Source organism: Girardinichthys multiradiatus, chromosome 24 (assembly GCF_021462225.1).
Source record: "Girardinichthys multiradiatus isolate DD_20200921_A chromosome 24, DD_fGirMul_XY1, whole genome shotgun sequence".
NCBI classification, from domain to species: domain Eukaryota; kingdom Metazoa; phylum Chordata; class Actinopteri; order Cyprinodontiformes; family Goodeidae; genus Girardinichthys; species Girardinichthys multiradiatus.
Genome location: NC_061816.1, coordinates 17,855,558 through 18,086,605, shown reverse-complemented (window position 1 = coordinate 18,086,605; position 231,048 = coordinate 17,855,558). Strand labels below are relative to the sequence as shown.

The window sequence follows — 231,048 nt, the reverse complement described above, 5'->3', positions numbered from 1 at the left end:
CTCCAGAGGTATCACATCAAGACAATTACCTCTCAAATCAACCTACGAAGCCATCGTTAAGTGAGACTGCTGTTCTAGAACAAAATACACCCCAGGAAGCCAACAGTGACTGTGTGAAAGTAGAGTCTCCAACGGTTTCAGGGAGCTCTGTTTTAGTAGTGTCCAAGGAACCAGTGCCTAATGTTCACACTGGTGAAAGTAAGGAATTAAACAGTGTCTCTTATGCTGTGGCTCAAGTGGGCTTGGAAATGGACTCTGAAGTGCAAGTTGGAGTGGAGAAGAAAGAAGAAAACAAAGAGAATGTCAGTGCAGTTGGGGGTAGTAGCATGGAGGTGCTGGAGGCAAAGGAAGATAAAAGTGCAGAGAAGGTGGAGGAAGTCAGAGTAAATGGACACGACAGGCAGGCGGAAAGTACGGCTTTTAAAAAGGAAGCCCAGAAGGAGGTAGATGAGGGAAATAATGACATCTTGAACAACAGGGAGACAGTAAAAGTCACGCCAATAGACGAGGAGATAGAAGTAACACAGGGGCTGAATGGAAATTCCAATAATAACAATAATAATAGTCAGAGCTTATGTGACATGGGTCAAAGCCTTATTAAGGATGAGCAGACTCTCTTTGAAAAAGATGCATCAGATTCTGCTCAAAGTGATACCTGTAAAGACCCAGATTGGATGCCAATTGAAGTTCTTTATTTGGCACAGAGGGATGACGCTTCCGTGCCAGCAGATGCCAGACGTACCGAAGCCACAAACTGCTTTTCAGACACACATTTTCTCACAGACACAGCCGAGGGAGCGCTTGATTTCAAACACACAGCCACAGAACAAAAGATTGACACATCAAGCTTCCTTGTTGATATTTTCGCTGGCCTGAGCACAAGCAGCAGCACTGGTTTGCTATCTGATTTCAGATCCAACATTTTCAGTCAGTCTGCCGGGGGGAGGCCAGTGGTGTCGGCGCTAGATGACCTTTTGGATTTCGGGCTAGAGAAAAGAGATGAGAGGGGAAAAGATAGAGAGACAGAGAGCGCCGTTTGCTCTGCTGCAGACCAGAGCACAGACAGGTGTGACACATCTGTCTGGACAGGGGGGGAAGAAGGCCTGACAGTGGAGGAGATGATCAAGAGGAACAGATGCTATGATAGCGTGGACAGCAATGGCTCTTGAATTTGGCCGATACAGCTAACAATCAGGCAGTTCTTGACAATATTTAATTTCCCTTCTGTGTCCATGGAGAGACGAACTGCTCTGAAATGATTGTGTTTTGTACTGAGTTTGAAATCTGCTCCTTTTTCTTTATTTAGCTTTGTTTGATGCTGACTGAACGCACCTGGTGTGCACCTTGTATGTCATGCAGCTTCTTCATTAGCTTTCCTTGTGTCTGAATAAAACATTTCTCCGCTTTTCATTTTGTTTATTTCTTTCGCGTGCTTAAATCAAGATTCTTATATTTGACTATATAACATTGCCAGCCCTGAGTGTGGTGACAGGCAGGAATTGTATTAAAACACTTTTTTTTTTCTGGATTGTCATATTGATGCAGTCAACATAGACCCAACCCTGCCTCTGTCATACCCAATATTATTTTTACGTGGACAGGTTGAAAAGCTCTTCTTCTTTCGTTACAGCTAGTACCAACCCTCTTGTTACTGGTCTCTACATCTGACAGTTTGGTAAAACATTTCTCTCTTCTTTCTTTTTTCACAGTAACAAGTTTGTTGCATACAATCCTTTGCAAAAAGGTTCAAAGGAAAACTTTTTCAGTTTCTCACATATAAACCACAAATGTCCATGTATTCAATTGAGATTTTATGTGATAAACCAACACAAAGTAGCACATATTTGTGAACCTGAATTAAAAATTGTGGTATTCACAATTTTTTACTTTTGAATTTGAAAAGTTATCCGCCTTTACTCTGATACCCCAAAATAAAGTTCAGCGCAGCCAACTGTCCATCTATGTGTAATTAAATCTGTATGAATTCAATAACCTTACAACAGTTGCTTCTACAAAGTGTTGACTGAGGGGCGTTGAAAAATGCTTGCCATATCTGTCATATTTTTAATAGTTATAGCTGGTTGCACTGGGTTTTATTTTATGGGTACCAGAGTAAAAAGGACGAAGTACAACTGCACGTCACACTTCTCAGATTTTTTTGTAAAAATGTTGAATTCCCTGTGTCATTTTATTTCATTCCACAATTATAAACTACCATGTTAGTCTATCAAACAAATTCTCAATAAAATAATCAAAGTTTGGGTTGGTAATGTGACTAAATGTTTTGCAGTGCACCGTAGTTATCTGGAGAAAAACAACTTCACTACCTTAAATCTTTAAGTGTAATATATACTAATTGGAACATATTAATACACATAATAGTTAACAGTATTTTACCTCATGGATTAGTGTTACTGTAGCTTTAAATGTGGCTGGCCATGCATAACCCACCTTGAAAACTCACTCCACCTGAGGTCTCTGGAAAAAGGCATATTGATTTTCCTTGATAACAGCCTGCTATAGAACTTACAGATTTTCCCATTAGGTGGCTTTTGTCAGCCCTTACATATTTTTCCACTCTTCCCACTTACAGGTTTAACACGTGGAGTAATTGACTGCGAAGAGAATATATGCCTGTGTTAATTACAGCAGCCACAGAGTGCCATTAAAGTGATGACTTCACAATTTCCTTGTGAGTCATGCAGATTTATTTTCTGTTGCCCGTTGTACAACTAAGCATCCTGTTCTGATATGCTGCGTGGCATCTTTTTAATTAGGCCTTTTTTCCAGTAATGATTTCCTTGACACAATGTGGGGGTGATGGGGTGGGTTTACATGTTCTAGAAAATGGGTTGAAAGAAGAACATAGCTGGAGCACATAACATAAATAACAAAAATTGCAAATTTGAGTAGATTGACATTTGCAGCCAAAAGAGCTCTGACTTATCAACATACTGAGCCCCACTATCCATACCACTTTAATTATTTTCTGATTTTGTCAACCACAAATTTCATTGTATTTTATTTTTATGTGAAAGATCAACTCAGAGGTGCACATCATAGTGAAGTACAAGGAAAATGGCGCATACCTTTCAGAAATTGTTACAATTAAATTTAAAGAAAATGGTGTGCATTTACATCCCACCTCTTTATGCTGATACTCCTAAATAAAATCCAGTTCAACAAAATTGCCTGTAGAGGGAACACGCCGATCAGAGAAGTAGCCTAGATACCCTTGGTAACTCCAGAGGAGCTGCAGTTGTTCACAACTTAGGTTGGAGCATCTCTTTGTAGGACAAATGGTAGTTGTTTACTGGCCTTTATCTGGCCTTTATGCATAAAAATAAGTTGTTTTTGAGCTCACAACAAGCCATTTTGGGAAACAAAATGGTGGCAGGATTATGCTGTGGGAATGTTTTTCCTCAGCATCAGTGGTGGCTTTTGATATGATCAACATGGCCAGTGTCCAGGGCGTTATTAGATGGGGGGTTCATGAGCAAACGGAGAACCATTTTATCTCTCGGTTCCGCCCTCAAATTTGTATTGCATTTTTTGTATGTGCAAACAATAAATTATTGGCGCCCCCTGGTGTTAGGTAGGCGCACTCTGTTTCCTACTGACGGGAGAAGGAGCTGCTTAGGAGTACACAGGATTTCCCCCAGGCCTAGAGCTGACAGGGTTTCCTGGGTTTTGATTGGTTGTCAGGAGGCCTGACTGCTTGGTGTCAATCAAAACCATCTGGTGTCAATCAAGCTGAGCTCGTGGGGTGAAACGCAGTTTAACCTTTGACTTCCTTTGCTGTTAGCGCTAAATTTAGCCTCGTTCAACCGGGCATATTTGAAGAAATCACATCTTCAAAAACTAGAACCTTTTCCCTGGATGTTTTTATCAAGGAAGCCATGGTAAAGAGGACAAAACATAGCATGGCCTCCGGCTAACAATCGTGGTTGTTCGGGGCGGCTTCAGGTCCAACCAGGAGTTCTTCATCTGAATCCGCTTTGTGGGAGTCTAAACTGACCCAGAATGAGAGTATTCAAGGCAAGGTGACATTTGTTGGTCATGTTGTTTGTAATGAACATGGTGCTAATTTTAAAGGTCACATTGGTGCTGTTTTGTGTTTCCTGTGGAACAGAAATGGGTCTTTTGGTTTTGTGATGAAGGGTAATGACTATGTGATCCAGAAAGCTGTTGAGTTCGGTTTGCTGCCTGGTTTTTTATTTACATGATTTTGTTTTGTTGTCTGTCTGCATATCATTCCAGTAATTCCAGTTGTTGTATTTAGGTTTAATTTGAAGACAAAGTGAATTAAAGGTTAGGATTAATCATATGCTGAAGTGTAAGTCAATGCAAACCTCAACGAGATTGTTTATATTTCAGAAGACCTAATATGAACGTTAAATGATCAGTGTGTGCCATTGATATAGCCCTTCTTTTATAATGTGGCCTTTTTTAAAACATAACTGCTTGTGCTGTATTGTTTCCAACATTTTGATTAGATTCACTAAAGACTGAAAAAAGCCAGTATCTTTAACAGGTGGATTACAAAAAAAATAGAAAATAATTATTTAATATCTGTTAAAACGAGTGTATTTCAAAACGGCGTGTAATTGATCTTTTTTTTAGGTTTTTTTGATTGGCGTTTTATAACCAACAAAGCAGAAAACCAATTCCAGTGCTTTGTCTTTGTTGAGCCTTAAAAATTCTGATACATGTGTGAATTTAAAGCTTAAAGTTAGATCTGGGGGTGTAGAAAAAGAAAGAAGTGATCTTACCACCTACGGTCCGCTTCTCATTGCAGCTTGCCAGCAGCTTGAGGCTACTGTAGCTGCATCTACAATAACAAACCCAAATCTCTTACCACGCTCCAAATGTTTGTGTTGCATCGTAGATATGTTGGGTTTTATTTTATCTTTCAAAACCCAATAGAAAATATAATAAGGCAACTCTTTAAGGACCATTCACTAAGCTTTATGGTACACTGAGGTAAGCTATACGCACAGTAATGAGGAGCTGCCAGATACCGTCTACAAATCAGTAGAAGAATATCGGGGTATGTCCTGAAAGAAGCGACGCCAAGGTGAGGCTTGGCCAGCCGGTGGATTCTTTGCAGCAAATGACAGACAAACAGCATGCTGAGAAAATGTGGCCACAATATTCTGGCTCATTGCTTTCTCCAAGACCTCCCTTTATTTGATTTCGACCTGAGTTTCATTGCAAAATTATGGTGCATTCTCATGTAAAAGAAAAATGTGCAGAAGGTGTTATAGAATGGAGGTTGAAAGGAACTAAGCATAAAAAAATCAGCTGTTAATAATGAAGTGTTCTTTTGTGCAGCAAATATGACCTTAAATGTATTAAGATTTTATTTTCAAGATCTTAGTTTGAATATAAGTTTTCAGTCTTCATTTAAAAAGAAGAGGATGATTGAAAATGAAAAACAGCCACTTTGGTAAAGGATTATTGTTTTTTTGTTTTTTTTTAATATTATGACCTACACTCACCGGCCACTTTATTAGGTACACCTTAACACAAATTTCTAATCAGCCAATCACATGACAGCAACTCAATGCATTTAGGCATGTAGACATGGTCAAGACGATCTGCTGCAGTTCAAACTGAGCATCAGAATGGGGAAGAAAGGTGATTTAAGTGACTTTGAACGTGGCAGGGATGTTGGCGTCAACAAGATGAAAGCATGGATCCATCCTGCCTTGTATCAATGGTTCAGGCTGGTAGTGGTGGTGTAATGGTGTGGGGTATATTTTCTTGGCACATTTTGGGCCCATTAGTACCAATTGAGCATCGTGTCAACGCCACAGCCTACCTGAGTATTGTTGCTGACCATGTCCATCCCTTTATGACCACAGTGTACCCATCTTCTGATGGTTACTTCCAGCAGGATAACGTGCCATGTCATAAAGCACGAATCATCTCACACTGGTTTCTTGAACATGACAATGAGTTCACTGGACTCAAATGGCCTCCACAGTCACCAGATCTCAATCTAATAGAGCATCTTTGGGATGTGATGGAACGGGAGATTAGCCGACAAATCTGCAGCATCTGTGTGATGCTATCATGTCAACATGGACCAAACTTTCTGAGGAATGTTTCCAGTACCTTGTTGAATCTATGCCACAAATGATTAAGGCAGTTTTGAAGACAAAAGGGGATCCAACCCGGTACTAGCAAGGTGTACCTAATAAAGTGGCCGGTGAGTGTATGTCCTTTTATATAACAGTGTCTTTCATTTGTTCTCTGACCTCATAAAGTTCCAAGTCTGAAAAAACCTTTTTACACCTTCTAAAATCACATTTAAACCAGAGTTTTCTCACTAACCCCAACATTAAAATCCAATATGTCTACCAAGCATAATAAACTGCAATGACACTTGCAGTAATAAACTGTTTGTTTGTTTTTTTCAATTTTTGCCTGTTTGTATTGAGTGATATCAGTTGTACACATAGGATTATAAAACATTTACTGGAGAACAAGTTCTTTATGCAGCCTAATGCAAAGTGTGCTGATAGTTACATAGTTATCCGTTTGTTATTAGCTGCGTTACAACAGTTAGCAAGTCCTGCTGGTTTATCAACTTCTGGCTGGAGGAAGCTAAACGCAAAGTTCCATTTGCATCAGAACACAAAACCCGGATTTGGGAATGACCTCACGCCCCATCTTAAACATCATCCAGTTTTAAACCTATAGGCAGATTAGCTAGTTGTGGTGCTCAGTGATCAGGCTAAACAAGCTTAGATTGTTTTATCTGTTAGCAATTTATGCTCAAGACACAGTTCTATATATGCTGATGGTGGCACCTATTGTATGGCAGCCTCATTCTGTCAGTCTGCCCGGGGCAGCTGTAGCTACAATGTAGTCAACCACTTGTAGTCTAGAGTGCTTTGGGGTCCTTGAACTTGATAGAGCGCTTTACGAGTGCAGGCTATTTATGTGCCAATCGTGCTGGGTTTTGAGATTGTTTTTTTTAAATATAATTCTGAATTATACTGTACTTTCAAACGCTTTAATTAGATTCATTATTGATTGGCATGACATCTGCTTTATTCTGGTAAATGCTAATACTAGGCTGGGTACTTTTAAATTAAAATTAAATGCACCATCTGTTGTCTGCCATGATATTTCCAGATTGGAAATTTCTGAGATAAATGGAATGCAGCAAAAAGCTGGCATACTAACAAATGGGACATTAACAGGGTTCAGGAGGCTGTAGATTTAGTTTTCTTTATTAATTTCCTTGCAATGGATTTACAAAATAATAAACAAGGTTGTTGGTATTTGTTATTTTGTTACAACCACAGTCTTCAATGTTTGAAACTGCTGTTGTCTTGATCCTATGTGATAGATCAACTATATGTATAAATAACGTCAAAGCTCAGAAAAACCAAGTGTTAGTGGTTGTAGTTGTAGTTGAAGGGTGTGAATAGTTTTGGAAGTTACTCAGTTACAGTAACGGAGTCTTTCTGAACATGTTGGGCTGAAACCTCCCCTGCAGTTTAAACGGGACGTGGGTGTAGTTTGGATCAGATGCTGAGCGCTCGCGCTGTTGCTTCAAAGTCTTATCTCGCGGTGAACAAAAACCCGTCGCCGCTGCGCTCGCGCCCGCTCTTTGCCGGGGCCGAGTCCCTATTGGCTGCAGTTTCTCCTCCCCGCCAGTCCTCCGCTGATTGGACGGACGGTCCCCCTCTCGGTCCGCTGCACCGGCTGCACGAGAGCGGCGTGCGGCGCCCAAGACGCCGCGCGGCGAGAGTAGGAGCGGGGAGCACGGAGCTCAGAGAGATCAGGACAAGTTATTGACACGGAGGAAGCTGGGAGCGCAGCTGCGGGTAGGTGTCTGGAGAAGAGAGAACCGCTGGGTGTGTGTTGTGGTGAGGGTCTGTGTTTTCTGGCGATGAAAACGGTCACCTCGGGCTTTCAGCGGCTGGAGGGATGCTGCCTGTGGGAGTGAAACTGAGTTAAAGGCTTGCTGCTTTGTTGAAGAACATGCTATTTGACCTTCGCTGATTGCTGTGATCTGGAACTGCACTCTGTCCAGTGATTACAATCACATGGATAAATTGTTACTTGTTATATGTTTGCATTTTAATGACAACTACTATAAGCTGCTACCTATTGGAGCAGTATAGTTAAGCCTGGGATCACTGTTGTTTTTAAGTGCATGCCATCATTTAAACAAGAGGGAGGCTCACTAAAGCTGGGATTATTGGCATTTATGTGTGTCAGAGGAAGGTAAAACAAAACAGTGAGGGAATAAATCCATATAAGTAGATGAGAGCAAGCTGCCTTTTTATGCTGTTGTGCACTTTGAGGCTTAATATCAGTTTAAGCGATTTATCAGGCTGCAGATCCATACAACATTCTGCTGAGTGTCACCACAGTGTGCTCCTGGATAGTGCGAAAAAGGAAAGCTCTGGATACGACCTTTAGTGACATGCCAGTCAAAGGGTCATAGTAATGCACAATGTGAACAGAAAAAAATACCTTTCCAGAGATTTATTCTGACACTAGCTCTGAAACCCTAATGCCACGGATCACCCTCGTTTGTTTTATTTGGAATTACACCGCTCCTTGATGTGGTTACATCAATCCTTCTCAACACCATCTCCAGTCCTGGAGTAATACCAGAGCAGGAGAGCTTTTCTCTTTTAAGCAACTGTTGGCTTGCAACCTTAAAGAGGCAGCCTGGGTAGTGAACGTTGGGAGCCCTGCCACACTCTCTCTTTTTAGCCTCTGTAGTGGCTCAGGTAACAAAATCCTGCAAATAGGAGACTGTATGTGTTCCTTCAGTCTTTAGACTTATGAGCATGCATTGCATTTTAAATTTATTAAAATAGTTTGATCATTTTTAAGTTTCTGTTTAGCAACCAGAAAACTTCAAGGTGTTTTTATTTGGGATTTTATGTGATAGACCAACATAAAGTGTCTATGTTTGACTTATTAAAAACAGACACAGGGGTGGAAAACAGTCTGATCTAAATAGCACCTCAGAGGAAATGATCTGACATTAGACACACAAAATGTTCAACAAATATTTGAGATATGTAACATACATGCATGCATTCAGCCCCTTTCATGCTGAGGAGGAGGCTCTCCCTTCAGCAGGCACAGAAAGCTGCTCAGAGTTGATGGTTTATGGATGAAGCTAAATCCAGGGCAATCTTGGAAGAAAACCTGTTGGAGGCTGCAAAAAACACTGACAATGGGATAGAGATTCACCTTCCAGCAGGACAACATCCCTTAACATACAGTGAGAGCTATAAAGACATTTGTTTTCAACAAAAGCGTTTTCATGAATTAGAATGGGTTAGTCCAGGGATAAGTTACTTTATCTATCTAAATAGCTGTTTTGCCGTCTACAAAAAAAAAGCTGCAGAAGCTAAATGACTACATAAAAAGGTTTAATTTTTTTTATAGATGTCTTTTGAAGAAAACGACAATGTTATTTCCATTTGTAGGTTTTGTGAAAGAAGAATAACAAAGCTTATTCAGTGACTTTCTTCAAATTCATGTCTATCAAAAATGGTGGAAAAAAGCAAATAATGATAAAAAAGTGAATAAAATAATTGTTTCCAGAACCTAATAAGTGTAATTCTGTTGCTTCATGTGGATACTGCATTTAAAGCATCGCTTAGTTTTTTATGATTTTGGTCAAAGTGATTAAAGAACTAAAGAGACACACGTGGCCCTCTGGCCTAGTCAGAGTTCAGACCTAAATCTAAATGAGAATCTACATAAAATTGCTCCACTCTATCCAATCTGAGCTTGAGCTATTTTACAAATAAAGGACAAAATGTCAACCTTTTGTATGTGCAAAGATGGCCTCTCACAAACAACCCCAATAAAATACATATTCTTGAAACGTGACAAGATGTGAGGGAGTTGAAGGGCAGGAATATTCTGAGAAGAAACTGGACCTTTAGTGGAGGAAGTCTTGTTTTGTGATCTGAAGTGCAGATGAGCTGATTTTTCTTATCATTTTCTTTTTTATAATTTGAAACCCACACACCCAACAAATGTTCTGATCTGGGAACAGGTTCTTGAATCTTCTGTTTGCCAGCTCTCATCTCACAGCTGCTGGATCTTTAAAAATAATAACTGCTGCAGATCAATAAACCACTAATGCACCATCAGAAACAGATAAATGATTCTCAGCCAAAAGCAATGGTTTCCACCCGCCTTTTTAAAAGGAGTCATAGCACAAAATCACTATTAGACACTTCCTCCTGTGATCACAGTCCTTATATCTATAAAAGCTTTGTTTACAGCTGCTGTGTTGTAAGCTAAATCTTATTGACATCCTGTGAGAGGAAGCCAGCTCCTGGGTGCACGTCTAATACGCTTGGTTTTAACTCATTCAACCCTTCACACGAGGCTTTTTATTTGCGAAGGCATCCTGCCTGCCTGAGTTACCCAGCGACTAAAAGCTTCGATCTGTTTCAGATATTCCACGTTAAATCATTTCATGCAGTTCTCACATGTAGCAGAGGATAGGAAATTGAAGGTGTATTTTTGGCTGGAAAAAATCCCCCCAGAGGCACAACCAGATTCTTTTTAATTACATCGTATTTCAGTGCTGGAAATGATTGGAATTCGATTTATGCTCCAATGCGAGGCCCTCCAAGATGAGATAAACTGTATGTGACATTGATGAATGGTGTTTGTAAAGACTGCAAAAGAAAAGTGGATTACCGGCAGGCTTATTAACTCGTTTCATAGCTTCGATGTACTTATACTTTTGATGCTGCTTTTCTTGTCAGCTCTGTTTAATGGAAAAATCCGTCAGTTGCTAGATTGCTGTTGGTTGTTGTTAGTGTGATGGCATTTGGGTGCCCTCGGGGAACAGTACAGCACGGCTTGTCAAATGTCAGCTGTGTTTCTTTAGTCTTCTTTGGAAATTGCCACTTTATGAAGACTATCAGTTTGGATTTAGGCCCATTTTCCTTTCACCAGCATTGGTTTCACGCCATGCTCGGAATTAGAGTCAGTCACCATTAAGCAGCAACGTAGAGGTGCCAAAATATGAGGTGCCATAAATGCTGGTTCGAAGCTACAGCCTGAGACAATAGTAATAGATTCCTTCTGGGTAAAATGACAGCTTTTACTGCAGAAGCAAACATGGTGATATAGTGCCTCTGAAAAGGGATTCATTCCTCTTTAACTTTTCACGTTTTGGTAAAAACCACAAGCTTTACTTTATTTATTGGAGATTTCTATGAAAGTAATTCATAATTCTGAAGTGGAATGTTAGAATGTCCCTGTCCAAGTCCACACCCAAATTCAATTAAGAATCCATGGCAAGACTTGATGGTAACATGTTGTTGAACCAATCTCAGAGCTTGACATAGTTTGCAAAGAAGGATGGATAAAAGTTTTAATGTCTAAATGCAAAAAAAAAAAATGGTAGAGCCACACACCCAAAACCTGCTGATGTATTTGAAGAGAAATGTGATTCTAGAAAGAATGAAAGGCAGATGGTTGCCCTAGATTTTATTTAGAGAAATCAGATTAAAGGGGCTGAATATACATATAAGACTCTGACTAGCTTCCCTATCCCTGGATTCCCACAGCATGATGCAGCAGCATGTTCATATTTAAGAGCTGTATTTCAACTAAGATTAGATTACACACAGATGGACTCAATTTACTAATTTGGTGACTTCTGAAGGCAATTGGTTGCACAGAGTAAAGGGGGCTGAATACACTTTATATATATATATTTTAAAATTTAAAGCCACGTATCCTTTTCTTCCCACCTGGCAATTATGTGCTACTTAGTGCTAGTTTATCACATAAAATCCTTTTAAAAATGCACTGAAGTTTGTGAGTGGTGAAATGTAAAAACACTGAATACTTTTGCAAGCTACTTGCAATTGTCTGCGATGATGGCAAATAGGAAAAACTGTGGAAGGTTAGGTGAAAACGTACACTCAGGTATACTCGACTTATGAGTCAAAATTTAATGAGTCAGCACATTGTTTCATCTTGCTTCCTCTCTTTATTCTTTCACTGGTTCTACATTGCTTTCAAGGAATGTATATGTTACATATATTGTGTAATATCTTAGAAAAAGCAGTGGCTTGTTACTGTGTCTTGGTAGAACTGGCAGTATTATCACTCTTTAATAATTTAAAATGCCTCATTAAGACTGTTAATATCAGGCTTTGTGGCGTGTGCCCCCTCATGTGCAGTGACTGACTTTCACTGCAGCCTGCCCAGTTCTGAGACCCCCCCTGGGGCTGCTAGCTGCACATTATGCAGCCCCCCTCCTGCTGAATGTTGTTATAAGTATACATTTTGCAATTGATCCACATTTTCTTTTCCATCATTATTATGACCCCTTCATTTCCCCTGACTTTCAGGGTCTTGATTATCTATATAAGATCTATTTAATCTGTGGGCATAAAAAAAACAATTGTTACATTGTTGGCAAGGAGTTTGTGAATGCTTCTGAAATATAATAGCCTACCAAATATTTCATCGACGTTGTGCTTTGCAATTGCATTGCTGCAGGCCCTTACATTTATTCCAGTCAGATATATTGTGTAGCTCTGCTTTCAATTGTATGGAAGACTCCAGCATCAAGCTGGGGATTTGTAGTGAAAGTTAAAGAATTTAAGCTCTTCATTATTCTATCCATCTTGTGCACCACCAGCATCACTCGCAGTGAAACAGCCTCACAGCATGATCCTGCCTCTACCATGCTTGGTGTATCCATGACCTTGTCAAGTTAAGACATTTCATTAACCTGGAAATGGGGAATACTGATCAGATTTAGGGGGAATGTGCCATTTAATTTTGAAACTGTTGTAATTTACAACAACAATTTCATTCCGTATCAAACTTGTGTCCAAAACTCTAATGTTGCGAGCGGTTGTTTCACTTTAAAGCTTAGTGTTTGTTAGTGACCTCAACAAATTAAGGTTCTTTGAAAAGTTTACAAACGCTGTAAACATTTAATGATGTAGAGAGGAACTTGTTTACCTTTTTTTTAATTTAGATTCCCGAATCTGTTGCAACAACACCAAGGACAAGTAGGGGACATACAGGTCCTTCTCAAAATATTAGCATATTGTGATAAAGTTCATTATTTTCCATAATGTCATGATGAAAATTTAACATTTATATATTTTAGATTCATTGCACACTAACTGAAATATTTCAGGTGTTTTATTGTCTTAATACGGATGATTTTGGCATACAGCTCATGAAAACCCAAAATTCCTATCTCACAAAATTAGCATATTTCATCCGACCAATAAAAGAAAAGTGTTTTTAATACAAAAAACGTCAACCTTCAAATAATCATGTACAGTTATGCACTCAATACTTGGTCGGGAATCCTTTGGCAGAAATGACTGCTTCAATGCGGCGTGGCATGGAGGCAATCAGCCTGTGGCACTGCTGAGGTCTTATGGAGGCCCAGGATGCTTCGATAGCGGCCTTTAGCTCATCCAGAGTGTTGGGTCTTGAGTCTCTCAACGTTCTCTTCACAATATCCCACAGATTCTCTATGGGGTTCAGGTCAGGAGAGTTGGCAGGCCAATTGAGCACAGTGATACCATGGTCAGTAAACCATTTACCAGTGGTTTTGGCACTGTGAGCAGGTGCCAGGTCGTGCTGAAAAATGAAATCTTCATCTCCATAAAGCTTTTCAGCAGATGGAAGCATGAAGTGCTCCAAAATCTCCTGATAGCTAGCTGCATTGACCCTGTCCTTGATAAAACACAGTGGACCAACACCAGCAGCTGACACGGCATCCCAGACCATCACTGACTGTGGGTACTTGACACTGGACTTCTGGCATTTTGGCATTTCCTTCTCCCCAGTCTTCCTCCAGACTCTGGCACCTTGATTTCCGAATGACATGCAGAATTTGCTTTCATCTGAAAAAAGTACTTTGGACCACTGAGCAACAGTCCAGTGCTGCTTCTCTGTAGCCCCGGTCAGGCGCTTCTGCCGCTGTTTCTGGTTCAAAAGTGGCTTGACCTGGGGAATGCGGCACCTGTAGCCCATTTCCTGCACACGCCTGTGCACGGTGGCTCTGGATGTTTCTACTCCAGACTCAGTCCACTGCCTCCGCAGGTCCCCCAAGGTCTGGAATCGGCCCTTCTCCACAATCTTCCTCAGGGTCTGGTCACCTCTTCTTGTTGTGCAGCGTTTTCTGCCACATTTTTTCCTTCCCACAGACTTCCCACTGAGGTGCCTTGATACAGCACTCTGGGAACAGCCTATTCGTTCAGAAATTTCTTTCTGTCTTACCCTCTTGCTTGAGGGTGTCAATAGTGGCCTTCTGGACAGCAGTCAGGTCGGCAGTCTTACCCATGATTGGGGTTTTGAGTGATGAACCAGGCTGGGAGTTTTAAACACCTCAGGAATCTTTTGCAGGTGTTTAGAGTTAACTCGTTGATTCAGATGATTAGGTTCATAGCTCGTTTAGAGACCCTTTTAATGATATGCTAATTTTGTGAGATAGGAATTTTGGGTTTTTATGAGCTGTATGCCAAAATCATCCGTATTAAGACAATAAAAGACCTGAAATATTTCAGTTAGTGTGCAATGAATCTAAAATATATGAATGTTAAATTTTCATCATGACATTATGGAAAATAATGAACTTTATCACAATATGCTAATATTTTGAGAAGGACCTGTATTCCCTCAGTAAGCTGTGGTGTGTTTGGTTTGAAAGTTTACTTCCATAAAACATTACTGCGAACTGGAGAAGTGCTTAGAAAACGTTTTCAAAGGCGGCCTGATGGGGGCAACTTACAAATGTCTGGACTTTTTATAATACTGTTGCAATATTTATGCAGGGTAGGGAGTGAGTGATAGACATTTAAAATTGGAATGCTATGAAGGACAAAGAAGACGTCAAATCAATAAATGTTGCAGCTCATTGAAGCTTAGCCTCCAAGGGGTGGCTTTGGGGGGAGGGTGGTAGGCATCAGTTTCATAGGGGTGGCCATTGACTCCTCTGGCACCCACTTGGTGGCGAAATGTTAATCAGTTATATAACCTTGTAAGCATTAACAACTGGGGTAAGAAGTTAAGATGCATTTGGAAATTGTTTGGTGACCAGAATCTGATCATTTTCTGCTTGATTGACTCTGTTGGAAGCTCAGATATGATCTTGTTCCAGTCAGTAATTGTACCATACCCAAGCAATGTCATGTTGCTATGGCAACAAAACCCAATAAACTCAATATGGGCTACTGCGCTTTGAGTGTCTCATTGCTGAAAGGCACTATATAAATAAACTTACCTTACCTTACCTTACTGTCATTATCACAGAGAATTTTAAAAATGACGTTAGAGGAAGAGGAATTTGTATTTTTTAGACATACTGAAAGTTGGTAAGAGAAAACGCAAGACTTTCAATAAATAACAGGAAGGTTAAACGTAGTACAGGCAAGTTATTCTGTTGTATCCTCTTAATCTTTCAAACTCTTTCTGTGTTGAACATGTTAAATTGAAAAAGAACAAACTAATCCTTTATTTGTCCCTAAGTGGGGAAATTCAGGAAATGCCGTCAGCTTTTTGAACATCGTAGGTAAAGCTGGAGTTTACATTCTCTAGGAATGCACACACAGACGGCTGTGTTTGTAACGCTAGCCACGCTAATCCGCAATATAGATTTCTAAAGGAGAAATCAGAAGCTGCATTTCCATTACAAATGTGTTCAAAACTTTGTCGATATTCTGCTAATGTCAAAAAAGCATAATTTTGCAATTTGCTGTGTTTCTATTAAATAAGAAATGCAATAAAAATCACACGTGAATACGTTTGCTCACACGATAACATCATCCTGCCACTACTTCCTGTCGTCTTCTTTGTCTTTTCTGCCAGTAGTAACATCCGGTTGTTGATCACGTGATTCCTTTGCAGTTTTGCGAAATACAATTTCGATTTGGCAAAAAAACACCTCATCTTAGGGCACAAACGTTTTATCGAAAAACAGGATGTTTTTTTTATGTGTGTGGTGTGTTTTCATTAAGCTATTTTATTTTCATAATTACAATTTGTTCAATTTAATGGTCAATGGACATGCAGCTAATGTCAGCTAAAATCGATATATGCAGGTCAAAGCTTTATAAAAAATTGTCGATTGCATAACTTTCACAAAATTCAGATCGGTCCATCTCTAAATAAAAGAAATGGAAAAATAAGACCACCTAAGTAGTGTTGGTTAAATGCACACTCTTTACCCAGTCTTAACTAATTTAATCCAGTCTTTTCAGTACCTGCTGGAAAGATCTGCTATGCAAATAATTTCTCCAAGATTCGGTTTAGCCGTTTGCTTTTGTCTTCAAAGGATTCATCCGCAAAGGCAGTCCTGCATTTTAATTAAGTCATCTGCAATTCAAATCATTGTATTAGTTAAAAAATTTATTAGATTATTTTCCAAAGAACACCAGCAGAAGCTAGACCCAGTCTGATGATGTTTCTGTTGCTGATAACAAGAATCCATGTCGTCCGTTATGAGGTCTTCATTTTTTTGTGGCTCTGGCAAGTAGGTTCCTCTCTGATTCCTTATTTTTCTCAGGGTGTTCGCTGGCGTTCACATTGATGTGCCCTGACCTGTGCTGTTCATCCACACCTTCCCTGAGCTCTCCTCTCTGCCTCAGTCCTGCTTTCTGGGAGCATCTCTGTGCAGCAAGCTTCAGAAAGCAGCGCTGTGTTTTTCATGTGGGTCTGTGTCTGTGACCGTCATCCAAACTTTATTGGATCATCTGATAATCTTGTTGGCTGGAGCCTAGCCACATGCATCTCTCGCCTCTGCAAATGACGGTGCAGGCGCAGATGATAGATTCATATCTAGAAGCACCACGGTGTGATCACAGATTTTTCTCTACCCACCAATCCTTTCAACAGCACATGAATTAAACTGTACACAGCCTGGTGATTTGTTCTCACTTTTAGATGTACTTACCAAATCTGACTCAGCAGCATTCAAATGAGTCACTAAAAATTACACATGTCCTCCTCATTAGTACTTTTTGCTTATTTAACCAATATTTCTAATGTCTTATCTGGGTAATTAATTTTTATCCTGAATGCTGGTAAATTGTTGAGTGTTTTACTCCAAACAGCCGAAAGCAAAACTATCAAGGGGGAGTACACTGTTAGTGTTTAATAGAAAACTAGTTGCTGCTAATCGAATGCAACCGATTATGTCATAGTCAGCAGGTGTGACAACCTCTATAAAAGCAGCTCTGTTGGTTGGCAGCCTACCATTTAGCCCAATGCCAGGGCAGAAAGTCATCAGCATTAACTGGGAGAGGCAACAGTTGCTGCTTATAAAGATGGGAAGGTTTATAAGGCAAGTCCCTAACTGGCTGAAGCAGATATGCAATGATCTAATTGGTTGGTGGCCAGAATCACCTGTTCACCAGCTTGGCCCTCACCAGTGACCAGCTGATCAGAAACTCAAAAATCAGAAATCTTCTCAATGGTAGACACACCACATCTAATCTCTACCATGTCACGGTCAAAACAACACTCTTGTCTGGATTTTGATTTAGCTATTTTAGCTAAAATGTAGCTATTTTTGTATCCGGTGTTAAAAACTAAATCAGAGGAAGCAAAGAGATGTAGAAAGGTATTTAAAAGGAAGCTGTTTTCTATCACATGTCTGCAGTTCATGCAGGCAGCCTTTCTCCGTTCAGCCTTCCTGTTATCAGTGAGAGAGAGCAGATAACTCTTATTTGAGAAAGCAGATATCAGAAAGGCTAAATGGAGAACAGAAAAGTTTTCTCATTTTGAGCTTTTAGCCTGTGTGTCTTGGAACGTGCAGGGTTTGGACATTTGTGTAGCCTCTAGCTGGTACTGCACGACTGCTACTTTAGTAATAATAACCTTGCTAATCGCATTCTATCTTTGTGGGAAACCTCGAAGCTTTGCAAAACACAAAAATCATTAGGTGACTGGAGTTGGTCAATTTTCATGTTTTAAAATCTGATCTTTTTCGGATTAGTGAAGGCATCATACCTAAGCACTACTGGGCTGAGCTAATCCTCCCCCAAAAACACACGTTCTCTTCAGTGTGGAAGTTGTTACAAAGGGAAGGAGATTCAAAGTGTCAATGAAGCATAAAAAGGGATTAAAAGGAAACTGTATTTTCTGCAGTGGCACATTGACTGTTCAATCAGAGTGCTTATTCACACTTGTGCAGTTTTGAATGTTTCTGGAGATTTCCGATACGACAAATAGCAGTGGAAAATGATAAAATTCTAATGGGTGAATCTCTAATTTGAAGGCCATTCTTCAACAGAACTGTAAAAAATATCATTCACAAGCATAAATGGCTTAGGATAGCTGCCAGTTTTCCCAGACGTTTTCCAGTAACCTACACTGTCAGGGCGTGTAGTGTACAGAGGAATGAATGCGTTTCATAAATAGGTTGTCTGCTTGTCAAACCTGGACATTATGATAAAACAGGAACACAATAGGGACTACAGATCTTCTTAGGGGGTCGGGGTGTTTTTTTTTTTTGCTCAGAAACCATAGCGACAATGGAGATGATGCTTAATAATATTATAAATTATTCTGAGAAAAGTAGGACTTCATAAGGACTGCATGTAATATACTGCCCAGTTTCATTGAAATGGAAAATATCACACAACCAGGCATTTAATTTAAAGTCAGTAAAAAAGTAACAGTCTTATTAGCATGAAAACACATTTTTAAAAAGAAGCAGGTGTTAAATAAGTCTGAACTAAATGATTTCAAATATTTTTCTTTGAGCACTTCCCTCATGTTTTTGATAGCAGTTGTGTAGCTTGGAGGGGGAAAAAGCTTGGTTTCCAGCAGCTCCTATCATCTCATCCTCCACCAGCTGTAGTTGTTGCAGGCTGACTGCTTTTGCCTTCCCGTTTCCACATGAGAGCCTCTGCTGCAAAGTCTGCTGATCCTCTTCCACTACTCCACTCTGGGATGGGACAAGCAGAGGATCCCCTGGTAATGTTTTTTTTTTTTTTTTTAACTGGCTTCTGATGATGGGATTTTGCTGGGTTGCATGGCTTACATTCCTGTTCAGATCTTATACAGCACATTGCAAAAGTATTTCTAGGCGGACACAAACACTTACGGTGATCTAGGCGGCCAGCTTTCCTTTCTCAGCTGCCTGTTTGTTTTCTACATATCAGACAAAACATTCCTGGAGTGAAAAGAAAACTGAACCCCTGTTGCAGGGTAATAACACAACATTGTCTGCTCTGTTTGCCAAACTCTTGTGATGTCCACTGTACTTTCAAGAAAGCATGACTTGTTGGGCGTTGGGCTGCGGTGCCTCCTAATGTAGTGGTAGAGCAAACACTGTCATCTATCTTGTCCAAACCTCTGACCAGCTACCCTGCCACTGCTGAGGAAAGCATCCCCACAGCATGATGCTGACCCATGTTGCTTCATGGAGATGGTGTGCCGGGTTAGTTTTCCAACACACATAGGGTCTCAGTTATCACAAACTGCAGCAGATCTGAACATTAGAATGTATCCTGGGGCAATGTGCGTATGGTATTTGTGAAACCACGTTTCTACTGGCTAATACCAGATTACAAACAGTGGGGTGTTGATAAATCTGGCAGCTGGAAAAAGTCATGATTTATGTGCCACGCTCCCAATTGCCTTCAGAACCATCTCCTGATCAACGTGGAGAAAACCAAGGAACAGGTGGTGGCTCTCCGCACTAACATTGAGATAATGGCCTCTTATAAGTGAGTGTTCACCTGAGCAATAAACTGGGCTGGAGTCACAACACTGATGTTCTTCACACGAAGTGCCAGAAGCAGACTCTACATCTTGAGGAGACTGAGATCTTTTGAGTGCAGGGGGCAGTCCTGAAGACCTTTTTTTGACACTGTGGTGGCATAGGCCATCTTCTGGCAAAAATTATGGAATCACCAGTCTCAGAAGATGTACCTTCAGTTGTTTCATTTTGTCAAAAAAAGAAGGAGATCACAGACATGACCCAAAACTACAGTCTTACACTACTACAGTGGCAACTTTGTGGCTTTCAGAAACACTAAAGAAAATCAAGAAAAAAACATTGTAGTAGTCAGTAACAGTCACTGTTTTAGCTCAAGCAAAGGAAAAAAAATATGGAATCACCCTGGAAATGTTCTTTCCCAAAACTAACACCCGCATTAGGTTAGATCTGCTCTTTAGTCTGCAGTTAAAAAGGAGTGATCACACCTTGGAGAGCGGTTTCACCAAGTGGACTGACATGAATCATGGCACCAACATAAGAGATGTCAATTGAAATAAAGGAGAGGGCTATCAAACTTCTTAAAGAAGGTGAATCATCACGCAATGTTGCAAAAGATGATGGTTGTTAGTCAGCTGCACACAGACAGCTGTGTCCAAAATCTGGACCAAGTACAAACAACACGGGAAGGTCTATAGAAGGCAAGCGTACTGGTAGACCAAGGAAGACATAAAAACATCAAGACAGAAATTTAAAGCAAGATGTCTTGAAAATGGAAAATGCGCAGCAAAACAAATGAGGAACAAATGGGAGGAACCTGCAGTCACCGTTTGAGACCGAACTGTTAGAAACTGCCTAAAGGAAATGGGGTTCACGTACAGAAAAGCTAAATGTAAGTCATCATTAACACCTAAACAGAAAAAACAGGGTTACAGTGGGCTAAGGAAAAGCAATTGTGGATGACTGGATGTAAGTCATATTCAGTGATGAATCACAAATCTGCATTGGTGCCGTTCTAATGTTTTATAAAGACGACTGCCTGAAGAAAATGAGCACATGTCCACAGTCATTGATGATATTGGGCTGCATGTCAGGTAAAGGCACTGGGGAGATGGCTGTCATTACATCTACAATAAATGCATCAGTTTATGTTGACATTTTGAACACTTTTTTTTTTTTATCCCATCAATTGAAATGATGTTTGGGGATGATGAAATCATTTTTTAGATGATCATGCATCTTGCCATAGAGCAAAAACTGTGAAAACATTCCATGAAGAAAGACACATAAGGTCAATGTCATGGCCTGCAAATAGTCCACATCTCAATCAAATTGAAAATCTGTGGTGGATGTTGAAGAAAATGGTCCATTGACAAGGCTCCAACCTGCAAAGCTGATCTGGCAAAAGCAATCAGAGAAAGTTGGTGCCAGATTGATGAAGACTAATGTTTGTCACTCATTAAGTCCGTGCCTCAGAGACTGCAAGCTGTTATAAAAGCCAGAGGTGGTGCAACAAAGTACTAGTGGTGTGTTGAAGTGTTATTTTTTTTCTTTCTGCTTGAGCTAAAACAGTGACTGACTACCACAATGTTTTTTCTTTATTTCTTTTAGTGTTTCGTAAAGCCAGAGAGTTGCCCCATAGAATGACTGTAGTTGTGTGTCATGTCTGTGATCTGCTTTTTTTCAATTAAATTAAACAACTGAAAGTACATCCTCAGAGACTGGTGATTCCATAATTTTGCCTGGGGTTGTAGTACAAGCACAGTATTTACTGCTAGTGAATTCTACATGCAACAGTATGCATACAGTATGCAATTTGCTGTTTTATGCAAAACTTAAAGCAGACCAAAAAAAAAAAAACGTGTTAAAGGTCTCTATGCATTTTTATTGTGAAAATTCAAAATGAAAAAATAAATTCTTGAAAGACAAAAAAAACAAAAACTAAAATATTTAAACTGTATAGCTTCTGTACAATTATAATGTATGACATTTCAATCAAAATAAATACAAATATATTAACATATCATCTCAAAATAGTGAAAACAGCAGATTTCTGAACAAAGAATTTCTGGAGACCCAAATCTTTCTCTTAAATAAGCCACCTGACAGCCATCACTGTCCTCGTTTAGCATGACTCGCCAAGAGCAGCGCCAAGCTGATCAACTCTTTGAAGTCTATCTTCCTCTTTCTCTTTATTTTCTTTCTTTTTTTTGAAAACTTGATTTTATTATTTTTCTAGGTAGCATGGTCATCACTGTCATTCTTAGCTTCTCACTGTCGCTCTAAAAACCATAATCACCAAGTACACAAAGGCAGGAACAAGCCATTTCATGCAGATACAGGAGGATGTGGGGACATTTAACATTTACTGCCAAAAGCAAGTAAAAGACATCATTAACTTTGTGTATTTCTATGCTTGATTATGTGTATTAATATTTATTTTTGGGGCCCCTGTCAGTGAAGGGGCCCTTGGAATTGTCCTAACTTGTCCTCCCTACATGGCACCACTGTGTCCAAGGATGCCCCTTCAACACAGTGCCAGTGGTGGGAGACAGAAGAACTCTGATAAATGACATCACTGTTGGACATTGTCCCCCACCCTGAGGATGAAACTGTTGTAGAACTGGAGAGCTCCTTCAGGGGGACACTGCTGCATCCTAGGTGCACAAAGGAGCATTATTGCAGGTTCTTCCTTCCAGCAGCTGTTAGACTTTATAACCATCACTGCTCTCCGTACTCAAAAAGTGTTTACATCCCTGCTGTTGTTTGCACAGTATGTTTTCATTTCATATATATATAATCTGCTGTTTTTCATGCACTAAGACACATGCATGGGGGGTGGGCGGTGTACGTCGTGCTGTTCAAAACGTATCTGAGACATTACGCATCAAGGTAAAAGTTATATTATCTACATTCCTGTCATTCAAATGCAACATATATCTGCTCCAAGTTCCTTGGAACCTGAACAAAGCATGCGCACAAGGTACATTGGTTGACCCGGCCGGAGCAAGACGGATCGGGATGGAACAGAAAATTTGAGTTGTTCCGTAATCTGACGGAGAGCGGGTCCGTCGACGATGATGTTCGGAGTAGTCACGGAAACTAACATAACAACGGAGTTGCTCCGTCGGTCGGAACGGAACAGAGCAGGAACGGAGGATGTGGAATTCCTTCGCCTCCCTCTACGAACAACTGCAGCAGCTTCGCAGGGAGGAAGGAGCCGGCGGTGTTGGTTTTTCAAAATAAAGTAAATTTTAAATTTTCATAATATTTAAATTTCAAACTCTCTGATTATGGTTAGAATAAGTGCATAAATGGAAATTAACATAATGCAACATAATTAACATAATGCATATAAAACAACAACAACAGAAGTGTTACTAATTCACTGTTGAAGATACAGGTGCTTTACTGACCGTTTTAAAGTTGCTTTCAAACATCGGTGTTGTAGCGTTAGCTTGAAGTATTACCACAGCTAGCATGTGGCATCCTTCAGCATATTGTTTTCTTCCTGTCTTGCCACATAGGGAAAGTCTGTCTCTGAACAACGCTTTTGTGTTTGCCTTGTTGGCTAAAGAGGTTAGCATTTGTTTTATTTCTGGCTGTTCTTGCTGTGTTAGCAGAGTTTAAAACTTCCAGCAGCAGGTCAGGGAGGGAAGGTCTGAGGCTGAGTGTCTCTGTTATTGCAGCGCTGCTGCAGGAAGAAGTGTGACATTTGGGCAAATGTAAATGGGTCTGTTTAAATTGATTTTTGACTCAAATCTTTGAATAATTTTTCTAGTATCAAATATAGTGATATTTTGATTATTTTGACAATCCTAGCAAGGATACAGTTTTGCACAGCCTCTGGCATGAATATGCACTCAACTTCTCTGATTGTTGAGGTAAATTGATGAAGAGAAATCATGAATCAAATATAACCCACAGTAACTCATCCCTTGAAATCCTGCACTGCTAAGCATCCTTTTGCACAATTCTGACATGGCTTGAGCTGTAATTAGATTGAGCATATTTGCTGTCTCTTAAAACACAAATGTTTGAATTCACCCTCAGATAAGAAGACTTTTGTCCACAATTAAGGGCTATTGAAGGACATATTGAGCAGCAGAGCTCTGCTGTTATCCATTTCCATTTTGCAGACAGATGCCAGACTCTAAGTAAAAGCATTTTTGTTCCATTCCCCCACCTCCTCTCTCTAATCCTCTTTATAAAAGCCCCACTCGGACTCATGGTGATATTTGTATGCAGCAGGGGTTTTTTGGGGGGGAGGGATGAAAAGTAAAAGTCTTTCTGTTTTCAGTTTTTCAAGTTCATTAATTAAATTCAGGGAGCAGCTTTGCCCTCTGTTGCCACTGAGGAAAAATTTTAATTTTACTTTTGGAGCCCGTGCATCTTACATTTTCTGCTGCCTTTGGTGTAATCCGGTTATTAATATGAATATCTAGCAATGTGCAAGGTTGATATCTGTAAGCTCTCAGTGAGTGCATGTTTCTCAGAGGACCCCACTAACCCGTTTCAATTGTTGCATGTCTGACTCGTAGGACTGCTTATAGCATATGCACAAACAGAACATCATTAATCTTCTGCTTAATGGATACAGCAACAGTTGTGTAAGATATGTTTGGCCCACTTGATGCCCGTTAAAGCATCTTTATCCTCTGTGGCTGATATTTAAATTTGACATTTGCTTCTTAAAAAGCTTTCTTCTAAATTCATTTTGAGGGATGGCAGATGTAATGTAGAGCAATCTTAGTAACATCATATCCCTGTTGGTCTTGTTAACGGCCTCCACTGAAAGAAGAGAGAAATATTTACATGGTCCTCACTGACTGAGATAATGAACTTTATCTTAGGTGACCTTTTAGGGGGATGTTTCCAATCAGACTGCTAACCTTAAAACCTTCTGCATCTATTCACAGTGAAGCAGCTGTAGGTTTACATCATTATCAGTGCTGCCAGATTAAATGTCACATGTGTAATCATCATTTGAAGTTTCTATCACACTTTTTACCAATGAGTTGTTTTGTGCTGCCTGAAACACGTTGGTGCTAGACGTAGTGCTTGCTATGGGCAACATGGCTCTCTGCCCAGAGCGGCAGGCCCAGGGCGTTGGGGGTAAGGCGAGTAGCTTCCCATCTGTTTTAAAGGGCTAGTTAAGTGTGGTTGTTTTTTTGCTTATTGTTTGGTAATCTAGACTACGTTAATGCAGAGCACCAGTTACAGAAATGGCAACTGAAGGATGCATCCTTTCAGATCCAGAGGAAATTAACTTGGCCTTTACGGAATGTAATGCTACATAATACACAGCACAATCTACTTACTAATCGAAAGGAAAATATTTAGGAATTTTTAACAAAATTTGATACCTAAAATCTCAGAGGAAAACAAAAGTGACTTGGATTTGGAAATAACAAAGAAAGAAATTGAATGTGCAATAGATGATATGAAACTTATTAAACGGCAGGGCCAGACAGCCTTCCAAAAGATCTCCATCAGAAATATAACGTAAAATTATTAACCCCTCTACTTTCGGCTGTACTATTTGGCTGTGCAGCTGCGATCTATGTCTTGCCCTCGGTGGAAGACACGCGTTTTCTCTCCCTCCCTCCCTGCTGATCCCTGCTTTTGCTTTTTGTTTGTATTTTTCTCAGAGCCTCGCTTTGCATATCCTCCAAACTTGTATATTACGGATTTGGTCAGCTGGTCTCTCAACGTAATTGATTAAAAAAAAAAATTCAACGGGAAGACAGGGTAAAGGAGACCCTCTTGTCCAGACAGGACGTTCTTCTCTGGATACACAATGGATTCTTGGCAGCAGTGGAAAATTGTGTGCCTCACTATGATGTCGGTCGTGGACGTAGAAACTGTGTACATATTTGGACTTTTGATGACAGGATTTCTGCTTTTTGGAGTTGGTGGTTACCTTGCTTATTGAGTGATTCGCAAAACGTGGGCGGCTGTTCAAAGCATTCCAAAGCTGCCTACGATGTTAGATGGAGTCTGTAGAGCGATCAACAGTCAGACTGACATGTTAAGAGAGCAGAATCGCAAGCTGGACACAATTCTTGAACAGAATCGCAGCCTGGCAGCGGTTGGACTCAGAGGTTGAAGGATATAATCTTGGAGAAGTTGTACGCTCGAGATCTGCGAAAAGTACCAGAAATTTGGCTATTTGGATTCGTAATTGAGACATACCAGTAAAACTCTTAAGGTAGTTGGAAATTTACAACTGCCTGAACCACAACATTTATTGTTTTCTAAATCTGGCGCCCCAATGTGGCCTTGGCAACTTCTGCTAACTGGCTATCGACAAAATATCTCCTGGATGTTATATAAACACGACACTTTTCCCCAGCACTTCCCTACCAGCTGTGTGCTGATAGGACTATGCGGCCGATTGATAAAACTTCCACCTCTCTTCTCAAGGACGATGGCGCTTCTATCAGTGTTGACAGTCTAATTCTTGCAAACACACTCGGACTTATATATATTTGCACCCTCAAGATTCTACTGTACCCTTGCTGAATCTTTACTTATGTGTGTGTTGCTTACCCCTACTGAGGTTTTTTGTACTATTTCAGACTCTGAAATATTCTCTATTCTGCTCAGAATAGAGTCTGAAATATGATTTTTTTTCCCCCCTCCTATCTTACTTTACCTAAATGTATGATTTCATTACTTTCATAGATTTTCAGATTTCTCAGAAGGATTACCAGCAAAAGCCAAATATTATTAGTATTTGAAAATTTGGACTAAAGCTGTTTTTACACAAATGACCAGAGATTTTTAGATTTCTTAGAAGGACTGTATTACAACAATTTCATACCAGTGAAAGCCAAACATTATTAGTATTTAAAAAGTTTGGACCTACCAGTGACCCAGCTTCTCTACTTAGACTTCAGTGAGCGCCCGTGACTGTTACTATTTGAATGATGGGTCCACAACTGCCTCATACCAGCGACCTCAAGGATTAATATTATCATTTTTCTTCTAGAACAGGATGAATTCCTTACCACAGAGGACTTAATGAGCTAATTACCTCTATTAGAAAGATTGGATTAAAACCAGCTCTTACCAGTAAACCCCCAAGGATTATTAATGTCATTTGATTTGTTTTTCTGTTTGATTTTCTGTATCATTGTAAATGTTTTTCCTCATGTACAGCGCTTTGAGTGCCTGTGTTATAAGTGATACATCATTTTTTTAATGTTCCAGGCAAATCCTGTTTTGTATGTGTTCTATATTATAAAAACAAAAGAAAACCCAGTTATGTAAAAAAAAAAAAACGCTAGAGTATGTTGATCATTTCCAGTTAAAAACCTTAAAATGGCTTTAAATTGTAGCAATGGTATGAAGGATACTTATAGTGGCTTTTAAACTGTAACATCTTGAAGCCTCAGGTTTAAAGCTAGTGCATTCCTAATGATAAGCTGCATCATAAAGATTTACTGTTTTTGCAGAAGCTGCAGTGACTGTTTGGATGCTGTTTTTTGTTTGCTTGTTTTGTGTCTTGACCCGGCAGCTTAGGCAGACAGTATGGTGGGTCTGGTTGCCCTGCAGTGTTGGTGGCAGATTTACTCTTCAAAGGTAGAAAAAAGAGATATATCTCCTGCTGCAAAGAGGATGTTACCCAATTATTGGCACCACAGGTCATATATGGCTCAAGCAGTAATTAGGACAGGTCTGTGTGTGTTTGGATATGGGTGGGTGGCAGGGAGAGAGGGCGTTTAACCGGTACAGAAGGCTGGGCTTGCCCAGAGAATGATTCATGCAAGGACCACCATTGATTCCACCACTTCATTAAACATTTCAGATGAGTTTTAATGTGGGCAATATACAGAGCTTCAGGGATTCACTATATATTCACACAAAGGGTTTTATACCTGAGCTCTCAAGATTATTGGCTATGGCAAAAAGGTTATCACAAGTTATTTAAAGAACAGGGATCAGAAGAGTGTTGGAGTTTCTCACAGATCCTAGTTTTTCTATTCAGTAGAAGCTGGAGGTTGGATCAGGAGTGATCAGATCTTGTTCTAAAGCTGAATTAACAGATTAACTTCTTGTCCAAAATAAATCAGAAGATTTTATTATCGTAAATACCAAAGTTCCAACAGTATCTAAAAAAAGATGGAAATTGTAAAGTTGGCCTTGGATAACTATGAAAAACTTTTAACTGAGAATAAAAATACATGTTATTCCAGACTCTTCTGAATTCTTTTATACAGAACATAAAAATTGAAGTATTTAAACATAAAATGGTCACAAAACTGAGTAATTTTCAGAATGATTACACATAACAGACGTGGAAACTGAGAACAGCTGTAACGTCTCTGATTCATTTCTATATACCTTTACTGTCTTGTTATTCCTAAGACACAAAACATATTTTTTTCAGTTAATAAGGTGATTATGGTGATAGAATCAGGTCGTCTTATGTTGGACCCAGCGTTACCATCCAGTATTGATGTCATGGCACTCAGAGATAATGTAAAACAGCAATGCATTGATCTATAATGTATGTTTTAGCTTGAAGAAGCTGCCAGTCTCTCCATCAGGATTTATTTCCTTTATCAGTCATCATTTGCCCTTTAAATCAGTAGGCTTGCAGCCAAAGAAAAGAAGCTGTAACATGGACTAGTTTTGCAGGAACGGTATGTCTGTGTTCCAAATGACTGACATGTCCTAGAAAAGCGTGTAGCTTTGGAAGAGGTGCACGCTGTCAGCTGCGCTCCTCTATTGTACATGTTCACAGTAGCTGAAAAGTCGAAGCCCATTGAGGAGTCAATAGATTGATACTTTGTGCTCCAAGCATGGAGGTAAAGCTTTCATGCGAAACGCAACCGAGCTGAAGTTATGTTTTTTCAGTGCGTCTCAGAGTATGTTTCAGTTTTGCATTTTCTTGCTTGGAAACAAGTTCAACAGGTCAATTTAAATCAACAGGCTGTCTAAATCCGAGAAGAACCTGTCATTTAGGACATATTGTTGCTCTTCTTCCATTTTTTAACCTTTTCATTATCTACTTTATTATGGGTGAAGGAGATGTGAGTTTGTTCACTTCTGCGGTAGTGCTGTAAAGATGAGCGACTTTGTTGCCTTTTTGCTGATGATTTCAATCAGATTTAATACAATCCTTCAGTTTTCATCTGTTGGTTGAATAACTATTTAGTTTATGTGTTGAATATGCTTCAGTTATTCTTCACTTTACTGATATAGGGTTTTTAATAGAGATGCACCAAGTCCAAATCGTTTTAAGTAAATGCAGTGTAAGGGCTAACAAGACTGTCCTATATAGAGGTTTTACTGAGAAGATGACTGAAACGTAGCTGTTTTTAATATATGCCAGATATTCAAGAAGAACTATGATCCAAAGCACACCATGCTTGAGAACTTTGACCCTAGTGTAACTGGAGGTATGGGATTCTTTCTGTGAACACCTGATGTAACGGAGCACACACACCTTTCAAACAGTTCTGTTTTTTTTTGTCAGTCCACAGAAAAAGGGTGATCTACATTTCTTTAGATGTTGATCTGGGTTCCTTTAGGACCTCCTGCATGAGTGGTTTATAAACTCTTGAAGTCATGTTGGTTGGCCTGGGAAGGTTCACCACTGTTCCATGTTTTCTGCATCTCAAGTGCAGTCACTGTTTTATGCAACTCAACAGCTTATGTCTACTAAGCATCACAGAACTGTGTTAAATGACACCAGGCTGTCATTTACTGTTATTTACTCCACCATGCACAGGCCTCTGGGCAGCTATCATGATGTCTTTCTCTACAAAGGTCTATGGTTTAGAATAAAGTATAATGGATTTAAATAATCGATGTGATTAATGACTGGATGGCAGCCCTTGTGGTCATGACAAGAAAAAGAAAAGCACCAAGTAGCTGTGTTTGGATCATGTAGAGCACAGAAGCCAACGTGTTTGAAATAATGACAAATGAGCAACAACGTTGGGAGTTTATCCAAGCAGGTGCACACACTCAATTCTTCGTTTTTATTTGCTGCAGCAGGCATGCTTAATTTTCCATTCCACGGTGCACACTGTTTTTTCTCATGGTGGCACAGAGGGAAGGAAAGAAAAAACAAGTCCTTCCCCTTGAGCACCCGAGAAGACACGAGGACGGAGACAAAGTGCATTTAAGGTTTGTTTGGAATAGTCATTTCTTGGAGCCTGTTTAATCTCAGGCGTTCAGGAAGCTTTTTTGTTGCTTTTGTTCTCCAGGCAGACTTATTTTTCCAGAGAGGCTTTATAAATGTGTTTTGGATAGATCTGAATACTGTTTGTTGCACTTCATTAGCCTCAGAGTTTAGACTGCATACATGCTTCACAACATGAATGCTTTGAACTGCAAATGATAAATGGCTTCTCTGGAGCTATAGCTCCAGGAGTTCTTTTATCTGCTGAGATTACTTCAGGAATGTCAGTCTTACCTAGTTGCTTTTAAGGAAATAGAAACAGACCTGGGCTAATTTGTGCGTTGTTGAGAGGAACACCGCCTCATAGCTAATATGGGAACTAATATGGGAACTATGCATTCTTCACAATAAGCTTGATTTATCCAGATGGTTTTTAACCAGCTGGAGGCTTTCTGGGTTTTACTTGAAAGAGTAACAATTATTTTTCAGTGAATCAACATTATAGGCGTTAATTTGTTTCCCCTCAACCACTCATATAAACTTGCACTTTACAATGATTCTGTAATTTGTGGTCTTTCATATAAAATCCCAATTAGAGACATTAAGGTTTGAGGCTTTAACGTGGGAACAAGGAAAAAAGTTCAAGGAATATCAATACATTTGGAGGATACTGTCTGTAGTGAATTAGTTTATGCTACATTTGAGCGATGTAAAGTTCTGTGTTCTTTACTGGTATCGCAAACTGATGACACACTGAGGAACCTAAATCTGGTTTAAGTTGTGTTCTTGTTTTGCTGGTTCAAGCGGGGATCTGGACCGCAGAATCAAGCAAAGGTTGCAGACAGAAATGACAGTAGCAAGAATGTTCTGCATGAGTTCTGTGCGGTTTCTGTAACACGCGAGTCATCAGTCCTGTGTTCTCAGGAAGCGAAGTGCAGAGTGAGAGGAAACAATCCTTTCTGTTGCTGTTTGTGATTTATGCAGAAGCTCAAGACAATGTCAGTGCTCTGTGATTATGTTGGGCTGCTCCCCAGCTCAGCAAGGCAGTGAGGATATTGGGGTCATTTTTTATTCATTCATCATTGTCTTCATCCATATTGCCTGAAGGAAGCAGCACAATTGGCTTCCCAGTGCACACCTGGTGACCTTTCAAGCAATAATCCTTGTCCAGAGGAAAATGAGTCATTCAACTTGGCTGATCAACCTGACCACATCAAGCCCGTTCTATCATTTTACAGAGATTGAACAGAAATCTTACAATAAAGGATTCACCCACCAGAAAACCATAGTGTTCTTTGGCTAAAGACAGGTCCCCATGTTTAGAACAACACAAAACAGCCCATGTTAAATGAACCAGAGGATGATGGCAATGCTTTGTGGTTTGTAGAGCTGCCGCTTTAATTCCTCACAGGGTGAATGGTGTGTTTGATGAGCCACAGAAGTCCTGCAGGTTCAAACCGCTTCTCATGCACATGCAGCAGAGTTTCAGTGAATATAAAGCACTGCTCTTAATCCGTTATATGGAAGAATACACATTTGCCAAAATCTCAGTATTACAGTGCCTTGCAAAAGTATTCATCCTCTTTACATTTTTTCACATTAAAATCACAAACTTCACTGTATTTTATTGAGACTTTACGTGACAAACCAGCACAAAGACGTGCATAACTGTGAGGCAGAAGGTTTATGATCCAGTGTGACCTGCAGTTGTCTTCAGCCACCTTTTAATCTTTTTGTAGAATGCAGAATCACCCTCAACCCACCATCCCCACAGTGAAACATGGTGGTGGTAGCATCATGGTCTGGGAATGCTTTTCTACACCAAGGACAGGGAAGCTGGTCAGAGTTGATGGGTAAAGATGGATAAAACCAAATACAAGGTTATCTGGAAGAATAGCTGTTAGAGGCTGCCGAAGAACTGATACTGGAGCTGAATTTAATCAAGGAGAAACCCCATTTAAAGCAAGCAAAACAGATGTTTGTTTATTTGGCAAAAATTATATTTATTTAAAAATGCAATTATTTAGGTGTAATATATTTCAAGCACCCTAAGGTCTACTTTCAAATAATTTAATTAGGGAAAAAGAAACAAAGATAAAATAAGCATGAAAACTGATGCAACAGACATTTGTTTGACTTGGAATGAACGTCTAAACTTTTATCAAAGCCCCTGCCTTGGCTAGAGGGATTGTTAGCCTCATCCCCAACAGCTTTTCTGTTTGCCTGTGGAGGTCATTCGGACTGGAAAGTTCTAGGGTTCCGGTATCCAAAGTGTGGCCCATGGGGCATTTGAGGCCCTCTGAATGTTTTTGTTTGGCCCTCGATAACAACTCAAGAATCGAGGATATCTGCCCTGCAAGCACATGGTGTTGATGCAGATGAACACGATGTAAATATTTCTTTTGTTTATGGTGAGATTTTCACTGACTGTATTTCAGGTTGGATAGAGCCTGTCACACCTAAGGTTTTTTACATGTAAACTCTGTATCCAGTTAAAGACAAGTTTACATCAAATGTCAAAATTATGACCTCTAAACTAGTAGAATAAGATCATTTTAAAGGTCACTTTGACATCACCAACAAGGTCTTATAAACACTTATATCTTGTAGGATTTAGGACATCATCTGTGGAATAAGAGGTTAATTTGACCAGATGTAAAGCCATAGTAGAGACATTTAGAAAGACCTTGGTGAAAAGTCAGATTTAAGGTGTTCTTATGCACTACAGAATAAACATGTTTATTCCTACATGCAAACTAGTCTGTACAGCCTTGTGCATGGTGCGTGGAAGTTTTCACATGACTGATGTGTAGCAGCAGCATGCATGCAACATGTCCATTGTATCAGCATGTAGTGCGCTGCACAGCATGAAACACATGAAGGGTGTTTAAATCCGAATACAAACCCAAGTGAAGCTGTCTGGGTCTGTGAAGCAGTTTGTGAACTTGCACAGCAGTGTACTCTGGCCAGTACATAGCCGTCCAATAAATCAGTGCAGGAGTGTAGTAAAGAGAAACGGCTCAGTGCAGGGTGCCAGAATCTTTGATTTCAGCATAACTTTACTAAGGAGAAAAGACGGCTACTAGTTTAGCCAGGCTTCGCTTTTTGTGAGTAATGTTCTTTGAACTGCACTAAACATTGCTAGATTAATTTATTTTGGTCATAACAAGTAAATTTATTTTTATTTTTTCATGCTGTTTTGGGCCTTGAGGAGAGGACACATTTTCAGTTAGATGTTCTACCAACAGATGTCACATGTTTTTTGTAAATGTCTGATTAAAACAGTTTTGAATTACAGCTGTGAAACATTTTGAGAATGCTGTCTGAATAAAAACAACATGAAATATAGTGCCCAATATGGGATGTATATGTGATGGTGGTTTTATTGCAGATTTTCCATAGAAGATAAGACTACATAGTCAGCAGACTTTTCGGACTATGCCTTTTCTGTACTTGAAGAACAAGGACGAACCAAAGTCTGCTCATCCGTATAATTCACAAAGTCTTCCTCTTCTATACCGCTTGTTCCATAGTGGGTCACGGGGGAGCTGCTGCCTATCTCCAGCAGTCTACGGGCGAGAGGCAGGGTACACCTGGACAGGTCGCCGGTCCATCGCAGGGCAACACATAGACATATAGGACAAACAATCACGCACACACCTAAAGGCAATTTAGAGACCAATTTACCCAACAGTCATGGACTGTGGGAGAAGGACGGAGTACCCGGAGAGAGCCAGGGGTGTATATATATCTATATAGATATATATAGCACACATATGGTATATAATATAAACATTTGTGAAATCAGGCATAACTATGACCACTAGATGGCAGCCACATGCTTCCAAATAGTTCCTCGTATGTCTAGAATATGCATCAAATGGAATGAGTGGGATACAAGTTTCACCTTGGCTGCAGTAAGACTAGAAGTGGTTTTGACAAACTCCTGCTAAGTCTATCAGGGATTAAATAAGATATTTAGGAATAAGCTGCCCCCTATTTATGTAAACTACTGTTGGAGCAAATAGCGTAAATTTTTTCAAGACTAGCAATGTTAACTCGCTAACAGCTGGAAATAAATGCTTTGGCCTTTTGACCCTACAGTTTTCAGTTGTGCTTTAAAATTATCTACATCATTTTCTGATATGGAAAACCATCCTAAATCTGATTCATCTGTAATTAAATAGTTCTTAGCTACTTACTTTATTAGAATGAGGGTTCTTACCATGAGGAAGTCCTTTTCTTTTTCCTCCATTACTTTTTTACTTGATGGTTCGTAGCTGAAGGTCATTTTTAGATTTTGAAACAAGGATGACTGATTTGATTCAAAAAGCACTCACTTGTGTAGCATAGTGCCCTTTGCTTTGTGAGATCCTAGCACTGATTACCTGAATTATAGCTTAAAATGTTAAATCTGAGGTGCTTTATATTTTTAACAACAAAGTCGAACATTAACTGTCAAATACCTGTTTTGTTCAGTGGCAAACACTAGTTGTGACGGGAAAATCGTTCCATCGATGTGTTTCTTGGGAAAGAGCGGCAAGGATGAGACCAAAGTTGAGCTATCTGGCCTACATGCCAAACACTCTGTGTGCCAGGAAACTAACACTGCACATCACTCTAAGCTAACCTTCCCTATGGTGGTGGGACCTAATGATGGTAGTGTTATGCTGTGGGGATGGTTTTCTTCAGCAGAGATTGAGATTGTCAGATGGTAATCAAATTGCATTATACATGACTGGTAGAAATTTCAGTGTTTAAACACTAACACACAATGCACCCAAATATGGTATTAATGTCATTTTTAAGGGATTTATTTTGAAGGATTGGAAAAATGTCCCATTATTCAATTATTTGTTGTTGTGTAAACAGGGCCTAAGTGAGCATAGAACCGCACTGCATAGAATATGCCCTAAAGACAATCCCACAATCTCTCTGTTTTGGCAGATACATTCTACCCCTTCACAATCCAATGGCATCATATTGCTCATCGCCACCCTAAATATACAGCCAGGCTTTACGCACTTTTCAGATATCCTTTTCCTTCTATGTTACAATTGTGATTATTACAATTTTGTGTTGATCTATTAAATAAAATCCCAATACAATGTTAAATACATTGGAATTTGTGTTTGTAATCTGACAAAATGTGAAAAAGTTGCCTGAATAATTTAGCCAGACGTCGTATCTAAAGATAGTAGCAGTAACAATTCCAATTTTAAAGAACTGTTGAAAATGAGTATCTCTGCTGAAGAAATGCATCAGACTCCTTATGAATCGAAAATTTTGTAAGCATAAGATGTATTCCCATATTTACAGCTAAATAAATGAGGCACTGATAAAGTAAATCAGTTTCAAATAGCATTTATGTCCAAGAACTACAGTTCATCTCGTCAGGTAAAAGCATGAGCTGAGTCCTAATATTACTTATTTCAGTGTTTCTGTAATGACAGTGTGCAGTCTGTGGACAGGTCTCATGATGTGGAGTTATTGCTCCCTTCCATCACTGCATCTGCAGCAGTAGGCTCGCCATTTTTCCCCTGCATTCATCACCATTAAGAACGCAATCAGCTGAGTCAGAGACCGGCTTAGGCTAGAAGAAGCACACAGTGTAGATGGCAGCTCCAGATTCACCCGCTCATCCTCAATCACCTTGAGTCCACCGTCCCCGCCTCCTCCCTAACACTTTATCGAGCGCTGTGATCTATTGAGGGAGAAAGCTGGAGCAGTCTTCAAATAAAAGCAATAACTCCCCGCCTGTAGAGGACGAAATCAAGAGGCAGGCATGTCCCAGCAAGCCAGAAAGCCATCCTTCCCTGCATCAGCTGTGTATATGGACATACGTTTCTCATTCCTCCATGGGCCCCCCAATGCTCCCATCTTCTGCGGCTGCCTCCCTACTCAAGTTTATCGTCAGCTTCCCTGCAAAAATGACTTATTGCCTCTCCTGCCCTCATCTGTCGGCCTGGCTGAAAAGGCCTCCCAGGAAGAGATTAGCAATCCAATAACTCGTGGAGCATCCACCTCAGCAGCAGGTGCTCCCCAGAGTGAATGCTGATGAGAGCAGCCAGGAGTCCATAATACCAGGCCAGGCACTGTTTACCAACAACAAACAGTCTCCCACAAGTGTTGGTAAGCCCAGCTTGGTCATCTCAGTGCTGTGGAGCATGTGTTTTATAGCAACACAAATAAAACAAGATTTTTTTTTTTATTCTTTATTTTCCAAATGTGTTGAAATTTTAAATATGGCCGTAACTGCACTGCCTTGCAGAAGTAGTTATGCCCATTTTGTCGCATTAAAATGGTAAACGACCATTTATTATATTTAATTTTATGTGATAGACCACCATGAAGTTTAGATATACAGATCGACCCATTACAGCTGCAAGTCTTGAAGGGTATTTACCAGCTATTTACAACCAGAGACTGCCCTTTTTTCCCCTCTGTTCTTTTCAGCTAAGGTTAACTCAGACAGTGTGGAGGTGTGCTAACCACATTTTGCAATTCTTGTCACAGATTCTCAATTGGCGTTGGGTCTGGACTTTGATTAGGCCATTCTAACATGTGAATATGCTTTGATCTAAACCCTTTCAGTGTAGGTCTGACTCTATGTTTAGGGTTGTTTCCTGCTGGAAGGTGAACCTCCACCCCAGCCTCAAAGTGTTTTATAGGATTGATCTATATTTAGCTCCATCCTCCATCTTCCCCTAAACTCTGATCAGCTTTCCTGTAAGAAAAGCAATCCCACAGCATAATGCTGTCACCACTATGTATAGCTGTAGGGAAAGTGTGTTCTGGGTGATGTGTGGGGCTGACACATTTTTTTTTTTTATTTCAGTTAATCTGTAGACAAATTAATAAATCATTCTAATTGATTATTTGTTCTCCTATTTTATTCACCATTTGTTCTTCCAACCAAATAAAATGTGAACACGATTTTGCACTTAAAATTTGAATTATACGAATTAAATGTGACCTCGTGCATGACAAAAACATAAAAACAATTAAGCTGTTATTTTATATGTATTTCAAAATAAAACAGCCTATGTATTCAGATGCCAGAAATCTTTATATTGAATTGGAAATAAACATGTGCATGCATGCAAAAAAGCCCACTAAAGTACATTAACATTTGTGGTTAAAGTGTAAAAGAAAAATGTGTGGAATTTCAAGAGCTTTGGATGCTTTTCCATGGCGCTATACATGTTATTTATCTTCTGTGCATAAAGCTTTTGATAAAAGATCCCCAGGACCAGCCAGTGCCTCAGTCCATCCAGCTGTGCTCTTTCTTTACCTTTATCAGATATTGAGCCTTTAAGAAAAGGCTGGCCAAGCACAAACGCTGCACAAAACAAACCACAGGTGCTCATTTTCTTTCTGTGGCCTACACAAAGGGGATTAGGCATTGTATAGTGTCGCTGCAAGCCATCTCCCTTGTGCATAAACCCCTCCCGGCTTTCTGCTGCGGGCCGTGCAGTGAATTTACACGCTCTGCTTGCGTTATCTGTACTTTGTGTTTTCTTCAATTTCATGGGGGCTTGTGTTTGATGATAAAGAGTCAGTAGGAGTTGGTTCCTTAAGGCCAGCTTAATGTGAAAGGCTGCTGTACTGTTTGAATGCGTGTGGAGCAACTCTTCCAGTTATCCTCAGCAGTCAACATTGTAAGGACTCATCTGTAAGTGAAAAGTGTACAGTACACTGAACACGTATTCCTACCTCTTGAAATTTTTACATTTGGTCATGTTATAACCCCAGACGATGATAAAGTAGGGCATAAATGTATGTGACTTGTCAGGTCTGAATAACTAGGGAAACATATTTCCTTTTCTAAGTTTCTCCATCTCTCGTTGCTTTTTGCAGGTTCATAATTTTAAACTTAGCAGCTGTAGAAACATAGATTTGGAGGTAAGTTTAGCAAAAGTCTGCAAAAAGAATTTATGACAAGTAACATTTTTTGGAAACCTCCAATAGGCACATGGTAGCTTTGGAGGAGCTGCAGAGATCCAAAGCTCAGGTGGATTAATCTGTTGACAGGACAACTATTAGTCATACACTCCGAAAATCTAGCCTTAATGTGAAACTGGTAAGAAGAAAATCAGAAGAAATCCCATTTGTAGTTTACCACAATCTATGCATTGAACACATCAAACATGGAGGAAGGTGCTCTGATCAGATGAAACCCAAATTGAATATTCTGGCCTACATGGGAAGCATTATTTGTGAAGGAAAACCGCTGAATAGACCATCCCCTAAGGTGAATCATGGTGGTGCTGTGGGGATGATTTTCTTCAGCAGATACACAGAAGCTGGTCAGAGTTGATGGAAATACAGATGGAGTAAAAAACAGGGCAATTGTAGGGGAATAAAAGTTAGAGGCTGCAAATTACTACATAATGTTCATGTGTTAAAATGGCCCAGTCAAAGTTCAGACCTAAATCCAACTAAGAATCTGTAGCTAGACTTAAATTGATCTTCACAGATGCTTTTCAGCCAATCTGAGTTGGTTTGAGCTATGAGAACCTGTAAAGCTGGTAGAGACATACTTCATAGCTGGGAGTGCAGCACAAAGTGGTTCTACCAAGTTCGGACTCAGGTATGAGAATATGAGAGCATTCCACATTTCCAGGTTTAAAAAAAATTACCTGTTTATGCATTGGTTTAGAGCGATGCATATCCTTACATTAAGAGAATACAGAAATGCACCAAAATTTCAACATCCTTTTTGTAAAAATGCCTAATTTGTGTTCCTGTGTTGTGTTGGTCTATCACATAAAGCTCTAATAAAATACATACATGTTAGTTGTTGACATGACAGTATGAAAAGTTCAGAGTAAGAATACGTTTCCAAGGCACCGCATATAAAATACAGAAATGTCTCTTTAAAAGATTACACTGACAGAAGATGGAAGATTTCTCCTTATCCGTCTGACAGCTTTCAAGCCGGACTGAACTGATATCCAGCTTTTTCATGTGCTGCGAGAATCATGAAGGGATCTATTTTGATAATTATTTACAGATGAAACAACAGTGAGGGTAAAAAAAGAAGAAGACAATGATAAAAACAGTCTTCTCCATGCTATGGGATGTTTGCGTTCCTCTGTAAGGGAAATGGCATGGGGTGGCTGGTGAAAGGGAGGCACAGGTGCTGCAAAGGATTGCATTCAATTCAGCTAAGCACACAAACCCAGGAGGGACAGAGCAGGTGCAGGGATGCTAGTCAGGGCAAGCCGAGGTCCCCGACAATTGAAGACAATCCTCCCATTGCTGTTTCTGCTGTAATTGTGCCTGGTCTAATCTGTCCCCTGGTTTCCCATCTGTGAAAAAAGAGAGCTAGAAAAATAAAACAGAAAAAATGTGACATGAAGATCATCAGGGATGAAAGACAAATGGAAATGGGATTCCTGAATCAAGAGATTCATTCAGATGACCGAAAAACAATGAAACGTACTGTACAGAGATGGTAGTGTTACAGGTGTCTGGGGAGGAAAGATGGATGCTGATCTTCAGGCTTTGGCACCCAGAGGTGGCATGTGTGCCAACAAATGATGGGCCTTTGTCACAATACAGCAGGCTGTGGTGAAAAGGCGGGATATTAATTGTGACAGGCATGCCCCCCTCTTTTATCTGTCACCACTGAAAGTAGGCACATCTAACAAGGAGAATCCATTCCTGGCGGATTTCATTTTCCTCTCAGTTTAGCAGAAATAAATAAAACCCTGAGTAGACACAACCATTGTATGCTTTGTCTGTTTTTGACAGTCGGATATTTATATAGCGACGGTGCTTTGCCGCTTTTGCTTTATGTGTAATATGTAATTTAACAGCATTTTACATCTGACATCTTATCAGCGTCATGTTGCATTAAATTGATTATTGATGTTTTTAGGCAACAGAAAGGCTCTGGAAAATGTCAAGTCTCTTGTACTTTGCTGTAAACATATACGATCTAGTATGTCAAGAATATCCATACTTTTTGGATTTTTTAATTAAAACTTTTTCTATATTGGGTATTGATCAGTTCCTGTTATCAATGTGCACCAAGATTAGCTTCAAACCTGCAAAGTCTTTCCATCATGGGTACAGGAGTTTAATATAATAAAAAAATCAAACAGATACTGATGTGACCAGAACTTGCATGGTCACCCCTCCCCCACTTGTTGCTGTGCACTGCAGGGCATTTCTAAGCTTTTAGCGATGAGTTTAAAGTTTTGATCAGGCATAGAGGAGACATTTAGACACCAAGGTTTTAAAAAGTTCCAGTTTCAAAATCACTAACGTGTTCCACCATACCATCCCCACAGTTTAGTCTTTCTAATGAAAGATGGCAGAAAGTGCTGGTCTAAAACATTCAGGAAAACATGGATTGGTTGCTCTATTGCTAAGGACTAGACAGTGATGATGGGCAGTGCTGTGAGGCCAGAACTTTGGTTGTGGGTGACAAGTTTTGGATCAAGGGAGTTGCGAGGCAACATGTACTTATGTATGTTATTAGTGCTATCAGTATTAGTCCTGGGCTGGTTATCCTTCGCTAGACAAAACAAGATTTTAAAAACAGTTTAAAGTCCTTTTTTTAATGAAATTCCAGAAAAACTGCCATTGACTGGATGGAGTACGGCAGTGCTGCCCCTCCCCCACTGGTTGCTGCTCACTGCTCGCTGAAAGAAGGCTAGTACGTTGTTGGCATGTTTACGAAAGAGACCAGTTTGGATTTCGGGAAATAGTTATGATTGTGAAAAACATGGAGCGTCATGGCGTGGAAGCGAACACTCCTATCAAGTTGAGCTAGCTGCAAGGTGTTTTATAATAAAGAAGAGATGATGCTTCGGATTTTTCTTAAAAAGAAGAACGTTTTCACCAAGCACTCTAACTTGCCACTTTTCCAATCAAGATTTCTGACAGTAAAGCAAATCTTTTTGGGTTTCTGCAGCAATGCATCTCTGCTGTGTTCCTCTGGATTATAGATAATCAATATCTGCATGGTTGTCGGAACAGATTAGCAGCATAATCTCCACTGTACGCCTCACTGTTACACTTAGAAGCAATTAAAAGCTGAGGTTTAGCGCTCCCGCAGCTAATTTCTGTCCCTGTATTGGTTTCCACCAACCGGAATCGTTGAGTTCATTTCCAGACCCTTGCAGCTTCCTTTAAGGAATCTCATCTTTGATGCTATTTTTGAAGTGGCGTTTTTGGAGGGACTTGACATTTTGATCAAGCCAATGAAAAAGAGTCTGCCTTTGCAGCAAAGTTTTTAAAATAAAAAGACAGGGAAAGGTGAGTGTGTGTGTGTATGTGTGTGTGTGTGTGTAAGAAGGACGGGTGAATCATGCTCAAGAGAAGTGCATCCAAACATCATTTTAATTCTGCCTCCTCTCATCTCTCTGGTTGTTTTAGAGGCAGGTCACCATCTGTTGTAATCATGCCAGAGTAGTGCCTTTTTCCCTGCTTAGTGAGGTGTGAAATGCTGGCATGCAATCTGATTTTTCACCATCCCTGGCTGGATTTTCAGCCTTTTCCCAACAGCCCCTCTGGAACGTTATCTGAACACCTTGTGCAACCAGTGTGACATGGTAATTACGAGAAACAGACAGCAGTCAGGCCTGGATGCAACTCTTCAGATGTGCGCTGTGTGACATCACAATTTATATTAATTGGAGGGGTGGGAAACGGCCCATTCATGTGCAAAGCTCTGTGTGAGGAAGGTTCTCTCTGGACTGGCAAGCAGCAGCCAGAATCTGGGGCTCACAGACGGAGTCTTTGTAATGTTCAAATGAGGATGAAATCAGGTTGAAAACAAGGTTTGAATCAAAGCAGTGTGAGTTGTAAAAAGGTAGGTTTTATTCTTCTGCTGGAACGCACTGAGAGGGAAAGTCTGCCTTTGCAGGCTTTAGATAAGTCAGTCCCATGTGTCTTTGGGCTCTAATCTCGTCAACACCTGATCTCAGCAGTTTACAAGGTAAGCCTACACTTGTAATCTGAGTACAAGTCTGTCGAGCAGGGTTGCTACAGTGTGGAAAAGTCTGCCGTTGTGTTTAAGTGTTTTTCAGGTCTGTATAAGAATGGAAAAAGAAAAAGAGAGCCTCTCCAGGCCTTATTTCTCTAAAAGTAGTTTCCTTAACAGGAGTGACAGTGGCTCAGTGGGATAAATGGTTGGGTTGATTTCCAGCTTCCTCCACTGTTGCGTGTTGATGTGCCCCTGGGCAAGGGACTTAACCCCAAGTTGCCTGCAGATGCGTGTAATTGTGTATGGAGGTGTGTGAGAGTAGGTGAATATGTTTCTAGTGCAAAGCGCTTTGATCGGTCAATATGAGCAGAAAAGAGCTATATAAACTTAGTCCATTTACCATCATTGTACATCCACCTAGTTGCTTATTTGCTTAGTTGGTCCCTGGCCCCGGTGCCCACCACCGGGTTCTGGGATTGCCGCCGCGACAGGCACAGCAGACCTTACGGCCGCAGCTACGGTCTCCAACATCCCCCGGGATCTGGTCAAAGCTCTCCCGGAGGTGGGAGTTGAATACATCCCTGGCCGAGGGCTCCGCCAGGCGTTCCCAGCAGACCCTCACTATGCGCTTGGGCCTGCCAAGTCTGTCCGGCTTTCTCCTCCTCCAGCGGATCCAACTCACTACTAGGTGGTGATCAGTGGACAGCTCAGCCCCTCTCTTCACCCGAGTGTCCATAACATGCGGCCGAAGGTCTGATGATACGACAACAAAGTCGATCATCGACCTCCTGCCTAGGGTGTCCTGGTGCCAAGTGCGCTGATGGACACCCTTATGTTTGAACATGGTGTTCATTATGGACAATCCATGACTAGCACAGAAGTCCAATAACAAAACACCGCTCGGATTCAGATCGGGGAGGCCATTCCTCCCGATCACGCCTCTCCAAGTGTCACTGTCGTTTCCCACGTGGGCGTTGAAGTCCCCCGGCAGAATAATGGAGTCCCCGGGAGGGGCACTGTCCAGCACCCCCGACAGGGACACCAAGAAGACCGGGTACTCCGCACTACCGCTCGGCCCATAGGCCGAGACGACAGTCAGAGACCTATCCCCAACCCGAAGGCGCAGGGATACGACCCTCTCATCTACTGGGGTAAACCCCAACACAAGACGGCTGAGCTGGGGGGCAACAAGCAAACCCACACCAGCCCGCCGCCTCTCCCCGTGGGCCACTCCAGAGTAGAAGAGAGTCCAACCCCTCTCAAGGAGATGGGTTCCAGAGCCCACGCTGTGCGTGGATGCGAGCCCGACAATTTCTAGTCGATATCTCTCGACCTCCTGCACAAGCTCAGGCTCCTTCCCCCCCAGCGAGGTGACATTCCACGTCCCTAGAGCCAGCCTAAGCATCTGGGGATCAGGCCGCTGAGGTCTCCACCTTCGTCCGCCACCCAATCCTCTTTGCACCGGTCCCTCACGGTTCCCCCTGCAGGTGGTGGGCCCACTAGGGGATGGCCTCGCGTCTCTCGTTCGGGCTTGGCCCGGCCGGGTCCCGCGAGGAGCAACCCGGCCATCAGGCGCTCTCCAGCGAGTCCCGACCCCAGGCCTGGCTCCAGACGTCACGTGCCTCGATATTTTTGTCCTCATGAGGGATTCTTGAACCGCTCTTTGTCTGACCCATCACCTAGAGCCTGTTTGCCATGGGAGACCCTACCAAGGGCATTTAGGCCCCAGACAACATAGCCTCTAGGATAATTTGAGCACTCAAACCCCTCCACCACGTTAAGGTGGCGGTTCAAGGAGGAGTAAGGGATGCTGTCAAGCTGAAGAAGGAATCCTATTGGCTGTGGTAGGCTTGTGGGACTCCTGAGGCAGCTGACGGGTACCGTGAGGCCAAGCGTGCTGCGGCCCGGGCTGTGCCAGAGGCAAAAACTCGGGCCTGAGAGAAGTTCGGTGAGGCCATGGAGAAGGACTACCGCTTGGCCTCGAAGCGATTCTGCCAAACCGTCCGGTGCCTCAGGAGGGGGAAGCAGTGCTTCGCCAACACTGTTTATAGTGGGGGTGGGAGGCTGCTGACCTCGACTAAGAACATTATCGGGCGGTGGAAGGAGTACTTCGAGGATCTCCTCAATCCTGCCATCACGCATTCCGTGGTGGAAACAGAGGCTGGGGACTCGGGGTTGGACTCTTTTATCACCCAGGCTGAAGTCAGCGAGGTGGTTAAAAAGCTCTGCAGTGGCAAGGCTTCGGGGGTGGATGAGATCCGCCCTGAGTACCTCAAATCTCTGGATGTTGTTGGGCTGTTATGGTTGAGCGGAGAAGGAGTTTGGTCCGCATTGCCGGCACTAAGTCGGACCTGTTCTCGGTGCATGTTGGACTCCGGCAGGGTTTCCCTTTGTCACCGGTCCTGTTCATAACTTTTATGGACAGGATTTCTAGACGCAGCCAAAGGCCGGAGGGGGTCTGGTTTGGGGACCAGTGGATTTCGTCTCTTCTTTTTGCAGATGACGTGGTCCTGCTGGCCCCCTCTAGCCAAGACCTACAGCATGCGCTGTGGCGGTTCGCAGCCGAGTGTGAAGCGGCTGGGATGAAGATCAGCTCCTCCAAGTCCGAGGCCATGATACTCCACCAGAAAAGGGTGGCCTGTCCTCTTCAGGTTGGAGGGGAGTTCCTGCCTCAAGTGGTGGAGTTTAAGTATGTCGGGGTCTTGTTCACGAGTGGGGGAAAAATGGAGCGGGAGATTGACAGATGGATCGGTGTGGCTGCCGCAGTAATGGGGGCATTGTGCCGGTCCGTTGTGGTGAAGAGAGATGTGAGCCGAAAAAGCAAAGCTCTCAATTTACCGGTCAGTCTACGTTCCTACCCTCACCTATGGCCATGAACTTTGGGTCATGACCGAAAGAACGAGATCCTGGATACAAGCGGCTGAAATGAGCTTCCTCCGTAGGGTGGCCGGGCACTCCCTTAGAGATAGGGTGAGGAGCTCCGCCATCCGGGAGGGGCTCGGAGTAGAGCCGCTGCTCCTCCACATGGAGAGGAGCCAGTTGAGGAGGCTCGGGCATCTATACCGGATGCCTCCTGGACGCCTTCCCCGGGAGGTGTTCCACGCTGGAGAGACTATGTCTCTCGGCTGGCCTGGGAATGCCTTGGGCTCCACTCGGAGGAGCTGGAGGAGGTGTCTGGAGAGAGGGACGTCTGGGCGTCTGTGCTGAGTCTGCTGCCCCCGCGACCCGGTCCCGGATAAGCGGAAGATGATGAGTACGAGTCCCTGGCCCCATATAGCCACTTGTGTAGACTCCCTGAACATCTGTCCATTTTTCTGCTGACTCACCTGTCTTTTGTTACCCATTCATTTGGTTAGTGGTCTATATATTTGTTTATGTGGAAAGAAAATACTTATATTTTAAAACCTCATTTATCTAAAGTTGTATCCTTGTCTCTGTCCATCCATTTATGCACTCGTTTATCTGTTCAACTGTCCATTTCTCTATGTACCTTCATTTGTTAGTCCATCCCTTCATTTGTTACTTTGTACATCCATCCTTACAGATTGAGGGATTTGGAGGTTCTATATTAAAGGTCTTGACTCTGTAGAAATTTCAGCCATAAAATCAATATGAAGTTTTCTGTTTACACTTTAAAAAAATGATATGATGACAAGTGGAGGTGATTGATTGCGGTTGGGCACAACTAACAATTATTAGCAATAATGTGTTGAGCATCTTCTGAAGCCTCAAAGTATGATTCATTGGGCTTTTTTAGTCGGTTGTAGTTACCTACCTCTGGTCACCCAACCTGGAAACTGTAAAACTCTGCCATCAACATGTTTCTCCTACACCGGTTCCGTGTGATGTCCATCGACTGTGTTGGAAATAATTTCCTCTTTGGATTTGTTCATCTGCTCCCACAAGGTTGGAGAGTCGCCAGCAGCACTTGGAAGCAGAGCTCTGTGCACGCTCACCATCACATAGACTGCTCCGCTGTGGCACATTCCCATAAATCATAGAAACAGCATCTCAATTAATCAGTGTCGGACCTGAAATATTGATTCTGTAAATCAGTAGATTACGACACAATTCGTCCACTGGGGCTCAACTGGAGCAATGTTTCAGTAGTTTGTAGCTTCACAAATGAGCTACAGAAAAGAGGAAATGTTCAAAAATTCTGGAAATGGATAATCTGGTGGAGTTTTTCCTGCAAAAAGCAACACGAGTAGGTCTGGTTTTTACAAGCAAAATGAGATGGTTTAGTAAGCTAGAGAGAAGACTTTTACAGAGTCAACTGCATTTATTGGCACCTCTGCTAAAGATTTGTAAAAAGCCTTGAGATAAAATCGTTTTTTTTAGCATAAATCCACCTAATTTTATGATTACTAGTGAGTTAAGTATTGGTCAAAGAAATCTGTCAGATAAAAGTTCCAAAAAATTGTTGTTTATTAATACTTATTTACATTACACTTGCTAAATGGCTTTTGTAATTCAGATCGGGGAGGCCATTCCTCCCGATCACGCCTCTCCAAGTGTCACTGTCGTTTCCCACGTGGGCGTTGAAGTCCCCCGGCAGAATAATGGAGTCCCCGGGAGGGGCACTGTCCAGCACCCCCGACAGGGACACCAAGAAGACCGGGTACTCCGCACTACCGCTCGGCCTATGGGCCGAGACGACAGTCAGAGACCTATCCCCAACCCGAAGGCGCAGGGATACGACCCTCTCATCTACTGGGGTAAACCCCAACAAGACGGCTGAGCTGGGGGGCAACAAGCAAACCCACACCAGCCCGCCGCCTCTCCCCGTGGGCCACTCCAGAGTAGAAGAGAGTCCAACCCCTCTCAAGGAGATGGGTTCCAGAGCCCACGCTGTGCGTGGATGCGAGCCCGACAATTTCTAGTCGATATCTCTCGACCTCCTGCACAAGCTCAGGCTCCTTCCCCCCCAGCGAGGTGACATTCCACGTCCCTAGAGCCAGCCTAAGCATCTGGGGATCAGGCCGCTGAGGTCTCCACCTTCGTCCGCCACCCAATCCTCTTTGCACCGGTCCCTCACGGTTCCCCCTGCAGGTGGTGGGCCCACTAGGGGATGGCCTCGCGTCTCTCGTTCGGGCTTGGCCCGGCCGGGTCCCGCGAGGAGCAACCCGGCCATCAGGCGCTCTCCAGCGAGTCCCGACCCCAGGCCTGCTCCAGACGTCACGTGCCTCGATATTTTTGTCCTCATGAGGGATTCTTGAACCGCTCTTTGTCTGACCCATCACCTAGAGCCTGTTTGCCATGGGAGACCCTACCAAGGGCATTTAGGCCCCAGACAACATAGCCTCTAGGATAATTTGAGCACTCAAACCCCTCCACCACGTTAAGGTGGCGGTTCAAGGAGGAGTAAGGGATGCTGTCAAGCTGAAGAAGGAATCCTATTGGCTGTGGTAGGCTTGTGGGACTCCTGAGGCAGCTGACGGGTACCGTGAGGCCAAGCGTGCTGCGGCCCGGGCTGTGCCAGAGGCAAAAACTCGGGCCTGAGAGAAGTTCGGTGAGGCCATGGAGAAGGACTACCGCTTGGCCTCGAAGCGATTCTGCCAAACCGTCCGGTGCCTCAGGAGGGGGAAGCAGTGCTTCGCCAACACTGTTTATAGTGGGGGTGGGAGGCTGCTGACCTCGACTAAGAACATTATCGGGCGGTGGAAGGAGTACTTCGAGGATCTCCTCAATCCTGCCATCACGCATTCCGTGGTGGAAACAGAGGCTGGGGACTCGGGGTTGGACTCTTTTATCACCCAGGCTGAAGTCAGCGAGGTGGTTAAAAAGCTCTGCAGTGGCAAGGCTTCGGGGGTGGATGAGATCCGCCCTGAGTACCTCAAATCTCTGGATGTTGTTGGGCTGTTATGGTTGAGCGGAGAAGGAGTTTGGTCCGCATTGCCGGCACTAAGTCGGACCTGTTCTCGGTGCATGTTGGACTCCGGCAGGGTTTCCCTTTGTCACCGGTCCTGTTCATAACTTTTATGGACAGGATTTCTAGACGCAGCCAAAGGCCGGAGGGGGTCTGGTTTGGGGACCAGTGGATTTCGTCTCTTCTTTTTGCAGATGACGTGGTCCTGCTGGCCCCCTCTAGCCAAGACCTACAGCATGCGCTGTGGCGGTTCGCAGCCGAGTGTGAAGCGGCTGGGATGAAGATCAGCTCCTCCAAGTCCGAGGCCATGATACTCCACCAGAAAAGGGTGGCCTGTCCTCTTCAGGTTGGAGGGGAGTTCCTGCCTCAAGTGGTGGAGTTTAAGTATGTCGGGGTCTTGTTCACGAGTGGGGGAAAAATGGAGCGGGAGATTGACAGATGGATCGGTGTGGCTGCCGCAGTAATGGGGGCATTGTGCCGGTCCGTTGTGGTGAAGAGAGATGTGAGCCGAAAAAGCAAAGCTCTCAATTTACCGGTCAGTCTACGTTCCTACCCTCACCTATGGCCATGAACTTTGGGTCATGACCGAAAGAACGAGATCCTGGATACAAGCGGCTGAAATGAGCTTCCTCCGTAGGGTGGCCGGGCACTCCCTTAGAGATAGGGTGAGGAGCTCCGCCATCCGGGAGGGGCTCGGAGTAGAGCCGCTGCTCCTCCACATGGAGAGGAGCCAGTTGAGGAGGCTCGGGCATCTATACCGGATGCCTCCTGGACGCCTTCCCCGGGAGGTGTTCCACGCTGGAGAGACTATGTCTCTCGGCTGGCCTGGGAATGCCTTGGGCTCCACTCGGAGGAGCTGGAGGAGGTGTCTGGAGAGAGGGACGTCTGGGCGTCTGTGCTGAGTCTGCTGCCCCCGCGACCCGGTCCCGGATAAGCGGAAGATGATGAGTACGAGTCCCTGGCCCCATATAGCCACTTGTGTAGACTCCCTGAACATCTGTCCATTTTTCTGCTGACTCACCTGTCTTTTGTTACCCATTCATTTGGTTAGTGGTCTATATATTTGTTTATGTGGAAAGAAAATACTTATATTTTAAAACCTCATTTATCTAAAGTTGTATCCTTGTCTCTGTCCATCCATTTATGCACTCGTTTATCTGTTCAACTGTCCATTTCTCTATGTACCTTCATTTGTTAGTCCATCCCTTCATTTGTTACTTTGTACATCCATCCTTACAGATTGAGGGATTTGGAGGTTCTATATTAAAGGTCTTGACTCTGTAGAAATTTCAGCCATAAAATCAATATGAAGTTTTCTGTTTACACTTTAAAAAAATGATATGATGACAAGTGGAGGTGATTGATTGCGGTTGGGCACAACTAATAATTATTAGCAATAATGTGTTGAGCATCTTCTGAAGCCTCAAAGTATGATTCATTGGGCTTTTTTAGTCGGTTGTAGTTACCTACCTCTGGTCACCCAACCTGGAAACTGTAAAACTCTGCCATCAACATGTTTCTCCTACACCGGTTCCGTGTGATGTCCATCGACTGTGTTGGAAATAATTTCCTCTTTGGATTTGTTCATCTGCTCCCACAAGGTTGGAGAGTCGCCAGCAGCACTTGGAAGCAGAGCTCTGTGCACGCTCACCATCACATAGACTGCTCCGCTGTGGCACATTCCCATAAATCATAGAAACAGCATCTCAATTAATCAGTGTCGGACCTGAAATATTGATTCTGTAAATCAGTAGATTACGACACAATTCGTCCACTGGGGCTCAACTGGAGCAATGTTTCAGTAGTTTGTAGCTTCACAAATGAGCTACAGAAAAGAGGAAATGTTCAAAAATTCTGGAAATGGATAATCTGGTGGAGTTTTTCCTGCAAAAAGCAACACGAGTAGGTCTGGTTTTTACAAGCAAAATGAGATGGTTTAGTAAGCTAGAGAGAAGACTTTTACAGAGTCAACTGCATTTATTGGCACCTCTGCTAAAGATTTGTAAAAAGCCTTGAGATAAAATCGTTTTTTTTAGCATAAATCCACCTAATTTTATGATTACTAGTGAGTTAAGTATTGGTCAAAGAAATCTGTCAGATAAAAGTTCCAAAAAATTGTTGTTTATTAATACTTATTTACATTACACTTGCTAAATGGCTTTTGTAATGCTTTTAGCATTTGTTTTTCTTTTAGTATAGCATAGAAAAGTGTTTGTATAAATAAATAAATAAGTAGTAAATTAAAATCACTGCCTAAGCTTTTGGCCATGACTGTAACAAATTATGTACTTACTGAAATGACTTATTTGCATTTTATGTGGGGAGAGAGGGAGAGAGAGAGAGAGATGCGTATATGTTTATCCAAGGAAAGAACTTAAGGAGTCACACTGATGTATTTATCCTGATGTTATCATTGCTGTATTTCACTGTAAAGGTCTTGATGTGCAGAAACTCTCTTGTTGCCTCTTTAAATATTCTATGTTTGTGTTGAGTGACCACAAAGATTTAACTCAGGGGAATTGCTTGTTTGCTGAGTTCATTGGAGCCTGGATTCTGGTGTGTGTCACTGAGATTTTGCGACACTTTGTAGAAACGCTCCCTGTGCTGAGATGGAAACAGACATGGAAAAAACAGACCGTTTTTTACAACATTGCTCAAGCTCAGTCAGATCAGATGGAGTTCATCTGTGAACAGAAAGTTTTCAAGTCTTGCCACAGATCCTTAATTGGCTGTAGGTCTGAACTTTGACTGAGCCATTCTAACACATCAAATCCATTGCATTGGGTCTGAGCTAGAGGGTCATCCTGCTTGTAGGTGACCCTCCAGCTCAGATTCAAGACTTTTACAGCTTCTTCCAGGGTTGTTCTGTATTCAGCTCCATCCATCTTCCCATCATCTCTCACCATCTTTGCTGTCAATACTGAAGAAATGTATCCACAGAGCAAGAGGCTGCCACCACCGTGTTTCGCCATGGGGATGGTGTCCTCTAGATTATATTAAGTGTTAGTTTTCCTCAACACATAGGGACAGGACTAATAGTTGTCCAGGTGACAGATTGACCCACCTGAGCTGTAAATCTTTGCAGCTGCTCCAGAGCTATTCTTCCCTGATTAATTCTCTTGTTTGTCTGACCCATCTGCTATGTACCATGTTTTTCAGTAGGCTGTTTGTTCTTCATAGAGCAGCTGAGATTATATTACAGCTATGTCTTAAAGTAATTGTTGCCCTGAATTCAATTTAGGGTGTCAGAATAAAGAGGACTGAAAATAAATACACACCACATTTGTATTTGTCTTTAATTCAATTCAATATTTGGAGAATTATGTGTCCTTTTCCATCGTCTTCACTATTAATTTAACTGAATATTAGCATCTGGCATCACAGGAGGTTTTTCTGCTTTAATTAAAAAAGGAAAACAGAAATAATCCAAACGCATGCACACAAGTAAAACTTCGGGATTTCACAGTTTTCTGGGGGGGTGGGACCCGCTGTGCTGCACATGAAATAAACCACTCTTTGGTAATATAATGAAATTCAATAGGCTTGTCCTCACAAGTCTCATCTTAATTAGGAATGGAAAAAACTGTGAACACACAAATGGAAAATTATTAAAAGAACAGTCGGGTGTAAATGGAAAATTACAGCGAGCCCTCTTGGTCTCACTTCGCCTTGAAAAGTCGGTGGGAACTTTGTTAGCAAAGGTTAACCCGGTCATTTGAATTCAGCCTGCAGCGGCTCTAATTTATTCCCAAAGCGCTGTCGTCCGTTTATGGATCCGCTCCATATTTAGGAGCAAGGCGCTGCCGAGACTTCCACCACATGAATGTCATTTGGAGCAACGGCGGATATTTGTCTTTGACACATGGACACAAGCAGGCTCTGTTTCGGAGAAGCTGAAGGAAAAATGTACAGTTTGAATAAAACATGGTGCCCAAGTGGCGTGGGTGCATTAACACATCTCAGCCCTGTCAACACCACTTGATCTTTTATTTAAATAAAACATGGAAACATGTTGATCCTTTTTTAAGGGAAGTATATGGACATTCTGTGGCGCCTACGTCTTTCTCATAGATTAATGGCCTGAGGTGGAGGACCCATGTTGTGGCTGTGATGAGGCAATTTGTATAGTTCTGTGAGGAAACAATGGCAGTTCATTTTATTGCAATGCGACTCGAGGGACACATCAGCATGGCTCCTGCTCCATACAGTGTGGAGTGCAGCCTGATAATAAATCAAGAGACTCGTGTGCCAGGGAGGGTTGGCGTTACGGCTCACTCTGTAATGGCCCCATGTGTTGTTTGTGGCTCTGTTTGGATGCAGAGTTTGAAGCAGATACCTCGTGTTCAGCTATGAATAGGAAGCCAATGGGAGGTTAACCCTGTTGCTTGTCATACTTCCCTGGGGCACGCACAAAACTGACGATTGATCATTTTTTCACCACTGGGTTCCTAAAGATAACATTTCCCAGGAATGGAAAATGATGATTACTCCTAATGAGCCATTAAGTGTTTAGAGAGACTGGGTTAGAAAGTTGTAAACTACGGTAAAGAACAGATTGTTAAAAAGTGCAACAGTTTTCTTTCTCCAGGAAGTCCAAACAGCTAAAACAAGTTTCCCAATGAGGTTACTCTGCTTGTTTCAGTGAATACACAATTTCATACAGGGTTTTCAAAATTTTTTTACTAACAAAAATCTGAAAAGTGTAATTGTATTTGTGTTTAGCCCCTCTTAACTCCCAAATTACATTGACTTCATGTCAATTTTCATCTTTGCAAAATACCTTAACCTCAGTCAGGTGGATGGAGTCTGTGTTTTTGCTTTCTTTCTGATACTTTTCCATAAAAGTCCAAATTTGTGGCGGGCACATCTAATATTTCTCATTTCGACAAGTTCTTCAACATGAGCAGTGAATATCTGTTGCTCCTCCAGAGTTACCGTGGCTGCTTCTTTGAATAATGCTTGGTCTGGCTTGTCAGTTGTCAGGTGGACAGCCATGTCTTGCTAGGTCTTAGTTTTAAATACTTTCTCGAGATGCTGTTTCTTCACTAAAGTTCTCTAACAAACCTTAGTGGCCGTCAGAGAACAGCTGGATTAGGTGACTTCTGAAGGCATTTAGTTGTACTTGATTTTATTGGTGCATCAAAGTAAAGTAGTCCATGCACCACTTTTTTAGATGTCTTTTGGTAAAGCAAACCTAGGTTTGGTTGTCCTTCCACTTTAAAATTATGCACTACTATGTTTTGACATGTTATATTAGAAGTACTTTTGAAACCTACTGCATGGGAGAAGCATAATTTTTCTAAAATCCTCTTGAGAGTTCTCATTTTCCTGAGAAAGATGTATGCTGCATAGAGGCTTTCCTTCGTGTCAGTCCGTCTGTCGGTAAGACAGAATGATGTTACTGGATAAAAAGAAAATGGTTCTCATGTAAGCTCAGCAGGAGGAAAACGGCTAAGTTGGTGCGTTTAGAATTATTGATGTATTGATTTCCTCTGAATGCAGCAGAGAGGCGGTGGGTGTGTGTGGAAAAATGGGAAGCTACCCTGATGACCCGCAGCCATTGAAGAGTTTGCAACTGCAAGCAGCTGTCTGTGGAGATTACACTTTACTATGAATCCCAAATGAAATGGAGAGGCAGCTGCATGAATTGTATATAGATTAAAGCAATAGAATAGAGAAAATCGATTGTGCCTTTTTTCACATTTTGTTTTGAACAATTTTATTCTGCTGTGCTATCTGATCTTTTAGCAACGCCTGTACATCATACATAAATAAAAAAGATTGTATTATTTACTTCTGTTGCATTTTCAGACAGAAATACTAAATGCCAAAAATAGCGAGTTTCTATAGAGGCATATAATGTGACTGGGTCAGCTGTTAATGTTCCGTATGTTAACAAATGTGATAGTGAGCGACTACTATGGTTTGTGCCAAAGCCATCATTACTGTTAGTGCTGAAGGTAGTGGTGTAGCGAGCAGAGTAGACTTTTCCATGTGTGGGCTTTTTTAAGCCCTCCAGAAACCAGCAGCTGTTCTAATCTCCCTCATATCTAATTGTCACCTGAAGAATTGTCAGGAATAGCTTCCAATTTGGCTTACAGGGATCAATCGGATAGCTGTGTGTGGAATGCATTACTTGGTTTAAAGTCCAGTCCAAGATTTCCTTACTTCATTGTAATTCTTTTAAAAAAAAAGCATGTCTTATTAAAGGGCCAGGCTCTACATTTAACTGTCATCTTGTGGCAAAGTTGCAGATTTTAACTAACTGCCTCACCCTAATCTTGTATGGTATTTACAAGAAAGTATGAAACAAAGATGGTTTTATTAAAAACAGAAAAGTATTAATTTTCCTGACTGTGTCAATTATTGAAATGGTGTAGGACCCAAACACTGGCAGGAGTTAGGCATGATCATGTGACAAGTGCAGTTTAATGTAGTGAAAAGAGTCCAGAAACACATCCAACTGGAGAACCATGGCATTCATTCAGAAATTCGACATAACCGGAGGAACCTATATTTTCTACTTTGCTAAACATAAATGCATTTATGTTTAGCAAAGTTATTTATTTATTTTAAAGTCATTTATTTATTTAAAGCTTTAGTGCAAAAACTATAAACTACAACATTTGAAAATGAAAATAATTTACAACAGTTTGTTTTTTACATGTTGAATTGAATGTTCTGAAGAATTCTGCATGCATCTAATGTGAGAATGTTCATTTCAGTCAGACTTGACAGAAAACATGACACTTGGACTCAGCCCCCTAAAGACATGAGACTTGTGGTTGTGAAAGGCTTGAGAGTTTATTTTTTACTTTGGCCCCAAAGAGTTTAGATCTAACTTTTGTTCGGCAAAAGACTTGACACTTAATTTGGACTTTGCACTACAAAGACTTGAGAATTGACTTGGCAAAAAAAAATATTTAAGACATGACTTTGGCTTGCCCCTTAAACACTTGGACTTGGTGAAAAACTCTGAGCAAACCCCAAAGACTTCTGAACGTTTCCGTCCCGCACTAAAAACAAAGCAGAATCCAACCTTTTAATGGAGCGCTTTCTTTCAGAATCTGTCCTGTATTGGCAAAATGGGATACCAATGACTGTCCCACTAATAAATGTAATAAAAACATCTGAACAACATTTACACGTGGAATTGATGTCAAATGTTAAAAACTTGCTTTCTGGGGAACTGAAACTTAAAAACAGAAACATGAAGGTTTTAAAATTAAAACAACATTTTTGTCTTGTTTGGTCCAGTAATATTTGGCACCATAAGTGGCAAAGATTTAAAATAAAAATGATAAAATAACACATAAGTGAGATATTTTTGTTTGTTTAGTTCTAGAATAACAGTAGTCTACCAGCAGGCTTCAACAATGAAATCATTGAGTTCTGTAGACAGAACACAGAGAAGTTCATTGTTGTCTTTTTCTAACCACCGTCACAAACGAGGCCAATCATTGAGCAGAGAGGAGGCTGAAAGCCTGATGATGAAGCACACCGCACAGCAGTTTGCTTTCCACTCAGAGATGTTTTGCTCCCTCTCAAAGTCATTTCGTTATTATTTCCATTAAGACTGTTCCTCCTCAGCAGGACTCAGAGTGGGTTAAAAAAAAAAGGACATGATGCTTCTTCAGTGTAGGATTCAAACACAAAAAAGAGGACAAAACTAGAATTTTGAAATGTTACTTTTGACAATATTGAACCAGAACAGCCAAGAGAATAAAAACTTAAAAGGCAGCAGAGAGGAGTTGCATACTGGGAAAAAGATGCTGTTTTCCACTCCACTCTTCCTCCGCTGTGGCTCCATGCATACATGAATACAGAGGGCAGTGTGAAATCAGTGCAGCTAAGAAGTAGTTTGGCACAAGTTGTTGCTGCTAATCAGTTCCCTCAGCCACTGTCCAACACGGCATACAAACCACCTCACACACAGCCTCTCGTGTCTCCCTCAACAATGTTTTTGCCTGATATATCCTCTTGCAATTGCTTTTCACTATTCACTCATCATCTGCACAATTCCAGTGGAAATATGCTTATTACAGACACTAGATTTTGTTTTGCATATTGACAGCCCCGGCTTTGCGTTAGCGTTCCTTAATGTTTTATTCTAAAACCACATCCATCAGGAATGAGCTGTACTTTTAAATTCAATTCTTTGTTACTCTAACATGTCAGCATGAGATGCTCTATCAACAGAATCTAAATCAGTCGCTATATTAGGATGAAAAATCTGGGTTGACTCCAGAGAGAATGTTTTAGGAAGGGTAATAAAGGTAACAGAGAGCACTCTGGGGAATTTCCTGTGGATAACACAATATCTCCCTGCCTCATAAATTGTCAAGCCGCCCCAAACTGAAGCAGGTTTAGGAGCGTAGGTATGCTTTAAAAAGGCCAATAAATAAAATAACACAACACCATAAACGTCCAAATGGAGCGTCTCTCAATGTTGTTTATGTTTGTTTTAAAACAAACTGCAGTTTCATCCATTTATAAAGTGTTTGGAAACATTGAATCAATAAAAGGAAAAAAAAAAACAGCAGCAGTAGGCATCTGTTTAGACCAGGCATGAGCTTCTACCATATAACATAAACATTTAAAAGAAAACTGTGTATCATAATCTAATTAATTTTGTTTAACACAGAAAACAACTCATGCTAAAATAATACATGATTATTACAGTTAAAATATCACTTTTATACCCACTTTTTATCTATAGATTTTTATGCTGAAGCCTAAGAAGCTCTCTAATTTTCCAAGAAATGTTTTCTAAACTGTACTTAATTTAATCCTGATGGCAAAATAGGTTTATTGACATTATTAGGTTTATTATATTATTGACCTTATTAGGTCTATCAACAAATCAGGCAAGAACAGCAGGTCATAACTTGCCAACTGTAGTTTTAAAACGCTGTCACCATAATTAAAGTAATAGGTGGAGCTCCATCAAATTCAACATTTACTTGCCTTGTTTCAGCCAGCTGACCAGGAGTGCACAACAACATGTAGGGGAGGGATGGCGCAGTGTTATGCCATACAAATGGAGAAAACTCCAGTACCTCTGCCACTTTCTCGGTATGTTATTGAAATGACTTTAAACCATAGAAATGGCATAAAGAAATTTGTTTTAACAATTCTGAACTAAGGTTGGGCATTTATTGTTTCATTTATCATCGTGAAAAATTTCTTATGATAACAATTTGGATTTATCTTGACAACAATAAATTCCAATTAATCAGGATTAGTTAAAAACGCCAATAATCTCCACTGTTGGTTCCTGGAGAGCATCAATTAATATCTTTGAATTTGAAAATATGATTAAATGCAGATACTGTGTGCAGTGTAATGAATAAAAATCACACTTCTTTATGTAACTGCTGTCTTGATGAAGCCATTTTAAATGTATTTTTAAATTTTTGATCTGTTATCATCACTTGTATTTTTGTCAGATTGGTACCAAAAATATTTTAAGTCCATATTGCCCGCCCTATTTTTAACCTGGAACTTTATTTAGACCATTGGTGGGAAAACGTTTCTTGAGGTAGGCCAAAATCGTCAAGTTTGTAGTACTTGCAGTGAACATATTTGAAATTTTTTCTATCAAATATAATTTTGTGAATATTTTTTAATTTTACCTGCTCAGCATTAAACTAAGCCATACTCACTTTCTTTCTTTCAAAGATTTTTTGGCACTAGTTGCCTTTGACGGTTAACAGGCAGGAAATGTGCAGAGAGAGAAGAGGGGGAGACATGCAGCAAAGGTCTCAAGGTCGGGACTCAAACCCAGGATGGCCGCATTAAGGATTATAGCCTCTGTATATGGGGCATCTGCTCTACAACATGAAGTGGCCCAACTAAGACATATTTGTATGAAGAAAACAATTCAGTCTGATTCTTGTTAAAGAGCAATCTGTAAATCATTGTAGATCCAAAACATGGGTGTCTCGCACATTTACCCTTTTATAAAAGAAAGGTTTATTAGTTTCCTGTTGTTTTGTCTATTCTCTGCAAAAGGAACAAGAAATGGGTCACTCTTTGTTTGAGTAATTGATGTATTGATGTATTTAGTGCAGTTTAATGAAACTGTGAACCCAAGTCTGCTCATGAGTAAAGGTTCCTAGATGTTCTTGGGGCTGTCTACTATAAGATCACTCACTCTTTAGACACCTCCGCTTTAGACTATGAGCTTTTCAAGGCTTGGATTGCAAGTGCAGAACAACATCTAATTGTTAGATGTCTGCACCTTGTCAGCTGTTTCAGTCCTTAATTGGAAACCCAAAGAACTGACACACAGTCGACCTGAAAGTTGATCCATGAAGGGAGACTTCCCTTTTACCAGCGTTGTCTCTTACTTCAACTCACCGGTGCTTGAGTTGAGCTTGAAACACCATCATGTGTGATGACCCATGAATAAACCTGCTGCTCAAACCGTGTGGAGAAGTGGGCTCCAGATGTCTGTCTGAATACTGAAGAACAACTCATGTCTTGTTCCTGAGACATAAATTACCAGAACAGCTCTTTAGGTAATTATAAAGAGTGATCTAAAATCACACAGTGTGCTGAGATGCTCTTTGGTTCTAGGACTGTAGCAAATTAAAACAGTAGGACTGTTCATCCTGAGATCATTTGCTGGTTTCCAGGTTTTCCTTTTGAGACGTTTTACTGCCTCCTGTATCCATAATGGTGGTGGTTTCTTTTGTGATTATGGTTTCAATTTAAAAAAAACTTCGTATAATAGACGGAGAAAAGTAATTACTTTTAGTATATCCATAAATGACTCATAAATCATGCTAACATTGTAATCCTCACCTAATAAGAATTTGGATACGTTAGAATATTGTGATATGTGCAATGTGGGTCGCACCATTGAACAGTTCTTAGCTTTGTTGTCTTGCAGCAAAATAGGTACTTGGTTTGAATCCCAGCCGGAAGCCTTCCTGCATAGGGTTTGCATGTTCTCCTGCTGCATGCATGGGTTCTCAGAGTGTCCATACCCATGCATGTTGGATTAATTGGTCGCTATTAATTGCCCTGAGGTCTGAATGGATTGATGTATGTGTTGATGGTTTTATGTCTCTCACCCATTGACTGCTGGAGATTGGCACCAGCTGCCCCTCGACCCTGCAAGGATTGAGCCAGCATAGAAAATGGATGGGTGTATGAATGTTGTATTTTGTCGCTGCAGCTCCCTGGGGCTACTGCACTGTGGCTGCTGGGTGGTTCCCCTGGGACTCTACCCTACTCTTCTCTCGGGGGGATTGCGGTGGTCCCGGCGATGGTTCTCCTGGGGTTCCTGTGCTCCAGGGGTCCTTTGGATGTTTATTGCTTGGATCTCCTCTATATCTGCCCCAGGTCCAGGGGGGCAGGTCTGTGGCTCCTCACACTCACTATGGCATATTTTATGGAGAAACCTTTTATACACAAGCGCGCTCACACTCGGACGCACAGGTGTTTAGATTCATGTGTTAACAGATACACAAATGTTCTATATTGAGTCGCATTTACCGCTAAATACATCTTGCATTCCTAGGTACTGTGCACTTTTTGGTAAAAAAGCTGTTAATATCAATGTATCTGCAGGTATAGAAGCAACCAGGGTGTTATCTTCATCCTTTTTTTCTCTCCTCCATTCTATTCTCCTTCTCTCCCCTTTTCCTTTTTGCCCCACCTCACTCTCGTATTTTTTCCTTTTCATTTCTGTCTCCGTATCGTAACAAGTGAAATAATCCCAAAGCAGTTTCTAATAAAGTTTATTTTATAAATATCAAGTAGAGCTTTAAAGCATTAGCTGTAATGCTCCACTTGTGAAAGTAAATCTGTGGGGCTTTTTCTTGGCACTCAGACAATAATTCTGAGCATTACTCTGCCGAACAGGACACGGTTAAAAAAAACCAAAAAGAAGAAACAGGAGGAGAAGAGTTTCACTCTACATGTCAAATGATTTAACAAGTAAAAATGGTTACTACCATTCTTGTGATCCCATAAGACTGAGCTTTAGGCAGCTGCAACGGTGTGACATGAATTTTAGTCGTTTTAAATCGCTGAACGTTTTATAAACTATGTAACAAGTCGTGGTTGTTTCAGTCGAAAGTCTTAGATTGGACTAGATATTCGATTTCTATCCTTACCCAAGAGCCTGTTTCTGCTAGTATGATTGGTTATCTAAAAGGAAAGGAGACCTTGGCAGTGAAGAAATAAGCTATGTTGTCATCAGCCGTATGTGGAGGTAATGTGTGTGTTTTGGTGGAGGGGATGAGATGTTCTTTTCAAGAGATTCTTGGATCTAGAGACAAGTGCTTGTACATGATCGCTTGTGTAAAAAGTGGTAAAACAATTTCACATACCGCTTCTCGGTCAGCAGCCTCAGCTACTTGTTGACATCCAGGCACTGTAAAATAACTTGCCATCATTTCCACCACCCTGTCAGAAGATTGTGTTTCCTTCTGCTCTTCATTTTTCTTTAGATCTACGGGAACTAGAGAGGTTCTTAACGAACCACACATCTGTTATTCCTTTGATAATGCTTACTACTAATGTGTCATGCAAAGGATTGGCAGAACAAAGGAAACATAATTACCTGAATAATTCAGACTTTGAGGAATAAGATGATTGCTTCCTCTCCTCTTTAACTCTGTACGCAGCAAGCAAAGATCTGAGTCAACTTGTGGGGTCCAGCACTGCCTTTTTTACTGTTTCACATGGTACAACTGCAAACGTCAATGTATGTTATTGAGATTTATTGTGACGGACAAACACAAAGTATTTGTGAAGTAGTAGGAAAATGATACATGGTTTTTTAAAAATGTTTAATTACTATAAGTCTGGATAATGTTGGGTGTTTTTGTACCCATCCCCTTATTCTGCCCCTAAATAAAAGGTAATGCAACAATTGCATAAATAGGTCACCTTATTAGTAATTGGAGGAGGTGCAAAGGTGCTTGCCATGCTTCAGTGCTATAGTTTAGGCTTAATGACACTATTATGCTAAAAAATATGTTTGGTTTCTTTCTGTCATTACTGTTTTTCTCACATGCACATTTTGTAAGATACACATTGCCTTTTTAAATGAGATTTTTTATTCGGATGATCCTTATTTGACTAAATGTCACTTATAAATGTTAAATAATTTTTTTTCCATACAGCAATTAGTAAATAAAAAAAAGGATTACAGATTGGTGTTTAAATCATGTGGTTAGTACTGCATTCTGCTAACCTAGGGTGACTTTTATTTCAGATGGTTGCAATAGTTTACAATAGAACTAATGGGAATGCAATGGTCAGCTGTTAAGAGTCAGTTTGCTCATTGTTTTCTAAATTTACTGGCTGTTTTAATCAAAAGTCAGCATTAGCATTGATATTCACTCCATTTATAATAAATGTCAACATTATTATCACTCTGATATAATCACATATTTACTCAAATGACTTATTTAAGACTAAATCTCTTCAATGTTTTGGTTGCTGCAGCTGTAAGAAACTTTGAGAAGTTTTTAAGTGAAACTGCAGTGGCATTTCCTCATCTGCTTGATGGACACCAGCTAACCATATTTCAGTAATTCAGGGATGACCTCCTCAATTTTCTGTTTCCCCACTTTGTTTTTCACATAACTGTCATGTTTTAAGAACGTCTGCCTCCTTCGCAGCCAGGGAGCCAGCAGGTCCTGCACGGAACGGGCTTCTGTGTTTGGAAGATGCCTCCCCTGACTAATGTGGATTGAAATGCATTATAGATAATCTGATGATTAAACAGCAAGGCAGGATGGAAAAGCAGCCGGAGAGAGAGAGCGGATGACACGCTTTCATTCATTCACACCCCTCATTAGCAGCTCGGTGCTTCAAGTTTGTAGAAACATACTGTAGGAGTAACACAAGGCGGATAGCATGCTCATGTTCAGCACTATAAATGTGTATTATTTGGCCACTATCTGGTCGGCTCAGACAAGCCTCACCCTTGTCAGACATCATTCTTCCAAGCATATGTTGAGTGTTTTTTGCAGCAGCAGCTCGTCAAGCACCTGGAGGGAGAGATGCCTGGGTGGCATTTTGACACGCTTTTTCCAGCTGACAAGTTCAGGATAATCACTTCAAGACTCCCATGAAATTTCCTAATAAGCTGTTCACCAAATGTCAATCCGACTTTACCTGTACAAGGTGGGACTGTGAATTCAGATTTTTTTTTTCTTGCCCCCTACTTCTTCCTACATTTCCTCCCTCCTATTTCACTGCTGCTCACCTCACTCTCTGATTTGACAGCTGTTGTTCTTAATTTTCTCCCTGGCTATTTCCAGAGGATCCATCTGCTGCTGCTTAAGGTGAGGGACTGATGGGAAGAACGCTCACACACAGACATCAAATACTTAAAATTACACCTGGGAAAAGAATGCTTTTCTGCCTCCGATTTATTTTTTTTTCCTCTGCTCTCGGAGGACTGACAGCATCTAGTTTGCTCTCAGGGAGAATACTGGCACAAGTTGTGGAGGTAGGAATAAGTGAGTCTGAGTTGGACTGGTGCCCATATGGCAAGTTGTTGTATTTATTTAATATTAGAGCTGCACTGAGAAAACAACTGATCTTTGTGATTCTGATTTAAGGTTAAAATATTACATTTCTGATAATTATAGAAGGCTTTTAAACAAGGTCTGGTCTTGGTGATATTAAGTACTTGTGATGCAAGTAGCCACCATGTTTTATGTTCTTACTGGCATCAGCCATGGTGGACATAATGGGCTGAAAGCAGCCTAAACTGGATTTGATGGAAAGCGCTGAACTGTGTAGGTGCGCCTAAAAGTGGCCAATTATTGCCTCTCTGCAGTTACTGAAGCACCCATCTCTGCAGCTCCAGAGGTTGAAAAAGATGCCTGTAACACTCCGTGATGTTCTCCTGCTCCTCTTTCTTTTCCAGCATGTTATTGTTGTGCTGTAGGCAGTTTGGCTTATTGTGTGCTTTCAATAGCAGATTATTTCTGGTTGGAATATTGTTTGTTATGACATAGTACTGATGGAGCAATCCTCCTTCCACCCACTTAAGAAGTTCCTTTTTTGAAACACCCCCTGGTTTCCCCTGTAGGGTGAGGTTAACAATAGCTCTAATCCCATTGATCCAGACCACAGATCTCTGCTATTCTCCTGTTTTGGAAGCTGGGTATTGTAAGGAGACCGCAGCCTCTGTAAGCAGTTGACTCACCACTGCCTCAGAGACGGTAAAAGTTCAGGAGTGTACGTCAGCTGAAAAACAGGCAGTCTGATGTGAATTTGTACTTCTTCTCGTCTATAGCAGTGCTCAGGGTGTCCTAAAGTGGTTCCTGTGCAGGTTGGGAAAGTCTGGAGTTGCTTTAAGTATTTTTCTGCTCTGAAGAAGCATAGGAATAAAAAAATAAATTATGAAAAAAAACAAAATACTACAAAAGTGTTTTTTTAGACTTTTTCTTAAATCTGTTGTCTGAGTGGGACACAGCCATCTGTTGAGTTTTCCAGCCACCAGTCTCTCCATCTATCACCTATCCATCAGTCCCTCTTTTGATTCTTCCTTTTTTCTTCTTTGTTTTTAACTCCTTCTATCCTTCACTCCATCCTTGTTTTCTTACATCCTCCATTCCCTTCCTGTCTTCCTCCTTTTATCCTCTACCGTTTCTTATTCCTCTCCAACTTCCTTCTATTGTTGATTTCATTTTCCCTTCTTTCATCCTTTCTTTCTTCCAAGCTTTATTAATTCCTTCCATCCATCCATCCATCCATCCATCCATCCTTTCTTACATCATTTGTTCTTTCTCTCTCTTTATGCTTCCTTCCCTTCTCCAGCCATCATTTCTTTCAGTCTTTGGATTTTGTAAGCTCAATATTTAAACGGCTACTGAAATAGCTACATTAAATTTCTCCTGAACGTTTGTATTTATAGTGTAAAACAAGCGAAAAAGCACTGTGAACTGTGGAAATGTGAGTGTAAAGAAGTCTGGACATTGGCCCTAAAAACATATGCAGGAATCCTGGGTGTTTGATGGGGAACAGAAACGAAGGATTTTCAGATGAGCCTCAGGGAATGAGCCAGCCAGACACTCTCTTGCCTCTCTTTCAGCTCTCACTGTCTCACCTTGTTTTGTAGGCTGGAACACATCGTCCCTCTTGGGTTTAGTTACAACATCCTTCCTCTTATTTCTCCTTAGACTTCTCAGCTAACCTTTTTGTCTTTCTTTCTTCCCTCTTTGTTTTCCTTGTTGCCTTTTTACCTCCTTTCTCACCTACCGCCGGTCTCCAGAGTGTTATGGTGGGCTCAGTTGTGTGAAGCCAGAAGCATGAGACAGTGCTCTGCCAGGGCCAACACTCCTTTGTGCCAATTAATGACACTTCAAGGCATCCCAAGATGCACATCAGCCTGGCTGCCAGGCCCTGCGCCGGCTGACTCAGCGGTAAAAAGTCACACTTTGGCAGCGCTCCTGGTGCAGGGTGCATTGGAGGTGACATCAGCGACTCGGGATGATACTGTTCTGGCAGCCTCTGCCTACCACGCTCTGTCTCTATCATCGATTTTCTCAGCGGATGTTGTGACAGAGGGGGAGGATGGGAGACGGAGGGTTTGGGAATCCAGGAGATAAACTAGATATATTTGGCAGAGCTGTCAAAGTAGTCATGAAGAGGAAAGAAAGGCTTTGTTAGAAAAGCCTGCTCACACTGAGATGATTACTGAAGCCCCACATGTCCAAAACAGCTTGTATTTATACAGTTCTGCTTTTTAATACAGTTTGTGTAGCCATCTTTGTAGAAGACAGATGAATAGGAATGACTTTAATAATTGCCTGAATAAAGCTTTCTATCCTCACACCAACTAACAGCCTCATTCTGTGATCATAAAAGTATGAAGTGATGATGCCCACAGGCGGTACAGTCAAATTAAATGTTTTATTATCTCAGCAATCCTCCAGAGATTTTCCCGACCAAACATGTTAACCATTCAGTCCAATGAAACATTAAAACATCCGTTTTTTGTATGTTGCCACCAAACTTTAATGTATTTTGTGGGGGGGATTTTGTGTGATGGACCAACTCAAAGTAGAGCCTGATTGTGAAGTGAACGGAAAAGGGTACATGGTTTTGAATATTTAAAAAATAAAAATCTTAAGTGTGGTGTACATTTGTATGTCTCTAGGGCACGTCTCTACCAGCTTTTCACATCTAGAGACTTAAGTGTTGGTTATTTTTATAAGTAAACTGGTCTTAATAGTTCTCAATCTAATTGGATGGAGAGCATCTGTAAACGGCAATGTTCAAGACTTGACTAGGTCATTCTAATACATGAACATGCTTTGATCTAAATCATTTCACGGTTGCTCAGGCTCTGTGTTGAGAGTTAACGTTTGTTAAGGTACCCCTGGTAGTCCATGTATTACTTTGACTGTAAAGGTGCTGCATTAAGCCTGTATATAAACTGTCACTATTTATGTGAAATATGTGTGTGGGTGGACCTGAAAAAGATCAAGGTCAGATGAGATCCTGAGATGACCTCGGGAAAGATGATATGAAAACAAGAGAACCAACGATGAAGTATAAAGGCGCAATTCTGGATTTACGCTGCTTGTGCCTTCGCTGCACCACACCTTGCACTCTGTCGTCATTCGCTCCAGTCCTAATGTATATTGGAAGTGCTCTAATCTGCTCCGCCCCACTGCAAAGCCAAGAGGTGCTCTGGGAAGCATGCACAGCACAGGAAATGCGAGACTGTGCGATACAATCCCGTGATAAATGCCGGAGTCAGACCAAAACAATTCTGTGGAAGACGGATGTGAAATAGTTAGACTACTATTATATGTGGATATTCTGCATAACCATAAATGATTAATATAGACTGCATAGATGTAAAAATATACTTCTAAATTTATAAATATAGTGAGACTTTCAAGAAAATCTAGTCTGTCTTTAGTGAATTATTTTGAAAATGCACATATTCTCATTCAGTTTCCTGTTGGTGCTGTGTGACCTTTGTAAATTGACTCCAAACTCATACTCGTCGTCTTCCACTTTATCCGGGATGGGGTCACGGGGGCAGCAGACTCAGCAGATACGCCCAGACGTCCCTCTCCCCAGATACCTCCTCCAGCTCCTCCGTGGGGAGCCCAAGACGTTACCAGGCCAGCCAGGAGACATAGTCCTTCCAGCGTGTCCTGGGATGTACCCTGGGGCTCCTCCCGGTGGGACGTGCCTGGAACACCACCCGAGGAAGGCGTCCTGGAGGCATCTGGTATAGATGCCCAAGACACCTCAACTGGCTCCTCTCGATGTGTAGGAGCAGCGGCTCTTGTCAGAGCCAGACAGAGGATGGCCGAGCTCCTCACCCTATCTCTAAGTGAGTGCCCGGCCACCCTACAGAGGAAGCTCATTTCAGCCGCTTGTGTCAAGTATCTCGTTCTTTTGGTCATGACCCAAAGTTTATGTCCATAGGTGAGGGTAGGAACGTAGACTGACCGGTAAATCAAGAGCTTCGCTTTTCGGCTCAGCTCTCTCTTCATCACAGCAGACCGGCACAGCGCCCCCATTAATGCGGCAGCGGCACCGATCCGTCTGTCGATCTCCGGCTCCATTCTTCCCCCACTCTTGAACAAGACCCCGAGATACTTAAACTCCACCACTTGAGGCAGGAACTCCCCTCCAACCTGAAGAGGACAAGCTACTCTTTTCCAGTCAAAAACCAAGGCCTCGGACTTGGAGGAGCTGATCTTCATCCCAGCCCCTTCACACTCGGCTGTGAACCGCCAAACTGCCAAATCCCCAAACCAGACCCCCTCCGGCCCTTGGCTGTGCCTAGAAATCCTGTTCATAAAAGTTATGAACAGGACCGGTGACAAAGGGCAGCCCTGCCGGAGTCCAACATGCACCGGGAACAGGTCCGACTTGGTGCCAGCAATGTGGACCAAACTCCTGCTCCGCTTGTACAGAGACCGGATGGCCCCTAATAATGGGCCCCCGATTCCATACTCCTGGAGCAGCCCCACAGGGCACCACAAGGGACACATTCGAATTCCTTCTCCAGGTAGAGCAAAATACATGTGGAACTCCCATGAACCCTCGAGTACCCTGTAGAGGGTATAGAGCTGCTCTAGTGTTCCACAGCCGGGAAAACCACAATGCTCCTCCTGAAGCCGAGGTTCGACTATCGGCCGTACTCTCCTCTCCAATACCCTGGTGTAGGCCTTACCAGGGAGGCTGAGGTGTTTCATCCCCCTGTAGTTGGAACACACCCTCCAGTCACCCTTCTTATGAAGGGGGACCACCATCCCAGTCTGCCAGGCCAGAAGCACTGTCCCCAACTGCCACGAAATGTTGAAGAGGCGTGTCAACCATGACAGTCCCACAAGATCCAGAGACTTGAGGTACTCAGGGCAGATCTCATCCACCCCCCGAAGCCCTGCCACTGCGGAGCTTTTTAACCACCTCAGTGACTTCAGCCTGGGTGATGAAAGAGTCTAACCCCAAGTCCAAGTCCCCTGCTTCCACCAGGGAATGCGTGATGGCAGGATTGAGGAGATCCTTGAAGTACTCCCCCCCACTGTAAACAGTTTCGGCGAAGCACTGCTTCCGCCTCCTGAGGCTCCGGACGGTTTGCCAGAATCGCTTCGAGGGCCTACCGGTAGTCCTTCCCCAAGGTCTCTCGAACTTCTCCCAGGCCCGAGTTTTTGCCTCTGCCACAGCCCGGGCCGCAGCACGTTTGGCCTCACGATACCCATCAGCTGCCTCAGGAGTACCACAAGCCATCCACAGCCGATAGGACTCCTTCTTCAGCTTCACACCGTCCCTCACTGCCGGTGTCCACCACTGGGTTCCGGGATTGCCGCCGTGATAGGCACTGCAGACCTTACGCCCGCAACTACGGGCAGCAGCATCAACAATAGATACGTAGAACATGGTCCACTCGGACTCTATGTCTCAAACATCCCCCAGAATCTGGTTAAAGCTCTCTTGGTGGTGGGAGTTGAATACATCCCTGGCCGAGGGCTCTGCCAGACGTTCCCAGCAGATCCTCACTATCCGCTTGGGCCTGCCAAGTCTGTCCGGCTTTCTCCACTTCCAGCAGATCCAACTCACCACCACGTGAGCACCATGAACACCATGTTCAAGCATAAGGGTGTCCATCAGTGCACTTGGCACCAGGACACTCTAGTCAGGAGGTCGATGATCGACTTTGTTGTCGTGTTGTCAGACCTTCGGCTGCATGTTTTGGATAATCTGTTGAAGCGAGGGGCTGAGATGTCCACTGATCACCACCTGGTGTTGAGTTGACTCCAAACTCGTTCCAGTAAATATAGACGGAATTTTGGCAAATGGCTGTGCACACATGCTGCTCTGCACCGTTCTGTGCTGCCCTACGGAGGCAGTGTAAACACTCTTATTGACTATAAAGGGTGTGTTGCAGAGTTTGTTCCATAGTGGAGCGCAGACAGAGTAATAATAGAATTAAAGTGTTAGTGGTGAAATAAGAGAACAGGAGCAATGAGATGATGGCCTTAGGCATGTGTTGAAAAGGACCAGGAGTCTGGTGGTCAGTCCTAGATTGTCTCACTCCTTTCCTTTGTATGTATTTTTGATCTGGTTAAATCAATGACCCTGCTCTTACCTTCCTGTCTCAAGATGACTGATTTTTCCTCCTGTCTCCAGTTTTTCCACCGATATGTCTGAAGAATAGTTTTTGAAACAGTTTGAGTTTAAATTGTTCCTGAGAACTATAAGTACTCAGGTAAACAGGATCATGTTTGTCCCCTGACAACCTGCTGGCAAGTGAACCTCCATCCCAGTCTAAAGACTTTTGGTGCCTCTAACAGGATTGCCTTGTATTTAGATCCATCCACCTTCCTGATCAGCATCTCTGGTCCTCTTAAACAGCATCCCCAAAGCATGATACTGTCAACACTGTGTTTCACTGTGGAAATCGTGGATTCAATAAGATACTCAGTGTAAGTTTTGTATCACTGGGTTTTATAGAAAATGAGGCTAAAACCAAAGAAACACCACATTATTCAGATTGTAATCTGTAAAAATAACGGTATCCATTTCCTTCAAAATTATGTACTACTGTGTTGGTCTATTACATAAAATCCCAATATTGAGACAAAATGTTAGAGAGTTTGAGTGGGGAGAATACTTATGCCGTTTTGCCTTGTTTCCATCTCTCATATTACATGCTTTAGCGTCAATAGTTAATTTCATCAAAAGCTTGGTTCTCTAAATAACTCGACAAAAGATGCAGCTCATGAATCTAAACCACATTACTGTCAGAATAACAATTTAGTGCAGATGATTGAATGTGATGGAGATTTTCCAGAAAACATCCCCAGACAGGATGACTGTGTTGTCATGGCTACATGTTTATTTAGATCTGGTCATATACGATGGATTATAATGCCAGGTGTGAAGAGTCCTGTACTTGTCACCATCTGTGAGATGCATGTCAAAGCATCTAGGGAAGATGGAATTGCTTTGTTTCTGTGTCTAATGGTTGCAAAAAATAGTTTTTCCCACTTTTAAAATAACACAAGTAAGCTTAAATAAAGATATATTAAAATATAATTAAACCCAAATTAATTAAGTGGATAAAAAAACTATCCCATACTCTACTGTTAAAGATATTTTTCGGCACTAGTGGCCTTTATTTATTTTTATTTTTTCACAGTAGGCAGACCGGAAAGAGCGGTAGAGAGAGGGGGAGACATTCGGCAAATGTCGCCAGGTCCGGGACTCAAACCCGGGACGGCCGCTTCGAGGACTGTAGCCTCCATATATGGTCACGTGCTTAACCCCTACACCATCAGCGCCGCGCCCTCCCATACTCTACTGTTAGATAAGATTACCTTCCAAAGGAAAAAGAAGCTCTGATGGAAAAAAATGTCAGGCCCTTTAAATACGACATATGAAGAGTATTGATTTAAGCATTGTAATGAGAGAGGACAGTGATTTGACACCAGTCCCAGGTGTTCTGCTCAAGGTGTTGGTGTTGCCAGTTTTCAATAATCAGTATCAGAACGCCTGTTGAAACCCAGAAGCTGATAACTGTTGTTGGTGTGCTGCTGCAGCTTGTATTATGTCTGTATCATGTGGCCTGCTCTGTGCTGTGCTTGGATATACCTAGCTAGAGATGAGTACTGAATTCGGTCCTTTCATAGGTACCGACTGAATTCCATCGGTACTACCCAGTGTACCTATTCACGTAAAATCAATCGGTACCTAAACACATCACTGTGACACTGAGGGAGTGGAAGGGTCGGTGATTTTCCATGCCAGATATGAACACAGCATTGCATGCACAAGAGTGTAATGACGTCAGTAGCCGCTGGTACCGTCAACAAAGCAAGTATGGCTGATAAAAAGCACTCAGAAGTACAGCTACACTTTTCAAAATGCTATCCAGATTAAGTGCAAGGCCAGCAGCGGGAATACGTCTAATCTGAGGACACACCTGGTTAAGCACAAGACTTTTTTTGGCCGGTCTACGGCTACAACTCCCACATTTGGCACCGTTGGCACGCCTGCCACCGTTAGTGACTCGTCGTTTGCAGCCAGCAACATAGGAGAAGAAATGTTTGAAGCAACTGAGATGTTACAATACAAACAGCTTGATGTTTTTTTGATATATTCATTAAAGTTTATCTATTAAGAAATACATTTATTACCACATAAACACTCACAAAAGTACCAAAAACTGGTACAGTTCAGTACCATTACCGATTCCCAGATCCCGGGTATCGGTACCGAATCAGTTCAAATGTGAAAGGTACCAATACCTATTACCCAGCTGCCCTCGGAGAGCAGCTGAAATACCAGATTTTGAATTTTAAAGAAAATACTTTTATGGGCAATTTTATGTTTCCAGTATGCACAATGACCTGAAATCAGGTTGAAATAGAATGTGACAACTATCAAAGAGTGATATCAAAACAGAGAGTAAACATGCTAACGTTAGCCTACTCCTTGGGCAAACTACTCTACACACATTCATTACAGACAATAGCTGTTTAAACATCTTTATAAACAAGTAATGAAGGTAAGTGTTTTTTAGGGCATGTCTCATTTAGAACATTGTTGTTTTTTTTTATCTACCATAGCTAACCCCCAACTACTGTAGCCCAGGTAACACTGAATATTAACGTGTTATTTTACTTGACATACATGGCATTGATTTTTGCCCAAGTATCGATCAAGGACTCAGTTTTGGTAAGTCCACATTATTAGGTAAATTAGGTTATTATAGAGAACAATAACTCCTCAGCTAGACATCCTGAAGTATGCACATGAACTATTCAGGTCCATTGAATAGTTGTTGTTTTTTTCAGTTGTGTTTCAGTGTTTTTTTTTGTGAGAAGGTTCCTCTTGAAAATATGATTGTAGATTTAAACAAAGCTAACCAGTAAAAATTAAGGTAAAGTAAATAAAAAAACAAAATGGAAAGAGGCCACACTTTAATTTTCAAATTGGTGGGTATTGGATAGGGGCCAGTATGAGATTACCATAGTATTATAAGCTTCACATTAAAATTGATACATAGGTTTAAGTAAAAATATTAAACCCTCACCAAGTTTAGTTGTAGTCAGGGAACTGTCTCTTCTTTGAGTGGAAACTGTTTTTGGCTTGTTAGCTGCACATAACTTCAGGTTTTGCACAAATTAGAAACAACTGAAACTTGTAATGACTTTGCCTTGAGACGAACAATGTCTTGGGTTTAATGATGGACAAATGACTTTCATGTAGAGTTCAAGCTGAGGGTTCCTAAGGCAACCGCTGACTGCTCCCTTTGTTTGATGTGCGAGTCATGTTTGACCAGTTATTTTACCTGTGTTTAAAGAATACCATAAGAGATAAATGGTTTAAAAAAAATGGAAATACAAAAAAGGATAAAAAAGGTTTAACTTTTGAACACTTTCAACATCTCAGGATTTTTCCCAAGCCTTTTGTTTCCTTAGGTTTGAGTGCTTTCTGCAGGTTTATTGCACTTTCTTTTTAGACTACCTTTGTAGAGTGATTTTCTGATGTGTTCCGAACAGTGCAGCGTGAAACCTTTGATTAAATAACGTGTAAATAAACCTGTTTACAGCCGAATCCAGCTTTTTAAACAGTTATTTTGCTGAAGGATTTTTGCGCACACCTTAAACAAAATCACTGAATGATTTCTATGTCAACATCAGTTTAAAACAGATGAGCATCTCTATTCCTTTAGTGCACTGTATAAACAGAATCTGCATAGCATTTAAAGCAAACACCCAGCTTGCCTTCCAGTAGCACCGTTTAGATCAGAGTATCCACTCGCACTCATTGCTTTCAAGCTTGCAAAGCCTATACGATTTACAAAGTACTGCCAAATCTGACCTCGGATTAACAAATTAAACAAGCATTTATGACTAAATCTGCTGTTTCAGAATCGCCAGAAGTGGAAAGCTAGCTTCTGGGCTGTCTCCTACTAAGGAGGACAGTAAATAATTATCTCGTGACCAGTGCAGAACCTGCTAAACATCTGCTGAAGACAATCATTTTTGTAAGATGGGACAAGGTAAAACAATTAAACCTTTGTCTTTTGCTCGTCCAAGATCAGGTCGTGGAGGTAACAGATCCAGCAGGAAAAAGTAGCCATCCTTCTCCTCAGTGTCGCTTTCCAACTTGCAACTATCAGTGAGTCCTGGATCTCATTCTTCCCGTCATTATTCATATCTCCTGACCGTAGATGAGGATTAGAACATGGATGGACAGATAAAGGTGCTGTAAGAGGTGCACTGTGGGTTGGCTCTTTCTTCACCAAGACAGGATGGACCAGTGTCCGAATTATTGCAGGTGAAGCTCCAATCCGTCTAGCCTCACTGACCCCCGTCTTGGAAGAAGCTGTCCATTTCTGACCATGAAAAACTTCAAGAACAGACTGAAATTCTTCAGGAACTTTCAGGAAGGAAATAAAACTGCTACAAAGTGGTTCTTTTAGATTATTCTTCAAATTCTTTGAAACATTTAAAAATTAATTTGCTGTAAAAAAACAAAAAGAAGCCATTTCATCTGCCCACTTCAATGTAGTGGGTTTACTTACAATTCTGCCCAAAGACATTACCATGAATCAGTAGTGGGATCCTCCAAGAGAGTTCTTCCACCACACCATAAACAATTTGGTGATCATGTATTTTCTGTTAGATGGATTGCAGTGTTCAAGGTAAAGTGTATCAAAAGTAAAGATCAGAACATTCATAGTTTTGGACATGTTGCCAGGAAACTCCCCAGATCTTAACCCCACTGACAACCTGAGGTCAGTTCTCAGAAACCAGATGGAGAAACAGATGAAAACATGTTTTGATCAACTCCAAGAACTATTAAGGACTTGGTGGCTCACCATAAGATTCTAGAAGCTGTAGACGATGGATCAACACTAAATACTTACTTCATTGATTTTTGCCTTTTTTTTTTTTGCCATTTTAGCCTTTGATTCCTATAAAATGGTTTTAAAATACATAACACAAACTTCTGCTGTCATTGGTTTTACTATATACCTGTACTCCTCCTGCCTACCATCACAAACAGAAACATGTGGACTTTCCTAAGCTCTCATAGGACTTTAACTAGGACTATGCACTGTAGTCAGAGGAGCAAAAAACGTATCTTCTCACAACAAACAATTCTATTGGGTTTGATGTGAAACAAAGGACAAATATGTTGAAAAAGCACCTCATGTCTGTTGTGTATAGTGGATGATCCGTGATACTGTGAGCCTATTTAAAATTTTAGGAGATTTAAAATAAAATCAAAAAGAAAGTTGGGACTTTCAGCAGGATAATGATCCAAATCATGGTCATCAGCCACAAAATCAACCTTTCTCCATACAGTCCCTGGGGTGTAAACCTTGCAAACTGCAGTCCTAAGTTTTACAGTGTGAGACGAGGTGAATTTATTTTAAGGCTCTTGACACAATTTTACCAGAGGTACTAATAAATTTAGCCAGCACTGTATCTATGTATCAAATTGGAAAATACCCTTTAAAGACTAGCAACTGGGACCAGGGATTAGAGTTAATCAACCCCTAGTTTTATTAGAACATTCACACAGGCTTGCTCTATTCAGTGCACTTCCAAATGATTAATTGGTGAACCCTTCTTGGAAAAAATCCCTGTGTGGCAGTACGCACTGTGCCAGTTGCTGTGGTGCAGAGGAACATCTCATTCAGAACACTTTGTCCTAGCTTGCGAAACATTAACCTCCACCAGTCTGCCCTGCACTGAAGAGGGATCCTCACACACTTTGTCAACCCCCCAATGTCTCCTTCATCTGAGACTGGCACAAAGAAATTAACACAATGCATATTCATCACTATTATCAACAAGGAGGCTTGGAATTTAATTGAATATGTAACGGCACGAAAGTGGGGCTCAGCTCATTGCGTCGTTGAGGCATGGCTCGGTTACTGGATCTCTTCGTAGGAAGATAACAAATGCCAGGCTGGAGAGATGACACATTCAAATCCCACAGCGAAGTCTCCCAAGTCAAACAGTTCTTCTGAAGCAAAAGCTTCTTTGAGATCTGTGGAGTGATGATAAAAAGGTGGTTCTGGTTATAGTGCCTTTAATTCAGAATTCGCAAACTTTGACTTTTTCTACATTTTGCACATTTAGGGATTGAAGCTGTTCTTCTCTGCAGAGAAGAGATTGTCTGTGAACATCAGTTTTCTATTTGTGACACGGATTTTTTGTAGGATTTAGTTCTATGCTTTGAATAGGCCATTCTAAAACCTGAATATGCTTTGATCTAAATCAAACTTTTCAATTTCCTACCCGGGGAATAACCATAAAAGAGTCTTGTGATGCTCTTTTCCATTTGAGTTTACCCACATTTCTACTATGTTAATTAAAGGTCATGGGGGAAGAGAAATAACATTAACAGCCATTTTATTTACTTTTTAGTACTGTTGTAGCTCTCTTGTCTGGCCAGACAATAACAGCATAATATGCTTTACCATTATCACTGTAGTTTAATTTATGAGGAGAACCTAAAGACCTTTTCAGGATATATAAATTATATTTTTGAAAACTAAAGTTCCTTCCCTTTTAATTTCATAATAATGCTCTTAAAACCATAAAAATCACAAGTAAAGTTGAATGAGTGCTAATACTTTTGTAAGGCACTAAACATCGTGTATATAGGAACTCTAAATTATAGCCTCGGCTTGGATTGAATCCCCTCCTCTGGCTTAAATGTATTGGTTTGCTGCCAGTCAGTCAGTCATTTACTACCGCTTATTCCATAGTGGGTCACGGGGAAGCTGTTGCCTATCTCCAGCAGTCTACGGGCGAGAGGCGGAGTACACCCTGGACAGGTTGCCAGTCCATCACAGTGGTTTGCTGCACAAACAGAAAAAGAAATAAAGGCTGTGTTAACCAAGCTCTTGTGCACATTTAATGTGAGAGTGGAATCAATGCCGCTGGATTGAACGTAGCACCTCATTGTTCTTAGCAGTCATACGCTACATTGTTAGTGCTTCAGTGAAGTGATTGCAGCAGTTAGCAGTTAACAGGGAGGAATGAGCCCTCAATGCTGACTAATAAGTGCACTTCGAATGGCACAAAAAGCCCACTCCAATCAGCAACTAGACATAAGGGAGGGAGGAGGGCTCTGTGGTCCTTCTGGGACATTCGTGAAGCACAGGGCATGAGGATGAAAAGGCCCGGAAATGCAGCTGGGCTGGATGAGAGAGCAGAGCAGACAGGCTGAGCCTTCAGAGCTCAGACAGCTCCAAATAGCCAAGAGGCGAAGGAGGATGATGGGAGAAAGAGGGAGGAGCGGGAGTGTCTGACAGGGATCAAAGGTGGATTCAACAAGGACTTGTCTTGTCTTTGCTTTGACGGGTCTAAAATGTAAGAGAATAAAAAGTCAAAGACATGGAGGACAGAGATACTATAGATCTATAACGAGAGCTCAATCCTTTTACCTGTGGCTCCATCGCTGTGTATGCCTCAACAGGCTTCAGGCTCAGCTTGCTCCAGCTTCCACGTAACATGATTTGCTTCGCGCTCTCCTTGAAAGCTGCATGCATTTGCAATGTAATATGTCTAGGGCACAAGTAAGGTAAGGTAAGTTTATTTATATAGCGCTTTTCAGCAACGAGACACTCAAAGCGCTGTACATACAATTACAATACAATCACAAAGCAAATAAACACAGATACAGACACAGAAAAACAAATCAAATGATAAAATCAAACAACAGAGGTAATTTAAAAAAGTTAAATAAAATGAAATAAAGAGAATAGAATGATGGACAAGAAAATGAAAGGAAAATTGGACTGAAAATGCAAATAATCATGCCTAAATGGCACAGTCTACAGGCCACTCTAAACAAATAAGTTTTTTATCTTGATTTAAAGCAACTTAGGGTTTCGGTGCTTTTACAGTTTTCTGGCAGTTTATTCCAGATTAGTGGAGCAGTAGTAGTAGTTTACATGTGAGCAGCAAGCTGGTAATTAGATCAAATGTGAATACCTGAAAATAAATGGTTAAATGTGATGAAAAAAATGTATCTTTAAAACCTGACAAGTAAATTTGATAAGAGGAAGACTTAACATTGATAAAACAGAGTGAATATCTGGGTGAAATTATGGTTCTGTGAATTAAGACTCAGTAAAAAACAAGCTGAAAAGAAAGTTTGAGAGTTTGTCTCTGTGAGTCGATCTGGGATCTGCACACTAATGCCTCGAAGCATAAAACCCAAAAGCTGCCTGGGAAAAATCTTTTGTAGCTAAACTTAAGAGTAAGTGAAAGACTTGAAGTGTCTGAGATCTTGCATCACCCCTCATGTTCAGACAACATATAGCATAGTATTTCAGCTTCTCTAAGCATTAGATAGAGAAAGGTATTAGAGCCGGTTTCTGCAATAAACCGTTTAAACCTAATTGTTTTGCTGGGAGAACTGGGAGGCTGATGTTCATGTAATTGTTTTAAAATGTACCATCATACCTGCACTACATAAACACTAACCTGGTGATAGCGGCCCCTACTGCGTAGGTATAGGCTGTTTTCTTTTACCAAGGAGGTAATGAATTATTTTCAGTCATATCATTCTTACAGTTTAACGTTCTTTTAATGAGATATCACATGAACTGTCTGAGTGATTTGAATTAAATTAAAACAGTGCTACCTCTTCCCTACCTGTTGCTCCAGCCTGTCAGCTGGCCAAAAGAAGGCTACAACACTTTTCCCTCCTTACAAGGCACCCAAAGGTAAAAAAAAAAAAAAAGCTCTCTTGAAAAACTTGTGCACTCATAGTGTGGATCTAAAGGAGTTCCACCCATAACTCGCAAGTTTCAGACTCCGACTTGAGTTGCACTTATGTTGTCATAGCAAAGACTTCAGGCTTGACTTACGTCTGCACTCCAAGGCCTGGTGACTAACGGCTATTTTTAGCAAGACATCAATGGATATTTTTTATGGCTATTTCAGTTTGTCTGGTCTTTTATTCTGACTTGGCTCAGAAAACTAAATCGGCTTTTTGTTGTATGCCTTTAGGTCGCATCAAAATTCAGCTTGAACAAAGTCATCATAAAGCTAGACATGGTTAGCTTTTTGGTTCAGCCGTAATCACCTTTAACCACATATATACATGATGAGTAGACCATTAAGATACATTTTAATTATGTTGGACCACTTGTTTGCTGAGTATTGGATTATCTGCCCGTTGTTGGACGTCACTGTGCCCCTCCAATGGCATCGGCCATTTTGTACCCAGGACAGCCCGCTCCTACATATCCCATCGAGCATTGCGACTGATATGACTGGGCGTCCCCAGTCTGACGTCACAGGGTGCTATATAGGAGGCGCTCATGTTTGAAAACTCGCCTTCCGCTGGAAACCGATCTGGTGATTGAAGCGCACCACTTTAAGAGAAGAACTCTGTGAAGAGTTTCATTCATTCTCTCTCGTTGGACAACGAACCATTCATAACTGAAGTCTTTGGAATAAGAAGGCGAGAGATTTCACTTTGCCGATCGAAGACGTGAGTTAACATGTAACTGAGAACACGGAGCTTCGGAGAGACGGACCGCTACCGTGTTTCATTTTCAAGTCGACTTTGATGGTCAGATCATATTTTTCCTTTTTGTCAAGAAGACCAAAGGACAAAGACTGACCGTTCCCCTGAAGTTAATTGTGGACGCACAATTAACTCAACCCCACGTTTCCTCGCTCGAATTCCCTCACGCGGAAGAAGACGACACAAGTAAAACCCATTTCTTTTTTTTTATTTCTTTATTAGAAGGCCTGGGCAGGGTCAGAGGTTGTAGAAGCGATCAGAATCGCTGGTTAGGATCTCATGTGTTCTGAATAATATGTGCATGTAACCTTGCTTGTTGAAACTTTGATGTGTTATGTAATATCGGGATCCGCCGTGTTCCCCAGAGCTGTCTGTGTTTACTATCTGAACGCGGGTGCGTTGCAAGACTGGACCTCATGGTAAAATTCTCCATTTTACCTTTGTCTTCAATCTCCCTGTGCTAACTTGCCGCCAAAAGTTATCAATCCTTTGTGGTCAGGAGTAAGGGGGGGAAGTTTTATGATCAGAAGATCATAAAAGACACTCTAAGCTGCACTCCAAGCCCCCCCCAGTCATCACCACACCCCCCTTTCATATCCTCTCCCTTCATCTGTTGTGCCATAAACTGCTGGTTGACTCAATACATACCCACTACCGTTTGTTGATTTTGCTTATTTAGATGTGTTACCCCTGTGTTTGTAGAATTTTGCATGTTGAGTAGGTGAAAATTAATAAATATTCACATAGATAAAGAGAGAGCGTTTGGTGTTTCATTGTGTGCAAAAAGTGATGCGTCAGTCAAAATAAGGTTCAGGTTCCACACGTTTCGGCAGAAACGGTCGATTAAACAGTGACATCTCCGGCAATAGTTATTAACTATTACGGAGTATTCAACGGTTGTAATTGTCAGAGGCGTTGAGCCACAATTACAACACCAGAAATATCTCTGGTCTCGATTTGTAAATGAGGATTTATGGTTAAGAAATTGATTTTGTCAGATTATGATTTGTAATTATAATTATTGATCAAGATTATTCAATCAATAATCATACTCCCAACAATTAAAACAAAACATTATGTTCTTTTGACTAAAGGCAACATTTTCCATCTTTGAAAATGTGCTCAGTGCAGGGTTCTGTCATGTTTAAACAATCTCAAAGAGGTAAAAACAATGAATTCCAATGCAGGGGTGTAAATACATCTTGTGGCACAAGATCTCAAAATGTTAAAACTCTATATTTCCCACCAAAGTGAGGTCGGTCTCATAAAGTGCTACTTGCTGCATGATGTTCTCTGTTGATGTAAGTGTAATCTACTAAAATGAGCTCTTGTTATAAGGGTGATTGCGTTAAGCTTAAAACACTGGTGTATCTGTTTGAGACTCTTATTTTGAATCAAGAAAGGAAGTAGCTGTTGAGTTGGCTTGTGTTGACAGTTGACTTTTTAAAATGGAAGGAAATTTAAAATGACAGAAATTGCCATTTATTTGTTTGTATGGCAGCATTTAGGGTACCTGATACAAACATTTTGAACAGAGCCACTTGTTACAATTTTAAGAAATTGCTGCTCTCTATTGTTGATGGTTAATGCCTAGCTGCCAACGATGCTGAAGTTGGCATCTGATTCATAAATTCTTGTCAGCACTGAACTGAAGGACTATTTCACATTTTTTTAAGAAAATCTGGACTGCATTTGATTGTCCCTTGTTCACGTGTTTTCTTATATTTTAAGCTGGATCTAACAGGCCTAGCTGTTTACGTATATTGAAAACTGTGATAGGTTGGATCCATAACAAGGATCTTCCAGTTTAAACCAGTCAGTCAGTCAGTCATTTTCTATCGCTTATTCCATAGTGGGTCGCGGGGGAGCTGGTGCCTAACTCCAGCAGTCTATGGGCGAGAGGCAGGGTACACCCTGGATAGGTCACCAGTCCATCGCAGGGCAACACACAAACAACCATGCACACACTCATTCATACACCTAAGGGCAATTTAGAGTGACCAATTAACCTAACAGGCATGTCTTTGGACTGTGGGAGGAAGCCGGAGTACCCGGTGAGAACCCACGCATGCACGGGGAGAATATGCAAACTCCATGCAGAAAGACCCCAGGCCGGGAATTGAACCAAGGACCTTCTTGCTGCAAGGCAACAGTGCTACCAACTGCGCCACCGTGCAGCCCACAGTTTAAATCACGTACTGCAAAATTTAACACATTAACAGAATTTAGTCAAAGTCAATGTACTGCAGTGTATGAATAAATATAGTAGTATTCACACGAACCGCTATGTTATCTTGATTTCTAAAGCCACACTTTGATAAAGGTTTTCACTCAAGTGATCTTAAAGTTTAGGACATGAAGATCAATGAAGAGAGCACTGTCATGAAATTCAATAACAGAATCCAGTGCAGTTTTATCACCTAACCTTTTCAAGTTAACAAACTGCTTACTAGGTCTAAGCATCAAAGATTTAAGCATGGTAATATGTACAGACATTTATCGTTAAGCCTACCATGGGAAGCAGTTTTACAAATGTATCTATGAAACAGATGGAGAAGTAGACCTGGTTTGCGACCTGTGGTAAACAGTCTAACTATAAAGGGGAATGGTTCAGTTTTTAAACCCTAACCTCTTCAGGCTTTAAAGAAAGTCTAAATGATTAGATGGTTGGCCATATTTGCTATGATATTGAAAAACTAATTCAGATTTCAGATTTCTTGCCCTAACATACATAAGGGTAAAATGTGTGATAAGTTTAACATATCACTATATGAACATTTCAGCCTATAGATAGTTGGTCTCATTGCAAAAAGTAACTAAGGCCGGGGCTTTTAATTATTTATTTGAACCGTTTTTTGCAGAATGGAATTATTTTACATCAGCTTTAGTCATAAATTTGTTGATTTTTCTCTAATCCAGATAGGGTCAAAAATGTAAATACAGGCACAAATATATGTGCGCTTTCATTATTATGTGGTTAAATGTTCCATCTCGACCACTTGCTTTTTGTATCCAGCGCCTGGTATGATTCTGGCTGCCTGGTTGAGTACTTTCACCAAACCAGCATTCGGTGAAAAGTTTAAATTGGGTGGTTTCCTATCCGGGACCCGAGATTTCTAGTCCTCAAATTTTCAATTGAGATAAGGCTTGAGCATCTTTCACCCTTATTAAGCAACAATTTTAATTTTAATGTTGACTTCTCCAAACATATTTCTTGTCTTTTTGGACAGATAGTTCAGGTCTCATCTCATTGGGCCTAAAATGTTCCTCTAGAAAGCATCTGGCTTGCACCCCTGCTTTTATCAGTTGAGCTGGAAAGTGTTGAGTTTAAGGCAGGGGCTTTTTTCTTCACTTCCCTCTCCATCCATATTATCCCCTTTTCCATTGCAGGGACTTTCAGCCATTACTCAAGATTTTCAAAGCCCTCCGCACGTGTCAACATAATTTTACCCTAGTAATTTTAATGTCTCAGGTCAATACTTTCCCATGTAAAAGGTCCTGGGATGAGGGGAGGACTTTCAGATTACCCGGGATTGCTGAGGTTATGTGCTGAGCAATGATGATTGGTGAACTCTTTCTTGCAGTGACTTTCACTTACACACCATATTTAGGACCTGTGCTTTGTTGTTTTTGTCTCTATACAAGACACATAATTAAGCATGCTTTTTGTGATCGAGAATGGACAAAGGAAGCTGGGTTTCAGTTACAATGTTGTACAACACCACAAGTAAAAAAGCTGGTGGTGCGTTGTCCATCTTGTTTTGTTAACAAATGGCGGTGTCATTTCCCGATCTGGCCCAGAAGCACGATCTGTACTGTTAGCGCATTTGCGCATGTGCAAACAGAATTACTTCCTGATCGCCGATGAATATGCTTTAGTCGTTTAAACAGTACTGATAATAAATATTTCCATCCTTAATTATAACAGTGTGCTATTAAAAGGACCTACTGTTTTAGACAATCTATAATTCACTTAAAATCAATTGTCATTATTTTGTTCAAAACTATGTATTTTAGTAGAAAATTTGTATATTAGACTTATTGATTGAACTGTAACGTATTTACGCTGTCAGTGCGCCCTCTGGTGGACATCTGTTTTATTTTAAAATCCACATCTTTTTGAAAAAAAAAAAACATTGCCTTTTCCAGAACAAAATGCTGTGACGAAAGACTGCAAATGGATCCATTCTGTGATCAACACTGTTGCAGTGTACTGGACAGAGAGAATCAAATAATCAAACAAATTTAATTCGCTCTGTGTGACGTAATCATTATGCATGCTCAGAGCTCTGTTGAAATGAACCATTTTTGTCTCTATTTTTGTTATTCCCTTTAAATCATGTACGATTACATACGATAACAATGAAATGCAAAAAGAAACATCACACCCAAAAAAAGATAAAAGAAAAAAGAAATGAGATAAAAGAAAATATACCCTCCTGGACGTAATTCTGTTTGAGCATGTGCAGATGAGCTGACGGTATGGATCGTTCTTCTGGGATAGATCGGGTAGTGACAGGCGGGATATAAGCTTCTAGACCGGGCTTTGCTTGTTTGGCTTTTGGTTTCTTATTAGTGCCACCCATTGAACTGGAGGTGTAGTGCAGGTTTCTTCACAACTTCTCCATATATCATTAGACAAATTTAAATAAATTTCCCACTGTCTTTCTGAACAGTGGAAACAGAAAACATACAAATGACCCGGGATTCCTTTTACCTGGGTAAACAAAATTCCCCGGCATTTAAATCCCAGGACCTTTAGCGGAAAAGGCACTAAAGATGTAAAAACTGGCATTACTGTGTACAGTGACACTGATTTTCTAGGATCATCCAGTTCATGGCAGGTTTAAGCATTGGTGTTTTGCAGCTGTGAGTGTTGTGTGGCACAGGTGTATAAATCCAGTAAAATGTTGAAGAACTATTTAGAAGAAAATGCATTCAGACAGACATGGGATAAAGAAAACTGATATGAAGATGAATTTTTCAAGAAATATTGAATCGTGGCTCCTCAGCTTTATAATTACGATTGACCTGTGAAGAACCGACTTCTTCCAGTTATTGTCAGGAATTGAATGCAATGTCTATCATGCTTTGTGCACACTGCGGGTTAACCTGAATTAGATTTGAGTGGCAGTATAATTTTCTTGGTTGTATTTAGAACAATGTTAGTTCTCATTGTGTAGATTTTAATTTTTTACTCACATAAAGATGCATTATCTTTCTTTTTTTTCTTTACTTTCTCACATTTTTTGTTCAGATTTTTTCTTTACAGTCTTCACCATTCTAATAAAAAATTCAAACGTTTAAAAATAATTCATCACAATAGGCTTAACTTATTCCTGTCTGCCATCTCTTTTTTCCTTTTATTTCTAAAACCTAATTACCTTGCTGTGTATGTAAGAGGTTGCTCATGGTTGAGGGAGCGTCTTGCTGCCTTATTACCAGACATATTTCTCCTAATCTACTGTGATCAGCACAAGTTTGACTTGTTATGCATAATTTGTTTACTCATCCATGTGTCACTTTGTAAATGTCAGATTCCAATTATATCGTATTGGCAAAACCTTCAGAGAGATCTACCAAACCTTCAGAAATAAAATGGCTTTTAATATAAATTCATTTCTAAGGCATTATTTGTTTTTTTCAGTGAGGTGATGAATGTGCTTTAGATAAACAGGATAAGAAAAATTACATTATTAGGGAAGAAATACGTTAATGGGTCCTGAGAACACTATTGACCTAGTCTACATGGATCATTGTTGATAATGTTAATGCTTTTAGTATCTTAAAACCCAAAACAAGATGTTAAAATATATTCTTTAACAACCTAGCAGGCAGTACAGTAAATTTAGGTGCTGATGTGATTTTTATTTTTTTTATGATGAATTCTTTATTAAATGATCAGACACTAGAGTCCATTTCCAACACAAGTCACATCAGACAGAACCTGCATCAACACAACAAAGCAGTGGGAAAATCAGAACTAGACTAAACTCAGGACAGAGGCAAAAAAGCAACAATTTATGTGCAGCTCAGTCTAATGCCTCATTCAGTCCCACCTTTTTGAGAATGTATGGATACCACTACAAATGAAAGCTCTCCATTTTATTCAGTAACCTGTATGACAGTCGTTCATTTTGGTGAAAAAGGAATTTCCTGTCGTATGACCAATTTAAAAGAATTTATGAACCGTAGTGCAGAAGTCTTGAGCTGTTAAAGCTCAAGACCATATATTGGTCAATGTGCCCGCCTCAGTCTGGCATCTCCAACATTCGGCGAACTGTATGAGGCTTGCCCTGTATAACTTATGTGGTGACCAGTAAACTAGTAGTTTGAATTGAGTTAATTTTATTCTAAGTTCCCTTGACATTTTATTGATATTCTGAAGTGTCATATTTCATTCCTGATCAGTAAAAACTATGCCAGAGTCGGTTTCCCAGGCTGTTTGTAGAGGACTGTATTGGGATTTTCAGCATATGTGCTTGTAATAAATAATTAAATTTAAAAGCACAGTTCACTTTAATTATATTAACTATGCCCCAAAGGGAAAAATAAATAGGGGGCCCATTAAACAATGGCACATCTAGATTTATCCATGAAGGGTTAAACATTTACGTGGACTATTTTACTCAGTGAGTGGGGGAATGTGATACCCAGGTATCTCAGGCCGATGCCAACTAATGTCCCCTAGCCAAGGTTTTGGGGCAGAAAGCTGTCAGTAAGAGCGCTTCAGATTTATCAATTAACTTTATATCCAGATATATATTAGAAAACAAATCGATAATTCTTAAAAGGGCAAGGAGAGAGCGTCCTGGCTACGATACTGAGAAAAGAGCATCAGTTAATGGTTATTGTTGTGAATCTGAAGCAGGGGGCTCATTGGGCAGCCCTGTCTGGGCTGTGATATGATGCAGTCTGTTATTATTGAAGCCCTTGGATTGTTATAAAGAAGTTTGACCCAACTAATCTTGGTCCGAAGCCAAATGTTTCCAACGCCTAAATTAGGGTGCCATTCCACCCGCTCAAATGCTTTCTCTGTGTCCAGGGAGAGGGCTATGGCTGGAGAAAAGTCACCTGCTGGGGATTTACTTTGGGCTGCCCACATAATGTCAATTAGGCATTTAATGTTATCGGCGGAGCTAGAAGTCTGGATAAAGCCAACTTGGGCACAGTGTATGAGGCTAGTCATGACTTTATGACTTTTGGCTAAAATTTTGCACTCACATTTAAATAGGCTTACAGATCTATAGCTCTTACAAGTGAGTGGATCTTTGTTTTTCTTTTAAACAAGGGAGATAAGAGCCTCTGACAGTGTTGATGGTAGACAGTACATGGTCAGACAGGAGGAGAATATTACCAAATGAGCAACACATAGCTAAGGACATAATGTAGTTTGACATGAGAAAATAGTCAATCCTTGATAAAGCGTTCCTTGAGCGGAAGAGTAAAAAGTATTCTCCTTTAAAGATTAATTGAGTAATCTCCAGACATCTAGGTCCTTCACATTTTTAAGAAAACAGAAGCTGATCTAGAGTGGCGTTGTGATGAGGTGATTCGATCCAATATTTCATCCATAACCAGATTAAAGTCACCTGCCATCGAAATTGGGTAATTTCCCAAATAGCTAATTTTACATTCCAGTTGACCAAAAAAGGCAGGGTCATCAATGTTTGGCCCATAGATATTAATATTATATTATCATGTTTTGACCTTGAATCTCTGCCAGGAGTGTTAACACTTGCCCGTGCTCATCCTTATTCACCCATGTACATTTAAACTGTAGCAGCTTATGGATTGGTATTCCTGCCCCCCTAAAAATACCTGATTTACCCAGTCTCACCAGAGTCTTTCCGACTCTTGGGGCAACAAATGAGTCTTGCAGGAAGGCAATATCAGCTTTTTTAGATTTGATAAAAGTCATTATTTCTTTTTTTTTATTGGATGATTAAGGCCCTTTATATTTCAGGTCCTTAGGGTAAGAATCCTTTCATGATTAGTCGCCTTCATGGAGTTTGTATCTGACATACAGTTATGAGGCAATTGATTATTAATGCCATAAGATCATTGCTGAGGGAGCCACATCCAGAAGGCCAGCAAAAAGTAAAATAGGGGAGCGAGTAAGCACATAAAAATATTTACAAATGAAGATTTTGACAAACATGTTTGGGGTGACAGAGAACGCCAGTCACCCTCTGGTACACCAAAAGCACCCCAAATAGCACACAATTTTCTTGGTCCGTGATTCTAACCACTCGAAAAAGTCTCAACAAAGGGTCCATGGTCAGCAGTGGCAGTGTGGGAAATTAAGGAGTCAGAGCAGTCATTTTGGGACTTGGATTACATAACACACTTCTGTGCAGGGTGGTTATGAGTGTTTTCTTCAGTACAAATAAAGATGCAATTATAAGAAACTAACACATGGTTAAAAACATTTAACAGTTTTTGTCCCCTGCAATCCCTAATTCTGGAAATGTTTAAGATAGTAGTAGTTTAACTTAGTAATTGACTATGTAGCTATTCAATTTTAGCTCCTTGGTTTCTGTCATGCTTTGTAGTTTTTAGCTACCTTTTTAGTTCAGTGCTGATCTCAAAGCTTGCATTTTTGGACATAAAGCCATGGCTGTTCTACATTTAGCTGGAAACTCTGTGACTCTAAGGGACTGTGGTCTTGTGTTGATAAAATAAAGCTGTGTGTGATCAGTATTTACTAAGAGCTGTCATACTCTTGTGGGGAGCATGAAGATATTAAATAAAAATAGCCCTACAACAGCCCCTTGAAGAACTCGTGATCTTCTGTAGTTTGATAAATATTCATTTGAACATTGTCTAATCAAGAGGTTTTGAACAAACTTGGCACAGTACAAGAAAGTCTCACCCAGTTAATCAGTAAATTAATTAGTATATTTTGGTCAACGGTCTTAAATGCAGCATTAGGATCTAATAAGACCAAGACAGAGTTTTCAATGAATCATTAAAATGCAAGTCCTTAAAAACATTTTTAAAAGTACAGTCTTAGTAAAGAGTTTGCTTTGTAATAAAACTGAAGTAAATTGGTAGATGAAGCAGCTTTTTAATGATCTTTGTAAAAAATTTTATATTAAGCTATGGTTATTTACTGTTGAGGCATCCAGTTTAGACCTCTGTAACAGAGTAGTAGAAGAGACTCCTACTTGTACATGGTAGGGTAGACGGTGGTGGCCACTTACCTGTTAATAGGCTAAGAATGTAGCACAATGAAGATGACACACTTCCATGATAAAGATTGTCTGCAGACAGCCTACGCATTAAACACGGTCATTATGAACTAAGAGGTTACAGGAGCAAAATGAAGCGATGTGACCCATTTCTACCTGCTGTGTACAGCTGCACTGACTGAAAGTAGAAGAGAAGAAAAAGTTCTTATTGCATTGTGATTACAGTAATTTAATGCTGTTTTTATAATTTGCTATGCAAGAAAAAGAGGTGTTTGCAGTAAAGACTGTTATTTTAACTCTACACTGGCTGTAAGATGTAAATTGGATCACAAGGCTGATGTTTTAGGAATAGATTAAATGAATGTTGAGGAGTCTTAATTAGGATTGTCTTAATTCTACAGCAGGCAGGAATTACCTCCTTTTTTCACAAACAATGGTTTTTATCACATGTAAATTTAAAATATTTTATTATTTTTTCAATTTCTTTGTCAGTTTTATCCAAAAGTAATATTATTAGGATGTAAAAGTAATTCATTTTTTGTACAATGTGTTATAAATCCTATTAAATAGGCTTATTATCTTAAACGTCACCAATAAAATATCAACACATATCAACGATATTCACGCTCATTTTTATAGTACTTTGCAGAGGATTACACTTAAATGTGGCCATTACATATAAAGAAAGCAGCTACATGCAATTATAAAAAAATATATAGTAAAAGGTGAACATCTGGTGACAGAAATGTGAATAATTTGAGTATCATGAGCATAGTGAGAACATGAAATTAAATTAAAGTGGTCCAAGAGAGGAACCTTGAGAAACACCACGTGATATTTTTTGACTCAAGTTTATAACTGGAAAATGACAGAAAGTAGTTGAGGCCGGCGAAGTAAGATTTGAACTAATCCCCTTATCATTTTGTTAGTCTATGAATCAGTAGGCTCTGATCAGCTGTGTAAAATCCAACGCTGACATTAAAACTGATGTTTTTGATGAGAGATCAGTATGGGCAGAGTCTTGTCTCATCAGAAACTGAATTTGAATTGCTCAGACTGAATCTGAATATGCATAACTTGAAATTAAATGGATTGGTTTGAAAACGGATTTCACTAAATTGAAACTGAATTTATTGGTTTGAAACTGAGTTTTCTTTAAAAATGGATTTCGTTGGATTGAAATATCAGTTTGATTACTTTCACTTTGAGTTCTATAATTCAGTTCTTTGCGTCACACATCCAGGTCCTTGAAGCCACAGATTAATCAAACACAAATTTACTGATTCATGGATGTCATTCACTGTTGCTGTGTCCAAATTCAGGGGCTGCATCCTTGAAGGTCACATTTGTAGGCCGATTACATCATGGTGAGGCGGCAAAAGCTATCCATCTTGAGGTGTCCTTCAAATGCAGCTGAATTTTGGAACTGAAATTAAATTTCAGACCTGAAAGTGAAAGTAGTCAAGCTGAATTTTCAATACAAAGAAATAAATTTTAAAAGTTTCAAACGATTAAATTCAGTTTCAGTTTGGTGAAAAAAATGTTTAAATCAGTGCAATTAATTTCAAATTACACGAATACAGATTGAGTCTGAGCAATTCAAGTTCAGTTTCTGATGGCACATGTTTCTGCCCATAGATCAACAATACCAAAGAAACTACTGTAATTAGCCTTGCTTAACCTTTAAACACCCTGCTTCTACATAAAATCCAATTCTCAATTACTCATTCTAAGACTTAATTTTTTTAAAAGCTGGCTTTTTAAGGTCCCCAGATGAAATCCTCAACAGTGAATGATGAGAGGTTTAGAGAGACCATAATCTTCATATTTAAGGACTTAATTATGAGGATCTTAGAGTTTAATTGGAATCACAATTAGGGCTTTAATAACACAGTGCCTACTGAAAATGTCAACAGTTTACAGCTAAAAGTCATTTTACAAACACCAAAGCAGGTATATTAAGACATGTCTGTCGGACTCTTAGGTGTGTAATTGGAGTAATTAACAACTTGATCTAGAACATTTATGTTTTTCTTAATATTTAACATCTTTACATTAACAGATTTTTGGCAAATCTGGGGAAAATGCAATGATTAATAAAGAGAGTTGCACAGAAAATAAATAGCTCAGGTTACATTATCTGTGTGTTTGTTCTTTAAGCTCCTCTAACTTTGTTCTAAACTGCCAGAAAGAACCAAGATGGACGGGCAACAAGAAGAAAAAAGATGGTGGTGGGTTAAATGGGGAGAAGGTTAGAAGGGAGCAACAGGCCTCCACAGGCTGAAGGAAAAAAGTGTGTTTTCCTTCATCCATTTTACGTTTCTTTCCTTATGCAAGACAGAACAAAAGGACAAAAACAGAAGAATGAAGTAGAGCTGCATCTTTTAATTTAAAGAGGGGGGAAATGTCTGTTTTACCATTAATTTGTGTGAAACAGAGGACAGAATTCAAATAAAGTGAGGTTGACATTATTCATGAAAGCAGCATGTTATTCTATATTCACAAGAAGACTTGCACTAGGTTCTCGAAAAATTAAGCTGGTTAGAGATTTACTTCAACCGTCAGAGGCCAGAAAGAGTTTATTTATTTATTGTATTGTATCCATCCAACTTGAAAGTCTTTCCTGGATAAAACAGTCTACTAAAAAATACGGCAAGTGTTTGTTAAAATAGTATGGATGGATGGATGGGCTAAAACTAAGGATTAGTTTTAGTTGACTGATCTGTTGATATATTCCTGATGAGCACATCTTGAGAGAGTGAACTAATATCCACTAAAGAGGCTTTTTTGTGTTCTTCAATAAAAAATGGTTTCACAAATCTCAAATCTGTCTTTGTGTTTAGTTTGGAATAACTAAAACAGGTTTGACTAATCTACGTGTTTTAGACTTTAAATGAGATCCAATCAAAGGTGGTCAAGACTCCTTAAAATCAGTGAAATACTCCTTTATTCTAGTTCCAAATGGAGAGCTTCAAATTCTGTTTTTTTCCCACTTAATTACTAAACCCTCCATGTTACTACTTAAGATGTCAGCAAACAGTTGAACAAGATACGTTAAGACTTAAGTGCTTATCACATAGTCAAAGTCCTATTGAGTACATTGTCTAGATAAACTACACTATATTGCCTAAAGTGTTTGCCTGTCCACTTTTACATGAAATTTGATGACATTCTATTATTATTCTATAAATTCCAATTGTTGATGGACCCACTGTTGCCAGCAGTAGCAACTTTAATTATTCTGTAAACATCTTCCACAAGGTTCAGGAGTGTGTTCATAGCTAAATGAGAAAACCAGAATTGCTGCCTGCCAAAAATGATTTAGATGCTTGCCTTTACACACACATGAATTTTAATGACATCCCATTCTCGACACATAGACTTTAAAATATAGGTGTCCCACCCTTTGCAGTTAGAAAAGTTTCCCCTCTTCTCAGAAGGCTGTCTCCAAGGTTTAGGAGAGTGCTTATGGGATCATTTTACCATTCTTGCAGGTCAGCATACGTGAATGAGGCACTGATGTTGGACAAGAAAGTCTTTGCTCTAACTTATCCCAAATATATATAATTGTGAGGATAGAAATGTCCAGAATGTCTGTTTATGCTGCAGTATTAACAGTTTTCTTCCTTAGAGGCCAAGTTCAACTTATTAAAATGAACCCCATAACATCATCGACCAAACTTTACACTCGGCACAATATAGTCAGGCAAGACCCGTTGGCAATTCCTAAACTCTGACTCCGCGGAAAGCGCTGCTGCTGCTCTAGCGTGTAGTACTGGCAGGCTCTATCACACCATGGTGCTTTACATTACATGATGATGGAAGGTTAGGATGAAGCTGCTCTGTGTCTGAAACCCGCCCTGTTATTGTGCTAAACTAAAGGCCACATGAAGTTTTGAGATCTGTAGCTATTGACTCTGCAGAGGCAATTGTCGACTCGGTCTGACTGACTTGCGGTTGTTCTCAGTTCCCTTCACTATTTCCTGATACCTCTTACCTTTGACAGTGAAATGTACAGTAGGACATGTTATTTATGGAATAATAACCCAGGTGGAATCCTATCACAGCGCTATGCTAAAAATCAGTCTTTCAGTAAATGTTTGTAGAAGCGTCCTGCATGCCCTGGTTCTGGATTTTATACACCTGTAACCATAAAATTAGTCGAAAAACTGAATTCAGTATTTGGAGAGCCATCTCTATACTTTTGCCAATATAGTGTACATTACACTGTTTAGTTTAAAGTGAATCAAACCTTTCCTTTTGTAAGGAATTCCAGTCAATGGTTTCAATTCATAGTTTAGCACCAGCAAACTGATAAATAGGAAAACTCCACAGTTTGTTTTTTTCCACAAGCTAAACAGTTTAGGTCTGCATATTTAATGTGTGAAGTTTTCACATACTCTCCTGACTGGGTCTGCTTAAAAAATGAAGAAAATATGTCCTGCTCAATCCAATAATTCACATCTCGGCTGATCTGAAAGGCTTTCGAGAGACTTCACAAGGAAGAAAGATATCTTTTGTGCAAAGCTAGCATGGAATAAAGTACAGCTTTGCTTTGACAGAGACCTATGTGATCTGGATACGTGGCAGAACTTCAATTGAAACTGAATCCACTGAGCAGGCGAGTGAAATGTGACCTTGAATTTCATTTCCTTCGGCACAATGCACTGACGGGAGCAGTGTTAGGTGGGCAGCAGCTCAGGATAGCTGCAGAGAATGGAGCACCTGCAGAACAAAAAAAAATCTAACATAATTTCCATACCTGCTGTGGGTATACTCAGTTTGTCGACGGTGCTAACAGTGGCTGACAGGAAGTCCTTGGGACGCCTTTAGGCTGAACATTAATTATCCCATCCGCTCTGCTGGGTATCTCCGGATCCAGCGGTATCTGTGTTAACCTTTCAGATCACACAAAGGCAGTGCCCCCACCCCACCCTTACATTTAACTGTACAGATCACTGATCACGATTGTTGGAGTTCCAGTGGGATGTTACAGCAAATGTTAGCGCTGATGGATGTGGCTGTTGGCCCTTAGAGCTTTACTGAAGGGAAGCTGATTCATGAAGGCTTTGATAAAATTATTAAACATTTTCTCCGATGTGTTGAAGTCATCTCTGCTTCACCACATTCACAAACTTCATTTTCTTTTTGAAGGGCAGCAGTTCAAAACTCTGAATAATGTCCACTGTAATCAGCATGTCAAAGTAGAAAATTGACTATAATTTGATTGGCAGCTGATTTTGAAAGGTCAGAGAAGCCCTGCAGTGCTATTTCTGGGTGCAGCCAACACCTATTTATCTGAAGGAAAATGCATTATAATACTCTGCTTTGAAAAAGTATTCATAGCCCCTAAACCTTTTAACATTTTGTCATGTTACAACCACTAACTCAAATGTAATGTATTCAGTTGGGATTTTATGTGATAGATCAACACAATATGCCAATAACTGTGGAGTGAAAATAATATAGTTTTAAGTAGGAATGCACAATATATCGGCATTAACATCGGGCTCAGCCAATGTTAGTCAATTTTTAGCATATCAGTTTTGTTCCTGCAAAGAGTCTACTGGGGTGTAATTTTAAGTCTTTAGAGGTTTGTTAGAGAACGTTGGTAAACAAATAGAAGACCAAGGAACCCAGTAGACAGATCAGGGATAAAGTTCCAGAGAAGTTTAAAGCCGGATTAGGTTGTGTAACACTTCAAGCTTTTAACGTCTCTCAGATCACTGTTCAGTTCCTCATCTTAAAATGGAGAGAGTGTGATACAATATGTATGAGACAGTATCATGGTGTCTAACTGGTTTTCCTCTGCTTGAACAGGGAAACTGGTCAGTAGGTGGAAAGATGGGTGATAAATACAGCCATAAAGATAAATACAAGGCAGTTCTGGAAAAAAACCCTGTTAGACTACACAAGACTTAAAACTGGGGTGAAGGTTGACCTTTTAGTCTCCTGACAGAGCTGTTCTATCACCTAAAATATAAATAATATAAAAGTCTATGATTATAATACGACGTCATCTGAAAAATGTCAAGAGGAACATATATTTTTTCAGGATCCCTAAAAATTATGAACAACACAGTATATCATGTAGGTAGTTCTGAATAATAATGCAACCTACTTTAACTTTGGAAATAGAAGTTAAACATGAAGTAAAAAAGAGTTTCTGCAAAATTATACCCCCAGTTTTTCTTTTTTTAATTGCACACAGAAACAACAGTAATTAGAGTGAAACTTTGTAACTTGATACAATTATGTGAATCACACAATCATTGTGCTCCTCACCCAGCGTCTACAGGCAAACACCACCAAGGTTACCATCAGGTTGGGGTGGGGGCGAGCTCATTGCTCATTACAGACTTCCAAATGATTCCCACAACACAGACACAGAACCTGGTTCTACTCCCACAGGGGAGACGAATACGAAGTTTAATGATTGTTGGCAGCACAAACTAAAGGTGCATTTGCTTTCCCTTTATTATTTCTCATTGTTGAATAATTAAGACCTACTGTTATTTCTCAGCCACCCACTGTAACGATAGCAATAATTCATATTATGCTGATTAGCACTGTGACGGGGAGAGGCGTAATGCATTCCTAATGGCATATTTTCCATCATCGGAAAAATCATGTAAATGGAAAGCAGAGGCATGATTCCACTGCAAGGCAAATGCACGACAGAGAAGTCTGAATTAGCTTCTGGAGTGAGGCTGGACTGCTCTGTGTTTGTAATGCACTAATAAGTATTCCTCTGCCTCTGTTTAGTTAGGTGATTTCCCTCTCCCCATGAGCCATTTTGGAGCATGAGCAGTTTGATTATGGTGGTGTTTGATTACTTTGGATCTGAGCTGACAGCTGGGTGTATCTAAGCTGCGATCAAGTTGCTGACTGCTGAGGAACAACACTCGGAGTCCATGGGTTGAAAGTTTTTCCTAATTACTCAGCTCACGTTGCACTCTTCCTGGGTAGGGGTAACAGAGAGAGGACTCGATCCTCACTGGGGCTCATCTTCAGAGCTTTCTTTTTATTGGTTTTCATTTAGGCATAGCTCTACAATCATGTCAGTTCTTTCAACACTGATCCAAAATACATCAATGTCCTTAGAAAACTGATTCACAGACTAATTGACTGGGAGAAGATTCCTTATATGCATTTTTTCGTCCCGTTGATCTGACAGATTAGATTTTGCATTTTTAATTTAACCCATAAAATTGGTTACAAATTGGTACAATTTTCATAAATTTTTTGTATAGATTTTTTTCAGTATTTTGGATGAGAAATTGTCAGTTTAAAAGTATGGGAAGAAACTTGTGCCATTAGAAACTGAATTGAATTGCTCAGACTGAATCTGTTTTTGTGTAATTTGAAATTAAATGCATTGGTTTGAAAATGAATTGCGCTTAACTGAAACCTAAATATAATGGTTTAAAACTGAACTTGTTTGCTTTGACAATTGCTTTGCTTTGTATTGAAAATTCAGTTTGACTACTTTCACTTTCAGGTCTGAAATTCAATTTCAGTTCCAAAATTCAGTTTTTTGTGTCACACCTCCAGGTTCCTGAAGCCAGAGATTAATCAAACACAGATTTACTGATTCACGGATGTCATTCACTGTTGCTGTGTCCAAATTCAGGACTGCATCCTATGAAGGACGCATTTATAGGACGATAATGTCCTGGATGAGGCGATGAATGCTAACTAAATGTACATCCTTCAATCAAATGAGGTGTGAAAATTTTGACAGGTGGGCGGGACTTCCGGTGGCTGGGACATCCTAGGGCGGGACTTCCGGTGGTGGGCCTTCCTGTGACGTAACCGGATATCATCATTAACCGGATGTTGTCATTAGCCAGATGTTGTCATTACAAGGAAGCGAATCTTAGGTTAATGCAGGCACATCACACGAAATTCTGATAAAAAGAGAGAACCTGACAGAATTGTAAATTCATTTTGTTTTAACACAGGGGTTATTTAGATGTTATTTAGAAAAGAAGGATAAATTGGCTTCTGTTATAGAGATGAACCGAAAAAAAAAAACAACATGTAGTTTATCCACTTTAAAAGGTCACTCAGGTTAATGCAGGCACATCACACAAAATTCTGATAAAAAGAGAGAACCTGACAGAATTGTAAATTAATTTTGTTTTAACACGGGTTATTTAGATGGATGTTTTTACATCTAAAAAACAAGGAGACAAAAAGTAGATACAGAACCTTTCTTCCTCTGCTCAAATGTTTGAGCAATCTAATCTGCACCAGTAACTTGTACAGATGATCTAAAACAGAGAAATAAGTGAACTGAAAAAATAAAAAATAAAGGTTATAAAATCCTCAGTCACTGTTTATTGAATTAATGCATCCACAGCTGTTTCTTGTGTATTGTCTCAGACAAAAGTCTTCACACCAACTGTAGGCAAAATAATTAAGAGGAATGTGCTCTTTTCCTGGCCCAAAGTCTGGAGCATTGTCTCAGTCAATACACATCCACTGTTTAATGAATAGGTGACCAGACCTCAGACATCCGCAGCTGTTTCTTGCAGTGTTTGAATTGATCTTTATTATCTGAATGTGTTTTTTTTTTTCTGTTTCTCTATTAAATACGGGTACAAAATAAAAATAAAAAAGAAATATAAATATACACGCTCAGGTGTTTTTTTTTTTCATTATTTAACAAGTAGTTGTCAAAGTGAGCATAAGACTGGGATGTCTGAAAGAAGGATCATAAAAAATGTATATTACAACCCATCAAATCCGGGAAGTTTAGGGGGTTTAGAAAGGTTGAGGAGGGTTATACAAGATGAAACGGGGAAGAAGGTAGCGGTTGAAAAAGTTAAAGATTTTTTATCGGGAGAAGATACCTATACTCTACATAAACCTGCAAGAATAAAGTTCCCGAGAAACAGAGTTTTTGTCACCAGACCATTGAGACAGTTCCAAGCCGATCTCTGTGACATGCAAGCTCTGACTAAGGAAAATGACGGTTACAATTATTTATTAACAGTCATTGACATCTTTTCAAAGAGGGCGTATGTACGTGTTTTGAAGAGGAAAACTGCTGCAGAGGTGCTAAAGGCTTTTGAATCAGTTTTTAAAGAAAGTCAGGTCCCAAAAAAACTTCAGACTGATGCAGGGAAAGAATTTTTTAACAAGACATTTAAACTTCTAATGGAGAAACACGGTATTGAACATTTTGCCACAGCAAGTGAAGCAAAATCCTCTGTGGTTGAGAGGTTTAACCGTACGTTAAAAACAAGGATGTGGAGATATTTTACTGCTAACAACACCCGGCGGTACATTGACGTCCTGCAAAATTTAACTAGAAGCTACTACCATACATACCACACCAGCATTAAGATGAGCCCAATGGAAGTGACCTCAGAAAATGCCTTTCAAGTGTTTCAGAATCTGTACGATGTTACCTCCAACAGATATTGCAGGGCCTCAGTGACAATGTTTAAACAGGGGGATCTTGTCAAAATATCCAAGGTACGTGGAGTGTTTGACAAAAAATACAAACAGAGTTTTACAGATAAAGTGTTTACAGTGTATGAACAGATACCCCGATCTCCTCCTGTATACAAACACAAAGATTTGGATGGAGAACCTATTGAGGGTTCTTTTTATGCTGAGGAACTTCAAAAAGTAAAAATATTTAAGGACAAGATGTATCAAGTGGAGAAAATATTAAATCAACGCACCATCAAGGGCGTCAAACAGGTTTTTACATGCTGGAAAAATTGGCCTGAGAAATTCAACAGTTGGATCAAGTTTGATGAACTACAAAACATATAAAATAGGTGTGTGCTAAAACCTAACGATTCATACAGCATCATGGACAGCAAGGCAGAGGATGACGGTTTTTACATTACCCTTCCCTCTAACGCTAGCATGGAATTGTTTAAAAATAATACCAGTTCAAGTTTCCGTGTAAATTTAGCTCAACATATTGATTTAGAAGGCCAATGGATGGGTGCATTAGCAGAGATTTCATACCCTCATACATGGCATAATTTACCGGATCATGATGCCTACTTTGAATGGAGGAAGGTTGGCGATGTGGAGATCAATACGCAAAGGATCAGAAGTGGCTACTATAACAGCGTTATTCAACTCGAGACAGAGATGGAACTGTTTTTCAAAAAAATGAACTCGGGTATCCGCATTAAATTCAGCAAAGTTCAAAAGAGATTTGCATTTCAAGCAAGCAGTCCGTATGAAATATGCTTCTTCAACACTCTGGCTTATATGATGGGCGTGAAACCAGGGGAATGGATTCATGTATCTGAACCAAAACTGGCTCCTTTTCCGGCAGATATAAAGGCTGGTTTCTATCACCTATACTGTTACAGCGACGTGGTCAGCCCGCAAATAGTAGGCGACACTTTTGCGCCTTTACTGCGGACCGTCAAAGTACAAGGCGACTTCAGTGATATGGTTACTCTGACGTTTAACCCCGCCCACTACCTTCCAGTTTCCAGAAGACATATTGAAAATATCCATATAGAAATTAAATCGGACCAAAATGTTCCTGTAAATTTCGTCTATGGTAAGACCATCGTAAGACTACACTTCAAACCGGTGATATCACAACGTAGCCGGAGATAAATTTTATTTGTATAAACAGAGATATATATAACCTCTAAGACTGATTGATTATCATTCATATTACCCTGGTCCTTCTACACTGCATCAAGCAGGCAAGAGAGAACATGGCTCATCTAAGTCTGAGACGTGATCCAAATCGCTTTGTAAATTACTATGTAAGTCAATCAGGCGGTAATCTGCCAGGGTTTTATGGGGCCCCGGTCATGTACGGACGCGGAATTGGATCATTATTTTCAAAATTATTCCGCTTCGTATCCCCTCTGGTTAAAAAAGGATTTGCTATTGCAAAACCCCATCTTAAAAAGGCTGCATCAAATATCGCTTCGGATGTCATCGGTAGAGCCGTGAGTAAAATGAGTGGTTCTACACGCACCGAAGGTCAAGAAGGTTCAGGAATTATGGTTTTATCCAAAAGACCCAGAACAAGACCCCCTGGTGATCGTTTAAGGACGGTTAAAAAAACAACGACAAACGCGAAAAAGGAGATCAGTTGGAGCTGACAAACAAAGAGGAAGGAAGTCATCCGCATGTTTTGATATATTTAAATAATGGCTCTTTTACATAACAAATCATCAGAGTGCACGCTGGCAGAGTTGGACTTATTTTCTGCCCCGATGACGCAGCTATCGATTGAAGATAAAATTTACACCGAGATCCAGCCTTTATCAGCAATCACCGATGGAGGCCCGATCCAGTTTTTCATTCTGGGAGATGGAGAAAAGTATCTAGATCTCAACGATACACTGTTGCATCTCAGAGTGAAAATTACTAACGAGGATGGAACAAACCTGCCGGATGATGCACCTGTAGGGCTCATCAACTACCTGTTAAACACCATCTTCAGTCAGTGTGACGTCACTCTCGGAGATCGATTGATTTCACAATCCAGCGCTACACATCCATATAGAGCCATGATTGAGACATTGTTAAACTTTTCTGAGGATTCTTTAAAAACCCAGTTTAGCTCTGATCTTTTTTATAAAGACACTGCAGGTGCTCTGAACTCTATTGTTTTAACTAACGGCCCTAACCAAGGTCTTAACAGCAGAGCAGGCTTTACGGAAAATTCCAGGGAGGTACATCTCCTAGGCCCCCTGCATGCAGACTTATTTTTCTGCGAGAGACTTCTTTTAAACTCTGTTGACCTCAAAATTAAACTTACAAGAGCCAACGATGCCTTTTGTCTCATGGCCGCTAGAGACTCCACTTTCAAACTCAGGATATTAGGAGCATCTCTTTTCATCAAAAAAGTTACCGTCTCTCCAGCTGTACGACTGGGTCACACTACAGCTTTAATGAAAGCAAATGCTCTCGATCCACTTTCACGTGTGAATGTAAAAACATGTTCCATCCCTGAAAATTCAAGGGTATGCAACCAAGAGAATCTTTTCTTAGGTATCTTTCCCAAGTATGTGGTGATTGCATTACTGGATCATGACGCTTTTACAGGAACACGCGATCTCAATCCGTTTGACTTTAATCATTTTGATATGGAATATTTAGCTTTGTGTAAGGATGGCAGACAAATTCCTGCTAAAGCCTTCCAGCCCAATTTTAACCAAGGTAGTTCAGTGAGAGAGTATTACAACTTGTTTACGGCTATAGGACATCTAAAAGATCTTCCGCTGAGTATAACACGTCAGGAATTTAATAAAGGATACTCTCTATTCGCATTTAATCTTAACCCGGGTGACGACACAGATGCTCTATCTCCAGTTTCCAGTGGGAATTTAAGACTGGAAATGCGTTTCAGAAACCCGTTGCCTCATACCACCACGCTGATCATCTACGCTTGTTATGACTCTATTTTAGAGATTGATTCAAAGAGGCGTGTGCTGGTGGATTATTATTAATCTAATCAGACATGAATAATCATGAAATTGAGAACCTGCTGCATCATCTGCTGGGAGATTTGTTTTGTGGTGTGTGGCCGTGCGACCAGCTGCCGCTGCTCGCTGACAAATTCCCAGGGCCGGCCTACTTTATTGTGAACACAAATCCTTCACACATGCCTGGAGAACACTGGTTAGCTCTGACTTTGGATGAGAATGGTCAATCCAGCTTTTTTGACTCTTATGGATTCTCTCCGGATTTTGAGTTCTACCCGTCTAGCATCATAACATTTTTAGACGACAGATCCTCAAAAATATTTCTTCCTATATAAAACCTTACAGCCAATTTAAAAATGTGTTAAATTAATACCTAATTTGAAACTGTTTTCAACTAAATTATTTAAATTCTAGCTAAAATAATTAAGCTAATTTTGCTCACCTGGTTTGTCCTCTGGGTAAAAAAGAAACCAAAACAGCAGTGGTTTGTGGTTAAGAAAGCAACTTTATTGAATGGTAAACATTTGAAGTTTATTCTAACACTTTTATAAACCGTTTCCCTGACGACCACAGCTAACAGGTGTCAACGCCTTCATCAGGATTAAGAAGCTCAGTCAGCTTGCAAGTTTGGCACTTTGTGCCTCAAATAATTCAAACTGAATACAAGTTTATTCTAACAAGATGACATGTAAACCATTGCCCTGAGAACCATAGCTGAGATGTCATTTATTGACGATTACCGTCTCAGGGTGAAGAAGCTAAGCTTGCTAGCAAGTTTGCCTTTAGCATTAGCACTGTCGCTAAACTTGCCAAACCTGGATATAATAGTGGGTTCCATTTGTACTCGCATGTTGGAATTTCCTACCTCCGAGTAGGAAATTTCAACTGAAATGGCCCCAAAAGTCAGAATTACGAGTTGGAAAGTCGGGGCAACACGACCATACCAGACTTCCGCATTCAGGATTGCTATTCGCATCAATAATAGTAAAAAGTTCTTACTTTGACTGATTTTAGAAGTTCTTCAATGTTTATGTAACATTTAGTCTGTCAAACACATACTACTTTCATTGTTTATAACGTGATGTTTCAGCATTGTTTACATGCACGAAATACAGCATTGAACAGTGTTATTGACTGTTGTTACAGTTGTTAGCAATACATACAAAAACAAGCAGGAAACTGGAACGTTGCATTCTGAGATGACGTAAACTTCGACTTCTCAGTTCCAACTTCCAAGGTTAATGGAACGCAGTTGCCCCAACAGAGAAACCTACCTAACGACAAGTTTTACGGCGGTTATGGACTTTGACTAAGTTGATGTCTTCATTCATCACATGACCTTTATAATTAACATTGCCATCTAAAAATAAAACAACAGTTTGGTTGAGTTTGTTAACCCAGTCCAGGTTCAAATAAACTCATTGTGTTCAGCATATTGGGATTATGATTACTGATTAATTAATATTTATCAAGAATTATAATTTAAAATCATAATTTGAGAAAATTAATTTCTTAATCAAAAATCCTTATTTATGAATCGAAGCCAGAGATGTCCTCTGGTGTTGTAATTGTAGCCTAAAGCCCAAGATAATTACAACCGTTAAATACTCAGTAATAATTGATAACTATTACTAGATGTCACTGTTTAATCAACCATTTCTGCCAAAACGTGGGGAACTTTGACCTTACTTTGACTGACAAATCACTCTTGCACAAAATAAACACAAACGCCTTCTCTTTATCTACGTGAATATTTATTAAATCAACAGCCCTGGTACACTCGCTCTTCCGATTCAATAATCTTCACATAATCAAACATGCAAAGTTCTACACAAAAGGGGGTAAAATATCTAACTAAACAAAATAAAACAAAACAGCAGTGAGTGTGTATGGAATCAAACCAGCAATTATGGCAAACAAGTGATAATGTGACGCTGAGCGAGGCTCGGGGAGGCCACTCCCCAAAGTATAGCTCAGCGGGACACAGGCAGTCATAAACTTCCTCCAAGCAATGTTGTAAACCCTGAGGACAAAGGGTAATAAACTTTTGGCGGCAAGCTAGTAACACGAGGTTGAAGACAATGAAAATGGTTTATTTTCACCACAAGGTTATTATAGCAGTCCAGTTTCACAGCGCACCTGAGCTTGCTCTCAGGTGTTAAAACAACACAGCAAACACACACACAGCTGGGAAGCACAGCGGCTTTCAGATGTCCACAGCAAATCAAAGTTTCAATAAAAGGTTGCATGCACATACAGTTTAGAACATATGAGACTATAAGTGGCGATTCGAAATCGCACTAGATCCTACTCTACCCTGCCCACGCTATTCCTAATAAATAAATAAAAATAAAATAAAAGGGTGGATTTTACTTGTTGAAGTTTCCTTCTGGGGCAGCAAGTGAGAGGGGGGGGAGTTACTGTGCGTCCGCATTTAAACTCCAAGAAGAGCGGTCAATTTCCATCCTCTGGCCTCCTTGGCGAAAGGGGAAAATATGATCTGACCGTCAGCAGTCGACTGTAACAAAAACAAGGGTGGCAATCCGTCTGCTTGAAACTCCGTGGTTTTTTGGTTACGTGTTAAACCCACGTCTTTGATCGGTAATGTTGAAAACTTACAAGCCTTCTTACTCCTGTAAGCTTAATTGGCTTAGTTTTCTCGTTGGCTAACGAGGAGAATGAATGAAAATCTATGTGGGACTTCTTCTCCAGAATGCTGCTTTAGATGCCGGTAACAGTGTGTAGGTCCCAGGCTGAAAAGCAATGGTGGGCCGTCTCATCCTCTGTTATATAGTTGACTGTAACATCGGACCTGGGACGCCCCTGTCTTATTAGCCGCGGTGCCCGCTGGGAATTGTAGGAGCAGACTATCCTGCGGTACAAAATGGCTGATGACGTTGGAAAGGCATAGTGCCGTCCAGCAACATGCAAATGCTCCAATATTCAGCAAACAAGTTTTAAAAAAATAAAAACAACAGGGTTGCGTTATTGGTTTGACCAATTATACTGGGTTAGGCTTTTAACCTAAAAAAACAGGGTAGAGACATTTGTGCTAAGCCTACTAAATGGTGGACTAAAGGAATAACCCATAACCATCTATTTGTATCTTAATTCTGCATCTGAGAGTGTCAGATTTAAAAAAAAATAAAGAGAACAACTTAATACTGTCAAATACAGCTATATTTGACTACTGAGTTTAGCCAACAATTTAGCCTAATATATAGAACTGTAGAACTGAAGTATTTTCTTTCTTTATTGACTATAAGCTAGCACTAGCTTATGCTAACTAATTAGCAGGTAAAAGGCCATTGCTATACTAACTAAACAAACTTGTTCTCTAGTCTGAACAAAACGTTATTCAAACAACGTACTGATGTTATTATCATACAGCATCATTTTACCCTACCCTACCATTTCATATTTCATCCTGTGGAATTCACCAAGCATTTGGGTTAAGGGGATAACCTCGGCAGTTTGTTTTTTCATTATCATAGAGTCGAATTTTTACTTTCTCTGCTTCATTTTGGGGAACAAAGTCTTAAAGCACACATTTATTTAAAATTAATGAACAAGTACAGTTGTTTGACTAATGTATTCTATTATTTTGATCTCCCTCACTGGTAACACTTTCCTGTTTTTACCAATTCATTATTTGTTCCTTGTTACTAATGCCTCACCTATATCCACTCACCTCATTACTCCCAGGAGGGCTTAAGCTTCTCCATTGCTCCCACAATTTGCCAGTTATAGTCACTACTAATGGTTCTTTTGCCAAGTCTGTCATGGGACACTCTTTAGAGGATTTTTATGAAGAAATGTTGGGTTCCCTGCTTTGATGCTACTTTTCGTTATACTCCTGAATTGTAAAACAGCTGATGTCCCTTGTAAGCCTGCCTTTTACCTTCTCAAGACCTTGTAGAAGTACCGAATTTTGACTAAGCTTTAGAGTTATACACTGTTCAAAAAAAATAAAGGGAACACTTTATATATAATATATAATATAACTCCAAGTAAATCAAATGTCTGTGAAATCAAACTGTCCACTTAGGAAGCAACACTGATTGACAATCAATTTCACATGCTGTTGTGCAAATGGAATAGACAACAGGGGGAAATCTTTGGCGATTAGCAAGACACACTCAATAAAGGAGTGGTTCTGCAGGTGGGGACCACAGACCACTTCTCAGTACCTATGCTTTCTGGCTGATGTTTTGGTCACTTTTGAATGTTGGTGGTGCTTTAACACTCGTGGTAGAATGAGACGGACTCTACAACCCACACAAGTGGCTCAGGTAGTGCAGCTCATCCAGGATGGCACATCAATGCGAGCTGTGGCAAGAAGGTTTGCTGTGACTGTCAGCGTAGCGTCCAGAGCCTGGAGGCGCTACCAGGAGACAGGTCAGTACACCAGGAGACGTGGAGGAGGCCGTAGGAGGGCAACATCCCAGCAGCAGGACTGCTACCTCCGCTTTTGTGCAAGGAGGAACAGGAGGAGCACTGCCAGAGCCCTGCAAAATGACCTCCAGCAGGCCACAAATGTGCTTGTCTCTGCACAAACGGTTAGAAACAGACTCCATGAGGATGGTATGAGGGCCCAACGTCTACAAATGGGGGTTGTGCTCACAGCCCAACACCGTGCAGGACGCTTGGCATTTGCCAGAGAACACCAGGATTGGCAAATTCACCACTGGCACCCTGTGCTCTTCACAAATGAAAGCAGGTTCAAACTGAGCACATGTGACAGACGTGTGTCTGGAGACACCGTGGAGAGCGATCTGCTGCCTGCAATATCCTTCAGCATGACCGGTTTGGCAGTGGGTCAGTAATAATGTGGGGTGACATTTCTTTCGAGGGCTGCATGGTCCTCCATGTGCTCGCCAGAGGTAGCCTGACTGCCATTAGGTACCAAGATGAGATTCTCAGACCCCTTGTGAGACCATATGCTGGTGCAGTTCGCCCTGGGTTCCTCCTAATGCAGGACAATGCTAGACCTCATGTGGCTGGAGTGTGTCAGCAGTTCCTGCAAGATGAAGACATTGAAGCTTTGGACTGGACCGCCCGTTCCCCAGACCTGAATCCGATTGAGCACATCTGGGACATAATGTCTCGCTCCATCCACCAACGTCACTTTGCACCACAGACTGTCCAGGAGTTGGCGGATGCTTTAGTCCAGGTCTGGGAGGAGATCCCTCAGGAGACCATCCTTCATCTCATCAGCATGCCCAGGCGTTGTAGGGAGGTCATACAGACACATGGAGGTCACACACAATACTGAGCCTCATTTTGACTTGTTTTAAGGACATTACATCAAAGTTGGATCAGCCTGTAGTGTGTTTTTCCCCTTTAATTTTGTGTGTGACTCCAAATCCAGGCCTCCATTGGTTAATAAGTTTGATTTCTATTGATGATTTTTGTGTGATTTTGTTGTCAGCACATTCAACTTTGTACAGAACAAAGTATTCAATGAGAATATTTCATTCATTCAGATCTAGGATGTGTTATTTGAGTGTTCCCTTTAGTGTATATACCAATACTTACACTCCCACCAATATTTAGATATCATATTATAACTGGTATTTCTCAACTAAACATGTTGGTTTCTGGCCCAGATGTGGCTTTTAGGCCATAAGTGTTCAAGAGGGTTTAGGTCGGGACAATTTCAAAAATCTTAACCTTGGCTTGTTTTATCCACTCCAAATCAGTCTGTATGGGTGTTTGGGATCATGTCATGCTGTTCTAAGTGTCAAGCCTGTTGGAGCAAGAATGGTTTCCTGTGGTAGTTGTGTATTACACCAAGTTTGTAGGATTAGAGTGCTACCACCTGCTAATTCTTTAACTCAACAGTTAGACAATTGAAATCTGAACACAATAGGATGTGTCAACAGGACAACCATCCTAAACACACAATAAAACTGGTTTTGAATAGTTTAACCAAACTAACATTTTTGTATTCATAAGTACTATGTGCATAGCAGCTTTATGATTACCTCCACATTGAAGGTTTTCCAAATTTGCCACAATCAAATAATTTTGTTAAGGTTGCGCAGGTCACAGAGCACATTGTAGGAGTCTTCACCAATGAACACTTTTGCAAAGTACAATATATTGGACACCCTCTTAGTCTTTAAGAAATAGTGTTGCAGGTGTCATGTTTTTTCTGACAGTGATGATACATCCATAAAAATATGTTACAGCTGAATGCCAGACATGAACATGTTGAGTGAGAGAGAATATTGGACCGTTTCACATTTCCGTCTTTCTGATCTGCTGAAAGTAACATTGTTAGTGCCAGTCAGAACTGTATTTACTGGTGGCATCCTCACGGTAAGAGATGGCTTAAAGCACTCTTGAGATTCTCATGTTTTCAGGCCCGGCGTCTGCACCAAAAGCTCATTATTCAAATGAAAAACCCAGTTTGATGGAACAGAATTTCATTTGACCTTTTGCAGGCGTAAGTGGGTCTTGAGTGATAAGTTCTTATGAAAGATAGTTCCATCTTCCATCGTGTCTGTTTGTTGCCACAGCTTGGAGACAGGGGTGGTGGCGGCAGCATACTGATGAGCCATCGGCTGATTGCACTTAAAACTCGAGTCAAGATGCATTTCAGTTGACTCGAGCTGTTTTGCAGTTTACATGAAGGAGAGCTTGTGTTTGTGTGTGTCCAATTTGCCAGTGCAATGCTGATCTAATGTTTTATCTCGTGACAGAATGGGTTCAGCTAAAGTAAATTGAAATTCATTTATTCATCTTTAAGGGATTTACTTTTCACAGATGCACAATGACGTTTCAGTCTCAGAAAAACATGTTGAGAATGTTACGACTCAAATCTTGCAGTGCCATTCTTGTAGTCTCAGCAGATCTTCTGACCTTCCTTTTTCTTTTTTCTTCCAGAGATTGTGTGAATAGACGGAGGCCATGTTGCCTCAGATGAGAGCCAGCAGGGTCAGGTACGCCGTGCTACACTGACCTCAGTTTTCCATTTGTCTGTCAAATTGCTGCTTACTCAGGGGTTAAGCCTATTTCTGATTTAAGAGACTCTTCATAATGGGCTGATACAGTGATTGTCTACATCACTGAGCTTTTAACTGGAAGAAAGCCAAAAAAAACTGAGAGAAAAAGGAAAGATGAAGTTATTCTTGCCTCTGAGTAGTAGTGTTACATTCACAATCATGGAAAGAAGGAAATATACTATCTAAGAACATATTTTGAGCTTTCATTATGTGACAAATAAAGCAAACATTTTTAAATGATACCTTAAAGAAGCTGCCCATCAATCTGGTAAAAGGTTGTATTTGAAAACTTTCATTTTACTTAAAGGAGTGGAAACATTTAAAACAGCTGCCAGTCTTCTAAACAGCGAACAAACTAGAAAAACTTTGCTTAGCATGTTAAGATGTTGTTTGTGACGTATTGTACGATTACAAAAAGTAGAATAACAATAATCTGCTTGGAAAACAAGGCATTTTCTCTTCGAAATTAATATGGTGGAAAAGCTGCTTATGAACAAAGAACCAGACTTTCAGCATTACGTAATTTAGACCAATCAGACCAACAAAGAGATGTTTGGCCATAAAGCACACCGTGTCAGTGGTAGTCACAGAAGCATATTTGTGGATTTTGTTTCTCTCCCCCTCTGAGTAAATACTTTGTAGAGCCACCTTTAGCTGAACTCCTTTGCTCAGCCAGCTTGGTTGGTAATGCCTTAAATCAATTTCCAAGTTTTGCCACAGATTCTCAGGTGGATTTAGAACCTTGACTGAACCATTTTTACACATGGACATACATTGATCTAAACCATTCCATGGTACAGTGAGGAAAATAAGTATTTGAACAGCCTGCGACTTTCCAAGTTCTCCCACTTAGAAATCATGGAGGCGTCTGAAATGTTCATCTTAGGTGCATATCCACTGTGGCATAATCTAAAAAAATAAAATCCAGAAATCACAATGTATGATTTTTTAATAATTTATTTGTGTTACTGCTGCAAATAAGTATTTGAACACCTGTGAAAATCAATATTAATATTTGGTACAGTAGCCTTTGTTTGCTATTACAGAGGTCCAATGTTTCCTGTAGTTTTTCAACAGATATGCACAAACTGCAGCAGGGATTTTGGCTCTTTCCTCCACACAGATCTTCTCCAGATCAGCCAGGTTTCTGGGCTGTCGCTGAGAAACACAGAGTTTGAGCTCCCTCCAAAGATTTTCTATAGGGTTTAGGTCTGGAGACTGGCTAGGCCACTCCAGAACCATGATATGCTTCTTACAGAGCCACTCCTTGGTTATCCTGGCTGTGTGCTTCGGGTCATTATTATGTTGGAAGACCCAGCCACGACCCATCTTCAATGCTCTAACTGAGGGAAGGAAGTTGTTCCCCAAAATCTCTTACCCTCCTTAATACAGTGCAGTCGTCCTGTCCCATGTGCAGAAAAACACCCCCAAAGCATGATGCTTCCACCCCCATGCTTCACACTAGGGATGGTGGTTTTGGGATGGTACTCTTCATTCTTCGTCCTCCAAACATGGCGAGTGGAATTAAGACCAAAAGGTTCTATTTTGTGTTTTTTTGTGTGGGAAGATCCGGACTAGACATGAGGTTCTTATGGTATGATTACCTTTTTAGGGCATCATGTTATTTACATGAACAATTTCAATAAAAATGCCAGATTTTATTTTATGGTGGGGGTTTTTCCGCATACACTTGGCAAATGGTACAATAATGGACCGTGCAGCTCTGTGAAGAACAGAGCTGCTCTAACTGTTGTTTGGTAGAAACATCTTCTTTGTCAGGTGCTTTTTGGATCTACCGCGTGGTGCAGCTCTGCTCTTGTTTTATGTTAAAGGTCTGATTTTCTTCGGTAGGCCTTATTAAAATAAAGCCAAGTTGCCTAATAATGCTACTGTAGGTACTGTAGCTGCTGTGTTACTCAATACGTCTAGGGCAGTATTAAGGATTTTATAAATCCTTCATCTCATCTACTTGAACATATCAAGTAGTCTGTCTAGTGAAGCTACATATTTTTACCTACAGTAATGAGTAAATCTAATATACATCTGTGCTGGACAGATACATTGAGGACATATTTGCCTCATTTATCTTTGCATCCTTAAGTAACGATACTGTCCATATTGTTGCCTCAGGCATAAAATAGCTCTGTTCTCTGGCATGTTTTAAAAGGCTTTAAACTGTAGGAACATTGTGATGAACAATCATAGCAATCTTATTACTGTAATATTTAAAACCTACGGTATACCTTGATCACGGCCTTTAACCACAGACAAGGTTATTTGTCACTTAAAAGACACTTAACATTATATTTTGGAGTCAGAAAACCTTCCTATCTAAAAAGTATTAAACATACACAAATTGCAGTCAACCTTTCAGTGTTTTTTTTAAAAGCAGAAAAGTTGTTTAAAATGCACCTTTTGGACACAAAAAGAGCTTTCAAATCATGCCCATTAAAACATGTTGTAGTGTATGTCATGGCAGCATCTGGAAATGTCACTCATTAATCACAGAACAGAATATTTTCTTCACATTAAAAGACCTTTATTAACCGGGATATGCTTTTTGGTGACACGGAGAAAAGTTGTATGGTATGCTTTGGCCACAAACTTAATCTGTGCAGGAGATGTGGGTGAGTCCTCTGAAAGTTAAGAAGTTATTATGAAAAACAACCAACTAACTTGGAGAGCCATGACCCAAAGCTGAGGGAAAAGGTCACAACACAGTTTATTCTACAGACAGGAAGCATCAAGGACACTACAACTTATGTTTGTGAGCATAAAGTTTGTCAGGTAAGGAAATGTGTACTTTTACAACAGTTTTTTATTTTTTATATCATATGTCCATCAAAAACGTCTGTGGCAAGCCTGACATTCATTATGAAAAGTGACAACATTACTGCAGCTTTACACAAGTAAAACGTGGAATGATAATGTGGAGAAAAGTGAGACTTTCCCAAACCCTGCATGGCCTGCTAATGAAAGAATGCCTCTATTCTGGTGATTGGGAGTATTGGGAGAGTTGCACTAAGCCATGCCTGTACACATCTGAACAGTGCTGGTCAGATGGATGGATGCTGCCAGAATGTTTGTGTTTTGACAGGGTGCTGGTCTGTAATGTCACCAAACTACTAAACCTGGACATTACTCCTGACTTTCTTTGATTTTTCGCTTTAAGGATTCAATATTAAGCTGGAGATTTTACAATCACTGCTTTTGTCTTGGATGGACATCATATGCATTGATGCCACAGTTTGATGTTGCATTTATAATTTTATCACTCCTTGGCAACATTATCATGAGCTACAACCCAGGACAGAGATGAAAATAAAAAGTTGTAAAAATTATGCTATGTGCCTTTCAATATTGGCATCAAGTCTTAAAATGAGCAAACATTTGTGTCTGTTTTATGGGGCTTGGACTAGCATACAGCCAAGCCTTTCACCTAATGTGAAATAATATCACTAAAACATTTTTATTAGCTTTTAAGGAGGAATCCTGCACAACTCAAATTTGAAGTTTAAAACTTTACTTAAATTCTTGTCTTACTCCACATTATCCATATTTTCCCTGATAATGGGGTGTAAATCTGGCAGTTTAGTCCTGCTGTTGGCCACCGAGACAAAATCTTGTTAATGTCTGTGGAAAAAGAAGACATAAAGAGCAGCTGTCATTCTGCTTTCTATTTGCTGCTCAGTGCATGCAGTAGCCTGCAGAGACAGAAACGGTTATCTTCAATATGTCGACTGCTCCGTGTGAGCTAAAGTTCAAATCCCCTACATATGTGAGCTTCCCTAATGCCACGAGCAGGGACTCTGTTAAAAGGTCACCTTTCACAGTAAATGAAGGAAAAGGCTGGCCTAAGCTCCCCTCTCCCTCCCACCATAATGTTTTTAGCCATTAGTGAGCTTCTGTGACTGCCACTAACTCCCACACACCTAATCACCACTCAGCATGGCAAATTAATACATGAATCATATTACTAATCTGCATATAATTTGCATTTTAGCCATAAAGAGTATTTTAACATGATGTCATTTTTAATTGCAGCACCTCTGCAGCCCGACACATTGTTGCAGCTGTATTATTGTTTTCAAAGCATTGAAATTCCCCATTCTAAAGCCCGTTTAAGAAGAAAGCGTCACGTTAGAAATATATTCAATTTTCTGAATCTAATTGAAATGGGTGGGGGGACTCTGAAGTGAAGTTTTTAAAAACTTCACTTCAGAGTTGAGTCTAAACATACTACTGACTGTTGGCTTAAACCTCTGCAGCATATTGGCTATACTGCATAACATTGCTGTGAAATCTGAATGCATGGCTGATTCGTGCACCATCATATGTTAAAATCTTAAGTAAAAGCATATAATATGAATATGTTAATGGGACTTGGTGAGGAACAGGGAGCATCTTAGAATCTTTGAATTGCTTCCCTTGTTTCCTGGATCAGGACTAAAGAGATTTTTGTAATGCTTGTTAATTTAAACCAAGCAGTTCTTTGATGCACATCCAAATGCAAGTAAATGCTTCCTGTTTAGCTGCATAATTGAGAACTTTCTGCCAAAAGGGGATGAATTGAATCTCATACTGTGTTGGATCTTGCCTAAAGTTTAAAAAAGAATTGCTTGATAAACCAACACAGTGAAGCAGTTTGAAGGGGAGGGAAAATGATGCATGGTTTTTAATTTTATTACAAATACGCATGGTATGCACTTACTTTCTTGAAAGCTTTCAGTAATAGTACAGCTGCAACCTTTTCAGGTATGTCTCTAGCAGTTCAGTCAGACTGGATGGAGAGCGTCTGCGACAATCCAAGCTTTGCCTAACATTTTAAAATAGATTTAGGTGTAGAAAGAGACATTCTTTTGCAGCATCTCTCCGATGATTGTCTGTATTTCACTCCATCCATCCTCCCATCAACTGAAACCAGCTTTCCTTTCCCTGCTGAAGAAACTCCACACATGATGCTGCCACCACCATGTTTCCATATAGGAATGTGTGTTAAGGATGGTGTGATGTGTAGTGTTAGTTTTCCACCACAGAAAGGATTTTGCCAGTAAGCTATAAAGTTCCATTTTGACCGCACGTAATCAGAGCACCTTCATCCACATGTTTACTGTGTCCCCTGCACGGCTGGTGGCAAACTCCAAATGTGACATCTAACAGCTTCTTTTCAACAATGGGTTTTTCCTTACCCCACCTTCATAAAGTCCAGATTCCCCCTTCTGAGCTGTGGATCTCTGCAGCTCCACCAGAGTTACAATAAACCTCTTGGCTTCTTCTCTGATTAGTGCTCTCTCTGCTCAGCCTGTCAGTTTAAGTGGAAAGCCTTGTCTTGGTAGGTTTAAAGTTGTGCCATACTCTTTCCATTTTTATGTGATGAATTGAAAATCGCTCTTTGAGATTAACGCTTGGGATATTGTTTCAGAACCTAACTCTGCTTTACACTTCTCCACAACCTCTCTGACAGGTCTGCTGTGATCCTTGGTCCTCATGGTCCTGTTTGTTCTAATGTTCTCTAACAAACCTCTGAGGGCTTCACAGAACAGCTGAATTTTTACTGAGATTAAGTCATACAGGTAAACTAATGAGGTGACAACTGAATGTCTCGATTTGATATAGTGGTAAAAGAGGCTTAATACAAATGCACACCAGGCTTGTGGTTGTAATGTGAAAAAATGCAAAGGTGTTGGGCTATGAATATATTTTTGCAAGGCTCTGTAGGTGTTCAGAGTGTTCATCCACCAGCCTGTTGTTGAGCTAACTTAACAGTATGCTCCACAGATCCAACCTCGAGCCCGATTTGCATAACTCTCTCATCATTTTTTAAAAGCACCTCGGAGAGCATTTTATCATGTCTTGGGACCATTTTTTCAATCTTCTATGAATAAATTACGCCACCAACTCATACATCTTTAAGGGGTGTCTTTGTACAGAGCTGTCATGGCCCCATATTTGCAAACGTATGGCACAGTTTGTCGTGCACGAATTCTTCAGTCAACCACGCTCAGGTATCAGCCAGGGGTGATGAGTTGTTTCGGCAACTGGCAAAATATTGGCAAAGGTGATGCTGGATGCAGCTGTTTGGGAAAAAAAAAAAAGGCCTTCGAGATGCACTTCTTGGAACGTTGTAGCCCATTAGTTGATTTGGCTGATCAATCACGGCTGAATTATTGTAGGTCATTACAAATGTAGAACCCTGAATGCTGGCCTCAAGGGAAAATCCATTTTGGCGCAGTGGGAGGTGGAAAGCTGAGTGGAAAACAATTTAGTATTTGTGTAAGGGAGCATGAACTCTACATAATTAATTGTCAGTGCAAATAATAATTTATCAACTCAAACAGAAGTGTTAAATGTATTTTCCTTAAGGGTCATCCCTTATTTCAAGTGTAACTTGCGTGCTTACCCCAAATGAGCTCCGCTTGACCTGCTGCTTGATTTATTGCAAGGCAAACTATGACAGTGCACACACACTGATGGACTGCACACCCAGAAGCAATGATAAAACTGTTGGGCCTTTATAGCACAGTTTGGCTCCCTCACTGACTGGCATTGTTTAGCATTATTTCATTTCGAGAGATTCCTTAGTGATAATGGCACGGCAGCCACAATAAAAAGCCTCTTAGTGTCCTCAGATCAATGAAGTGACAATTTTAAGAGCTTCCCAAATATCACAGCTGGAAAGGACAATTTCAAAAGATTACACCTGCCACTTTAAATGAGAATGTGGTGAGGTTTCTGTTGGCAAGCAGCAAGAAGAACAATAACATCAAATAGCCTTCAAAACAGAAGCTACAGGGGTTTGTTGATACATTTGTGAGATGACTAAGAATGTGTGGAAGTTTACATAAGGGTAATGGTATAAGCTCTAAATATTTGGGCTGACACAAAAATCACAGCAGGAAACAAGGCATTGGAGAGAGAAGTTGGCATCAAATTATTAATAGTTAAGGAAGTAGAAACAGAAATCAGTTGGACTTAGGATGCCTCTTATTTGGATTAGCCATATCAGTTTCAGATTGAAAGCCGTAGTGAAGAAGCAGTCATTTGTTTGATTACTGGGTGCTGACCCTGTCATCAAGCTTGAACTGGTTCTGTGACTAGTAGCTACATCAAGGTCAGCAGACAAGACGATTCCCTATTCTGTGTTTATGAGTACGAGACAAGAAAACTTAACAAGCTGTGTTTTAAAGAATCTGTAATCAGGGTAGAATATTCAAGTCTAGGTTGGACTAGTCCATTAATTGCTTTTTTATGTTGTACCAATGCCAAAAAGCATGAAATTGTACTAATGTCCCAGTAATGGATAGAGTAGAACAGAATATTCTTTATTGTCCTTCATTGGGGACTCTCATGTTTACCAGGAACAAAGTGAAATGCAAATATAAACATGCGGATACACACAAAGGTAAAAAATATCTTTAAAAAAAAATAGATAGGTGCATGTGTATTTGTGCGTAAAAACAACAGACTATTTAAAAGAAGTGAAAATAAAATTGCAAAAATAGCAGGGATGTGAAGACTTTGAGTTTGTTGGGAGCAGTGACGGTTATAAAGCCTAAGAGCTGCTGGGAGTAAGGATCTGCAATAATGCCCCTATGTTCACCTTGGATGCAGCAGTGTGTCACTGAAGGAGCGCTCAAGCTCAGCAACATCTTTATCCATTGGGCAGGGAACAATGTCCAACAGGGTCGAAGGGGCATCCCAGGACACCACTGGGCCTCCTGATAAACTTATGCAACTGCTTCCTCTCAGCTGTGGATAAGCTGATGCTCCAACAGTGAAACACCATAGATGATGGTTGATGCCACCACAGAGTCAAAAAGTGGGCTTTAGGAGCTGCCCCTGCACTCCAAAAGATCTCGGTCTCCTTAGCAGGTAGGGTCTGCTCTGACCCTTCCTGTAAAGAACATCAGTGTTATGACTCCAGTTCAGTTTTTTGCTCAGGTGAACAACCAGGTACTTGATGGAGTCCTCTATGTCAATGTCAGTTCCCTGGATGTCACCAGTGTTGGTGTGTCAGGTCTGTGCCTGTGGAAATCCACCACCAGAACCTTCGTTTTCCCCGCGTTGATCAGGAGGTGGTTCCGCTGGTACCAGTACACAAAGTCCCGTGTCCACAGTTTGTACTCTGAGTTGTCCTCATATGATGAGGCCGACAATGGCAGAGTCATTAGAGAGTTTAGATGGCAGCCAGGAGAGTTGATGGAGAAGTCTGCAGTATAGAGGGTGAGCAAGAATGGTGCCAACACAGTTCCTTGCTTCCAGGCTTCTCCAGGGGGGTCAGGGCCAGTTCCAGGAGATAAATGATGGCATCATCCACCCTGATACCAGACTGGAAGGCGAACTGCAGCGAATCAACAAAGATCTCACCGGGGGGGAAGATGGTTGAGGAACAACCTCTCCATCAGAGGCAAGGTCAGTGCTACCACCCTGTAGCTGCGGAGGTCCTCCGGATGTGTGGTGTTCAGCACTGGTACCACACAGCAATTCTTTAGACAAAAGTACTGTGTCCCTTGAACATCGTTTCGTCAATCAAAATAAAAACATAGACTGGAAACCTTACAGAAGAAGATATAAAGCTGATCCAAAGCACAGTTATTCATGTAATGGTGCTGAATTTTCTGCCCATACCTTCAGCTCTATTAGTAATAGCAACACTAATAATTACATAAACAGCCTCAGAACAACCCTTTTTAACCATATTAACAATGTCACAGAGATGCTAAATCTGTACACAGACTGCTGAGAGTTAGGAGGAGGGTGTGGAGCGCAAAAAACTTCCAAACATAGCAGTAGTTTTGAAAAGGCTGCTTCTGTCAACTCCTTAGCTTATATAAATGCTAGTAAAATGATCTGAAAAAGCCCCTGCATCCAGTCACAAGTAACAATCTTTTGTGCTATGAACACTGATTGTTTAAGAGACGTATCCGTGGGTATATGAAATTTAGAGAAGTCGCACCAAACAGCTCAATATGTTTATTTTACTCAAAAGAACATATGATTGTAACCTTTTAAACAGTTTCTAACACCTTTTTCCAAGGAAATTAGCAGAGTTAGCACTGTTTGTGCTGCTGATTATAACAGCAGCCTCTGTGTAATTTTTAGACAGACTACCCGCCAGATGTGGGGTTTAAATATCACCAAGATCTCAGTAGACAGCAGGGTTCGGTGAGTTATGGTTGCACATATATACTGTTTTTTTTTTGCTCAAACACCAATCACATTAACATCTTTAAAGCATTGGAGGGCTTATTGATACACTCCTGCTAAGGATAAAGTGTGAAATATGATTTTTGTTTTCCTGTACTTACCTAATGTGGCCTCTTTTCTCATCTAGCAAGGGCAGCGCCTGTGAGTGGGCAGCAAAGCCTCGGTGACCCGTCCCCCCATTGTCTTGTGTCAAGATGTATGTTTGGATGGGTTGTACTGGAATTCTAATTTCCCCTCGGGGATCAATAAAGTATCTTTGAATTTAATTGAATTGAATTGACTCTGGGAGATTTACCTAAAGAGTATTGTAGTCTCATCTGTTGAAGTGCCAAGGTCTTGACCATTAGACTGTTGTAAAATAAATAAAAGATCTAGCACTTGTCTCTAGCTCTTGGCCTGGACCTGTGACTACCTCCAGAGGTGGATCTGACCAGCTGTGGGTCATCTTCATCCTCCATTTCATGTCTACACTTTCAGCAGTATGCAGAACATGTGCAGATAAGAAATGGAAAGTAAGATCTAAAGGGGCTATAAGCTGAAGATGCCATGCATGTGAATGTCTGGAAATAAAAAGATTACACGTAATGAAAGAGTGGATGCCAGCATCCCCAACCCTGTGGAGAGGTGGTGGGATGCAGAGATTTGGCCATGCTTTTGGGGTGTTTGAATGAATGGTCAGTTCAAAATGTCATAGTTTCCAAAGGAAAAGCTGCAGATAGGTAAAACATGATGAGATCCAATGATGTTCTTTCTAATGACTACTAAAAATGTAAAAAATAAATGCAGAGTAATACAATACATTTCAAAATACCAATACTAGCTCAGTAGATTTTGTATCTGGAAATTTGTATCAGTTTTAGATCAAACCAGAACTGCCACGAGAGCTTGGCATGCCCTTATATTCCCCCAGACCTCCAACCCCAATAGCTTCCTGTTTGTAATACTGATATCTGTAAGAAAAGCAGAAATGCTGTCAACATTAGCTTTGAATCTAGGATTTTAAAGAGCTGTGAAGAAAAAGTGTAGTGTTGGAGTCCTCCTCCTGTTTTGTGGTGAGCTGTAAACCCACTTGAGCAGACAGCTGTTTTCCTTGTCAGTCAGAGCATTTCTTGACAAATGAAGGTTTCATTTAAAGTGAAGCTTGGAAGCTGTTTTTGTTTTGAAATCAGTGAAGCATATTCTCTACTTAAAGTTGTTTTTCACTTCGCAGCTAATTTAAAGTTTTCGGCTGACACATCCTTGAGAGGAGTCCATAAACTCTCAGTCACCAGCTGAGCTGTCTGCAGCTTTAACCGCTTCTCCCATGTCGGAACATCACACTTCTGCTCTCGCTTGCAAACCATTTTGCAGACACAAGCACAGATGCTTGTTTTTAATCTCAGTCATTGGATGCCCATACATATGTATTAAATGCTTCCCCTTCTGCTCTTCATTCCCTGAAGTGGTGTCTAATTCTGAGCTGCACAATATATCGAATCTTTGTCCTCATCACAATATCAATGTTTGCAATGTGCAAAGGATAGCTTGGGTGTTCAGTTAGACGTCGTATTTAAAGTGCGATACATTCACACTCTGCACAATCGTAATCAATATTGTCATCTCAGACTTCAGCAGTTGTACGAAACACTAAATGATTCTTTTACGGTTTTCATTGTGTCTCTCTACATTTAAAATATATATAAAATCTAAGCAACTCTGACTACAGTTACAATTTGTAGGTGCAAGTGGAAAATTACAAACGCCTGTTTTCATCTTTCCCGTTTGAATTTTATTAAACCTGTGTTGATGGTGGTGAGATGACCTATTATTAGGTTGGGTTGAAAACCAATGTCTCCCTACCTTTCTCTTCCAAAAATCACCTACATTAATAACTTAAGGTTGTCACAACAACATGTTAAATGCTAAACTACATCATTCTCTCAGTTTTCACATGACTACATAAAATGTCCTTTACTGCTTTCATAAACAGAAAAGCAACAATTATTCCTACTGCTTCTAAAACTACATATATTAATTGTTGCAGTGATTATGTTTCATAGACTAAATTTAGTAGTTTTCAGCTGGTTTCTGTGGAGAATAACATTCTGCTAATATAAAAACCTGACGTGATGCATTGACGGGTGTTGTTTGTTAATTTAAGTACTTAATAATTGTGGCAAAAATAACACATTTAAAAATGTTTCAATGCACTGATGAGTTTTTATTGGGTGTAAGATCAATATCTTACTGAAGTACCCCACTACCTCTATTTTACCAGGTGAAAAGTCAGTTACTGGTATCAGGTGCAACTTGAACCAACCTTTAATCTTGACCGTTTAAGACCAGTTGGATTTTATTATTTAGTCAGAATTAACTCGTAGTCTAATTGAAATAACTTTCTTAAAACAACAAGCAGGATTTTTTTCTAGTTAAGAACAAAAATATGATTAATTATAATATGACAATGTTTTAACTTGCTTAATTGGGGCAGGTACGGAACAATTCACCCCTCCTTTAGAAAAAATATGTAATTTAAAAGTGTCACTTCTGCGTTTTGCAACAGTAAACTAGATAACACTAAGTATAGGTGTTAATATCATTTGGGAAAGTGTTTACCTTTTGATTCAGTCGTGCAATTATTTTAATTATTGCTTATTTATAGTGTGCTGCCGTGTGCTTAAACTTGCCAGTCAATTTGACGTTGATACAAATAAATGTTGCTACAGGACAAATAAAGGATCATTCTCTACTAAAAATCAGTTGTGTTTCAAAGCAAACCTGGACCTGGCACATAAAAACATTTTTAACATGGTCATAGCGTGGGAACCTAAGGAGCGTCACGAATCACTCTTATTAAGCTAACACACTTTAAAAGCTAAGGATAGGAACCTATCTGCAGCATGTCTGCTTAACAGCCGACAGTCTTTACTGTATATTTTTGCTTAGTATCAAATAAAAAATAAATGTCATCAATGTAAAGAGCCCATGTCTACAACTTTTACTGAGTAAATCTTTAACAAACTACTTTTTACCAACTCTGAAGGAGATTTTTCCACAGCTGCTTTTCCTCACTAAAGTGTGACCCTAATATTCTTTCAACCTTGACCTCATAATCCCTAAAAGCTGGCAAGTTTTCAGTCAGCTCTCTTCAAATACAAATTTAATGTAAAGCGCATTTGTTTCACTCATGTTTCGTGGATTTAAATGACCCGTGGAACCAGAAGGCTTCGTTCAGTTGGCTTTTGACTGTTAAAGTGAAAGAAAAAGACTGGTGGTGTTGTATGTGTATGACAGGGGAAACACACATTAGAGCTCAACAGCTGATGGTGAGGTAACAAGGTAAAAGCACATGAAAATAAAAATGTTGCTGAGAGAGACGTGTCGGCACAGCTGCCTCCAGTGAACAGCCCATGCATTTTTTGATTCTTCACTCCTTTTTGTATGGTAAATCTCCTTTGCCCACTTCTGCCTTGACTGTTTACCCCCTGCTTCTTTCCTATACTCTGTGCTCTTTCCATTCCCTCAAAGTGTTTTCATCTCTCACACACGGAGCGCCCCACCTCTTTGAACTGGGATGTTTGCTATTTCAAATGAGCAAAGCAGTCCTGGCTGTGAAGCTTCCTCCTCGGCAAATCCTCTAGTCTTTTGTGTGTTTAATGAGCGATTGCATACCCTTAACCATGCATGACTTTGATAAAGCTAAACTCTGTGTAGATGAATAGGCCCTCCCTCCACGCATTGACAGCACACTTCATAGGGATCTGCATTGCCTTTGCTTCATTGTGGGGGCTTGGACTTTGGGACAATAGTGTTTTGATGCTGCATAAAATTAGTATTGGGTTCAAAAGCCAAAATTTTCTATGCACATATATCACGTTCGTCTTGTGTCAACTAGCTTATTTTTCTGTCTTCTGCCCTCTGTATGTGAATAGAAATGGGAGGAGAGAAAGAAAAATGAACTCAGGGGAAAATTGTGATATAAAAAAAACAATAAATGATGGAATGTGTTCATCTCTCTGGCCACTTTGCTCATCAGTCATTTTCAATTTTACTGCTACACCTCATCTCTACACAGTAGCGTTCAAATTATAGTACATCTCTGTCGAAAACCAAGCTAAACTTTTTAAAGTTCTGTCCAACACAAGTGGACCGCACATATTTACTCTCCACTCCAGTATGTGGGAGTGCAAGCTCTATGGAGCCATCTCTGGTGATTCAAAGTGGGTTGGATAGCATAGTAAGTGCTGTGTGTCGGTGGCATGTTATGTAATAGTTATAGGGCTAACTTCAGCCTAAAGGGTCAATTCAGACACAGTGCTGTTGTAGATATATATAAACAAACACCTCTCGACTATTAGTTTAATGTTTGCACCTTTGAACGATTTGTATTTAATTCAGAAGAGAACTGTCCTTTGTGTTTTTGTTGCATGTAAAGTCCCAGAGAAGAAAATGAATAAAAGATTTGTTCTATATGAAGAATGAAGAGTCTAGATCTGCGATCCCAAAATGGTGGGCCATGGTGTGTATCCTGACCAAGTTTATACCTAATCTCCACCCAGATCGAGTATTTAAATATTTTCATCTTTTACTGTATTTACGATATTACATTGTAATGCGCATAGCTTATCTACTCATTACGGTGCCTCAGATAAAACAACACGATTTAAAGGATGAACATTAGAGGGAGTAAGCAGTGGTGGTGTTTTCTGCATCTCCAAGCTCACCACATTCTGTGCATTCTCACTTCTCCACCTAGACTGTCCACTCAGTAGTTCCTCCACCCAAAAAAGTTATCCGTCTTCCTCCATACTTCAACACATTTGGCCTAGTTTTCCCAGGGCACAAAAGGTGCAAATTAAAGTTTATATATAATAATAAAACCCAATACCTAACTGTATTAAATCCATCTTTAATTCCACATAGAGCTGCCTTTTAAAGGTGTGTTGTAAGATATATATTTATTGTTTAATCTAACAGCTTCATATGAATTGTGGACATTTTATTTATTTAGAAATGGCATTCCCTGTGTACATAACTTGCTACGATCAGACCAACAAGAAGATGTGGCTTCCCAGACATCAAAGGTGATATACAAACGGGAGTACAGAGAGAGAACAATATCATACAGGGAACAAAAAAGGCAAAAACAAAATTCTGGAGCTTCAATGTTTTACAACATGCTTTAGAAGAAAATACAGTCTAGTTTTACCAGAGTTTACAGCATGCCCACTTTTAACAAAATCTCAGGTGTTGCATCATTGAATTGATAGGAAGCCTCATCTGAAGACGTGGGCTTTCAAGCTGATTCAAAAAGACAAAATATGACAAAAACGTTTTGTTCAAGATAAATTGATGTTCTCAGTGACCACACACCGAGTTCCAACGTTATTTTCCTGTCCACAGTCAATGCACATCACAGCATTTAGCTCATTGTCACATTAAAAGCAGGTGCTACAAACATCTGACATCTGATCCCTTGATCCAGTCTTCATGGAGGCTAGCTGATGAAAGAACAATGAATTATAGTTATTATTTCCTGGAATAAATGTCCTGTGGGGGGAAACAGCTTTGTTACTGGTACAAGCAAGTGTGAGTGGTAATAATTAGAAATACAAAAATTCTGGCAGCAATCAAATAGATGGGATTCCTACTTTATATCTGACATTGTTACTCTGTATGTTCCTTCCAACATTTCAGACAGCATCAGATGTTTGACTCTAGCAGAAGACATGTAGACAGTAAAAAGTGAAAATAAATAAATTCACAAGCTAAAGCTACACTTGCCTCTGTGGTCTGGCTGTTGACTCCCTGCTATCTATTCTAGCTGGGGCAGTGTTGTGACTTCTACGGTGTGTACAATTCCATGTCATTTGTGTTTTCACATTGGGAGAGGTAATGGGTATTGTTTTCTAAAGGTGAAAGACATGTTATTTAAAACGTATTTCTCTTTTGCATTTTGGAATGTTTCAAGCTGTTAGTTTTTGTTGTTTAGTTTTCTTTTTGTCTGCTGGTTATGCAATTGTGAGTTGTGTTAACTTACACCAAGGGAGTCCTGGGTTTAAATCCTGGCTATGCATGTCCTCATACAGTCAACAAACATGCATGTTTGTGTGTGGTTGATTGTCCTGTTTGGCTCTTTGTTACAGTGTGATGGACTGGCAACTGGTATTTGTTTTGCTTCTGTATTTCCTTCCCAAGTTGGAATGCTCTTGACCTCTTTCTTTCTGCTCTCGGTGGAGGAGGACACTTTTCTCTGTCTCCCACACCCTCCCATTTCTGCCCTGCTTCAGCTCTGTGTCTTGTCTTTCTTTTTGGAGCCTCTTTTTGCATATCTTCCAAAATTCTGAGTTATGGATTTGGTCCGCTGGTCTTTCCATGCAATTGATCAAATTTTCTCGACGAGAAGATAGGGTGAAGGGGAAACCTCTTATCCAGACGGGACATTTTTCTCCGGATACACGATGGACTCCTGGCAGAAGTGCAGGATTGTGTCTGTCGATATTGTCAGTTGAGGATGTCGAAGATGGGTACACAATTGGATGTTTGATAACAGGATTTCTACTTTTTGGAGTTGGCGGTTACCTGGCATCTCGAGACATTTGAAAAACGTCGGCAGCTGTTCGGGCCATTGTAAGGCTGCCTGGCCTGAATCGAAGACTGGATGTGATCCTTACACAGGATCACATGCAGGTTGCGGTTCCTGGACTCATGGGTGAAATGGGATAAATCTTAAAGAACGTTGTTTGCTCGGATCTGGTGGAAAGGACCTTGAATTTGGCCGTTTGGATTTGCCATTGAGAAGCACCAGCGAGACTCTCAAGGCTGACGAAAAATTAAGAGTCAGCCTAACCCAAATAATTATTGTTTTTCTGAATCTGGCTCCCCTGCACGGCCTTGATGGCTGGCTATCTTCAACTTCTCCTGGAAGTTATGTAAGCATGACACTCGGCTCCCTCCCTTCCGTGAGGACATCTGTGGACCTGCTCAGAACTGTGTGGCCGGTTGATGAACCTTCCATCGTACCTTCAAGGACAATGGCCTCTGTGACAGTGCTTCATGGACTTACTTTGCACACACTAACATGCACACACACACATGCTCATATAAACATACACACCCCTGACATACAGCCTTCACCGGATCCCCTGCATGATGTTGTTTTGTATATATGTTGCTTCTTTGTGCTGAGGTTTTTTTTGCAATCTGAAGCTGTATCCTGCTAAGGATTGAGTGTGAAATATGATTTTTTTTCCTTCTTCTTACCTAATGTGGTCTCTTTTCTCATCTACCTAAATGTATGATTTCATTACTTTTCATAGATTTTCAGATTTCTCAGACGGATTACCAGCGAAAGCCAAATATTATTAGTATTTGAAATATTTGGACTAAAGCTGTTTTTACACCAATGATCAGAGAATTTTAGATTTCTTAAAAGGGTTGTATTACAACAATCTCATACCAGTGACAGCCAAACATTATTAGTATTTAAAAAGTTTGGACTAAAAATGTTTTATACCAGTGACCCAGCTTATTTGAATGATGGAACCACAACTGCCAGCGACCTCAACGATTAATATTATAATTTTTCTTCTAGCACAGGATGAATTCCTTACCACAGAGGACGTAATGAGCTAATTACCTCTATTAGAAAGATTGGATTAGAACCAGTTCTTACCAGTAAACTCCTAAGATTATTAATGTCATTTGATTTGTTTTTCTGTATTTGGTTTTCTGTTTCATTGTAATGTTTTTCCTCATGTACAGCGCTTTGAGTGCCTTGTTGCTGAAAAGCGCTATATAAATAAACCTGACTTGACCTTAGCCTCATTTACAAAGCCTCAACTGTTGGGTCTCGCTTGTTCTTAATAAGAGCAAGAACAGCTTGCGGCTGTTTATTTCTATAAACCAACTTGTGATATTTCCATACTGGCTGCTGAGGGACAGATGCCTGAAGTTGGTTCAAATTGGCTTCTTACACAGGGAAAAAATGTAGATATTCTAAAGGGCTGCAGCAGTGCAATATTGTTGAAGCATGAATATTGGATGTGTGACACTTTGATTTAGTTTCTGCATATCTTTGAGCTGTATAATACTAGAGAGGATTTGATTCTGGCTTATTATTTATATATGTTTAAATTTGCAAACTAGATTTAGATCAGTTTATGGCTTAGACTGTATAACACCCTACTTGACAGTTGCCTCATTCATCTGTAAATGAAACTCACTTGTCAGAGTTATTGTTGCTGGAAGCAGAGCTGCTCGACTTACCAAAGCCAAAGAGATGGAGGAAGATTCAGCAAACAATAGTTCTATTCTGTAGTTTTATATATGTCAAAAAGGTATTTATTTTCTGCATGTGAGCAGCCACACAACAGGAGTTCAAGGACTCACTCAGATACTTGGAGCACCCCCTCCCCTCACATACATGCTCACACAGAGAAAATGATGACTCCTCCTCCCACCTGTCTACCTCCTTCTTGTCCTCCAATATGACACTGAGCAATGAGGGCTGCTGTGACCTTGCAGCAATTTGCGAATTTGAACCTAAGTGCTGCGCTCTCAGCTACAGGAGGAAAGAAAACACGTCCACACACATGTCCAGTCACGTGTTAAAGAGGACATCTGCAGTGGAATGCTGTTTTTAGGTCCTCTGTCCTCTCCTCAGGGGGTTCATATCATCACAAGGTCCAGCAGTCAACATAACCCTTGTCAGCTCTTTTCCTCCCCCTCTCTGACCATCACACCTTCAGAATAATAAGTGTGTGAATCAGCCACTCCATCAGCAAACATCAGCACTGTAACTTCCACCCTCAATCCTAAGCAAGACCAATTAGCATCCTCTCTGCATCGGTTCCGCCCTGACAGTTGCTCTGGATTTTATTCACGACCTAAACCTTCCAATAAAGGTCGTTGCTAGATTGCTGGATTGGTTCAGACCCTGTTCCTCATTACTTACAGCTTGTCTAGGAAGGTACAGGAGTGCAAGATAATCAAGGTTTTACACGGGTTGATCACTGATTAAACTGAGCTACGCACCCTTGCCAGCCAATGAGGTTTGTCTTGTCTTTCAAGAGGCGGATGAAAATGCGCAGTGCAGTGGGAGCCCCCGTCATGGAGGCAGTTGAAATTGAAGTGGAAATGACAAACGGGACTCTGGAGCCCCAGCTGCCAGGAAGGACAGAGCTCTGGGGGAAAAAGAGCCGAGTCTCTAGAGGATAAAGGACCTGATGCAGAGATTTTTCCTCACCTTGAAGGGAGCAAAATCTGACAGACAGAAGTTAAAAATAATGCAACTAAACTTATATACATACTGTTTTAGCTGTATAGGCATCCGTTAATTCTAAACTTGACAGTGGTTTAAAAATATTCACACCCCTTGAACCTTTCAAATTTTGTTGGCACAAACCTGAATGTATTTTGTTGGGATTCTGTGATAGACTAACATAAAGTAAACAAGCTAGAGGCCAGTCAACTTACCATGGGTGTTTTTAGTCTGTGGGATGAAACCAGAGTACCTGGAGAGAACCCAGACATACAAGGGGAGAAGATTCAGACTCTTTGCAGATGGTCCTCAGCAGGGATTGAAAATGACACATGGCTTTCATAATCTATTACCAAATTAAAGTGTACTGTGCAATTGTATTCATCCCTCCGGAGTCAATACTTTGTAGAACCACCTTGTGTTGCCATCAGAGCTGCAAGTGTTTTGGGGTCTGACTATAATCTTTGCGCATCTACAGACTGTGATGTTTGACTGTTCTTCGTGAGCTAGCTTCTGCAAGCTAGCTCAAGCTCGGTCAGATTGGATTGAAAACATTAACCTTTGACTTCTTGACAGATTTTCAATTAGATTTAGGTCTGGACTTTGACTGGCCCATTCTAACACATTAATAGGCTTTAATAGAAGTCATATTGTAGCGCCGGTGGTTTGTTATATACTGAAAATATCTACTGATTATTCTGAAAATAAATGACATGTTTTTAGACCCTATTGACTGACGAGCTGACTTCTGAATGTAGTTGGTTGCACTTGATTTTATTTAGTGTTGTTTGTATAAAAATTCAGAACCATCAATGATTTTCCTTACATTTCATGATTATAGCCTCCTTTGCATTGAGCTATCACATCAAACCCCTTTAATCTGACAAAATGTGGCAAGGTACAAGGGGTGTGAATAATTTATGATTGTAGGAAATCTGAGAAGCACCAAAAAGGAAGCTGATTTCAGCTGAGACTTTCACATTATGACCGGCTGAAGTGTGTTATTTTTTTTACAATCTTATGCTTTTAAGCCGGTTTCCAACACCTGTGAATGAATGGTACTTGTAATGCTCAAGGCTGGACAAAAAAAGAAAGTTTGACGTTTTAGAAATGTAATCCACATAAAAGAGTGGACTGGAACATGTAAGAGGATTCAACTTTCACTGTCAATTCTCACTCAAACCACTCTGAATGTGACGTAAAGCAAATGTGTGACATAGCAACAGTTTGTTGAACAAAAGCCGAAACAGAGGTGATATTTGGCACGTTTCCATAATCAGGCAGTGAGCAGCTTCAACCAGCGGTATCCAAACTTCTTCAGAGGAATGTCTTACAGATTTTCACCCCTATATTAATTAAGAGTGCTTGATGTCTAGCTTTGATATAAATCCACCAGGAGGAAGAGTGATGTGCTTCATGAAGAGATTGGAAAGATCAGAACGAATCTGAATTCTTGAAGGTGTGTGGGTGGCAGCATTACAAGCAGCAGGGGGGTGTGAACAGTGGAATAAAAGCCCAGTTAAGGACAGGGCCTGCTGAAATCTACTACCTATTCTACCTATTTACTGGGGTTAGTCTTAGAAATGCTTCTTATTTCCAGCCTCTGCTGATATGGATGAGCCTAATAGCAACCTTAAAGGAGCCTGATAACAGCACAGCTGTAAACCCCCACCCTAAAGCACATTTAGAACACAAACCACACAAAATACAAATCATTTAAATACTTGATATATAATATATCCTATTTATTTCTCTCTGCAGTTGTAGAGTGGTATGTGGTGAAGCATGACATTTGTAGAAATGCCTACTACTAAAAACATATTTACTAAAAGCACATCAATTTTTCTCGCATATTTTTGGCAGGATATGGGATAAATTGGAAGATTTAATTTAAAACAATGTGTTTTCTGCAACGGACAGAAATTTTCAACATGGTTGGGGAAATTCCAGAAATGCAGTGTCTGTTTAATCTACTCCTAAACCAGTTTTGATGTTCAGGGTTAATGTTCTATTAGAACACTAGTCTGTCCAAATTTAATCGTCGTGCTATTGAATTTGAGGTGAGGTTAAACAATTTGGAGGTGCAATTCACCAATACAATTTGGTAGCAAAACAGGCCCACAGCATGATGCTGCCGCCATCATGCTTGACAGTTGCTACAGTGTTCTTACACTGTGAAAGCCTCACCTCGACTATGCTAAGCACTGGTGTTTCATCAGTTTTCAGTTCATTGCAGGCTTGAACCTTGATGGTTCCTTCATGGTTTCTGACTATCCTGACCCATTTCCTTTTATGATGACAGCTTTGGTGAGATGGTTGTAACTTGGGCAGAACTGGGTGTTCCAACAGGTCTATGATCCCAAACAGATAAGCAAGCTGGTTTTGGAATAGATAAAGCAGGCTAGTCTCAAACTTCTACAATAGGCTTTTTACAGCCTAAAACCCAACCCTATAGAGTATAAGTCAACTTTGAACTGGAACTTTACACACCTCCAGTGGTTTAGACATCATCCATTGAAGTATGTCTGTATAGGTTGCATTTTCTATGCATCTGCTGTGCTTTCACATAATTCAGAATCAAAAACGTGTTTGGCTGGGATTGTTGTTAAAGGTATTTTAGCTCCTATAGAAGTTACCTTTAAAACCTACAGTAGAAGAGCTTGTTGTAGGTCTCCTACATTTCTCCACTCTTTCCTTCTTGTTTGCTTGGGATTTTGATTGCTTCTCCAAAGAACAACCCCGTTTTTAGGATTTATGCCCAGCATTTTATTTGAGATTTATTCTATGTATGTAAGTGTTATTTTAACCTTTCAAAGATCATTTACATTATGATTATTTTGTTTTCATTTTAGTCCTGCTGCAGAAAACACTGTGTAACTGGAGTTAAAGGCATCATTTACTTTACTACACTTGCTAATCAAAAGGTCAAAAACTTTTTAAATGCCACAAAATGTTACTATTTCCAATGCTCGAGTATCATTTCATTGTGCTCATCCTCTCTATATTAAGCAGTTTTCATCAAATTTGAGCATGAAATGTGACTTTAAACTCTGCTTTTTTATTTACTTTGTAACTCGGAGCAAGGAGTGTGCTCATCACTCATTTGCAGCGCTGCTCAGAGACAAATAAACCATACACATTAGTTATTGGGCTATAAAGGTCTATTAAAGGGCCATTAAAGCATTTTCTTGTTTGTATAACTGAGGTAAGCGATTGATGTTTGATCAGAAAGCCTACAATGGTCCGGTTGGACAGCATTCTGCTATATTAACCAGAAAAACAGTCAATTTAATGTTAATACTAATATCAAAGTGAAGCTACGTCCATGGAAAGATTATGGATTTGGTACTTGTCAGTGAATTATAAATGTTGTCCATGTCCTTGCTTGCTTCAAAGTAAACATGGCTTAAAAGCCAATTAAGGTACTCCATAAAAACAAGATGGGATTTTTAAATGTGGAAGCCTGTTTCAAGGAAACGTGATGTTACAAAGTGCCTAAAAGTTGATTTAAAAAAAAAAGAATAGGAATAAAGTAGCTGTTTAAAAACCTCAGAGGGAGAGAATTATTGATGGGGGAGAAAAATCTATTGCTCTGAAAAACCTGAACAATAACCTTCAATTTGTTTTATTAAGATTTTATGTGATTGACTTTACATAAATGAAAAAGCTACACAGTGTGGGGTGCATATATCGGCTCCCTTTACACTGAGACTGCTATATAAAACCATGTGCAGTTTTAGAAGTCAGCTAATTTGCAGACTACCACTGTAATTTAACCCCAGTATAAATACAGCTGTTCTCTCTATCTATTCTCTAACACTATTCAAATAGAAAGACTGTAACTAAACACTTCCGTGGGTTATGAACAGCCACAGGCAGTTCAGAGGGGGTCTTCTTGGTTGGTTAATGATGGAACTGCTTCTGAAACAGGTAAAGAAGCAGCCAACAGGCCCATGGTGACTCTAGAGGAGCTAGAGATCCACAGCTCAGTTGTGAAAATCTGTTGACGGGACAAATATTCATCTAGTACTTCACAGATCTAGTTTTTATCGAAGACTGGCCATTTTCAAAGGAATTCCAAAAGAATGGCAGTTTTAGTTTGCTACAGGCCAAATAGGGGACACAGCAAACATGTGGAAGAAGATGCTCTGGTCAGAATAAACCAAAATAGATTTATTTTTTAGCCTTCATGCTATGGAGAGTGTGATGAGCAAAACTAACACTGCACATCACTCTGAACACAAAATCCCCACTGTTAAACGTGGGGGTGGCCGCATCATGCTTTGATGATGCCCAAGTTCAACAGGGACAAGGAAGCTGGCCAAAATGTACCTGGAAGAAAACCTGTTAGAGGATTCAAAGAAATCCTAAACACAGAACCTGTGTTAGAACGGTCCAGTCAAAGCACAAACCCAAATCCATCTGAGCACCTGTGGCAAAACAAAGGAGAATATGCAACAGTTTCAGCCCCTAAATCTTCAAAGGTTGTAGGCCACAATGCTTGCAGCTGTAATTGTAGAAAAAGTTTATTCCACAAAATATTGAGTCCTGAATAAAAACGCAGGCCACATTTTTTCGATTTTCTTTGTAAACGTTTTAAACCATGTATCATTTTCCTTCTACTTCACAAACATGCAGAACACATTTTGTTGGTTTATCACATAAAATTCCAATAAAACACCTTGACATTTATGGTTGTAATCTGACAACGTAAAAGACTTCAAGGATTATCATTATTGACATCCTAAGACAGGCTAAGCAACACAGAGAACACATACTGATAAGGTCATACAGAGGAAGTTGTATTCAAATTATTCTGCTTCAAGGCTTAGTAAACTAATAAGATGTTTATCATACTTGGGGTTCAACAAGAAGCTTCTTTCGTTCATATTCATATCGTTCATATTCATTCACTCATATTTTAAATGAAAACAAAAATGTATTATTATTAGAAAAAGCAGTTCAGTTATTGGTTCTGCGTAACGAAGACCCTGAAGAAAATCCTCCTCCTCTTTGCAATCAGAAATTAGCCCATAGCTGTGTAAACATGTTTAAATCTGTGTCAGGAACAAATGCCACAAGGCTCTTCATGAAGATATTTGCACAACAGCTCCACTAAATTCATATTACTGATCATATTTGAATCTTCATAAGTGGTTTAAGACAATCCTTTTATATCAGGCTGTTTAAAATCTAATTAAAAATTGAATGTGGTATCGCTATGAAATATTCAGTAATAGTCCATGCGTGGTATCTCTGCTGCCATAAGCCCTTCGTCAGAGAGCGTGTTATTGAGCATGGAATGAGAGGAGCGAGTAAAATAAAGGCTGGTTGAATCGAACAGAAAATTATCTGCCATACAGTGTAATGACCTGCCTTCCTACGCCTGTGTAATTTAATGCTGGCTTTGCAGGTCGCACTTGGTGGTTGTGTAATGTATGGTGCTTTACAAGGAGGGTCATGTAAGCCTTTAATGAGAGAAGCACTGATGAGTTTTTGAAAAGTAATAAAGTCCTCTCCAAGGAGAAGCCTTCTGTCAAAAGGCCACCCATCCTCTTTGGTCCCAGGGTTATATTTCTTCCCCATTCAGCATTAGATGAATGCTACCTACACACAGATGCTCTTTTAATTTCTGTACGTCAAGCTGTACATATGAGGACATAACTAGAGCTGCTCCAAGAAATCAGCTATTTACCAGAATGGTCCGATTTTCAGATGGACCAAATATATCACCGTTTTCTGATTAGTGAATGCACCATTCTTGGGTAATGCCAGATCAGGTTGATAACTCTATTCAGTTTGGCAGTTGTTACTGTGGGAAGAAGAGTTCAAACTGGCTACTTTCTGTATCGGTGATGTGTTTAAAATGAAGTCAGGGGAAGCACAGGAGGTTATTTAAATAAAAATATTATTTTCTTCAAACTTAAGTTCACTGATCTTGTAGGCTGCTACAACAGACAGCTAGACTTAGGTCATTTGCTTCTTATGCATACTTTTGCAGTTTTAGTTTCACAACAAAATGTTTCGAATATGGAAAGGTGCGTCACAGACCAGTTGTTCATACCTGCCTTGGGGACATTTCAATGAATTGGCTAACGGACTAATTGACCTAGAGCCGATTTCTGCAGGAAACAGGAAGGCTAAATTTACAACAGCAAAGTTACTCTTATTTTTTTTTTTCCCTTTCCAGTTCTTGATCACTGTTGCTGTTGTTTAAAATGCTGGGTTTGGAAAATTCTTAGAACCTTCTGAAAATTTCCAAATAAAAGTGGACATTCCCTGTTATTGATGGGTGAACAAAACATTCACCAAGTTGGGTTTTGTTCGGTTTTTCCCCAGAAATCATAAACAAAAAACATATACAGAAAGGTGCACAAATAACAGTTGTTTTAACTTGTTACTCCACTTTTTCTGTTTGATTCAAGATACTGCATCGGCTTGTTGATCTTATTGTGAAGATGAGATGTGAATACTCTGTGCAGGGAATGCCGGTTCCACGACATTCCCTGCAAACGCAACGTTAGAAGACTGTTGGTCACTGATTGGGTCGGAGGCGGCATCACTAGCCACAGGATTCATATTATAATAACTAATATCTCCAACCATTAAATTGTTGTACGCTCTGCTTTTTGTGTATAGGACCAGCAAGCTACATTAGGTGTGGCGTTGGCTTACCCTATAACGTCCTCTAGCTTTTCCAGAGTGTTTCGTCTTGCCTCCAACAGACTTCTGTTGGGACCCACAGCCATGGAAACAACATTAAACTCCGGTACAAACTTTTCTGGAATTTTCTAAATAAATTGCATTTAACCAACTTCCAGCAACTGAGGAAGGGGGAGGGGGGGTAGCAGCGGACTTCCCATGATTCCACTGGCTGTATAAAAGCACCCCCCTTTCCAATGGTCCGATCTCTTCCACTGTTCTTCTTTGCGGGACTGGAATCGGAGAGACAGCACGCTAATGTCTCTTTGCTGGCAAACAGACTCTTCAAACTGGATCCAAGGGTGTCATACAATCATCGATCATATGCACTAACTTAAGTGCTGATGAATTACTGTTGAAAGAATCCGGTATTCATTCATAAAAAGGGGTAAATTAAGGTGCCGCATCAGCGTGGTTACGGTAACGTGCAGTTTGGCCGGCCGACAGAACAGCCGCCACTCCCCACAGTTAAGGAGGTTAGCTTTAGCTAACCGTTTAAAGACTGGACGTTTCTTCAAATTTCGCCGCCCTGGACAACGTTCCTCACCACAGTTCATGAGGTTAAGTGTTTGGGCAGAATAATATAGAAGTGATTTAGATTGAAATGATCTAAACGTTTTTCATTTTATGAAGTTTGGTTTTGTTTGTGTTGAACTCAGCTATCTTGGTGCTAGCAGAATATCTGCAGCACACGAGTTCAGGTTGTGTTCTTTGTGTATTTTTAAAGTTATGCATTTTAACCCTTTTATTGATGGTATTTTTAAAGGTGTGTGTTGGATTCTGGTGCTAAGCTATCAGCCTCCTTTGTTAGCTTCAACTGCTAACAGCTAAGGACACGTGCTTGCTGCCAAATAATATTGTAATGACTGTAATGTTCTCATGGTTGTCATATTGTTTTTGTATGCCTCTGCTGACTTATGCTCCCTTTGTGGTGCTGGTCATGTGAGCGGGGAAACCGCCAAGGCGGGAGAGAGAGGGTGGGGTGCGGTCCAGGTAGAAGGGCAAGTAGCAGCCTTGAGACTGTGCAGTTAATATTGTTGTGGTTGAATAAAAAACCCAGTTCAACGGAACACCGTGTCGGCGTCATTACACTGGTGTCAGAAGTAAACCATCTGTGATCAGAGCTGTGAGCCGAGTGAGCAGTGTCAGCTGGCCATCTCCGGTAGCCGCTACAACAGCGTCATGGACGGCACGTTTCCCAGCATGAGAGTCAAGTCAGAAAGAGAAGAGGAAAGTGAGGCGTAGAACGCAGAGCTACAAAAGCTGGAAAAGTGCAAGAGCTTCTCTGCGCTGCGCCACATTCAGGTTGGCTGCTGAAACGGGTCTGGGTGCCGATGTTCCAAGGAGTGGCGAAGAGTCATGGCGGCGGCAACGTCGGCGGCTCCCTTAACATAGCTGTTCCATTGAAGATGCCTAAGTACACCGGTAAGTCAAGCTGGGAGGCATTTCATGCACAGTTTGAACTGCTGGCTCAGGCAGAAAGTTGGACTGTAGAGCATAAAGCCTTGCAGCTAGCCCTCTGATTGCAGGATGATGCTTTGGACTGCCTGCTACTGATCGGTACGGAGGACAGAAAGAACTATGACGCCCTGGTCGGAGCTTTAAAGAGGCGTTTTGGGCAATGTGTGCAGCCTTACATCTTTAAAAATAAACTCACCAGCAGGAGCAGGTTGCCAGGTGAGCCTTTGCGCGTGTTGGCTAATGACATTGAGAGCCTCAAACACAGAGCGTACGCACACTTGCCCTCAGGTGTGCAGAATGAACTGGCGAAAGATCAGTTCATCAGAGCGCTGTCACCTCCAGAGCTGCGGGTGCAAGTCCAGCTGATGCACCCAACTTCCCTGCAGGTTGCGTTGGATTTGGCAGTGGAGAGGGAGTGTTTGGGTGGCGTAGCAGCAAGAGGTGATCAGAGAGGACAACCACCGGCGTGCAGGTCTATGGAGTGGACGATTCTGAACCAGGAGAAGCCAGTGTGGGTCTCGGAGTTGACAGAGCTAGTTCGAGCTGTGTCTCTGCAGTCGGCACGGGACTCATCTGCAATCCCTGTTCTTTGTTGGGGCTGTGGCCAACCAGGACATCTTCTTAGACTGTGCCCTAAAGCAGCCAAGAAGCAGGGAAACGATACCGGGTCTGCAGGGGGGAGGCGTTGCAGACCCCTGCCGTAGCCTCCAAGTCTTTGTCACCATCAGGCGGTCCCCAGCGGCGCAGGCGGGGGACCCAGGCCCTAAACCCCCCCAAAGTGGATGATGGCCATATCCAGGCGACTGTGGTTCCGGTGGTTGGCCTCACGTGTGTTGGTGATTTTTGTTATGTCCCAGTCACAGTGGAAGGAGTTCCCTGCAGTCCCAAGCGGGCTCTCCCGACCCCTGTCTTCTCGTCGAGAAAATTTGATCAATTGCATTGAGAGACCAGCTGACCAAATCCATATTTTGCAAGAATTTGGAAGATGTGCAAAAAGAGGCTCCAAAAAGACAAGACACAGAGCTGAAGCAGGGCAGATATGGGAGGGGTGCGGAGACAGAGAAAAAGTGTCCTCCTCCACCGAGAGCAGGAAATAAGAAGGTTAGGATTAATTGGAATGTATGTACCTGACTGTTGTGAAGTGCCTTGAGACAACATATGTTGTGAATTGGCGCGATATAAATAAACTGAATTGAATTGAAGTGAAATTGAACTCAACCGAGACGAAAGGCGCTGAATAGGTACTAATGGAAAAGGGGCATAAGAGGAGTGGGAAATCTCTAACCCAGTGCATTAACATGCAAAATGTTGGAGAAAAATGTAAAACTAGACATAACCCAAATCATCGGCCCTTTACCACCATGCCTAAATAGGTGTATGAAGTTTTGTTTCATAGTGTGCTGTTTGTATTTTTTGACATGCCTTTTTTCCAATTTCTCATAGCATTGCACAATCTGACCTTAGAGCAACCATGACTTGGATATCATAGGTAGCTACTAAGTCCAGAGAGCAGAAGATCCCTGATATTTTAGATATAGGTCATTGCAATTCAGTAGATTGCCACAATTTGTTTTTGGTGTTTAGGAAAGTCCTTTGGTCTGCTTGTTTGGTCCGGACCAAAAGCGACCTTTATGTTTTTCATTTGGTGCGGTTTGTTTTCACATTGTACTTTTTGCAGTGAACTATTAGATGCGACTGTGGCTCAGTAGGAAGAGTAGTCGTCTTGCAATCAGAAGGTTGTGGGTTCGATTCCAGCTTCCTCCTGCCATATGTCGATGTGCTCCTGGGCAAGGCACTTAACCTCAAGTTGCCTACCGATCTGCGTATCGGTGTATGAATGTGTGAGCATTAGTGAGTGCGATTGGGTGAATGTGGCGTTAGTGTAAAGCACTTTGAGCGGTCTGTATGACTGGAAAAGCGCTATATAAGTTCAGTCCATTTACCATTTCCGTTTATTACTTGTAAACAAAGCCACGCGGGTGTCGATCATGGCTCCCATTGGACAGAAATGACGGGGGCTAGCACAGACCCGGAAATTTAGGAAAACAGCCGTAGACGTGCTGCGTGCTGCACCTCTGTTCTGCATATTTGTGCCATTATTACAGCTGCAAATTGTGAGGGTGAAGAGCAGCTCACCTTTGCTACCGGCTACGGTGGCTTTTTATGTCAAAAGAAATGTACGCTTTTTGGAGTTGGTTCGGACCGGGCCAGTTTGTATTCAGACCATAAGCGAACCGCACCAGAGTCCGTTTGGAAGCGGACCGAGACCACCTCAAAAAGTGGGTCTCGGTCCGGTTGTTTGGTCCGGACCAGGGTTCGCTTGAGTGTATTCACACCTGCACAAAAGGTCCGGACCAAGGAGGGAAACAAACTCTGGTCCGTTTAAAGTGGACCAAAAGTGGCAAGTGTTAATACACCCTTAAATACAACATTTTATTTTCACCGCTATCTTGCTTGCTCAGACCTACTTTTATCTAGTCACTACACACAGAGAGCAGGAGGGTAAGGGAGGTATACAATTTCCACAACTCACTGTTAGATAACTGCAGCGAAGAGTGGCATCTTGGGGTCACCTAGGTTCTATAAAAAACCATTAGACAACAACTACTTGCCAGGAAAAAGCTGACTGTACCTAACAGGAAATCTGCTAAACGCTCTTGGGACTTCAACCGCAAACATGCTTTAAGGAATTATATGTGAAAAAGTACCTCAGGCCTGCTGTTAATTTTGGTGGAGGATCTGTGATGCTGTGGGCCTGTTTCCTATCCCTCTCTTTGTATGCTCCAACCTTGTGACATTTTTTAAGAGATGACTAAGTGCTGTTCACATTGACATCAAAAACGTTTCCATGTGTAGACTGTGGACGATAGTAGAGTTTCTTTCACATTAACGTGAGGAAATGGAGCACATGAGGGTATTAACTTCTCGCATGCTTTGAGCACTATGCACTTGTTCAAAAATTCAAATATCCTTACAATGCATTTTTCAAAAGACATGTCCTGATAATAATATGTAGTTAAAGTAGTTAAAAGGATTAGTCAGTCCTGCATGACTACGATATCACTTGGCACCATGTCAAAGATAATTAGAGGTCATTAAAATGTTTTGTGTGAGAGCTGTGTTCATTTTCTGTTCTGTTGCACTGTAAGCACAGGGTCTCCATTGTCATTCAAGCGGTGGAACAAGACAAGAGTCACACTGTAGGATTTATTCGGCTGATTTCTTACCTAGAAGCTGTGTTAAATCTATCATTGGTGCAAATTTTTCACAACTGAAATAGACCTGTGCACAGGAGTTCAGCAGTGGCTCGTTAATTGGTTAGAAACTCTGTCACACACACCGGGTGCATAACAATGTTCCACCCACGCACACACCTACACACCAGGCTTTTGCTTTTGGTATTTGCTCCCATGGTATTGCAGGTTGTTAGTAAGGATGCACTTGCATCCGTGGCAACGCAGAGATGCATTTCTTTTTTTTTTTTTACTTTCTCGTCCACATTTGCTGGGGGTACGCAGACGAGGCAGAGAGCCAATGTGTGATAATTGCCTTTTGTCTGAGTGAAACGGTGAGCAAGAAAAGGAGTTCAAGGGTGCATAGCTCAGAGCTTAGACTCCCTCCTCCTGCTGAATTTAGTTTTTTCCACACTGTGTTCAGGTGAACAGACAGCATAGGGAGTAAGGGGGCTGCTCCTCACCAAAGGAGATCACAAACTCCTACAATGGAGGAATCGCAGGGGACCAATAGGCTTATAAAATGAATATTTATTGGCTGAGGTCACACACTGTGTTGTGCTTATTTTCCCTGTGCTCTCATTGCAGCTGAAACACAGGCAAGAGTCAAACTCGTTTCTCATTTTCCACGTTGCCCCCCTGAAGTGTTTTCTTGCTCTTGGGATTTGTTAGAAATATAGTTGTCTTTATCTGAACCGACATGTTTGAAATAATCTTAACAGAACTACAGAGAGCCGCTAAAACACTAGTCATCAATAACCTTCAAAACAAAGCCCTAGGTTTATAAAGTTGGTGCACAAAAACATAATATTTAAAGAATATTATATTAAAATATATTGATATTAATCTATTGTCACTTTGGGACTCAGGATCAGCAAATGTATTTTTTATACAATGGTGAGAAAAACTGTTTGCACCTATGTGATTCCAGATTTTGGAATTTTAGCCGACTTATCTTTGCATAATTCATAATTCAGACACATTAGAGGGATTTTGAGTATGAACCACGTATATAAGGTCATGTCACGGCAATATCAAGTGGATCAGGTCCGGACTTTGACTAGGTTAACAGAGTTAAAATTGTAATTTATTTTATTGGGCCATTCAAAAGTTGACTTGCCAGTGTGTTTTTACAAAGAGCCTTGTAGGTTTGTTGCCCTTCATAATAAACCACTTCATTTAAACACTAGATTTTGTATTTACTTGGGTTATCCCTATTTCATTTAAACATCCAAACATTCAGTACAAAAAACAGGAAATCGCGAACAATTTGTTCTCACCACTGTGACACGAATTGGGACCTCCTCTGTTAAAATTGCTTCTTTGCCATTACGTTTTTGAGACCAACCCTGTGAAATGTTGTTGCAGGCTACCACCAAACTGGCTCCGTTGCTATGGTTGGTTCTTTTTTAGAACCAACTCTGAAGGAACCACTTTTGTCAAGAGCTGAAAGTTCAAACAAAAAACAATCAAAATTTTGTGACTGTCATGCTTGAAACTTCAGAGTTTAGTTATTTTAATAAATAATAAATAGAAATAAATAGAAAGGTGATCATCGGGGGATCAGTTGCTGGGATATTGAGATAAATAATGTGATCTGTGTAGCTAAAATGCCTCCTTGCACTGTGGTCCTCAAAAAACTCAAAGAGGGAGAATCAAACATCTGCTGCAATCAACATTTATAGTCACACAATGATGTGCTCTCACTTGTAGAAACCCACTTTGGTTTTGTTATAGAACCAGTTTGGAACTAGCCCCTGCATCACTACTGGTTAGGTACTGGAACCACTATTGGTGGAAACAACCAAATTGAGAACTCAACGTCTCTTAATTTTTTTTTAACTCAGTGGGATACAGAGTGTTACAATTCTCAATTAGGTATGCAGAGGAAAAAAGTTTTGACACAAAGAGACATCTAATTTGCATATGCATAATGTCACAAATCCTCTTTTCTGCTTTACTCACAGCTCTTCCTTTCACACACACAAACGCTTTGATGGCAGCGGGGTGTTTCGGCTTCGTCACCTCAGTGTGATGTGCCGCACTGCTCAGCCCCTCAGATATTTTCTTTGATGTCACCAATATGTCAACGGCGGTCCAGAATGTGACACAGCCATGTGTTCAAAGAGCAGTCAAACATCCTGTGCAGCATCTCAGCAGCTAATGAGCTGAGCACACTCCAGGCATCGTTCCGCATGTAGGCATGTCGTGGCCAGTTGTTTTTATGCTCCTGTACTGTTGGCTTTTGTTGCTTTGTGGAAGTGTTGATGAAAGAGACTGTTTGGACCGGGCCACCAAATAAAGGAAGTGTTGTTGGAAGATGGTGAGTAGTCTGTGGAGATGGACACCCTCTCCACAAATGAATCACTTGCTTAAAATGAGTCACACATGCACATTCTGCAGTGCTTACTCCACACATATGGAAGCATGTTGAGCAGGAACTGGTGTAAATGCTGAAAATACAGGAAAGTCTCCATGGTTAGGAGAAAATTGTTTAGAATTGTTCCTCTATAATATTTTCCCTTTAAAGTTGATTCCTTCAAAGACATATTTAACTGTTTAATCAACCTAAATAAAAAGCAAATAAAAGTGGGCAAACTTCATACACTTAATTCCAGCTCGGTTCCTTTGTTGTTCCTCTGGCTCTCCATAACATCTCTATATCCTTTGAGTCTTTGGTATTTCTCTAGTTTCTTATGTTCCTACTTCACTTTTTTTTCCAACCAGTGGCTTTCTGGGAAACATTTCCACTGAGCCATTTCCAACTTTGCTTTAACCAGCTGTCTGACAGCATGTAGCAACATGTAGGAGAGTGGTTGCACTACTTTGTGTTCCATAGGACCAGAGAAAACTTTCCCTTTGTAGAAAACATTATACTAATTCCTTGGGACAACTGAACGTCTCAATTTTACTTTTGCATTTGGATCCCTTGTTCTGTTGGAATGTCAACAGTGAAAATAGTGACCATTAGTCCTTTTTGGTATGAAATGTCTAAGAAGAAACTTTTTCCACAAGATAAAGTCTGCTGGGTATTAGCAGCGATCATGCTTGTTAGATTTACCCATGGAAACATATCTGAAATAATTGGCCATTAGTGGGGTCTAGGGAAATTTAATGACAACAGTGCCTGTCTGCATATGTATTCATGTTTCCATATCCGTGTTTGTGTATCTATGTTGGAGGTAGCAGCAGAGATTGATCTGTACAGTCATTAGTACACAGCAGGTTAGTGGCGAGGCGTGGAGCTCTCCTGCAGCAGAGGCCACAAACTCGGGTTCATTATGGTGTCTCCGTTCAGATCCAGGCCTGATTTGCTCCACTTTGACTTCAGTTCATCTGTGTATGCCGTGGATGAAGAATCAGTATAACAAATCTCATTAAAGGGAATGGGCCTTAAAATGGAGCTAAGGTCAAACTGCAAGAAGTAAACAGGGTTAAAATTATTCCCATGATTTTTGTGTTTACACTTTAGCTTGGTGTGCACTTAAATCCAGAAAGCTTACTAATTTAAAAATATATGAAATATTTTTGGATTAATTAACCTGTATAAGCACCAAAAGATTTCAGCCACATATTTAAGGGTAAGACTTAGTCTTAAAAAGTGGCTTTGAGATTGTTTTATGTTTATCAGTGAAGGCAAAACAAAGGTGTCAATTGTTCTATAAAATAGCATGTTAGCCAGTAAGGCTTGTCTAAGCTTAGTCTCTCTATAAGTTTTCTTATTAATGAACTTTTATAAACTGAAAGCAGACATGGTTCTGGTTTCCAGTTAGTTGGGCTCAGCTACTAGTGAAGCTACAGGCTGAAGTCCATCAAGTTAAAGTTGTTTTAAAGCAAACTTTGGCAACAAACTGCATGGGGTTACAGTGTCTGTCTTTCAAATAAGCAGCGTACTGTGGGGCACAGAAACTTACTCATTAACTAGCTAACCTCAACTTCTCAGCATCCAAACATTACTGTCCAAAGGGAATAACAGCAGAAAAATAAACTGTTTTATAGACCCACAGTTGACATGGTTCTGTTTCTGGTTTCAAGTTATACCAGGGTTAAAAGGTCATGGGTTCAAATCCCCCCAAGGGTTCAATCATACCATTTCTGTTGCTTGAACTTAAATTTATTTCAATAAGATACCAGAGACAGACATACTGATGGAGCACAAAGTAGCACAACCACTGCCCCAACTCTTTCTGAGAGCTGTCAGTCAGCTGTGTATGTTGAACAAATGAGGAGACATCCAGTGAATGTTCAACTGTTTTAAAAATTGATTAAATCTGCTTGATTTATTTTTTATATCGGGTCCTAGACAAGAACAACCCTTCAGTCTTTTTAAGGAAGCACTATTAAAGCAAACATCGGCAAGAAGCTGAGGTTTTCAGTGTCTCTGTAAAATAAAAGTTTATAATAAATGTTTATAGCATTTTTAACTGTAATTAGTAAACTGAAATGGTGAATGAGACTGAATAATGTTGTCAGTATGCTTATGTTTGATTGGCTTGTCAGCAATGTTTTTCAACTTAAACCCATATAATTTATATCTGCATATTAATTTGTTATTTTATTGCAGCAACAATGTTTAATTTCATAGACTGTGCATAAAACTTGCCTAAAATAGTATTAAGATGTTACTTTAAGGTATTTTTACTTGTGGAAAAGTGGTTTACATATAAAGAAACATTGGGTCCACTATTTTCACTGAAGTATTTTTGTCAAAGATGTTTTTACAACAGTCAAATTTTGTTTTTAAAAAAAGGACTGTTGAAAGTTTTGGGCTCCATTAAGAAAAACTGATTGGTGAACAAAAGGTCAAAGAACTAAAAAGCCCTCTAAGAGTTACACATGTGGGAATTGATCATGGTTGTGGGTTTGGATGCAAATACCAGGTTGTTCTGGAAGCAAACCGTTCCCACAACTGTGGGGAAAAAAAGATAAACTCTTGATAATTGACATTGAGATGTACAGAGCATTCCACAACTATTCATTACCCTTTGCCTTTTCCATTTTGCCACATTACAAACAGAAATTTTATTGTATTTCAACACAAAGTAGCACATAATTGAGGTGGGAGGACAATGATACTTGGTTAGTAAAGTAAAGTTGTGACAAATAAAATCCAAAATAAATCTGGTGTTAATATGTATTCGACCTCTTTTACTTGGTTACCCTTGATAAAAAGCTTTGTTTTTGCTCCCTTCACCAAAGTAAGGGAGCATTTTTACAGTTGTGTTCCTATTTGAAACAAATGGTCTTAAAATTTGACAAAACCGGAACCTACTGTATTGTCATCACTAAAGTAAAACCACAATAACGATTTAAAAGCTTGTAGAAGCATCTTTACCAGCAGCAACATGAAGTAATCATCTCGTTAGTCTCTCACATCATCTTGTAGTCGTTTTGGTCCACTGGCTCTACAATTTTGCTTCACGTTGTTTATGCACGGCTTCCCACCACAGCATTTCAGTCAAGTTTCAGTCTAGACTTTGACTAGGCCATTGCAACATTTTGATGCTTTTCTTTTTCAGCCATTCGATTGTAGATTTGCTGTTGTCCTTGTGATCATTGTTCCTGTTTGGACCAGATGTTTCTCAGTTTAGACTCTTGAATACGTTGCTTTACAGAGAAGATCATAGTGGACTAAATGATTGCGAGCTGCACCGGTCCTATGGTGGAATGGGTTTTACTCAAACCACTGGCAATGTAAACCCAATGACAGAAAGAGGATAAGCTTTAAACCAAGTTTCTAATGTGCCTGTGTGCAACCAAAAATAATCAAAGAACTTTCTTTGTAAATTAAAAACTAATTTACATTTCGCTCTTAAAATAATAGCCTGTCGTTCTGCATTTTTTTCACTTGCAGAATAAGGATAGTGACAAATTAACCACAAGATTCAGAACCAGGACATCGTTTGATAAACATTCATTTTTTATCTCACCCTCTCTTGCTGGCTACCGTACTTCTATCATGTAATTAAATCTAAATGAGGATTCTCAGCAGCACAGCTTGATGGGTCTCACTAATTGGTCTTGCTTTAGAAAGCATAATCAGCTACACAGCTTTGAGAAAATGGGTTTAGCATTGTCTCTGCTGTTTATTTCAGACTGTAAAGGTTTAGAACATTATGGGCTGCTCTGTTCATTGAGTGTGCAGTCAGGCACAGATCAGTGTGCCTAAGTGACCTTGTTTGCTTCACTGCTTTGGTGTTGAATGATTTATGCATTCAGGTGAATCTGAACAACAAGTTTGTATCTCATGGTTAAAGAATTGGTATCAGTATTATGACAAAATGCTTGAACTGATTTAAGCAAAGTGGCAATAAGAGGAGCTAGAGATTTGAAGAGATGCCTTGAACACCACTCTGATAACAGGCACCTGAATGACTGCTACCTCTAGAATTGTTAGAAGTTTTATTAGAATTGCATATGAAAACCATTAAAATGTGCTTTTCATCAGTTGGATATTTGCTGTTGTACTAAGCTCAATAGCTTTGTTATCCACAGCAGTTACATAATAAGACATATGAATTGTTAACATTATGCTTCCTGTCATTGAATGTAGACGTTTAGTTTTCAGAGGTTCATTCCATCTCCCAGCAGTCTACATTGTGCAACTTCCTGTTGGTGGTTGTTTATTTCTTGTATTCTCCCTGAACTCCTTGCATAGGCTACCTTAAAATTTGAAATCTGTAAACAACAACACTGAGTAAAAGATTTAAAAACTGTGAGGATTGAATTATAGCCCACATCTCGTCCTGCTGTCCCAGCCAGCTTCCTTTGTCATGGCAGACAAGCTCCCTAAGCCAGGTCTATATTCAGTTCCTGCCACAGGCAAACCCCTGGAACATTTTCACATTTGTTTACAAATAAAAATCCAAAAGTGTGGCATGCATTGGTCTTCAGCACCTTTTACTCAGACACCCTTAATTAAAATCCTGTGCAACCAATAGCCTTCAGCCTATGGTTTAATCTCAGTATAAATACATCTGCTTTAGTGTTTGTTGTTTAGATAAAAACATATTCATGAGTTAAAATGGCCTGGTCAAAATCCAGACCTTGATCCTACTAAGAATATGTAGCATTACCTGAAAGCTGGGGTTCAGAGATATCCTCCATCCATAGGAGTAAGTCTGGGTTCTTTTGCAAAGAATAATGGGCAAAATTTGTGTTTCAATTGGCAAAAGACTGTAGATGAGAAAAGCTGGTAGAGGCAAACGCTAAAAGACTAGAAGCTGTAATTGTATGAAAATAGAGGATCAATTTGGTCACTACCTTAGTAGTGCTGAATAAAGAAAGGCATGTTTACACTGTAAAAGTTTTAGTTTAGAAATGTATGAATACCGCATAACTTTCCTTCCCCTTCAGTTACGTCCTACTTACTTTTCAGTACTTTCAGTAGCAGCTTAGATACCCTTTTAAAGGTGCTTCTAAGATCTACAAAGTGACAATTTATAATTATTGTCCAACAATAGGTTGATTTGGCTATTAATAGCTATTAATAACTGCCAAGGACACTTATTTATACAATTAGTGATTTTTAATCAAAGTCACCAAATCAGAGCAGCACCTCATTATCAGGCATTAACAGCCAAACAGCTCTCAGTCTCTGTCAGTTACTGTTTTATGAATACCTGCCTGGTGAGGTGTGGTGTTATAGAACAACAAATGAAAGAGTGAATTTATGTACTGGTGTTCTCAAACACAAACAGCTTCTCTCCAAAGTACAACAATTTCTTAACAAAAGACTTCAACTTTCAGTTAAAGTACTTTAGTCAGAAAACTCTTTGAGTGGGCTAGTAACATTTAATTAAACTACAAAGTAAAAAATGAAGAAAAGGAAAATTAATAAATGGAAGAATAATAATGATGGATGCAAAAAAAAACATTTTTAACTCAAACTCCAATTACTAAAAAAAAAACAATGCAGGAATATCACAGTTCAGTGTGAATATGTATGTTTACAAACCAAGGTTTGTTTTGGGGAATTAGGAATGAGATTAAATTAGCTCTGAAAGCTAACAAAGAACAACAGTTGCTAGGTGCTCTAACAACTAGTGCACAATGCAAAGCAGATAGGAAAATAAAATACTTTTAAAAATAATGTTTCCAAAATCATTTGCTAAATTAGAAATCAATTACATTTTAGACAAATGATTCCAAATGTGTTTTTAACTAGCATTACAGTGATGATTGAATGGAGTCATGGATTAGCAGTGATCAAGATAGCAGTGAAAATCATGTATGGACTCACAATTTGGCAGATGTCTGGTGATATCACATCCAGAATTAGCTGCTCAACTAGCAACAAGAAAATAAAGGCTGCTGCGCCGACCACACCAATCATTGTGCAAACAGAACGAGTTGTTGAAAACACAGAAGAACTAATGGTGGCTACCGTCATAGCATTAGCAGACAGAGTAAAACACTGCCATCTCGCCAGTTTTTGAGGACTATGCAGTCATATATTTTTCTGAAGAATTTAAAGCACAGAAAAGCAAAATGCAATGAAATAAACAATGTTTAAATTTTTTTATGATAATCATTTAATAAATTTTTTCTGCCCAGACACTACCTCTTATTGTGACAACTCTAATGAATGGTGGAGCATGTGGACTTTAAGCAGGAATGCCAGAGAGATGTAGTAGCCGCTCTCGGTCTAGCAGCTGGAGTGGGCATTTGGTTGGACTGGCGGACATGTTCAGCTTGTGGAGCTGCAGTTCCTATGCAGTCTTTTTTTAAGGGCAGTGGAGGGGAAACCACTGCAGACTCGTCTCTTCTTGGAGAATCTCAAATTATTTCTGCTTAGACAGCAGTTTCAGGCGGCAAGTGTTATTTTCAGCCAGGGTCTGATCACTGGACAGCAGGCCATACTTTATTTTAAATCCAAGGTTTTTCTTGGAAGATGCAGTCTTTTACTTGAACAGCGAAATCAAGATGTTCATGAGCGTGGCATCCCCAATGCAGTATTTGCTGTGGGAAAATGGGGAGAATGCTACGCTGTGTTTTCTTTTTATATCTATGCATTTTGGGATTCACAGTTCTTCAACAGTTCTTTGCCCTGTGTGAAGTTCAGTCTGGTTCTCCATTGGCTGGGGTGGAATAATAATTTAACCCAGTGTCTTAATGGAAAGAAATGGGTGAAATTATCTTGGGTTAAAGCAGTTTTTCTAGTAAAACGTATACAGACTCAATATAAAGCAGGTAGTCAATTTTATCAGACTGTTGTTAACTTTATAAACTTTATGGTTGAAGAAAATCTTTATTTTGCTTTAGGTCATTGCTTTTCTTCTTGTCCTTAGTCAGAGGCAATTGTTGTAGCAGTTTTGATCAGTGGCACTGAAGAGCTCTGGCTTCAGGACCTTTTGGAGGTGAAACTCAACCTATGTACCCAGCCTTTTGAATATTAAAATACATTAATGCCAAGCTTTGCAAGAAATGTTATAACCCCATAAACGAGCTCTTCTTTCAACCTAATAAATGGAACATTCTGTATGTCATAGGAGGCCATAACTTTGATGGTCAGCATAACTGTTAAACATGGTGTGAAGAGTGAAAGTCAGTGGATTGAGGAATAGTATTCAACACACATGAGAGTTCTTATAAGAAATCTAAGTGTTTTTTTACAGTGAATGTGCATAACGCGCAGAGTGGAAGATAATAAAACAGCCGGTTTATGCTTAGACCAAAAGTTGTATTGTTCTCCTTCACAGTCAGAAACTAGAATAAGGGAAATGTTGTCACCCACATGAATCGGCCTACACTGATTCAAAATTGCCAAACATGAATGGCTTGTGATAGGAATATTTCGGTGTAGGTCCTTGGGGTGCGTGTGCGTCATTGGAGTGCCTAGAGGGTTTACCATCTTGCCGGTCCCATGCCAGCCTGGGCCCCAGTTTTAATGTACAACTTAGACACTCTCACTCATAACATTTTCATGACATGCACATGTAGTGCCTTGGGGGTGGGCATGCTTAATGGCATCCAGAGGAGAGTGTATTTTATTAACCTCACCTCAGGTGCCTGCGCCCACCTCTAAGTGTTAAGTTGCATGTAGACATTGAGGGTTCTGGGTGGGGGTGCGTGGCAGACCCTCTCCCCCTCTGGGGTATTGTTACCTGGATCTGGGAGTATAGAGTATGTACATATGGGGAGTGTGAGTAATTGTACGACGTCCACTGTTGTGTGTCTTTAAGTTGTGTGTGTTGGTGTGAGTGTTTTTATGTGTGCGCATGAGGGTGGGAATGTGTTATAATGACTGTTATTATAAGTCTGGAGACACCGTGGAGAGTGATCTACTGCCTGCAACATCCTTCAGCATAACCGGTTTGGCAGTGGGTCAGTAATGGTGTGGGGTGGCATTTCTTTGGAGGGCCACACAGCCCTCCATGTGCTCACCAGAGGTAGCCTGACTGCCATTAGGTACCGAGATGAGATCCTCAGACCCATTGTGAGACCATATGCGGGTGCGGTTGGGCCTGGGTTCCTCCTAATGCAGGACAATGCTAGACCTCATGTGGCTAGAGTGTGTCAGCAGTTCCTGCAAGATGAAGACATTGAAGCTATGGACTGGCCCGCCCGTTCCCCAGACCTGAATCCGATTGAGCACATCTGGGACATGTCCCGCTCCATCCACCAACGTCACGTTGCACCACAGACTGTCTAGGAGTTGGCGGATGCTTTAGTCCAGGTCTGGGAGGAGATCCCTCAGGAGACCATCCTTCATCTCATCAGGAGCATGCCCAGAACTGTCCGTCGGGAGCTCCACAGGGTCAATATACACGGCCGGGCTGCTATAGCCAAACATTTGGTCACTCATGCCAATGCCAAACGTCGGTTTCAATGGTGCAAGGAGCGCAAATCTTGGGCTGTGGACAACGTGAAACATGTATTGTTCTCTGATGAGTCCACCTTTACTGCTTTCCCCACATCCGGGAGAGTTACGGTGTGGAGAAGCCCCAAAGAAGCGTACCACCCAGACTGTTGCATGCCAAGAGTGAAACATGGGGGTGGATCAGTGATGGTTTGGGCTGCCATATCATGGCATTCCCATGGCCCAATACTACCGAACCATTCTTGAGGACCATGTGCATCCAATGGTTCAAACATTGTATCCTGAAGGTGGTGCCGTGTATCAGGATGACAATGCACCAATACACACAGCAAGACTGGTGAAAGATTGGTTTGATGAACATGAAAGTGAAGTTGAACATCTCCCATGGCCTGCACAGTCACCAGATCTAAATATTATTGAGCCACATTGGGGTGTTTTGGAGGAGCGAGTCAGGAAACGTTTTCCTCCACCAGTATCACGTAGTGACCTGGCCACTATCCTGCAAGAAGAATGGCTTAAAATCCCTCTGACCACTGTGCAGGACTTGTATATGTTATTCCCAAGATGAATCGATGCTGTATTGACGGCTAAAGGAGGCCCTACACCATACTAATAAATTATTGTGGTCTAAAACCAGGTGTTTCAGTTTCATTGTCCAACCCCTGTGTATATATATATATATATATATATATATATCTCAAGCAGAGCATTATAGAGTTAGTCATAATGCTCCACTTGTGAAAGTAAATCTGTTGGGCTTCGTCCTGCCACTCAGACTACAATGCTGAGTGCTACTCTACATGATTCTCAAAAAAACAAATTGTTCGGTTTTGAATCTTGACATTTATATAAACTGTATATACAGAACCAGTATTATTTTAACCGTTTCTCACATTAAATAAAGGTAGACCTTTCATCTTGTAGGTCAGTGAGGATTACCGGATTATTTGTATTTGCTAAATGCCAGAATAATGATAAAGTATTTTTTGGAGACTTGTTTTTTTTTTTTTTTTCTTCACAATTTTATAAATGTTTTCTTTATATTTTGTACAATTCACTGTATGCCTTAGGTCAAATTCTTTGGGTATAGATGACTGTAATTTTGGCCCATTCCTCTTCATAGGACTGCTGTAACCGGGTAGTTCGCCTTGCTCACACACACATTTTCAGCTCTGCTGAATAATTTTCTACAGGACTGTGATCAGAGCAAAGTGATGGTCACTCCAAACACTGACTTTGTTGACTTTAAGCCTCTTTGCATAAATCCTTTGGGTCATAGTCCATTTGAAAGACCCCTTTGTTTATGGCCAAATAAATGTCCTTATACAGGACATTGCTACCAAAATGAGGGTCTTTGTGCCATAGTACATTTGTGAACTCTAATCGACCATTAAGTCTATGTTGATATTTCACTGTGCATAGTCACATTCTCTTACCAGATGTACCCAGCATTTTTACAAGGTCTTTTCCATTTGATATGGACATTTCATACGAAAACATATTTATCGCTGGAACAAAGAACCTATTTCCTTCCTGAACATTATGATGGGTGGACATTCCCATGCTGTTTATGCTATATCATTGTTTGAACAAAGATAGATATGGCACCTATGGAAATCTGGAAATTGTACCAAAACTAAACCAGACATATGAACGCCCACAATTCTCTTCCTGGTATCGTGGCTGATTTATTTAGATTTTTCCATGATGTCATTTGGAAGTAAAGTGTTTCAGATGTATTACTCGCAAAGGGTAATTCATTTCTGCAGTGAACCCCCCCACCCCAAATTAATTAAGCAACAGGCTTAATTTTATCTTCAGATGGAAACCTTAAAAGAAGCATATTTGGAAAGTCATTTTCCTAATTAATGGCTGTAGACATGGTTACTTCTTTGATATGCGTTGCTAATCTGCTGTGTGGAGGATGTTCTCGCTCAGCGGCTCCCTCCTTTATGAAAACCGATAGCCGTACAAGAAATTATTCGATTATGAGTCTTGGAAGATATCAAGCCTTGCTGTTTTTCTGAATCTTATAACATTTAATGAAATTTTTCATTATTGTTTGACTTGGAGTGGATCTGTAAAACACTTTGTAATTCACGTTTAAGATATCTATTTGGATCTTTGTGAACAGAGGGGACAAATAGTCGCCGCACTCGATAAAGGAAAGCATAACTTGGCATTTGGGAGATGGATAACTGCAAGTTCTGTACCATCTGCTGCTCATATCAGCCGATACATCAGATTTATGGATCATAAAGATTTTTTGCAGGCACTAAAACAACAGCGGGGTGTGTGCTACAAATGTGCATCATAGCTATGTTGACTATAAACAGCAGATTCTTAACTCCTGGCTGTAAAAGCTGCGAGCGAGCCCAGTATACAGCCCATCACTTACTGAAGCATGACAGCATGACTCATTAAAATGATACAATGAAACTCTCACTGCTACCTTTCACTAGGGATGATTTCATTACCCACACCAGCCACACTCAGATTCAGGTGTCATTGTTTTTGCATTTCCAGGGGCTTTGCCTGAATCACGCTTTGGAGGTTGTGTGTGTGAGTCTTTTAAATAGTGCGGTGGAAACCACACGCTTTGAACGGTTGAGTTATTTCTTTAAAGGCTTGGTTCATGTTGTTAGGCTGAACTAAGCATTAATTGATGTTAGAGAATGTTGGTTCAAAATGGCCGAGGCTCTTTCTAGCAAGAGCCTCGGCCATTTTGAACCAACCAACGACCTGATCAGACTTCCACCGCATAGAACATTAGATGGTAAAAAGATCCTGTTTAGATGTTGGTGTCGGTAGGCATGCTCAGTAGTAGCACCAGCAAGCGCTACCAAAGTTCACACATACAGTGAATATAGTCAGATTAGAACTTTGTAGTTAGTTCTACTTTGAATTTTCTTGCTAATGTGATTCAGCATTAATGATCAAAATAATCAAAATTGTAGCTTTTTTCTATATTGAAAATAAAATTGTTTGGCCCCTAAAAGTCTTATTAGATATTATGGGGTTGTTGTCTTTTTATTCTTATAGTTTCTAATTTAAAATTAAACTAAAAACAGAAATCTTATGTATCATAAGTATATGTTTCTTGTTTAGTAATCCAGGTTACAGTTCATCCCACCCATTTTCCGGTTATAAACTTAACTCAGTATGCTGGGTCAAACCCGTCAGTTGAGGCCTTCACAGAACATCTATATTTACACTGAGAACACGTTACACACAGTCAGACTCTTATTTTCTAATCTGGTTGCTTCTGAAGGCAAAAAAAACGGCACTGGAGTTTTTAGACTAAAGTTTAGATTTTTTTAAACTACAGATTATTTTTCTGTCTCATGCACTACATTGTCTTTGTGTGGACGCTAAAAGGTGGTTAATCCTCTGAACTAACTCTTAAATTTATTACACACTACGAATCCTATCTGTTTATAAAAGTAATGCATTAAATAAATAAATAAAATACAACTGCTGTCAAACCTCAGAACCAATAAGCTTAACCAGCTAAATTTCATCTCTCAATCTTGAAATCCTTGCAGTGAGTATATCTATCAATTCTTGTGTTAATTAAAATGAAGTTGCAATGAGCTCTGCTACAAAGCGCAATCAGCTGTAATTAAGCCAGTGATAAGATGATCTAGAGACGTGGAGCATTGATTATGGGTGTTTTTAATTAGTGATTTAATGAAAGTTACAATGCAGACTTGCTGACTGTATAGTGGAAACAAAAGCTTTCTCTGGTTGGAGTGTAAGAAAAAGTTAAATGTCTCTGAACAGAACCTGATTAAATTTACAATGCATATATTTTGAGACTGTAATATCTGTCATGAGATATAAAACTTGTTTTAATTTCCTGTTAGCAGCATGTTGCAGGTTCGCACTTCACAAGAATTAGACAGTTTACACGTCTGGTGAAAATAGAAAAGTTTCATTTTCTCCCCTGTATTGTAAGAAGTGTTTATTACATGTTGTTGAGTTTCAAAGAACATACTGACTACTAGTGGTGTGGCGCGGGAATTACACAAACTGTTGCCGTGTTGTGTAAAGAGGTCCTTGGTTCTACATTCAGGTCACACCTGAGACTCTCAGGTCTCTCACCCCAAGCTCAAGTCAAGTCTCAAGTGTTTGAAGGGCAGCCGTCAGTCGAGTTTTCAGTCTTTCAGAGGAACGTCTGAGTCTAGTCTTCTGCCCTAACCCCAAGTCAAATCTCAAGTCACTAATGACTAAAAATAAACATTTTCAGAGCATATTCACATGCTTTGAATTCAGATTATCTTTATAACTAATTTATGAACATTAACATCAGTCAGTCAGTCATTTTCTACCGCTTATTCCATAGTGGGTCACAGGGAAGCTGGTGCCTATCTCCAGCAGTCTATGGGCGAGAGGCAGGGTACACCCTGGACAGGTCGCCAGTCCATCGCAGGGCAGAACATTAACATGATTTTTTAAATAATATTCAATATAACATGTATAAACTGTCATACATTTTTAGAAAAACCTAATGATATAAAATGTATCCATCTAAAGTTTGTTCAGATCATACAGGAAATGCTTTTATTTTGGAGAACTATAAGTGTCTTCGTAATGACGTTTGCTAGTTTAATGTATTTAGAAAACAACCTAAAGTCAAGTAATACAGAGTTGAGTTTGAGAGACTTGTATGTGGTCACCATGATGCTGCTACAAACACGTCCTGGTTAATAAATCAAACACACCCTTTAACAGGAGAATGTGAGTATCTGTGAGAGATGTGATCTATTCATTACTAACTGCAAATGCTGCTTGATGGTGGGATTAAATAAAAAACTACATGTGGGTAAAGATTGTTCATGAGATTCGAGTCACAGACAAGTCCAAGCTGAGTTAATGGAGAGAGATTCAAGTCTATTCTGTCCAGACGTTTGAGTCTCTGGTTCACACAGATTAAAACTGATTCATTGGTGTTCATAGTTCAGCCCCCTTAACCCCTCATTACATCTTTCCGTGCACTCCTCTTCACATGCTGTATTCTGTGTTTCTCTATGACTTACTTTACAAATGAATCTTCGTTTTTATGTTGTGGCAGAAAGTCTCAAACTTGGCTTGCTGCTTTGGTTTACTGAAACAATCTGTTTTAAAGCACTTTGAGCAACGTTTATAAAGTCCTGATGTGATTTAGGTACAATGCCAGTTGAAAAAAACACCCATTTTAAGGGCATCTGCACTGTTAATGTAGTTATGCATACATGTGTGATGTTTGGGAAAAGAAGATAGAAGTTGTACAATTACTTATTGCTTCTCCCTTTTCCCCGCAGCTCCTCTCAACTGCAAGCTAAGAGTTGGACTAAAGTGCCCTCCCAAAGGTTGCAAGAAGAATCGGACATGGACGCACAACCTCACACTTTCAGCTTTGATGGTAAGACATGGGTCTTTTTTATTTAAGAGATTAATTTAAAGTGAGGCCAATATAGAGATTTTCTAAAAGAGATGGTTGGATTTTTGTTCATATTTAGCTGCAAAACCTGTTGAAAATGACTTACTGACTTGTAACAGTAGTAAGCAGTTACAAACAACAGCTAGTATGAGAAATGTGTTTTTTAAAGCTGTGCCTGGTATTACTAGCTGTGTTACACTAGATGTAAAAGCCAGTGCTAATGTTTGTGAACATCGTCTTTCTTTTTAAACAATATTTCTGAGAACAATTTAGCCATTTTAATAAATAGTAAATTTCAGTTCTATTTTAAGGAACAATTAAAACATTTAGTTGACTTACGGTTGTGGTAAAGAAAAATTGTTAGCTTTCTGTCAATTCAAGGGTAACAACATATACAGTCATATTCAATAAATTAGAATATGCATTCCGATGAGACTCATTTGTCAGATTAAAAGTACCTTTCAAAAATAATTTTCAAGCAGGTATTGACATACTTTTCATTAAGCCCACATTTCTGCATTACATTGTTTTTTATTGGTCTGATGCAATATTCTGATCTTAAATGTATTGTTTTAATTAGCTGTAAGTGAAAAATAATTATAACAGAAATAGAGCCTTTAAAACATCAGTCTGTGTCTAAATGGTCTATATAATGTGTTTTACTCAGTGAATTGAGTTACTGAAATAAATGAACTTTTCAATAATATTCTACTTTATTCAATATGACTGTAAACGGTCTGCGGCACTCAGGTTTAAAACATTTAAATCTAACCTCAACTTTACAAAACTATATAATCTAAACAAATAGTAAAAACCCTTACAACCTGAGACATGTACAAAATACATAAACTTCTTTTCAGCATGACTGTATCCTGATGCCGTTGTCACTCAGTAATACCCCCATGTCTGCCTTGTTTCTATGATGCAATAAAAGTCCGTGGCTTTAAGTAAATAAGGATCCAGGATTACATCTCTATACCCCTTTATAGTGATAGTTCCAGAATAAACACGTAACCACGAGCCTCTCGGTATGAATCATGTTGTCCTTTCTCATCATACAAGCCAATCCGTCAAGATCACAGGCTGTGTGTGCTTTTACAGCATGCTGTGGAGATTGTGGAACCAAAGTGACATGGCTTCCAACTTGTAGCATTCACTTGAGCACTGCCTATGCCAAGTCGGGACTTTCCTGTGGAGAAATCCTAAAGGGCTGAGCTCTGTCACCTTCCTCATGCAGGCTATTTAAACTCATTCAGTGTTTTAAGCTTTTGTGCACCATTCTCAGCACGTTCTAATTGGCATCATATTCTGCTGATCAACATATTCTCAGATCAGACTGCCCACCACTGCAGCTGTCTTCGCTTTGTATCATATCACTTCATATTCTGTTTTATCTCATCATATTTGGATCCATGTAGGTTTTAGGTATGCCGTCATATTCCAGAAAAAACCCAGTGTGTGTTTATGCCTTTTTTTAAATTCACATCCATACCTGCCTTTTTATTGTGCCATCAGAACTGAAAAAACATGATAGTTGCTGGTAGAGGCTGAACCAACACACTTAAAGATAACTCAGTCTTTGGGATTTGAAGAGATAATTTTAAAGTTCGATTAAGCAGCATTGTTACATTTTAATTTAGGATCTGAAAGGGACTTTTTTCATCACATCTTATTTTTAATTACCCCAAATTCCATTATCTAGCAGTACAATGGTTCTGCTTTCTTTGTGGCTTTTGTGCAGTCAGTCAAAGACAGATCGCAAATTGGAGAAAGCTTTTTTGGTTGCAACAATTTACAACCCAACTATATTTTTCTATTGTTTTTGGTCCACTAAAAGGAAATATTTTACTTGCTGCTAAATGAAATTTTTTTTACAGATTTATTTTAATATTTACTTTGGCCTTGCAATGACTACCACAAACCTTTATGTATTTTATTGGGATTTTATGTAACAGATAAACACAGAGTAGTGTGTTTATCTGTATGTTAAGGGTCATTGTCCTTCTGCAAGGTGAACCCATGTGACAGCCTATCTTACCGACAACTCTTTCCACATCCTAACTCAGTCCCTTACACGCTCATGGCTAATAGGACTTTTATGACTTTCTTTGTAAAATGTTTCTTTTCTTGCCAGATTTTTCAAGTACACACGTCCTGTCGACAGATTGAGATGATTTCTGAATGCTATTTTTAAATATATTTTAATCACAACAAACATCCCCTCAGCATGATGCTGCCGCTATCATGTTTCATCCACGGTATTCTAAGGATGTTATTAGTTATCCAAACATGATGTTGTAGGCCTAACGTTTAAATTTTGGTTTCATTTGACCAGAGCACCTTCTTTTACATGTTTTCTTTGTTCCTTTGCAAAGTACAAATGAGATTCCTTATATTTCTTTCCACGGTCCTTTTTTTCTCATCACTCTTCCATTAGTCCTCAATCAAAAGTTGTTAGGTTAACATATTCTCCCACCTGAGCTGTTGCTCTGTTCAGCTTCCCAGAGTCACATTTGGGCCCCTTGGCTATTTATCTCATTGATGCTCTGCTTGCCCAGCCTGTCAGTTTAGGTGGACAGCTATGTCTAGGTAGGTTGAAAGTTGTCTGAGGCACTGAGGTTTGTTGCTGTAATTGGGCATAATATTTAAATGTTCAAAATGTATGAGTACTTCTGCAAAACAAAGTATTTCTGAGAAAATGTATTCAGAAAAATACCCTTACTCTGACCCTACTCACACAGAAGATAGGGATTGGGAGGTAGATGGTGGTGGCGGCCGACCCAGATCGATCTGTCGCAGACGACATTCAGCCTGTACTGCTGCTAATCACTCAGATGGATCCCCTATCTTACAGCTGTCATAAATGATGAGACCAAAGCTAGATCACATCCTGTCATCACTGATAATGTATCGCAGTACATATTTCTCTCACATTCTGTTATATGCTGGGCAAATGCTGCAGATCTACTAAACCGACGTCAGTCCCACCATCGCTCTACCAAATGCTGCAGAACTGAGTGATGAAGCTACAATGTGGGCATAAAGTTATTGAAAATGTTTTTAATCAAATTATCTAGATGCTCAGAAAGAATTAATCAGCTTTATATATGTAGTGAGACATGAGGAATGTTTTCTTTAGTTCCTGTGGAACTTTCATCTGGTTTTGTTCTGTTTTAAATTGAGGGCACTAAGTCAGATTAATCTTGTCTTAACTCTACCTCACATCAGAACAGGCTCTACATCTTAGTCTGTGTGTTTTATATTTGTTTGAAAGAACTGATGGTCCCAGTTCACCTGCAATTGAACCATGGTCCAGTTCGCTTACAGCAAGGGCAAACACTACCTAGTGAACCAAAGGTAGGAAGTGAAGATGATTTATGCACATAGATGTGATCTATTAAGTCCTTGCAATACTTCATCTGTTTAACCACTGCAGCATCTCGTAGCCTTTCACTTTGTACAGATGCATTTTTATCATGTAGACAGAGCAACATGCTGGATAGATCGCTGCTTCTCTTGTTGTTCATGAACAGGAGCTTCTTCTGATAGCAACCCAAAAGAGAGGTTCTTGTAACCGTATGTCCAGGCACTTTGGTCTGCTTTCAAAAAGTGCAGAGTGAAAGTGATCCAAACATAATGAAGGTGCCACATTTGTCAGCATTCCCTGCTCAATCAGACGGAGATGCCCCGACTATTGTGGTCTGAAAACACACTATAGCTCCTCTACCTCAAAGGCCATTGCTTAGTAGAACTGCACAATAAAATTGTAATCACAATTGCAAAGGACTGCTTAGATGCCCTATTTGGTTGAATGTCATGTTTCAAGTGCCACATGCTCTCACCCTGCTTCCCAGTACTATATTTAGCCAGTTGGAGGTGCTCAACCCTGCCTTGATGCCCACCATATGTGTAGTTTTAATGGCTGAGATGCTAAAGCTCAGGAAATGTTGGGGAAATTGTGATGATTAAAAATAGATATCACCACAATATTCTGAAATGGTCTCGCAGTAGCATGTTTTTCTGATATTGGGGAGAACTAGTTCTCAACCTGAGAGACGTTGAGTAGTGCCTCAAACTCTACATGTGTGGGAGTACAAGTCAGGGTTTGTACACTTTTGCCACAGTAAAATTCAAGCACTTTCAATGATTTTAAGCACCCTTACGAACCCTGACAAGTACCTTGGTGTCTTATGTCACTACTATCCAGGGGTGAAAGTAGTTTTAAAATCTTGCCGATACTTAGGGGCGGAGCTAGAGGGGGGAATGGGTATATATATATATATATATATATATATATATATATATATAATGTGTGTGTGTTAATTGTTACTCTCATCTGTGACCCCTTCAAAATCTCTCTCAGCAAAGTCCAAACTCAAACTAATTAAAATGTATCAATATTTTACTTTACTGTAGGCTGTCTGTATAAGGCAGAAATTAGAATCACTTGACAATGTAGAATATTTATATATATATATATATATATATATATATATATATATATATATTTCAATTGTTAAAGAACTGCCATGTATGAAACAATGATAAAACCATTTTCTGATGCATAACTTTTATTCAGTTTCCGTCTTTTCTTTTGAACAAAGAAGTTATTGTTCTCTGCTTTTTGGTCAAGTTTTGATTTCATTTAAATTAAAAATTTGACAATTCGGTTGTTTTCGCGATTTTATTTAAAAGTCTGTAGATGGTAAGTGATTTATTGTTCGTCCTGTCCTAATGCAAGCGGAGGTTTTTTATGTCTGTGCACCACCTGTGTAAAATCTCCCAGTCCATTAAATCGAATGCACCGATCTCCTTGGCAACCGTTCTGTTTTGGAGGTAAGCGCGCATGCGCTCTCGTGTTCTCGGAGTATTTAGCAGCGAGCAGACAGACATTAAACGTAGCGGTGCTCGTTTTAAACGCTGGCCTTTCACAAAAACCTCAAACTCCGAGGGGAGAGAAGCAAAGAGCACCGACGCTCCAACATAGCAGAACAGTTCAGAAACAATTTGGAATGACGGGAAAAAAGCTATATCTATGTTTTAGACTGCCTATTGGTAGCGGATATGATGTTCTTTGTGTGCTCGTAAATTTTTGCAGCCGTAACTGGTTCTGGATGACGGCTTCATAGCAGACACCCGTTCTTCCCTCTTCCCGGTACTGTGTACCGGTGCAGAATCTTTTAGTAGTACGCAGTACCGGACCGTACCGGCTCACTTTCACCCCTGCTACTATCTTATTCACTTGCGATGGGAGGATGGTTTGCAGCTCTGTTTACTAGTCCCTACAAGTGATTTGTATGACCTGCCTTGGTAGGGTGGTTAGGCCCAGCCACAGAGATGGGCTCAGATCGTCATCTGATCAGAGCTTTTTTTGCTGAGTCAGATCAGGCATCAGATCAGGATGCCTTTCTTTCGAGGTTTTCTGGGCTCATCCTTAGATAGAAAAACGTTTTATCCAATTTGAATAAAAAGCTAACTCCGACTGCACTGTTCAATTGTTAGGATTAATAGGAATGTATGTACCTGACTGTTGTGAAGTGCCTTGAGACAACATGTGTTGTGAATTGGCGCTATATCAATAAAACTGAATTGAATTGAATTGAAATTGAATCCCACTGGTAGGGCCGACCTAGAACTTACTGGAGAGCAAGCGTCCCTTGTGTCATGGAACCTTACTAGGTTCCCTTATGAGGAACTGGGGTTAGGGATGTCTGGGTTTCCCTCTTGAACCTTCTTTCTTTTTGACCTTGTCTTATCTGACCTGATCTCAGCGTGTTTGACACTCAGTGATCCAATTACTGAGCCTATTAAATCAGTCCCAACTCAGCTGAAAATCAATAAAAGCAGAGAGACACCAAAGAACTTCAAGAAGCCTGGAGCCCTTTTGCTTGAGGCCTTAAAAGAAACTCTTTGGAAGAGAAGTAAAAAGAAATAAGGCAGGATGCAAAACATCTCAAACTGTTTTAGTGAAGCAGATTTAACCGGGACTCTTCAAATTTTGGGCCACGGCGACTCGGCCAGAACAAAGCACAATTACAGACACTTTCTCTTTTATTCACCATTTGCAGATGCTGTGTCAAAAAATCCAACTTGCTCTCTTTTCACCGCTGCTCTCTCACTGCAGGCAGTAAAGAAGAGTTAAGCCTCCCAGATCACTGGTCAGAGGTTCAGTCAGAAAGTCATTTGGGAAGCCCAGTGCTCAAAGAGGAGCTGTCTGCCTGTAAACCGATTTGATTCACCTTCCTACAGTTCATGTCTCCTTAATCCTAATTGGAAAAATACTTTAAAGGGATGTTAAGTCATCTAATGGGTGTTTTTATTCACAAGGTTGACGCCTCAGCACTTGGCAGCAAAATCAGTCACTTGTATTGATCAACGATGCCATTAAAGCCACTGCAGATATATTGTGGTCATTTGGGCCATTGGACAGAAATCATAGTCAGGTTTAGAGCCATCTCATTACTCTGTCCCATCAGCCCCACCCTATTTCTTCATCGTGACATTTTTGGTCCTCCCATTCTATCATTCTCTCTATATTTCCTTTGCACTTGCCTGCCTCCTTTATCCACCCCTTTCCTTGATTGTACCAACAGGCTCTCTGTCAAAGACTGGCCTGGAGGCTGGAAATGTTTGAAAAGGTCTCATTAAAGAGCCAGTCAAAGATCTAGACAGGCAGAATTTTATCTATTTTGTCAACAACGGTAAATGATTTTTAATACACCCTATAAGGCAGACAAATGCATAGACATTGTTGGTTGGATTGTTGTTTTTAGTAAAAGTTGGGGATGACCTCTTAGTTCCTATTAAAATGTACTTTTAGTGCTGTATCATACAAATAAATCTTTTAACTATTTCATGCTCTTAATATTGGAGTAACAGTTTGCAGATGACACCATAGAAGAGCAGAGACTGTGAGCGACATCGGTGTCTGACTTCTCAGATACAGGAAGAATGGTCAAATATTCCCACAAACCCACTCCTAAAACTTGTTTAGAGCCTCCCAGAACGGATTAGGTTGTTATTAGAACCTATATTAAGAATAGGATGTCATTTCATTTGCTATGTACCTCTGTTTTGGAGTCATAGTTTGGTGAATTTCTCTATTTTGGGGGTCGCAGTTTGTCACATACCGGTAATAGTGGTCAAGTGGTCATGATTTAGTACGTATCAGTTTTGGGTCAGTTTGGTATGTAGAATATAATAGAATAAAGGAACAGAAATATCCTTTATTATCCCTCAGTGGGGAAATTGATGTGTACCAGCAGCAAAGTGAAAGGCAAATGGAAGCATACAAATACAAAAGCAAAACATAGACAAACAAAATATGAATAAACTGTACAGTAAAGGCAAAGTTACAACATAAGAAAAATTAAAAACTGTACAGTTATTAAAAATGGCATACTCTGATTAAAATAAATGTGCATGTATATTTGAGCATAAAAAACAACAACAAGCTGTTTACAAGAAATGGAAGAACTGTGCAAATACTTGAAGAGTTTGAGTCTCCAGTCTTCTGTTGCCTCCATCGGGCTTCTGGGGTTGCCTTGTATTTAGCTCCATCCATCTTCCCATCAACCCTGACCAGCTTCTCTGTTCCTGCAATAGGTTTGTCAAAATAATTGATATTTCAATATAATTGATACTAGAAAAAATTCATTCATCAAAGATTCCCATTTGTGTCAAAATCGATACAGAAAACAATTTCATTGAAGATCTTTTGTAAACGACAGACATGCACTAAATAAACAGACAGAGAAAGAGCTAAAGTACATCTGGAAAGTATTCACAGCGCTGCATTTTTCCACATTTACAGCCTTTTTCCAAATGGTATTAAATAAATTTCATTCCTTTGCGATTACAGCAAGAAAAAAACATCTGCAACCCTCTTTAGCCAACAAGGCAAAGCGTTGTTCGGAGGTACTTTCCTTATGAGAAAAGCAGATAGACGGGGAAAAAAAACGAAAGGCTGACCGATGTCATATGCTAGCTGTGCTAATGCTCCAACACTGATGTTTGAAAGCAACTTAAAAAGGTAAAGATCCTGTATCTGCAGCAGTTGATCACTAAAGAAGACATTCTGCAAAATTACCAGACAGGCAGAAATTGTACAGAGCTGCTGCTGAGTGCATTTGCATTGACCAGATTCTTGTTTACACTGTAAAAAGTATGTTATGTATGCGCCAGATCTGTTTGTTTTGAAAGACACTTTATTTTAGTACAGAATGGTCGTTTATTTGTCCCTCAATAGTAAACTTTATTTGTATTAACATCAACTCGACAGGCAAATTGAAGCATACAGTGGCAAATTAAAGATAAGCAATTGTAATAAAATAAAAACAACACGACTCAAAAGGTGCATCCTTCCATAAAGGATATTAACAATCATACTAAGTGTTGTCTACTGTTTTGGCAAACAGGTAAGTGACACTTGAGTTATATATTTTTCTAAATGAGGGCTGAACTGTCCCCCACTGAACCAGGAAAGTCATCCAGATCAGTTTGTCATATTGTAGTTAGTTTTTACTCTTAACCAGAAAGAACTCTGTAGCTGCAGTCAGAGCTCTTTGGGTCCATGTCTTTATTTTAAATGCAAACTGTGTCTGACAGTTTGACCAAATAATAAAGCTATACAGTAAAGACTGAGGTCAAAGGTGAAGTCTGTTAAAAGCAGCCACACTTTTCTCTGCCCTCTGCTCATCATTCTCACTCACATGCTGACTCAAAATGTTTCATGCAGCTGAAGCTGTGCAGCTCTGACAGATGAAATCATTTATTTACCAGAGGCAGGCTGAGCAGCCTGACCTCTGACCGGACCTCCTGCTGGCTGGAGATAACGGCCTCGTCAGAGAGCCTGAGGCAGCTGTGGTCAACCGAACAGTGGGTTATCATCATGCCTCTCGTTCATTTCACCAGCTCAATCCTGTGCTCGATCTGTGCAATAACCAAGAGGGATCGGTTTATTTTTACTCCTGGAATTCCTATATAGGGCAATGAGCTCTATAAAGAATTTCATTTCAACGTTGGAAGCATTTATTTAGTGAGTTTCTCATTTCAAGCTGCTACATTATGCTCTTGCCCTAAGAATAATTTCTTACGGTATATATTTTCTTACTGAAAACAATTTCACTGAAGATCTTTTGTGAACAACAGATATGCACTAAATAAACAGACAGAGAGAGCTACAGTGCATCTGGAAAGTACAAAACCCCATTAAGACAATATGAAAGAAGTTTGTTTGAGATTGTTGCAAATTTATTACAAATAGAATATTAAGAAATCACATTTCCGTAAGTAGTCACAGCCTTTGCTTAATACTTTGTTGATCTGCATTTGGCAGCAATTTCAGCCTCAAGTCTTTTTGAATATGCTGCCACAAGCTTAGCTCACCTATCTTTAGGCAGTTTGGCCCATTCTTGACAGCACATGTCAAGCTTATCCCAGAACCCATACGCTTCCTACAGCCTATGATTGATGGACGTTTCCATGTTGTTTATACTCAAATATCCCCGTTTCAACAGATGAATGTGGCATCTTCAGGAATCTCAAAATTGTACTCAAGGATGAACTAGATATGTTAATGTCCACAACCTTTTCCTTATATCTTAGCCAATTACTTCTATTTCTTTTCCATAATCTCTCACCAGTGAGCGGTGTGTTTTAGGTTCAAATAGATCCACAGGTGTTTCTCCAATTAATGTTGTAATGTTGTAAATTATCTAAAGCTTACAAAGCTATGACATCATTAATAATTTGGCTTTCCTAAATTGTTTAAAAGCTTAGCAATTTCAGTAGATGTAAACTTTTGACGTTGAAGTAAGTGATAAAACATTTTCTCATTCTAGCATTTAGCAAATAGAAATCATTTTGACAAACCTCAAAGATTATATTTAACCCAAAATTATATATTATCCCGGTAGACTTAGATTTAAAATGATTCTCATTTAACATAAAAGGAGTATCAATCAAAAATAATGTATCTACGGGTATTTGGTTTTTGTACATGTGGAATGTCTATTAGTTATCTATTTTAATCTTTATTGACATTACAACAGTCAAACTGTTCATACAATAACTGTCCAGTTTTTTTGTCTGCTTTCATTGGTATTAAGAGGATTTATCTTTGGACTTTGTTCTTACCACCTAGCTGGCTTCTCGGGACCTGTCTTGCCCTTTTGTAGGTACTTTGGTACTAACTTCTTTGCAGCCTCATTAAGGTTGCAGATTTCCTGTGGGATCCCAAAGTATTTATAGCTGTTCAATTGCTGCAATGTTCCCTTCTGGTTGTTCATGTGTGTCAGTCATCTTTATTTTATCACACTTGATGCAATCACGTTCTATAAGTAAGTGTCCATCAATCGTATTATGCAGTTCGTCTCTACATTTCTAACATGCAACAGGAGAAGTACTGTTCGCAACCGTAATAAAATATGTCACGAGGCCAATTACACGCAAGCTAGCGTTGGTTTGAACCAAACAGATTTTTCCAGAAAAGAGTAAGATTCAGGTGAATGTGAACCAAATTTGATAACTGGGTCCAAATCTGTTGTGTATACAAGGACTTCTCAGAATGTTGGCGATAATATCACATCTGTCAAGGTGGTGGATAGGAGTAACACTGAAGGTCTTGTAAATTGCCCCAAAATACTTGTTTAAAAAAATTTTATTAAGTTATTTTCTCTAAACAGGTGGTTTAAGAACAACTTAGTTTACATAAAATGTCCTCAAACTGTATGGAGGTTAATTTGTCTCAATATTATTCAATCAAACAGAAAAAACACATTTCAATCAAAAAAAACTAATCTCAATCAAAAAATATTAAGTTGTGATCAAAACTTTCAGAGTTGTAACGATTATTTTTTTTTTTTATGGAATATTTTATTTTGGGGAGAAAAAAAATTGTTTGAAAAAACTTTTTTTGATTAAAATGACTCATTTTTTCTCACGAAGAGATAAAAGTTATTTGCAAAACATAAACCTTTATTTGCGCAGGTCAAAAATCTTTGGTTACGACTCTGGCTCTTTTGGTTTTGACGCTCTCTGTTTTTGGTTGAACTCAACGAATTTTGAGTTCTGGAAACATGAACATCCTGGGCGGGGCCTAAAGACGAACGCTGTAAGACGTTTCCCTATTGGTTAGTGCTGACTAAAGCCGCAGACTCTGATCCCCCGCATCTCTGAACTTCTGCTCGAACTGCAGGGCTTGCAGCGTCGCTTCAGTGAGGAGACATCAACTGTACAGAAGAAAACTGCGGTCAAGTGAGCCGACAGTCAGAAATACGCGGTGACGTCAGCCAACACTAGCTCTCTCTTAAAGATTAGCGTCACGCATACAAGGCGCATTACGGTAATGGAGCAGAAAGGACGCCGATCCAGGCAACGGTTGAGAAAATAAGAGGAAAACAGAAATGTAGCCTAGTGAACATTTATATTAATTACATTTTTACAACGTTCACAGTTATGTTTTATGTAAAAGAATAAATATTTAATATTTTACTGTACAGTTTTGGAGAAGTATCTTGTCAAAATACCTCAAAATGCTCAACCATTATATGTATTTGTCCCACTTTCAGGAATTTATTTCTCCAAAACCATGAGAGGTGACAACACAATCTCTTCAGATTATATTAAAGGGTCATCTATATTACAACCAGAATTAGCATTTCATAATTTCACTGTAGGTTTCTGGAGAAATACACAACTACCCCAACAAAGTACCACAAACGCTTCTTTTTGGTGAGGTCGATGAGGTCCTGTGGGAAGTGGTCTGGACAGCTTAAAGTACAAGAGCATCCAGATCTCCTCTGACGTCTCCTGGACCGGAAACGCCACTCGCCTGTTGAAGAAGGTACAACAACAGCTCTTCTTCATCTCCTCAGCTGCTTACAGATATCTACAGGGCCACGGTGGAAAGCACTCTGTGTCTCAGCATGACAGTGTGGTGAGGGAATTGCACAGGAGAGGAAGGAAGTATCACGGGTTGTGAGGACAACACACAGGATTATGGGATGCCGTCTGCCCGACATGGATTCTGTTTTATACTACACTTGGGGTAGTTGTGTATTTCTCCAAACCTTTACAGTAAAATTATGAAATACTAATTCTGGTTATAATATAGATAACCCTCTAATAAAATCTGAAGAGATTGTGTTGTCACCTCTCATGGTTTTGGAGAAATAAATTCCTAAAAGTAGGACAAATGCAAATAATGGTTGAGCATTTTGAGGTATTTTGACAAGGTATTTCTCCAAAACTGTACAGTAAAATATTAAATATTTATTCTTTTACATAAAACATGAATGTGAAAGTTGTAAAAATTTAATTAATATAAATGTTCACTAGGCTACTTTTCTGTTTTCCTCTTATTTTCTCAACCATTGTCAGGATCGACGTCCTTTCTGCTCCATTACCGTAATAAACCTTGTATGCGCGATGCTAATCTTTAAGAGAGAGCTAGTGTCGGCTGACGTCACCGCGTATTTCTGACTGTCGGCTCCCTTAACCGCAGTTTTCTTCTGTAGAGTTGATGTCTCCTCACTGAAGCGACGCTGCAAGCCCTGCAGTTCGAGCAGAAGTTCAGAGATGCGGGGGATCAGAGTCTGCGGCTTTAGTCAGCGCTAACCAATAGGGAAACGTCTTACAGCGTTCGTCTTTAGGCCCCGCCCAGGATGTTCATGTTTCCAGCACTCAAAATCCGTGGAGTTCAACCAAAAACAGAGAGCGTCAAAACCAAAAGAGCCAGAGTCGTAACCAAAGATTTTTGACATGCGCAAATAAAAGTTTATGTTTTGCAAATAACTTTTATCTCTTCATGAGAAAAAATGAGTCATTTTAATCAAAAAACGTTTTTTCAAACAATTTGTTTTTCTCCCCAAAATAAAATATTCCATTTTTTTTTTTTTTATCGTTACAACTCTGAAAGTTTTGAACACAACTTAATATTTTTTGATTGAGATTAGTTTTTTTTGATTGAATATTCCAAAAGTTTTGACCACAATTAATTTTTTTGATTGAGATTAGTTTTTTGTTTGATTGAATAATATTGAGACAAATTTACCTCCATAAAACTGCAACATTTTTTTTTCTCCAAACACTTCCATCCATCATCCCCTCAAGTTGAGCTTTACAGCAACTCATCCAGTTTTCCAAATCCTGGCAACAAACTTCCCTTTTTGTGGGAAAAACTCATACACAGCAGACACAATCTGCTAAGCCAATAATTAATCAATCAAACTTTATTTGTAGAGCACTTTTCATACAGTTGAGGGTGGAGACAAACAGATAAAACAATGAGATAAATCAATCAAGAGAATGAAGAGTTGTGGAATCGCAGCTGTGTAGATTAGTGTAGAATCACTGGGTTTATGTGTACTGTACAAGGAGAAAGGTAAAATGATTAAGTAAAACCACTAATGTTAGCACCATGCATTGTAAACATTAATACAATAGTAAAGAACAATATTATTAAAACATTTATCAGTACTTGACAGTTATTAAAAGCTTAAACAGCAATGAAATAAAATATAAATAGATTACATAAAAGTTGCTAAAATTGAAATAAAACTAGAAGAGATAAAAATAGCTTTAACTCAAAGCCAGACTGAATAGATGTGCCTTTGCTTTTACAACCATCTAAACTCTCAGCTGCCCTCAGGTCTTCAGGAAAGCTGCTCCACAACAAAAACAAGGCGCCTCAGTGTGTTTTAGTTCTCTCTCTAGGTGCCAACGGAAGACCCCTTCCAGAAGACCTGAGGGGCCTGGAGGGGCTGCACGACAGAAGCAAGTCTGATAAATAGGGAGGGCTTAGACCATTAAGAGAACCAGAGCACCTTCAGATTCAATTCAGGAGACCAGAAAGCAGAGCATTACAATAATCTATTCTACAAGTTTTGAAAGCTTGAACTCAAGTCTCTGTGTGGGACTGAGGGAGAGACAGTCGCACTCTGGCACTGTTCCTTAGATGAAAATGCATTTTTATGACATTTTTAATGTGCTTTGTGGAACTTAGGTTCTAATCCTAGGTTTAGGATTTATTGCCAGGTTTGAAGCCAGGCTGTGAGTTTCTCACTCTGATTATCTGCAAATATTTAAAACATCAGTTTGTACCTGAATAAGGTAGTAAAGTAAGCAGAGAGCATTCCTCTTCGTAGTTGCCAGGATTTAAAATCAACGAGGCTTGAACTAAAAATGCAGCCTTAGCAGCCAACATAAGCTGATTACAGATCTCACTTTAATTGTTTTTCTTGTTAATTATAAGTTGCGTAACTGCCTAAAACACAGAGCAGCATTTGATTCCCCAGGGGATTTCATTGGATTTAGGTTTGTGTACAAACATGGAGCACTTTGACGGGATTAATTTTTCCATTGTTGGCTTGGGGAAATCACCATTCAGTTTGTTTTCCTTTCCATCTTCCTAACTGAATTCATGTATTACCCAAACAAACAATCCAGCTGATATTTATTTTAGGTTGTTAGGTTACATAACCCTAGAATATTCTTACATTTTGTAAGGTTACAACAAAACAACCATATGTACACAAAATAGATTTTTTTTGTCCCAAATCTGTGGTGGAAAAGTAATACTACACGAAGACCTGAACAAGTCTTTCCCAAGGTGAAACAAGGTGGTTGCACCATCATGCTGTGGGAGTGCTGTTTTTCAGCTGTAAAGGGGAAGCTGGTCCGAGTTGTGAAGATAGATGGAGCTTAATACAGGCAAATATTGGAAGAAAACATAGGACCAGAGCTACAGAGAGATCATTCAGAGGTCAGAATGTCTTGCCTTGAAAAGTGATGTTCAGAGATTCTCTTCATCCAATCTAATTAAGATTAAACTATTTTGCAGAAAAGCAAAATAGTTCAAGTGATCAAAGGGTTATATCTCTAGAAGCTGCTGGAAACACACACCTAAAGACCCCCAGTCATTTTCTATAGAGCATTGAATCGAGGGGGCACACCACACTTCTCAGATTTGAATTTGGAAAAAAGGCTGAAAACCATGTTGCTTTTACCTTACATTTAAATATAATAAAAATCCAAATAGGATACATTGAAGTTTGTGGTAGTAATGTGAATAAATACTTTTCCGAAGCACTGTATATCTGTGCAGGGCTTACCAATCCTTAGCAACCGCAGCTCTGGAGATACTGTGTAGGATGAGTGTTTTTCCCAGTGCCCCCTCAGCTGGGGGACTGTTATTTACAGAAAGGAGTGCTGAAGCTGCATGTCCTCATCCTGTGCTGCCATCAGCAGTAGTGTGTGTGTGGTGAACAAGATAGGAGACAGGGTAATTACCACTGGACCCTTCACCCAGCATGCACTCACCTCTTCAGTCTCAACAGAACCACTAAGAGGAGCTCTGTTAGCTCAGAGTCAAAGCACTAGGCAGGTGTGAGCTGGGGTACCTGTGTGCATACAATTCCCTAAAAAAGAAACACATTTTTTCTGTTTTTACACAAAAGGACATCTGCAAGTGAGGACAAGTTGGATAAAATCCTGCGAATGTTCTGCCTGCGTCATCTCTACCTCTGCATCGTGTGTGTTCTCTACCCGTAGCACCATTTTAGCCCAGAGTGGTACGTGTTATCTCGACAGGTGCAGTTGTCTGCACCCTGCTGTATAATGGGGATGTGTTCATCCTGTTCCAGGCTGTACCTGTCTGCCAGCACTGAGATGGTGTTCGCTGATAACTCCTAGCCACCCGCCCTCTTTTTAGAGGCTGGTGAAGCACAGCGGTGGTATTCAGTGAGCAGATTGCAGCACCGCACATGTTTTGCATGAATGTTTGCATGAACAGATGTTTCCAGGGCTAAATTAGTGTAAATAGTAAGTGTAAAAAAACTGTTCTGTGGTCCAGAAATTACAGCGCCCTTCTTTTTTCCTGGTGATAAACAGGGATTTGCTTTAGAAGAGAAACAAAAATTGGCCCCAGAATACTACCCTGGTTCCTGGAAAAGAGGGGCTTTGACAATGTCTTCCTCAAAATTAGGCTAAAAATAACAATAAGATAATTAGGATTTGAGGTTAATTTATCAGGTCAAAGTCATCCATCTCCGAATCTCAATGCTGCCACCACCACATTTCACCAGAGTACCTCCTTCTTGAAAGCCATGCACATGTTTTCTTCCATTTTACATCCTTCACATAAAATCCTAATAACAGTTTATGAATAACATGACAAATAAGAAAAAACTTGAAGGGCGTAAATATTTAAAACATCTTTTAGCACCTATAATGAAACCACATTAAACACATTCTCTCTGTTTTTCTTGAATTATAGCCAAACCTCTGCTAAGTTTAACAAATAGCTGCTAAATAGAACATTTCTTAAATGTTAAGTTGCTAATCATTAGGTTTGATGAAATGCAGCAATTTTTCTGTGATGGATTCAGCCTTCCTGTTTTCTGCTGAAACTCATTGCTCCTCTGTTAAAGTTTTTTCTAGAGCGTTAAATGAGTGTGTAGTGGCACAAAAGTTCAACTAATCAGATCTGCATTTGAACCATTTTTTAAACCTTAACCTTTCTAATGGTAATACTAGCAGTCAAATGTTTGCCAGCAGTGCACTGCATGATTTAGATGTTAAACTGCTTCAGCACTGCTGATGCACAACGGTGTGATTTACAGATTTCTGTAGAAGGCAACAAGAAACTGTTGAGGGAAGACTTATTCTTGTAAAATAAATATTTACTAGCTTTATCTGAGCCAGCTGACCAGCAGTGTACAGCCACATGTGGAAGAGGAACAGCACTGAGCTACTCAATGCAAAACCTTTAACCATGAAAACGACGTGATGAAAACCTGATCTAAACCTAATATGGGAATAAACTGGCTTCAAACACATCAACACCAGGAACGCTATTAGTAGTGTAGAGAAGATACCAGAGTTATACAGGTTTCAGGGTTGTCAGTGATAGGTCTGCGTCTATCAGACACCAGTATGGCTCCTAGGCTAACAGCAGTGTACTAAGCCTAACTTAAATAGGATTTATATCCTTTGGGTTGCTCTGTCATCTGTTTGACTACTAAGGTTGTGTGATCATGAATTTCATCATCTGTACCTATCCATCAGGACCCAGCAGATCCTTCCACTGCCAACCTCATGCAGATTTTGGTATAGTACACACTGACAGCAGCGACAAAACGTTCAACTCAAATGATGCTCTTAAATACTTGTTCTTATATTCTCCTTTGAGTATGCAGTTAGCAAACAAATGGCTGTAGTTAGGACTGTATGTATCTGAGTGGAACATGCCTATCTCGCTTTTTACACCACCATCCATCCATTATATATTTATTGTGAACTTTTGCATGTATACTGAGCTAAGAAGGGATAGGGAACTTTGGGAAAGGTGCAGGAACCCTGAATAAAGCTGTTATAGGCAGAGGACTGTACCTCCTGTTCGTTTTTGGGAAATAACATTCAACTCAAATCACCCTCCGTTATTCTTCTAGTGAAGAGCAGAGTGTACTTAGAGGCGATCTAACTTTATCAAACAAGGACCTATATTGCCAATTTATGCCCAGAATGGAACTTCACTTATCCAAATGTTTTCTCAGATCCATCATCAGTTGAAGTGGCACTTTTTTTTTCCTCCATTTGATGGTTGCTTCGTTTTTCAGAGCGAAACACTTAACATGAATCATTTGCATGCAGTTCACCTCCCTTAGTGCCCGGTGGATGGGTTAGCAGAAACAGCTGCCATACAAAGAGAAGAGAAGTGATCTCAGAACATTAGTGATGATGTGAGTATGTCTCTCTCCTGGGGAACATTTAGAGTTGTCTGTCAGGCTACTATAATGACTTTGTGTATGTTTTAATAAAAGGTTTCCGCCGGTATATTAATCGTCCAACAATATGAAGCACCAATTTATTGCTTTACTGATGGAAGAAACCAGAGAAATACCCTAAGAGATTACCCGGGTTCTCTCTCAGGTAGACCGTTATAGCGTTACATAAGATAGAAAATGAGTGTTCAAAAGGTACAAAGTTGACCAAAGGGACACATGTAAGAGGTCAGTGTGTGCATTCCACTGCAGGCTGATGTATTGATCGCATTCTTGGATTTGTTTTTGAGTCCGAAACAAACGCGCGTCAAGCAGTGTGATCCAGAGATTACCTGATATGCCTGAAGAACTCTTTCCAAAGCGTGATTAGCTCTGAACTTTGGACCCTGAATCAATAGGTTCAGTATAAACTGCAATGAATCTTTAGTCAGGGATAGAAAACAGGATTTCAGCTTACAGCGATGCAAGAAAACAGAATACACAACCTTTGGCTACAGTCTTTGGTGTAAAGCCCCAAATCAAACACTGCAAAATGTAATTTAGCATCTTTTCACACTTCCTAAGCAGCGAAATGGTAAATGTGTTAACCTTGAAAGTTACAACCATAAACCTGAATGCATTCAATGGACGTTTTGAAAATTATTTACTAATCAAAATCTGAAAAGTACGGCATGCATTTGTATTCAAGCTCCCTGAGTAAATACTTTTCACCACCTTTCACTGCAGTTACAGGGTAGCCGTCTGCAACATATCTCATACTCAGTCAGATTGGATTTTCAATTAGCTTTAGGTCTGAACTTAAACTAGGCCATTCCAACACATGAATATGTATTGAACTAAACTAAATTTCACTGTCCTTGGTGGTTGAACCTCTGTCTTTCATCTATATTCCCCTTAACTCTGACCAGCTGCCCTGTCCCTGCTGTAGAAGTGTCCCCACAGCATGACGAAGCCATCGCCCTGTGTAACTGTAGGGATGGTGTTTTCTGGATGAGGTGCACTGCAGATTTTCAGCCACACAGCGTCTTGCATGTAGGCTAAAACTTTGAATTCTGTACAGTCCCACAACATGATGATCATGTTTCACAGTGGGAATGGTGGACTTGTTCACAATATCAGGGAAAGGTAATTCCGATAGGATTGCTAATAATGGCAATGAAAGTATTGATTGACTTTGATTTACCTTTACACAAATGTCCCCATCACTCTTCATGAGCTTCAGTATTTCCTCCCCTTAAAAGCAAATATATTAGTAAATATGCAGAGCATCACTACATGCCACTTGCAATATAGTACCAAATACTGTACTCAAGCAGTCCTTTAAGATTGTGATATAACGGACTGAAATCTGATACATTGTGCAGCTTTACTTTATTTAGGGGTAAAGTGGTCTAAATACAACTGCCTGCCACACTTTAGATTTTATTACAAAAAAAAAAAAAAAACACATCTAACTAGCAATTTTCCCTATATTTGACTATATTTATTCACAGTTGATGTCTCAGCACTATGTTAGACTAGCAAGCCTTACCACAGTATACCACCTCTCACCCACTGACCGCTGGAGATGAGCACAAACACTTGAACCCTGCAAGGATTAGGCAGCTATAGAGCTGGATGGATCACAGTCGCATCCTTTTGAGCATGGTAGTGAATCAGTCTACTGCAGATCCCTGACATTGCAAAAACAAAGCTGGCAGTGATCAGTGAAGCAGCTGAAAGTACAAGCACCTGCATGTGTTGAAGGCCGCTGTAGAAGAGAATAGCTCAGCAAAACTTTGCCCTGGATAATGCAGAAGTTTTAAAAGGCGAACAGTGTCTTGCCCCAGGCTGCTTTGGTTCTCTTGTGACTCCAGCTGTTACATTTCATCACCACTATTAATCCCGACTTTTACAGCCAGACCTGTGAGGTTTATTCCCACCTCCCTGGTCCATATCAGTCCTAAATGCTTTTACTTTAACAGAACCGTCTCGGTTTGTTTCCGTGCAGCATGTGTCTTACCCAGCTGCCACCACATACTGTTTAGCTTTGAGTACGCCTCAGTGTGATTAACATAATTCATGTGTCATCTTGGATCACTGTCCCCGCCCATCCTGATGCAGCACTGAGCGTACCTGGTTCGGACAGTTAAATGTATCATCGCCATAAATCAAGCTGAGATGTACAATTTATAAAGGAGGATTAGCATTCAGAGCCGAGGTCCTGCTGCTGTGGGGAGCAAGCTCAAGCTGCTGCCTCCACCAACAGCTTTTTTACAGATAAAAATCTGAACAGTGGAAGGTGAACCTCCACCCTAGTCCATTACAACCTTTAACAACCTTTCTTCCAGAACTGCCCTGTCTGTAACTCCATCCATCTTCCCTGTCCCTGCTGAAGAAAAGATTATCCGAAGCATGATGCTGCCACCACCATGTAGCACCATGATGGTGTGTTTAGGATGATGTAGTGTAAGGTAAGGTAAGTTTATTTATATAGCGCTTTTCAGCAACGAGACACTCAAAGCGCTGTACATACAATTACAATACAATCACAAAGCAAATAAACACAAATAAAGACACAGAAAAACAAATCAAATGATAAAATCAAACAACAGAGGTATTTAAAAAAATTAAATAAAGAGAATAGAATGATGGACAAGAAAATTAAAGGAAAATTGGACTGAAAACGCAACTAATCATGCCTAAATGGTACAGTCAAATGCCACTCTAAACAAATACGTTTTTAATCTTGACTTAAAGCAACTTAGGGTTTCAGCGCTTTTACAGTTTTCAGGGAGTTTATTCCAGATTAGTGGATCATAAGAACTAAAAGCTGCTTCTCCATGTTTGGTTCTGGTTCTGGGTATGCAGAGTAGATTTGAGCCAGAAGACGTGAGAGGTCTGGGTTGATACACTGACAACAAGTCTGTAATGTATTTTGGTGCTAAGCTATTCAGTGATTTATAGACTAACAGAAATATTTTAAAGTCTATTCTCTGAGCTACTGGGAGCCAGTGTAGGGACTTTAGAACCGGGTTGATGTGCTCCACTTTCTTAGTTCTAGTGAGGACGCGGGCAACAGCGTTCTGGATCAACTGCAGCTGTCTGATCGACTTTTTAGGCAGACTTGTGAAGACACCGTTGCAGTAATCAATTCTACTAAAGATGAACGCATGAATGTTTTGTTTTGTTAACCTGTCGACCGTGGCAAATAATGTACGAGCATTGTTAATGTTTTTGCTGATGATCTCAGAAAAGAAGGATTCCCTTGCATTTTTCAGTTGTAGGTTATATCTGTAGTGCCACTCTTCCGTTAAGGCCAAATTTGTGGAGTACACTTCTGATTGTTTTACTGTGAACAGATTCTCTCACCTGAACTGTGGATCTCTGCAGCTCCCCCAGAGTTACCTTAGGTAACTGGCTGTTTCTCCGATTTACTCTCCTTGCCTGGCCTGTGAGTTTAGGTAAACATCCCTCATCTGTCTGCTGTGTTCTTTGATCGGCATGATGATGCTCGTCTACTAAAAAACCTCTGAGGACCTCACAGAACAGCTGGATTCATACAGAGATTGCTTTACTAATTACTAGATTACTTTTGAAGGTAACAAGGTGCACTGTGTTTCATTTGGAGGTTTCTGGTTGAAGGGGTGAATACAGATACCATCTACATCTTTCAGAATCTGATTTCTATAAAAAGAGGACAATGCATTATTTCTTTCCCAATTATTTGCTGCTCACATAAAATTCCAATCGAAGCAATGTCAGGAAGAGTTCAAAGGGTACATCTACTCTTACAAGGCATGTTAGTTTTCAGGCAGTGAAGACAACCCAACTGTCTTTGAGGAAGTTTGAATAATCATTATGTTCTTCTTAGTTACATCAGTCCTCTGAGAACTGCAGAGTGATGCAGCCCAGCACTGAAGTGGGAATGGAGCATCAGGCTCTTGTACCACAGCCAAATCTGTTGGCTGCTATTGATATCCCATTTCCTCTGTCACTCCTAAGCTCCTTTGCATTCAGAGGCTTCATACTAACCCCAGAGTGTCCAGCATGTGGCCTGTAATACTGATTATACAGCTGCTTGTGCTGCTCTTCAACAATCATCAAGTCCTTTTATTATGCAAGCCACAGAAGCAGAGTTGCAGGCACACTAGGAGCTGTCCAGCCCTGACATTTTAATCGTGCCTCTTCCATATCAGGTGGGATGCAAACCGATCTGGCCCCTGCTTATAAATTTGTCTCCAATTAAATTCAATGTTTCAAAGCCGACAAAATGACCTTTATTCCTATGTCACAGGGAAGGTTTACATGCCAACTTTCAAGGATAGATTTAAAACGTTTCTCACTAAGTAAGATATTCTGTCTCAGTTCAGATTTTTTGTTTCTTTTTACCATTAAAGACAAACCAGATGTATCATAAAACAAAAGTATTTACTTATTTATAAGGTGTACTTAGAATTGATAGATCTGAGCTTGTAGGTCTTAAAGGTCCATTAAGGAAGGTGATGCTATTATCCTGTTGTTTATAAAATTAATTTTCATAAATAATACCTCTTGCACTAATGAAACAGACTGTTAGAATTTAATTAATTGAATTTAATAATTTTCATCAAACTTTTTTTGAATATTTTGGAACATCTAAAAGTCCTTAAAATACTTTTTATTCCAACCACAATGAAGTTGGGATGTAGTGTAAAACAAATAAAAACAGAATAAAATGATTTGCAAATCCCTTTCGACCTATATGCAAACAAATCCACTACAAACACCAGATATTTAATGTTCAAACTGGTCAACTTTATTGTTTTTTTTGCAAATATTCACTCATTTTGAATTTGATGCTTGCAACACGTTCCAAAAAGCTGGGACAGGGAGTGCTAACTGTTTAAATATACTATTTAAGTTCTTATTGAAATGTTGCTAACAAAAGATAGTTAATGTTGTTAGAGTTTCATCAGTAAGTTTAATGACTAATTAATTTTTATTGTGGGTTTGTCTAAAGTCTAAATCAATTAAAAACAGAACATATTTAAATTAAAAAATCAACAATAAACCTGAAACTTAGTCGGTGTTTTACAAATTCAGTATTAAGTATTAAGTACACAACTTACATAACTTCTTCTCCGAAATATGAAAATCAACCTAAATAAAATGGTTTTATTGGTTGAATTCTGTTTATTTTATCAGTGTAGAAACCCAGCACATTCCTCACTTCTTCTGGCCTTCACGTCTGTTTGAGTTCCTTCCCTCAGGCAACCTGCTTGCTCTGTAATCATAAAGCATGCGCACTTATTCTCATACAATATCTCCAGTCTCTGAAGGTTTTTTTCTATATGCATTATCCTCTCGCTTATACTTTTGCCAGCAAGTGATATTCACAGGTCACGCCTCACTTTCAGATACTATTACCACATCATTATACCGCATTGTAAAAAACTGAACATTTTGACTGCGTTCCTTAAATCAGCAGTCATGAAAAAGCTGAATTGATGGAGGCAGCTGGTTGTTTTTTCCCCTGCCAGTCGTTAGGTCTGTAATATGGAAGCAGGCAGCGAGGATGTAAGATGTCAGCGCGGAGATCGGAGTATGATTTATTTACCATCAGATGTGTCGGCCCCATGCATTTTTCTCAAACACACACGTGCCTTGCAGTCCTACTTTATTACGCCGACCTCTTTTGTTTCCCTTGCTGACTCACGCTCCAGAGACCCGACCCCGCCAGCAAGGTCACTCCATGCAGCACTAATGACTGCAATCAATTATCGGCCGCAACATTAAACGAGACCAAAACTCCCACATCTCTGTGGCCTTCGAGCGTTTTCAACTGCTGCATGGAGGTCACTTGATTGCAGAGACAATATAGTTGATTCCTCTCACCCCCCTCCCCACCAGTGAGAAACAATAAAATATAACATCTGAGTCATTTTAGTACACTGTGCCATCAGAACATGAATCACTATGCAAAAACTTTTGACTGCATTAAACACTTCAGTGGGTAAACAGTTGAGTGCTGCTGAACAAATGCACTCTGTTTGCCATATGGCTCAGAGTCCTGTTTGGAGAAGATCAAGCTTAGCACAAAGACCCATTATAATGACCCACCATCCCCACTATGAAGCATGGTGATGGTGGCATCATGCTGCGGGGATTGCTTCACAAACATCCTGCTACTTAGGGCTTCTCCACCAAAGAGGTTCTAGTTCCTGACTAGTTTGGTAAGCAGAACCGGCAGTGCTTTGAAAGTTTCATGTTCCAGCTGATCTGTCTTCTGCAGCAGCAGCTGGAAAACAACAGTTAAACATGACCTTTAAAGCGAGATTTCGTAATGTTACCTGGAGACGTTAAAAAATCAACGGGGATACAGAACTGAGTTTAAAACATGTCGTTCACTGTGAGTCGTGAGCCTTTGTTCAGATCTAATGTAGATTTTCAGCACAGAAATCCTCTAAAGTCTTAACACTAAAAAGAGGAACAGTTATTTCTATGGATCATCTAGTTGGCTCAGTTCATCCTGTCGTTGCCTATTGACAGACATGTTCTCCAGGTGTTGTCATGTTTCACACTGATGATTACTGCCAGTTAGTTAGATCTAAACTCATAAAGGCTCTGTCAAATAACTGCAGCCTGTAATCATAGCTGTAGGTTATGATTAACAATGACCCATTGTCCAACCTCTGCACTGTAACTCAAACAAATAATGTATACCCATCATTTGTCTTCTAGGAGGTAAATCTCATTTATAAACTTCCTTCTATACTGCAGCTTGTCCTGTGATGAAGATATAGTAAACTGGTTGAGCGCTCTCCATGCTATATTACAGATCTCCCAAGTTTCCTAGTTTGAGAGTTTGGGGGAAAACTTTTCAAAAGCGCTTCGGGATCTCCCTTTGGAATACAATTTGTATCGTAAACTTCTACTAGATTTCTAGGGTGTTTACATCTTTAGATCCGGAGGCAGAGCTTCTTCCCATAGCTTATGTAACTATTCTCTTAGTAAGAGTTGATTAAGGGGGCAACATATTACATATTTCATTCTGTTACATTAAACCACAAACTTCACAAATTTTGCGAGGATTTTATCTAACAGAGCAATACAAAGCAATGCATAATCTGCAGTAGAAGGAAACGATACATGGTCCAAAAGGAAAGTTCAAATCTAATATTGTGGCATGGATTTGAATACACGGCAATGTTTAGCAGGGTAGATTTCTACCTGCTTTTGTCTGATTTGGTCCTGGTTCCTGCAGAAAACTGGACCTTTAGGGTGTGTATTCACACCAGGAAAGTCCTTTGGTCTGTTTTTTTGGTCCGGACCAAAAGTAGACTTTACGTTTTCGTTTGGTGCGGTTTGCTTTCACATTGTACTTTTTGCAAGTGAACTATTACTTGTAAACAAAGCCATGCGGGTGACGATCATTGCTCCCATTGGACAGAAATGACGGGGGCGGGACAGAGCACAGACCCGGAAATCTGTTCTGCATTTGTGTGCCGTTATTACAGCTGCAATATCATTGTGAGAGTCAAGAGCAGCTCATTCGACACAGATTTTGCGATGTTCTATTTTTAATTTTGCAACAGCATTGGAGAACGCATGGTAAACGCTGAAGGAGACGACGTGTTCTGCATCCCGTGACCCACATCATGCCGGTAGCAGCGTTGCTAAGCAACCTACAGCTGAACAGGAAAGATTTCAGTACCAGGTACACCATTGCTACCAGCTACAGTGGCTTGTTGAGACCAAAGAGAAATATGTTTTCTTTAGTTGGGTCGGGTCGGGGCCGGTTCCTATTCACACCATAAGCAAACCACACCAGAGTCCGTTTGGAAGCAGAACGAAACCACCTCAAAAAGTGGGTGTCGGTCTGGTTCTTTGGTCTGGACCAGGGTTTGCGTGAGTGTATTCACACCTGCACAAAAGTTCTGGCCCAAAGGGGGAAACGAACTCTGGTCCGTTTAAAGCGGACCAAAAGTGGCAGGTGTGAAAACACCCTTGAACTCTGCAAAGAAGAAGTTCACCTTCTAGCAGGACAATGACCACAAACATAATGCAAATTCAACTTTTTTCACCACTTTATTCTGCTTTGTGTTGGTTTATTAAAGTCTCCAGAAAATACATTAAAGTTTGTGGTTCTAACGTGGCAAAAAGTTAAAAAGTTCAAGGGATATAAATAGTTGTGCAGAAAAACGTATTTCAGATTTAGTCTATCAAAAGAAAACCTGCACAGTGACAAAGTGGGTCCAACTACTCCAGGCTGTGGGGAAACTAAGTAGGACATCTCTGTGGAATTGATGTCATCAGGTCAGTTTCAGAGCAATCTTCCATTGCAACTTTAATCAGTATTAATATTTTAAGCTTTTAGTTCTACACCAGGACATTCAGAGTCGTTGCGAAGCAGCATGTTGAGTAAGTGTCCTAACAGTGTTCCTTGTGGTCAGATGAGTGCGTTCTCAAGATACGACCGACGGTTGTTATGATCTTGACTTTTTAAAGCTGTAGTACATCCCAGACCCCCTTAAAGTTTATTACATTTTTCCCCAAATGCCACAAAGCAGTAGTGCTAGACAGAAAAACAATATATTTTACCTGAAATGAATAAATATTCAGTTTAACTCTTCCTGCTTAGAGGGGTTAATTTTAAGAAATGCATGAATGTTTCATTACTGTACTGAATTTAGTATTTGGTTGTTTTACCAGCGGACATTTCTGCTTGCAGTCATGCCAACAGTTCACACTGCCAGCAGCCAGTCTTGTGACTCGCTGTAATGTATGTTTACACTGTAGCGAGGTCGTTTTTAGCTATTAGCAAGGAGTTCATTATGGAGCTTTGTAAAAGTACCACTTATCATGTAACCCTGCAGTCGTTTCCCCTTGATATGCAGCACCTTGCGAAAGTATTGAACGCTCTGAAATTTTTCCTATTTTGTCACCTTACAGCATTTATTTTACAAGGCAAATCTGAAAAGTGTGCCATGCCGTCCTCTTTTACTTTAATACCCCAGAATAAAGAACAATAATCAGTGAAAACAGCCAATTGGCTCATGGTAACAGGACCTTCATAGATCCATAATGTACCAGTTTCCTGTCACTTCACAATTATCAACAAAACACACTGAAGTGTATGGTAGTAACCCTGTTTGTTTTTCTTCCTAGTGGTATCTGTATGGAAAGCCTGACCTCTGTAGAAATATCTGTATTAAAGTCATACAAAAATCTGCAGAATCTGGTAAAAGTAAAACATATTCCAAAGTGGTCGTCTGCTGACTGCTAATATGATTCAAAGTCTCACAGCAGCATGAAACTGTACATCAATCTTTAAATTCTCTCCAAGTTGAAGTCGGGTCTCAGAATTTCATGAGCTGCATTGCTCTAGAAGGATATTGCTTGTTCCAGATGCTGGAAAAGTGAGTGTGAAGTATTTTTGCAGGTTTATGAATCCAATAAAGCTTCCCTGAGGGGAAAACAAGACGTCGCTTTAACTGGAAGTGCAGCAGCAAGGCCGACAATATAGGGTGAATATGATAATTTACTGTTTTTTTTTTTTTAAGCTGGACCAAGAGAAGTTTAGCTAGTAGAGATGGAGTGCCGGCTGGTGGAAGATGCCAATAAATTAGAAAAATGCCCCCTAATAAAAGTAGCGCATAGTAGGATGAATGAACAGAGTTTAAAGAGATGTGAGCAGAGGAAGACGATGGTGTAGGAGGCCTAAAACTAGACAAAAACAATAAAAAGCTGAAGCGAGGCAGGGGAGGAAGGCAGCAAGACATATAAAGATGGATCAAGCATCCAGTGAAGTGGAGACGGGGGGTGGGATTGAGGGCACGGGGAGGGAGGAGGTGTGGGAAAGCAGCCGTGATGAGATGGCTTCTACTGGACCATGAGATTGATGAATCTACTTCAGAGAGAGAAGGAAGAGATAGTGGAAGAGGGAGGAAAAAAGCCTTGATGAAAAGACCAATCACAGTCCTGCAAGACACGACAAAATCCATAACGTGATAAAGGAATGAGCCGCCTTATCTCCAGCCTTCTATCTTATAACAGAGCACCAGAGGCATCTTTGCAGATTGTGCTACCTCTAATCTGATATTTATTTTATTATTCTTTTATCATCAGTTGTGTATGATCAGGAAGACTACAGAGAGCTGCTGTCACATCATGGGAGATTACAGCATATCTGGAGCAAAAAAGTCTTTGCAAAGATGGGATTTAATTTACTTTGACATTCAGACAGCAAACAGCCTCTTAGCTGCTCGTCAATCATCGCCTCTAAATGCCAAATGACACCAAATCCAGTCAGAATCAAATGTTTTAGCAGCATCCAACAGGTTTTCTTCTACCGTTGCCCTTTAGTCTGCTCTGACCAGCTTCCCTGTCCGTGCTTGGGTATAGCATCCACACAGCATGATGCTGCCACCACTGTGCTTTGGGGATGGTGTGTTCAGTGTTTTTTCTCCATAAAATGTTCAATACATATGTATCCAATCCCCTTTAATCTGATTTCCTTAAATTAAAACCAGGGAAACCTATTTTAGAAAGCGGTTTTAGAAGTCAACTAATGAGTAAACAGAGTCCACCACTCAGGAAGGAGTCTGTTCACAGGACAACTCAGTCATAGACTTCACAACTCTGGGCTTTACAGAAGCACCATAGAAGATGATCCATTTAAGGTTTGCCAAAAGCCGTGTTAAGACCAAAACAAGCATGTGGCAGAAGCTACTTAGGTCAGATGAGACCAATATTAAAGTTTTTGGCCTACATGGAAGATGCTGTGTGGAAAGGAGGGGGATCAACACTACACTTTACCACAAACACACCATTGTGGTGTACATTTTAGGACATCCTCGGGTCTCAGACACTTGGCCTCTGTATAACACAAATGTAGCAAAAGAAAACGGAGAGCAACTTAAGCTCCCCGTGGTGTTACAAGTCTGAACAGTTTCTTAGAGACATTACTTTTTAGTCTGGTGCCTTTGTTTTTGAGATCTGAGGATGTCCTAAAATGTACATCGTAGTGGTGGCAGCTTCATGCTGTGGGGATGCTTTTTTCAAACAGGAACTGGGAAGATGGATGGAGGTTCACCTTCCAGCACTACTGGCCTAAACATACAGGCAAAGCTACAATGAAACACAGTTATGTACTAGTTTGTAATGTGACAAAATGTAGAAAAGATCATAGGGTGTTCATGAAGTGCAAGGCACTGTAGGTATTTGGTTAGAGAAGAGGTTCTCAACAGCTCCCAAAATAAAATGTCAAGTCCACATGAGGCACCAAGAGACTGAGTGAAGAGGTGAGAGATTGAGAAGAGGAAGTGGATATTAATCTGTTCTCATGAGACTGTTTCACCTCCTCTGCCTCGATCCGTTTCCTCCTGTCTGTTGCTGCTGTAGCTCTGATTTTTCAGCTGCTGCCTTGGTCCGAGGGGGATAAGAGCGAGATAAACAACATTTGCAAACAGACTGGTGGGATTGGAGACAGCACAGGCCCTAGTGGTTCTAATATTCTCTTTCTTCCAACTATATTGCTCTCATCACAGTGACAGAATAAGCCTGTACAGCTGCTGATTTTATACCCTGTGATGAAATGGGGATAAAAAAAAAAACGTGTGCTGTACTGCTATAAATGCCTCCTCTGGAATAAAAGATCTAGTCTGTTCCACAAGTTAATGTGCTTCTCTTACTGCTGTTTAATTGCCTGGTTTTGATTTGTCTTTTACTTTCTGTTTTCCCAGATGCAACAACAGAGAACTGAGGACCTTTCTTCGAGCTGCAATGGGACTCTGTAGAGACACAGATAATAGAAATCTCCTCAGTAGTCCTTAATCACAACACCAGCAGTAGAGAAGACCCATTTTCGGAAATTAATGTCAGCGCTGTTGTGGAGGCAACCAGAAGCTGCACTGATGGATCCAACACTACTCATGGAGGTATGGCCTCAACGTTTCCACCACTGCTGCCGCTGGTAATGCCAGCCCAGTGAACAGCAATGCCTTCTAAGGTCTCCTGCTTGTACTTGCTGACAGTGGTATGCTGGGCCAGCGCTCTGTGGTACCTGAGTGTGTCTCGCCCTTCCTCCTCCGACGTGGGCCAAGTGTCTATACCGATGCGCAAAGCACCCAAAGTAAGCAAGAACTCCACGTTCAGCAACATCCGCACACGCTCGCTCAACCCACATGACTTCGGCTACCTTATCAACGAGGCCAAAAAGTGTGAGGCTGAGCCGCCTTTTCTCGTCATCCTGATCAGCACCACCCACAAGGAGTTCAACGCCCGTCAAGCCATCAGGGAGACGTGGGGCGACGAGACGACGTTTCCGGACGTACGTGTGTTCACGCTTTTCCTGCTGGGCCGAAGCACTGATGCTGTCCTCAATCAGATGGTGGAGCAGGAGAGTCAGATATTTCATGACATCATTGTGGAGGATTTTATTGACTCATACCACAACTTGACACTTAAAACACTGATGGGCATGCGCTGGGTCGCCACATTCTGCCCTAAGGCTCAATATGTTCTCAAGACAGACAGTGACATCTTTGTCAACATGGAGAACCTCATCTACAACCTCCTGAAGCCTACCACCAAGCCAAGGAGGAGGTATTTTACAGGCTATGTCATCAACGGTGGGCCAATCAGAGACATGCGCAGCAAGTGGTACATGCCCAGGGATCTCTACCCTGAGAGCAAGTACCCACCATTCTGCTCTGGCACCGGCTACGTCTTCTCAACAGACGTGGCCGAGCTCATATACAAGACCTCTTTACACACCAGGCTGCTGCACCTGGAAGACGTGTACGTCGGCGTGTGCCTCCGGAAGTTAGGCATCCACCCCTTCCAGAACAGTGGCTTCAACCACTGGAAGATGGCCTACAGCCTCTGCCGCTACCGCCGGGTGGTCACCGTCCACCAGATCTCCCCCGAAGAGATGCACCGCATCTGGAACGACATGACCAGCAAAAAACACCTGAAGTGTTAGCAGACTAAATGATCCATTCTCCAGTTGCTTTCAGGGCTTTCCTGTGCTTTGAAAGCTTGGCCAGGATGCTTTACTGTGCAAGAAAGAACAAAGCAAACTCCTCTGGATTATCGTGTACGCTTAAACTTCAAGGTGTTTCAGAGCCAAAACGGCTGACAACGCGTGCAGAACCTCCTGGTGGTTAGTTGTCCGTGCCTGTAAACATGTTTTTAGCTCATCATTTGCACAAGGCACAGACTGTCCCCAATTACCAGGTGAGCAGATGAGATAAATGCTGACAGACGCTCTGCTCGATGCAGTCACAAGGTCTGATTTTGAATGTTCTTTATGTATTTGTTGTATTTTCTGAACAAGGTATTGATACTGGATATCTGATCCTGCAGTAGTCATTGTGAGGACTATAGTGGATCTACAATGTGATGTTGAAAGCAGTAGTATATTCATGAGAGAACATCAATGTTCTGCACAGATAAACGTTTTACTTTCTAAGAGATTTAAAGAGGAACCGATCAGAATGAAAACGTGGCTGCTAGCATTCCCAAGTGAATGTTAACCTCTGTTAATGTGTGAAGTGCAGTATTTTGTCTCTGGCATCGCTGTGAGCAGGCTGCAAACTACTGTATTTTCTATTACTTGAACATAGAGAGCAGGAGAAGTATATACTGAGAACAAATCTTACTGTTTTTGAGTGCTTTTATTTTATTTTCCATTACTTGAGATTAAATAAACCTGTTTCATAAGATTTTACGTCGTATTTGTTCTGCAGACTTTGATGCACGTAACCCGACAGTTAATTTACGTTTGATTTCTCTGTAGGAGTGAGAGCCTTTAATTAGAGCAGCTGTACTCTTCACAGCGAGTCTCTGAACCTTCCTCATGCCTCTGGAAGCATTCCCACCGTCTGTGCAGGTGGTGGACCAGTCAGGCAGACTCCATTGTGTGATTAAATCAAATCTGTGCCACTGGGAGCCGAAAAACGTCTCGGAGCAATTACAGCAACTGTACAAAAGTATTCGAACACCTTGTTACAACCACAAAACAATACTGCATACTGGTAAAGTGAAATGCATTTTTCCACCTAAAATGAGCAGCTGAAAAAGGAAGGCATTAATCAAACAATGCAGGGGACACAAAACAGAACTAAATTAAACATGGTGGTGGCAACATCATGCTGTCTGTGGTGATGCAAGAACAGAAGAGCTGGTCAGAGTTGATGGGAAGATTGATGGAAGGCAAAAACTGGGCAAGAGAACCAGCTCTGATCAGCTTCCCTATTCCTGCAGAAGAGAAACAACCGAGCAGCATGATGCTGCCACCACCATGTTTTAACATGGCTATGGCTGAATGTAAATGCACACAAGTTTTTATTTGTAACAATGTTGATAACCATGCATCCTTGTACTTCACAATGTTGCACTACTCCATTTTGGTCTGAAATGGAACAGTTTAGCTCAAATCAACATGTGTTTAAATGGCCCAATTAAAATCCAGGCCTAAATCTAATTAAGAATCTGTGGCAAGACTTGATTAAGAGACTATTCATCAAATCTGTCTGAGATAGAGCGGTTTTCAGATTTTCAGTCTCTACCTGTGCAAAACTAATAGACATAACCTAAAAGACTTACATCTGTAACTGCAGCAGAAGCTGTTTCTAGAAAGATTTAACAGAGGGCTGCATATGATGCATGGCACAGTTCTTAGATTACTATACTACATTTATACTAGATCTATGAAAACCTGTTCCTTCCATTTCACAATTATGCCCTCTGTGTTGCTGTATCACATAAAATCCCAATAAAATACATTAAGGTCAATGGCTATTATGTTACATAAAATAAATACTTAGCAAGGCACTGCAGCTCTTGCAAAAAAATATTTATTTCTTGGTAGAAAACCAAGGATGTGATATTTCTTTCTCCAAATAACATGAATCAATCACTATTTTTCTGCCCATATTGAGCCATTAAGTTGCACTAGTCATGAATAACATTTTATGTTTTGAATCTTTCATCAGATGTGCTGAGGCTTACGGGAAAATCTATCTTCTAGTTTCTCTCAAAAGAGTCAGTGTGACATGATGCAGAGTGTTAATAACAGCCAACTGTTTTTATTTTAAACTTGAATGTTTATACCAGTTTGGGTATTTATTTACAATTTCAATCACGTAGAGATCTGGAGTTTGAGTAGACCACTGTTACTCTTATTTATTATTTTTTAGACCCTTCCTCTGTAGATTAACTGTGATGTTTGGGAACTCTGTCTTATTTAATGACCCGGTTTGGCCAAGCTTCAGTCAGGTAAATGGCCTTACATTCTTACATTGGACTCTAGATTATAAATCAGAGGGGAATATGCTCGCAAATGGTGCTCCCCAAAGCTCCGGTCTGAGCCCACTTTTATACAACATCCACAGCATGCATGCACATCTTTGGATGAAAGGGTTCAGGGTCCGTTTAGATGTAAGGTGGCCTGGTGGCTCACGCTGAACGCGGTGGAGCTGCGATGCGGGGGCCGCAGGAACCCACATCATTAAAATCAATGTGTACACTTACATCAGCCACAGTTCAGTGCGGTTGCGGTTACCGAGGCCGTGCGGCTCGACGAAGAAGGAAGTTTAGCCGGACGCCACAACGGTTTCTGTATCAAGCCAGTGAATTTTACCAGCCAAACAGGAAGCCAGACAGGAGAGAGTTCTGGTGAATTTTATAAAAAGTCAACCCACCAACATACGCTAACGTGACTAGTGTAAATAAAACGACAAAAAACAGAAAATGAGGAAACAAGGCGCTATTTGAGGATGAAAAGGGATAGTTATGCACAAAGAGTTTTGCCATAGAAAAATCCATAGCTGTTTTTACTAATTTAGAGGGATAGCAACAGAAAGGATCAGACAGGAATTTTTCTCTCTTGTTTTGCCTGCATGCTGCAGAAAACTATGATATAGTGGTTGTGCGGCCAAATACAGGCTTTGTTTATGAGAGACTTGCTGCATGTTTGGGCTAGTTCTCGCGTAAACTCCCGGAAACTTCTGCTGTGGCGAGCGCCATTTCCGCAGCCGGAGCCGTATCTTTGCCGGGCTGGCCACAGCGCAGTGTGAGTGGATTTCTGCAGCACGACCACACCGTTCAGTGTGAGCAAGGCGTTAGATCTCAACCATATGCCACCAAAATGCTACAACAACACCGGCTAGATGTTTGACCAATTTCATCAAACTACCTTTTTATTTTTAGAAACTGCAGAAATTGAAGGTAGTCCTTATTCTTTTTCATTCTATCCACCTTGTAAAATGTACAAGTACCTCTGATAGCAAAAAAGGTGCTACAGCATGATGCTGCCACCACCATGTAACATTCAACCTTGTGAACGAGGACTCAGACTGACCCTTCTTCAAAAACAGCAAGGTAAAAACAAACCTTACACATAATGCAACATTAGAAATAACTGAACAAGCTTAACCTTTGGCTACTCAATTAACCCAGCGAACACACTTGTAAAAAACAACCAATAACTAATATTTTGGAAAGAATCCCCACAATAATCTGATCACATGCTGGGGGTCTACTGACGATGGACCAGAGCACCAAATATTCAACCACTAAACTGCAAAAATAGAATGAGAACTCACTAAAGAGCTGAGGAATGAAACATCACACCAATGTGTGATGTTTCTTTACACATTACATTAATCTAAGAACCATTTACAGACTGCTGTTTATGGGTGAAAATAAATATAGCACAATGTAGCCGGGAAGTTAAACAATTCATATTTCAAGCCATATAAGTCGTATAATTCATGTTCAAGATGACAGCCACAGACTAAAGGACAGCCATAAAGACATAAAAATAAAAGCTTTTTCACAAGTGGCACAATTACTCACCCTTTCATCAACAGGATAAACATTGACAAACTTCATCACTAGATCTGGTTATCCATCAATTATTCCTTATAAAACTAAAGACCTACTCTACTCCTTTATCAGCTCCGCTGCTGCTTGGTGCTTTGGTGTCCGTCGGCTTCAGTGGTGCAGCCTCCATCTTTTTCTCTCAAGTTTTTCTAACTTGTTTTTTTCCTTTTTAAGATTTTTCTAACAAACTGGAGCCGAAGTTTGATAGCTGAGACGAGCTGACATCTCTCTTTTCCAGTATGATGGAGGGGGATAAGCGGGAGGTGTGGTCAGGAGGATGAGGGGCATCTCACATATTGAAACATGGAGAGTGAGCAGAGCAATGCTGGTAGTTTCACTATGGATAGGTCTTTTGAGGCGGAGGATTTTTCACCCCTCTCATTATCGGAGGTTACGAGAGGCTTTACGGAGCACAGCGGGCCTGAGCCTCAACAGTTCGAGCCTCTAGGCGCCGACTTAGCGATGCCTGAAGCCTGCATTGCTGCGGCAGTGGAGGAGCAATTCCAACTCCTGACTCGCTACAGGGGCGTGTATCAGAGTGGGACGGTTTAATACTCGAACGCTGGGCTGTGACGTAAGCATGTACCAAGCTGTACCATTTGAACCAATAGGAAATTCAACTGCAGTAACCACCGTTCAACCCAATGAGGTCAGCACTAAGACGGTTTTTAGGACAAATATTGCACAATTAAACAAGTTTACATAAAATTTTAAAAAATGGCACAGTAATATAAAGGTAGCACACTTAAGGCCCAATTTATACAGTTTATCTGCAAAAACAAAAGTTGATTTGGGGTTTGGTTTCTCTTCAAAGTCCGTTCTTTATAATTCAGAATTTTTTATTCACAAATAAATCCTCCGTGTATTGATGTAACAGTAATTGTTGTCAGGCTGTTTAATTATTTTGCTGTCGTCACAATGCTGCTGCTCACCTGAAACAAACAGGGAGCCCGGTTTCTGGGTGAGTGATGGGGAAAAGCAAGTGACCGATGCATTCAGGAGCATTAGGGAACATTAAGCTTCTAGTGAATTAGATCCAGAAGGATCAAGATTTCTATGGAAACTTTGATCTTAGCGAACGTCTTTGCATATCTCATGGTGCATAAATGCCAATTTATTTCTAAATATTGACATACCGATCAGCCCAACCCTCGGTCCACAATGATGTAAAACCTGCTTCATTGTGGACAGTGCTGCAGTTTCTAGTTTACCTGGACATCCAAACCCATTTTTTTCAATCTGGGAGAGTTTCGGTCTGCTGGTTGAAACTTGGATAGAACTGGGTGTTCACACATATCAAATTGGAGCCTTATAGGAGCTCCTTGAGTTAAATTTAATCACTGTTTGAGGTTAATTAGGTATTACTGATTTGAAACTGGTTTTAAAACAGACAAATCTGGTCAGTGGAACTGCCTTGACCCCAACCCTACTGAGAAAGTTTGAACCATGCTGAAAAGCCAGGTCCCTCCCAGTAAACCAACCAGTTTAAATGAACTCAAACATCCAACCAGAATCTTTCTGATGGCTACAAAAATCCTGTGATTGGGTTGACATTAAACCACGTATATATTGACCATGTAAGGATTAGAGACAATAAATTCAAACCTGAGCATTCCTTTCTTGTTAAGCTGAAGTTGTTGCTGTAGAATCAATCCACCCTGAAAACCATCAAATGCTCCATCCAAGGCCCAAAATTATATTTGTCTCCCATGTTAACGACTAACAACGTCAGTCTGAGTAATAAACTGAATATTATGACATAGGGCCAACAGAGACGCTTCTGGTAAGTGGCCTGGTGTTCGTGGTGGTCCCTGTGTCACCATTTGGATGGTGAAGGCAATTATCTGAAATCATTAGTGCCTGGCAGCTCTTTTTTGCTGTCCATAAAAGAGAAAAACAAGAGCTTGACATTTTTTCAGCTACATCTGAAAACCATTGAAGAAATATTGACCAGTTTATCTTTCTTCAAAAGGTCATCCACTTTGCAGCTTCAGCCAGACACCTGTCAGCTGTTGCCCCAGGTGTGTGAATTCAGACTGGATGTGCATAGGTTAACACAGAAGACCCTGAAGCCTACAGGAGTGGAAGCCTTTTGTTGCAGCCAACAGCGTCATCGGCGGTCCTGCAGGACTCAATGCAGGAGAAATGAAATGGCACCCTCGGTTTTGCACTCGCAAAAACAAACAGAACAAAGTGGGAATCACTGTTGATGAGGCCCAGCGCTCAGACGGTTTCGACAAGGAAACCTTTTGGGATTCTGCTGGTGGGAAGCACACCGCGGCTATAATGACTTCTTCATAATGGAACTATTCCCAGTTGACATGTTTGCATCAAATGCTTCTTTTTGATGACTTTCTCCAACAGTCTGGCAAAACTACAGCATATCTGGGAGTTTTATTCTAGTTTATGATGCGCTTGCTCTTAATGCTTATCATGTGGAAAAGACTGCAGCTCATTCACTAGCTGCCACAACGTGTTATCAGTTAATAACTTTTTTTTTTCTTCCAGAAATTTACAGGAATAGTCTGCCTACGACTACACGGAATAATTGGCAATCGCAGCTTCTTGGGCTCAGTGGTGCATTTTGCATTTCTATGATAGGAAGATGGATGGAGCTTACTAAAGGACAATTCTGGAAGATCCAGGTTTGGATCAAAGCATCATATTAATGCATTAGTACAATAGTTCAATTGCCAAAATATGTTTACAATCATTTTTCTGCCACCTAACAACTATGTATTACTTTATGTTGGTCTTTACATAAAAATTAAACAAGAATTTTGCAGGTGTAACAGGAAAAAATGTGGAAAAGGTCGATAAATATGGAAACTCTTACAAGGGACTGAATCTCTGGTAGAGCACAGAGAAAATCTTAGTTTAAAATTTTGGTCTATTTAGATGGTTCAGACTCTAGAGGCAATTTTCCTAATGCGGATTAATGCGCTGCACAGAGAATTTTATTTTTTTAAGTCTTTTCTAATCCGTCTATGCATATTTACACTTTTTGCCCTAAATGCCCTCAACCTTCCAGTTCACCTGATCTCCATGTCACTTGTCCTCTGATGCACTGAGGTTCTGTGTTTATGAGAATCATTTTAGAGGATAATTTGCCATCTGTGTCCTTGCTTTTCAACTAAGGTGAGAGAACAAGGCTGGCCGAGAGAAAGCAGCTGGGAGTCTTAGGTCTCCTGACACCGAGCTCCTTAATGCGTGCCTTCCTGAAATATTTCCTGGTTACCAGGCTTTGTGACTGGCAGTCATTTATGAAATGCTGGGTGTTTTTTCTTGTTGCCTAAAAGCAAGAATATTATTGCATTGAACTTTGGAGTTAAGTCCAGTTTGTATGTTCCTGCTCTGCCTGGGTGGGTTTATCTCCTAGTTCAGAGGGCATGTCAGGTTAAAATCTGATGTAAACGGACTTTAGGCTGTGAACATAAGTGCATGGTGTCTGTGTGTGTTGAGCCCATGAGGTGCGCAGGAAAAACTTTCTGGCACTTCACCTCGAACACACGATTGTGACAACATTATGCTGTGGGGATGCTGATGAGAAGATGTCCTTAAAGCAGGAAAAACCTGGAAGAAAACCTGTTCAAGGCTGAAAAGACTTGAGACTAGGGCGGAGCTTCACCTTCTAGCAGCACACTAAACACACAGCCAGAGCTCAAAGGAAAGGTTTAGATCAAAGCTCACCACACTCCTCCAGTTTTTTATCTGTAAACATTTTAAAAACTATGTGAACTTTCCTTCCACTTCACACTTTTGCACTGCTTTCTGTTTGTCTATCTAATAAAATCCCAATAAAATACTGCTATGAATATAGAATAGAATATACTTTATTGATCCCAAGGGGAAATTGCTTATTCGTTGGTTACTCCATCCAAGGTGTTAAATATTATTAATACAAATATAACCATAAGTCATAGAAATGTATAACTAAGTAATTTAACTATGACTGAAAAATAAATAATAATCTGGAAATGAGTCCAGAAAAAAATTAGATTAAGTCACTCAGAGTTGGGCATTGTAAAGTCTGATGGGTAAAGGCAGAAATGATTTCATCTGGTGTATTTTTGGTGTGATGAGTCTCTGGCTGAAGGTGCGAATATATGTGGAAATAAAAAAAAAAAGAAAACCCTTTTAGCTTCCCTGCTGGAGGTTTCAATGCTGAGGCCTAATATTCACAAGAAATAAAGAAAACTATGCTGTGGAGAGAAGGGACGGGGTCATGGGTCAGCCCAGGAGGAATGTCTTAGCAATGTCAATCACGCTTGCGTATGCACTACTCACACCCCTCCCCCCACACATCGCACACCATCGTTTAAGCTAAAGATTGTCGGTGTGCTGCAGCTGTGCTAATGGTGGAAAAACAACCTAACGTTACAGCAAAACTGCCAATTTCTTGAGTGGCACCTGCTCAGAAAACAAAGACAGGTAAACAGAAGAAGACCAATGACAAAAAGCAAGCTGCGAATGCAAGGCATGCGGGCGGAGGAGCTGTAGAGGGAGGCCTGTGGCACTGCAGCGAGTAAAGGGGAAGCACCTCTAAGGTGTGCTTGTTCAAATTATCAGGCTTAGTCCAGGTTTTCTCAGAACTCCCTGCAGCAGCTTTAATCGTGCTTATTCTGCCTTTTGTAAGAAAAGTTTTTTTTTGTGCCCTCCTTTGGTTTTTTTTGTTGTAGTGTTTATCAGTGTTAATGCCGGAAAAGATTGTTGAACTGTTCATGTGAGCTCTGTATCCACCTTAACGTTGTCGTTATATTTGTTCGTTAGTATTTTAATCATTGTATTAATTATGATAAATGGTTTTTGTAGATCACATTCGAGAACGAATATGTGTTGTTCTGAATAAGTAGCAGCAAGCTAATGTGGTTGAAGCTAGCTGGTAACAAGCTAAACAGCCAATATGATTTCCTTTGGTGTGTTGTATTTGCAATTAGTTTACATATTATTTTGAATTATTTCAGTTTTATGATGTCGATGGTATATGGCAATGGTTGGAAGTCATCCTTCAATAAATGAGCGTAAAAGAAGACGTTGGGGAGTTGTTAAGCTGGCTGTTTAGCTGTGAAAACAAATCAAATCATTCCGAGGATAGTATAAAGCCTAGATGCTTAGAGCACTGCTGTTAGAAGATTTGAGGAAGGTTTTTTTTGTTTGGGGGAGTTCAAAATAATACATTTTTCGGGTCTGTTTGCTTTATTTTAAAATAAACCTTACCTTTTTTTTAGCACATTTTCTTATACACACAAAACCTCGGATCTGAGAGTTTCCTTTTTAATTTAGTAGATGTCCTTCATCAGCACTAGCTGAGGTTTTAGAGTGACTTAGTTTAACTCCCTCCTGGAGTCACACCACAATTCCCCATAGGGGACAAAGGAGGACCATCTAAAAATCAGAGTTGATTGTGAGACATTCTGGGATAAGATGTCTCTCCTAAATATAGAGACATGGAGGGGCCCTTGCTAGTGTTATAGTAAACCTTAAGTAATCTAAAGGTTTCCTCTTTTTTTCTCACTTCTCATATAAGAGGGTCTAAGAGTCTTTTGTATTAAAAATCCCACCCACTCTAGTAAGCTTGATTGGGTTGAATATCCAACTAGCGTATGTAGAATCTCTGGAGTGGGATGAGTGGGTGTCAACTGCCGCGCCTTTTGTGATTAACTGATTAACCGTGGCGTCCACGGGCTAGATTTGACAATGGGGGACAGCCTTGGGTCAAATAGGGTCAAAGTTTGTGGTTATAATGTGGCAGAATGTAGAAAAGGTGTTCAGGGTATGAACATCCTTCTGGGGTTTCTTAATGCTGCGCTCCACTTGGACAAATAAAAATGTGTTTTTAGAAAATGTCAATAGAAGCTTTAGGTATTTCCATTTTTTCTACATTGTTGTTCATGTTATTACCTTGAGTCCTGATAAATAAAAGATATTTTTGAATATTGTAAGGGATTTCAACACCAGCAATAAAAAAACAAATTAAAAAAAGAGATTAAATTGCGTGTCTTACAAAAAAAATAGATTTTGAATGAGAGTCAATGGCACAAAAATGCAGAATGGACAGACTTCTATATTCGGTTTAAAATGCAGGAACTATCTGATAAAAAATAAAATTAAATTCTCCCAAAATACACAAAATGGCTAATTTAACTGAATTTGCATCAACGCAGTATCAACGTTATTCAAAAGTAAAATAAAAAACAAAATAAACAAAAAGAGCAAACGTCCATGGACCCAGGAGGGATCATCATGATCACATTGCTTCCCAGAATGTACAGTAAAAATTCATCCATGGCAGGGAAACTAATGTTTACTGGTTTCTCCATAAACTCAAAGGTCAAAACTAGATGGAGTTCAGCGATCAAAAGCACAGCAGCTATTGTTCTTCATCCCGACTGCCTGCTTTCACTCTTTAGATGCACAAAGAAGCAAAAGTCGATATGACTGAACAGTCAGATTCATTCTGCAAAATAAATCAATGAAAGCTGCATTTGTTCTTAGATTCAGCTGCAGAAACTGTGAGTCACTGTGACTCTTAAAAGGTGGCTGGGTTTTGCCCCAAAGAGGAGTGGCTACAAGGGATCAAGTCGAACTCAGATGTTTGAAACAAGCCTCAAAGTTATGACATTAAAATTGATATCTGCCAGGACAAACAGTCCAGATGGATGGGTTTTAAATTGGAAGCATACATCAGTGTGTGAGGCAGGATCCACGAAGAGCGCTCGACGAAGACGAGTATGACAGCCAGGCTGAATTTGCATAGCATCAACTATAAATTAACTCTTAATGTCCTGGGATGAAAGCTGCTCCCTGGAATTGGAGGAGGCGTAGTGCTCAGCCTCACCTTTCTGTGAAAGCTGCAGTCTCAAATTTATGACCAGCTGCGAGCTTATTAATATTTGCATATTTCAGAGTGGAGCCTCATAAATAGCTCATGGGCTGTGAATATGAAACTCAGGTAACTGAACCAGCCTTCCTATCTTTTTGATGTCAACATTCTTAGCTAAGAATCCTCATTTCAGTGTTCTGAAGGCTGCTAAGAGTGTCGATCATCAGTGAGCGTCTCTGCGTGAAAAGTCACCCATGTCTACATTTTCTTTTTATTCTTGCTGCGAGCCGACAATGCTTGCTCAGCCCGTCAGAAGGAGCCGAGGTAGACTGGCACCTTACGGCCTCAGAAAGTGAGGTACTCGGTACCAGAGACAAATGTATCCCAGATGAGCCCATCTTTATCCACAGCTCTTTTTAATATGTTCATTTCAATTTATTCTAAAGTGCTTGTTGAAGCTTGGACTGTAACCACAAACCATTTAATCTGTTTTTCCAATGCATTTTAATGACACTTTCTCCTTTTTATAGGCCTCTGCTCAGTTTTCACCATCGTCTGTGAAGGAGAGATTTGGAGCTAGGTTATACTCAGAACACACACATAAACTAATGTGAGGATTTATGATCTGTCTAACCTTTGCTATGTACATCTATTAATTCCTTAACCCAACAATGACTTTGTATGTTAGTGTGTTGGAAAACGATTCATACTCAAACCTTTTCACGGTAAAAACCACTAATTCAAACATATTTCTGTGACAGAACAACACAAAGTAGTTCACAGTTGGGAAGTGAAAAAAAAAACAAAGCTAAAATGCTTTAAAATATTTTTTCTCCAGTCTTTCTCAGCCTCCATAAGATTTTGTTCCAGCTCTGACCAGCTTCTTTTTCCACGGCTAAAGAAAAGCATCCCCACAGCATGAAGCTGCCACCACCAAAACATCCATCAATGATAAAACACTGAAGTAGTGACTGCAGGAACCCATACAAGGTCAATGAAGCAGTAAAAGCCCAGGTCTGTAGAGATTTTCCCAACCAAGTTGTACATCTTGGCCGCTCCTCCAGAGTGGCCTCTTTTGGCTGACTCTCTACAAAACCTCTGCAGACCTTCACAGTACAGCAGTATTTATACTGAAATTAAATTATACACAAGGGGACTTGTCCGTTCTTTTTCTTCTTCCCCTTTTCTCAGTAGACAATGAAAATTGCGTATCTCCAGGTGGAATGTGGTTCTTCAGCAGAGATACAGGAAGTATGGACATGGATGTTTGCTTCCCTGCGAGGTTCTGAGTGGTTAGAATAAACGGACACAGAGAGGTACATCAAGGTCTTAAACCAGGCTGGATAAAAATCCACGCCAAACTTTCGGATTTTTATTATTAGTATCTTTATCCTTCCACAGCCCAATTCTGTGCTACTTTGTGTTGGTCTATCAAGCAGAATCCAAACAAGAAGTACTGCAGACTGCATTTGACAAAATGTGACCGCTGCAGGCTCCACCCCCTGTAACCCTGAACATGACTAAACATTTTCAGAAAATCATTAAAGGAGCTTGAGTGATTGTTCAGTGGACAGAAAAGAAGCAGAGATGGCCAAATGACCCGTGCAGCTCTGGCTTGAACAACATATAAGCTAAAGTAATGGCTATGTTGCTCTCAGTAAAAGAAAAGTGTTCTAAAAGAAATATTTCTGAAAAACAAAACTTTCTTTGGAGCTTATTTTGAGCTTCTCTTGAATGTGTCATTTGATAACCTAGGGCTAGGAATAACTCTCCTGACATGGGTTAATCAGCCTGGGTGTTTCCTTCGCATTCACCAAATGCTTGTAATAATTGAGTTATGTTTTTTGATTTAACCAATAAGATTATTCTGACTATAACTGGTAAGCTGTGGAGGCGCTGGGAGACTTTTCTTTTTATTTCAGAGCAATCAATTTCCCTCCTTTAAATTTTCATGCCAGGCTACAGCATTTTTTAAGTTTCCTCTGGCAACACTGAACTGGCAGATAAGAGAAGCAGTGTGAATGTTCTCATTTAATTCTCAGCATGAGCTGAATAAGCCCGTTTTTAAAATGCAGAACCATAAGAGATCCAACTGCCACAGCTGCTACGGTCCAACTTCTTTCTTCCTTCCTGGCTGGTATTAAAGACCTTTTTTTACCACCTCATGCTTAGGTTCCTGCAGTCACTACTTCAGTTTCATCTCTGATGTGTCTGATTTTGGTCACTTGTGCATCTCAAGCATCACCTCTGTGATAAAAAACAGAAAGACCTCGTGTAGAGCTAAAACGGGGCCCTGCGGTCCTTGACCATTGTAAGCTGTATGTGTTGTGGAAAACTAACATTGCTCATCATCCTCAATACAACATTCCTACAATTAAAGTGGAACACGTTTTTTTTTTTCTTAAAAAAATACAAATCTGGAACGTGTGTCTTGCATTTGTATGGAACCCCTCTAATGCCCCTTAATAAAATCCAGTGCAACCAGTTTACTTCAGAAGTCACCTAAGCAGCACTATGCGTACTACTGATTGGCAAAACACTGTGCACATCATTCTGTATGCAACCTCTGTAAAACATGGTGGTGGCAGCATCATGCTTTGGAGATGGGAGAGGGGAGCTGGTGGGAAGATCGATAGAGCTAAGTACAGGGCAATCTTAACAGAAAAGCTATTAGAGGCTGCAGTACTTGTAAAAACCTCTGACACCATCCACGCTTTTCTTATGTCGTGCAAACTGTGTGTTTATAATGTGAACAAAATATGAAAAACTTAAGCATATGAATACTTCTGCACGGCGCTGCATGTCTGGAACTATCTGAGCAATATTTCCCTCTTAACCTGTTGGCTTTTTCTCTCTCTTTGTTTTTTATATTCTGCCTCCAAATCCGTCTCCCAGAGGCTCCTTCCATGTCGCTGTGTGTCTAAAAATCTGAGGCAGGCTTAAGCTTCCATCTACTCCATCTGCCCCCCTCTGTCGCAGTTTCCTCCTGTCTGATTCTGCTCTCTCTGAGAGGCTTAGGAAATCCTCAGCAGATGAATGAGACACTGTTTGGCTGCTTCCATGTTACTGACAGAAAACACAGCGCTGAATGCAAAAACAAGCCTGTTTCCACTTGGCTTGCTTTGCAGACATGTAATTTATGGATTTATAGAGAGAACCTGACATTGTCTCTGCCCTTGTTCAACATGTTTGTGAACTTGTCTTCACAAAATGTTTTGGGAGCAGCGTGCAGAAGAATGCAGAGTTTGCTCTGACACAACAAGGGCTTTTATTTTAAGATGCTGTGCTTGTAATCAGAAGATGATAATTTCAGGAAAAATCTTTGTCCACATTTTGTCAATTTAGAGCCACAAACTTCAATGTATTTTACTGATATTTTATATTTATAAACAAAAAGTTGTGAATAATTGTGAAGTGTTGTAGTGTTAAATGCAGAAAAAACTACCTACATACTTATTTATATGCAGTTGTAATCACTTCACTTGTCTGATAGAGACTGCCCAAAACGCTTCAGTTGAAAGTGCACTGAACCAAATAATCTCCTGTTCCACAGTCTGTGGTCCTGAAATAGTCCAAAATGCAATGTTTTTGTTTATGAAGTTATCAAAAGCATGTGAATACATGTCAAAAGCAACTTGCTTTAAAGTGAAACTCCTTTGCTCCGCCGAGAATATATTTCAGGGCCTGTCTCAGACCTCGAGTTAAACAGAAAGATAACAGCAGCTTTGTTTGACTTTTCTACCTCTGAAAAGGTAAACAAACAGGCCGAACCCACATGTGCTAACCCCCACCCTGCCTAGTGATATCACTATGGGGCCACTTCTGAGTGTGAGGAGACGAGAGGCAGAGACAAACTGAGTAGCGGTCACACAGACCCAAGAAGATGTGCCCAATTCACCAATCTCTTACTAACATATTATTTCAAATGCTTCCAATTTGGTTCTGAATCACAAAGAGAGGAAGCATGAGCCTTTCATCCTTAGAGTAACCTCCCCGGCCAGACAGCAGCTGACCAAAAGCTGATGATCCTTCCAGCCAAGAGAACCAGGTTCGTTTCCACAGCAGGAACCTTTTCAGGAACCAGGATAGTTTTTGCCCAGCTTTCATACTAACAGTTGGCGGTATGGAGACATTTTGGCAATTGCAGCACACAAGAAAATTCAGAGGTATAAAACCGAGGGTACACATGTCACGGCACACCTTTCCTTCTTACATCCTAATTTGTGTTGGACTGGGCACCTGCAGCTTGGTCCGCCCGGTCACCGCCTATAAATAAATATGCAATTTAGTATAAATACCCGGAAGGCACCCACCATGTGGCCAAATAACCATAGCAACAGTGATGTGCTGCAGTCACACAGAGACATTGTCCACACCACGAGGGATATTTGTGGTGAATAAAAACGTCTTGCGTGATATCAGCAAGTCATTAAAAAACTGACTGAAAATAAAAACGTCTATCGGCTCGTACTCGTTTAGTTCTACAATGTCTGCATCAAATCCAAACGACGCTGTTTAGCTGCTGCATTGACCTTAATTATAGCTCAATGCTGATCGTTGTAATGTATACCAAATCACTGTAATGATGTGAATATTCCTCCCATTTTTCTATTAGGAAGGCTGTCACCACACACTATGTGAAGTACATTCAATCTTTAAAACGATTCAGGACGTCACATAAAAAATACCAAGAAGCCAGCCATCACACACAGAGCCTGATGAGATTTCTTACCAACACAACTATTATAATTAGAATAATTATAATTATTATTATTATAGTACAAAGGAATCCTGAGTTGAAGCAGGTCGACATGCCATTGCACTCATGAGACACGTTTGCGGATTACAAATGAGTTTTTTACATGCATTTTATTGTTTTTAAACAGACGCAGAAACAAAACCCCCCACCCTGACCCGCACATGTACTACAGAGGTACACAAGGAGCAAAATAATCAAATTGACCCATACAGTTAATAATAGTGACAGAATGATGAATAAAAATAAGAAAACATGCAAGTAAATAAATAATAATAGTTCTAGTTTGATTCCAGTCTGCTGTATGTAATCATGAGTTGAGGGTAACCAGTCAACAGCAACCAATATACTCTGTCGTTTCAACTTGAGGGTTGCAAGGAGGGAGCATATTCCATTGAGAAAGCTATCTGCCCATTAATAGAAAATGCCTTCTATTCACTAAAGCATATTTACTTATATTTATATTCTTTCTATTTATTTACTTATAGCATATTTACAGCTGGTGCCCTTATAGCAGTATCAATGCGGTCCATATCTCTGATTACATTCAGAAATCGGCTCCTCTCTGCAAATGAGATCCACAGTTTAGGGGAACTTTATATATCTGAGGAACATATGGATGAGGCTGTCCCTTTTGGCTGGCATGGCCGGGCCCGGCTGCAGGATGACTGTTAAATACATGACCTGTCAATCAGCTCCCTCTGAAAAGCTCTGGTCGCAAAGAATCCCAGCGTAGTAAGAACTTTAACAAGCACTGGCGATGCACGGTTCCTCCCTTATTCCCTCTGCAACACTGAGGCCAGTTTCTGCAGAGCTCCAAAATAATTGCCCTGGGCAATCTAAGCCACGCATCATCAGGTGCCAGCAGGTCAGTACCATCTCTGAAAGAAACGCTCCCTCCGACTTCTTCCATCAGGGATGTCCTCCAGCAGAGCCAAAGCTGCCATCGTTCCACAATTACGCACAACTTTACGCAGCTATTTATGGACATGTGTGGTTGTCTCCAGCTTGTCCACCTTAGGAATCTTCAAACCTGACTTGTTAGGAATTAATCTGGTGATCCGCCACAGTTTTCTTTCAGTAAGGATGAAAGTGATGATTCACATGCATTTTATGTTTTTCAGCCCACAGATCAATGTGCATTTTCATTTTCCGGTGACAAAAATAGAGGAAGTTTTACAGTTTACATCCGACTGAGGTTGTTTCAGTCATTTTTGAGGGGTGTTACGTAATCGTATGTGATTAAATGTGGTCAAGTTTTATCATTCAGGTTGAAACCATAAATGTTCAAACGCATGAAATACATCAGGTTTGATGCTCCTTGAATTAAATAAAAATTGATTAGAGTCATATTTTCATGTATTTAGGTGAGTTTTAGAACTTTCTAGTTTATTATTGTCAAAAGTTCCCTTGGATTACCGCACATTTTCACGCAACGTTCATTTTTATACATCCCGAGTTGATTTATACATGAGGCCCAAGGACCAAATCAGGCAAAAACGGTTAGAAATATACCATAAAACAGGCCTTTTGGTGGGTCAGCCTGTGCTTTTTAAACCATAACCACTGTGAAACAATCTGGGATTAATGCTGTAATAGTCTGATTTCACAGCATTTAATCGAAACTGGACTGTTCTGTTGTAAATCTGTGTTCCCAGGTTGCAGCTGCTTAGTGCCAAGGGATGTAATTTGCATAAACCGCCCGGGTTTCAGGAAATGCTAACAAAAAACACCATATGTAGATGAAAGGTTTCAGGAAGTTCTAGGGTTTTGGTTCAAGGTTCTGGAGACAAAACATTCAGGAACCCACATACCTTTAGAGGCTGCAAATGAGTTCAGATTGAGACTGAAGTTCACCTTTCAGCAGGACAACTCTAAACATACAGCCAGAGCTGTGTGGAATAGGTTAGATCAAAGTGTATTAATGTGCTAGAATGGCCTAGTCAAAGTAATGTCTACCCATGCTCTCTTCCCAATCTGACAGCTTAGGGAATTTAAACAAAGCAATCCTTACATCAATCCATTTTCAATCAGGTGTTGCTCTGCCTGACCTCCTGTAATTGTCTCATTTCCCTCGTTCGTCTCTCTCCCTACCATCCAGGGACTGATAAGTGAGGTCTTACAGCACTTCTTCTCCATTCATCAAGCAACTTCCAGATGCTGAATGCAGGTATGCAGCAAGCAAATAAGTAAATATCTGACAACATGAAGCATGAATAGATGAGAAATCCTCCACGGTGTCAAGATGAGCTGCGCGGAAAATCCAATCAGGCCTCAAGTGTCCGCGAGATTAATAGCTGCTGTTATTTAGACTCGAATCAAAGGTGCCTGGAGTGTGCTGTTTGAACGAGTCCCTGAATGTGGGGGAAAATACATCATATTCCCTCTGCAGAGATGGTGGGGTTTTATTTAAAGCCAGTCAAACGCCAACACCTAACTTGGTAGGCAGTTAAAAGTCAGCATCCTTCTTTCATCTTTGGCTTGTATTTTACTTAAGACAGGAGAGCCGTTATTCTTCCACGCTGTGGTGACAAGCCAGTGTCAGCAGACACACACACACAACACAACACAACACAACGCACACAACGCTATGAGGTCTTAAAGGGGCACGATGAACCCAGTCAAATGAGTGCCCCTGGCCTTCTTTATGGCTCCAGTAACAACACACTTATCTAACACTTTAACACAATTTTAAAAACTGCTGCCAGCAACATTTTATTGGACTCCATGAAAACCCAATTTCTACAAAACTTCTATCAGTGCCTTGCGAAAGCAAAAGCATTCGTAGCCCTTGAATGTTTCCACTTTTTTTATGTTACAACCACAAACCTCAAAGCATTTTACACAAAACACAGTAGGGGCATAATTTTGTAGCGGAAGGACATTTTTATAAATAAATAGAAATCTGTGGCTTGCATTTGTATTCAGCCCCTTTTACTCTGGGACCACTAAATAAATCCTAGTGCAACCAACTGCATTCACAAATCATCTAATAAGTAATTTCAAAGAAATTATTCAACAATATCCCAGGCTTTGATCACCACCCAGAGCACTTTATGTGAAAATGTAAATAATATGGCATGACTGCAAACTAGATATAGATTTTACTTTACAAATCAAACGACCCAATACAGACAAAGTCATTTGAGTCTAATCGCAGACAGATTCCAAATCAATTCCAATTTGATCCTAGTAATAAATCCTGTTCTGTTCATTATACCAATTGGTAGAAAATATATATCTGTTCAGGGGAAACCCAACCACGTGTCACTGACTTTGCAGCACTCATTCCTCCTGGTTGAACACGTCACCACAGTTGATTGTATTAAATATCAATGAAGCTCTGGAGGAGCTGCCGAGATCTGTAGCTCAGGTAAGGGAATCTGTCCAGAAGGCGTTATGCACTCAACAAGTCTTTCTTTTCTGGAAGAGCTACGAGAAGAAAGTAATGAGAAGTTCTGTTTTCCTTTAGCCATGTAGATCAGAGGTAACCAGCCACCCAGTTCCAGACTGGTACCAGCCTGTGGGTCGTTCAGTACTGGGCCACAAAGTAAAAACTAAATATGTTTTGTAATTTCCGTAGTGCTGAAGTTAAGACTATAAGAACAAATTTTGGAAACTGGAAAGATCTGTCTGCTTTCCTCTGTGGCACACACAGATATGCAGACGAGAGGGAGCAGGCAGACCAGAGTGACATGGAGGGTGGAGCATGTGATCTGGCATAGAAGTAAGATCTTGCCTTTACATTTGTGATAGTTACACCTCACCTTCATAACAAAACTGAACTGTTTGGCCTACATAGTACTTTATGTGGAGGAAAACCAAAACTGGGCATCACCCTAAGTACAAAATCTGACTGAGCAAAATTTTTTATCTGTAGATGTGCCAAGCTGGTAGAGACGTACTCTAGGAGACTAAAATTTACATTTTTCACCCACGTGTTGTGAAAAACTCACATTGGACATCAGCCTGAACACAGCATCCCTACAGTAAAACATGGAGGTGGCAGTATCATGTACTGGTTTTCATTAAATAGGAAGCTTGTCAGAGTTGATGGAAAGATAAATGGAGGGAAAAGCTTTCCTCAGACTTTGGTAAAGGGGCGGGTTGTGTGCGGCGAGGCATGGCACTAGCAGCTGCAGTAATGGTGCAGGTAAATGTATTGTTTTTAATTCCATAAATTTATAACAAAAGTAGTTTTAAGATGTTTTTGAATGAGAAAGTAGACTTCAAAACTCCATCTGTGCAGTCAGTCCATCAAGAAAGAATATAAAGCATATAGTAGGTACGTGGTGTATAACTGCAAGTACCAGAATATTAAAAGAAATTATATTTTCTACCAGATATTTTTGACATTTTAAGTTAATGTAGGCATTAAATATAAAGTGTTTCGCCAGAGTTCTGTAAGAAAAATATTTTAATGCAGTGCTGATTATTTTCCATGTACATAAAAAAATACACATTTTCCCTAAGATTTTAATGTAAACGTTAGTGGAGTATGAACTCTACCATTTTTCATAGTTTTATGCAGACAGCTCTGCAGGAGGAGGGAACCCAAGTTCCAGGTTTGGAGGCAGTTTCCCAAAGACTACAGACCCCTGGTCTATATAAACAAATAAACTCCTTATAAACCACCTTGAGATACATGGCGTGTAATGTGACGAACTGTGAAAAACGTAAAGGGGTACAAATACTTTTGAAAGGGGCTGTATGTCCCTGTCAGCTCAACTCCTCGGCATGTCAGACTGACATCCCTCACACTCCCTCTCTCACACACACATAAAGCAGGCGCACATTTTTTTCAATCATGGCAAATCAACCTTTTCACTGGTTGTCCCAATTTAAGAGGTTTTAACAAAAATGTCAAATTGGATTTCGAAGAAAAGGCAATTTGACCTATGGAATCACTGAACCTGGTCGTCACATTCATGTTGTTGTTCTTCTTTATTTTATTACGCTCTGAGACGTTCTCTGCAGGGGAGGCTGCAGCTGGACCAAGTTTCTACTGAAAGCCCTGTGAAATGTTTGCCACTTTTGGCAAACATTTTAGACATTTTTAAAACAGAAGTGGCCTAAAACGTTTGCCACTTCCAGGAAAAAAGTGAGCTGTTTAATCACATACTTTTTGTGACATTGAATTTGATTTTTTTTATACATTTTCTGTGTATTTATTTTTTTCTGGATGTTAGTGGAAAATTAGGAGGATAGCCCACAATCACTTCTAGCAATTTCCGCCCCTCGTTGCCATTCAGGCAGCTGATTAAAAACAGTAAAAGACCAGTGGCTGTCAGCACCAATTACCTATGCAAATAGGCTCAGCAAAGCAATTACACCCCAGTAACACACACACACATAGTAGCAACTGTGATTCTTCCACACCCTGTTATTATACAGACTAAAAAGCATCCAGCTCTATTTCTTCTATTTTTGTCCCAACCAGATAAAAACAAGGCATTCTTCAGAAGATTAGCTACTGTACATCTTATTTAGACATTTCAAACAAAGTAAATCTAGTTGGGCACAGGTACAGACAAATACCACTAATAACCAGATTCTGTGTCCCACAACTTCTGTGACATTAAATTTCCAGACACCGGTGAGGCTGAGGAGAGCGAGGACAGGTGTGAACTTGTTTATTTCACCTTTGTGTTTAGGCCAGATGAAGAGGAGAGAGAATCAGCGCAAATATTCTTATGATTGCATTGCCTTCTGTCCACTGAGAGCACTAGGGGGATAGAAATTGGTTTGTCTGCTGTTGCTTTAAAGGAATATGGCACAGTGGACGTTTTATAAACAGCTGTATTTATGATATTGATTCCTTACCTGCAAATACAATCTTGTAAATATAAACATAAGGCTTCTCAATGAGATAAAAACAATGTGCTGAACACAGGAAGAGCAAACCGCTCATACAAAGTCCTTAGAAAGGCCATTGTATGAACGTATTTAATTGTTGAATGACCTGATGACAATAATTTTTAAAGGTATTCATTTTAAAGTGTGACATTCATAGGAAATATTTGCAAAACTTGTCACTTAATAAGAGAAAAAACATAAAATCCTTTATAAATGGCATGTGCTCTAAGGTTTAAGGAACAAATGGTTAACCTGGTAGCTGGTAATTGTAGGAAAGGCCCTAAACAAGTTACACCTCACAGCCAAGAGGGTTGCAATGGAGATAAATGGGTTATTCCACTGTTCATTTGTGTGAGCAGTCAGTATCTTATTTGCAGTCAATAGCAATCAGAGTAATCCCAGCTTGGAGAATAAAGTAGGAATTCTCATGTGGGAGTCGAGCAAACAGCTAGGAAGCAGGGCTCAATCTAAACATAGAAATTAAAAACAGTCCAAGCAGTTTTAGCAGAAATATCTACACCTCCTCAGCTTTTCACAAGACAGTGGCTAATGTTGGAAAAAAAAATAATACAAAATGAACATTCTGGAGTGCCTTAAATAAGATTAAGAAGTTTTGGCATGGCGCTAAACAGGTGGTTCATGCAAAACATCTTCCCGTGTGGCAGAATTAAAACAAGTCTACAAAGATGAGTCAAAATTCCTTCACTGTGTTGTAAAAAGACTGTTTGCTCCAAATGCTTGATAGTAGTTGTTGCTGCCAAGGGAGGCACAAGCCGTTATGCTAGTGGTATTTGCTCAGGTAACCTTTAATATTATTTCTTATGATCTAAAAACAGAAAAAGCAACAAGAGAAGATGTCTATAAGGAGGTGTATACTTTTACCAGAGATGGTTCTTCAGTCATTCCCAATTCGGTTAGTTGAGCATCAGAGTTGATGGATATAACAAGACAGAGCTCATAGATTGATCTGCTTTTACTACAAGGGCAATCTATTGGCAAAAATACAGAGGAGCTCTTTGCTAATCTAACCACAATGTTGTTCCCAGATTGTATCTGATGGATGATTTGCTCTCGGACAGCATATTGTTAAGGCAGCAGCATGTTGCTGCTATCTTGGGTTTTATCCAGGGGACAAACTGAATTTTTGGTCTGAACTGTGAAATCGGCAGCGTTGGAGGTCAATGAAATCACATGAGGTTGTGGAAAAGGGTGATTTTTGTGACTGCAGCTACATCAGGGAGGGCGAAGCCTAATAGAGATGGAGATGGCTGCCTACGCTCCTTTTTTATTCTCCTCAGGGGGCACATTTTCTTAACGTTGGGGTCAGCAGAATAAAAATACTAGAGCTCCCACATCGCTTCCCCTTTGGTTTGGTAAACAACACACTCTTACTTCTCTAATGAAAGAGAAGATTAAACACTTGATGAATGCATGCCTCCCCCAACACAGAGCAACATCCAAAGTGAAAGAACCACATGGATTTAACATCCAGACAGGTCTACAGCTTCTCCAGTCTTTGGGCTTTCGTCCTCAACATTCATGTCCCGCTTATTCACCAGACATGATTTACAACTGCTCATACGAGAGCATTCATTTTTCCCCCATGGAGGAATATTAACAAGGTCCTTTTTTTCTAAAACAATGACATACACCAAAAAACAGTTAATTGAAAATCATCACCTTTAAGGAATAACACCTTGTCAGCTACCATGACAGCTGTCTAGAGTGTGCTTAAGGGAAGCTGAGCAACAATTTGCCAGCTGAAATTTAAATTAGCTCTTGAATCTGGTAAATAGACCAAAGGCCACACATTCAGCAAGACTCTTAACAAGAATACTCGATGGTAATCATTTATAAGTTGCGTTTATTTATCTCTTGTATTTAGACAAAACGGAATTCAGTCTAAACAGAGGCATCTGTTCCTATGTGGTATGGAAGGAGCTGCTAATAGAAAGTTGGATGCATGTTTGTTTCCTCTTGCCAGTCAACTGTGTGCTTCTTTTCAAAAATTGTGTTTTTAATCTGAAATTGAAAGTCAGAATTTATGAGATCCAAATTCAACTGAAAAACAAATCCTCAACAAGCTCCATCTTCACAACCAAACATGGCAGGAACTTTAACCGCCACTTGTAGAGTACAAAACATAATTTTATGGTTTTATCAGACTGTATTATTGTAAGATCCAGCATGGTTATATGACCAGTTTCCGGTGGATTTCCAGAATCTACAGCGTATTATCATTTACAGCTTTGGGTTCTAATTTCTGTTGCAAATGCTGTGACACTTAACCAGATATGTTAGGTGCAGCTGATCTGTCTTACATTTATCCTCATTTCACAACCTGCAACTTTCAACTCTGAGTTTGTGGCCCTATTCTATATATCTATTCATTTACATGTCCAAAGTGAAGAAGTATGTAAAGAAAATGTGCCAAAGAAAGAAACCAAGCACAAGACGGCTGACCATGCCGAAAGTTGCCAAAAAGCAACTTTGTTATCAATCTATAGTACAATGGCCAACCAAAATGATAGCAGTGATGGCAAAGTCTTCAGCACAAAGCGCATGAGTTTATAGGAAGAAATTCTAAGTGCAAATAAGGAGGTGTAAGTCAGGAGAATGTAGGTTGGAGTTCTAACATATTGGTACCCTACACAGAGATTTAAAAGCCTCTGTGGCTCTAACAGCATTCAGGTAGATGTGATTTCTTCTACAGTTTTGATCAGTATTGTTACTTTGAATCACATAGGTGCCAGTGTTTCCATTTCTCTTTCTTCATTTCTGCTGTTTCACCAGAATACTTTATATCAGCGAGCTGTCCAACAGTTATGTAAAGCATGGCACTAGTGAATGGAAGCAGCTAAAAGTCTCACTTCACGACACATAATCAGTTCTTTTACTCGTGAAGATTTAATTGCTTTATTGCAATACACTTCTTAGAATGTTTTAAAGATATTTTGTCACAGCAATCAATAAGTAGAAACTTAGTTCAAGCTAATGCTACAAGTGGTAGTTGGTAGAAAAGTCAAAATACTTATATCCAACATCTGTTGTTCAGTTTAGACACTGAGGAAATACAAGTCGCTGTTGCAGCTAATTAGCATGGGTAAACCTGCAGGAACCATTGCATCAGTTCTAAATGTAATTTATTGACAAATGTATGAATGCCAGCAGATGTTTTTTTACCGACAGAACGCAAAGAAGTAAAAACCAAGATGAAACAATAAATGTCCTTACCTGAAAAACTTTCTGTTCACCAACAACACCTGACGTTGCCTTAAAGGCTTGGTTGCTTACTCCAGTGGAGCCATCTGTTGTTGCATTAGCATGAGCTTTGTTGTTGCCTTTGTCCCTCAAACTTGGCTTATTGTTCCCATTTGTTTTGTAATCCTAGGACAAAAAGTGTTTCAAAAAGAGAGAGATGGTTTCAAGTGAGTAAGGAGAAATCCACCCTCCTCTTCTATTTACTTTTAAAAAATTTCACCCACTTTTTCTTTCTAGCAAGATAGGAGGAGAAGGAGTAGGAATGCATGTTCTATGAGTCATCTGGCTCAAAGGGGCATCAAAATCACCATCAATAGAAACAGGGTGCAATATAAAGCCTTGAGAAAATAATATACAAATATTTTAAATTATGTAGAATTTGAGCATTTATCTGACTAATTATCTCCACAATGCATGAAATACTTCAATTCAATTCAATTCAGTTTATTTATATAGCGCCAATTCACCACACATGTCGTCTCAAGGCACTTAACCACAAAGACAGATAAGATGAAATAGGGGTACAATTTGGCAAAGAGGGGGATTCACCCCACGTCTGAGGAGGTTCTGTTTTCTTCCATTTACTTCAGTAATTCAATTACCATAATTCTTTTCAAGCATAAATCTCTGCCAACCTTGATGACCAGAGCCTGGAGCCACAAAGAGACAAGAAAAACCAGAATACCACCCAGGAATACCAAAAAATTTGAGGTTTTTGAGTACAGATATGAAATGTTATGGCCAAATCTCTGACGTATACATCTTCGGGAAAACTGCTGACCTGATAGTTGTCCAGGCTAACAGTCACTGATGGTAAGCCTTAAATGGCCATTGCTAAAGAAGCTGGCCACTCAAAGAGTGCTGACTGCAAACAATTAAATGAAAGTTGAGTGGAAGGAAAAGGTGTGGGGGAAAAAAATGTGAAAAGCAAAGGGGATAAGAGCAGCCTGGGGAGGATTATTAAAAAAGCCCATTCAAACATTTAAGGGAGATTCACAAGGCAACTACTGCAGCTTCAGGAGCCACCACAAACAAACATATCTAATGCATGGGCTACAACGGTCACATTGCTTGTGATCAACCACTCCTGAACCAGACACAATGTTAAAAGTGACCTACCTAGGCTGTGGTACAAAGAGGTTATTTATTAAAAGGTGCCAAAAGTCTCAAGAGTCTCGCATTCCTAGGAAAAGGACAGACAACCAGAGGGTGGCGTTAGCAACTACTTCCTTGACATGTTCAGAGTGTCACAGTCCATCAGTTTATATGACTACTTTTGAAATTAATGTCCAACTTCCCTCATTGTGTCCAGGGCAACAATTACTTTGTTGCAGCAGCAAAAACAATAATTATAAGAAAACCATTATAATGTGTCATCATTGAAAGGATATGTTCTTTTGGAACGCCTGCTGACTTTCCCATCAGTTCATTTTAAATCCTAAAGCAAGGAAGTCCTTTAACAGTGGCTACTGTTAGTTTGGACCTTTGTCAGTGCATGTTTGAGTGTCACACAGTTAAAATGAGTGAGACCTCAACACTTCTTAATATTGTTCTTCCTCCACATGCTCAGCCATGCTAATGCTTGAGAGGCACGCCAACATCAGAGTCTGAAGAATAAACACAAAACTAATCTGAGGCAAATGCCATTTTGGTTATGCAGCTATATTTAATTCAGTTTGCTTTCACCATCCTGGCCGTTCTGCTTTCCTTAAAAGGTCAGGATTGTATTTTTAGAAATTATTTATTATTGCCAGTGAAGTGGACACTTCAACTGATTGGTCGAGCACATGAAAACCATTTAGCCTGATTTGAACCGACACTTGTCTTGAGCTCTAGTGTGGAACATAACCTCCAGCTGCTACCTCAGATCAAACATGAAACATCTCTTTCGTCCCTCTGACCTGCGTAGACATTTGAATTCTCACAGATACTCTTCTCTGCTGTAAGGGGACATTTTGACCAGACTAAACCAGGGATCTCCTTCATCTTACTTAGCGCTTCCATGAGCCAATCGGTTTGCTGTCATTAAGGGGTCTGTAACAGCGATGTGACTCTTGACCAGTTAATGTTCAGCTGTAGGTAAGAACAGGTAAAACTACTTATCTTTATGGAATTCAGGTCGATAAGAAAGTACAGTTGGTGTTCACAAGCCAAAATTTTATTTAATAATGCTGTGAAACTTTATTATGACACATTGTAGAATTAAAGCTAATTCCACATTTTAAGTGTTGCTGTGAATGAAGAGTTTAGGATTTTTAAAGTGAAGTTCTATTAAAGGGTTATGAACAGTCATTTTCTTGCCTGCTGGAGATAATAGGGATGTGACGAAATCTCGTTCTACCACATCTTGGGATATTAAACATATTTCTTGTCACAGTGAAGTCTGTCACATGAGACACTCCTCAATTACCATTTGAATTTATCCAGTGAAATCTAAGTTATTTTTAGCCTTGGACATGAAGTGTTTTAAGCTTAACCTCTGGTATCTATGTTTAAAAACTCTTACTTTGAAGTAAGAAAAGAAATACTCTTTCTTGCTTGGCCCCATTTTGTTGAGAGAATCTGATTACAAACCGCTCATCCAGCTGGCTGATAAGACTTCGTTCCAAAACTACTTAAGAGGCCCACGCCACATCTAATTCCTCCATGCAGCCGCTGGATGATATGAAGCACTGTTAGAATAGCAGACATTGCTAACCACTAGCGGCTAATACCCTAACTTTTCTTTAAGAGCTAAACTAAAGAGCTATTTCAAAGTTGTAATAAAATAAGACCACTTTGATCTTGATCTTCTCTTGTTCAAAATCTAAAATACCTGAACTGATCAAACCTGAATTGGATTAATTTACCGACCAAGACGGGTCTAATTTCAGCAAAGAGACTATACATAGCTCTCATTTGGACATGTGTCAACATTGCCAAGACCTGACAATGTCTTTACCTAATGCATGAAAGCCTGCGTTGACCAACTGGCCCATATCTTCACCCATATCTACAAGTCTCTGGAGTTGTGTGAGGTTCCTGCCTGCTTTAAAGGGTCCACCATCATCCCAGTCCCCAGGAAACCCACCATTACAGGATTATTTGACTACAGACCTGTCACCCTGACGTCTGTGCTCATAAAATCATTTGAGTGATTGGCGTCCATCTGTCAGTGGATCACCTGCTTCCTGACTAACTGGCAGCAGGTGAGACTGGACTTATTTCCCTGCACAAGAACCATCAGCACTGGTGCCCCCCAGGGGTGTGTACTCTCCCCACTGTTCTCTCTGGACACAAATGACGCACATCAGCGGACCCGCCTGTGAAACTCCTGAAGATGAAAATACTGTTATTGGTCTGATCCAGGACTGTGACGAGTCTGCATATAGACAGGAGGTGGATTGGCTGGTCCACTGGTGAGGTCAGAACCACCTGGAGCTTAGCCTGCTCAAGACAGTGGAGATGACGGTGGACACTAACAAAACTGTGTCCACTGTAGGTCTCATCCGGTTCCTAGGAACCATCTTGCTAGGAACCTAAGATGGTCTACACACTGTTCAGAAAAAGGCCCAGCAGAGACTGTAATTCCTACGACAACTCAAGAATACAATCTGCCACAGGAGGTGCTGGTCATCTTCGTCATTCCCATCACTCAGTCTGTTTTGTGCTCATCCGTCACTTTGTGGTTTGGCTCATCCACAAAACAGGACAGGTCCAAACGGGAACAAATAATTAGGTGTGCAGAGAGGATCATCAGGGATGATCTTGCCTCCATCCAGGAAAATGGCAACTAACATCTCTGCAGACCCCACACATCCTGGACAGAAACTGTTTAGACTTTTACTTTCAGGTCGGCGTCACAAAGCGCTAAATGCAAAAATGAGTCGTCATAGAGAGCTTCTTCTCCAAGGCTGTCTCTCTGATGAACACTGTCAGAGTGCCCAGATATATCCGTACCAGGCATATTTGCACTTATTCAATCTTGTCTTCCTCTTTTGTAAAAACACTGTATATAGATATACACATATTTACAAAATACATTTTACTTTTATTTCCCTTTTTATGTATTAATTTTTAAAATGTCATCATTGAGAGCACAGTGGAAATATAGTTTAATTCCTTGTTTGTGTATGCAAACTTTGAAAATAACTTTAATTCTGATTCTGGTTTAGTGTGCATATTGCCCTGATTTAGATGATAGTTTTGTTTAGATATGGAGGTTTGCTTGGTTTAAAACCAGTCTAAGCTTGAATTTAGAATTAAAAGTTTTACAGACCCCCAAGAAGCCTGTAAATTAGTGGTTTCCATACTTTTTGCCAAATTTCTACCATTTGTGAATTGTGGTTCCAGGCCGCCAAAAATAATTCCGAGGGCCATTTGCAGCTCTTGGGCCACAAATCAACCAAAATTCAAAGACAGCTTCATATTTTTCCATATGGTTAAACTACTTTCATTACTTTTTTGTGGTTATACTGCTGTAATATCAATGTGCAGACAAGAAATTTTTGTTTATGTTTAAGTAAAAACTGAGAGAATAGCGGTAACTATTAAGACCTATCTACATATTTGTGCTGTACTAGCACCTGGAAATGACATGCATATTAATCTAAAGTATTGTTAAACATCTGAGCTGTACAACAGGGTGTACACTGAATCTAGATATCACTAGACATTATTCCTTGTTTTTATTTTATTTTTTATTACTTTACAAGCAGAACTACACATAAGCATCTGATTATTTACACGTAAAAAGACGTGCGCCACCAATGATCTTCCTGATACTCCAAGTTGCTTCACCCCTCTAGTATTGTTTGCTTTCACACTGGCTGTTAGCTTTAGCTTCCACATCACACTCATCTGTGTTTATACTAAATGAAGATCCCAGAGATTTATCTACAGCAAGTAAGATATTAGGTGGGTATTACCTTTTTCTGAACTATCCCTTTTAATGACATTCCTTTCTGTTCCCACATTCAAAACAGACATCAGTCAGCCTCCAGTGCCTGTTTCCGTCAATCAGAATCACATCGAGATTGCATGGTGCAAAGTCAATGTGTCCCTTCACTGAACGAATTGGCAACAGACGCAGACAGATTAAATTGCATCCCAGGAATGCTAATTCACTAGGAGCTTGGATCTGGAGTGGTTGTGATTAAAGACTCAGTTTCCCAGAGGTCAGTGTGGTGTGATCACATATTACTGCTAACTGATCGAGTGTCTCTGAGATCTGTAACCTGACATTTTGGCTGTCACCGGTGGAGTCATCAGAACCTGTGGAAGCAGCCTGCTTCATGGGTGTCCTGTCACACATGAGGTTTTTATTCAGTCGCTGAGTTCCTAAGTAGCTGTGTTATCTATCATGCTCCTCCGTCATGGCATTGTTTAAAAGCAGGGGGAGACGCCGACAGCAGCTGTTTTTTTAGCGGCTTAGCCCTGAAATGCTTCCACTCAGCATTATCTTCACACAGCAGAAAGCCCCGCCATGCATCATCCCAACATTCGGAAAGCTTTTTAAAATAGCACGATTTAACGCAGCTCTGTTGCTACATAGTCAAAATTTAAACTGCGTTATTTTGAATGTACTGACTTGAAATAAGTGACTGACAACTAGAAACAGCATCTTTGATAATCAGCATACAGCACCTTGCAAAAACATTCTTGATAAAGTCAGGTCAGTTTGCTGGTCAATCAAGCACAGTAACACCATGGTCACTGAACCAGCTTTTGGTACCATTGGCCGTGTGGGCCGGTACCAGGTCCTGATGGAAAATGAAATCAGCATCTCCATAAAGCTTGTCAGCATGAGCAAGCAGGAAATTCTCTTAAATGTCCTGATAGATGGCTGCATTGACTGTGGACTTCAGAAAACACAGTGATTTCCAAAAGCAATTTGAAATGTGGACTCATCAGACCACAGCACACTTTTCCAGTTTGCCATTTTACATCTTAGATGAGCTCCAGTCCAGGGAAGCTGGCGGAGTTTCTGGATGTTGTTGATATGTGGCTTTGGCTTTACGTGGTAGAGATTTAACTTGTACTTGTAGATGTAGCGACGAACTGTGTTAACTGACAATGGTTTGCTGAAGTGTTTCTAAGCCCATGTGGTAATATCATTACAGAATTATGCATTCTTTTTAAAGCAGGGCCTTCTGAGGGGTAAAAGGTCAGGGACATTCTATGTTGGTTTTCAGCCTTGCTGCTTATATGCAGAGATTTTTCAGATTCTCTGAATTTTTTGATGTTATTATAGACTATAAATGATTAAATCCCTACATTCCTTCCAATTGTATGTAGAAAAACATTTTTAAACAGTGGAACTATTTGATTACGCAGTTGTTCACAAAGTGATGAACCTCGCTACATCCTTCCTTGTGAAAGAATGAGCCTTCTGGGGATTATCCTTTTATTCCCAATGATAACACTCACCTGTTTCAAATTAACCTGTTTACCTGTGGAATGTTCCAAACAGGTGTCCAAACAGGAGATCACTGTATGACAGTATTACAAAGCTAAAAGGTTTACTCATGGGGATAGGCTATTCAAGCTATATTATTTCCTGTCATTAAAACCTGGAGCACTTTTGCTGTCGGTCACGCAAAAATAGGTTTAAACCTGTTAATTTTATTTTTTAAGAATGTACGTCCTGTTGCTACTTCTTCTGCTGCAATTCCTGCTGTTTAGCAGCATTCGTTTTACTACAGCAGCACCTTGTGGTTAGTCAAGTAACTGCAGTGGGTGTGATTAGTTGTAAAAAAATCAACACCAATGATTTTATTTTACTAGTTTATTTTTATTCAAAAGTATAAAGTACTTAATTGAACCTCTTTAGTGATGGTAAAATGTTTAGTTCTATAGTTTTTTATAGGTTGAAGCTTTACCAAAAGTTTGAACAAAAAGGTTATGGGAGATTTGAGATGGGACTGTAATTCTGCGAAAAACACCCCATCATTGTTATAATAATTTTTTTTAAGGAGTCTTAATTTCTTTTTAAAATAATCTTTTTTTTTTTTTTTTTTGCCTTTATATCTACTATTTGTATGTTATCCATTCATTCCCACGTTACACTTTTACCTTCTTGTTATTGCAGCTTCAATAATGCAGCATGATAGGGGAAGATCCTCCGGCTTCACTGTATTTTCTCCATCATGTTCCTCTGCTCATTCATGCCAGATCCAAACCAGGGATCTGCATCTAATTTGTTTTCTTTTTGAAATTGAAAAAGAAAACAACTGAAAGAGAAAAATAAATTCAGAACAGAAAAAACAATGTCCAGCTTGGAAAAATAAGATGAATGTGTAAAAATAATAGAAAAAACTCCAATAGGAAAAGATAAATATATTTAAAATACGTACTGGAGAAAGGAAACTAAAATAACCTTAATTCATTTCTTATTTTGTTTAGAATATTTGTTTTTTTAAACTTTAACTAGTCAAGTTAACTAGTCAACTTTCAAGTCAAGTCAAAACTTTTTACATTTTGTTTCAACTTTAAATATTTATTTCAAATAAATAAAACTTTTATGGCCCTGGTTCTGGGTTCCTCTGTAAACATCCGGGGCTTCAGCCCCTGAACGCCTTGGCCCAATAATGCTCATTCCACTAAGGGTTGGCCGTTTATTGTTTAGCGAGGAAATGTACCTTAAGGGCTGATTTTAGACAGGTAGATGCAATCCTACGCATCAATTCACTGAGATTTACAACCACTGAAGTAAGTATCTAATTCGGAGCTTCCAGTCCCGAGAAAACATTTTGAACAGTGCCTCCAGAAGCTACAAATCATGTGCAAACTTTAGCTCATTAGACTCACAAAAGCCGCTTGATTGACAGCGACGGGAGGTTAATGTAAGAGCAGCTTCAGAGTTGGTATGGTCCATTTTAGGGGCACACAAAATCATAATCAAACATTCTTTCTGTCCTATTTTCACTGCGCTTAATCTGAATGTATGAATAGACGTAACCAGAAAATACCAATGTTTTCTACCCCTCAACCTGTTATTTCTACCTCTTTTCAGGGGTCCAAGCCTTAGATAGAAGGGTTAAAATCCCCCTTCTCCACCTGTAATCCCACAGTGCGCGTTGATGTACAGGTTAAGTGCAAGGCCAATCAAATTAATGAGAAATAGTGGGAGGCGTGGTATTGTGGCTATTATTATTTATTGTTTTAACTTTAATTTTATATTTTACAGCAGCTCCCTCCAGTATGAGACGCCCTATCCCATTTGGTCTGTTTTTGTTTTGTTGCTTTATTAATCTTAAGAATCTTAAGAATTTTGTAAAAATGGACTTAAAATGCATCCTTGTTTTAATTTTTTTTTCCTGGATGGTCATTTCCCTAGATCCCACAGGACAGCTTGTTTTGTAGGTGCTTACTAATACATATACATGATGTTCAAGCTGTGCCTCCAATAAATATCACACTACAAAGACAGCCGACAGCTCTATATGCTGCACAAGGTGCCCTTTTTTCCACTTGAGCACCTGCCTCCCAAAATGTCTGTGCACGCCACAGTAGACGACCATTTTAAGTCTTTCCAAAAGTTTACAACTGGATTGAAGCCCAGTGTCCCACTGGGCCACTCAAACATGCTCAAGGACTCCTGAGATAAGTCCTTTTTTACCTGTGTACTTTGCAGCAGTGTCATGGCAAAGGACACTGACAGAAAAAAAAACAGTGATCATATTTGACCTGGTTTGGACTCCCTACACTGGCTTCCTATCTATTTTAAAGTCCTGTTTAGAGCTTCAGAGCACATGACCCATATATTGAGGCTTCAGTCCTCAATGCAGTTGTCCCAGGTTCAGGCCCGACTCTGGAGACCTGTGCTGCATGTCGTCCATCTCTCTCCACCCCACTTTGTGTCTGCCTATTTTCGAAAATAAAATATCAAAATACAGGTGACTAAATCTTAAAAAAAAAAAAAAAAAAAGAATTTAAATGGTATGACAATACCTGTCTAAACATTTGGACCTTCCACTGAAACAGAGCTCTGAGGTCTTCATATCAGTTGAATTTGGAGATTTTGAGATGTGGACTCAGAATAAGAGGTGGCAAAACCTGTCCCAGTGGTTAGAGAACAGTCTTGGTTTAAAAACTGCTCAGTGTTACCCATCATTATTGACACCCATGGTACAGATGTGCAGAAAGTATTAAACTAACATTTTCAATTGCAGCAGCATAATCTCACCACGAAAACAAATAGAAAAATTGAACCGTTAATCTCTACATTTAATCAGTGGGGGGAAATCCAGCATTAGGAAATAATTGTTTTCATTTAGTTCTTGACAAAATCTTGAAATAGAATAGAAACAGACCCACAGCAGCCCAGGTCCTCCACCATGTTTAACACTGGGCATGAGGTCTTTCTTAACCTATTTCAATTAAATTTAATTAAATTCAAAAATACTTTATTAATCCCAAAGGGAAATTAAATTAAAAATAAATAAATTAAAAATGTATTATTGTTGTTCACATCAAACCAACCTGGAATGTTTGTTGTGGAAAAGCTTAATCTTAGCCTCATGTAATGAAAGCCTGATGGTTCCAGTGAAAGTCCCAGCAGAGTTTTATATACTCTAAATAAACTGCTTGCATGTAGATTCAGTTCAATTCAGGTAAAAAATACTTGGAATTATCCCAAAATGGAATTAAGCGTTAAAGGCACTCTCATGATCCAAGTTTTTTTTACAGTCATAAATGGGAGGATGGCGCGCCTAGCAGTCTGTGTCGTTGAGGATCTGAGAAACCCTTAATCTGAAGATTCTCTGTTGTTGTATTACAGACTTGTTAAAAGATTGCTCAGGGTTTATACTTAGTTTTTTTTTTATTTAATGAAGCATTTTTCTTTGCACAATCAGTGCTAGAGGCTCCAGAACAGTCCCATAAATAGAGCCAGCCATCTTTATACTGTCAAGTACAAGTATAAGATATTTTCTAATTGTTATTAGCAAGACTTGGTGACTCCAAGATGCCACTCTTTATTTCAGTTCTCTAACACTAAACTTTGGATTGTTTTTTACTTCCCTTACCACTCAGTGACTGTTCGTGGTGGCAAAATGAATATGTCATCATTCAGCTTAGTGGCCGGGGCGACTTCAGAGTTGGGGATTCTGACGGATTTAATTCAATTCAATTCAAATTCAAAAATACTTTATTAATCCCAAAGGGAAATTAAATGTTGTTATAGCTCATATTATGTAGGTTTCTTCAAAGAGCCGTTGTAGATGCTGATGGCTGTGGGCAGGAAGGATCTCCTGTAGCGCTCCGTCTTACAGCAGATCTGAAGAAGCCTCTGACTGAAGACACTCTGTTGCTGTAGGACAGTCTCATGAAGAGGATGCTAAGGGTTCTCCATAATGTTCTTCATTTTATGAAGAATCCGTCTTTCCACAATGATCTCCAGAGGTTCCAGAGGAGTCCCCAGAACAGAGCCAGCCTTTTTTGTCAGCTTGTTGAGCTTTTTTAAGTCCCTGGTTCTGATGCTGCTTCCCCAGGAGATGATGGAGAAGAGATCACACTCTCCACAACAGACTTATAGAAGATATGCAGCATCTTGCTGCAAACACCAAAGGACCTAAGCTTCCTCAAGAAGTACAGTCTGCTCTGTCCCTTCTTGTAGATGGCTTCACAGGTGCATCTCCACTCCAGTCTGTTGTCCAGGTGAACACCGAGGTATTTATACTCCTCCACCACCTCCACTTCTTCTCCCATGATAGAAATAGTGTTTGACTTATTCCTGTTTCTCTTAAAATCTACAATCATCTCCTTTGTTTTAGTCACGTTCAACATGAGATGATTGTTTCCACACCATGCCACAAAGCGGTCCACCACCATCCTGTACTCAGCTTCTTGTCCATCTCTGATCCACCCCACGACTGCAGAATCATCCGAGTATTTCTGCAGATGACAGGAGTCTGTCTTGTACTGGAAGTCTGAGGTGTACAGAGTGAAAAGGAATGGTGAGAGTACCGTCCCCTGTGGTGCTCCTGTGCTGCTGACTACCTGGTTAGACTCACAACCCTTCAGTCTCACAAACTGTGGTCTGTTTGTCAGGTAGTCTTCGATCCAGGAAATTGCTGAGGCCTCCACCTGAGTCTTCTGGAGTTTCTGACAAAGCAAATCAGGTTGGATTGTATTAAATGTACTGGAGAAATCAAAGAACATGATCCTCACAGTGCTACTGGCTTTGTCCAGATGACAGTGGGTTTGTTGAAGCAGGTGTATGATGGCATCTTCAACTCCAACTCCACAGCGATAAGCAAAATGAAGGAGGTCCTGATGGTTTATTGTTTGCTTACTCAGGTGGGCCAACAGGAGTCTCTCTAGGACCTTCATGATGTGAGATGTCAGGGCAACAGGTCTATAGTCATTGATGACTGATGGGTGAGTTTTCTTTGGTACCGGAACAAGACAAGTGGTCTTCCACAACACCGGAACCTTCTTCTGGGCCAGGCTAAGGTTGAAGAGGTGCTGCAGAATCCCACAGAGCTGCTCTGCACAGGCCTTCAGGACTCTAGGGCTGACATGATCTGGACCTACAGCCTTATTCCGATTCAGTCTCTCCAGTTGCATCTTCACCTGACTTCTTGAGACACACAGGTGGAAGGGGGAAGCAAAGGAAGCATCAGCATCTTCTGATATGGTTGATGGCAAACATGTAGAAGGGTCTAGGGCTGAGGTGGAAGATAAAAAATGTGAGGTGTTACTGGACAGCTGTGGGTCCTGTGGGTCAAAGGAGGGTGGGATGTCTGTTTGGCTGTGAGCAGGAGAGGAGGATGCTGAGCTTCTTTCTGAACTGAACCTATTGAAGAATACGTTCAGTTCATTGGCTCTGTCCAGACCTCCATCGGTCTGATCATCCTTCTGCTTGAAGCCTGTGATCTTCTTCAGCCCTGTCCACACATCTCTGATATTGTTTTGCTGGAGCTTGCTCTCCAGCTTCTTCTTGTACACCTCCTTGCTGTCTCTTATCTTGACTTTAAGTTGCTTCTGTAAACTCCTCAATAATTCTCTGTCTCCCTCTCTGAAGGCTCTTTTTTTCTTGTTAAGCAGGTCCTTCAGGTCACTGGTGATCCAAGGTTTGTTATTGGGGAAGCATCTCACGGTTCTGGTGGGGATGATGTTATCCACACAGAAGTTTATATAGTCGGTTACACACTCAGTCATGGCATTGATGTCCTCTCCATGTGGCTGGCACAGTGCGTCCCAATCTGTAGCCTCAAAGCAACCTTGCAGAGCTTCTTCAGCTTCCTGTGACCATTTTCTCACAGTCCTCTTTATTACAGGTTGCCTCTGAACAAGGGGCTTATATTTCGAGCAGAGAAAAACAAGATTGTGATCTGATTTGCCTAGCAGAGGTCTTGCTGTAGAGATGTATGAGTCCTTGACATTTGCATAAAACAAATCCAATGTTTTGTTTTCTCTGGTAGAGCAGCTGACAAACTGTTGAAACGTTGGAAGTGTAGCAGAGAGTGAAGCATGGTTAAAATCACCAGAAATTGCCACAAAAGCATTGGGGTTTTGTGTCTGTAGCTTAGCAACAACTCAGCTGATTGCATCACATGCAGTGTCGGCAACAGCGGAAGGTGGAACGTAAACTGTTGCCAAAATAACACTGGTGAACTCTCTGGGTAAATAATATGGACGAAAACTTACTGCCAACAGTTCAATATCTGGACTGCAGAGTTGACACTTCACAGTAACATGTCCTGGATGACACCATCTGTTGTTCACAAATACTGCCAGTCCACCTCCTTTACATTTGCCGCTCCTCTTTAAGTCTCTGTCTGCTCGTATGGTTAAAAAGCCCGGCAGAGAGACGCTGGAGTCGGGGATATGATCCTGCAGTCATGTCTCAGTAAAACACATGATACTGCATGCCCGGTACTCTGGCTGGGTCCTTTGTAGGGCTTGGAGTTCATCCAACTTGTTTCCCAACGATCTCACATTGCCCATCATAATCGACGGAAGAGATGGTTTGAACTTCCTCCTTCTCTCTCTTCTCTTAGCTCCTGCTCTGCATCCACGGCGTCTCCTTTTCAACTCATCAGGGATTTGGGGTTGTAGTTGAAGTATTATTTCAGCTTTTGAGATATTAATCAGCTGCTCCCGGTTGTAAGAAACAACCCCGTTACCATGGCAATGAATCATAACAAATGTCCAAAAATAGAAAGTATCAAGAAAAATCCTCCAAGCTGCACAGCATCCGACACCGGAGTGGACAGTAGTCCAAAAAAAAAAATCAACTGTATCCACCACAAGAGGAAGAGATCCCAAAAAAGAATAAATCAGAATCAAAAGTAACAGAGCTACTCCAACCTGCTGCCACCTTGAGCGTCGCAATTCTAGAAAAGACCCAGAGGCTTTGTTTGGATGGCCATCTTAATAAGCTTGTCCTTTAAAAACACTTAATTATAATAATAAAAACAATTATTATTATTGTTGTTGTTTTATATTAATAGTAAGCTAAAAGGTATTTCCAATATATTTTGTTCTGTCAAATAAGTGGGCAAGCATACATACTATAGACCATTTTAAATTAATGCAATAATACAACTCTGCTCTGCAAGTAATTACCCTTACCGGCTTGATTTCCCCTGCTGCATATTAGGAATAAATTTCCTAATTATTACTTATAAGAGAGCACAAGTCCACACTCGCGTATGCACACCAGCATACGTTCGTCAGTGGAAGCCATGGAAACGGGATGTTTGTGTCGGAGAGCCAATAAAAATCACTCATATTCTTCAATTGTTCCCTTGGCGCCTGGACTTTGGAAGGGCACACCTGAAGAAGCATCAAAACCCTCGGACGGTTTGAACTTGCGAAAGATGTCTGTGCTATGCTAACCGGCTGAAGAAGACTGCTCTGAGCTAACCAGCTTGCCCAGAGGAGCACCTGTGGGTTGATCTCTGTTCTGGGGACTCCTCTGGAACCTCTGGAGATCATTGTGGAAACACAGATTCTTCATAAAATGAAGAACATTATGGAGAACCCTGAGCATCCTCTTCATGAGACTGTCCTACAACAACAGTGTCTTCAGTCAGAGGCTTCTTCAGATCTGCTGTAAGACGGAGCGCTACAGGAGATCCTTCCTGCCTACAGCCATCAGCATCTACAACGACTCTTTGAGGAAACCTTCATAATGAGCTACAACATTTAATTTCCCTTTGGGATTAATAAAGTATTTTTGAATTGAATTAAATTGAATCTGCTACAAGGTTAATGTCATTCTTCTACATTTTAATAAACAAGTTGTAACTAAAACGTTAGTGAATTGTTTAGTTTATTTTGTGATTGTGTGGTTTTTTTTAAAGAAATTTAAACATCTATGCTAAAAGAGTATGCTACGTTTGCCTTTTGTTTGACTAAATTGTGCTGGCAATGTTAGGGATGTTAACTGTGGTGTTTAAGGGCAATTTGCTGTCCAATTATTGGAAAATTAGATGGTGCTTGGCCCATTTTTTTGTAAAATGCACTAACAAACAGAGTTGGTCTCCATGGATACAGTGATTAAAATACATCAAATAGGTGCAATACATAAAAAAAATTATTTAAAAAACTATTTGCTTCCATAATAACAAATTATTTAATTGTTTAGTTTCATAACTTTTTCAAGAAGGGGACATTTGGACCTGTTTGAAAAATATTGTCAGGAATGCTAACATTGGTTAAGTGATTTAAAAAAATAAACAGTTATTTTAGTTTGAGAAAATCTGTTTTGATTAATTTGGTGTCCAATTCTTGGAAGCTTTGATTAATTGTTTGAAAAAATTAGATAGGTTTAGATAGTTCCACATATATATATATATATATATATATATATATATATATATATAAATGTCTGGAATGCTAACAGCAGAAAAGGTATTTAAAAAGGTATTGGAAAATTTGGTGGTGCTTGATCCATTTTTAAAAAAATGCCCAGATAGACATATTTGGTCTCCACAGATGTGTTATTAAAACTGTATTAAACCACTTAAAAAAGCATTTCAAAACTGTGCTAACCATAATATTCATAAATTATTTGGTTTATATGCTTTAGATTTAATTCTAGAAATGACATGAATGCTTTCAGTGGTGTAATGATTAATATAAAATATCATTTTGGTTTATGAGAATCAGTTTTGTTGAATTAGGTGTGGAATACTTGGAAAACATGGTGTTTAGAAAAATGCTCTGAAAAACGTATTTGGTCTCTATGGATACTAATTCAAGTTCAAAATTACTTTATTTATCCCAAAGGGAAATTAAATGTTGTTGTAGCTCATTATGTAGGTTTTGTAGGTTTATGTAGGATATGTTGTTTAAAATACAATACAAGAAGCATAATACTTTCAAAACATTTAAAAGGACCATGCGTTTCCAATAGTATCTGTAAATTGTTTATTATCATTATTAAAAAATAGAAATAAAAGTTAATAAGATTTTATGGTTTGCAGGTGTTTGGTGAAGTGAACAAACCTGTTGTGTTATTTAATTTTGCTTTGGGATCAATAAAGTATTTTTGAATTGAAATTGATGTTTTTAGAGAATAGACTTTTTGACAAATTTATCAGTAATTTCTAATTTATCAGAAATTTGTGGGGACTCAATGACTTGAATTGACGTGATGTGTCAAATCACAAACGAATTGTGACTTCATTTGGACTTGACCCATTTAATTTAAAAATACTTGATGTCTTACATTAAACAGAAAGTAGCGAAAAAGTCCCATCACAGTTACCTGTTTCCAAGGGAAACCTTCAGGGTTCTCACCAGTAATTTTTATGAACGTAGCGGGGATGGTCAAAAGGGAGGGAGATTTTCTTCTGCAGGCCTGTGATGATATGAATCCGTTTATACCCACCCTTCGCAGCTGATATGATTTCACAAAGCTTTACCGTTAGCGGTCGCATAGGGTGAAAGGAAGCAGGAACAGACTCAGCGCATGCACTACAGCTGACATTAAAACCACACGGAGAGGGAGGCCAGATGTCAGTCAAAGGGCGACAATTTTCAGCGTAGCGGCCCACTAAAACAGTCCAAACCTCAAACATGAAAACTTATAAAAAGTTTATAGAGAGTGTTAAATTTTTTAATAAACTAAAAAGCAGGTTGGAGGGGATCGCAGTAATGAGGACACTGCACCAGTAGTGAAGAGAGAGCTGAAATGTTTAAAGACAGGGTGAGAAGCTCAGCCATCCTGGAGCGACCTGGAGTAGAGCTGCTGCTCCTCCACATTGAAAGGAGTCTGGACCTCCCTCGGGAGGTGTTCCAGGTACCCCGCACTGGTATGAGGAGCATGACATGGCCCAGGACACACTGGAGGGACCATGTCTCTTTGCTGGCCTAGGAACGCCTTGGGCTTCCCTGGGAAGAACTGGAGGAGATTCATTTTTTTGTGCGTCCTAACTTAGAACTTCTACCCTTAGTTGACAGTGGCAACAGTGGGGTTTGTCCTGTAACTGGTGGGTTGCCGGTTTAAACACCCACTCTGTCTGTCTCAATTGTTGTGTTCTTGGGCAAGATACTTCACCCTCCTTGCCTGCTAATGGTGGTCAGAAGGCTCGGTAGAGCCAATTGTATGGCAGCCTCACTTCTGTGTGTATGAATGGGGGGATGACTGATTGTAGTGTATAGCGCTCTGCTGTCCTTGAACTTGATAAAACGCTATACAGCTTCAGGCCATTTACTTGGGATTTCACCCTAGACTTGAATGGAAAGTCTTGAGACTTACTTATGACTTGCAAAACAATGACTGTGTCCCTGCTCTGCATATCTTTAAAAACTACTGTGTTGAACCTGTTGTCTGTTATTTCTTAGGCTCTGATGAATTTCCCATCATTAAAGCACTGTGATTGCTTAATTTCCCTATTGAAAAACAAAATAGTTGACAATAATCTACAAAAATCATCACTGACACAAATTCATGTTTATATAAAATGGATCAGGTATGATCCAATTTTTTATGTATTGATGCCTTTAATTGAGACAAATAAATAGTTATTTTGTTTTAATGGCAATTACATGGACCACCAGTTCTATAGCAGGCCTCTTGTCACAATATTTCAAAAAAGAAAATTCATCTTAAACTTAGACATAATGAGGGAATGTTCAATCAAGAATCTTGCAATAATTAACAATTCATGCAAGAGTAAAACGTCTGAGAACCAACCCCAGTTTAATCTACTGCTTCAGTAGAGATATCAGAATTACCAGTAACTTGTTGCAGTGTTTTATTTTATTCACTCTAATGGTACAGTATATTAAAGATGTTTTATCAGTTATGAAAAAGACCCCCTACAAACAGTCTGTAGCTAATGAATTTATTTTCTAAATGTTTTACTAACATATCAATGTTTGATTTGTCAGTAATGACTGGTTGGTAACAAAGGTAAAGCTGCAAGTTTGTTTCTCTGACTGGTTTATGAGGTCATCAATTTTTAGTGTGTATTATTTGAAAAAGTGTTATCTGTTGGAATGTTATGAACATTTTTCACCATTCTTGTTTTTTGTGGATTTTTTTTATGTGTTTCTTGCTGTTTTGTTGTAAAGATGTGAAGATGGGCGTTCATTATGTTCGTAGTTGTCTAACTCAAAAAATGTCTAAGTCCAAGTTATTATTGCATTATCACATATGACCGAGTAATGTTATCACTTATTAAATATACTAAAATCAGACAAACACATTCACAGTCCTGTATTAAGGTCCTTTTTATTTCAGTGTTTTATCAAAATTTTTCTGATGCCCCAGATTTTGAAGTGGTGTATTGTTTTGTTTTGTTTTGTTTTTTCTCACAGCTCACGTGGAGCTTCCAGCTGATGGATCCCCAGTGCTGATAGGAAACCAGGGAAAGGGTGAAGTTTTCTGTTACTTCGTAGGTTTTCCACATTTGTCTGATGAGACCATTTCCAAGGATCAGTTAGAGCTCAGTGATGATGAAGAGTCAGAAAAGTCTAGTTTTAGATCTCTTTTAGAATTTGCTGAGTCAGAGATATCTAGTGAGGACTTCCCATGTAAGTTTTCTGCTGAGATTATTTCTGACGGTCAGGGAGAGGTTAGTGATGATGAGGAGTCAGGGTTGAGTTGAGTTTTGGTTCTCTTTTGGAAGTTTCTAAGTCTCTTGGGGTATCTAGCAAGGAATCTACAGAGTATGGCATGAGTACTGAGGAAGAAGGGGAAAATGACGATGATGATACCCATCATTATCGTCATCTTGATGATGATGGTGACCTTTTGTCACAATGTAGGATTGTCCAGGAACTTCCCCCCAACTTCAGATTCCTGTGGAAACTAGACCTGAAGGAAGAGCTTCCAGAGCATCCAGAAAACTACAGATCTTGAGGGAACTCCCCATGTCATTCCTCTGATGAGATTATTTCTGACTATCGGGAAGAGTTTGATGATGAGGAGTCAGAGAAGTCGAGTTTTAGTTCTCTTTTGGACATTGCTGAGTCTCTTGGGGTAGCTATTGAAGACTCTATGGATTATGGAATTAGCTCTGAGGAAGAAGGGAATGATAAAGGGTCAAGAAGAGGATGACCTTTCACCACAAATTCACTTTGGCAAGGTGCTTTCTACCCATTTCAGATTCCTTTGTGGACTAGACCTGCAGGAAGAGCCTCTAAAGTGTCCAGAAGACTCTGGACCTCGAGGGACCTCCCCATGTCAAGAAGATGCACCCTGTGGCTGTCCTTCAAAAGGAGCTACACCATCAAGAGACTACTCCTCCAACCTCTGGTATCAGCTTCGTAGGACGAACAAACATTGAAGAGAACTTGGAGCGAAGGATTTCACCGACGCATGGAGAGAGCTGCATGTTCCTAAAACACAGGATGGAGGGATGATTGTCTCCTTTGGTGTCTTGTCGTCAGCCGCAAACTGCCTAGAAAGGGCGTCAGGCTTCACATTTTTAGAACTGGATCTGTAAGAGATGACAAAGTTGAAACAAGCAAAGAACAAGGACCAACGGGATTGTCTTGGGTTAATTCTTTTAGCCTCCTGGAGGAATGATAAATTCTTGTGATCGGTCCAAACAATAATAGGATGAACAGCCCCCTCTAACCAGTGCCGCCATTCTTTGAAGGCCAGTTTAATTGCAAACAGTTCTCCATCCCCGACGTCATAGTTTCTTTCGGCTGGTGTGAGGTGGCAAGAAAAAAAAAGCACATGAAGGGATTTTATTATCGGAACCTGAGTTCTGGAAAAGGACTGCCCCGACCCCCACATCAGAAGCATCGACCTCTAGTACAAAATGTCGTCTGGTTGGGAGAGGACGGGGGCTCAGGCAAATTTCTGTTTTAAAACAGTAAATGCTCTATCAGCTTCTAGGGTCCAACTGAACTGTCTCTTGGTCGAGGTTAAACTGGTGAGGGGAGCGACGGTTTGGCTGTAGCTCCTAATAAAGTGACGGTAGAAGCTGGCAAAACAGGGTCAGACTTCACCCGCCCGCTCTCTAGAATAAAGCCCAAGAAGGTCACCGAAGACACATGAAACTCAAATTTCTCTGGTTTTACAAAGAGACGGTTCTCTAGTAGCCATTGCAGGACCAACCTCACATGTCTCTTATATTCCTCTGGGGTTTTGAGAAGAAGAGTATGTCGTCAAGGTAGACAAAAACAAATTGGTTCAGGAAGTCCCTTAAGACATTAATAAGGGACAGGAAAACCGCAGGTGCATTAGTCACCCAAAGGGCATGACTAGGTACTCAAAGTGGCCAATAGGTGTTTTGAATGCGGTTTTCCATTCGTCGCCCTCACAGATTCTGGTTAGATGGTATGCGTTGCGGAGGTCGAGCTTGGTGAATATGGTGATGAACAGGTGAACAGGTTACTTATTCTTAATAGTGATTTGGTTGAGTCCCCGGTAGTCAATGCAGGGTCTGAGAGTTCCATCTTTTTTGGCAATAAAGAAGAATCCAGCACCGAGTTGGGGAAGTAGATGGACTAATTATGCCTGCTGCCAGAGATTCATTTATATATTTTTCCATACACTCCCTCTCAGGGTTTGAAATGTTAAAAAGCCTACTCGAAGGGAGTGTAGTTCCAGGAAACAAGTTAATGGGGCAATCATAGGGTCTGTGGGGTGGTATTGAGAGGGCCTTGGATTTATTGAAAACCTCCTTTTAGGTCAAGGTACTCTGGGGGAACCTTAGAAAGGTCTGAAGGTATTACCTTTTCCATAGACTTTGTGGATTCAGGGGACACGTGGGCTGCCAGGAGACAGGAAGACAGGTAATGTGCACTCCAGGACTCAATCCGGGAAACCCAAAACCATGGGAGACTGTGGGGAAGGGAACACATAGAACATTAATCTTTCACGGTGATTACCTGAAGCCACCAATTCAATGGGTTCGGTCTTACGCGTGATCAAAGAGAGGGATTTACCATCCAGAGCGGAGACCTGTATTGGTGTGGGAAGAATTATGGAAGGGATGTTAAGTTGCTGGACTAGTTCCTCATCAATAATGTTCTGTTCATAGCCCGAGTCCACTAGTGCTTGGGTAAGGAATGATTCTTGGCTAGTTAGTATGGAAACCGGGAGTGTAAGATGAGAAGTGTTCTCACTAGTCTTGCCCGCCAATATTCCCATTACTATTGGCGGGCAACCCCTATTGGCCGATTTGGGCAACCTGCCACAAAGTGGCTGAGTTGACCACAGTACAGGCAGGCACAGCTCTCCATCCGATGCTGTCTTTCTTCTGGTGTTAGCCGTGTGCGACCGATCTGCATGGGCTCTTCTGGGGCCTGGACAACAAGAGGTTTAGTGGACAGAGGTTCCCTGGGAGTTAGAATCAGAATCAGAATCAGAATCAGAAAAGCTTTATTGCCAAGTACGTTTTTGGACATACAAGGAATTTGTTTTGGCGTAGTCGGTGCAATACAGTACAAATTAAACAGTACAAACATATCTACAATATAATATAAATATAAGTGCACAGTTTTAAGTGAGTGAGAGTAAATATAGAGCAGTATAAGATGCAAGAGCAATACAACAGTGCAGGTGATCATTGTGCAAGTAAGCAGGAGTCCAAGCTGAGCGTTAATGTAACGCATAGAGTTACAGGTTACAGGTGTCCTGTCAGCAAAAAAAGGGGGGGTGTGGGGGAAAGGGGGAATGTCAGGGTGGTTTCCGGGCTTTGTTAACCAGGCTGGTGGCAGATGGGAAAAAACTGTTCTTGTGGCGTGAGGTTTTGGTCCGGATGGACCGCAGCCTCCTGCCAGAGGGGAGAGTCTCAAAGAGTCTGTGACCGGGGTGGGAGGGATCAGCCAGAATCTTCTCTGCCCGCTTCAGGGTCCTGGAGGTGTACAGTTCCTGGAGCGACAGTAGACTGCAGCCAATCACCTTCTCAGCAGACCGAATGACACGCTGCAGCCTGCCCTTATCCTTGGCTGTAGCAGCGGCGTACCAGATGGTGATGGAGGAGGTGAGGATGGACTCAATGATGGCTGTGTAGAAGTGCACCATCATAGTCTTTGGCAGGTTGAATTTCTTCAGCTGCCGCAGGAAGAACATCCTCTGCTGGGCTTTCTTGATGAGGGAGCTGATGTTTGGCTCCCACTTGAGATCCTGGGAGATGATGGTTCCCAGGAAGCGGAAAGATTCCACAGTGTCAATTGTGGAGTCACAGAGGGTGATGGGGGCAGGTGGGGCTGGGTTCTGCCTGAAGTTCACAACCATCTCCACTGTCTTTAGAGCGTTGAGCTCAAGGCTGTTCTGGCTGCACCAGTCCAACAGATGGTCCACTTCCCATCTGTACGCGGACTCGTCACCATCAGAGATGAGTCCGATCAGGGTGGTGTCGTCCGCAAACTTCAGAAGCTTGACAGACTGGTGACTGGAGGTGCAGCTGTTGGTGTACAGGGAGAAGAGCAGAGGAGAGAGAACACAGCCTTGGGGGGAACCGGTGCTGATGGTCAGGGAGTCAGAGACGTGCTTCCCCAGCCTCACGCGCTGCTTCCTGTCAGACAGGAAGTCAGTGATCCACCTGCAGGTGGAGTCGGGCACACTCAGCTGGGAGAGCTTCTCCTGGAGCAGAGCTGGGACGATGGTGTTGAAGGCAGAGCTGAAATCCACAAACAGGATCCTGGCGTAGGTTCCTGTGGAGTCCAGGTGCCGGAGGATGAAGTGAAGGGCTAGGTTGACTGCATCATCTACAGACCTGTTGGCTCTGTAGGCAAACTGCAGGGGGTCCAGGAGGGGGTCGGTGATGTCTTTTAGGTGTGAGAGCACAAGGCGCTCAAAGGACTTCATCACCACAGAGGTCAGGGCGACGGGTCTGAAGTCATTAAGCCCTGTGGTCCTTGGCTTCTTGGGAACAGGGACGATGGTGGAGGACTTGAAGCAGGCTGGCACATGACATGTCTCCAGTGAGGTGTTAAAAATGTCTGTGAAGACTGGAGACAGCTGATCAGCGCAGTGCTTCAGGCTGGCTGGTGAGACAGAATCCGGACCAGCAGCTTTCCGGGGGTTCTGTCTCCTGAAGAGTTTGTTGACGTCCCTCTCCTGGATGGAAAGAGCCGTCCTCGGCGTGGGTAGGGGGCTGGTGGGGGTTGGAGGTGCCAAGGCCCCTCTTGAGGTTGGGGAGGTGGGGGTGGTGGATTGTGGCTGCAGCTGTTGGGGGGCGTCGTGGGAGATGGTTGCAGGACTGTCCCTTTGTCTTTCAAAGGTATTTACAGGCGTTAGAAAGATTGAGCCTCGTTGTCGTCTTTCTCTGGTTCTCTCTCTGATCTGATTATCTATTTTGATTGTCAGAGAAACTAGTTCGTCCAAACTCTCTGGTTCATCCCTGCATGCCAATTCATCTTTAAATTGTTCTGAAAGGGCTTGAGTGACCGCTCCTTTAAGAGCCTCATCATTCCAGCCTGAAGAGGCCGCCAAAGTGCGAAAATCTATTGCAAACTCAGCTGCTGATTTGTGGCCCTGTTTTAGGTTCCATAATCTCCTGGTTGTCTCTGAGCTGGTTTTGGAATACCCAAATGTATGATAATCCTGAGACAAGAGTCTGGTGAGGTCAATTTTGCTTCAGCCCACCTGAGCGCTTTACCTTGGAGGAGTCTGACCATGTAAGAAATCTTTGAGGCATTGTAACAGAAATCCTCCACACCTGCCGATCTCACCTGCGTAGTGCTCTGGAGTCGGAGAAAGCACCTCCCTTGAGCGGGAAAGCGTGGGAGGAGTAGCTGGTGAGATGGCAGTTGCGCCGGCTGTAGACTGCGGCTGAGCTGTGGGATGTATTCGGTGGGTAAGTTACTTTATTGAAGCCGTCAGTTGATCTATTCACTGGGAAGTTACGTTTTGCTGTTCAAACAAGGTTCGTAAGTAGGGGTTCTGAAGTGGC

At 40.4% G+C, this 231,048-nt stretch overlaps 1 protein-coding gene and 1 long non-coding RNA gene across 3 annotated transcripts; one reads left to right on the top strand and one right to left on the bottom strand.

Annotated features, from left to right (window-relative positions):
• The first annotated feature begins 7,576 nt into the window (after positions 1-7,576).
• Positions 7,577-183,889, top strand: LOC124861260 (beta-1,3-galactosyltransferase 1-like). Its single transcript, XM_047354832.1, has 4 exons — positions 7,577-7,844; positions 106,212-106,267; positions 152,300-152,400; positions 181,907-183,889. Exon 4 carries the CDS (start codon positions 182,161-182,163, stop codon positions 183,145-183,147), a length of 987 nt encoding a protein of 328 aa, XP_047210788.1. The 5' UTR covers positions 7,577-7,844; positions 106,212-106,267; positions 152,300-152,400; positions 181,907-182,160; the 3' UTR covers positions 183,148-183,889.
• Positions 165,698-221,411, bottom strand: LOC124861261. Of its 2 annotated transcripts, none has more exons than XR_007036572.1 (5): positions 221,309-221,411; positions 214,802-214,959; positions 208,868-208,931; positions 207,722-207,874; positions 165,698-165,786 (listed from the first exon to the last, which is right to left on the bottom strand). It is a non-coding gene; the product is annotated as an uncharacterized LOC124861261 (long non-coding RNA). The 2 variants fall into 2 exon arrangements; XR_007036573.1 differs by lacking the exon at positions 165,698-165,786 and adding an exon at positions 206,355-206,509.
• Positions 221,412-231,048: the final 9,637 nt, after the last annotated feature.

Excerpts from the sequence above, each read along its gene's own strand:
- LOC124861260 (XM_047354832.1), top strand. The coding sequence starts at position 182,161 with ATGCCTTCTAAGGTCTCCTGCTTGTACTTGCTGACAGTGGTATGCTGG.